Below are 259,971 nucleotides of genomic sequence, written 5' to 3'. Positions count from 1 at the left end.
CCCTTCATTTTGTTTTACCTACTCGACCTTCGTTAAGTATCAGAGGTTAGGTTCGCACGGAGTTCTCCCTTTCGTGCCACTTGGCTTTGTATATTTCTTTATTGAGGACTTTCTCTGCGGGCATCTGGATTCGCGCTTTTCTATTTCATCCAAGTACGGGGTATAATACATTATTTGTTTTATAAATTTGAATTATACTGTACTGTAAGAAAAGGACCAATATATAGCTACTTCCGCACATGCAGTCGTGCAATAAAGTGCACTGCCCGCCAGCCCGCTGATAAATGCGGCAAACAATGCGAATTACACAACTACCACCGCTAAATCACTCAACACGTGTTTCTCCTCTCCACGGGGCATTTTCAGGAGTAATGTTACACCGATTAGTGCCAAACACACAGAGAGAAATAACGCCTGATTCCATTAAATGTATAATGTACTGTCTCGATCAAATATATAGAATCAAGTACTGCGATGTTTCTTTGTGAGTGGTCAATATATTTTTTTTATATTTGACAATACCAGAAGAACCAAGCTACATCCGGTATTATAATACACACGACATAATGTCTGAATTATTCTCTGAATTATTTAATCAATTTAAGAAGTTAATTATATGAAACCTAATTACAAATTTTAGATTAATGAATTTGTGTGGACGAACCTTTACTGTACTATTTAATTAGGAATATTGTAAAAGTAACCATAAATAAATCTGATTTCGTTGTAGGCTTTTTTTAGATCAAGGCGTGATTAGATTTATCCTAGTTATTAAAATGAAGAATGCCGTTATAGAGGAGCTCAATCTTATTCTAGTTTGTATCATGAGCTTTTCCTTATCATGTACAGAGTGATCACGGAAAATGATCCTATGTGGATAATAATGGAAATAAATGAACGCAATCGTTTTTTTTTCTCATGAATAAGAGTTGTGTTTGCCTACCGGCATTATCAGCTTCACAGAGGTAAAGATGGCAGAGAGCTCTAGATTGATATTTTTATAGTAACTAAGTACTAGAGTTACGTTTATTGTTTCATCTGATAATGTAATATGTCGATAATCATCTCCTGTACACTGAATAGGTGTTAGTAAGTACGCTTTGGGTACAGATTTACTCCAGAGAGAGGTCACATGAAAAAAGACCCGCGTACGCCAGGCGTATTCTCACCTTGACAGAGAGAAACTATTCCATCACAGAACGTGAAATGATATCGTGCTCGAAATAGTCAGTGCTTTGAGGTCCTTTATCCTGTTGCTCCCAAGCGCCATCGTAGAAAACTGAGAAAAAGGACAGGTGTTGTCGTATCTATTAACTACCTTCAAGTGAGAGTACACCAATCTTTGGCAAAAGGGGAATTTGTATGACGTTTAACGTGTAACAAATGTGGTGTAATGTAATTACTCTATTGCTTAAAAAACAGATGTCAGTGTCGCTAGGGTGTTTTGAAAGGCAGCCCATCAGGCTGCACTCTATTGCTTGTTGGATCTGGTGCCGCGTATCGCGAACGTTACCCTATTTACAGCCACGCATCTCATCTTTTTGTTATTTGTTAAAAAGAAATATTTGCTTTTTACGTTTATTTATATTGTCATCTTGTCGTTTTTTTATATTTATTTAAATTCAACCGCGAGTGAGACTATAGTAAGTATGTATTTACATGTATGTATGTATGTATATATATATATATATATATATATATATATATATATATATAAGTGGAGGTTAAATACACCTTTCATTATAATTCTATTTGTAATTCTTACCTCATAAGAAATATCAAAAGTAGTTTTACGAATTATTCGGTGAAATGTATGTAGACGGAGATATGAGATTTTTATCTGATTTCTGACCCTGCACTCGTGATAATTTCATTGGACGATCAGGCCAGGTTATCTGTCTCTCTCCACCACCAATAATTGTTTGTAGTCTGTTTCTTTATGTATATTCTGTCGCTACGAATTCATTATCTGCTCATTTAATCAATTTGTAAAGAGTGTACAGATATTTAAAAAATGTATCAGACTCGATTTATAATCTCGATTGAAGTTAAATTAGCTATTATTCAAAGTATTACTTAGTAAGGTCATAAAAACTGTTAAAATATATGGTAAAACATTTTGCGATATTAACATGGAGTGGGTTGAAAAGAGAACCGAACCGCTGTGATAGCATTACATAAAGTAGGTATAGTGTCAAAAACAATTTTTAATAAATATGCTTGATAGTCAAAAGTTTGTGTACTGGGCTATTAAAAGGTACAACGAAACTTCCTTTTTGGCAGAAAAAGAACTGGCCGTCATTGCAGTGTTCGTACGAAAAGGCGATTAAAGCAGTAAGGAAAAATAATTCAAAGAATTTCTATCTTAATTTAAAAATCACTTAGGACTTGTCTTGCATATAGAGGCGCACTCGCCTTTTCTTGACTGCTATTTTTTTTTAAAAATAGGGTGGTAAAATCAAAACAATTACTTAAACGGTACGCAAAGAGAGGTCACAGAAAAATCTGAGAACGTAGTGAGGCCACTTTATAACACCATGTTAAATAACCAAGAATGGCCATTTCGGTATGACTCGGCACCAAGTCGAAAACATCGTTTCGGACTTCAACAGAGCTGAACACTGGCCACTAGTCCTTTTCTTAATCCACGGGATAATGATTTAAGGACAGTTTTAGAGAGTAAGGCTTACTCTTTACGCTATGGCAATTTGGCGTTTACAATGTATACGACTGGCAGTGAAGAATTTTCGCTTAGAAAGCGCGCGTGTTGCTGTTGTAACTCGCCTCAACGTTTAAAAGACTGTATTGCCGTCAATGGAGACCACATTGAGCAAGCTTTATATGTTTTTAATAGTAATATTTAATGCTACGTACAATAAAAAATTGTTTTTCTTTGTAACATTATTTATAGCAAGACTAAGTATATGAAAGAAATCTTTGGATAAATTTGAAAATGATGTTTACGAACTTGTGTATATGGAAGTTGAAAATGTTACCGCACAAAAATATACGTTCGTGATATGATATTATTAGATGCGAGCGCGCGTGAAATGGCTTCGTTGATCCTTTTTCAAATAAACCTTATATGTAATTATGCGTATATAAATTTTATTGCAATAACAGCAGACAAAATGTATTAATTCGGTATTCCTCGGTTATTTTATTTTATTTGTAACCAATAAAAGTATTCATTATAAGTTGTCTAAAAATATTTATAGAAATCCATCAGCAGCCAGTACGGCTTTATGTTCTTTTTCATTAATTATAAACTTTAGCTAGATTTAGAATACATTCAAATTATACATCAATAACATTAATTCTAATCTATGAAAAAAAATTACTATACTTTTAGGATTTTTAAGCTTAATTTTTCCATATGTTTGAGGAATAGTCACAGTAGTATGAGTGACCTCAGCATCTGACAACACACACATTTCAGCTATTAAAACACACATCTAATATAACACCGTTTCTGAAAATCTTCTTATATTCGACTACGTTTCAACGTTTTGTCAGATCAATAACACAACTTTTTTTTCTTGTGTTGTTATTGCGTCTTCATTTATACATATTAATAAGCAACTTATATTGCTTCAATATTATTTTATATCAATAAAATATTCGCAAAATATGAATTTGTACTAAAATAATTGTTTTTAACAATTGCGTACCTTAAAATTCAATGGGTCCTGTAAATTGCACTTTATTATTTAAGGTAAGTATTGACAGTATTACATTAACCATGTGGGGTATTTAAATTCGAAACATTTTTTCCTCTTATTTATACTGTGATTAAGTTACCTAATCAGATTTAAATTATTATAATAAAAAAGAAAAAACACAGCGATTATTTCCTTATTATGAATGAAGTTAAGATATATGAAAAGTCTGTCTTGAAAACCTTTTTAAATCGCCGAGCACGTAATCGAATACCATTCATTTTTTAGTTTGAAGTAACGTGAAAATCATATCGGTCGCAATTTACCCAGCGGCCTGGACGTTTCCAATCCTGTAACTAGATTAAATTTTTCCTTTATCAAATATAGCGCCTGGTTTAATCTGCGCGAAAAATGTGTTTTAAAATTTTCCATTTTTCATTTTAATTTTAGCTAAATGGCTTTTGTTATGCTAAAGTATTTTTTAAATTAAACTTTAATTCAAAGAGGTAACTTCGAGGAGTGGGGACAGTGAAATTGTATTGTTACATAGTGCTGGTAAGTATCAATTTATTAATTATTAATTTATTTTATTATTATAATCTAAGATAACTAATAATTTTTTTTTATTGTGTAAGCATGTGCTTTACTAGATCAGTTTCTGTCTGTAATTTGATATGAGAAATACTACTGTAACAGTGACAGTTTTATTGTGAATTTAAATATAATATTATAATTTATTTTGGCGATACAAAACAAAGTTACAACAATAGGTTAGATAACATAGAATTACATTACTGAAAATTTTTCTTATAATGTAAAGAGATAAAAAATTATAATATTTTTTATGCAGCACACAGAAAAAAGTATTCAAAATTAGAATATCCTTATAATTTTTTTGTGACATTAATACCACGAAGTAAGTTCTATTGAAATTTGTTTTTAATACGCTTTACTGACCAAACGCTTTTTTATTTTGATATTGCTTTATTAGAACGTGCTGACTAACAGACTACAGACAAAACAATGCCATCTTAAAGACAAAGCTTTGACAATAAGTGTAGTGTGCTCGTTTCTTCATAGGACCTCTTTTAGAGGCTGCACTAAATATCCAGATGAGACGTGACAGAGACATACACTGCTGTTATCGGGTCATTCGCAACATGTTAGACATTTTAGAACAAAGAATTCTTTTCCGCACATAATAATATGTTTTTCGGATTAGAAGTACCTACGTTTTGTGCTTGAGAGGTATTATGGAACACGATGGCTGTTAGGCAGGCAAAAATTTCAAAATCATGTTTTAATTGGCCTCGCTGTTGGCTAAGAGTGGCATAAAATCTCGATTTTTACTTATTGTAATAAATTTAAACCAGGAAACTGTGAATTGTCCGCTGGAAAATAATTGATTTTATTGATTGCTCCGTGGATTTTTTTAAATATTTCACTTTTATGATTTGATATGTTATTTAATGATATTGTTTGTTAGTGGCACCTCAAGGCTATGAAATTAATTTCAGAGATCAAGCACAATGTGGTGCACCCACCAATAAGATGGACAGATGACGTTGTTAATGCTGAAAACGCTGGACGCTGGCCGTTTCGTCTAACAATGAATGTTCTACGTTTGAAATAATAGGGTAGTAACTTTTATGAAAATTTTAAATCGTGAAAACTTGTAGCGTGTTTTTAATGATAATCACTTGGTAAATTGTCAGATACAATCTCTATTACGTACAACAATTTCTCTATAAAGAATTTAAAATGTTGTTTACAAGCGATCCATGAATCTTAAAATGATCGCGTAAGTACTAATTATAATAATACTGTACAACAAGAAATTGAAAACGCTTATTCTTTGACCAGTCTCCTCGTATGTTTACCTGGTAAGATACCAAGCTAAGAGACCAGCGAAAACATGATCGTTTGAGATACTTTGCTGTTTATTGATCCTTAACGTGTATATTGCCGTTACCTATATGTACGAGTATAAATAGCCTTTTATTCATAATTGTAAGATGACTCCAAATAATTACTTTTTTTGTAGTGATAAATGTTTTTCATTTGCGCGTGATGTATGCTAATTATCGCTGTGTATTTAATATTGGGTTATATTTCTGTTCTTTGAAACTGGTATTTTTCCTTTATCACAGTTTATGTTTTTCATATCTCTTATATAAAATTGATTATTGTTTACCACACAGTATATTCGACATAAAGCGTACATTTGAGTAAACTTTTTAAATTTAACTTAAAGTGAATTAATGCTAATCCGTAAAACAAAATTTTAAAAAGGCATGATGACTCCATAACAAAATCGCTAACGTATTAGAGTGGTTTGTTTACCACATCTAACCTCTGTTAGTGACATATAGGACATGAAATCGACATAAAGTCAATCAACACTTATTGCGGGAGCAAGTTTACATATGGAGAATACGGTGCGTGTTTTAAGGAACATAATAATATTATCATTGAATTTTTGACTTAATTTATAGTTTGGACATTATTTATTAGATAATTATAGATTTGTGACAGATCTCTGCAAGAGTCTAGACACTCAAATTAATTTAGACTTAGATTAAAGAGACTAAACGAGTCACATTAGTCTCACGGTAGTAATTACATCACGTATATGTCTATATATATACAAACAAAATTATTATACAATTATATTTCGTAACTGAATCGAATATGCGAGAAAGAATTGTAATTTCAAATATATCGGATATCATGTTCGAATTGTCTTTAAATTACTTGGAAATATTTCGAATTACTTTAATTTTCGATGGTAATATTTTTTTAAAAGAGAGCCTTTGTGAAATTTATATCCCATTATTGATAGTGACCAGGATAGCAAACTGGTTTCATATGTTTTAAAAGTATAAAGCGAGAGTACGATGTGAATAGAAAATTTTGCTTAATTAACGTAAAGAAGGAAATGCCAATTTATGTACTGGAATTCAGCAGGGAGCGATTTTGCTCTTGAGAGCGTGAACTTTTAGCGCAGTCCGCCGCAGGAGAGATGTTGGAGGACGTGCACCGGCGTTAATTGTGAGTGCCCGTCCTCTACGACACTTTTGTTTCCTTTGAACTTAAAAACTAGCATGCTACGCGTATTTGTAAGTTTTTTCACAAAGACAAAGAAACAAAATTACAAGTATTTTGGTTGTAAATGTGTCGTCTTATTAAAGTTATATTATAAAAGAAATATTCATGATATAGAAGTCTTAGTAATTTTGGACACCTGTATATGAAATTCGTATTTTACACTGAAACTATATATTTAAAATAAACTTAAAATATGAACATCACATGCAAACAGAACCAAGTGATAATGAAATGAGACGAAAATCAAATAAATAATTTGTCAGCTAAATTGTTTTAACTTTAATTTTAAATGTTTGAATTTGAATTTCCGAATAAAATGGATTATTTAAATTCGTCATTTCATTCAGCGTTATTGAAAAATGTAATGTGATATTTTTTATTTAAGGATTGTTTTGTACACGTTTTATACTACTGATAATAAGATACTGTCATTAATGTTTACTATTAATCTATGGAGATATTTTTAGATTGACACAGAATGAAATCAGTCTATCTCTATTACTTTTCGTTTTTCTGTCCTCTTTTGGAAAACGAATACGAACCAAGGATTTACTGGGGCTTTAGTCACGAATATTGGAAGATCAAATGCTCATTCCCGCACCGAGTCGTCATACGTAGCATTTTCAATAAAGTTGCGTAGGAAAGCAAAATTCGGACTGCAACATAGATATGCTTTAATAGTAATGACGGACTAGCAAAGACAACGTGACACAATTTTTTTTGAAAAAAGCCATTAAATAAAAAAACTTTTTAAATGTAACATGTTTTTAATTTTAAATTAGAATTAATGCTTTGCGATATTCACAGGACAGCCTAGAAAAATGCTCTTTTACCGCACTTTTTAATTAAGCGAATGAAACAGATGATTGTTGTATGTGTGAATAATTGTAGGAAATTTGACGATACTATAATACGTGGCTATTTTTTTAAAAATCGAAACAATTTTTTTACAAATTTTTCCTTTCGTATTTCTTATTTAAAAAAGTTTTTATTTATCAATTTTTACAATCTTGGACCATTTATTTATTATAACGATATTAGTCTATGAAAACGCCGTCATATAGTAAATAGGAACAATTATCAGAGTAAGAGTGAACGCTTTTACATGATAGACGTCTAATGTCATTTTGCTACATGTAAACGCGTTTTTAGTTTAAGAGGAAGTCTTATGCTAAGCAGTGGACATCTTGTAGCTGAAATGATGATGATGAAACCCGTTGTTCTAAGGCAAATGAGATGATAGAGAATGATGTCAAGCTGACAGCTGGGCACCTATGAAGCAAAGTAGTTCGGATAGGTCTATCAATACAATCGAAAAAGCTATAGAAGACTTATGCTTGGCATCGTTAAGTCAAAAAGCACATCGAGATTAGGGATATATTATAAATAAATCAGTTTTTGTTAATTTTTTTTCTTTCTCTGAATAAACGGCTCTATTATGCTCCGCAAATACGGTAAACAATAAAAAAAATATGTTTTTTTTTTAATTCAAATTCTCTACCTTTTTTAATGACATTGTATTTATTCTAGTTTCAAAGACTTCATTGTATAATAAAAAGTAATGTTTTACTCGAATGTCAATTTACAGGTGTAACTGCAATCTACCTAGCTAAGTGGACGCCAGTAATCCTGTAACTTAATTGACATTCCCTTAATCAACGAGTAGAATGGAGGTCGAATGAATAACGACGTTAAAAGTCGACGTGAAAAGTATTTTTAGCTACTGTTAAATAACCTTTTTCTAGTCACAAAGAACAAATCATTGATTTAAACAAGCTATCTTTATAGTTCAGGTTAACTCCGTGTCCGTATTTAATAATAAGAATTTTATAATCATAAGAAGAATATTATAAAGTGTTATTTACTATAAACGATGTTTATAATAATAAAGCAAACTGTATTGTTTAAGTAAGGTTATAAGCTTAGTTATGTTCCCCGTACTTCCTATCGTCGTCTCACAGCAGCCGGCTTTAACGGGATTTCAGATAAGTATATAAATTTTCACGTGTATTGTTTTGTGAATTAAGCGTAAGTTACATGTTTAATGTTAGTAAGCAGTTAGTATTTTTTCACAGTAATAAATATAAAATAAAATAAATAAATATATATTAATTTCGTTTATATTCCTACTACGTAATTAATATATTATGTCTGCTAAGGGTATATATAAAATACGTCGTAGAAGGTGGCATACATTGAGAAGGATGTGTTCTCCTCCAGGATATTTCAATGTTAATAAAATAAGTAATTTTAAACTCTTTTAAAAAAATATGTAACCCCGCTGAATTTTTGTCACCTGCACTTCACAGTTTTGACGCGTTTATCATCTAACCAGGTGGTAGACGACAATAAGAGATTAAATCCTCCCTATATTGAATAAACCATGTTAAAATTTGGATTTAAATACTTATGATCATGTTTTAAAATACGTAAACGTAAATAATTTTTAATGCATAATTCGGCTAATATTTTCCGCTTTATATTGTCAATTGAATTTACACAGCAGATGAAGCAAAAATATGTGAAAATAAGATTCTCAAATTTAATTTTCATAAGCAGAGAGTTTGAGGCTTAATTGCATTGTAAGTATTTATCCTTTTTCTATTAAAAAGTTCTAACAGAGGGATATGCAGCGCATCTTGTTTTAACGAAATATAAACACTAGCTAAACTGCACAAATGAGAGTTGAAACTAGTTGTCGGACGGTAGTTAGCAGACAATACCGTCCCGTGACTTCTTCTTTGTCTCAACAGTACAATTTTAATGATGAATGATTACAGTTTCCTCATTGAGTCGGTATTGATGGTTGTTCATTGAATGATTAATCATGGTTGAGTAAATGTTATCGATATCTACTAATCTTGTTGCTATATCTAGTGATACAGTGACGACATGACCAGTATATCGAAGGTTGTATATTTCATCTATGATCAATACCGCAACTTTATACAGTGTATGTTTGGATTATTATCAAACAAACTACAAACAAAGAACGACAGACACTGTCTTGTTTTAAAAACAGTAAGTAATTTTACTGTATAAATTAAAAATAACTTATTTTAGTATATATGTATATGTCAAACTACCTATTTATTAATTACATATACAATGTACTGGTTGGTAAAATATGTAATCTGTGTTAGGTGGAAATAGGCGGAATCGAAAATGACAGATTCCAAATTCAAAAATTACATTTTGTTTATTTTTAATTATAGTATTTATGGCCAGACTAAGTATACATAATAAATATTATATAAATCATCTAATTATTAATAAAAACATGTTAAAAAGAAATTAACAAAAAGTTAAGTGGGAAGGCGAAATGTTAGAGAATAGTAAGGAATAGAAACTAGTTAGGCATGTAAATTTGTCTGAACGCGAATAAGCAACCATTTGAGGCCAGATCGATGACCAGTCAAGTGATCGCATTTCCGAAGATTAAAACGAATCTTTCATAGTTGTTTTCTTACAGTCGATTTTTGGCAATAATAACTACAATCTTTAAAAGGTATTGTATTAGCTAGTATTGTGAGAAGTAAATTAGACATTCTTATTTTTAATTCTAAAATTTGCACGCAATAACATTTTGTTGCTATTTAAAAGACTACTGCGTGTGTAGTATAATATTCCAGACAGATTGTTTTATAGCCTGTGCATGTCCTACTTTGTAATGGAGGCACAATAAACGTGGAGTAGATTTATCGGCATCGTTTATCCGGCTGATTCCGAGGCACTGTAAATTATCACCAAGGTAACACTGTGGTTTGCCTTTCAGAGCAGCTTATCTGGAAGGGAGGGAAAGATCGGCTTATCTCGGAATCAACGTTATTATTTTTTATTGAATGGTGGTGAGCTTTTAGGTACTCAGAAGCGATATACACACGTGTCGATAACAATATAATTCTCTGGTATAGAATATTTTTATTTAATTATATATTACCTAATATAAAACGGATAGTCAAGTTGAGTACCAGATAGAAATTATCTTTTTTCAAGCAAACAGACACACACTTTTGAATGGTCAATTATTTTTAACATTATCTAAATGTCAGTATTCAGTCAGTGAGTTGCTGAGAAATATCGGCCAGAAACACAATTGTTGCTCTTTTTACCATTTCAATCAACTAAAAATTCTTGAATGAATTGGATTTATTCAATAACATACTTATAATTTTAGACCAAAAACTAAGAAAATGAACGTATTAGAAGTGTTGTGAATCATGTAATATATGCATAATATTACATCCATAAAGGTCGATTAACTTTTTGATGAAATGAAAAAAATGAAATTGAGGCGTTAAAAGTTGATTTTTATTTTTTGTATTGGTTGTATATGTTTAATACAGTGATAAAGACACGTAGGTATTAAAATTTTGGTACGTGCATATATGTTATTAAATTTGTATTGAGGAGTAACCGACAGATTGCAATTTTTCCAAAAACATCTTTTCAGGTAATTTCTAATTAAACACATAGCTACAACGCCAATAAGGTAAATGATAAATTAAGAGTGAAATCAAAATACAATTTACAACGTAATTTAACCTGAGATGTATCATAAAATACATAGACATCGATCGCTGTCGAATATGAGAATATCAGATATCGAGTAATGTTGTTAAAAGTACATGTTTAAGCTTAAAATTTATATTATTAAGAATCTACCTCTTAACGAAGACTTAAAATTATTTCACAGTGGATTATTGACGTATCTATTCCAAATTTATAAATTAAAACATTTGGGATGATTTTACTATTTGGTTAATGTAATATAAAAAAATATGTTTATTCGTGTTGATCAGCCTATATAGATATGTATATAACGTTTACTCAAATTGCACAAGTTTGAACATCGGTTTATTACGTCCTCGCTGGTAGCAAACATGAATTCTTTTTCGCATGTACGAAAGTAAAATTCTCGTATCATTGCGATCTTCCGCTTTCGCTGTCGATATCGCAACTAATCGGAGAAAACTTCGCTGGCAATCCGAATGACGCGATGAATAAAACTCTTGGATACGCTATGTAATTGTTAGTACACTAGTTTATCTAATATTTACTAAGTCACTTGCACGTTTATGTTATCTGGAACTTGTCTGTAAAGCCAAATATGGTTTCGAAATACGGATTTCCTTTTAGGCGACTCGGCTATTGAACCTTTAGAAAGTTGTATAAATTGTCTTATCTATGGGAATATATATATTTTCCTGGTTAGTGTATGCTGTATCTTCATCGAGTTATCATTATAAAAGCTACTAACCGCGTAAAGCGATAATAAGAACAATGCTACTTTCCTTTTTTCCTCATCTTAAGATACGCGATTACGTGAAGTGATTACTTTATTAATCTATATCATGTGTGAACTATTACAGAACTATGGTTTTAACACTAACCGGAGTCTATGTACCCTTAGATATTTAGCAGTACGCGACCCACGGTATAGCGGTTCTGGACGGACTATCTTAACCCAAGATAGACATATTTTTAAAGGATTTGTTTTATAGGTTTGGACCATATGTGGTAGCATAAAATTGTAGACGATGCATATCATACAATTTGTACCATGACACCTGCCATTTGAACTGTCGTAAGCTCGTTTGAAAACAGAAGATTAAAAAAATTCGTTACATGTAATGTAACTTGTGGTTGGATAAAATAATAGAATTTGTTGAATAGTTGGAGATAATAATAGAAATTCGAATTCGACGATTTTATTCCTTATCACTCATTGACGTTAAGATGAGTCAATTACCTGTTCGGATGATAAATGACTCAGATCTGAGGAAACCCAGCGGGACAATGTAGGGCGATCGTATGAAGATGCTTAATAAAAGCTTTAACTGAGTAAATGTATAGCTCATTTGTAAGCAACAACATTTAAAACTTTAACTCCTATTTCCAATCACCCTGAATGAAGTGATTACTCCGAAATATGTATGTTTTTTATTACAATGAAACATGTCAAAACCTTCTCCCTGTATAAAGTCCGAAGTGACAGATACTAAACAATAAGTTTAATCATTTTAATTTGCAATAAACCGAATTTAAGAACCGCTTTTTAATTTTTCGTTATTTATTATTTCTAATTTACTATTGATATTTTAATAGAATGTACTATACATAATTGACGGCAAATGAGATAAAGTTTCACCCCTTTGAAGCTTTTATATCTACGAGTAATCTTCCTGTATATTTTGATAAAAGAATACAAAATTACATGTATAATTAACATTGAAATAGCCTGGAGGCGAACTCGTCTTTCCTAAAAAAATGCAAATATTTGCATGTTCTGTTTTATCGTATATGAAACGTACTAGGGTTGATATAAACTCACTGAAGTAAATAAAGGTGCCAGTGAATTTAAATGATACAAATGTAAATGGATGCGTATAGGGTAACACAAAATTTATTTAACATTAATTATCTGATAGTCGTATGAGGGAATGCATTGTCGTTCGGCGCGAATTCAATTTCTGTTTGTCCCAGTTCACACAGCAGTTGAAATGCCTGATGATATCGGCTGTAGCTCGCCCCGTCGTGCCAAGTGCGGAAACTTTGTCAAATCACCACTCTAATCCTTGCGCTGCAGCTCTGTTTACATTCAAACTCCGAACGGAATTATTAAGATAGAGCGATTGTGCTAAACTTATCGGAACAATGAAACGAGTTCTTATTCAAATGCAGATTTAGGTCAAAAGTCAATTGATTAAAACAATATAATTAAGAGAGTTTTGGAGTTGGATCGTTCTCTTTTTAGGTACGTGAAAGGAAATTATGGTAATTTATTCTTATAAAAATCCTTATTACCTTTGTTGAATAAGGAAAGAATAATACGCGAGTGTTTTAAATCTATGTGTATATTGTCATTGTGAATTTTCTAATTACGGTGCGTAGATGTCAGTAGCAAAAAATATTTTATTAGACTCGCTGTTCTTTACCTTACTCTTAAATAGTTATTTCAATATGCGTGAAAATTTTTACCGACTGCGGAGAAGTATATAACATATAAAAATTGTAGATAGTTCTATACTTAATTTAAATCGTTATTAATATGAATGATTGAGAGATTGAACAATTTGAAAAAAAAATACAATCAATGTAGGTATTATTTACTTATAAGTATACAGAAAATTCCGCTAATGTATTTACCCATCGCGATAACGCTGGAACTATAAGGCTTAAAAACTTAAAATTTGTAACAGATATTTCTTTTACTAAGTAGAAGTCTTCTAAAAAATTCTGTCAGCAAGAAAGGTTAAGAGACGTTTATTACAAGGTATGCATATTTTCTTAATATAGCTCTTATAAGTATACAAGTTAGGCAGAAAAATAAAAGACATCATAAAAATGAAGAATGGATTTTATGAATAAACACACTCGCAAAAGACAGTACTGGCCACACAAAACGGGCGGGAGAATACTAGTTAATAATAAAACAATTGGAAATCAATGGAAATAATCGTATTTCATCGTAGCCAAGTAAGCTGGCGTTCACATTTGAGTGACATTAATTATTTAAAAGGCATGTCGTCGATTTCTCCCCCAATAGCTGTCGACGCCGCTATCGGATTTTATCGTCGGCCGACGGTTGATTGCATAGAAGTCAGACAGTTTATTGTCGCTCTGTTTGCTGAACGAGATAGGCGTCTATAATCTATCCATCGTAACATTACTGCGGTGACAGCTGACAAACTTTTCCTTTGAAGGGTTGGACACGACATCGACCTGCTGGAGAATAATTAGGAGACTTTGGCAGCTCAGTGTGCCGGGGAAGATGTTTATACCAAGTTGTCTAACTTACGTATTTCCAAGTTATTTATTTGCTTCAATTTTGTTGCTATATTTTACTATGTTTACGAGCAGTGGTAATTCAGCGGTTGAAGACTGATATTTGCGATCTAAGTTCCCGGGCACTATATAATATATAATTCACAATTTGTGCATTAATTATTTAGGATTTGTCGTCCACTGCACACCATAATACCGGACTGCGATCGGCAACCCGTCTGCTAAGAATGGCGAATATAGTATATCCCCAAACGGATATCTTTGAGGGAGGCCCGTGCTTTGCAGTGGACGTCTATGGTCTGAAACAACGTCTCTTTGTATACCAAGAGCGCGTGATAAATACATACTTCAATTGTAGATCAATACATATTCAAATTCTATGTAATATACAATAAAAGTGAAGTTACATCGATTCTTCCTCCAATAGTACTCGATCATTATTTTAAAACATATAATAATAGTAAGTTGATTTGTTTCTAATTGAAAGGGAGATTATTCGAGAATGATTTGAACGGGAAAAGAGGAATAAGCAATCTCAGCTTTGTGAGACGGACACGGACTTTACAAAAAGCATCGATACTGCATGTACTACAATGTATAAAATGTTTTTATCTTTTGACGTATTACATAAAAGCATTTCTGCGATATTTAATAACCAAAATTGTGCCATGACGTAAATAACGGATGAAGTAATAATGTTGACAACGTATAAAATGAATACAATAATAAAATATTACATAGCAGTTTGCTTAAGAATTACTTGCTATTGGACATTATACCAAATCTTTGTAAAAAAAAACATATCGATAAAATTAAATGTCGTCTTTTAGAACAAACACGTATAATTTTTTTTAAGAAGTACTTGATTAAATATACAATATAAATAAAACAGACATAACGATAACCAATTACATTAACAAATCATACCTAGAATAAAATATGGATCCACCACTGACAGTATCTTACAAGAATAAGATAATTAGTAATTCTTCTAAAATATAACTAAGAGATGGAAATGTTTATTTATATGTAACAAACCCTAATCGTAAAGACTTATTGCTATTTTCAAAGTTCAATAGTTTAAATGTAAACACTAAATAGTAAACATTTGTCTGGTGTACATATTGTGTTAAGAAATGATTTATCGTGTGTAAGTACGAATTTTTTTTTATTTAATCAGTTTATTATGTGCCAGACTAACCTCGTCAGACCACAAGATGTCATCCATCATTAGTCATACCACCTCTGGCCGTTGCTGTCCGATTGAATAATTGATAGCTCCAGCTACAAGAAGTCTCTAGAGACAGATTTATGGCTTGCTGTGATTGTAACAACCCCTTTTATTTTAGACACTTTTAAAAATAAAACTTTAGTTTCCTTTTTTCATTAACGAAGTGTATTCGATGTAAGGATAGTAATGGATTATTTTGGATACTTAAAAAGTAGTTTTAAAGATTAAGTTTATGTCAATATGGAACGTTAAAACTGTTTAATATTAATAATAGTTAAAATTTTAACTTATAATTTTAATTTACATACAAAAAATTCGCTGGTCACGTGCTTATTTTAAATACAGCGGTTAATCAAGTGCTTGTCTTCCTGAAGTCGATATAAGTAGAGAGAATGACTCTACGTTTTTAATAATTAGTTAAGTTAGGTAAAATTTTATTTCCGATAACATGGTAAACAACAAGAAAAAAACACAAGGGGAGATCGCATCCCCATATGTTTACCATAGCGCCTAATAGAAGAGTAGGTTTATCGCTTCGAATCAAGTGCAAATACAGTTGTCAGCCCATGGATGGTGGAGTGTTATGTAATACAAGATTTGCGAAGGCAATGCAGTCGGCCCCGAGGGGTCGTCGACCCCATCACACGGCTCCCCCGTTCCACATTTTTCTTGTCGGCCACACTACGCTGACGGGGCGCACGCCTCACAAAATATGCTACGTCGTCGCCATGCTGAATATACAGCTATTGTTTCCATTTTGCAATCTCATGTGTAATCTCGTCTTCTTGTTTAAGGATGTTGAAAAGGAGATATGCACAAATTAATTTTTTATTTTATAAAAATAATGATTCAATAACATTAGGGAATTTTGGTGTTTATACCAATTAATCTAACGTTATTTCATTAAAAATCTAGGTAAAGTATTTATTAACTTGGATCGAAAATTGTCCTATCATATATATTACACGATTGTGAAAATAGTACATGAAGTATTAAGTAAAGATAATAATATCTTAACAATGTTAGAACGAAGTTGTTGTTTTTTTCGTAGCTGCATAAAGACTTGTATTTTTGGTAACACAAAATTTTTTCCTGTTGCTCGTTATAATGTGTAGTTCACTAAGCGATATTAAGGAATTTAAACAAAATGGTGACCACTAATCTGCTAATGTTTAGGTTTTATTAGCCCCACATTGCCAGTTAATGTTTTCAATTCAAATATTCCGTAATTATTAATGATTGAAGGGCAAATGTGTTATAAAAGATGATTTAGATATGTTTACAATAACTTATCCCCATTGATAATTCCTAACACGTGAACGCCTAGTGCCGTCAATTTCTGATATAAAAATTTATATTTTTTTATTTAAATTTATATTTACACTGGTAATAGTTAATATCAATTCAATATTTATAATTCGTGATTAAAATAACCCAGGTTACAACGAAAATAATTCTGCAAATAAGGAACCGCTGGGAAGCCATCACATTAGAAAGCTTAATTAATTGTATTTATATGCCTTGCCAATGGAAATGTTAATGTTGCAGAAGATTGTATCTCAAATGTGTGTAACCGTCATACGTACTAAGATGCCGCCTTGAGCAGCCTTGAAGATTCCGATTGATGGATAGAGACGGTGTTTTCATTTTAAATTTACGAAACTTATTAATTAATTACATGTTTGCAATTAAATATACTACTAAGCTCTTGAATAATTTAACGATTGTGAGTTTATGTATGTAAAATACAGGGAATTATGTCAATTACGAATTAAAAGGATTAAGATCTATGCTTTAGGCTGATTATAGATTCCGTGTGGCTCAATGGCTGGAAAGCCGTATGGACTGCAGTGAAAGATAGATAAATATTTGTTTCACACTACTGTGATATAAACAGCAGTGGATTTATGGCCTAGAAGTAAATTTATATTCTAGGAGTGGACGCGTGGTCTTGAGTAGACGTATGACCTAGCAGTGGACGCGGCGTGGTCTTGCAGCGGACGCGGTTTGGTCTTGCAGCGGACGTATGGATCAGCGCCGGCGAACTGAGCCCAGAACACATGTACTGATGTAAACAAAAACCCAGGTGGTTGGCAGGTTAAATAGTCTTCGGAACTCGAGAGATGCGGGACGAACTCCAACCATGACAGCGGTGACAGTGGCACTGCCCGAAGGCACAACTTGTTCTTACGCAGACACTGTAAGCGCAGTGAAGGCCAAGACGAATACCAAATACCTCAATTAAGCACTGGAGAAGCCAATTAGGCCTCCGTTGTCTGGCAGAAGGACCAGGCCGGGAGCTCGAGTTGCCAGAGCCGCTCCATGGGCCGCAGCCGCCGCAGTCGCAGAGGTTTCGGCGCTCCGGGAGAAGTCTGCGCATCCTCCTGTATCGTAGCTGCCTTCGGTGGCAGTACCGCCCATTTCGCTGTCGTATTCTCTAATCTTCTATTAATCAGAAACTACCTCATATTTTTGTTTGTAACTAAATTTCAGAAGACAAAATTACTTTAAAGAATCTTCAAATCTCAACAGTATTAATGTAACGCCGAATATAGATTTTCACGATTGATGTTTTAAAACTACCACATATGTTTGTTTCTAAATAAATTTCAGAAGACAAAATTACGTTAAAGAATCTTCAAATCTCAACAGTATAAATATAACGCCGAATATAGATTTTCACGATTGATGTTTTAAAACTACCACATATGTTTGTTTCTAAATAAATTTTGGAAGACAAAATTACTTTAAGGAATCTTCAAATCTATACAGTGTAAATGTAACGCCGAATATAGATTTTCACGCTAAACAGAACCGGAAGAAAGCGACTCTAGCGTCTACCAACGACTTTACCAAGGTCGTCTCGTTTGTCTTCCTTATGGGCAGACATTCTATTCTGCACTTTCCGGTCTGTTGTCTCCGATCCAAATCCTTTAGGGCTCCTTAAGGGCACGGCGGCCATTTGTTCTCCCCGCTATAATTTGCCCAATGCCACTTGCCATTCCGCTGGGCTGTGTCAATTACTTAACTTTTGGTCGTCTTCAGATCTCCTTTTTAATTCGACCTGTAAGAGTTTCGGTTCATTCCTTTATAATTCAGTTTCCATAATTGATTCGAAGAACCACATTTAATTAACATGAAAGCACTAGAGCATGATTCTTAAACATGTTCACTTTGCATATAATAAAATAGCATATTAAAATATGTAAACTGAAGAACTGCATACCTCTTGAATACATTTACATATATTGAACTAGTAACCCCGCGTTTACCCGGAAAGTTCTGCGCAAGGTATATTTACATACGAGCGTGTTTTCACTCGATATCGAAGTTCTAAAGATGACGTAGTTTCTTAGGTCGCGTTTTATGTAATAGTTATTTTTAACAACAAGATGTTAATTTTTATAACGTAAGGTTATTTTGTGTGCTGTCTCGGAGAGTACACACTCTCTTTATTTTGCACCGTAATTTCTGGATAAAGTAAGACTTTCTTCGTAAATATTAAGGTGATGTTAGGTAATGTACACGTGATTAGTAATGGGTTTAAATATTTTAAATGAGAGAATGTACAGATCATTTCTTGTCAATTTAACTCAATGGTAAACCCTGTCCAAAAATCAATGGTTTCAGAAATAATAAAAATGAAATTATGATTTAGTACGAGGAAGCGTTTTCAAAATTCTGATTTTTCTAATTTAAGTTAATTATTGTTTAGTATCTGCCCCTGCAGACATTGTACTATCAGTAATTATAAGCCTGTCGCATTCCATTAGAAAATTAAATTTTCGGAGTTATCACTTTGTACTATGTATTTGGAAATCGTTGTCAGAAATAATAAATAATGATAATAATATATTAAGAGAAAGCGTTTTGAAAATTGGGATTACTACATACAAAAATAATTACCGTTTAAAATTTGTGTCTGCCTTCTTTGTACTGTCAATAGTTATTGGCCTCTCCCATTCTCATAAGAAAAATTAATGTAACATATTTGAAAGTGATCACTTTATACAGGGTGATAGAAAATATATATAAAAGCATTAAAGGTTTTTGCTGAAAATTGCACTACGCATTAACCAATTTAAAGCTTTTACACCTGTTGCCAATCACCTGTATATAGAACAAAAGTAGTTATTAGAACAACAACTAAACAATGATTATTATTTGATATTGTTTTTTTAACATATTCAAGTGAAAAGAAATATTATTTTAGATATTTTTGCTCTTTCATAGTTACATCAAAATTACCTCATAACTTCTCGTTTACGGCTCCCAAAAGAGTTGCAATAATTTTATAAAGAAGCGACGATGAAGCAGTCTCAATTACGTGGCATTCACGCAGTAACGAGCGAGGGTGTGATTCCAACATTCATTCCATAGTATCCTCTTCCACTTGGCGTCACTTGCCTTTGTGTACACGCTCTTTACTTATTTGCCCCAAGTGCTTACAATGCTTGTTTATCTTTAACAACATTCGAACTCTATTTTCTATACGTTCTTTTCATAAACAACCCTTTTCCGATCAGTTTATCTCGCAAGAAGTAGGATTATTAGTTGCAACTTCTGTGCCGAGCTACCGAGTCTTCTATGTACAAAAATATTTTACAGCCCTTTGCCTATTTGGCAAAAGTTTTGACTACCAATCGATATACTGTTATTATTGTGTCTAACCTGGACTCAATTTAGAATACTGTAATAAATCTAACCGCAATATCGATTTGTCTTTATCTTATTATGTAATATCAAAGGTGTATTACATAGACTTTTAATTATGAAATATATATCTTTTCTCTTAAATTTTAAGCTTTAAGCCTATTTATTACATGTAATTTTAAGCTACTTCTATTATATAAGAGTTAGAGGAGATATACAATTGAAATTTAGAGGGAATATTTTTTTGTAAAGTAAGGATGAGCTAACATCTAATTTTTGGAAATTCTACCCATATAGGCGGTTGAGGATAGTAAGAAGAGGTATATTAAAAAATAAATATATAAAACTCTGCCAAAATAATTTTTTGGGCATGCTAAAAGTTACTACTCAAAATTACATTGCTACTACATTACTAAAATGTATTATATTTTATGAAATAATTCCTGCAAATGGCAACGCGGGCTACGCGAAGCGGACGAGGGATAGCTAGTGTAAAAGAATAAAGATACAATTGATCTATGAAACAGTTAAGTATAAATAACTAAAACCAATCATATAATCACAAAAATATAATCACTCAGGTTTACTATATAAGTGTAAGAGTCATCTTCACAATATTTTGAATTAGTTACATGTACTGTAAATTCTATGATCGCGACAACAGTTTAAAAGAGTTCGTCAAACCATAAAATGACAGACTTTGAGTTCAGAACATCATTGCTTTTAATTTTACCACAACTCTAAATATATCGGCGTGACCGCATTGTAAAATCGCTAAATTGTTGAGAATTGATTATTGTTCAAATGAAAAAGTCATTACTAAAATTAGATGTATATTTGAAAGTCTTATTGTGGTGGTGTAATAACGCCGCACCAACGGCAATACAGGAGTCGCTTGAAGCGCTGGAGTGTTCGGATTTCTCAAGGTGTAACGCTGTTAATAAATTGTACGAAGATTCTCCAAAACTGTTGTATAGGAAGGTTGTGAATGTTAGTAATATTAGAGTATGTGATAATTATTTCTAGTCACCATGTATAATTTCTAAAGTCTACATGAACAATTAGTAAACAATAATTATTTATTACATTTAGTAATCCGAATTAAAAAGGTTTTTACTTACTATATCGTCGTAGTTAAGTTTCGTACCCATATTTCCAATCAATCTGTATATGCCGTTTACACTATAAAACTATGTAATATCGTAGATAACGACGGAAAAAGCATTTTTCTACTTCAAGTTGACTGTAGAAAAGTTTAATAATACAAAGGCTATTAAAATGGTTTGAATGTTCGAAAATTGAAAATTTCAGTTAAAATTATAAACAATGGTTGATGAATAACCGTTAGTTAGTTTTCCTTATTCCTTTTTTGGACCATTGTAATAATGTAAAAATTATAACATATTTTCCTCCTAAAATGAGGTGTGTAGTCATTTTAGCCATAGGACATCCACAGTTAGACACTCGCGGCGAAGGTCCTATACTACACTTGCTATACACTCACCCATATAAAAAACAGAACTTTATAAAGTTCTTACACCTAAAACTATCATCCTGTATATTGATTTTGTAGTTACTCGGGTAAACATTTAATGGGAGACAAATTAATTTTGCCTGCTATCTGCAACATGTATCTAAATCCTTCCAAAAGTAATTTCCGAGCGGAGATCGTTTATAGGAAGCGACTGCGCCCGAAATAAATGCGAAAAGTCCGACAACGTAAGACTGCGTCTCGACCGCTTTGGACCGTGTCTTGGTAATTAAATACTTCAGCCAGCCCCTCAACTGCGCCCTGCATTTTGCTCTGCGCCTCTTTACATCGAACATGGCAACTGCGGAATTATTTCCTACTTTAATTTTAGCGTTCAGTTAATAAAATCCTTTTTTTATCTAAACGTTACTTACTTCAACCTAGACGAAAAGATTATGTCGTATAATGTACGGGTTAGTGGATATAATGTAAAAGCTCTCAAGGGGTGAATGTTTAGTCCATTCATTGTCAATTAATGTATGGTATATCCTTTCTAAAAATTAGTGTTAAATAATAAGTAACGTAATAATGATATCGTTAGAAAAAGTGTCTTGAAATTCAGATTACAATGTATTAAAATGAATTATTGTTTAATTATTACGCTGTCAGAAGATATTGGCCTGTCGAATTCCAATAGGCCTTCAGAATGTTAATTTTATACAGAATAATTAAAAATAGGCATAAAAGTTTGAAAGGTTTTTGTGGACAAATAAGTTATTCAATCACCCATTCAAAGCTCTTCCAACTATAACCAATCATCCTGCAAAGTCCTGCCAGAACTGTTTTATCTCTCCTTAAGAAAATCCGGCGAGGTGGCAAGGCCTGGGAAATAGAGCATAAGCAACGCCGCTTCCAGCGGTTACGGGGGACTGACGGGTGGCCAACGTTTCCCTTCGCTTTGCCGCGCGCATACTTAAGGCGCGGCACAGCAGTTTTGGTAATACTACAGTACAGTAATTCGCATGCAAAATTTAATACAGAATTGTAATTTAGTATTTTTTACGTAATAAATTTTTAAGAAACACTGTCAAGTGTGAAGAAATGTTAAGATTTATTTATGTTGAGGTTAGTAGTGTAACTTACATTTTTTGAATCAACGGTTTTGCAAACTTTTAATATGTATGAGTTATATTAACAGTTTGTGATGTTTTTGTTTACATGTTTATGTACATAATAGGATTTAATTATTAAAAGGTATTTTAAATTTATATCTGGCGTCTGTTGTACGAGTATGTCGAAACTAACTTCTTATTTTTATTATATTGATGTATGTTTAGTCGGTACATTCGGTGCGCGCTGCTTAGGTAGGACCGGTTTTATTGGAAATCTGTGGATCCTCCGTGGATAACCTCTTTCCAGTAGTGGACGTGCCAGGGTTGAAATGATAGCGATGACAGTATCATTAAATAATTGTCTTAACTTTAATGTTTATTGAACACCCGAAATGATTAAACAGTTATTAGAGAATTTTATTTCAATGTAATTAATTTCGTTCTATTACGTAATTTGATTTACGTTAAAAAAAAGAGTTAAAATATTTTTAAACATTGGAACAATTTATATCTTTTTGAAACATCCGTTAATATCAACAACAGCGTGTTGTATAATATGTTCACTATATTAGTTAAAAAAAATATTTAACAATTGATTTGTTTACAACTGAAATGATGAATTCATATCCGTAGCACACGATTAATTGTAAAAACGCTGTTTCATCCCAGACGAATTTGTTTTTTGTTACCCATTACAACAAAATTTAATTAAGGCATATGTAGAATATCATAATTAACTAATTACGAAACTGGTGTCCAGGTTTCAGCTTGAAACAAATATTTAAATATAAGGGAGAAAATTTTAAAAATAAAAACCGGCACAGTACAAGTGAGGGTCGAGTGTTTAATTCGTATAATTGGCGTTTCGGATCGTCATTAGTGAAATCTCCGGACACGAATTAAGTCCCTCCAGGAATGGACACCATTTTTTTTTAAATTTAGAACAAAGTTCCTTTACGCAATTTTTCCACAAGCCCTTTTTCAATTAAATTTAGTCTGTTATTTATAGAAAAACGTTTTTGGTTTGAATTTGCTGCATGTATTTAATGTATTGTTTTTTTTTTATTTTCTGGAAATACAAATAGACTGATTTTATATTGTATACTGTAGATGCTTTCTTATGTAGCGAATTACTTTAATTTGTAATATTCACGTCAATATTATTTTTACTTAAACACTATTTTGTTAGTGAATAAATAAATTTTCTTAAAAAGGTAAAAATATTGATAAGTAACTTATAAATAAACACAATAGTTTCAGTGTAAAGAAGATGCCATCTTAACTAATAAAATTATGAAGCGTATATAAGCTGTCGTCGTTGTTGTCCTTCTAGCCCACATTCGCCTACTGCAAGGCATAGGTCTTCCCCAATGATATTTATGGAAGGATATGCCACAATCGCCACGCTTGGCACGCATGATATTATTGTACACAGAAGATGCTGCTGTCCATCCTTTGGAAACTGTTTATGAGCAGTGGCAATCATATATAAATAAAGCACTAAGTGTGAAGTGTGAAACTTGTACGGGAACCAAACTCGCGACTTACGATCGCAAGTTATGTAATGTTAACGCATCAAGTAACATTTTTAAAATCTACCAAAGCATTGTGAAAAATTTTATCCACATTAGTCACCAAATAAAGATAAACTTTAATTCAAAAAAGGATTTTTCTATAGTCTTTTATTACTTCAACTTACACACATACACACGCACGCCCACTCGCACACGCGCACACACCCACGCACACACGCACGCACACACCCACACACGCACACAAGCACACACGCACACACGCTCACACGCGCACACGCGCTTATGTATATATATGTAACTATATATAAAGATATATTAATAAATATATATATAACGAAGTTTTTAAAAAATTTAAGAAAGTTAAATCTGTTAAATTAATGAAATATTTTTTATAATGGCCCACTTTATTTAACTAACAACTACTAAATAAATTGAGCTATTACAGCCCTTTTAAAACTGAAACACTTGAAGACTGGAGCAATTTCGTTTGGCGACTATAAGTTGTAGTTGGGTTCATAAATCTATTGCGTTCTTGTTTCTTTCGTAGACGACATGCAAACAGAAGTATTTTGGAATAATGCGGATGAGGCTTGAAGTAATGTTCGGTATAATAGAATAAAATTTACTTATTAATATTAAGTAAATTTTATATAATAAATTATTTTTTTGTAATAAATTTACATAATTATCAATAATAAATAAAATAATTTTGTTTATTTTTGGGTTAAAGTGTATTAACAATAGGTAGTTTATTCGCAGAGAACGCAACTTGTTCTCAAATGAAGGGTTTTACGCGTCAATATCAAACATTTGTCCCTGTCTTACGGCTCTCGCGCAAAGTTTTTATACTATAACTAGGTAAACTAATATAAAAAATGGCAAGGCATGTAGCTTTTGACGACATTTTAGGAATAAGCTAGTGTTAGGAATAAGTTAGTGAATCAATTTACAATTTATTTCTTTATGTATATCCAGAGTGATTGGTTATAGGTGAAAAAAGCTCTAAGGCGTTAAAAAGCATGCTCTATTTCTGTCATTTAATGTATAATACACTTTTTCCAAAAGTCGCAAAAAACATTTTCAAAATTCAGATTCCCACATGTAAAAATTTATAATTGTTTACTATCTACAGTGATACTACTATCTAAAGAAAAAAAATAAAACGTATTTTATGAACGCTCACTATATTTATTGATTTAATATATAATAGTTAATTCGGTCAAGGCTTTCAGAAATTGTACGCTTAGCAACACATTTAGCGATTCATTTCGTCAATCCCAAGACGTTGTTACACTGATAGTCAAATAAAAGTAGATTCTCTGAGCTCGTATTGAAAGTGTGTTATGAACACTAAAATTGTTTGTGGTATAGGCTAATTTGTCATGACTATCTACTAAATAAACCATTAAAGTTTTAACTCACTCTATTTATTTATTGTATTATAATTGCTATATGACTATTTATAACATATGATTTAATTTGAAGAGTTTGTGGAACGTCATAAGATTAAGTTGTATTAAGATAACTATTTCATAACCAGAAAAATGAACATATTTGATTTGTTAACTTGGTGAATTTTTTGGCACCCAGAAGACGCGTTTGACTTTTAAAGTTTACATCGCATCAACGCATTTTTCGTCACTAGCCGTCACAGCGATAAAAGCATTTGAACATCAGTTTGTATCTCTTGGCAACATTCCATACTACTGCGCGCTACGTTTTCCTATAAATTTCGATGCATGTATTTTTTTAATGACACTAAATATTAGATTTTAATCACTTGTAACTAAAATTGTTTTTTTATTCCATTAATTAAATGAATTTAGCTCAAGAATAGAAATTATACAAATCTAAAATTAATTTTAAGTTCTTCGTTGATTGTGTGATGCGTATATTATCAAATATTTTATGTATATTAATATTTTAAAGTAAATAATATCTTGTCCATTACTTCAGATACGTAGCTATTCAAATTCCTGCCAAAATTTAAGTAAATGACAGTTGAATTTAATAGTTTTATGATTAAGAAATTATCATGAAAATTTATATTGGAAAATTTTATTTAAAATCTTTTAAAATATCAGTGGTGATAACGTGGACTCATTATATTTGACCTAAAACTTTTTACTTATATTTCACCTTATTGTGGGTGCCATTACTTACTAAACAGTCCCTCTTAGTACATTCAAATGTCGCGCTTTCGAAAGCTTTCTTTCGCGCTAAGATCGAAACATACGCGATTCTCCAGAAGACGCAACGGCATCAAGACAAGCTATGTACAGTTTGATTCACAATTATTTTTAAAAATCATTAGTTCACGAGAGGCGGCGATTGTCTCGACTAGATATGCTCGAAAACAACAAAGGACGCCAAACCGCGATCATATTATATAGAAGCATTGCCGATATTATTTTCGCTACTTCGTTTTCCCAGCAAACGTTTACTGAAGTGGAAAAAATGTTACCCGGACTGAACGAGCCGACCAAATCATAGTTTGGTCCTCTTGATTGCCCTTAAGTCGGAAAGCACAGACTGCATCTGTAGATTCCTCATAGGCCTTAGTGTTAGTCATGTACCAAAAAATAGAAGCCAGATTTTGTTTCTTTAACCATATACCTTTACATGTTATTCATTACACCGTACTTTTTTAAGTTAACCGTATACTTTAAATTCTCTTTGGAATTTTACCGATCGAATACAAATAAAAGAGGGGAGACGAAGTCTGTAATATAAGACAGCTTGGACGCGGAAATGAATCTGTCGATGAAGATAACTTTAGAGGAAGGTACAAACATTATTAAACGTTTTCTCAATTTGAATCTTTTTACATGACTAAGAAGTACGTTCGATCTACTCCGTTCCTCTGCTTTTAAACACGCTTATTTGTTTATTTATAGAACAATGATCTATTGCTCCTTAAAGTAATCTCCGCTGACGTTAAACGGTGAGGCAGTTTTCCTTGGTAAACACTATCATCATCAACATTATCATCTTGGCTAAATAGCGCCTTCTGCTGATTACAGGTATCCTAAATTTCTATTAGAACTGATTAGAAACGGCCTACATCTATCTTCTTCCGATGGCCTTAATTAGGTCCTCTATTCATTTACAGGGTCACAGGAACTCTAATGAAACTAATGACCTAGGCCCCAGCGGTCATCTGTTCTACGCGCTACGTAGCTTGTTCACTGCCACTTCAATTTATTAATCCACCGGGCCCTGTAAGTTAATTTCGTTCATATCTATATGACCTCATTCCTGATTCAACCTCGTAAGGAAACCCGGAGCATAGTTCTCTCCATGGATCATTGACCGGTTATGAGCTTGCAAATGATGCAGAAAGCGACAGACCACGTTACAGTATCGTAAGTCATCACTCGTAACACATTGGTGACAGAAGCCTTGTTTTTTATAACATTTACACCGAGAAGACTTATTTAATAAGAAAGAAAACAAAAAAAATAATTTCAGTTAATCATCGTAGATAGCGGTATCAATAAGTACATTGGCGCGTACATTCATAGAACAATAGAAGCCCTATTAATAAATAAAACTTCCTTTCGCGTGTTAAGCGTACTTTAGCTAATTAACGGTATTCTCTAAAGAGATTCCATATTTTTTCTTCAAAGGATTATGATTTTATAGCGACTCAGCGGATTTGCCTCAGTCAAAGCGGTGTTCTCTTATTATGCGGCAGGATAACACTGGATAAATACTGGGTGTGCGACGGGAGCCCCAATGCAAATGAGCGTTTTTATGTCTCCCGTAACGGTGCGGTGCGGCGCCACTATCGTCTCGGCTGGAATTAAAGCTAGCGTCTGAAAAGGTTTAAGATGAATGAGAGTCATGCGCTCTCACAATGAAACCAACAACAGTTTAGAAACAACTTATTTCTGTACGAATGCAAACAGTCTGCGTTTCACCTGTGCTTATATTTACGTTAGCGCATTTTACACGTAACCTTTTAACGGGATATTTTCATTTTAAAACGACCTGAAAAATTTTTAAAAGGACGAATTTATGTTCTTAAAGGTAAACGCTGTGATATTAATGACTAGTTTCAATAGCATTTGATTTATCTTTAATACTAAATATTTAAGTATAAATGGACTGAAGTCGCATCGAACATAATACGTAACATTGTGGCAATCTTTGGGGGAGGCCTATACCTTGCAGGAGGCGTCTACGGCTGATAGAATGATGATGATGATGTTGATGCTGACTGATGTTTAGACATCCGGAACTCTTGTATTATCTTACTAAAAAGGATTGCAGTCCTTTAAGCGTTAATGTTTTAGAAGCTTTTGAAATAACCTGTATGTATAATGAGAGGTCCTATCTCACGTTTTACCCTAACAAGAAGAAAATACGTGCTGCACAGGATTTTGTACTTCAAAAAGTTCATCACTTTCTATTAAATGAACGCTTTGTTCTTTTGGTTTACCTCATGGCACTTATAAAGGTAGTCAATAAGATCATGCAATTTATCTGATTTAAAATCATTAACAACAATCAAACATTACGGATGCATTCGAACTTTCTGGAAATCTACGGGAAGAGTCTATTTCTAGTAGTACTCGTGTATGTCTTACATTTGAAATGTTGATGATGATAATAATATTAAAGTACAACATACAAGGTGAATTAAATTTTAAGGTGTATTTTATATTTAACTAACGATGAATATAATCAATAATAATGTTTATCGGAATTACAATTTTCCAATCGCAATTAAATATTTATATTTTAACTGCACTATGACTTAACCGCATATATTAATAAGCCTACAATTTTATTTTGTACAAACAACGTATTTTAATACGATTAGCGTCGAAAACGAAAACAAGCTATGCGTTGGTTGATACATTTATAGTAATTGAATAAAAGCTGGACGTCTGGGCCTCGTCTGTACAGGAAATAGGCCGCAGATGAAATGCGACTGGCAACTCGGTTCTAATATTAATGTTACTGAATCAAGGTTGATTTGTCTAGTAATTAATATGGACGATGGGTAAAATTCGCTTACGTGACTCCGAATTTATTATGACCATTAGTAATACGCGCACTTTACTTATAGTAGGATGCTTTGCGTTAAAATACATAGTAAGGTTTGCTATATTTGATTTATTATAACACAAATTGTTTCAGAAAATGTCGCAGTTTTTGAGATTTTGTTGTTTAAGTATATTGCCTACTGCTCAAGATCATTTATTGATACAGGCCTTGTACAAGCGTTTGTCTACTGTTGAATTAAATATTAGAATTAAATATTTTTTCAGTAATAAGGATAAGACATCACGTAATAGATATCATATTTACAAACAAATTTATATAACTTGAATTCATGCGTCTCACATTACTACACTTGAGTAACGTACGTTGTTATTAGTAGTTTTAGTGGTCAGAAATAAATATTATATTCTTTTAGCTAAAACGATTATACAAATACAATTCATAATTTTCGAATTGTTTGTATTTTTAAATAAACTTACCACCTTAAAATAAGATTGGTCCTGAAATAAAAGATGTCACGGAATATTTTGTGATAAATGTAACCCGCTTCCGACAAGTGACACTTGAATAATGAAGTTGTTGTAATAGCTTTAGGGAAACAAAATAATAACGCGTAAGAATTCTCATCTCACATTAGAATAATTGAGTGCAGATAAAGCTTTGGTAGTGAGTCGTGCTATATATGTTCAGAAGTATAAAATAGTTCATAATCAATTAATTTAAACCCGTTATTAAAATTACTGCAAGTTTTAAAAATGAATCTTTACTTGTTTATTGATGTTTTCTGTGACTTATTAGTCATACAAATTTAAGGGTGTTCTTTAAAAGTCAACTATGACTCAAATACTATCTGTAACATGGTTGCACAGACTTATTAAGACTAGAGGCCACTCGGGCAAATCATGAACTAATGGCGGGCCGGCCGCCAGAAGTATAGGTAATTAAAGACAATAAAGAATTGACAATTATTTATTAAAATTGAAAAAGAATTTTATTAATTTGAAGCGTGACACTGCATAGCGCTTCCAATCTTTTTTATATTTGGCTCAAATTTACTTGTAGACGTAAAACTAATTCAAAACTTTCATTTGCAAGGCGGTTTAGATTTTATGTTTTATTATTATTTAGTATTAAAAAAGTTTGTTTACATAATTATATAGGTAGAACCAAATAAGCTGGCACATTTCAGAGCGTTTATGCGCATCTCTTCGTACATATTTTTATCAATGCAGCGGCAAAAGTTCAGCAAGTCTCCTTCGTTGAATTTGTTGTGTAAATCTTGGTCGTTTTAAAAGTCGATAATTTCTAACTGCATTGACTCTGGCGCATTTTCAACTGAAATCGTGAAAGGATTGCTGAATATGTCCAACAGAGGTTTCACTTTTTTAAACTCCGAAAATCTGCCTTGAAAAGATTGAATCAAAATATCTAACTTTTCTACATAACTGAAATTAATTGCAGTTTTGTTGAATTTTTCAGCCATTTTCTTATAATTCGGAAAATTATTGTAATTTCCAAAATTCAGTTGTGATCTGAAAATCAGATGAGAATCAGCTTGCATTAAAAGGATGATACATGAGCGTAAAGCTGGGATATCAGTTGATTTTTGCCTTGAAGCCGTGTGTTGATTTGTAATGTCAACTTAAAAAGCCAAATCACACAACCAATCAGGATTTTTAAGTTCCGAGACATCCCTTTGCTTTTCCACCAGAAATATTCCAATTTCTTTACAACAAAAATACATATGGTATACACTTGTTCACGTTTTATGTTTTCATAACGAAGTAAAATTGTACATTACCAATAGGTAAAGAGTTTATACACATACGTCTACATATATTGATTTTTTCATCAAATCAAAATTGTGATTTATGAATATGAATCACAAAATAGTTTTTCCGTTTTTTAGTGAATTTTTGTTGTAAGTTTTTACTATATTTTTTTTCTGGGGCACTTCGAGTTAGAGAAAAATGTTTGCGATTGGTTGTTTGGGAATGTCTATACATAATTTCGAAAGACGTTGTGTCAACTCTACAGTATTGTTAATTGGATCAAAGGGCTGTGAATTGTATGTAATTAAAATTGTTTCTACTAATTTTTTTACTGATTACCTGCTCGGTAATAGCGGGCATGCACGTGTATGCTCGCGAACAGAACGTTCTGGAATAGTACCTTGTATATTCTATCATAGGTAAAAGCACTAATGCTCTTCGAGTCCTTATTAAACAAAAAACTTAGGTTTAGTTTTATTCTTTTCTATTGTTTTCGTGGTATTTGTGTACTGCGTGTTCTGTTTGTTAATGATAACAATATTGTTGATCTTAAAAATATGTGAATAATATCAGCATTTAATAAAATTAACTGCTATTTAGCCAGTAGTCGCCCACTGCAAAGTCTAGCTCTCCGTCAGTGTTCGACTTGGTGACCGATCTTGTGCTGCCCGCATTTAGCGACTACCCGCGACCTTAATTATGTTGTCGTTTCATCTAATGGGTGGATCTGCCTAGCTCGTGGTCGCCACTTGAGAACCTATTGGCTCTACGAGTGATGTGCCCCGCCTACTGCCAATTTGGACGAGCAATTCTTCTAGCTAAGTCCGTAAATTTTAGATCTTCTGCGGATCTCTTCATTTCTGATTATCAATATATTTATTGCAAAATATCAAAATTAAAATTTTAAATAGTTTTAAATATATTTGAAATATTTTCTGCGATATTTATTCAAGAAGGCATCTAGTCTTTATGTACATTTTTTATTTAATTTACAACGCATTTAAGATTTGTTTTTTTTTGTTTGATGGGCATGGTATCAGGGAGGCAAGTGACCGTCGTCAGTAAATTATGAAGACCGAGATTGTAAATTGTTTGTTTTGGCGATGGTTTACAGCGTTTCATTTATATAAAAGTTTTTGACGAATGGCGTTAAAAAATTGTGGGGCTTTTTATTACAACTTTCTACAGAGTACTAATGATAGTTGGCACTTCACATTTTGTTTTATAAATTATAGATATGCTACAGATGACATGTGAAAGAGATTTTTTTAATTAACGGTAACGAGACATCAACAATGCCTTTGCTATTTTTGTCGAGTTTCGAAAATATTCTATGATAGACTACAAATAAACTATCTATTCGTCTGTAGCAATCATTTTATTAATTTTTTTTTCTTCGGGTAAAATTATCTTATTACCAGTATACTAAAACCATGGATGTTATATTTATGGTGTTTACGTAAACGAACAGCGAAGAATATTTCCACTGTTAATTTCATATGATGTGGATTATATTTAAACATAATAAATCAAGTATTCCGCTATCTATTATGAATCATCGCAAGCACTTTTAATCAACGGAGTGCGTTAATAAAATTAAATACCATCAATGAATTTCTCTTCTTTTTTTATATTCCCAATACTTTTAACACAAATCTAAAATTAGGAGGATTACTAATAATAATTATCCACACGATTTTTTTTGTTTTAACACGAATCTCAAATTTTTTAAATTCTTGTTTTGGGATATGCTTACATTGTTAGTTGTTAGTTGCTTAGTAAATTGGAGACTACAAAATTCTTCAAATCCAGCAGTTATGCTATATTTGCATTTTCATATATGATGTATCTACTGGTATGTAATATTTTTAGTCCAGTCCGTGATAAGCTTGCACGCTCGTTATTAAGTAGCTATGAAAAGTTACAAAATTGTATTTTTTAACTAATTTAAAATTCTTATGTGTATGTTCTGTACTTATAGATTGAATTTTGACTGTACACTAATTTTAAATTTTGATGTACTGAAATAGGAACTTATTGCGTTTTATAAACGGTTATGTTATTTGAATATCAACATAATTTCTTTTATACGGTTTTTGGGAAAAAATTTGCGTACATGAGGCTTTACATTTTAAACTATTTTGGAAAGTTTTTTTTTTTAGTGGAACATTATATCAAATTTACGATAAGTCGTATCTATTTTTTACACATTTTTGTAAGGAACGTACCTACACTGTAAAAAACGATAGGTGTATCTTATTAATACCTAATCTTTCATGAAATATGCACGCATAATAAAGTTCCTAGACTTCTTAGACTTACTTTTCATTTTTTAAATGTAAAATTACAGGTGAATTTTTCAATAAAACTTTTCATAGCATCCAGTAGTTTTTCGGTCATCGAAATTTGTTGATTTTGGTTTGTTGACTCATTAATATAGTTAATATGTATACATCAAACATTGTTAAATAATGTTTAAAAAGAGTTGAGTTTCGGGCCGCCTCTTGGTAGCCTAATATTTGCAGTCTTAAAATAATTGATGATTTAAAAGTGCGTGTAAATTGCTCCTTAAACAAAGCTATTTTGAATACGGTTGATACAATATCCAGGAGGTTTACTGTTATGTTCTTATCTAAGTCTGGTTAAAAGAACTATTGAATTAGACTGATAAGGTATCTCGATGTTTTTTGTTTGATGTCATGTGCGTGGAGTGGCGCGCGCATGGGGCGGCAGGCTCGGCGGTACCCGCGGCGGAGAGCGGGGTCGCACTTAACCAGTCGCCATACGGTCGGCGGCGTCCTCGCGGCTCAGTCTGTGCCTCACCACGGCGGGGAACGGCATTACTTCTTGTTAGAACTGCGACGATCACTCAGTTATTATTATTCACGAATCGCGTCATAGTATGCTATAGACGCCGCCTGTACGCGCAAACTGTAAACACATTCACCTTCATTCAGCAATTCAACATACTTTACGGGACCGGCTTCAAACTTTACAAGAGATTGTTTGTCCGAACTGTCAGTGCGCGTGTTGTGCTTTATCGATAACATAACCTGTACGACTTCAAGGGCATAGGAGACCGACAGCGTTGTGCTTTGGATGCGGTGTTGTAGCGCAATATGAGTGAGTCTAGTCGTTGATCTTGTAAAATAATAAGTGGGCGTATTCAAAAGTTTGAGAATCGATCGGGTGAGGTGCGTGCGTGGGATTGCGTTTACGTAATCTTTGTTTACCTTGGGAATATGCATTGTGTTAACTATCCGCTGTGATACTTGTTACAATATTTTATCACTTTCGTCAACTTTCCTGTTAAAACGTATCTTTCCAGTATCGGTGAGTGGAATGCTTCGAAGTTACTTAATTTTATTTGTTGATCTTATTTTTGTTATAGTAATTTTTGTTTTATTTTAATTCATAAAATTCGCTGTAAAGTTCTTTTTTTTATTGTACACATGCAATAGTAGCCGCTAATTATTAAATTAAAAAAGGATGTGTTTATTCGGTATGTTGGAATTTTCTTATTTAAAATTTTAACTCTCGGTCTAAAAGAGGGAGCAACAGTGTGCGAACAAGATTGTGTGTTATTCAATTGATACACAATGCTTTTATTTATTAGCTATGATAATTACCTATTTTTTTATTTTAATTGGGGGGTTTCCTTTATTTATTTCTTTTGATCAACCCACGTATATTATTACTATTAGTGGCTTAGTGATTTTTAATTAATTATTTTACATTAATTTTCAGTAAATTACCATTTTTGGACCAGGTCGATCAAAAGTTAAGAAACATTGTCCGTTTTTAACCGTGTTATTTAGTAAGCGTGTTGCTATGGAATACATTTTCTATTATTTCTATTAACATGTTTATTCTGGAGGTAATCTTTATGAAATGAACGTTTTTTTACTGTATTTTTTTTATTTTTACTGGCATATTGTTTATATTACTGTTAAGACACTGATAATAGTTAAAAGCCGTCATCTTTTTCTAATGGTGCAAAGTTGTTGTTTCACACAAACTTCCGTTGTTTACATAGCAAAAATCCGTTAGATTTAATTAAAGCTCATGTGTAACTTTCATAACGATTGTTTGTTTAAAACTTTCAAAAACGGCAGAACTGGTAATGGCAGGTAACTGTGACAAGAATTTATCCTTTTCATTGTGCGTAGGTAGTTTTTATGACGTCGCGTGAAACTAAATAAAAAAAATCGCAAAAGACAACTAGAACGTAGTTCATAAATTTTTGTGTTTTGAAGAATCCGTTTAAGAGAGGCTGTTGAAAACAGCTTTGTGTTGTGAAGTAAAATGTTTTTATTGATTTAAAAGAGTTTATAAACGCAGTTTCTAAAATTTCTTATTACATGCAGCAGAGGACGTCTTGCGGCTGATATGATGATAATAAATGTAAGGGGCTAAGTTTGAAATGAACCAAAAATTACATAATAAAGTAAATAGTTATTAGTAAAACATGTACCTTATTTAAATTCGTCAATAACTGAGTACTTATTTTTTAAAAGTAAAAAAAATTGAAAAGTTATTAAAACTCCATATTTTTAATACGTATGTTATTTTTATCGTTAAAAATCATCGTGTATACCAAGTAAACTTTAACTTTATTAGATGAGCTTGAATTTGAAAGTCACAAACCGTGTTACTTGATAAATAATTAAGAGTTTTTATGGGGATACCATACAATAAAGACCGGTTCGGTTGATACGTGTGGGAAACAAAACTTGGATATCAACTGTGATTTTTTTTATTATAAGAAATTGTTAGGATAAATGTATGGGAGCATTTTTGTTATTAGGGTCTTTAGACAAACACACTAGGGGCTGGACGGTCTTTCAGGCAATCCGTTCATATTTCATGAGCACCGGTTGCAGGCACAATGGCGTCGCGTTGAGGTCGTCGGACGGAGCCCGACTTGCTTTTAACGCTATAACTATATGCGTGTTAGTAAATGAAACAACAATGTTATCGTAATATTAACGTAAAAATTACACACTTGGTATAACATCTACTAACAATAGTACCAAAAGTACTCGAATCGAAACAAGAAAACATGTTTCCTAAAGAGGCTGTTTAATAATATTTTCTCCAGCTCAAGAATTTAAAAAGCAACTGTCCCAAGACACTTCGCAACCGTGTCAAGGACTGAAATAGCTCTTAAGAATATCATTAGTCTCATGGGAAATTAGGATAAATTTCGTTAATACATTTATAAAAAAAGAATACGTATTGTATCTTAATCTATTTATATATGTTGTACTTTGAGTGAAATGATCTCATTAAACGATAAAAAGGCAAATTGACGACTTTTAAATTTGTTCTAGTTGTTTCGAGACAGACATTAAAAGCGGCTGTTTGTAAACATAAGCAGACGAAGCGTAAGTTCTACTGGTGAACACATCGAGCCATGAGTCAGAATGATGCCATCAATTTAAAGTCACGAATACTCGGATTGCATAAATGTGTGTTATTGTGAATAGTTTACACCTACGGGATCCTAAACATATATTTAATATCTTCAAAGATTAAAACACTACGTAATATTTGTTTAAATGTACATTAAATGCTATATTGGAAATGCAGTTTCAGTTACATACTTTTTATTTAATATATTTTCGTAATTTTTTTTTCAGTAGATCATCCTTTAAAATTTAACACAAAGAGCATTTTTGCCCGCGAATATGTATCTTTTAAGTTTAATTCTTTTTTAGTCTATTTGGGATTGGTAAAATTGATGGTTTAGAATGAGTCACGAAAGATTCAACATCGAAATGCACTCTAAAATAAGTTTTGTGGTGTTAATAATAATAGGCGCAGACACGTTGAATAAACTATGTTTTGTAGTTTTTTTTCATAGACAAATATAACCATAAAGGTTTATAACACTTACCTACCTCTTAATATTATTTCACTAGATTACTATATCGTATTGGTTTTAGACCTTGACCTGCCGAGTTCTGAAAATATTAGTCTAACAAATATTATGCAAATATAACAAAGTGTGCAAATTGTATATGCACATAACAATGAGAAATGTAAGGCTGAGATGACTGCAATCATTGATTTTTATTTACATCGCATAGCGTCACGTACACGTACATACAAGTCTAAACATAAGTGCTTCGTATGTAATTTGTCCTCTGCAGACCGATTAGATCATCATTAAAAATAGTGTTCATGTACATTCAAGTTTTAAGTATTTCGATTCACACGGTTAGTTTTACACTTAGGAAAAAAACTGTTATTTTTTTATTGTGAATACTAAAACGTGCCATTGTGGTTAACCTAAAACTTATTACAAAATCGTGGCAATTACAACATTTATTTTCGCGATTTTCGTCTACTTCCTATATTTTTTTTAATCATTAGAAGAATTAAAATATTTTAATAATAGAAATCGCTAGCAATAATTATTATTTTATTCTCAACTGGTCTTTTTTCTCGTGACTGAGTCATAATAATGGTTTTTAAATAATTTGCAATCAAGTCGGGGCCATACGTCAAGCATCTAATGACAGCATGAATGTTTTACTAGAAGTCATATCAAAGAGGTGATATTGAGTGGCCATCATAAATACTAGACTCGCTTTGTGATTTTTTATAGAGACATCTCAATAGACTTATAAAACATCTGAACACACACTTTCTTATTTAACGCAATACATTCTAGAAGAAATGGCAGTGGTTCTAATAGCTTAAGCTTGTAGGCGTAAAAACACGCCCAAAACAAAACAAAATACATTTCTTCCATTATTTAATAAAAAATATATGTTGTGAAAATACATGTATTTTATACATTTTATTTTCAAAAGTAAATTTAATAATGGCCTACGCATATTACGTACCGTAGTAGCAGAATAATTAAGCTAAATTTTAAGAGCCTTGTTAATATTGTGGGCATGGTTGATCAAAAACTCAATGTCGTGCATTTGTCAGCGAAAAATATTTTATTACAAACTACATTTAAACTACAAAAACTCTCGTTCCAACTTTTTATTTGTCTTAAATATAATATTAAGTCGGTTGCGCCATGTCTGTCTTGAAACATAAACGAGCGTCTATTTTTGTTTCAGATTAAGTTTTCAACATCGTTGGTACTTCTTAACGTTTATTATAATAAAATAGCAAAAGCAACGATCTTTTTGCAGTTTTTTTTTTTATTATTTTGTCAAATTAGTTTTATATAAACATTTCAATTCTTGCATGTTTTAATTAATTATACTAAGTAATGGTAATGAAAAATCATCAATCTAATCAAGTAGCTATAAATAGCTAATAATGTTTCTCGTTTGTTATCATTCTCATCTATTTGGTCAGTAGCACAGTGATTAACAAAATCATTATACGAAATGTTTTACCCGGCCTTTGTGGTTCGTTGGTAGATATTTATTGTCACGTGTCATCGTGATAAGAGATTCGGGGTGGATAATTAATAAACCAAAGCCTATCTTATGTACATAAATACCAGGCAATTTCTAAATATTTTTCCTCATATCTATGGAAAGTTATTATAAAAACTCAATAAATGCATCATCATTATATTATCACCACCCACATCAATACCAAAATAACACGTCGTTTCAAATCGGGCATAGAGAAAGTCCAGAATTCGAGAGTAAAAGTGAAAGATAGAAAGATCCAAATAAGTTATCGCACGCACTTAAGTGATTTTGTGACCCACGAATGTTTTATGGAAGAGTAAGTTGAGATTAATAGGCCTTCTTTTTTTTAAATAGCTTTTCCGTTAAAACACTGGCTGGTTATAAAAATTTAGTGTATTGATAACAATATGACTATAACATTATTTATATAGTGTGTACATACACAGCAGGATACAGCTAAAATACTTAAACCCCAAAGTTAATTTTTTACAATAAATGAGAAAGAAATCTACCAAGGAGCTTCTCTAGGATAATCCCTAACATAGTATGTTTTTAAGAAAAACACAACATAATAATTTATACAGTCAACACGAGGTTGATACAAGATTGTAAAAAGTGTATAATTTTTACACATCTAAAGAAAATGATAGGTGTGCACACAGAAGAGCCGATGTTATTTTTAAGAAATAATAGAGTTGATGAGATAACACCAACGCTTCCAATAGAAATTAGAGTAAGATTTTGTTTCCAATCTAGATGTATACTGTTGCCACAAGATTTCAAGGGAGGATGAAATACGCGAAAGCCGCTCAAAATTAACCATATTTATGTAACTTAGCATGAAGGCCTTTGACCTGGGGACTTTTATTTAGGTCGAGACATCAGGTGTAATATTCTCGAATTTGGAGGCGGCAGAGTTCTTAGATCGCCTAGTGACTCCACTCAAGACACGTTCACCATTCCGACTTGAGGGCGCTGGAGAGGGCCGTACTTCGATATGGTCATTCGATATTGTCTAGCTTATATTATTAATGGGAGAAGTAACGGAAGAAACTTCGGCAATGAAGAAGCGATAGATCGATTCGCTATCATTCTAGAGAAATCTAGGGTGATAGAGCGAATCACGTTGTAAATATATACATGCGTTTAATACCACTTATTACTATAGATAACTATAATCACAAATATATTAAGTAAATGTTGTAAAAGTTACATTCATTTTTTATTTTTAATATTGTTATTGCTGGATATTATATTAAATTTCTGTAAATGTGTGTGTACCATGGTTTCGAAAAATAAACCCGTATGGAATGTAGCACGCTCTAACTGTTATGAAATACGATAAAACGGGACATAAACTGAGAGAGTATAAAGTGTCACTTATGTCACCCGCTATACATGTCTCGGGTTTAATCAAAGTTTAGTTTTCTCAAACCATTTCAGGTATTCAACTACTTGCCCTCGTTATTTTATTAAGACCCCAGTACATCTCAATATTAAAACCCGCTATAAAAGAAGACCTTCGTCGACGAAATCTCATTATTTATGGTTCAAGGGGTCCCGCTTTCTTTTTATCCTTAACAAACGTTCTCCCCTTTTACCTTTCAACGCATTCATCTGCCGTCAAACACTAAAGACTTTCTTGTCCACCGTAAAATAATTATTTTTACGGCCTCCATCTCCGCGCCTGTTATGACTTTGATAATAATAGGTCGAAGTTTAATTAGTTTATTTGCAACTCCATTCACGTACTCGCCGTGTTTCAAAGCGCCAGCTTGACAGAGGTCGAATGTATTATTTTCGTTAATCCGTCTTGGTAGGGGCGAGGGCATCGGATGTTCAATAATGTACAAATGTATATCTATATCATTACCCCATTGTTGAACATTGTGCAATCGTAGTGTACATTATATTATAATACGAGGGTGGATTGAAAAGTACTCGGCCTAACCAAGAATATAAACACATACTAAATCAGTTATATTTTTATTTTTCTACATATTCACCATCAAGTTCAATACACTTTTGCCACCTCCCCTTCCAAGCATTTAGACCGTTGAAAAAAACTGATTCTTCCTTAGAGTCAAAATATGCGTCTACAGCTGCTTTGACCTCGTCGTTTGTCGAAAATCTTTGACCTCCCAAGTGCTTTTTTAGGTTAGGGAACAGAAAGAAGTCTGATGGTGCCAGATCAGGTGAATACGGCGGATGCGGTAACAGTTCAAAGCCACAGTTGTGAATTTCAGCCATTGACTGTACTGACGTGTGAACACGGGCGTATCTTGATAAAACAGGACTTTTCTTCTGAGCATTCCTCGACGTTTATCTTTTATTTCCTCTCGTAAACGACGTAGTAAGGTGCAGTAGTAATCAGAGTTTATAGTCTGACCCCTTTCAAGATAATCAATCATAATCACACCTTTCGAGTCCCAGAATACTGAAGCCATCACCTTATTTGCCGACAAAATCGACTTAGCCTTTTTAGGGGGTGGTGAACCAGGTCTTCTCCACTGTTTTGATTATTGTTTTGTTTCCGGTGTACAGTAATGAACCCACGTTTCGTCCATAGTAACAAAACGATTCAAAAAATCATCTGCATCGGCTTCAAATAACTCCAAACAGTCGCGTGAAATAGTCAATCGCGTCCTTTTTTGTTCAACTGAAAGCAGTCGCGGAACCCACCTCGCAGACACCTTGTGGAAACCCAACTCGTTGACAATGATGTTTTGAGTTCGTTCATAAGAGATGCCTTTAATCTCGGCTATCTCTCTAATTTTTAATCTGCGGTCTGCCATTATTAAATTAAGTACTTTTTTAATATTTTCGTCAGTAGTTGACGTCGAAGGCCTTCTAGAGCGGGGTTTATCTTTCACACTCTCTCTACCACGCTTAAATTCTGCTATCCGTTTTTTGACGGATGAATATGACAGAGCACAATCGCCTAATGTACTGACCATGTCATCATGGATGGCTTTTGATGATAGCCCCTTCTTATGGAGGTACTTAATGACGGCACGCTGCTCGATTTGCTCCATTCGCGGAAATTGTGTCCGATTACTTTGTTAATAAATTTATAAAATCATAACTAATTATCGCACACGTTTCGAACTTCACACAATGAACTAGTCTGAACTGAACTAAATAATGTGGAAAGATTTGATTATTAGAATTGAATGGATCTGTGTTAGGCCGAGTACTTTTCAATCCACCCTCGTATCTATTTCATAGTCGCGTTGCAACTCGTATTTACGATCAGCGGCATAAAAATTGGTAACGACGTCGCCGCATTTGTTCGAAATCCAGAATTAAATTTTTCCTTATCATTATTAAAGTAAATTAATAAACGTAATATATTGATATTATATAATTAGTGAGTTCACATACGGAGTCACTGAGACCGAAACCGGCGATCGCGGTCGGATTCGCAGCGTTCAAGGTCGCACACACTGCATTTTAAATAGTAATTACGACACCGTCTTTGCAGTCCGTTTTTATAACATTTAATATAAGAACTTATGAATCAAATCTTTGGTTTATTCTAAATTGGTACGACTTTTTTTAGCCTCTATTAAATTTCTTTTGCCGGTTTCTGTTTATTTTAATTATAACTTTAATGTTATTTCAGAAATTTTCTTAATACTTTTAAAATTTTATTACAGTAATAAAGAAAAACTGTTTGATATGATCACTTCGGGCTTAATTGGCAAACTTACCGTCGCTCAGCAAGCCATGAAATTATCCTTCTTGTTTAATCCCTCTCTCCAGGTTTTTAAGAGAAGGTCCGTAAACGAACTTAAAGCAACTGACATAGTCCAGCGGATGGGTAACATGAAATGGTAGTGAGCAGGCCACATAGCGCGTAAAACAGATGGCCGCTAGGTCCTTCGGATTCTGGAGTAGAGATTACGGACGGGTAAGCGCAGCGTAGTACGTTAACTCACACGGTAAAAAGATTACCAGATGATGTTAGTGTTGCCGTGCAAGGCTGGATGCAGGCTCGCTTACAAACGTTTTTGTTGGAAACCTTTTTCCGGTTAAAAATGTCCTATGGCTGAAAAAAAATGATAGTAAAAGGCACGGTGAATAATTTTTATTAGCAAATGTAAATATAGATGTCATCATTTTAACATTTAAATTTACTTATCTTTCTTTTTATATTTATATTGTTTGTTATCGTTTGTTTAAGAGCGGCATCTCGAGGAACTACAAAAATAATAAAAGATTTACCATTACGTTTTGTTGTGCCCAAAAGGAAAAGTAAAACTATTATTTTACCACGCCGCAAGCATGACGAAATCAGATCCAAGAAAATCCGGTGTGAAACATACAGTAGAATTAGATAAGCAAGATGCAGGAGTGATACTTCGATAGTTATATAAGCTGTGTGTTAAACACTAAAACAAAAATCAGTCTTTGTTTATTCTTTGACAATGGCCATCTGCAAAAAAGGTTTTTCTTTTGAAAAGATAAACCTGAGTTTCTTAGACAGTTACAGTATAAATATAACCCATACATCTTTAACCAACACTAATATCAGGAAAAATAAATATCAATTATTAATTGTACAATAAAAGCGGTCAAAATTTATTGAACGATTTGAATAAAAAAAAGTAATAAAACGAAATAAAAGTTGCAAAATAAAATTAGAAGCTATAAACTCAGTACTTAAATTGTAAGCTGTTTTGACAAAACATTTAAAATTAAATAGTGTTCTAACCACTATTTTATTTAGTATTGTCCATTTGTCTAAGAATGTGTCTTTGATCATTTATAATTTAAGATCATTTCTGTAAACTTCAGCTCATTGAAGATAAATATAGCGTATAAAATGAGGTAAACGAGGCATAGGTAATAATACCAAACATCATTAAAATGTGGTAAAAGAGTATATTTTTTCATTTATTTATAATACTTTTTTTACGATTTGACTTTAGATGTTAAGGATTTTTATCACTCGATTACTTCTGCTGTACTCGGTGATTGGTTACAGATATGTGCTTTAAGAGAGGTGAATGTATAATTAACTTGTTGATAATTAATGGTACAACTGATCCAAAAATCAATGATTCCAAAAATAATAACGTAATGAGAATACAGTAAGAAGAATGTTGTCTAAATATGGAATATGTAATTTATACTAAAATTAATCATTGTTAACTAACTGCGCCAGACTTTATACTTTCAATAGTTACTGGCCTGTTGCAGATCGATAAAAAATAATAAGGAAATAAAATAATATATATTTCAGAGTAATCATCATTCTATGATTGGAAATAGGTGTAAAAGTTTTAAAGCTATTTATTTGCCTACACCTATAAGCAATCGCCCTGTATAATAATACTAGTTGCTGCGCACGTACTGTATACGCTAAAACAACTTGTGCAGATAAAAATAATATAGATCGGATTTGATAGAACAGACCGTAAATCTGATGCGATGAAGTACGTTCGGAAAAACATAGAGCACGAGAGCGTCAATTTGTGCGTTCTACGTCGTTACCCCGTTGTAATTGAAAAAAAAAAAAACTATATCAATAAATTTTTTTCACAGACATTGAATGCGGGTGCTCCGATACATCAGTTTTTTATCCTCATTGATTCACGTTTTCAAGCATAAAGATGATTTTTTTCAACCTGGCCCAACAAAAATAAATAATAATTTTATTTGATCATTATTATCGTGTCAGCCGATATACACCCAATGTAAGCATAGCATAGCAAAGATCGTAACGATGCCTGATCCTGCACTGCCCGCAACTAGCGACTTCCTGTGACCTTAACTGTGTCTTTAGTCTACCTTTAGGTGTGTCTACCAAAGTTGCGTTTACCAGCTAGTCGGTATTCTGGAAACTTTTACCCCAACAGTCGTGGGTTGCACGAGAGATGTGCCCTGCCCACTGCAACTTAAGACGAACAATTCGTAGAGCTAAGTATTACTGGAACTTATATACTCTTTATTGTAGATTAATCAAATTAAAAAGATCTAAGACGTAATTTTTTTAATTAATTATAATTTGTATCGCTAGTGTTTTTTTTTACAATATTGTTTTTCGCTTTTACTAAACGCAGACAGTTGGGCGAGGGTTGCCTAACCTAACATGTAATGGTTCGAAAAAGTTAAATACATTGGGCGGACTTCTGTTAAATCGCGGTTTTTTTCAGAAAACTATTGGATGGATTTGGTTAATAAGAACAAAAATATATATAGCGGGTGGTCAAACAAGCAATAGAAGGTGCTGACGTAAATGCATACATATTACTTATAGTACAAAATACTCAAATAATATATTAATGAAAAAGAATATAACTGCACACTATTATAATTATAACCTCCATAGTTAAGATACAATGTATGAATATATAAAATGTGATAAGCAAAAACATTTCAACATGTTACTGTAGTATACAAAATATTACAATAACTAGTAGCTTTATTGGCGTTTTGAATACTGTAATATATTATTTACAATATGAAAGCTCTTTGGTGGACATCTTAATATCATAATTATAATTAAAGCTATAAGAAAGTTTAACATTTTTAACAAATGATGTAATTGGAACTGTTCGCCTTTTACTAAGATACTTAGTGAGGATGAGTCGGTAATTCTTAAACTATTTTTAATTTAAGAACTTTAATAAATCGCTCGATAGTATTGACGTGAAAACCTTATGGCGGTATAAACCCGATTGGAGTTGATTGTTGTCGAGATAGAATCAAAGGCAAAGCGTGACGAGGCAACAGCGTACTAGCGGTTTCTTCTAATATCTATTTATTATCGAAAGTGGCTTTGAGTCATGGACGATTAATTCGGGAATTATTGAATCGCATCTTGTTAAAACGGTGGTAGAACAGTTAAACAACCATTTCCGTAAATAAAAATTTATGATCATGGAAAATGTGTTGTATTGCGCAATAAGATTTAACTTATTAAATAAGTTTTGTTACCTTATTTTTAAATTCAATGTTTAAATATTTAAATGTATGTAAAAGTATGCGTTATGTAAATTATATAATGTATTGTTGCAAAGCGTAATGATTTTAAAATTTGGTTTGAAAAATAAATTGGCGATGTTGTTGTGCGACGATCGCGTGACTGGTGTAAATTATTGAGAGATTTCACTGTAAGTCTTATGAAAAAAAAAATCTCTAATTACGGATATTATGCGTTGATTGTCGAAATATTTTCTTTTGTGTGTTATTTTTTCGTGAAAACACTTTTTGGACATGCGATTTGGCCGTACTACGAGTCATTTGACTTCCTCGATTCCGTTAACTTCTCTAATAAAGCTTGTTTCGGTAGTGGATGAGGGTATGGTTAGTATTTCGAAAGTGAAAGTGTCGCGTACATTCTGCTTTATTACAGTGACGGTATCGTCAGTGTCCTAGATCACGACACGGTCGGCCGTAGGTTTACTAACGATGATAAAGTAACTAACGTGAATCCATCACGGTTTATTTATCGCCTTTTTAAATGCACATTTTTAGCGATAGTTAATTAATCATGATATCTATGTAAAAATTGTTTTATATATTTACTTATGCGCAACGTTTCATTTATGTTACGTTTATGTTAATAAAAAGTATGTTTAGTACATATTAGTTTTTTTAGTAAACAAACTAAAACTACAAATCAAACAACATATTGTTTAATATCATACAACAATACATTTGCTGTTGTATATCAAAAATACTATAAAGGTCGTACACATCTTAAATAAGCAGACGTATCAGAATTTCTATATTATTGTTATAACGCTTATTTGTACATAAATATATGATATTATATAAAGTAAGATAGTTGAATCATTTAATGATTGCTTAAACGTAGATATCGTTAATAGTGACATGTAAATTCGTTTTAGCAAGTTTTGATTATTGATTTTTATAAGAGAAAGAAACTTACGTTTATCATTGGAAAAAATGCGTGGATAAACGTTCGAATCCGGTCAGGGCAGCATTCAGAGCGCGATGTGCGTATCGAGTATCGATCTGGTGAACGGCAAATCAGCTCTGTCCCACATTTCACGCTCTTGCCGATCGTGAAGTCTGTGGGTAGTTTTGTTCTCAAGGTACAAGCCAGCATGTATGTATTATACCATTATAAAATTAATTTTCAATTAAAAAAATTCCTCATATACATATGTTTTTGTTTTGCATGACTAATTTATAGTACATTTTAATTTCATGTTTGTGTTTACTGCAGTAGGCTATCAATCAATTTTCTACACGATGTACGATCTGTTTTGAAAGCCTCAGTAGGTCAAAGAGCTACTATTTCTTCTTCGCATCCTGTTTATGCATTTCCATAACACATAGACTTCCCCGTATTTATATTCTAACAAGACATTCCGCGTTTTGATCTTTTTCACAGCGCCGCTTGCTTTATCATGCATGGTTTTTCATCTATCGATATGTGAATAAAGCCTCTCCATATCAGTTCAGAATTCTTTATTTGCTATCTGTGATATGGTATTCGCGATATTACGTGCAATATTTTATCACTATTCGTATTGTATAATCAATATGTGTTAGATATGGGAGTATTAATCTAGTAACTTTAATACTAGTTGATACATAAGCTATTTATTTTTATGTTGAGTTACGGCACTGGTACATGGTCTCTCTTCGGCCGTCTGTATCAAACTCATTGTCGCTGTTTGGGATTTCTTTACAAGATCGAAAGCAATGTGTCTATAACACGATGTTTGCAGATCAAATGGCCGTTGGGGTTTAAAGATCCCGGACTAGAGATCACGGATTGGCAAGCGCAATGTAGGAGGTCCACTCATAAGTTTAACAGACGACCTTATTAAGGTTCTCGGAAGACGCTAGATGTTCGCTTTGAAACCGCTTTTAACCTATTCTAGAAGTAGATATCTCATGGCTGAAATGATGACTATGATTTATTTTGTTGTTTTTTTACTTCGGGTAGATTCCAAGTCTTTACTTTCTGTCACAAAATTTTAAGGAGACATAACAAAATCTTTATCACTAAAAAAAATACGAGAAAAGTGTATTAATGAAGTATATAACGCGTGGTAAAGTAAAACAACGCCAGATGTTCCGTGAGTCACGGCAGTAGGTGTTACAGCTTTTGTCGTGATTAAATGCTGAACAATACTCGCTCTCTCTATTGTTAATAAGCATATGTTCATCGCATTGCCTAAGCTGTCATGTAATAGCGCTAAATTATTCGTCGTAATCGTCACATGCACGTGTTATATGATTTATGGATACCGGTTTATATTATATTTCCGTTTATACCTCGAACTGCGAGGCGTTGACGTCTGTACCACGTTATTATCTGTGATAATCTTGTACTACAAATATTTAAAATCATTAATAATGTGATTAATAAATTTTCCCTTCATAATATCAAGTTTAAGCCTATAAATATGTGTTTGCATAAATCGACTGCAAGGAGTATTCCATAGAATCTGAAAAATATCACTTTACAGAATGATATTACAGATTTATAGATAGCAAAAAAACATAAATAAATTTATTGTGCTTGTAAAATATACTTTTTTTAATTCGCACTTTATGCAGTAATTATATAGGATTGCCTATCGCTCACAAACAAGTTTCCAGAGGATGGGTAGCAGCGTCCTCTGCGTATAATATACCACACTGCGATCGCCAACCCTCCTACTAAGGGTGACGATAATGATATCTTTGGAAGAAGCCTATGCTTTACAGTGGACGTCTATAGGCTGAAACGACGACGATATTTATATTATATTTGTAATAATATTTGCTCACCTTTTATTGTATGTGGAAAGTGTTATTTGATACATAAGTCTATAACTGAAAAAAATTGGTAGTGTACTTTGGGACAGTCGAAACATTTTGTTATCTCTCTGGGAAGATATATTCTTCAAAAAGGAGGAATTACAAAAAATATAACTAATCAATACAAACGATTCTTCAGTTATTGTATTGATTAAGATGTTAATTTATTTTGCAACAATTGACAGCAATTTTTTAGTGTATCCTTTAAAATGAATTCGAACTGTTCAATGTTTTAAATTTCAAGAACTGAAACTGACACGCTTTAGTTATTGTTTTTCCGTGTCATTCCAGGTATAAATGATATAAATATAAACTTTTTTTATTTAAATTTATAATACATATAAATATAAATATATGCATATAAATTTGAAAGTATAACAGATCAAACCCTAGATTGGATTTCCGCTAGTTATTTTTAAAATTGAAATGCAATTAAATTATAACAAAAATAACAGACGGCCTTTTTGTACTCGTATATATTATAGAAAGTTAAAATATAATACAGAAGCTATTTTCAAAACTTTGTTAACAGGAAAATGTTAATGAATTCTATAACACAACTTTAAGATGTGTTAAATCCTTTTTGCGATCATTCGTTACTAACAAGGACATGAAAAAATAAGTAGGGATAGAAAATTTTTGCAATTTAATTTTTCCACAACCAAATATAAATTGATTGATAGTTTTCACGAGAGTAAAATTAACTAAGTAAGTTTCTGTTATTATCATCATGAACAAAAACTTACATTGTGTAGGCAAGTTTTTGGCCTTTTTACCACGATATATACACATGTCTTAGATAAATAAATTTACGATATTACAAAAAACCCTTGATGTCAGTGGATATTAAGTTGTAAAAGTAAAGCCTTTTGTAACTTAATTTCTATTGACAGCAATGTAATTCCTCGTTAAGCATCTAATGAACTTCGTTAAATCCGATAATTATTATTTTTTTGTTCTTAACTAAGTTAAAAATGGCGAATGAAATAAAATCATTTTTTTTTAATTTGATGGAACACTTCCATATCCATCTAAATAATTTATAGCACATCTTAGGCAGTATTCTGTTTGGTGTATTGGACAACGACGTTATACATAACATTAATATTATTATATGTCTCAGTGGTGGATATACACAAATATTTACTTAAAAAACTAATCTAAAATATTAACTGAAACTAATGCTTATACTTATAATATTATATACAAAACACAAGCGAACATAAAGTTTAAAATACTACGTAAAGTCGTGTCTTGAAGTTGCCGGCAAATATTTTCTTTTTATAACAATGGAACTTATCGTGAAACACATCTAAATAATGTGCGAGGGAAAAAGTGTGTATTCATTTATAACATGTAGCGCTGTGATTGCAGGACAAAATTATTTTTAATTTAAGGAGTGTAAAATATTTTTTTAAATCGCTTCGACGATAGTTTTAGCGAATATTCATTGTGCAAAATATAAGGGCGTCGATTTGAACGGTTAAATATTGTGCGAAAGCAAAGATCAAGCATACGTCTACGACCTGGGGGAGTAAAAAGCTTCGTTTTACGACTTATTTCGCAGCAGTTTCTGTGCGAAAATCCAACAGTTGTAAAGGCCAAGTACCTTCTGAATGCCTATGATTCGTTGTTAGGGTGTTGCATAAAAAGGATTCCAAACTATGCTTGCACATTCGAGCAGGCAGCGTGATAATGTTTTGTAGAGCAATCATTTAGTTTTTTCTTGTTCAAAATGTTTGGGAACGCGTTTGAGAAAGCCGAGCATTTTTTAAATGAGAGAAAAACTCTGTGCTGCGTTATATGACTCCTAGATCTTGGATCTCTTCCTTCGAGTTTTGTCAGTGGTATACCACAATAACATATTTATATATGTTTTGCATCTTCGTTTTTTTTTAATATATATAAATAGCTGATGTTTTCGAAATTACGTAAAGGAAAGTTATATTTTAGACTATATTATAGAAAAAAAGTTTACCCATAACAAGTTTACAAAAGAATTCCGGATGCTAAATAAACAGAAAGTTGGAAAAGGAAACCGAACTCGGAAACCTAACAAGATCCAGTTACCAGGAAATATATACTGTTTAACAACATTACCTTTACGCACTAGATGCAATTAACGGATTTCCTTCACCAGTTGTATCCTAACTTTCAAATCATGATTAAAAATATTTGTCTCGTATATATTACACAAAAGTTATATTACACTCTTAAAATAATTTATTGACATCAGCTCGGGTAATTAATTCGAACCACAAACGTAAAAAGTAAATTAAACTTTTAATTTATCTATAAAAACTGTTCGCAAAGATTATAGTCAGCCAGCATTCATATAATGCATTAAGAAAACACCATTAAAAAGAAAAGTAGATACATATTTCCACGTATAATCGTGGGTTTGTCGATCGGATTAGAAACCTTCAAGTATGAGAAACAAGATATTAGCTTACATTTTTATCTGTTCAGTTTTAGACAAAAGTCGTACATGTTTTCTAAACAAAGTTTTCAATATGAAGATGTATATGTTATTTTCAATTAGGCGGGGTTGTGGAATGTGACGGTCTGATTTCGCAAACAATTTCGGTAAATCCTCGTCGCGGCTTTTTCGAAGCGAATAATAACATGTCTGCTCTAATATGTTTGCCACAATTATATAGGTATTTTTAAAGAACCATTTTTAAATAAATATTGTAATGAATTTGGTATATAAAATATGTTGTGCCGTAACATCTTTACTTCTAAGAAAACTTAATGAGCTGCCTTTAGCAGAATTTTTAAATTGTTAAAACATTGATCAAAATTTTTCAGTAACATTGTCAATAGGATTCTCAATGATTTTGTTATAATAATTAATTAATGGACAACTATTCACAAAACAGATATATAATGAAAATATTTAACTTTTACTGTCTATATAAACCTACATGTTGTAGTTATAGATACTATTTCTATTCATTCACATTGTGCAATGTTCGGTGCTATTAACCTTTATAGCTTTTAGAGCTTCGTTGATCTCAGGGCTCTCATATAAAATCCGACATTATATTTTTACACAAATTCACTTTTATATTTCACCACATTTCTTGACATTGTTGACACACAATTTGTATAGACGTTGCTAGTTGTTTCAACGTAATAAAATATTTTGACGCCATTTATTTATTGGACTACGTGGACTTTAACCTCCACATTTTCAAATTTCATTATTAAAAAAGTGACATGGGTTTCGTTCTCCGATCCTGGTGTAAGTTCCCAATTTTTAGGCATATTTTGGACATAGAAATTATGAGAATTAACATTGTTTAGCGGTCGCTATTAAAGTCATAACGCATAACAAATTGAAAGTAAATAGGTAAATTTGTTAAAATTTATTAAATGTGCATTTAAATTAATATCAAGTATGTACATCGTCAATGAGTAAATGTAGTCCAGTAGTAGAGGACTGAGCCTTGCGATCTTATGTCGCGTGTTCGATTTCCGAAATATAACCTTTTATTATTAACACATTGTTAGTTAATTATATAGGATTACCACTTAGAAATAACTAATATGACCATGACACCTACGCTATCGTTTGCGTAAAAGTCCAGTTTTGGTACGTTGTACATTTATTGAAAGTGTTTTTAGCTGAGTGTACTTTGGGAAGGTGTGACAAGGCCATAATGGCGAATGATCTCATACGTTTGTGGTCTGTGGAGCGTAATTCAATCAGCCGTACCCACTAAATATGGTTACCGCTGACGGAGACGATTTAAACGTGGTTTCCTCAATTAAAAAAATACATTTTCATATGACGGTTTGTGTTATTCTAAATTAAGAACTAGCCTTTATAGTTACGTCGCTTTTAGGAATCTGTGCGTATTCTCTTAAATATATTCTAATTTTAAAGAGCCGACGTAGTAAATAACAAATGATTTATAATTATGTAATTATGTGTATATAAAGTTAAAAATATATTGTCCTTGATTTAATATATTTTATTACTTTTACAAAAAGTAATATTCACATTGACTTTCAAATCTTAATTTATATTTGTAAGTTTTTTTAAATTTATTGTATTTGCATAATTTTTTATGAAATAGCGTTAACAACTTTAATATTATTACATAGCAGGTCTTATAAAAGTATAATGATGAAGCTATGATATGAATAAAATTTAAATAATAACTTCAAAGCAGTTCGTGAACACCGTTTCAGGAAACTGGAGCATCAATCTATCGCGTAGATGCTGCTATAAAAGCCATCAACGCCGCGGCATTAAAATAAAACAAAAATATAGGGAGAATTTCTGTAATAATAACATTATTTAATTCTGATAATGGTTTTCAAGAGATTCCGAACATGGAAGCAAGAATTTAAATAGATACTTCAATATTAACTTCCTTCTACTTTTGCTACATTTGAGTATTCGCTTTTTTGTCGGGTTGTTTTGAACCAAATTAATATTATAATTTTTGTCGTAAAGAGCCGTTTAATTCTTATTTTAGAGCTTTTATACCATAAAGTCATAAGCAGAACGTTTACTTGCGCGTGGGTGATTATAGGATTTTTTATAATTTACAATCTCGTTAAGCAAAATTTTAACTAAGAGCTCTTTTATCCAGCAAAAGAAATTAAAAACGATATTATTTTTCTGACTTCATTAAATTTGTACTCTTTACGGACTAAGAAATTAGATTAAATATTTTTTTCACTATTGAGACAGATAAAATAGAGATGAAGTTTTTGGTCAATGGTGGTAATGGTGGTGGTAGTGGTAGTGGTCAATTTACGATACATTTATTCATAGTATTATCCAGTAAAAATAATTAAAAGTAATCCCTCATGTATGCCAGAAGAGCCTAATTTATTATAATTTGATTGAGCTCCCCTCTGACGGCATCCTCTAGTTACGAGGGTTTTAAACGCGCCGTGATCTGAGAATAGCCTACGTCAAACTCAGAAGGTAATAATATTTCTTATAAAATTACCGTGAAATCCAACGGAAACACAGATAAAGATTTACAAAATATATCACAATGTGTTTGTATCGCTAGTCGATGAAACGCGTATATTTATAATACCTTCTAAAGCGAATAGCGTGGTGATTGACAAATTACCTCTTTCACCAGTGTGATGGTGCACGTCATGGAAACTAAATCGGTTATCCAGAATGACACTACCCTATTTCACCTTTCGCCCTAATACTTTTTGAAACACACAGTTATGTTAGACTGTGTATATTGTGTGAAATAAGCTGCAAAGTTTTAATATATTGGCTTGGAAATGGATCCTTGCGTTTTTGATACTTTTTAAATAAGAAAAACTTTTTATTGTTTTTGCTTATTAGTAAAAAATGCATTGCCTGTTAAACTGTTTAGTATCTTAATGTAAACTTTATGTTCTCAAATATCTAAGACCTTGTTGCGCTACAACAAAATGTTTTTTTTTTATGGCCCCCGCTGTTGGGGGCCTCTCGTACCTCTATTTCTGGTGGGACAGGGACTTTATTGGCAATTAAATTTTTCACATAATTTTTTATTTTCTCTCTCTTCTTTCATACTTTACTTTCTCTTTCGGTCTATTATCTATCTTTCATGCTACATTTCTGCTTTCTTACCCTTTTGCTCTGTTCATCTATCATTCTTTCCCTTTTTCTTTTTACATTTTCAATTTACATTTTTATTACTTATATCGTATAATTATTTTCTATCACAATTTTATGTATCACTTTGGTTCTATTTTATCATTTTTTATCTATTTATCTATTTATTTACTGTGTTTGCTTTTTGTTCATTTCAATGGCACTTTTTGCAATTTTTTTGCAGAGGGATACGAATGACTGTTTATCTTCTCCGCCTATCAGGGAGGCTATTGTCTCCTCCCTGATTTAAACGCCAGACCGGCACTCGAATTCGAGCCGGAGTCCCCCGAATGCGGGACACTGGGCCACAAGGTGGATCACGTTCTGGTCCACGCCCGGTTCACAGAAGCACGAGGGGTCCTCCTTGAGCTTGAACCTGTGGAGGTACTCAGAGAACCCCCCGTGCCCCGTGAAGAGCTGGGCCGAGACCGCGTCCACCTCGATACTGCGGAGCACGCGGTAGGCTGAAATAGCGTCCGGGAAAAATGTCCTCGTTACTGAAGCAGTCGTTCCTTCCATATACCTCCTGTTCCATTCGTCGTTTGACGAATGAAATGGGGCATCTTTCATATTCAGGTCACAACAAAATGTTAAGACACAGTTAACACTACCAAACACGTTATTTTCCTTTTATAATTTAATTGGTGAACTCCCTTGTTATGTATTCTTTCAGATTATAAATGAAATTATAATACTGTTCGACTAAATGGGTAATATTTAAACAAATTGAAAACATTTTCTTTAATAAATTTAATAATACTTGAGGTATCTACTATTGCTGATTGAATTTTCTATTAATAGTTTGAATAGCTATCGTCAGTTACAATCTTACTCTAAAATTTAATAAAGAGTGTTGATATTATTTCGTAAATATTACGGTTTTGTCAAGGACCTTTATTCCGTTGCTTGAACATAATGTACGTGCTCGAACATCGAACGGAAGACCACAAACCTCAAAGTTATCTAAACATTACTGAGATGAGATATCCTTTTTATGGTCAATATGTATTTATACATTGAGGGAAATATTTGGTGAAAATAAGAACTTAACTAGCGAATTATTGTACTTACATATTTTACCTGATTTAGAACTCTGATTGATAGAACCTGGAATGTGTAGGAAACTATTGGCATACGAAGTATTAATGTTACCTTTTACTGTGATTATTATATTAATCAACACATTTATTGGTTAGTAACCAATAGAAAGTTTTTTCTTTAAAGTTTTAATTGAGAACGATTTAGTTTAAGAACTTGGGGTCAAGTCTACCAATTCTGCAGTATCTGCCATTCAACTAATGTCTTAAGTTTTGAAGTTGTTAGGAGGAATGTCAGTGTTGCTGCTTTTATATATGATTTATAAATATATTATATATGGCAGATAGTATTATTATTATTTATAAATTAAGAAAATCTACGTTGTCTTTTTTATTTAAATTTCCTGTATGCTCGAATAAAGTATCCATAAAAAATAATATACGTTTATAAGGATAAGTTAAACACTAAAATTAAAAAATAATCACTCATACGAGCTGCCAGTTTCTTTTTATAGTTATAAAAATTAACAAAAGCGTTTATGTTTCAGCCGATGTCTGTTTATTTGTATAGATGCTTCTCATTGTTTCGGTTCATCGGGATTGCTATTATTCTGTTATTATTTCACGCTATTATTAGTTTCATGGGCGCTGTAACAGCCGCTTACCGGAAACGTTGTATGCAGTACAAATCGCCGCCTCTGACACTCGTGTTCACTGACGAAGCGTTGTTCGTTAATAACACGTCGCTAGACGCATCATGCTGGTAGCGCTATTGTTGTGCTTTTAAACGCTATTTCTGCGACTAATATGTTGGCATTTTACTTCTTTTCACATCGATAAATTGTTTATACTTTTCACATGAAACAGCTGTTTGATCGTCGTGAATCGTAAAAATCGACGGAAAATTAGTATATGGTAAATAATAACAGAGTAAAAAATTAAAACAGTTTTTTATATGAAAAACCTACAGTTTTATTAATGTTGAATTATAACCAACGCTAAAAGATTAAATTAAGTTTAAATAAATGGAGGACTAGGCTACTTAGCGCCCACGAAAGGCTGCTGAAGCCTTTGAATTCTTGTGTGGTTACCACAGGCCGGTAAGCGAAACACGAGGAGTCCACCTATAAATTAGACAGACGCCCTTGCTTAGGTCGTCATATTCAAAATCTATAGGAAAGGACAACGTGTATCATTAGACGTGTTACAGACGAAATGATAAAGATGGCAACATATTAATTTATTATGGAAAAAAAACATTTTCATGCAATTTTGGTACTAAAATAAAGTCGTTCTTTTTTGGAATTTTGTCTATCGTTATGGTTATCGTAAAACTTCAATGATCACTTTCGATCATATAGCAAAAGTACAATCGTTTTATTTGTATAAGAAGGGCATGGACAAACAAATGAACATTATATTTTAAGATAGCATAATTTGATGCGAGGTATGAAATTGCATACGTGTAAGGGCAGGCGTCCGTGGACTGAATAACAAAGGGTCCCGTTGTGCAGTGAACGGAGGTCACGTCCGCGCCACCCGCGTGCCGGTTCGATGCCCGACTTTGAATGCATTCGCGGACGAATTAAAACAAACAATAACAATCTTTAAATAAAAACAAAACAAAAGAAGTATATTTTTTAATACTATTCGTCGGTAAATGCTTGGTATTCTAATTATTGTATACGAATTATTGAAAATGTGTTTGCTAATTTAATGATTAAAAGTCTAATATTTTAATGGAGAAGAACTTAATCGATGAGCCTTAGAGATTACAGGAGATTTTTATCATCAGAAATGGACTAACTAATGTAAGCGAGGGTTTTTTATACTAACTTATATTTAGTGAAAGTAAATTCCATTTTTTACAGCTGCCGTGCTTTGAAAGACTCTGAACTGATGGAGACTAATAAATTAGTTTGTTTTATTTTATTTTTATACCGAAATAATCTTATGTACTTCTAATACATTATACAATTTTTAACAATTACATAAACAATATTTTACAATTTTTAACAAGTTTACATTATTAGTGCTTAGAGATTTATTATGGAAAAAGTACAATTTCTCGTATAGTTTACCTTTGCAGTAACGATAAATAAATAGCACAGTCTTTGAATATTTATGACATCAATTTTCAAAATCTTTGTATTGCACATGGCCATTGTGTGTTATCTATTTCCGTATTGGAAAAACGTAATTTTTATTAAGGTACACTCATTATTTTTATTAATTATTCAAGCTAAAACAGGATAATTCGTACCAATTATTTTTAATTTTAGGGTAGGTTAAAAAAATTACACGTTACAGAAACTATGATCCATTGTGTACCGTCTGTTTCCGTGTTAGAAAATCAAATAATTTATATCTGCAACAGAAAGTATAATTAGCAATATTGTATATCAAAAAGCAAAAAAATAAGGCTTTAGAAACATGTTATTCTCACTTTGTTAAGGTTCGTGTTGATTACACATAACTAAGACAGTATAACATAGTAACATTCAATTATATATATTATTTAATTAATATCTTAGGCTGGGATAATAAATCACTCGTAAGAAAACGACGTAACATTAGTAACATTTATTCTAGTTGTCATAAAGGACACCAACTTTATGTTTAACTGCCCACCATTTCTCGATCCGGTATAACCGGTAACGCCGGCGTGAACTAAGCTTCGTTTTGATTATGTATTCTATTACTACAATATCACGATAGATATAGGCTGAGAAATAAACATGGTTTCGTAGTGAATAAATTTCGAAATTGATTTTCGAATCCAATAAGAGACGTTATATTCAAGATAGAAAGCGGTCTTTTCACCCGATAGAGATTTACTCCTTCAAATGGATCGCACAGTTCCCGGCGGTGTCTGGTGTCACTCGGGGCTTTCTAGTGAAATCCTTTGACCGTCGCCGCATCCATTCGTGATTTCGCATTCTCATCCATCCAAATAAGACATCAGTAGTCTGCACCATGTTCGGTGTTATTCAAGGTGGTTCATTTTAAGCCTAGTTTTTCTTCTATATCTTTTATTGCTGAAAGCTGCTGTAATAAAATTCAATTTTTGGGTGTTTTAAATAATTAAAAAAGTAAATTAGTTATTGAAATATGATACTCATATTTTGTTCATATAGCTATATTAAGTAAAGAAACAGTCCATTTTATTATTATTTTTATCGTTCAATACTACCGAACGTTGAAGTATAAACAATCTCAATTGATTAGAGTAATTCCTTATCCGTGTAAATCGAAATAGACGAGAAAGTGGAACAACTGTCACCGGGCCACTTAATGTCAGTAGGGTGTTGATAATCAGTACTTGCAGTCGACTTTGTTTCCAAGCACGATTATGTACTCTCAGCTATTTGTTGCTTGCTTTCTCACTCACGACTGTCGTGAAGTAAACGTTTGCGTGATAGAGGCAGTGAATTTGTATTTTACTATAAAATAGAAAGTAAGCGATAAAAATAATTTTATGAATTATGTTATAAACAGGAAACTTCATAAAATTCTGTAATTTAAATTTTTTGAAATACTTTTGTTCAAGTAGGTTAATAATATTAAATAAATATAATATTAAAATCATTAACTTGGATTGTTAATGATTTTAATATTATGAGTAGTAAGCTACCACCGACTCGAAATGCTGATCTACTGAGCAGGCCAGAAATTCAACAGCTGTTCTTGTTAGATGGAATTTAACTATGTTGGTTATGTACATTATAATATCTTCCATGTAAAGAACACAGTCAACAGTACAAGTACCACATATTTTGATCAACTAAGAACTCTTAAATGTTATAATAAGATTTATTTAATAGTATATTTTAGGATTAAAACTAAGAAAAGGAAGGCTATGGTATCTTGTAGTACTTAATTCTACATATTTTAAAAACTTTTGTCAAAACAGTTTAAATACATTTGTGAAAGAAGAATTAGTTCCAGTAACATTTTTATTTATTATGTAAGTCGAGGTCAATAAACTCGTGTAAAATTCAATGTTATCGTCTCGTCGTTGAAATTTATAAGTGCCGAGAGTGACAGCTGAAGACGGTGCCGTTGTGATATGTATGTAGTGCACTTGAATGCATGGTGTTTGCAGACGCTGCGCCGTCATACGGCTCGGCAGAGCGAGCCAGGTCGGTTACCTTGTCATCAACGCAATAATATGCCGCATAATACTTTTCCTAGCAAATTGCTGTTCCTCATTACTTCACTATTATCTAATACGTGCGTTTTTTGCTCATAGTTCGCATGAGAACACTTACGCTTTCCCTTATGCGATTAATTACTGATGTTGTTCAACATGTGGTGCATTATTTCACGCTCAACATGGCCGACGGTTTCCGGTGCATACAGCCGATAGTGTTGTACCTAAGGCAAACTGTCGGCACGATTTTGACATTTTTGCTTGCTACATTTTGCGTCACTTCGCTTTTGAAATGCCGCGTTCGTGAAGTTGAGTCGTGTGTCGCAACTCTTTATTTCTATGGTGGTTCTTTATTTACATATAACGTACTACAGTCCCAATATCTATACTTTCTCTGAAAATGTTGAATTGTATTACTATGCACCATATATCATATTACTATCCCGTAGATATATTAGAGTGATATGTCCAACAGTGGCTGAAATGATGACGGTACATTTTATAATAAAATTAATAAAGTTTAGCCACTTTCTTCGTTTAGTTTTAAAATTTAAGTGCATAGTAACAATATATAATATCAAGAATTTTTTTTTGTAATAGTAAATTTCTTCGGCGAAATATGTAAGAAAGACTATTGCAGTTACCGACATCAGAATATCTAACATATTATGAGAGAGAGTCTGTTATAATAAAAAAGTTAACTATGGTTCCGTGTGCATCAGTGCGTGGTACTTATTACAATTGTAAATTTTGCATTTTACGCAATTATTTAACGTGAGAATATATTCTTATTGTTAAGTTTATATCTTGCATAAAGTAAAACTTGATAATACTGATAGCTGATCACTGACAGGTATAACCTTAGAATTATTTTATCATTTTTATTTCCGTCTTTAAATTCGGGTTTGTAGATTGTGATACGTGAACTGTTATCGCTGACTAGGTACGAGGACATAAAAAGTCGTAAAACAGACCTCTTGTCGAAAACGCACAAACTGTCAGAACGGTGATAAAGGAAAATGCATTACGTCGCCCCCTAGGGATGGAGATTCTTAGGTTGGCCCTTCAAAATGGCCACGCAGGACGTTAATGCCCCTCTCGAGGGACGTACAAGTTTAAAAGTCCACTTTCAACTTGGGAAATTCTTGTAAGTACGAAGGTAAACATTGAGAGGGCGAGCTTATGACTTTTGTTAAAAGTGCTTAATGATTTTTAAGTATCATTAAAATATTAAATGTGTTTAAGTAACAATACCGAAAGTATTTCTGTTAATTGATTTTTTTTACTTTAGATATGAAATGATGAATTCATTAATTATTATTATATATCATGACAGTGATGGACTGGACATGATTTCGTTCATGAACATAAAGGATAATAATCAAAGGTGAAAACTGCGTTAAAGAAACAGAAAAAACTATTACATCTGTACTAAGTAGTTAAGTATGTTCGTATGTATCAAAATTTAAAGTTTAGTTACATAAGCTAGTTTTAAATAATATAAATAAACAATAAATACATCATAAATATTACGAATAATATTTTACCGTATTATATTGTGATTTTGTAAGACAAGTTGCTTATTCAATTATTCTTTTTACTATCCATATGGTATAATGAGCAGAGTCCACAACAAACTCAGGTTTTTTTTGTAGTCGCTACTGGATCCTAAACATAGAAAAAGTCTCTTCTAAGCTTTGTTATCACTAAAATCAAGGATTTTTACTTTAGTAGCCTGAATATTAGTTTTCAAATGTTTTCTTCTGTGTTAAAAGAGTTATTGTGACTTGATGGGCGTTGTGAACTATCTTGTATTTCAAGCGACGGTGTTTTGTGTTATTTCATAGTTACATACTAAGTCTGCAGTTTTATCGTGGATGTGCTATGCAAGCCTCCAGGCAAAAGCTAAACTAATCTTCTCTCAAAAAATATTATGTCTGTTTCAGTAACGAACAGGACAATGCGTGCAGTAGGCGAATTACTAAGTACGAATGTCTAGACCTACCTCGAATAAAGAAAATAGAGAAATATTAAAAAAAAATGTTAAATGTAAATATGAATGTGCTATTGCGCATTCTCACCGTGCGTGCAGATTATAGTCAATTGAAAAAAACCCAGCCGACCCGGGTTGGTATCGCGAGTATTCTTTACAGCGGTTGGCGCGTCGCAGTCGCACGTTATTTAAATATCGTCGGCGGGTTCACTCGCGTGCCGAGTGCCGCTGTTTGTCCCTAGTTCCCAGTTACGTTTTTTTCCTGAAATTATACGCGTATTTTACGTGAGGCTAAATTGCTTTCGACGTTGTCGTTATGCCGTGGAACTTTCGTGCCGCAATCAAAGCAAATCGAAAGCCATTTTAAAAAAACAACATCATTAATTATAATTAATTATCGATTTTTATTTATTATTTAATGATTGGCAAGCTAAAGTGCCAGTGCGTAGGCTGCATAGTGCGTCGAATAGATTGCCGCTAAAACCTTAAGGTTCTGCAGTGAAGAACCGGCAAGAGCAGTGTACGACAATCGCCCCCAATGTGGACAGATGACGTTATTAAGACCGTTGATACACTGGGTGCGGGCCGCTTTCTACCGATCCTATTGAAAATCAATGAAAAGGGGCCTGAATCAAGCTGTGGACGTCCTATGGCTGAAATTATGATTTATTAATTACCACGACTGTGAGGTTATTACTTTTTTGAATTCAAATAAGTTAATTCAATTATTTAAACTTACATTTATTATTTCTAAATTCATAATTCAATCGATTGTCAAAAATAATTCATTATTATAGTTTTTTAAAAGCACAAAACGTTAAAATTCATTACACTTTTAGAATATGGAGAGTGGGCGATGCCTGTCCACCCGTGAAGGTCTTTAGTTGAAATTTTGATTATGTTTAAGAATTATGATAAAGATCAACATTTTAAATAATATAGTGTCCTCGTGTTAATTAAAACATGTAAAAATAAGTCCGTTAAATTTGGCATGAATAGTTGTTTTATTTATTTATTGACTGAAGTATAAATTCATTAAAGGGTCCTTTTTACCCTGGAAGATATTAAAAAAATACAAGTGCTTTAGTCTAAATCGGGGACGTGGACAACGAAATGTATATTAAGTACGTATATTATAATTGTACATATGATGATACATTAAAAATACATATGATTAAATATTAATATGATTAATAAGTAACATGATAAAATAATGTTAAAATTATGCAGTAATATAACGTAACGGTATGAACGACCGTATTCAATTCGCGCAAACTAAAACGTAATATACCCTGACCTTCTTTAAGCTTGTATAACTTGTATTAACTCGTCTGACAGCACCGATATCTATAGAATCGACATTATTAAAGGTCGTACACCCGTAAGTGTAATACATAAAGTAGCTCCTCACGTCCCCCTGGCAACCATTAGCCTCTTTTTCCACCTTTCGCAAACAAACTTGATCGGCAGGTCTATGTTATGAATGAATACATGACGTTATTTGGCTTCATACTTGCCTTCCATTATTCCTACTTCAAAGACGCTCTTCTTAGCGTAAACGTCAAAATCGACGACTGATACTGCTCATTAGTTACTTTAGCTAAGACAATTAAAGCTCTTCGCCTACAGCGACTTTTTTTAGCGACACTGCTATATCGCTGCTAAAGCATGTTAGTCGCATTTGCAATGCGCTACAGTAGCGATGCCAATGCGTTATTGAATCGCGATGAGGAGAGAACGGAGGTTACTGAATCGCGTTTACATCGCGACAGAAGCACGCCAGTGCGACAGTATTGCGTTTGTATCGCGATTGAATTGTGGGCGAGTGCACACGGCTAGCGACCGCTTCGCGAATGTATCGTGCAAATGCGAATACGAAACGTCACTACTGCATCGCTACAAAAAGTCGCCGTGGGTGAAAGGCCCTTACAATAAGATAATCATTTTTATTACCTGTATAGAATAATTGATTTTGAGTATAAAAGTTTCGAAGGCGTTAATGATTGTATAGCTCAATTATCAGCAAATAGCTTTAAATTTTTTTCACCTATTTCCGATCGCTCTGTATAAAGTGACAGCGTGAAATAAGTTACATTATTTTATTTTTCTATTGGAATGGCGATAGCTTCTAGCACTACTAAAGCTACAGAGAAAGGCAGCAAACAAAAATTTATTTTAACACATATTAATTCGAATTGTAAAACGATTTTTTTTTTCGTTCTTTATTATAACTGAATCCATTGATTTTTGAATAGGGTGTTGCTGTACATTATTTAACATCGAATGAGCTGTATATTCGCAATTTAATGGTTTTACTTCTATAATCAATACTTATTTAAAGTATTTATAACTTTGCTATAAGACGTTTTCTTATGCAACAATCTTTGTATAATATCCGTTTACATGTTCTATATTTTTATGCACTAAAACATGTCCCAATTTTTGTTTTGCCATAAGCTATTTTTGTAGCTACACACATCGTAAAAAGGTTTTACAGCTTTTGTAGATGTGTGTATACATGTAAACATGACAGGACGGGCATAACCTTTTTCAATCGGTTTATATCACGTGAGGTATATTTGAAAGTTTCGTAAAATAAGTTCAACTATTTGTTCGAAAGGATTCGGTAAATAATTAGATAAAACATTTATTTTTTAAAACATAGATAACTTTATTTCGATTCAAAATTTATATTTGTAAATTTTTAAATAAAAATTTAAGGTCATTAATCATAATGGATACTTATACATATGTAACTTGTGAATGTTCAGAAGTCCTTGCAGCCGTAGTACATTTTATACCAAGAATTTCTTTACAGAAGCGCAAGCACAGAGAGAATGATCCCGACGTGATATGTACTCACAATAAACTCAGAACGTATATTTTATAATGTCAAAAGTGTACATTTCGTATGTATGTTCATTATTATGGAATATAAATGTTTATGTACATTTTTACGTAATAAATATAATATCATGCAAAACTTTCAACGTCTTTTTAAAACACAAAAAGGAGCATGAATTTTAAGTCGACGACCGTTGGCACGCTACCACAATACTTTCGCGTCGAAGATGTCAATCAACTTCAGATTCGCTCTTCTACCTTGTAGACCACTGCCATAAAATGTTTGACACGTGCCAAGTCTGCATCCGGTTGATGTAGATTGTTTTATAGGTTCAGGATGGGTGTTAAAATGTATGAAGGCAAATCGGGGGCGATGCAGTCGTATAAAGGCACGTGAGGCGTAGTATAACCGGCGCGAAAGTGATTAACGGTACTGTGAAATTACAGGTCAACGATCGACCCTTGCTAGACACGTGGTTACACAATTTGTGTTAGTTAATAATAAGTAATGACTTTGTTTTTTAATGTAATTAAGGAGTAAGGGCAGAGAGCCACGTGTCGTATCATGTGTATTTACTTACGATAACGGTAATAAAAATTATAACTGTTGAGCAAATTATCTTCTATAATTTAAAAGAGATATAAATAAATGTTTGAAATATTCCTTTATTGTCAGTATTGAATTGCCTTTAGAGTTTTAATAATTTATAATGTCCATTCAAATAAATGTCTTTAAAAAGATATACACAGTAAATAAAGGAAGAATGTCAAAATGGTTATAAATTATAACCTATCTAAGAAACAGAAATAATCCTTAAGGAAACGTCCGTAACTTAAATCAGTTTTATTTAAGTTATGTTTTGTTGTTTTTCTTGACTAACAAAATCCATCATCTAAATTGGAAGCGAGCTCCCCTATCCGTTATGTATATAAAACGTAAAAAGTTTTAATGACTCGGTCATTTATATCAAACATTGTCACGGTTTCTGTTTTTTTTTCGTTCCTTTTACCTCTTTGTAAGAAAAAGAACTTTTTGTAGGCTTGTAAGAGTTTTCGCGGTACAATACTTTTGAGACAACAACATGATTACTTTTTATTAATTAATATCTGTAAATTGAACTCGATAGTTAACGAATTAAAAAATATTATATATTATTATTGAATTATTTACAAATGAAGTACCATAATAAATACATAAATAAATTTAATCAAGCATAATGTTATTATATATATTTTACTTTATTGCATACATTAAATTTAAAAAAAAAACTAAGCGCTTTATTAAGGCTTGTATAAGGATTTCATATCGTAAGCTTTGGAGTTATAGCCAGTGTCTCAATTACAATCATCATCTTCATAGCAGTCTAAAGACGTCCACTGAAAGGTATAGACCTACCCCAAAGATCGCCATGATGATCTTGCGTTGCCGATATCCAGGGACCATCCGCGACCTTGACTTCCTCGGCTGTACGCTTGGTGAAGGACATACCCACGCCGCATCTACCGTCTAGTGGTGTCGCCACCCGAGAACTAAACGGCTCCAACGGCCGTCGCTTGTACGAGCGATGTATCTCGCCTACTGCCACGAGATTACAATATCACAATTAAATTAAAATTATTTGCAATTAACATAATTATCCAGCAATGTGTACACTAGATAAGGCAGCAACGAACTCTGGCCTATTGCCAACATATTTTCCAATCAGTCTAAATAGAAATCATTTCACTACAATTCATTCGAAGCTTGCTTAATAACACAACAGTTGATAATTGGGGCAATTTCGCCATGCTTGAGGCGTTTAAGAAAGTTATTAGTCTCTGTCATCAGCGGTGAAGGTTTCTCTTCTGTTTTACAAAAGCCTCGAATTTGAAGTTAAATATATCCCAGTGACCAATATTTGAATTATTTTTAATAAAACGTTGTATTTAATAATAAATATGATAAATCGCTTTTAGCTCACCTCACCATAATTATTTCTGCCTTAGTTCGTCTACTGCAAGACACTGACTTTCCTCATAGATTTACAATGTGATTTAGAGAAAATTGTCATTAAGATTATTATTTTAATTTGTCTGTTAATATATAACTGTCAATGGTTAATTTTTGAATTAAACGTGGATTCTGTTAGATATTGTTAGACATATTAGTTTGACAAAAAATAAATTAATTGAGAAAAGTATTAGGTTATGTAAAAAATAATTTATTAATGAATTCAATGGGTAGAAAAAGAAATTATCTATGGGTTTGGTATGTGTTTGGGTACATGAAATAGCAAACTAGTTAATATTCATAACACACTAGGACAATATCACTTACTACTCTCGATTGTTTTCTTCTAGTGCTTAGTGATATAAGTGACGTTGTAATTTCTGATGTTATTATAGCAAAGAAAAACCAGTGGAACAGAGAGTACATGAAATATTAAATACAAAAAAATTAAGTTAACATAACATTCGTATTCACTCTACTCTTTTTTAAACAAAACACGATAAAATTCTTCTCAATATCAATTAAAGTCGTTGTGAAGTTGTTACTTATAACCACATAGCGATAAAGCTGTGATTAATTACTCAACGTTATTTTTATTGCGTTCAATGTTATCTCGACATAATTTCGCCATTTAGATAAAGTCGTTTCATATCGTTGGTAACATTTTAAGTTTTCGTCCTTTCAGCAAAGTCCCCTTCCATTAGTGGCTTCAAAGGCCCGTTCAACATTCAGTGGGCCGTCAGTTTAAAAGCTGTTCTATAAAAGTTTCAGGATGTCGCTTCACTGCCCTAGTAATTGTAAGTAGCGTGAAATTGAAGAAAGGCGTCAGGTTAGTTTAAATGTATAATCCAATTGCAGTCAATTTACTGTAAAAGTTACTGTGGTTAAGTTTATTTACCTGCATGCAGAAATGTGCAAATGTTTTGATTCAAAGCGCTGTGTCAAAAAAATTCTGTATTTAATTTTGTGTGTAAAACCAAAGTTAGTTCCTGGAAGCTAATGTTTAGTGATATATTGAGCAACTACGAGTACTGTGGACTAAAACATCGTTTATGTGGGTTAAAGAATGTTTACAGAGGGCCGAGAAGATTTGAACGGACAGAGAGGACGCCGGACGCACAAGTACGTCAACAACGGACGAAAACTTAGATGAAGCAATGAAAACAGTATCGGCGGATCGTTGAATGACCATTGGATAAGTTGCTGAGGACATAGACATATCGATTGATTGGTGTCGTTCGGCGTTTACCGATGATTTGGCATTTGATACTATTTCAATCTAAAAAGAGCATTGAGCTGTTCGACTCTGACCGCCTTCACCCATTTTTGCCTCATTTTTGCCTCAGAAGGTCATCAATGATGACCAATTATGAATTTATAATTATGACAAGGAGACTAAAGCTCATTTCTTCTGATGGAAGTTTCCGCACGAACCATGACCGAAAAAGCGCTCCAAATTCATTCGAATGGGAAGGTATTGCTTACAGTTTTCTCCGATTGCAAGATCGTTGTGTAAGATGAGTCCATGCCACCAGAAAAAACTCAGTGAGGAATATTACTTGCAAGTTATGCGCAATATGCGCAAAGCCATTAGGCCTTTCAACATTTCTGCAATAAATACAAAGATCAAGTCTGTCGGACAAAAATATATTTTTACTTAACTTTTATGTTTGTAAACTTATTTTATTGTCAACAAAAATCTACTAAAATAAATATCAAAAATAAAACGCTTTTACTCCCTAAAAGTAAAGTACTGAACAGCGCGAATGCAGGATATTATTTTTAAGAAGTTGCCATGTTTTGCTCTGTTATTATTCCCAGTGGCAAAACCTTGCTGCCTCGCGCGATGTTGAAAGTTATGGAGTGCTCACAGCCCCCAACGTATTTACATTTTACACTAAGTGCCTTTGATGGTAGATTATTCACAAATTAGTGCTGTTATATCTTAGTGTCCAAACTTGCGCCTGCCGCCCTGACCAATTAACTAAATAGCAAATTATACATATTAATACGAAACCAGGCTGAAGAATATCATAAAGAGACGTAAATAAATAAACGACAAATTAATGTCAAACCAATATCAGGTGCTTATCAACTGGGATTGAGCCTAACAGATATAGTTAAAAATATAGAGCAGATTGTGTACATGCGCCCTATCTCCCGATTCTGATGTGGCGTTGTTTTATGAGACACTGCATACGTGACTACACGTCGCTTCTTACTTTATCGCATAGACATATTTGATGTTAAGTTTTTATTAACTTATTAATTGTTATAATAAATACTTTCACTACTATTACATGCTCGATTTAAAAGTGTTCACGCTCGTTAAACAATAAATTATTAGTGGCTAAACATTAGCATCAAATTGGTTCACTTTCATCAAAAATAATATTTTTTATCACGCTATGAAAAATTTCGAGTTTTGGTAATTTAAAAAGTCTTATTTAACTTTATTATTATAATGAGTTGGTGTACATGTAATATGTGAAATTTTTACGATGTATCGTTATTACGATGTTAGTCGAATATAAGAATGTTCTCAAGTATTGCATCACCGAAATTATACAGAAGATTTTTGCAAAGCTGACATCGCACATTATTTACAATAGAAGAACCTCTAAGGCTATTAATCCTACATATATAAATAACGTAACTCTTGATCGACATAACAAAAAGTTGTCCTGCCCGACAATCACCAAGACGAAGTTTCTTCTGCAATACCGATGTTGTCCCGTTATCTTTTCTAAGAGCAATGTGCTGGCAAAAACAATCATAATTAATTATTGTATTTTTGAATAAATTGCAACTAGTTAACAAATGATTGCCTCCATAAACCATTTTATAAGTTTTTTTATAGATTAAAAAAAACTATTATTTTGTTTAGAATGAAGTAAATTATATTCATCATCATACGAGCCGATAGCCGCCCATTCCTTCGTTAAAAATATAGTACATTGAAAAATAAAAATAAAATAAACTGTTTCATTATTATAAATTGGTACTGAATTTACGCTTCTTAGTTCGCAATTCTTACTTTTATCATTTGAAAATTTTTTATTCTGTTTTCTTTTGCGATGACCGGCAAGTAAACGTTGGTGGAATTATCAAAAGATACGTAAATTAAATTTTAAATTTATGGTACCATCAGCATAACTATTTTTTGTATTTTTTTACAACTGTGGAAACTTTTAAATTATCTTCATATATTAATGTTCTCTTACTATTATATTTAATAACCTATATGATGCTATATGAAGCTATTATATTTAGATAGCTATGTAACCAGACTGTAAATTATCCAAAATATAACATAAATAAAAAAATATGTGTAAAGTTGGTTGAGTTTTAATATATTAGTCTTTTATACAATTCTATAGCTTGTGTGCGACAGTGCATATAATGCTTTAATTATTTTATCTAGAGTCTTTGCCGGGATCTTAATTAGTAAAAATAGCCGATAAAGAATTTCATCGATATTTTAATAAAAAATAAGGGCAAACTCCTTCAAAGATTATCGTTATAAAAACTATATTATGTGGGAATATATAAAGTATCATTAGTAAATTAGGTCACCTTGTAACGCGAGATTGGTACTGAAACCTCCACGTCACGCGCTGATAGCCGGCTCAATCATAATTTTATTTGGCTGCTCGGCCGTCGTGGCAGTAATTGATGGGATCTATTGGAGACATCTAAATATTACATATACTATGACGGTTTAGACAATGCATAATTTTTTCTTTTGAATGCGATTGGCCAATAACCGCTACAAAGTCTGCAGGGACAGATAGTGAACAATATTATTAGTAATTTGAATTTTAAAAATACTTTTTTATATTATTATTAAGTTTTTGAATGTTTTTGAAACCGTTGTTTTTGAAAAGCGTTTATGATATATTAATTGACAGGAATAAACTATTCATTCGCTCTTTAAATCTTTTACACCTGCAACCATTCACCTTGCATAAAGGATGGATATATTACTAATAATATATCCATCCTTTATGCAAGGTGAATGGTTGCAGGTGAATTTTCTACCTGTGAACTTAGGTTCAAATATTTTAAATCCTTTTATTAAATATATAAATTAAATCCTTTGCTTAACTTATGTGCCTAGGATTTATTTATTTATATACTATAAATTTATTACAACAATAATTATACATTACCATTAGGTGTGTAAATTTATAAAAAACATAATAAAAAGTTTAAACAAAGATGTTAGAGCCAGCTTTCGCATGGCTTCTTAGATATACCATTTACGGACAATTTTGTTATTCAAATTAATTCGTTTTACTAAGAATACGGGAGGCCATTTAGAAGATATAAAGATAATTATAAATTTAGAAGGAGCTTTGCTCCGCCCGTAATGAGGGCTTTTGGAATTAACAGAAATTATAATAGATATGTCTTGTATGAAATAATTCAACAACCGGCTATGTGAAGTTTCATATGAAATTAATATTTAATTAAATAAGTAATTCACAATAGTGATATAAATACCAAATATTAGAATTATACACATTTGGAACTATTTATTTTCTTCAACAATATATTCACCATCTCAAATAAGAAAAGTTGTTAATCAATATATGTTTTGTTCATGTATCATGTTCCTAAGTTTTTTTAATGAATTTTTGCCTTTAGTTAAAAGAAAACTTTTTACATTAGCATTTATTTACGAAAATTGTGTAAGAATCAACAAAGATCTTAATCATTTTCGGAATCGGAATATCGATTGTCTGTAGTAAAAACTAAAAAGTACAAAGTATCTCCGGCAGCTCATTTCAAATTATAAATATTTTTTTTCTGAAATTCATAAGGCGAAATACCTATGTACATTTGTGTAAAAAATTGTCGATATTTCGACGTCCAATGTAATTTAAAACTACTAAAAATGAAAACTTAAGTAAACATAAAACATTATACTATAATGTTCATACATATATAATATTAAAATGCAGCACCTTTAGGACGAACACTTTTATATTCCCATCGTCACCACGCACTCAATACACCATATTACAAGAACGTGAGTAAAATCACGAAGGGGAATCTCTAATAAGACATCCGTCCCTGTACATATAGTGTACCTAGTTGAATTTCTTTACATCCTTCTTTATTGATTTTTGTTAGATAATCTAATTATATGTTGTACATTTTGTTTCAGATAGTCTGCCATTTGGAACTGCCGATTAACTGAGGTATGTAATGTATTGCACAATTAGTGAGATCATTACAGGTGGGTGAGCAAGGTCCGGATGTCGCGTGGTTTATGCGGGCCTGTTTACGACGTTCGATATGAAATAAATACCGACTTGGTGTTAATTTAGCCTCGTTTCGCTTTTCTCGCTCACCGCGCCGAAGTGGGTTAGTCAGAGCGATAATGGGTGTCCGTCCCGCCTGTTTTGCTCTATTGTTATTCGTATTCACCGCGCTCGCAACGGTAGAAAAACTTTTCCAAGTTAATAGGCTAGCAATGTTTGAACTTTATTCATCATTATTGGCATTATCCGAAGCAGTTTTAGCGGAGCGGATGAAATTAAATCTATGACGAATTAAGCATTCTTAACGGGTATAAAATTTTGGATAATCTTTGTATTTAATATCGACAGTTTCTTGGAATTTCTCTATGAGATAGAATCATGAAACGGAAAGATTCGAAGGCGAACGAAAGTAACCAATATAGCACAAAGTATGATCAAGTTGACGTGGCAATTGGCAGGAACAAGAGCAGCACAGCGCAGAATGTCTACCCACAAGGTAGACACAACCTCATTAAGGTCGTCTGAAGACATTGGTTACAAGCCGCTTTCTGTATTAGTGGAAGTGAATAGGGAGACACTTGACTAGCAGTCCACGTCCAACTGCTGAAATGAAATAAGTCATAAATGTTCTTTAATTAGTGTATTTAATATGTAACAAATTCCTTAAATCTTATAAGAATAAACTAGTCTTTTTGTATCACATTAATGAAAAAGTGCAATAATAACTAGTAATATATTAATCAGTATTCTGCCGTTCGAAGCATCGACGGAAAATGGTAAAAAGTTCAGAATTACGTGTCCAGGCAATGTGTAATGATATGTTATGATATGTTATAATGACGAAGTAAATAGATTATAACAGTAACGAGTTTATTATAGGGTCCAAATCCGATATGCTATGAAATTTCCGGCGGCCGCCCTTGGAGGCAATCACACAATATTCGGCGGTAAGTAGACCGACGATATTGCTCGCTTGGCGGTCAGGGCTCTACCTGTGCGGTCAGAGGGGCGCACTATCGCCGCCACGTAATGTATTATGTATTAAAACGCTATCTCAAGCAATATATTACACCGTTTCTCATCCCGACTGGAAATAAAACATGTGATTCAGTATCCTTACATTTAGGAAATTGCTTTATTAAATTTAGTCATTCTTAGTTTTATTATTTTTGTTCAATAGCAACCTCATTAAAAAGTAGCCATTTGTAAAAGCATCTTTAGATTTATTTACATTTCTTGTCGTCTACTATAATTATCTGCCGCTTCTATAAGTCCAAATGAAAGAGCGCTTTATTAAGAGTGTCCGTTGAATACACTATAACATCAAATGTAGTACGAATCAAATTAAGTCAGAGATTTTATAATGTCAAGACATAGTATATATAAAATGAGAGATATTTCTAAGTAAATAAAAATTTTAGAAATACTGTAGACTAATAATATTATGTTATTAGATAAAACTGACTTCATCTCTTTTCTTTCCAATCGTTGTCGCCCATGACATGGATGTGTTTGCCCTGCGGCTTTTACCGCTTCTTGCCTGAGGGATTAGGGACATGTGTAATATTTCGTTATTCTAAGAACTTTTCCACTTGACGAGGATAAAAGGTTACATAAAAGTAGCGACAACTACTGCAACCTTCTTTCTTTGCAAATAATAAGTTAAACGCAATTTTTTGGTAAAGTTAAGCTTGTGTTTATTCACATTAACATAAGGTTGTAAATTAGAATAGACGGGTTGTGTTGTTAGCTGTAGAATATCATTACAAAGTCGCAAATACAGGTGCCTTTAGATTTAAATGAAAGTTTACTCGGTGCTTGGGCGTGTTTATCCTGCGGTCCTGGACGATGGCTTCTGATTTAAAGGGAAGCTTACCTTGTTTTGCATTTTACGACAGGGTATGTCACCCTCGCCGATTTGAATCTTTAAAATGTGTACCAAATTTTTTACTTAACTTCCCCTTTTTTGTATCTGCTACGGATACATGCCGTTGCAAGAAGGTAAAGCGATATCTTCTGTCATTACACTCAATGCAATTTACTTATATATATATATAGATAGATAGATAGATAGATTTACATTTGATATACAACAATATATCAACGGGACATAAACTCAAATAGGCGGTTTTATCGTAAAGGACTTTTTACATACCATTTCACGGGTTTGGTTAATAATGAAAAATAAAGCGGTCTTTCTTCGAGTGATAGAGGGTGTAAGAAATTGACGTAAATATGGACATATTCATTAAAGATTATAAATACATATATCATAAAAAGACTACAAACTCACTTAATAATTCTGCACCGAATTGAGAATAGCCAATTGTAAAACGGAAACTTCTAACATCACATCTACTGTGTGATGTTTATGGTTGTCTCAGTAAAAAATCTATCCAGTCGCTATGTTCATTGCCCGAGGCATCAGCATCAAAAGTCGGACTTTGTATGCAGTGAGTTAAATAACCAAATCACCGTTCAAAATGTAACAATGGAAATACCACGTTCTGGATTGAGTTTGCACTTTATCTCCGCTTCGGATTTTAATTAACGTTGTTTCCTTTTTTATGTTGTGAAGTTTCGGCCTAGAATTTTAGTCTGTTCGTATATTGCTTCACGTCGTTTGCATTCCTCTTTTGAAATAGAAAAATTTTCATCGTTTCTTTTGCATTTTGATTTTTATTGTTTTCAATATAGTTCTATATACTTCTTTATTTAACCGCTTTGTCTTGTATGAAATGAGATTTATTGCAGTAAAAAAATTCTTGTACATGTACAGTACGATTTGACTACTTTATTTAACAACTATCTCCAGTTTACTGTTCTAATTTTAATTTATGTTTCCGTAAAACAAAATTTGAGACGATTTAAAACTTTTCTTTACGTTTATATCGTAAAAACCGGTTTAATACAATGCTCCAAGTGTTGAAATTACAACGTTACGGTACCAATGCTTGTTGTTATAATCCTAATACTACGTATTATTCCCGTATCCCTTAAAATGTTTACAATTTAATTTCTCTCCATCATCATAGACTTTACGTGAAAAATTCAAACGTTATAGTAATTTTTCCCTGGGTATAACATTTTTTATTAGTTCTTTTTTATCTAGTCAATAGACTCCCTTTGCAAGGCATAGGACTGCCCCAAAGATTACCATCATGTCTACTGTGATCTTAATTATGTTGTCGTTCTACCTTATTGGCTACTCACGCCGCGTCGTGGTGACCCCATTGCACTACCGATGTGCCCCCTCCACTGCCACTTCATATGAACAATTCTTCAAACATTTTATGTATAAGTAAAGAAAATGATTTATCTTTCGCAGGAAACATTAATGTCTATAGTATATAATTAATGTTTAATAGATATAATTATGTAATATTCATATAAACATATTAATGATCTTTTTGAATGAATATAAGTCGGAAATATGTATTTATAAAGAAATGTACTTTCAATTTAGTCATTTTTTTAAATGACTAATGTGTAAGTTTTATCACTGTTGTTATTTCACTTTTTAAGTAAAACTGTAAAACTTTAAAAATTAATAATCATTCTTTCGTATTAGCGAACAATACGATTCAATACATAGGGGACAACCTGCCTTTCGCGAGCCACATGCGGCTCTTTGTCGTGTGTTTATTTTGTGTTCTCGACATTATTTTTAAATTTGAAATAATTTTCATATGAATAAATATTTTATTACACCATAAATTCGTGAAATCCGAACAGTAGTAACTAATTGACGCGTGAAAGAATTACTAAAAAGTGCTGTCAAAAATTTATCACCAAATTTTTATGAATCATTAAGAGAAGTAAAACAAACCTGTTTATTAGGTTTGATTGTTTTGGTTATATTTAGGCTATGTCTCATAAAGTGTGTGTATATACATCTGTATTTTAAAAAAAAAATTAAGGATGTGTTGTTGTGAAGTTTCTTCATGCTTTTTATCCAAACCATGTACATGTAAAGCAGTGTCAAAAATAAAATAGATTAAAAAATTAAAACAATAAGTTGACGGCCAATAAAAGTTCTGTTAAAAGTGCCAATGTTGAATAAATTAATTTTATCTTTATCTTTTATATTTAATTTGCAATATTTAAATTCTCAAACCATGTTTTGTTTTTAAATTTTTTTAGTAAATATTATATTTGTTAATAATTTTTAATTATATTTTTTGCATGTCTTTATACATTATATATGTATGTGTATATATATACACATACATATATACGTATATTTTGTATACACACACACATATAACTTGCAGAAAAATTTAAATTGTGACAAATGTCTCTGGTATATTTTAATGTTCAAGCTTGATATATATACAAATAATACTACTTGAACGTAAATCCTATTCTTAGAAATTGTTTAGTAATAAATTTGCAGTGACATTGTTTTTATGTAGGTAATAGACTTACAAGCCGATACTACTGACCCATTTTCAATATCCTGACATTGTTAACGTAGTCAGGTCAAGATATTTCAAAGGCCTCTCTTCTTGAGTAGCTGTAAAGGCCTGTGCATAATTGTACTTTTAAATATGATCAAAATTTTTAATAAAGTGTTGTCATAAAATTATGAGAAATAATAGAAATAATCTAAAATATCTTTTTCTGTTAAAAACAGCAACGTGAACTCAAACATCGCTTCGTCTATATGCAGGCTTTATTTTTATCGTGAAATAAAGTAGATTGGTTCAGGCTTTTTCTGTTGTTTTATGCAGACGCTTTTCTTTTGCAATGCCTCCGACTTTCCCTACCCAATGTCACTGTTTTATTGCTGTAATAATTTACAAAATAACCTGAATGTTTTTGCTTTATGGAATACTGTAATTAAGTGTGATTGTGCCGGTTCTACATTCACTTACGGTATTATGACATACATGAGATTCGATACTTCATTAAAAATTACTGAGCTTATGACTTTTTTTTGTTTTTATTATTTTCAGTTAAATGTATTTCACCTTTAATAATCATTTACCATTATCATCATTGGTACTGTGGGACGTTCTCTGCTAGATAAAGGCTTACCTCCAAAGGTTTCCTAAAATACCTGTAGGAAGCAGCTCGTATTTAACGTCTTCCGGCGCCTTTAACAACCACTTGTATGTGGACGTTCTAATCTGCGCTTCTGTCGATTCCTATTCTCCATGGCTCTAACCACCATACAGCACAGCAGCACTTGTTCTGCCACCACTATTTAAACTTGCTAAACCGCTGGGCAATGTCAGTTACTTCTGTCCGTGTCCGAACTATCTCACTGATTGGATCTCGTAGAGAAATTCCGAGCTTGCTAATGAGACCCGAATTGAAAAACCTCGATTTAGTTATGTAAATAATCTCTGGTAACACACATTTATAAAACCTACCATTGCGTCAGATGAATAATATACTGGTAAGTTTTTGACAAACTTGCCTATAGTCGTCATCAAATAAATCTATATGCACCTATCCGATTACGTATATACCGGTAGTGATGTATGTAAAGATATGAAATTTAGTATCTTTATATATACGACATTGCGGATATATCCTCTAATGACGTGTGAGGTTGTTACTTAGTCCTAGCTCAAAATCGTGGAGACGTTGATGAATCTTTATCGAATTATGCGCGAGGTGGCTGTCTATTCCCCCTGCCTCTGGTAACGGCCAATAATCAGTTTAGAGCGACCGCACGTGCCGCGGGCAGCCTCCGCTCTGATCGAACCGTAATTGGGTGTACTCACCTGCCGTACCACAGATTATGAAATAAACGTTTGTAACAAGACGTGCCTACATCGTTATCGGTTAATTTTCCTATAATGAAGTCGTTCTAGGTATGCTTTTGATAATAGTTAGGTGCATCTCTTTCTGGTTAGTTTTTCTGAACCGGATTCTATACAAGCCCCCAGATATTTTCAATAACACCAGATGGAAGCGGCCTACATCCAGTATCTAATGTCCATCTTAACAAGGTCATCTGTCCACCTTTGAACGTTGACGACCTTAGCTGCTCTTTCTGGTCTGTGGTCTCCACTCAACCTTCCTTCCCTGTTGTGCGGTCTAAGTGGCGTATTGCCACTTCCACTTACAATTGACTGAGCTACGTCGATTATTTTCGTTCACCTACGGATTTCCTTTCGATTTTATACAAAATTTCACTTTATGGCCCTTCTTTGTGCATCATGGAGTGCCTATGAGCTAGTCAATGAGTCCCGATGTAGTTACACGTATCGGTCGCAGATCATCGTCTGCGGGAACCCTTACGAAAAAAAAGTTTACAATTAATCTGTGACATTCTAATGTCAGCGTTGTAAAAGTAATTTTTTTCCTCAATGGATCTGAACTAAACTAAAATAAAAAATCTGGTTTCAGAAATGTTCAGTGAGCGAATAACACGTATTGCCCAGTTGTTTTCATTTTTTTGTTCATGTTAGCAAAGCTTTGAAATGTTTTGGCAAATTTAAAGTAAATCTGAAATTTTTTGTTATTGTCATGGTAATAAATATCCGTTTCAGGCTGATGTTCAATAACTCTCCCTTTTGTACGACAACTATAACTTATTAGATACAACACAAAATTAAGTTTTTATTAAGAAAGAAGAATAGATAGACTTTGAATTGCGTTACCCTAGTATTATCTGTTCTCTTTATTATTAAAACCTCGTTCTAATAATTTTTTTCTTTGTACTTCTTGTGTTTGTTTTTGGAGTATTTTTATATAACCTGTTTTATAAGTATGATGTGAAGGTATACAATCAGATGAAAAAATTAAAGTTATTACCACCGTGGTGGTTTTGATTACGATCTGTGGTATCCATGTATTCAAATCTACCACTCGCATGTTCTCGTAAATCGTCTTAAAACACGGTAGTCACTTAGCTACACTTATAAAAATTACTGTAAATTTGGCTACAGCCCATAATATTATTTTAAAAAATAGACGTTAAAATTTCTACCCAAAAAAGTAAGTAAAATTATGCTTTAATGGTAAAAGAAGCTGTAATTTGTTTTTAAAGCTGTTTTAAAAAGCAAATGGCTGAAAAATAAGCAAACATTTAGATTAAATTTGGCCGTCCAAGTGTACTTTTTAAAAAATTTATGCAAAAATTTTAACTGTTTATTCAAAACACGCGCTCTTTTCTTCAAACAATTCTTTATAAGATATTAATCTTACTAAAGAAACGTCTAAAAATTTGGTTTCAACCAAAGATAACCTTGCAGTCCAGCTTGTTAAAATTCAATAAAATTTTACACTATAATCTAATATATTAATAAGTATTCCTTTTTCATTTTGGGACGTGGCAGCGATTTTCAATCGTTAGACAGAGATCAGCGTCATGGCAATCTTATAGGAGTAAATATGCTAATAATGTGTAAAAGAATATCAATACACATCAATATACAACTTCTATTACTTAATTTGTTTAAGCTGCAAAACAAATAATGTGGTGTTATCAGATGTAGCAGCGTCACATATTCCTAATATCATTATTCCGGACATGTTTGATTGACTGCGCTATTTTTGCGGTTTTACTAACGTATTCCTTTACTTTTTTTTCTAGTATAATTTTAAATATTCGCTTATTACATTAAGTCTAGAAGAGAATAGCGCATCGAATCAGGATCTTAGGTAACTTTGAACGTCGCATTTTTTTTAGTTTGTGTAAAATTATCATAAGTAACGTAAAACTTAGTTATTATTAATGAAATAATAATTAATTCTTAAATAATTGGAAGTATCTTCCTCAGTATGAAAACATTAAAATAAGTTTTCAAACTTTGTTTTCGGAAAGTTTAGGAAATACGGTTCTAGTTCTAGTATAATTCTTTATACTAGAAGATAGAAGAAAATAATAGTTCTGGAAATAAAGACGACTTCCTCAAGAAATACATAAAAGTAGGAACACAAACATAAGTATAAAGTAATCTAAACCTGACAAAGTTACATATATTTATAAAAATACATATCATAAATGGTTTCCAGGAGAAGTAATATATATTGGCATCCACACAGTTTTTATTTAACCCCTTTTCTGTAGGATAAAGGCAATTCTAAACTTTGTGTTTATAAACTGGCTCTCCTAGCACGTTTGTAAGGAAGTGTTCGTCACGAAATCATGACGTTCTGTAGAGTTGCCTTGAGAAATTTCACAATTTGATTAAAAGAGTCCGCAGTAGTATAACTAAAAAGAAAAAGTTTCCAAATTATGAAAGTTGATAATTTCTAGAACACAATATTTAGAAAGACCGTTTTCTCGGATACCCTAAATTTACCAAATATACACTTTAATTTGGTACACGATAATTGATCAATAAGACGATGATTTTAATTTAAAGTTAAGGAAATATTTTTTTATTAATGGCCAAGTTATTTCAACAAAAGTGAACATTACCTATGTGTTAGTTCTACTCCATTAAATCTACCGGTGTGTCTGACAGTTAATAAACACCCAGGCGAATGCCCGCTATGTATGAATAATTTGATAGATTGACGTTTCAATTTGACTTTGTTGCGCTCGGCTTACATTGGTTGTAGCCAGTTTTGACCGATAGAGTAACGTTAGAAGCTGCCTTTGTAGAAACACGCTAATTAAGTTTTATCAACGCGGCAGTACCTTAATAAAAGTTCTTCGGTGTTAAAAGGCGTTGCAAATATAAACAATAAATCAAAAGCAACAAAAAGTTAACGTTGTAAAGGTACATTGGCAAGCGTAAAATCTCGGTTTTATAAGGATCTTATCGGGATTTCTCTAGGGTTAAAAGTATAGTAGAATTTAACTGCATCGAAATAAATTCTGTGATCGTATTCCACATTTTCGAACAGTTAAAGGCGTCGCTTAAAATTACTGTGTCAATAAAGATTATCTTTTCAAAGTGATAAAAGCAAATGGAGGTTGCGCTGAAGATTATATTACAAAAGTGTTCAACGCCGTACTTTTATGGTTGGAAGTATCAATATAAGTATATACTTATACTGATAATTGAATACGTAATTTTCACGAAATACTTCGATTTGCTTTATTATAGTTACGATGATTGAGTCATAGTTCTATAATTTCCTTAATTAACTCTATAATATTTCCGAACCCCTTTGCTTAAAATACTGAACAAGTTATTAATTTATTATTTTCGTGCAGTTCATTCACTAATAAAATATGTTAACTCACATTGTAACATGGTTTTTAACAACAACTACTATTTCAACTAATTTTGACTTTGACAGCGAAGGTGAAAGACAATTCTAGTAAACGTAAATAAATATAGACGTAAAAGCTATGTAAGACTATTGAAAAGGTTGTGTCTAGTAAATGTGAAATGTGTCATTCGATTCCGGGACATCTGTCTATATCGCCGTTTGTTTGTTCTGGCCTTGTACGACATTAGAACGTTCTAGAGCTTTTGTAACAGAGCGGCGCGTGTAACCTTTTACCTTTAACGTTGAACAGTGATACAATATTAACGTGGCCATTTGTTGTAGAGGCAGTAGTCGGTAGATAGGTCAAGTGAAACATTCAATATACCTTCCAATAGAATATAATAATAGAAATTTGAAATGGCTATTTGATCGAAGCTAATCTTAGAACACGTATTGCTTTATGAAAATGATTTATTATTAATCGTCAGGCTAGTAATACGGATGTTTAAAATAAATAGATGGTCAGTCATCTGTAACCATCAAACGAACCGTACGTTTTTCCTTGTTTGTCCGTTCTACATAAATAGATGATTATCATCGTTCATTACTTCCAGAGATTTTATTTTGTGTATTACAAATACAATTTAACCTTTAAATTTAATTTTCAATATCTCTTATTGCAAGATACTATAATGGCGTTAGTTGATACCAAGGTTGACCTTGCAATAGCTAGCACAGATTCTTTTGTCGCGCTTGAATATTCTTTAACACCTGGCTGGAGGTTTTTAGTATTTTAGAAAAACCAAACGTGCATGGTTTTATTTATTTACAAAAAGTTTTAATTTATTAAGGAAATATTTCGTCGTTATAAATCTTTAAAAATACTGTTTCCGATCGCTGAACATAACGTAACGTAAAATTCGTTAATTATTTTATTGACTTGCAGTATTATTATTTTTGTTATAATAATTAAGGAAATTGCGAGCTTTTTCTATAATATTAACTCGACAATGATAATTGTTTGTTACAAAGTCAAAACTCAAATTAATTTTACGAAAAGAAAAAAATAATGTGTAACAATGTACACATTATATTTATGTTATAGTTTATACCCGTTTGTAATTTGTGTTATTATTTTAGTCATGATGGTTATCAACAACAATTATATTGCGAATAACAATATATACAGAAGGGTATAATATCCGCAATTATTAATTTTGGTAAGAATATAAAGGAAGTATTCTCAAACGAATGTAAGCACTTTCAACAACAAGAGGACACAATACTATATAATGATTATATTAGTAACTAATAATCTCCTGATAATAGAGGTTTACTACCTCCACCAAACTTCTCAACCTTGAATACCGCTGGGGAGTAGCCAGAATTTTTTAGAGGATTCATTATGGCGAATCCGCAGCGGAGCTTCTCGATCTTTTCCCACCATCCCCATTTCTCTATAGTATGAGTAGGAAGTCGGTCCACTACCGCTACCTTAAACTGCGGAGTTTCCTTGGAGGCATACCAAATGTTTCGACTGAAAGTTTCTATTCCGCAGAGTCCAAGTATAGGACGACCTGCCGGCTTCCTTATTTCCCGATAGTTATAACCCAGGTCTCTTCAGTATTAGAGTGAATAGGTTCCTACTGAGTCTGCGTGCTTCGTATTCAACCATATCGTTGCTTTTCACCGAGCGAGTTGGTGGTCAAACGCGGACAAGAAAGTGTTATAAATAACTAAGCCTACTTCCTCTGTTTACTTTTTAAATGTTAATCATATTGATTTAAATTATTCAACAATATTTAAAAATTTACGACCTAACAAAAATATTTTCTATAATTATTTTAAAGATAATACTTCTGCTAATATAAAATACTGCTGTGACCCTTTGTGTATTGTGATAATTACTTAATATTATAATCATTTCTCTGAGGTGGCCCTCACAAAATTCAATTTTATATTTAGTCCCATAGAGCACGTTCACTCGGATTAATTAAAAATAGAAGCGACGGATTCTATTTTTGAATATAGAGTTGATCGAATATCCGTTACACTTAAAAGCTTATTTTTTCTTACTTACCGGATGGTTGAAGTAAACTTGTTTATTTCCTTTCGGTTCGGTAAGGTTTTGTCTGATCCTCTTCTGATTGATTTAAAATGCTTGGCGGGTAAACATTTCATTGGCTGCTTCCCGTAGGAATTTTGTGAAATATACTTCGTAAGAGAAAAATTGTTTGGGCCTTTTTTCTTAATAATTGAATTGGTACAGTCCAACTGGAACCGCAGTACCGCGCTAGATAAGCTGTATCGAATGCGTATCACAGATATTCTGATCAAATGTAGACATTTTATAACAGCAGCCGTTGTTAAAGAATAAGGCTTACTATCCTTGTACTCGGGTTGGATCATAATCAACGAAACCACTGTTGACGTCATCAAACCGTAGTGAGAATATCAAAATCGACTTAATACGATGTTTCGAAGATGTTTGACATTCAACAATCCTGCCTGCGTAAATTGTTACAAAGCCCTATGACCCAAGATTGATAATTTTGAATACTCTCCATAACTTATTAAAATGTAAAAACCCGAACGTGTTGCGGAGTATGAATAAAACTCGTAAACGACTAGACCAACTCGGCTATTTTTTTTACTGTATTCGCCTATCCTCGTGCACGAGACTCAGGTCCTAAACACAGGAAAAATAAAAAAAAATCCTCGATTTACAATAAAAACAAAATTTTTCTTTTCCCGTACGAAACACTGAATAAATCAAACATTTGACGTCAATGATTACCAAAAACAGCTTTTGAGAATTAAAATATAATCACATTATTATTATGTTACAGTACATAAAAAAAATCTGTTATTGTATTAATTTCTTTAACTAACCATTGTTTTTATTATGAAAACTTTAATTTAATAAATAAAGGGATGACGGTGTAATACGTTTTATTAATTTTTTCTTGGATTGAATTCCGACAGGCCAATTAGTTTTAACAATATCAAGTCGGGGTAGCTGGTTTAAATTAATATTAAGAAAGGATACACAAATATGCGCATGTTCAAATAAAACATCGGGATTTTGCTACAAACGATATCAATTCTTAAACGAGTGAAAAATACTTATATACAACACACATTAATTATTGACTAATCTTGTTGACTAACTATGTTGTAGCAACTGACGTTCTGTTCTTTATGTTCAAAGGCTATAAATAACACAAGCTCTTAAAAACTGTCACATTAAAATAAGAAGACTACCCTGGTTTAAAGTCTAAAGTATAATTTTAGTTATTTTTATAAATATAACTTTATACTTTAACTCGATAAAATGATAATGATTTTAGTTACAACTTAATGCTACTAGAAAATTTCTGTAATAAGTTAATAACTAACCAATAGTTAGGGAGTGAAGACCTTGGCTCGCTATGAGGCCACAACGGCTTTGATATCGAGTCAGGAATGACTAGGTCCGAAGAAGTACTAAAGTATAGGTGGACACAGGCCAGCGGATTGGTGAGTTGAAGCGGTAAAAGGTAGGTCACATAACGTGCAGTAGCCTGCTAGGATCTTAAGATTCGGTAATGGAGATCACGGACTAGAAAGTGCAACGCAGGACGTTCACCCTCGTGATGGACAGACAATGCGATCTATCCAGCATTCTCCGGTGACCTTAGAGTCATCGTAAAATGCTAGACGCAGACCACATCCATTTGGACATATTGTAAATCCCTTGGGGAGGTATGTATATAGCAGTGGAACAGCTGAAATAATCATCTTTGATGATGACGATGCTACCGTATTAAAATATTTGTCAAGTTACCGACTATCAAGATACTTGATTCCATAACATAAATATTAAATAACAGAAGGTGATTTAACAAGCAGATTTATCACTTTATGTTAAGTGATAAAGCTTGGCCAAATATCTATAAAGTTACAAAAGATTTTAAAATACAAAATCGTGTGTAGGACGTCAGCCAAAACTTTAATTTTAACTAATCAGTCCCTAATAACCTTAACCTGTATTGAATTGTAATAAATATTGTATTCTTAGCTCTATTGAAAAAAATATTTTATAAAAACTTTAGTTATTGGCCCGGTAACCACCCAGGCCAATTTTGTTTTGTCGATAGCACGTCCATGGTAAATATTCATTGGTAAACTTTTTAAACGAACCAACCGCGATTCTAATCGAGCGGGTTTTATTTGTTCGGTCAGGAATGGCGAGAAATATCAATATATTTCGAAAAATAGATAAATGTAGAAAATGTTCTTATTTAAATCAGCTTACTAATTATTCCATATCTTTTTCTATTGCCACATTTGCTGAAAATTAATGTTAATTTCAATTAATTTTACAGTTTTGATTAATTTCATAACATTTTTTTTACTTCACCTTAGTTTCAGGTCTATAGTATAATATAATAACATTATGTTTACTTTAACTGAGTTATCAAGTTACTTACTATTTTAAACGAATATATTTTAATTCAAGCTTAATTTCTTGTTAGATATAGATTATGAATATCTAATAAAATAAGATTATTATAAGGTAAAAGATATATAAAATCAAACAGTAAAACTTTTAACACAATCTTACCCAATGGAAATATCATAAATCCATGACCTAAATGTTAAATCAACATTTTTTCACATACATTAAGTAATAAAGCAAACATTCAAACTTTATTATTTCAATGTGATTATTATGGAAAACAATCCTTCAACGAGATTTACGACTAGACGCTCAAATTTTGTTAAAATGTTATCATTAAAAGCTCTTATGATTTTTAACCCATATTGAAACTAGCTCGCTATACTGCACTAGCTTTAAAGCATAGGTCAAGTACTCCTGCAAAGAGCCATGCGTGTTAAATGTGAGTTCAAATAGTAATTCCGCTTTTGAGCGCTGCTGGTAAAACTCTTTTTTTAGTTCCGCTTTTATTAACGTAGTAAATCATCAGTGGAAGGGATTAAATGGTTTCTATGCGCGTTGATTTTTCAATGCGATATATTAGTGATTACTGCTTTGTGCGTCGGCTTTGATATCTACGCATCGACTCCGCAACTCTTATCTCATGTACATCGACCGCAGTAACGGGTGTATGGCAGGTAGTAGTTATTTGTACGTTATTCATTTAAGTTCTTATATTGTTCAGGTCTTGTTTTTATGGTGACTTTAGTGTTGTTAATATTTTCTCAAAGGGATTAAAAGATGACTATTTGAGTTTCTTATCAAAACATTATTGCCAAGCATAAGTTATTTTCTTTTTAATAAAAGGAATGGTAAGTACTCCTAGTGGGACCGATAATATAGGTAAAGTCGCAATAAGATCGTAAACTACATATCGTCTCTGGAACTACAAGGTGTCGAGTAAGATTTAGTGGAAATATTTCTTTCACGGAGGAGAGTCAGTTAAGAACGAATATAACGAAATTCTACCCGCAAGGCTAAGGGTACTTATAAAAAATACATATTTTTAAACTATAGCTCTTATAAGTATAAATAATTGGACATATTATTTTTTCTCGCGTATTAAATATTAACTAGCGATAACGTTTATGTGTTTTAAATGAAATTGATATTTTTTAGAATTATATTGATTTTTATATAAAGACTTTTTGCGTCTACCTTCAACTATTTAACCCTTGTAGGTATGTTGACAGATAATAAATATAATAGTAATAACGTCAATATTTATTAATTTTTATAAATTAAAAAGGTTGATAAGAACATCGAACATATCGATTATAATAAAACAAACTAATAATTGGATGTATTATTAAATATATAGACTACATCTAACAATAGCATACACTGTACGAATTAAAGTCTAGATCCATTTATATACATAGTCTTTAAGATGCCGTGAATATTGTTTAGATCTGTTAGTATTAAGTCATAGAAGGCGATTTAATCACGCAGGGATTACAACGGATTACAGGCGGTAACGACGTACACGTAATGGTACGTTAATATGAAACAGCGACGTCATCAGGTAGGATTGTTGGATCAACAATGTACAATAACAACCAGTACTGCATATAGTGCATCATTAATAATCTGAAGATGTTTGAGTACGACCGTTTGAATGTTTGTTTTTCATTGTTCATTGAATTTTCTGATGAACGGTATTATTTACCTCATCGTTTAAGTTTTTGCGGTTTCCTAGATTTTTTAAGATTCTTCGGCACAGTATACATTAATGCAAGGAGTTGTAGTATAACAACTAGTGATATTTTGATGCATCTACAAAATCATAGCTTACTAAAAAGAACACTCTTAATTTATGTAAGTGATGCACATATAAATAAATTTAATTTAGTATTATAATTACTTTTAAAATGAAAAAGAGAAAGAATAGTTAAAATTAAGATAGACATCGTTATGAAAATAGCTTTAAAAAGCAAAAAAATTAACAGCACAAATTAATCTTCGAAGGAAACATATTGAACAACAAAAAGCTAAAAACCAATATGCTTGAGCAATTTTTGTGCGAAAGCTATCTGTCATGGAAATTATCGTTTGAAAAAAGTTAAACTTTGACAATCACAAATATTTTTCAATTTGAAATTTAAAATAATGTAGTAGTATAAAGTTATTTTCGATTGATTCGCTATTTACTGCAGTAAATATTATTGCATTTCTATCCTCGCTTAAGTTAATAGTCGAATGACTTACGCGACGAGATAAATAGTTGAAAATTTACAAAATCAATAGCGATAACATTTTTTTAATCATGATAATCGAAAGTTCTGGATTCATAATGTCAATATATCTGTTCGATTTTCGATGACGTACGATTTGTGTTTATATGATGTCTATCATCATCAGAATTATTACCACATTACATCTACTGCTGCATATGCCCAGATCTAAGGGTCTGCTCTATAAACTTTCAATAGTACCGTTTTGTAATGATCTGTATTCAGCCGCTTCCGACTATCACAACAAGTCATACATTTGTGTGTGGGTGAACATTCTACGTTGCGTATATGCAGATCCATAGTCCCCATTTCAGAACCTTAAGGCCTCGTGGGAAATTCTTAGTCTCCTCTGCCCATTCTTATATAATTCTCTGACATTTTTATATAAGTTAGTATTTAATTTTTATAAAATACTAATGTAAAATGTAGTGTAGTAGATGTTTATGACAAAAAGGTCTTAGTTGCATAATCGCAAATAATTCTTTAAATGAAATCCAGTTCGTACTGTCGATAAAGTCAGCTCATAAATGCTTAGCTATAAAAATAAAAAGCTCTATCCGTGCACTATGCATGTATAAAAACAGAAACTTTTCATAAGCACAGCGCGGCGACGGATTGCGGCATGTTTCATCCGCGCTGCCGCAAAATTATTAAGTTCGTCGGGGGTGAGCGCCATGCCTGATTATCCTCGGAACTCCCTTCCACGGTAAATAAACGGTTAATCCCATGCTTATAAATTTTCTGTTTAAGTGCTAATGAAAGATAAACCCATTATTTTATTATACATAAAGTTTTACGCTCTATATTATCGTCGTAACGTAATGAATAACATAAAATTTAAATTTTAACCTCAAAATAAAAAAAAGTAACTGGAGTTACGCAGTCACCATTATTTAAAATATATAGCTTGTAAAATAAAACATTTTGTATATTTTATTATATTGAAAAAACTCATATAATTGAATGTTTATTTAGCTCATTTGCGCACAAAAAATATGCTTATTTTTCAAAACAGTTTCAAATGTCGTCGGTAGAACGCCAATATTATGTATTATATCTATCACTAATTGTTATATTTAATTATTGAAATGAACCATCTTTTACTGTTTGATATTTAATAACCTTAAATTATTAAATTAAAGACAAAGGAATACATACAATCTAAAGTAAACTTGTGTATTATTGCAACAACCACCTAAACTTTTCAAAATAAAGTTTGAACTTTACATTTTCTCGTGAAATACGTATACAATATTGACTTTTATGTTGCATTTACAGTCTCGTAGAATAAATCAATTTAAGTCATAAAAGTTCGTGTACAGATAAATATTTATTATTTAACATATTTACTCCAAATAATCTTGTAAGAGACTGTAAAGAAAACTACCTTCTAAGAGAGCTATAAACGAAGAAATGTTTCGTCATCTGATTTGGTGGTCCTAAAACTTTTATTGAAATAGTAGAAGTACCTTTATTGTTTTTAAACCAGTTACAAAGTCGTAAGAAAAAACCATTACTCCAGTTTTACTTCGAGGGATAGGGCGTCTAATCCAAAATATAAAACATCCTTAAGGGTTCCTCATGTCTCAAGATAAGCTGTTTCAGGTGAACAGACGGATTTTATTAACTCACACTTAAACAATAAAGTAAACTTGTTATGACTTTTAATTGTGATTCTCTTTTATTAATTCTTTGCGTAAGATTTTATTTCACAAAGTATATGAAACAACAATAAATTTAGTTGTAATTTAGTTTGCTATGGATCAAATTGTTAACTTATAAAATTTTTAACGGAATTAGATTCCACTCATTCCCGCACTTAACCAGCTCGGTCTGTTCTTTTAAACTTTCCCAAGTTTATTGAAATGAGAAGTTCCAACCTCGCTATTATTATTTTTGAACGCACCTCTGGGACTACTCGGATTTACCACCATAAAGTTTTTGCGATGGCTTTTTATAACCAATCGACGTTTTTTCCTCAACTTTTCTGCAATTTTCAGTCCTGCAAACATAAGCTTTTAAATTTTTTAACTGAAATTCAATTTTTCTTTATCTAATTAAACATTTGTTGTACAAATTGATAAACAAAATTATAAAAATTGACAATCATGTTAGTTATTTTTATCAGATTATTGAGGGAAGAAATCTTGTCCATATTTATAAGTGTAAACAGCTCTTCTGATTATAAAATCTTTGACGCTATGACAATTCGTTGTCACATTTTTTTCTTCTTCTTTTCAGCTGATAAACACCCACTGCGAGGTATTGGCCTCCCCCAGAGATCTCTACGATAACGGGTACTGCGCTCCCAACATCCAGCGACTACCCGCTACCTTAACTATGTCGCCTGTACACCTAGTAAGAAACTAACCCACACCGTATCTACCTTCTTAATAACTATTCACAGCAAAATAAAGACTATTTATTCTATTTGCTGTTTTAGTAATAGGTTGTCGTTTACATTACCTCTGCGTATCTTGGATGAAAGTACGTAAGCATCTTCAGGTGCTTTAGAAATTACTGTAAATCAAACAAATAAATTTATAATCTAACCAAATTACCTTTTATAATACAACTGCAGTGTGCTCACCGTTTAATGTATATGCTGGGCGCCAATTTGATTGTTTTGCTGCAAATGGGTGTTTAATTAAAAATAAATAATTTGAAAATATTGTTAAAGAGTAAAGTTATTAATATGGCTATGAATATATAAACGTATCGGACCTTTCGTACTTTAAATAATTAATTCTATTATTTCTTTAACTATCGCGTTTTTAGTCCCTTGAATATTCATTAAAAATTAAAAGTATTTTAGTAAAAAAGAATACTGTGTTGTAGTTTATATAGTTTCTTTGGTAATATTTAAATTTATTCTATTTTATTTCTTTTCTTTTAGAACACAAAAAAGGTACGAGCTGTTGACTGCAGGAAATAAAACAAAAAATCATAAATAGTTCAATATTGAACCTACAGAATACTTCAAACTATTTCCTAACTAAGTCTTCGGGGCCCTCAACTAAACAGATAAAACCCTTCTCATCTGCTAGAATATACTAAAATAATGTATTATATTTAACCTGTGTTAAGTTGTTATAAGTTTTTTTACACACTTGACGTTTTTTTAGCTGATATTAAGTTTCGTACGATAATATTTATGTTCTGTTTAGTCTTCAGGGACTTATATTCAAAATACGTGTGTTTTCTTGTTGTCTGTTTATATATTTTATAAGTAAATGAACAAGATACCTTTGTCTAATAATTTGACAGGAAGAGGAACTATCTCGATCGCTGTTACGGTGTCGGCTGTTGTAAAATAACCATTTTAATAATATATACAACGATATTATTGTATTATAATTGGTTTACGTCCTGTAGCTATCGAAAACTTTTTTATCTTCTTTGAATTAAATACGTTGATCACTGGTAAACGTAGATAAATATAAGAACGATAGAAGAGCATCATTTCATAGAAATTAATATAAGTAACAACATCCTTTATTTTAGTATTTAAAGAAATTGATTCACTATCTGTACTTAAAAATACTTTATGTATTTTACAGGACTTTTTGCTATTATAAATTTTTGCTGAACATTTTAAATTAAGCATTACTTTAGTGTAACAGTGTTCACACTTTTATATAATCTTTTTCCCAGACAGGGTATGCAAATCTATTTTGCTATTTTTCTTATTTTTGTCACCACTTTTGTGTTTCACAGAATACATTTTTCATGATTTTTACGACACGCAACTTTTCTCTTACATAGTAGATTTTGAAATAAATGAGTTTTTGTCTTACACGAATTAAAGATTAACTCGTGCAATAATTAGGATATTGGAAGGATACAAAACTGCGTCGGCCCAGATTGTATGGGAGAGCGACGAAGTACCTATTGTTTGGATCCTCGCATTGTCTGTCTAAGCATTGTATTCACTCTGTCCTGATAATGGAATGGTATTTGCTTTGTCACCGCCATTCGCTACTTTGTTTTACGCTCGTAATAGTGAGCCGATCTGTGATTTTCAAAGAGCGCAACAGTTGCCTTTCCTTGCAACTTACAAAAGGATACAGAGCAATTTGTTTTGGGTTATTGTTACTACATAACAGGCTTACCAATATTGCGAATATTTTTATTCAATGTACAAGTTCGTTTTTTCATTGAAATATAGGTATCTCAATTAAGAAACTGACCATAGTTTTAATAAAATAAAAAAAACGTATATACGAACGTAATATGAATCAATTGTTGAACAGGCTTTATGAGAATCGTAATACAGTGCAACGATGCAGTGTATCTTAACGTTATATAATCTGTTATAGTATATCTCTTTTACTACCAGAAACGCTATTAGTAAAGGAATTTTACGGTAATTGTTATTTAATTCTACCTTCCTTATTGCATTTTTATCTTTAAATACTTAAAATAAAATTATGTACGTTTAGGTCATCTTAATAAGATTTTAAAGGCTTTATGATTATATGATGTCGGACGTCGTACAGAATCTGTAAAATAAGCAATAAAGTTTTAAATAACGTTTGAACTTTTGTCTTGTTAACAATAGGCCCGAGGGATTTATATAATTTATCGTGATATTAAACAAACGTATAGTATTTAAAATTACACTTTAAATATATTTAAAATGTGTATATTGTCTTATCTAAAGCATTCATAGAGTAGTCTTTAATCCGCAACATCAAATATAAATAGTAATACAAACTTACACATTGCTTTCGCTCACGGAAATAGCACAAAGCAGTGTTACAACAGATTTACAATATTTTTTTTACAAATGTCATAAACTACTATTTAGGAATAAATTTAAATATATAAATAATTATGAACTAAACTCATCCCTTATAAAACTAGAATATATTGATTTTAGTGTATTCTATGTAACAATTTCCATCATCATCGTGGCAAACGATAGACCTCCACTGCAAGATCTATACCTAACTTAAAATTAGCCACAGTGACCGGTATTGTGTTGCGCAGGTCTAGCGACTATCTACGATCTTTATTACGTAACCATATTATTTCCTAATTTTTATCCGAACTTAGCTATATTTGCATATTAATGATTAAACTCTGTTTATAAAACTGATTTCGAAGTTCAGAATATTACAAATACTTGCCACTTTTAGACGAGACACCTTCTAATATCAAACACGAAATCGCGCATACCTATGTTGACAGGAAAGCAAATTACAAAAGATGCTTAAGTAAAATTAGACAAGTGGTTACAATTATTCGCAGAGCGACTCACAAATTCGAATATTACGAAGGAGCGTGAAGCAATAAAACCTCCCCTCATTTCAAAACACGTCTACTTTCGGTTAGTAACGAAGTTAAATGCTGCTTCGGAAAAGCAATTACTATCGAAATTAAAATGCAATGAGCATGTAATCTATTAACTGGCGAGTATGTAAACCTACGGTGAAACGCCTTTGTAATTAAGAACTATCTTATGGTCAATAGGGTTGTGTCCGCACCCCTTAAACAATTTCATATTTTAATGTAAATTGTTTGTAACAAGGTATTTTTTTAATAATTCGATCGCTGAAGATTACATTAATGTTCAATATTATGAGGCGATGTGTATGTGTATTTTTATGGTTCCTAAAAAATGATCGCTAGAACATCAATTTTGCGTTTAACTTTAAATCGCTACACGAATTTCATGTATATTAACCTAATTACTACAAAAGTCATCACACATTTTAAATAATTTTTACTTTTTAGCTTGTTTAATAATTCTATTACAATCGAAAGAATATGTGATGGCATAATTACATATTATTTACTTTCTCCAGAGGGTAATCTTAACGCAGAATTTGAGGAGTATTATTTTGGTGATAATTCAAGGGATGCAAACATTCTCGGAAAGCCTCGTAAGCTTAAATATTTATGAAGAGCCCAAAGTTTTGTTAAACGCAAGTTGGTGTCATCGTTTATAAATGAATCAACTTCTTGTTAAAATCAACGCCGCTGGCGGTTAAGCATTGCGGAGTTACGAAACCGAATAAGATTAAAAATACTTAGTTATAATTAAGAGGGGAAATGATCTATGGGGTTTTATACGAAGATGTTTATATTTATTATTATGGAAATTTTATTATATTCTATAATTATGGAATTATAATGAACTATAAAACTATATGGTAACTGACATTATATTTTTTTGATTTTTTTAGGGCCGGACTTTCATTGCTACTAAAGTAACACTAATAGATTTCACAGTTTCGAGGTAGCAGAGCGCGGGAGGCGCTTATTCTAAAGCCTCTATTAAGATAGCGAAGGTCGAGTGCTTCTGGAGGAGCTTCAGCGCGGGCAGCTATTATTTCACTGAATTGGTATTCTGACGGCTGGTACCAACGTTATCAAACGAATATATTTATTCTTGAAAATGTTTCTTGGTCTTGGTAAACATTAAAAATATATAAATAAAAACGTAGCGAAGCACGTAAGCGCTTCATCATCAAATTGAAAAAGATTAAATGAAAACGGTGTACGTGCGTGACGAGATGAATCAGGGCCAGGCGCGGGTGCTACGGCTCTGTTGGTGAAAGGTTGGCGCGCGATGACCCGTGTCGAAGCACACATTACACCAGCAAACGAACAAGCGAATGAATGATAGCGAACGCCTCTATTGTCCGCACATTATTTCACCACTTAACAACTCTCACCGTAGAGAAAAGACGCCTCAGAATATTGCTCACTTGTTTTGTAAAGAGCACATTGTCCGTACGATCTAGATTTCTTTAGTAGATTGTTTCGCGGGGCTATCTATAGCGACCTCTATTGTTCGCATTTAAGGAAGTTATAGTTGTTTTGCTCCATCGTTTGAGAATTAATACATGTCTTTTCTTAATGCAAATTATCAGTATGGTTATTTATAGTTATGGATGTATTGTTTCGACATTGCATCGTTATTGGATATACCTCAATACTAAATACATGTATTAAAACCAGTTTACAAGCAGCGACAATTTTGTCCTAATAGCAGTGGATAGCTAATGTTATTTCATTTGTATATCAGTTAGTTGGTAGTTATTCTGATTGTGTAATTGTGGAAATTTTATTGTACCACGTATGTATTTTTTTACATTGTTATATTCATAACATGCTAATTTGAGTACTAAATAATTTATTAATATATGATTGATTATAATAATTTTTCGATTCTTGAATATGTTTAAATCACTTCTGTTCCTAGGTTGCCAATATTAATTATTTATCATTATTGTAGGCATTTTATATTTATTATTTACTATAAAGTTGTGTATATATACAGTACAGTGTGTATAATTTATATCCATAAATAATTTTTTAAAGTAATCTTTTCAACACTATGGCGATGAGCCCATGAAAGCAAAGACAATACAGAATATTGGCCGTAAATAGTTTAACATACGATAGGATTATTCGTGTCTTTTTAGAGAGCGGTTTTATATTCTTTTCTCTTTTATTAATGTTTAAATAAATAAGCATAATTATAGAAAGAGCTGTACGCCTACAATAGGCAGACATTTAATTTTGTTCTTTGTTATATGAAACTAATCCAAACTTATTTTATGTTGTCTTGCCTATTTAAAATAAATAAACAAACCAATATGACCAGTGGCTCGCTTTCACACTTATGGCATTCGGGATGATTCACTAGCTATTCATTTTTTATTTCATTTGTTTTTTTTTTGCTACTTTGTATTATGGGGACCGGAAAGTACCATTTCTGTCGACATATTTTACAGAAAAACCGATTGAATTTTACCGCTCCGGCATTAAAAATTTGTGTACTAGAAGCCAAAAGGTTGTTGTTGTTTGATAACGAAGGTCTTATTGTTGATTAGAAATGAAAACTTGATAAAAATGTAGTCGTGTGAATTTAGCTTAAGAAAGCGATATTATTTTCGTTCCCCTAATATATATATTAAGTTGAATTTTTTTACACATCTGCCGCGACTTAGCTAGCGCAGTTTGAAAATATGAGAAAGAATCCAAAAGGGCAATATTTATTCCAAACAAGTACCATACATAATAGCAACCGTTGTGAAATCCGCAATTCGATGTAATATTTACGAGATGGATAATAAAGACTACATTACTTTTTATTATGCAACTTGTACAATGTTATATAAATTGAACAGAACCTGTACATGTGATAAATAAATTATCATTTTTCACGACCGAATTAATAAAAGACGATTATTCACTTAAACGAGAGTGACATTTCATATTCTACAGATTAAATCTGCTGCACAGTTGCTTCGCGTCTCATGGCTGGGTCTAACTCCGGTGCAGACAGTTGAATATTTTATATCGTAAATTTACTTTGACTGTACACCGCTCGGTACGAACTTGTCCGTGAAAGATTACATTCTTACTTTTAAGCGGTATGCAAGACATGATATAGCAATGCGGAAAACATTATCGCGGTGCTTATTACTGAATCGCGTATTAAAAAAACGCTTTGTCTATCCTTCAAAAGGATCCAAAAATGTTAATCATAACTTCATCACAAATTTAAAATGATTAAGTGTAAAATAAACAAATTGCTAAACATATTTTAGATCTAAATTAAGAATCCCCAACTGGTGTCCCTATCATAGATTGTTAAGGTAGGGAGTAAAGGTTCAGTAGCCACAGTAGGCAAGCGGAACACAGATGGTCAGCGCAAGGGCGATTAATGTCAAGTGAATGTCCGCGGTGGACGCTCAACGAGCCAAAAAGAAGGCTATGCTCGGGATTTCTCTACGAAATCGGATCAGGAATGAAGCGATCTGTGAACGAACTAAAGTAACCGACAAAACTAGTGGATTGGCGAATCGAAATTGCTTCAGGCAAGCCACATATCGCACAGAACTGAAAGCTATCACCCGCAGTAGACGTCTTACGGCAGAAATGAGGACAAGTATGATAATCAAACGTCGGATGAGCTTTTGTGGACAATGAGTGGTTCTTCTGACGCCGTTTTCTCAGCCCTCGCAGCGGTGAAAGTACCACGATAGAAATGTGAATGTCGCGATATATTGTACTATTCTTTAGGACTTATCCATCGCGGATGTGACAGCAACAGGACAAAACAATTAATAAAGATACAACTAACATAAGCGCACCAGACGTCCACCCATAACATGGTTCGACGATCTTGTTAAAAGCAAGTGAACGTCATACGGCTAAAATATTGCTAAAATGTTAAAAACTCGAAAGACATGAAATATCACAGTTCGTATTGCGCCAGCGCGCTCGAGTACGCCCCGTAGCCATAGCTGCAATGATTTCTGTTCACTGATACATACATAAATAAATAGTTCGTAGTTCGCTGACAAATTTCGATTTGTTTATGTTTACGCTTCGATATGCAACCGTTAGTTTTCACATATTTACTTTATATTCTCACGGTGTCATTTCACAAAGCAAAAATTCATTTATCTTCGTTGACTTTACATTTTTTTTATTTTCTGGGCTGAAATACGTTCCAGTAAACCACTTTACCTATCACAAAGAGTATTGCAGTAACTGCACCGGAGCTTTATTGACCAGAACACTTTTTATTTTTGCGAAAGAGGACAACAGTAATCTACGTGCTGCCATCTACACCCTTTTGAAGTTTGGCGTATTTAAAATGGACAGTATTAATCCTTTTTTGGGTTTCTTAAATTCTGTACAGTTTAGAATTTCGTAGGATCTTTTTTTCAAATCTGTAAAAGCTAATAATTGTCAGATGGTAAAATCATCTCATTATTTATTTAATATATCTATCAATTTTTTTCGCAAATACTAAATACAGAATAGCAAATGATATAATTATATAACATCTTCTCTATTTAATAAGTTTGTAGCCAGCAAGTGCGCGAATCATTTTTCATGAAAAGATCAACAACATGTGACCATGTTTAGTGCTTTTGATGTTTACTTCTTTTACAGAAATCAAAACATTTCATTCTAATTTATATTTCACAGAGGATGCACATATTTCTATACCAATCGCTAATGCTTTATACCAAGTTCACCAAAATTTCACTAATACAACAATTACAAATCAAATTGTTTACTAGATTACATACCGTTTACGTAAACAAACGAATAACCGTGAGTAATAGGGTAGAATCCTGGTTCAAAATGATAATGTAGCTACGAACATTTATTAAGGACGTCTTATTTGACAAGGCCGGAGAAGCGAACCCAAAATCGAATTTTCTTGTACATCTTAGAAGGGTACCTCCATCGCTCACGTCACATAATTTTACCAAGCTCGATAGGGATCCGCCGTGCCGTCTAGACGCGACGCGCGCCCTAGACAAGTTTCCCAACTATCCCACTACTTCCTAAATACACTGCACCTCTCCCGGATCGATCCAGCGACAGATCCGATCAAAAAAGGCGGAATGCGGATGTTACCGCTACTAAGGTACGTTTCTCGAAGTCTCCGGGCTTACGTCGACAGTACAATCGTGAGTGCACCTGAGATTTTCGCGTCAAGAATATTGACAGATCGAGCCTTTATCCAGCTACGTACACGGCATCTATTGCTAACGCATCTAATGTGTTATAAAGTTTTTTAAAATAAATTAAGTGTTATTTTGTGTCATTGACAGTGATAACGGACTCGAACTGATACAGTTATAATACTTTAATAGAGTTCTGATAACACTTAAGATTTTTAATGTTTTTATTTTCTAAATTGTAACGATTCAATAACAAAACACTTTCCTTAATTATATTTAGAATGAGAGTTGATCTAATGAGATGACGCGAGTGCATCGGTCCGGTAATACATAACGTGTGGAAACAAAATAAAAAACATCTCGGGCTACCTTTCACGTCAAATTCTCTCGAGTAATTCGAGCGGATAACATTCGACCACTTACCGTTAAACAATGGACCATTACGGCGTACTTGGTAGCACGACTTTACAATACAAATGATTTCACCCTCTCAATGAAAAAAACTTGGCACAGTGTCGCAAAACAAACGCCTTTTTATACTTAAGCATGATTGTTTTAGAAAGAAATAATGGTTAAAAGTTTTTGAGTTAGTTTGTACACAATGATTGTCCACTCTTGTTTGCAGCGTATCTGTATACTTTCACTTGCTTTACTTGATTGGTGCGTGAGTTTCGGATGTGAAAATAACACATGAATGCCATGTGTTATTTTCAAATCTACATAACGAATAAATTGGCTACATGTTACAAATTAAATTGTTTTGATTTTACGCCATAATCAATTTATTAAAAAAAATTGTAAAGAAAATGAAGATACGTTGGTTACGATAGAGTTTTTAAAAAATAACTGGTCGATTTAAAAATAATATTAAAAATATTTGGAATAAGAACTTTGATTAATCTTTTACGTGCATTACATTAATTTGTTATTCGTAGTTATACGGCACTCGATAGTCTGACAAGAGAGCTGGTATAATTTAAATTATTTTAAATCATCATTTAGGCGTTAGGAAATTTTGTACTAGATAGATAGATCATATTATGAAGGAATCTCATAAACACTGTGGCATTGGTTGGTGTCGTGAAATGATATTGAAATTACGTTAGTGCTTCAAATTTTGTATTTTTCATTGTCACAGGTGATGAAACGTGTATCTATTGTTATGATTTAATAAATACCAAGAGAAATTCTTCACAGTGTTACCTTTAGAAGAATTGCCCACAAAAATCAAGACAGAAAGAAGCATTGGACGAAAGGTAATCGCTGCATACATTAGTCACATAGAGTATTATGTAACAATTATTTGCGAAAACAAGAAAAGACTTAGAGCAGAGTGATACACCAGTATTTGTTTGGTAGTTGTTTTGGAAAACGTTTGAGTGTAACGTCCAAGCCGCTAAGTCCGCGTCCGTGCGGATAACGCGTCAGCATATTCGGACAAATGCACAGCCGAGGGTTTCACTATGGCGGGTGTGGAATTGTCAGATTATCTTCTTTACTTTACGGACTTTGCATTCGACTATCATTTGATTCCAAAAATAAAAGAAAAACTTTACGGAGTACGGTACCGAGATTCTAAAGAAACATAATTGCGTTCTAAAATGCCGTGAAAAAACCTCCAAAGAGATACCGACCTCTGTTTGTCACAATAGCACAGAATGTGTGTGTGTTTATCATCATATACCAGACCTTGTTTAATTTTCAGTATTTTAAAAACTTACAATGTCACCTCTATATATTTATATCTCACCTATAAAGTAAAAGGCCACTTACTATATACATTCGCTTTGAGTGCCAATGTTTTACTTGCAAGACCTAAAAGGTGTTTTACAACGAGTACGTATTCGTATTTTATTATGTGATAGCATGTGAATAAACTTAATGTATTGTAATACTTTACAGTACAGCTGAAATGTGTTCACTTAGCGTAAAATGTTCATATTTCTGCTTTACACCTCTTCTGTATCATTCATAATATCAAATGTCAATCGGAATGAACTCTAAGTTTCTTAATACTCGGCTCAACGATGTAAGTGTTGATAATAAAGACAGTACGTTGTGATACAGTTATTCAACTACTTAAGCGCATCCGAAGATAGCCGCAAGTGCTCTCATCTTTAAACGCATTGCCAACGTCGTGGCCCGCTTTTAACAAAGCGAATTGAAATCCACAAGCATCTTGTTGGTAATGGAGCGACCCGTAGTAGCTTACTGTCTTCTTTCGTTGCGCGGAACAAAGAAACGAAGAGAACACCGCCAGCTATTTTCAAAATCATATAAGCATGTTATCTACGCCGCACGTTGTCTTCAGTGTTTGTCTGCATTACAAAGCTAATAGTATTGTATTACATCATAACCAAAGTCGGTTACTTTTATCATATTCAAGCGGACTGACAAGTTAAAGTGACAGAGGACTGACCACATAAAGCGCAAAACAAACAGCTTTTGGAGCCTCATGGTTTCGGAATGAAGACCAGAAACCGGAAAGCACAGACGTCGAAATTATTGGTTCTATTGTTAATCTATGGCAGAAACCTATGCGTAACAGTGAACGTCCTATCGCTTAATTATATTGACACTATTAGTGTCCTGTATAGACTATATTTATTATTAGTATACTATTTAATATTTTTCTATTATTTCGTTTTTAAACATTAAATTGTATTTTTTCGATATTACAAGGAATAATATTTCTTTTTCCTACTACAGACGGGCTGCAATTGTTAGTATATTTTACAATGTAAGCGTATAACGTTGTAACTTTAAAAAATTACTTTAAAATCAATGATTTTTTTAATTCACTGAACTAAACCTAGTTGTCAATTAAGATTCAATTTCCGAAATGGATATAAAAACAATTGTGAACGTTGATTTGTGTCGGTTTAATCGAGTTCTTGCTTCTGTTTTTGTAACTAATTTTTAGAATAAATTTTTAAAAACAGAAAAGCTAATAGATGTCTTGTTTTTACATTTTAAAAATAGAAACAATTATTAAACGATATATTAAACTTTTTACTACAGAGTAAAAAATTTACACAACATTTTATAAACAGAAACTATTTGAATTTATTCATAAATCCACTTGTACACTAGTTCAGTAGATTTTTATCAAAAAGTGACTTTTTTCCTCAATATTTTAAGTGATCAAACCCCATACTTCATAAGCTTAGTGAAGTGTGGATTGACTATGAGTTGGTTTATATGCTGCTAACATATGATCTAACTGAAGTGTATGTGTAGTTTATCTAATACATCATGTTTCTTATAAAAATAATAGTTTATTTAAACCGCGTTTGCTTAACAATATTTATTAAAAAATGAAGAACTGATGCAATTTCAGGTAATTATGAAAAAAGCGTGTTTGTTACACGTATGCTTACTGGAAAATTTAATGAAATATTCAAACTAAAATCAAACATTATCCCAGACTTCACAGTTACCGAGATCACGGGACGTGCCGAAATGAATATTGGGTAGAGACCCGTTGAATATATACGCCGCGATCGTAATTTGCACATATGGCCCAAAGCGATCTGCCAATTTACTCACTTTTGCTTTATTGAAATCTGTCTTGCTGTTAATACGAACTTACCACTAAGAATTGATTGGAATTCTGTATAGTCACGTATATTAAGCCATGATATTCATTATTCACCTGTTTGTTTAAATAAATAAACAGACTTAATCCCCACGCTTATTTTTAAATGGTATTATTTTAAAATTAATAATTTATTAGATTATAACAATTTAATATTTTTGTAGCATCGAACGCTTACGTACGTAGATATCAATTAACACTCGTAACCAAACATAAATAGCAAATAAAAAATTGTAGGTAAAAAAAGGGGTCTTTCCATTTCGTGAATATTACGTGTTCATAAAGATTCTTTGTAATAAATAATTCAGTGAAAAACATTTCCGTGGTATAAATATTTTACGACTAACCAATTCGGAGTGAATTAATATTTAATGGTGATATATCAACACGGTACCTATCTTACAATCTGATCCTAATAAACTACAGTTTTATTTCTTTACTTCAGAATTTATTTAAAGTTAAATAAATTCTCCTTGCTTAACCCGGATTAAGCAAGAATGTATAAAATGCCTATGAGTTTGTTCCGAATCAAGATTTAGTGAAAAAATGAAATCCTATTGTACTTTATTGTATAAACACTTATTTTTTTTGGCGACACGTCAGTATCGATTGCCATTATCAAAACAATATTTAAACAAATACCTGACAGAAACACCCGATATCGCACGGCGGATTTCCTCTGTTCACAGACCTGTATTCAGATAACACTATTTCAAGCGCGATGTTTCAAACTCAATAAATAAAATATAAAATTATGCTAGCCTATTTTTACTTTTATTTGCTTATTATTATATATACTTCATGATTTAATAAGGAATAAAAGTATGTATTTAAATGATAAGAAAAATTTAAAATCGTTATACACAGATTTGAGTATTTCCTTAAAATGTTTTGCTAAAATTTTCAATGACGATTTGTTCGGAACTTCTCATTAATCGTTTTCATTTACATTGTTCTCATCTTACATTGTTGTTTGTTTTATTGATAGATATTGTTGCGTAATTAATAGGTCACTGGTGAGATTTGCAAGAAGTTATCTAGGTCTACACAAAATATTAATACCGATAAAATTAAAAGCAATGTTTCCATTTATATAGTTCAACCAGAACAACTGTACAGCTAACTACCTAATGCACTGTACGGCGATTATAATACTCATAAATATTATTATAATGATTAGGATTTTGCATCGTTAAGGATAAAGGTTACTAATTATTGTTAAGTAAATGTCAATGTGGGTAGGCCCTCTAATTATCTATTAACGACGACTCGCTGAATGAGAGCATCGCAAGACCGGAGACTTCTTGGTGATCTTTGAGAGAGGCCTATGCCTTGCAGTCAACGTCTATCAGCTGACACGATGATGATGATGATGATAGTTAATGTCATTAATCTCAATTTCTGTCATTAAATATAATAATTTATAAGTTTTGTCGTGATTTGTGTATAAGTTATTTTTGTGAATATCCTTCACAAGTAGTATTCACTGGATCGCTGGACGAATTATATTATATTCATTAAATATCAACATTCAACATATCAGGTGTTCAATATGATCGAAAGTGTTTATACGTCTTAAGCACGTTGTATTAGTGCGTCCATTGTTAATACAAAAGAGCTGGGCAAAGTGTGTCAAGTTCATAATAATCGACGTTCAATGTCATAGCGGGCGGGCGGCGGTGGGAGCGGGCGAGGGCGGCGATTTCCCAGGCGAGTCGCCTGCCGGCTGCCAGCTGCGTCCGGGACCGCTTACGTCACGAATTGCAGTAAACATCGACACACGCAGGACATCCTATATCGCTACTCACTCAATAGAAAACGTTCCGCTATTGCATGTCTACAAAAAAGTTGCCACGTAGTCGTCATCAGAGCAATATCCATCATGTTCGAGAAATTAAATAAAAAGGTTCTGTTATTTTTAAATACAAACATCTAATAATTTTAGCAAGCAGTTTTTTCACACGAAAAATGTATCACAAAAGTATTGGTTTAACAATTTTATTTTTTTACTGTACAAAGAATTAAAAACAAAACTACTAACCACCTTCGTAACCTTCGTTTTTCTACGTCTTTGGCTTCGTTTTTTAAAAATATAAATGATCATTGCCTAAAGAGGTCCAATTGCCCAGAAGTATAACAAAATATCTTTGTTAACGAAAATCTTTTCTAAAACAAATTAGCTTCATATTAAACCAAACTCAGTCACAGGTGTGCACAATAATTTCGTAAATAAGCAACTATTCATAGTAGTTTGACCATAAATCACGCCTTTTTTCCTTATTGATAGGATTGGTTGTAACCGAGTGGCCATAGATTGCACCGACCATTTGGCAGGAGCGTTCGAGTACTTTACTCGGGTATTTCTGCCAAAATTGCTGACGGTAAAAATTGACGATCCTACGGTCTCAACGCAAGCGCATCGAAACTTTTATTGCAAATTATTATCATCCTTTATTTAAAACTAAAAGTAAATGTCTATTAGTTATTTAAGCATTTTTAAATTTTTAATGTCATTAAAATGTTATACTCGTGATGCCGGTGGCTTGACATCATAAACGAGTCAATTGTGCGTTTTTAAGTGTTAATGCTATAATTTTTTTATTCTTATTTTAACTGACGTAGACATTCGCACAGTTTTTTCTTTGACTGCAACCAATAACCACTTTCATTCGCATATAGGATCTATATGATTACTGCAGAATCATCCACGCATTACTTTCACGAGTTACTATTTCATAACTCTTTCGCATACATAACGCGATTCGTTCCCGGAAAACGATAATACGATTCTCAGCAGCCAAGTAAGTTTGAAAGTGGTTTACATATGCGTGCGCTCTTCAGATTTGATGCGCTCATGCTGTACCTAAGACAAAAATATACTTTCTTTTGGGATTTGTTACAACCATAATTGCATTCATTACGTTTGGTGATTTGTCAGGTACTTAAACCAAAGACATTGTTAATTTCACTATGTAAATATGAAAAACCAAATATTTTATTAAACACAAAATAAACTTATTGAAGTATTGATTGTTAAGTCTAAGAGACTATCAACCCTGTCTGAAGCCTTGGCGAGAGATACGTACTTGGCTGTCAGAATTTTCTATTGTCTCATTCAACTTGAAATATCGAAAAACTTTGGATATATTATATTTACGGCCACAATAATTTTGATGATAGATCATTCTTGCGCGTCGGAATACAAATACGAACGACAATTTGAATTCGAACGCCATCAGCGATGTGGTCGCTATATATATACATATAATGTTTCGTACTTTTGGTTACGCATTGAACCCACAAGTTTGAGACGGCACAGATAGCGTATTGCCTAAACCACTTTTTTTGGTAGCAAAGCGCAAAAGTTTTTTAGAAATCCTCGGCTCATACCGCTACATACTATTATATTACCAGATTGGATCACAGACGGATGTCGCATGCACTACCTTATAAAACCATAGTATAAATACAATATTTATACGTAAAGTTATAGACTGTGCGTGGTAGGCGAATAATCAAATTTATTTAATATAATCGCGACGAAAATAAATTCTATTTTTAAAACATTGTGAATTGAAATATTGGACTTCGGGACACCTGACCTTTTTCTGACTGTTATTTCTCACAAAAAGCAATATGACAATTTGCTTTTCAGTAATAGAAACAACGAGTGCGCTCGAAGCTTCAAGAGCGCCTCCTGGTAAAGCCGCTCGAGTGCTCTTTAGTAATATAAACCTGGAATATCGATAGACCTAAATCCTTTACATGTTTCTTGTCTAAAAATAAGGCTATATAAATATATTATAATTGAAGAAAATGATACAATTGATAATATTTATTAAACTCGATTAATAATTAAACCTATTTATTAAAAAACACTAACCACCCCTAACATCAGTACACGATCTTATTGTCCAGGGTGATTGTTTATAGGTATTAAAGCTTTAGCAGGGTGAACGTATATCACATTTGTCAGCATAATAAGGTTTAAAGCTTTCACACTCTATTTTCAATCATCCTGTTTAGAATGATCACTCAGTAATATGTATTTTGCGACTGGAATGCGCTAGGCCAAAAGCTTCTAGTAGTACCAAGTCTATATGGACAAATAGTAAACAAAAATTAGTTTTAACATATACTAACCTGTTACATACTAATATAGTAATTACTTTATATATTACATCTCAAATAATTTTTTTGAACTTTGTTTTTCAAAGGGGTGAATGTACGGCTCATTGAAAACAACTGTTTTTCTATAAACCAGTCATCCCATATATATGTATCGTACATCGTATCTAATGTATATTTGTGCGTATAGTGTAACAGATGGGGGCGTTTGACTCGGAAAAGGAAGTCAAAGTAAAATCCAAAAGCTAAATGTTGAAAAGAAATATATGTAAATTAATATTATTTCTTCACTCTAATCGCTCTTATTATTGGCAATTATAGGAGCTATTTTTACGTCTTTTTATATAAAAAAAAATATTAACAAAATTTTCATGCAGCAAATTTTGGGAATATTTTTTTTTAAATTAAAAAGACCAAAAATAGTATTAAATCGTTATTACTATTTTTTTATAAAGATATGATATGATAGATAATTTCGATAAGGTTACTGCAGCAGACACAGTAAATTTTTAGTGAATCCCATACCAGACTACTTGCTGAAGGGGGCTGGCTAAATGCCAGCCGGAAGACAATCCTGGCGCAGAGTCAGGACATTTTGATAGTGCCGGCATTATCCCTGAAATATTGGCCTTTCTATCTGAATTAAATCAATGTAGCGATGCAACTTTTCAAGGATTCTAAAACGTATAGCATCTAGTTTAAATATTATGATAAGTTTTATTAGTTACGTAACGATTTTAAAATTAGTTAATGTCTTATTCACCATTAATATCAGTTTTCAACTAGGATTGGCCTTCGTGGCAGAACTAGCCAACTGATGTTCAGTTGGCTAGTTCTGCCTAAATAAAAAAACCATCAGAAGAGACGTATGCTATAACGTGTTATGGGTAAAATTATAAATATAGCAGCGTAATTATAATCCTCTTTATTTTGGCTGGGAAATTTGTATGATTGGTATATTCACTTTAGATTAAAATATTTACATATTGATAGTTCTTAGCACAAAATTTTCTTCCTAGAGAAAAGTGAGATTCTGTGTTCAATAGGTTACCTTTAGTTTTCTTTGCCCAACAAGCAATAGTGAGGGTATACTTCGAGATTTCTCTATGAGATAAAATCGGGAAGAAAGAGAATCGTAGGCGACATAAAATTACCGAGTAAGCTCATCGGAAGAGCAAATTCAAATGGCAATTGAGTGGCCATATAAGGGGCTACTGGAGCCTAAAGGCTGCTCTGCTTTGTGTAGTCCATCCACTTACAAGTTTGATAGTCAACCTCGTCAGTCCTATTGGATATATATTGGGAGATCTATGTTCAGTAGGACACTTGCTGCGATTGCAATTATGATAATAAACGTTCGTCACCTCGTCTCTGTTGATATAAAAATCCTTCAAAACATCACTCCAATATTTTATCCTATGACAATACTTCTTTCTCGCTTTACAGTCGTATAAACAACGTGCAAACTTATTAATCATGAACCTATAATGTCTGCAGAATGCTAAAGTTTGAGTACATTACCCTTTTGTTAAGGCCACCCTTGAGAATCTGCTCCGAGATCCACAACATACGTTTCCTCCTGTGCTTTCGCAACTTGCTTATTATTTATTAATTATCTCATGAAGCCACAGTTAGCTACAATAGAGTTAGTTTCGGTTATTCTCTACCAAAGGAGCTGTAATGTAATCTGTCTCTCAGGAGAGTAATAAATGATATGGCCATTGTATTATGACCTGTATAATAACATATATCATTTACGATTTATGTAGATATTATATTCGTGTGATCCAAATCAAATCAAATATGACTCGGGTATAGATTAAATCAGAATGCGTGTCTGCACGTTTTTGTATTTATTAGTTTATTTATGAGTTATAGTTATTTAGCAAAATCAAGACAATATACATCGTTGATTGTTGCCGAATTAAACAATTGTAATGATGTTAAGATAATTAATTTTATTTAAATTTTATTAATCAAACATTCTGTTGATTTTGTATAATTTAATAAATATAAAAATAAATTAATTGCCTTATTACAATTCTAAAAAAAAAACAAATTATTCTATTAAACAGGGTATGTATACAATTTTGTATTGAGACCAGCGCTAGTTTTGAGCCTCTCTTGCTGCCCAAAGAGTTATTCGGCTCTGCTGTAAAAGCTTTAATAAGATGTACAGCACATTTGCCAGAAATTTTTTTTTAAATAAAAATTTCCACCTACTCTCTATAACCGTGTATAATTAATTAGTGATCACTCTAAAATATGTTTCGTGAAAGGGAATTTGACTGACCTATCACTTCTAGCAAAACAAAATCTACAGGGACAAAGAGTAAACATTAATTAATTTCATTATATGCTTTTACACCTATTTCCAATAACTCTTTATAAAGTGATTACTCCGAAAATCTATTAGAATGCGATAGGCTTAAGAAAAAAGAAAGTCTGCAGAGACAAATAGTAAACAATAATTAACTTTAATGTGTAGCAACTCGAATTTTTATAATGTTTTTTCTTACTATATGACAATTGCCTTATTATTATTTCTGAAATCATTGATTCTTTAAAAAGGATATATCATACAATACTTGATTGTTAATGAGCTATACATATACCGCTTTAAAATTTATACACTTATACCCTTTCGCCATGCATGCTATAATAAATAATAAAAAGTAATACCGGATTTATTCTAACTGGCTTTTTTTGTTTCTTTATTATAATACATAGTTTTAAAAATTTTGATTAATTTTCCTAAAGATTAATTACACAGACTTAAACTTTACAAAGTTTATAAAATGTATTGCCGATAAAACCTTAAAGGGATGCCTACGCTCCGTTTTATCTCGTAAACATCTTGACAAGTGATTGGCAGCCCGTCTTAATCAGTAGCAAGTGAAGTGCACCTTCTAATTGCTAAATTTAGAGAGCGACTTACCTGGCTCTACGCCTCGGTTACGTCAAGGCAGGCAGCTACAGGCGCTTAATGACAATGTTCCTCGTTCATTAAATCGTCGGTGCGAAGGCATTTTGTCACACGTCTCTGAAATGCTAATCGGTACCCGGGCACTCAATATAGGCTGCTGTAACACCCGGTATCCTTTTTCAATTTACGCCTGGATTCCAAAATTAATTCTGGCGCGTTTGTTTATGTTAATTCTACGGATGCAATGTTTTATAGTTTTACTTTGCCACTATTTATTACTCTGTTGTGTACAATTTATATTTTTTGTCTGGAAATATTTAGAATGGATTTTAATAAACTATGATCGAAAACCCTTATAAACAAATTATAATCATAAGAGATTGTTTATAGGTGAAGTTTGTTAGCAAACTTTAAAAAATAATGTACAATCTAGAAACTCAATTATTTCAAAAGTAATATACGACGGAATAATAATACAGTAAAAAAAGCGTTTTCAAAATTCGGGTTTCTACATATCAAAATTAATCAATGTTTATTATCTGTCCCTGCAGATTGTGTACTGTCAGAAGTTATATGACTGTCGTATTGCAAAAGAAAAATATAAATAAACGTACTTATTTCAAAGTTATCAGTTCATAAATCTATAAAAGTTTTTGCTTAAAGTAGCGAAGATGTATGCTCTTTAACTATAATATATATTCGCCACTTTAATGCTTTCATAATCATAACCTACCACCCTGTATAGTACTCTATTGTAAAATTATTTTAAAGTTGAATTATTAAGTAAGTGTAACACGAAATCGATCAAGTTTACTATGTTATCTCTTGATCATTGAAATTTGACTTTACTGGAAACTGCAGTTCAATATTACTTTGTATTAAGTAGTAGAGTAGTTCATGTTTTTATATAATATAAACTCCTGAAGCCACGTTGCATCTTCATGACCACATATACACATTTAAACCAACTCATTCATGCATTGGACATCTGTCCACTAGATACACTGACAACCTCGTTAAAATCGTTAGAAGACGTTGCATGTCTATCTCTATCTATGTCTATCTATGAACGTCAATTGTTAGAAATGTTACTGAGTAATCATATTTTAATGCGCTTGTTGCGCACTGTTATATATATATATATATATATATATATATATATATATATATATATATATATATGTGTGTGTGTGTGTTAAATTACATGTCTTTCTTATTTGAGCTCTTAAATTTCTTACCAGACATAAACGAGTATTTTTTTCTGATTCACAGTCCGAATATGCCTGTACCAATTCTTTTGTTACATAAAAAAATGTCAATGAAAACCGTCGCAAAAATTTTTTTATTAATTTGTAGAAAGTCATCTAGTTGCCAAGAAATTAAGGGTAAACAAATAATTGCATTATAGTTTATTTTTAAATTAATGTAAACAAAAAGAGTGCATGGGTTGGAACACAAAAGCCTTTGTATTAGGTCACTCACGTCGTATCTAGGTCATTCTGGTCCCCGTGCAGCTGGACTACCGTTGTCAAATCAATATGTTAACAGGCCGTTCGATTGTGCCGGATGACATTAATGTACTCTCATACAAACTCTGCAACGTGGGGGTTACTAAATATATATATTCCTGTCAATAACTATTGTATTCATTGCATTGTTATATTTATAATACCGCCCGTTACTAATGAACATTTCCTTAACTCTTTTGTGGGTGGAATTTTGTAGAATCCATTCTTAATTCTTAGCTGACCAGTGCTTGGCTTAATCAATATTTCTACCAAAATTATAAACCTCTAATCCTTATGATGCGAGGGATATGGTGATGAATCAGAATAAACGCGGCAATCTCTTATATATATTAATTAATGTTATACTATGCTCGTAAATTCGTCATCAATGTCACAACAAAAACCACAAACTTTCAATCTAATTGTTCCTTCATAGCAAAATGATAATTAATAAATTCCATTCAAATATCCTTATAAAACTCTTCTTGAAGCTTCTCGCTTGCCTTTAACAAAAATATTCTTTATTCTGCTGTCATTCATTCTGTAAATTGGCATATTTAATACAGAGAAACTATAAGCGCCCCAATTCTAATAAACATACCAGAAATTTTACACTAAGCGGCTACATCTTTACATATAAAAGAAAACTCAAACTCAATAAAAAAGTGTGTACCAAGATTTATACGTGTTTATATTTGAATTATTATTTATTTATTTATTTATTAAAAAATTATTACTAAACCTTACCAAGACTTCTAAACATTACCAACGTTAAAATTATATTCAGAAGCTTATACTGTGTTGTTACTTACTCATGTTTTAGCTAGTAACAAAGTGCAGATGCATTTTGTTTTGAGCGTTTTTATTTCGGAATGATATTTCTATTTATACTAACAGCTAATTTCATTAATGGAAAGAGAGCGTACACATAAAACAGTAATGGAAAAAATAGTGCGCCTAAGCAACAAAGAGTAAAATATTTCCATTTTAATTGATTAAGTTTAATTGAAGCGGGATTTTTCATTTCGTACTAACCTGACGCGGCAAGTATTTAAAAGACAAAAGAAAACAGATTTTGATATGATTCTTTTTAATGTTTAAATTCTTTTTATTGTAATAATACATTATTGTAACAATTTTATATGTACCTAAATAACATAATGTACGAACGTTATACCAAAAATGGCTTACTCGAAATGAGAAATTATTTTGGATTGTCCAGAGAGGATGAGATGAAAATGAATGAATGAATGATGAAACACTTAATATAACTTTCTTTGTGCACCAATATTCACACATTTTATTTTAATTTCAACTTGCTTAACTGAGTAAGTTAGTTGTTTATCATTATGGGCGGGAGGAAATATTTTGATTAGTAAAAGAAAGGAAATATTTTTAATTATATACATATGTATGTTTTAGGCTTTGTTTTTTATTCATATATTCGATAAAGCAAGAGGTTCTTAAAGAGGAAACATTGCGAGGGAAAAAATAAAAAACGTTACTTATCCTACACAAATACAGAGTAATTTAAAACACCTGTCCCCGGATGTAACACATTTGAGGACAATGAATACCAAAAAAAGGCATATTAAGATATAATGAAACAAACATATCGTATACCATAAAGCGTTACATTGATAATTTGAACACATTTTTAATAAAGCAGTGTACGAAATATATATAAACCGCGACTGACCAATAAGTTTTGACAGTGCTAAGCTAATTAAAATAATTTATATGAATATTTTATATAATATTTATTTCAAAATAATTAATCACTAAAATGCAAATAGTTTTCGCAGTACATTCCGCTGTATATAAGTGACTTTATACAATTTACAAGTGAACAATACCTGCATTGTTTCCCAGACACAGTTTATTTACCGACTTATCTCACAAAGGAGCGTTACTTTCATTTGAGTTTTGCAGTTCGATCTTTATCTCGAAGCTTTGTTGAGAAACATTTCTTATGGGCCGATTTAAATAAACGGTGGCTCACTTACTGGTATTGTTTCTCGTTAACTTCTAAGGTAACCTTTGACCTGAATTTATTTTCATCGCTAGCTCGAGCCCCAAGTTAATATTATTAAAATTGTAATAATCTCACTACCAGGGAACCAGAGTCCTCAAAAATTGCAAAATTGTATCGTAATACAGGAAACACTCCTGAAATTTTCATCGTCGTATGTAAGCATCTGACAAAAAAAAATATCCATACTGCTGTGTAAACAAAGCGAGGTTATTTTACTTAACTATACAGCTTTTTTGAAAAATTAGCTATTACAAAAAAACACCAATCCTTTCTGATAGATCCATATCTAATATTTAATGTACAAAACAATTTCACTCTCATCTAATCGAATTCGTCTCATTAATAACTTAGAAAGGGAACGAATTTGGCACCATTTGATATTGAACCATTATTGGATATTCATAGTGAATTTGCGAGAGAATCGTTAATTGATACACTTAACTCTCACTTGTCACTCCTACTTTCTTAGGCTACGATGCCTTCGTGTAAATTGTCCATTTATTATTTACCCTGAATTAACTCGCTGCCTGAATTTTTTCCTCTCAGCGGACTTCTCTTAGCGTTTTATTTATTAACGTTCTCGAATGCGCAACTTATCAGTAATTCTATTTTTATTGCTTTCTCGTAATGAAATTCCTTTGTAATTAATACGTAGTTCTATTATATATTATCATCAGCAAATTTGTTGTTTCAAATTTTAGGTCCGAGAATTCTCAATACAAAAAGGATACAATACCGTAATCCACTCGGGTCTTATGGCAAATGTCACATATGTTTAGCATCTTTTGTCGAGAGACATGTCCGTTTTCTCTTAAGTTTTTTTAACCGTTTATAAGCAGTGACGAATTACAAACTGTTAAGATATCTTCTAGTCTAAACCAAATTCTTTTACAAATAATCCTTTTCAATCTTATTCCTCTACATATATCCGTCCTTTGTTAATTTGTGAATTTTGATGATGGCATTATAGTCCGAAAAATTTTACGTACTGAAATATCATCACAATGCAGATGTATTGTATGCAATTATTTTGTACGTTATAATATTACTTTAGCTATAATAATAGTTACATAACTAAATATTTTATTGATTATGCAACTAAAATTTGTTGGAACTGCTCAAAGTTAATCGTGACTTCCTTATAATCAGAAATCAACTTGTTTAACCTTAGTTTTTTGAACTATCTCAAATTGAAGTCCGTCATTCATCATCAAAAAAATAAGTAATCTTACTTAATTAATGATATTACTTTAGTAAAATAAACGACTTCATCTATTATCTTATTAAATATAATTTAGTTACGATTAAATTTAGATGTCAAGAAGTTTTAGAAGGCCGTTTTATAACATACCTTTGTTTATTTTGTTTTTCGATGTACCTATTTTTGTAGGAATATCAAACGAGTATAAAAGTTTTCATAGTTAAAGCATCATTTCGGATTTATATAAATCCTTTACTATTGCTTTTTTAGAGAGAGTAATCAATAAACTCAAAGAAATTTATCGACATAAAAGTATTCTTTATTACCTTAAAATTACTGTTTTTTTATTTCATTTAGTTGTTTTGTAGTCGTAAAAACTTTATGGCTGTCTTTATTGGAGATAAATAAAAAAATGTGATTTTCTTATAAGATTTTCTATGAAATATATTTGTTACGTATAATATATTACATACAATATAAATGTTTTTTAACTTATGAACGTGTTGACTACATGGCGTTCACAGCCAATGCATTATACTTTTGCTAATATGGTGTAGCGTTTTTTTTAAATATTTAGTTAAACTACTACTTTTGTAATTAAAAACAAAATGAGATCACCGGCGTCTGATAGACCGCTTATAAGTTAGAAAATTTTCTAAATGTTTTGTAAAATTTTTTATTTTTATTTTGTGTCATTATGGTTTAGTTCTGATGTACAATATCATAGTTTTACAATGTAGGAAAAATAGTAATACAATTAAGCTTTTTTGTATTAAAATTAGGAAATAAATTTAAATATCAATTAAGCATATGGTGTAGTACAAGTAGCGGGGAACACCAAATACACGTCTGCACGAACAAAATCAATAACGCCGTGTATTTTCGTCGCACATGGAGGACAAAATTTGAATTAGACATCAAACCCTCCTAACATTGGAGAGACCACCCCAACGCATTTCCTTGCATGAAGCAAAACTCCTCTTTGATACAGGCAACCTTTTGATGTTTTCTCAGAACTTCACATAATACTACCTCCATCTCCGCCTCAATAATAATATTCATTTACTTCCAAAATGTTTTTACAGCTTTTTTGCTTTTTGTAATTAGCGTATTAGAGATACTTTTTCAAATCAAATACATATACTTATTCAAGTCAAATCTCGCATTCACGACAATTTTTCGAACCAAATTAGTCCTTTATCAAAAGTCGTTACGAGAATTAATTTAAAATTGCAATTGATATAGGCATGTATTCTGGACATTTATCATATTATATTTGTTAAAAATTAAAAATTCTATTTGTTTTGGCAATAACATACAATCTTGATAAGTACATATCTTTAGAGTTCATATGTATTACAAAGAAATAATAATGTTTTCTTCATAATCGGTTTGATTTTTCGTGTCAATTTTTTTTTCAGGTAACTGTAAGTTACATTAAAACACTCTTTAGAGTTTAAAGTGATTATTTATTTTATTTATTTTTCTTTGTTATCAAATGATATAAAAATAAATCAAATGAAATAGGGAGAAGACAAAGTATTTACGGTTTTACAACAATCAGCTTTTAATTATACATAATTTTTATTAGATATGCCCATTACGCTAGAATTTTTTACATTTAAAAATTCTGATATTTTTAGTAATAATCGATTTAAATGATGTTCATGACAAATAGTTACCCTAAAAAAATTATTATTGCAAGTAAAGCTACGAACTCCACTTTTAATAAAAACGAATATTACCTTTGAAAGTGTATCACTTTAAAAGATCTCAGACGTATGAAGTATCTGTTCTTAGTGGTGTAAAATGCGACACAGGCTGATGTCGGTAAACGCTGACTGCGTGCCGTGTGTGGCTTGCAGATACCTAACGCTATCTCATTACTAGTCAACTGCGCCGTGACTGAGGACGCACGTGCTGACGTCACGATGAAAATAATTCACCAAATGTAGCGATTTTTTATTACATTTAGAAAATATAAATTGTACACATCATTGAAAATGCAATGCTACTGTATTCATATTTTTAATAAAAATATTTATATATAGCATATAATATTATAATACCCAATATTATTGTGTAAGTTCGGTATGTAGAATATAACTTTAAGTCCATGTATATTAGTGATAAGAAAATTGGCATAGTAGTTTTTTATGTTTTTTATAATTTTTCTGTTACATTTACTCACTTGCCTACTTCTTATCTCTGCACCATTCTATGTGGAGAATACCTACAAGGTATTAGGTTTGTCATTGCACCAATTGTAAAGTACATAGATAAATAAATTTATTTTAGACATCAACTTACCTTTATAAAGTCTTGTCACATAAAACATGAGTTATAGAAAACGAGTCACAAAGAATATAGAGGAAAGAATTGAAAAGACTTAAATTGCATACCGTCATAATGCTACTGCATTTTTCTTTATCGAGAATTGCAAGTATTTTTGTAATCGTATTAACCGTAGACATCCTCGGGAACTAGAGGTGGCTTATCGGCAACTGTCTGCTTTTTCGTTATCTCTTCCGTTTCAAAAACTCGGAATTTATTCTCTTGGAAAATAAATTCATTGCTGTAAAAATAATAAAATTTATTCCTTTATAGTTTAAATGCTTCAATAAATTAATGGTACTAGAATTCCGGTTATTATTTCATTCCGTTTTAAAAGTAGAAATAATTGGAGACATTAATAATCGAAACTAACACAGCTTTGCAACCATAATATTATTTGTGTTTGTGTACCTTATCTGCTTATTAAAATTTATGTTTTTGTACATACGTACAAAATTGTGTTTTTCGCCTAAACTCAACTCATTTTCTAATTACCCGTACATACTTTAAAAACATTATATGGGCCATATTTGCATATCAAATGCGACCGAATAATGGCTTTCTCGTGTTAAATAAAAACCTTATTTTTGTACAGAGCTCGCCGAAATAAATCAATTATTTTAAAAGGATTTTTTGACGGGAATTTTCTTGCTTTATAGCTATATTTGCATTTACGGGTTGTATGAATTAGGTATGACTTATCAAATAAGCAATATTAAAACAATAAAAATTAATTACGAAAATAAAAGAAAGAGAGATAGAATAAAAACTAATGTATAGGAAATCCTCGAACACATACATTTTTGTCTATGTTAGCCTCTAATTATTTCTTGTATTGACGGTAATAGTAAATTTTAAATACTCGTTTGGAACCCTACGTAACATACACGCTAGTGAATAATAACACACACGTTTGTTGCAACCCGTCATTCTACGCCAAAACAATGGACTAGTTTATCCCAACACTATTATTAGAGCGAAGTCGATGTTCAACCCTTGAATAACTGAATAGTTGGGCATATTAGATAGGCAACTAAAGTTCAATTTAGTTGCCTTTTCTGGTTTCAAATAAAAATATGTATATTTTTAAAGGTATTTGAGCCTACGTTCCTCTAAGGATTATATTTAAAACAAGTGAATTTTATTCCTTTCGCTATTGGTTGCATTGAAATGTGTCTATATTGGCCTGTCGCATTCCAATTAGTTTTGAGAGTGTCCTCTTTATGCAGATTGATTGGAAATAGGTGCAAAAGTTGAAAACCTTTTTACAGACAAATGAGCAATCACTCTTTACAACTTTTAAATCTGTAAGCAATCAACCCGTATATAAATGATGCATAAAAACAGATACATTGGGAAGTTATTATTCTAGTCTCATCTTTATTGGCAACATTATGAATGCGCGAGAAATCAAAGGAGGTATTATAATGGTAATCTGTTCATAGTTTGTTCATTAGTAATTAAATAAGATAAATTTTAAATAAGTGTATTTTTTGTTTCAGATCAATTTGGCAAAACTTAATGAATGATCGTTTGAGGCAACACACCTAATGGTAAGACTGATTTTAATTATTTTATACAACCTCTTCCTTTTTCTGAATTACTTTTAAATTTATGATAACTACTTGTAAGTCTTTTTTAACTTTAATTACGGTTGCAAGCAACGACGTGACGCACGGCCAAAAAAATTAAATATCAAATAACTGGGTCTCCCACTGAAGATCCTCTCTGCAGTACGGGTTAAGGTCTACTGCAGCACTTAGCTGAGTAAAGTTTCTCATTGTTAGTTCTCTTTCTTATATAATATCCTATTTGTAATAAATAAGCGAAGCTTTAAATAAATCTTCTTACTTATTCTTTTTTCCATAAACAAACGTCAAGCAAATATCCAGTAAAAGACCAAGTAGAGGCTCGATAATCGAGCTCGAGCTCCAAAAGATAATTAAAATAATCAGTGTCTCATTTTATTAATTTATAGCCATTTAAAAAAGTAAGTTAGTTTTATACACTTTGTAACGTTTTTTAATAACTGTGTCTATCATTTTTTTTCACTTACATGTAAATGATCTGCTTTATTACTCGATTTCCGATATGTTACATGTAGCGGTAGCCTAGCAGCAGAGAACTGAGACTTGTGATCGTAGGTCGCGCGTTCGATTCTCGGAACATGGAATTTACACTTTGTGCATTAATTATATAGGATTGCCACTGCTGCTCACAAGCAAGTTTCCAGAGGATCGGCAGTAGCGTTCTCTGCGTACCATAATACCACACTGCAAACGTCAACTCGCTTGCTAAGCATGGCGATTATGGTTTAATCCCCCTAAAGATATCTATCTTTGGGAGCAACCTTGCAGCGGACGTCTGTGGGTCGAAACGACCACGACGCGACCACAAATTTGATTTCCGCTTCGCACTGATTTATGGGACTGCCTGTGTATGTAATGTTTGTATAAAGTTACGTCAACACAATAAACGCTAACACGATACTGCGCAGCATTTTTAATATAGTCATTGTATAAGCGCGGTCAATCAATCAATATCTAAAGTAGCGGATGATTCGTTTCATTCCTCGCCTGTTCTATTTGCAAAAATTTTCACATATATTTAAGTAAGATATACAAATATTGCTCTATCGACATTATTATCTCAAAGCTTCGATTTTGCTAATGAACACACTTTAAATACTAGGCAATTTGAATTTGAATATAACAAACACAGTGAATATGCTTATTTTTTAATGTTTTATGCTTAATAAGTGATGTTTTTTTTTGCTATTATTATTTTACTTATATGTTATAATGATAAAAGACATGTTACATTATCGTATAGTATTAATAAAATTATATGAAGACCGTGATTGAAATAATCGTGCAATTAAACAATTATTTGCATGTTTATTTTAATTAAACATACCAGCAGAAAAACATACATTTTCGTTAGTTCATGTAAACAATACACAAATATAAATAAGTTTGTCTATTATAGGCTTACACAGCCTTGAGCATAATCATGTTGGTTAACCAAACGATAATAAATTATTAATAAAAAGGCTCTCTTAAGCACTTACAATTTTTATTCACGTTTTTGTTTTTAAAAACCTTTACATTTTGATTTTCTATATTTATTGCTCATTCGAAGTAGTTTTTAAATGAGCAAAAGTTATGTAACAGGGTTACTGAAATGAAATTATTTGTTTCCACAAAGGGCAAACTTTGAAGTATTTATTTATGGTCTGTTGAGGCTCACCGAGTCAGCAAATCTGATTGCGGGCGACTCCGCGCTGCAGGCGACGGCCGATAAGGAGCTCAGGCCGCCGCCTCCTAAACACGCTTCATTATTAAAATTCACTAACATTTCACTTCGTGCATTTCCAACTCGGAAAGCTTTTACTAGCTTTTAGAATCTCTCACTACTATATTAAGTTCACTATATAATTCATTCTCACCTTATCAATATGTTATTATAATATACGACAAATTGTCTGACATCTACTTTTGAACAGATTTTTTTTTAATACCTACAATTATATCAGTACATGGGTATTTGATGTCGTGTTCAGGTTGATTTTTTGAATTGATCCGTATAACGTATTAAATGAAACTTTCTAATTCAGTGTAAATTTTAGGTCTTCAAATGGAAATTGTTATCTGTAAATCAGTTGTTTAATAACTTTTTACTTCATCTATTAACAGAACTAATGTAGCTAACTTGACTAAAAATTAAAACAGAAAAACTTTTTAATTACCAATCAGTACGAGTTTAACATGAAAAACAACTACAACGAATTACTTACGAAATGCCGGTTCAAGAGCTTGCGCCGATGTTTAAAGTGGAATAAAAATATGAGAGGCTACGAAACTTATCAGATGGAAAGTGTCGGCTTCAAATTAAATTACTTTAAAACAGATTAGTCTGCGTTTTATTAAAATTTCTTATACCAGACACTTAGATCCTCTCTCGAGCCTGAGATAACAGTTGTCCGGGCGGATTTCGAGAATAGCTATGAAAAGTCTCAAGCGATTTCACATCGAGGGCTAGTTGATTTACGGTTTGAATACAATAAAAATGATAAAGTCTCCTTTAATACTTGATACGATAAAAAGTATTATAACTATTATTGTTATTAATCATTATCACTACTACTCTACAATACTATTATTTTTTTTCCTATCGTCTATGTAGCTCTTTTTAAGGAGATGCGCAATGTGCCTTTTCTTTATACCAAATATGGTGAAAACACGTGATTCTTTATTTTTGTATTAAAAATGCGCGAATGCTCAATCGCGTCACACAAACGATTTACTCCTCTTTTGAACTTCGAATGCGAAGGCACGTAATTACACTACCGTTTCTTGATACAATTCCTCAATTCATTGAGAATTTTTATATTCACTTTGACTCCAGATTTTGTAAATCAATTAAATGTTTGCAATAATGTAATGGTTGTCAAAACCGCAATTTACTTCTGGAATTATTCTTATTGCCTGAAAATTGTAGCGATAATTTAAAAGTTTTTCAGAAATAACCGGCAGGGCTTGCGACAGTGTGAAATACACTGTAAATATGGTAATGTAATTAAACTTTATCATTTAATTTGTGCCACAAGACAGCTTTCATAAATATTTTTTTTTTCATGTTTTAATTACTTTTTTAATGTTGTCATTAGATAACATTAGCAACAATGGGTATAATAACGTGTATCAATGTCATTAAATCCATTTTTAAAAGTCAAAAAAACTTCGTATAAACACTTTATTTTATTATAACACTTTGTTCAGCACTAAAACGGTTCATTAAACATAAGCTAACTGCCTCCGCTGTTTACGACTATTACAACGATAAATATACCCTTATTGTCAGCTTCGATAACGGCTTTTTTATATTTATTATATCTGTTGACAGTTGAACAAAAGTATAGCGACGTAATATTAGCACGAATGCGGGAACGCTTATAGGTCGTCGATTTTCTTATATAAATCAGACAATAATATAGGAAGATACAAAAAAAGATTATTACACAGTCGTATATAATAATTATTTCTTAATTAACAACTAAAATTAACAAAAAATTTATATAAGTACTGATGTATCAAAATTTAGAAGGTTTACATACTTTTTGTTGCGGAATTATTATTTATTTTAATAATAATTAACAAACAATTGTTTACACTTATTAAATAGTCTATAGCATAATTATACGTTATATTCATATATTAATATAAGCTTATTAACCCTTTTCAGGCTCATACCATATTCACAAAATTAAAAGATACACGAGTGTAAATAACATAATAATAAATAACAATAAATATTAATAAAATACACATTTGAGAGTGATTACTTTATACAGAGTGATTGAAAGTTGGTGAAAAATGCGACGCAAATTAAGCGCAGTGACAGCAGAGACAAAAACCTGTATACCGACTTAGTATTATCTCTATTTCAATCAGTAAATTCGTTAAGAAACTGCATGCTTGTAATTTAATTTCTTTGAACTGTCTTGTAAAACACAAGTGTAAAGCGCAGCAAAATTGTTTTAAATCGTAGAACACTAGAGCTAAGTGTGATTAGTTAACTCTAAAGCAAAAACACTGCACATTAACCCCATTGTGATTAAATGTGCGGCGGTAAACGAGCTCGTGCTAAAGACGCCTCGCCATTCAAACGCGTTCACTTACATCGGCCTGCACTACTTTGTTCTCTTATTTAAACATTTTCTTTATAGTTTTATAAATAAATGTTTAGTCTAAATTATTATCACTAATACATTTGTACAAAGTTGGTGTTATAAGTTTTGATTTAGAATCAGTACGTTCAACAATTGGCAGTTGATATACTTATTAGATAAGAATAAATTTACTTATACAAGAGGTTTGGGCATATGTGTAAAAGCTGAGGTGCTTGTACAGCTTATGCCGATAATTAATGAAAGACCCTATCCAAAATCAATGGTTTCAGAGATAGTACATGTCATAATGATAATAAAGTACGAAAAAGCGTTTTTTAAATATTGCCTACTAATAGATAGTCAAAATTAATTGTTGACTATCTGTTCTTGCAGACTTTATTATACCACTAATAGTGATTAGCCTGTTGCATTCAAATATAAAAAATAAATAGATGTAACGTATTTCAAAGTGATCATACAGAGTGATTGGAAATAGGTGAAAAAACTTCAAATCTTTTTACTGACAAGTGAACTATTTTTCCTTCATCCCTTTAAAGTTTTCATATCTCTAATTCACTCGTATCACATTTTACTTTTCAAAAGATACACAGATAATTTCTATCATTTATAATTAAAAGCCGTTTAAAAATAAATGTAAAAATGGTGTAAACAAGTAGTTTCTTTGTGGCGTTTTTTATTCATATTCTATACCGTAGCAGATTCTAGTTAAGTTTCATATTTTATTTACATGTATTCTTTGCTTCACATTTTTTTTCGATACATTTTTAGTTATCATACTGGTTATTGATATAAAGATTTCTCTTCTATTGTATCTCTCGCAAAAACTATATATTATTATGTTTCGGGCTTATTATTTAGCATAAAGTTATCAGCCAACATGTTCCTACAGTTTATAGTACAAAAAATATAAAAAACAACACGGACATATGTATATATCTCGATATTTAAGTTATAATTATGACGTCGGCGTTAGGTCGGTATGTGAGTTAGCATAAACTAGAAAATTTCATTTTTTGTTTTATATTTAACACGCAGTAGTTTAGTTTCTACGCCAGTATCAATACAATATTTTTAATTAAAACCGTGCGTCTACTTCTGTTTACGCATTGCACGTCCTGGCTATCATTTTCATAACATTTCCGAATGTTTTTATCGTGTGATTAATAAATAATTGCATTATGACGATAAATTTTGTTAATTGTTATTCCATATTTCATTAAAATTTCATATTTTAATTATTCATTAGTCATTTCATTTGAACATGATATTGCTAGATCTCTACGTTTTGGTTTATAACTTAAAAACAATAGTCAATGTATGTATGAATGAATTTTATAAGACTGCAATAAAATTGAAATATTTTGTTAATCATAAAAACATAAAACAGTTTGTAACGAATTATTATTATGTATATAAACTTTAATAAGTTTCTCTTTTATTTACTATTAATTTATCTATTTAAAATGTCGTTATATTTATTTCTAACATGTCGTCGGCAGTTGTGCAAAGCATTCTTAAATTAGTATATATTAGTATACATAATATTTGTCAAAAATAGCAAAATAAGTTAAGCATTCAAATTAAGAACAAAACAATTTAATATTCACTTATACGATATGTCGCTGTGTAATGAATTTCAATTAGTTTGCTCAGTATCGTTACATTTTTTTTGATGATTGTACCATATTTTGTAAATAGTATTTTACACGGGGTTTTGACTCGCAGTATCATATACTACCTTTAAAATTGTCTTAACATAACAACTAAACTAAAACATCACCAAGAATTATGAAATTTGATTTTCATAGTAAGTTATTAATAAACATCTATAACCTGAATTTATCATAGTTCTTTTCTCAAACAACCAGTATCAATAACTAAAACAATATGTCTTATTGTACATAGATTTGTAAGCTGGGTGATCGCGTGCAGTCGGTCGAGGCACACGCCCTGTTTCCTGCAGCCAGCCACATATCGCTGCAACTTTTTTCACTATACATCGGTTAACTAATAGCAACTAAACTTGTTAACACATGGCCGACTCTAATGGCCCTCTCCATTGTCGGGTAACTGGGACACGAAGCGGCAGGATGTGGGACGCTGCGAGAGGATTAACGCTGTTCGCTAACTATGTCACATTTGCTCTGCAATTCCCTCTTCCTTATTTAGGGTGAAAATGTAATGAACGTCAAATGTTGATATATGAGCCTCACTTCCACTATTGCAATTGTACACAGTGATATTATGACCATCATTAGGATAACTGTTGCTAAAAGACATACCTTAATGTTGATGGAAGATTTGTTATTCATTAATGGATTCATAATAGTGTATGAGTACTACATTAACAGCTCGTTAAATTTACGGTATTATTCATTGAAAAACCCTGTTGTATTAGACAGAGCCTATAGTGAACCATACCGTTGGACGTCCTTGCACAAAGTGGACAAGCGACATTGTTAAGTTCGCTGCAAGATGCTTCCATCATGTCCTTTATAAAATCAATGAGGGAAGACCTGGACGTGCTACGACTGAAATAATGAAATAAATAAAGTAAGCAGGAAAAAACAACTTCAAATTATTAGATTGGACCTTCTAATTGCATGTATTAAGCCGGCTGTAGTAAAATTATAGAATCACAACTGTCTATTAAGAAATTGTAGGATATAAACGATAACTCATATCAACTAATACAAACCGAAGTTATGTAAAAAACTCTTCGTTATTATTGCCTCATTCTATTATTTTAACGAATCTCTAACGAATTCTCATATTATGATTCAATACATTATTTTAATTACTAGATTTCAAACTTTCATCGCGATTATGTAATAATTTCTGTATGAACCACGCTAATTATTAAAGCAAACCTTTAAAGAAATTTTAAAATAATATTGCCGTCTCATGCCATCATTTTTTTGTTTATCTAAAGATTAACTTGCTTTAGCGCTCTTTCAAAATAAAGATGGTTCATTATAAACTGTTGTATTTTTGTTTTCAAATAATTTTAAATAGGTTAATAGTTTGCTTTTTTATTTAACGGCTCATATTACGTTATGAAAAACTCAACTGTTCTGCACAATGTATTTTTTGGAGCAGCGGTTTCATTTTATTTTTAGGTTAACACCAGGTGGCCTTTTGATGTTGTGTGTTCTTTAATTTGAAAGTCGACAACTGGCAGAGTGCAAACGGATGGGCATTTTGTATCGTACAAGTGTGGCAACAAAAATGAGCTGAAAATAGATTAATGAAAATCTCACTTATTCTGCCATGCTTTAAAAATTTTTCTTTATGGTTCACCGTTTACTATCGTACTGAACTGACTTATTTAATTTCATACATTTTGTTATAATTACCAAGATATATTCGAAATTTAATCAAAGTACAAACGATATGTAAGCACGAATGCTTTTTCAATTTTTTTTGCTTTTTTTTTTGTGGTTTGCTAACAATCCACTTGATTTCAATTTTTAAATTGAGGTTCAGTCATCAACTGCTTGTTTAATTTCTAGTCTTAATTGGAATCCTTACAGCAATATTAATGATGCAATTCTATTAAATTAATAATTACAACATTTTTACAGGCTAATCCTAAAAAATCTAAAATTTTTGTTACATCCGAGTGTTATTTTTTTAAATTATAGTTCGCCAAAAAAGCGGTGATGAACCATAAAAATTAAATCCGGCAGTTTATTTTTACTAGTCCTGCGATTTTCGTTAATCTCGAAGCTTTAAAAGAGGTAAAAGTTATTAGCAATAAATATCACCGTATATGAATGAAAAGATATTTTGTTTTAGTAGAGACTGTCGTGGCCCACTAAATTACAAAAGTACCATGTGATAGTACGATGCTACTGAATGGTGTTTTGTTTCACGGGCATAAACTATTCAAGTCTTGAGAGACGCTTCATTAGTACAGAAGGCCACGGTGATCTTGTAGCCCAGAGAGCAAGTTGTATCACCTACCATCTGGTAAACCACCGTAGTTGTTTCATCTTAAGGTTTAAAATATGCCAGTAATCTAGGCCATAATTCCATGAAACTAAGGTATGTACATGATACAACAAGGTTTCACTATTTCATACCAGTTTATTATTAGTACACTAATATCTTCGCTATTTAGGTTCCTATAGTCGTTACGTACAACGTAATTTAGTTATGTGAACATACATAACGAAATTGTCCGTCCGTTCACCCGTAACTTAATGTCGCGTAATTTTATTACACTCTATAAAATTTGCTCATTTTATATTAATGTTTCAACTAAAATATACACTAGAAAGGTTTCATTAAACATTACATTTTATAATGATTATAATCTAACGTCATTGTAGATGTTATAGTTAGAAAATTACACTTCAATTGGAACTAACACTAATTTGAACATTAATATATATTAGTCAACTGTTAAAGTACTGTATTTTTTATTAAATTGTTAATAAATTATTTTATTAAATCAAGGTCTTAGACCAATGTGTGTTACCAGTGATGACTTACATACAACACCGAAACGTAATCACTCCCTTCTCACTCTGGCCTCATTGACGAGCTCATAGCCGCTCAACGAGCCGTCGCGATGGCTATGTTCCGATTTTCACTACGATATCGAATCAAAAATGATAGATCCGTAGACGAACGTGAGAAACGGACATAGCCCAGGGGATAGTAAATTTAATGGAGCAGCGGCAGGTCACATAGCGCGCTGAACAGTTGGACGCTATGGCCTAAAAACTTTAAAGCGGAGATTATGAACCAGAAAAAGCAGCCTAAGATGTCTACCTTAAAGGAGGGCCTTGTTTCTTTATCCAAAAACACTGATTGCAGGCCATTCTCAACCGTTATATTTAGAAATCTTTATTGGAATTATTATTTTAAGCACTTTATATATTGATATATCGACAGCAATACTCAATAAATATGTAATTAATATACCAAAATATTTACAAATTAGAGTTAGACCAATTTCGATGGCCGCCGTCTTGTTTAAACATGCCGTGACCTTCTCTGCCTAAACAGTTGAACATAAACATTACTGTGTTTCAATTTGAGGATTGTCATGGTTATTACATTTTCTAAGCAAAAAACGTACCATCTTTGGTCACACCTATCACAAATGTATAGAACAGCACAACAATATGATATCATGAAACTCTATATAGCACAACACTATTATAAATCAAGTGTACAACAAACTAATGGTTGTACGTCATTATAATTGTCCGCATTTATGAAAAAGAAATTAGAATCACGATTTAACGACGGTGGATTCTTGTTGTCTTAACGTAACAAAGACAATTCTTTTTTAGATTATTGTATTGTTAAAAATGGAAATCAATTCAATACTAAGGTTTCCAACCGAAATGAATTAAGCTGCCAGTTCGTAGGAAGCATGGTGAAGATGCCTTTGTTCGTGTCTCGCTGTAAATCATTACGCAATTTCCAGAGATTAAATTGTCATTTTCTTTTGTGCTTTCTGCCAGTGTTATTAATTGGAGTCTACTATTTTACTAATTTTTCTTATTCAATCATATTTTGTGTGATCTATTGCAAAATAAATAAAGAAACTTTTAAAATAATTATGATTAATTAAGGTGGCAAGACACATAATTTGTAAAAAATCACATTTCCAAGTCACATTTCTCGTTGCTAAAAATATACTTTTTTATTATAATAATGTTCATATTTGAAGCGACATAAATAAAACTTCACAGATAAGAAAACGTAAGCGAAGAATAAATTTAGTAATATCGCGAGAAGGATTTATCGCCTTGAACATCCGAATGGCGTAACATTTGTCATGGCATAATTCGTAAGTTATAAAGCTTTTACTACAGCCACAGGTGTTGTATAGGTGGGCGAAACGATCGTAAAAGGGGTTTGATATACCGTGTTTTGAATCGCGGTGACTCAAAATGCCAATGACCTGACTTTGTTGATTGGTGTACTGACCCGATTAGGTCCGGCTTCTAAAGATTGCCCCGTGAAGCGATATTATACGGGTCACACTATCGAGATTCGTGTTAGCAAGCCATAAGCAACTGTGGCCGACGAGACACTTGTATCGTAACTCTCTAAGATTTTCATGTGTTATTACTACTTAGGATAAATGTAAATTACAATAAAAATAATTGACGTAAATCGTTATTTGATGACTTTAAATATGAAAGAATTAGCATTTAAAGTAGGCAATATAACTTGTCATAACTCGAAAGTAATAAAGAACGTACCGTAACAATATGAATTATTAAACAACGTACATATTTTCAGTTAATATACAGAAAATCAGTCTGCCTATAAAAATGGGTACTTCAATAATGTTAAAAACAATTCTTTTTATTAAAGAATAAACAAATTGATGTTATTAAATGCAGAGTGGGACCAATTTTACCACAAAACTGTAAAATGTAGGCAATAATGATTGTACTTAATATTTTCACATTGTTTTAATTTCTCGGAGCTCAATAAAACGGGTTATTTAATCGGATGAGAAATTACAGCAATATTAAAACGTCCCTCACGTTTTTCGTCCACTTGTAAAGATAAATAGTTGTTTCAATAATTGCATTCGCTTTCATAAAAATATTGGATTGACGTGATTTCATAGATTGGTATTCATGAAAATTGCCAATAAAAAGTATTTAGTTTGCTCCAATTGACCTGTGAACTTGTTACAGATATCTGGAATGACCCAAATTAAAAACCAACAGTACCGACCACCGGACAGCACGTCCAGGTAAGTCAAACAACTATATAATCAATAAAATTTTGCATAGATTGTGCTAAAAATGTAAACTATTTCTATGTGGGTTAGAAAGACGATATTTATTTATTTAATCACATTATTATCTGTATAGGACATTTAAAGTGACTATCTATGTACGTCCGTCATAAGAAAAATGTTAGAAGAACCAGATCGAGTTCCCCTATAATGGCATCATTTAATATAAAGAAACAATAGTTCCGAACGAGCCTTGATCTGAGAAGAACTTACAACGAACTAAGATGGGTTTTTTTTTAGTCACTGTTCATTCATCAATATAAAATGATATTTGAATTGGTAATAATAATATGTATGATACGTTTAGTTTTTAGTGTAACTAATATAGTACTTTAAATTACTGTACTGTGTTGCATTATAATACAAAAAATACGTTATTTATCAAGGAAAAGAAAATTGGATCTTTTTTATGAGGTTACTATGACAACGAGGTTATATTTTCCCACATACATGGAATTATGCAATAAAATTTTGAAGAGATACGTGCTCTGTGTTTTACGAGTTTTTATCATAAATACTGGTACCTCAAGTCATCGCGGGAATAAATGTAAAATGACAAATACAGTGTACTGCGAGTTCAATGAAATTTATAAAATATTCAGTCTTTTAAATATATTACTTTTAATGTTTTTTTAGTTACCCAAAAAATATTTAATTATTTTAATAACTTAGATTACTGATAATACACATACTTTCATGATCATCAAAATCAAAAACCCCTTCTAGGTTTGTTGTAGCCTTTTAGGTCAGAGGGTATTCGGAGCTTTAGTGGGTAATAATATGAATCAATTAATAATCATACCAAAGCTTAGTGCAGAATTTGTTCGTCGACATAGTTTCAATATATTTATAATTTTTCCATCAGACGTAAGCCTTCCTCAATACCTTTTAACCTATGCGGTTTTTTGCTTTCGATCCTCCTTCAAAAGCTCAATAATAAGATAGGCAATTCAATCTCACATTCAGAATACAAAACGATGAAAATCAAATTTAATTATAATATGGATCCTTAATAAAACTCAGTACAAAAGAATCACCAGCGCAAATGCTTTTATTATACCTTATAAAATTATCAAGCAGGAAACAATACACTAAAATTACATTTTACGGTCTATAAAAATCGTAAATCAATTAAAGTGCGGCGGGACACATGTCGCTAAGTGTTGCCAGGATAACGGCAACATCGCGTGTCTCGCAAAATAACTCCAAGAGCTTTCGCTACATTACACGCCGAGCTAAATTTTCGCGATTAATAATGCTTGTAATCCACTTAAAGCTACCTCGTTATGTTAATTATAGGCATGCACACCACAATTTCATTGTTATAGGGTTTATTTATGCTAATGCGACACCTCGCAGTGACAATACGATTATTAAGTAACCCTGTAGATTGTTATTGACATAAGCATTAGCACGTGGCTACGCTAGATTTCACAGGAATTCAGTTAAAGTTCATGATTCACGTTTCGGATATCACTGATTGATAGTGCTATAGGTGATGGCACGATCAAAACATTCATACCTTTCTACTCATACTGTTCAATCTAATGCGATGCTTCAAAGCACATATTCACTCGTCATCAAACATCATAACTCATGTTTCCAAAATTCAGTTTAAATTAGCTACGTTCGGAAATCTACGTCTTCTCGTGCAATATCCCTCAGTACCTCAAAACGTAGATCTACCACCTATCTATGTCAACAGTGATGACTTACGACATTGTAAAACTCACTTTGAGCTTCATTGGTAAGCTCAAGGCTTCTCAACAAGCCATGGAAAGTCGGCAAGTTGAAGTGGCAGTGCGCAGGCGTGCAGAAGAGGTGACGACTGGGGCTTTGAGGTTCTGGAATGGAGACCCCGGTCCGGTAAACATAGCGTAGGCCTCCTCCCACTAGACGGACAGACGACCTTACAATGGTCATTAGAAGATGCCGGATGCACGCTGCATCCATCCGAAACTATTGGAATTGTAAATGTTAAACAGTGGACGTCCTATGACTGAAATTGAGGCCGCTGTGGTGGCACATCTGCAAGCTTTTAGTTAAAGGGATGTATCGTCCATGAAGTGTAGTATTTGGTTAAAAAAAATCATGAACCGGTTCTTGTCGACGCTGCCAAGGGAGCTCCCAAACTTAGTTACTGTAAAACAGGCTAGGCTAAATGCCGTCAACACTTTGATATGTTAAAGACAGGCAATTAGAAGAAACAACCCCCGATAAATAAAACAGGTAGGGTAAGTAATGAAATAATAGAAGGTAATCAAAACAAAAAAATAATAAATAATATTGAGTTACAAACAAAATACGAATAAATAAATAAAACAGAAGTAATCATAATAGTAATGTGAATAAATTGAAAATCGTTTCTGTGATAACATGTGTTAAATAAGTATAAGAAATAAGGATAAAAAATAGTATAGCGTAAAAATAGAGCTAAAACCGGAAAAATGTAATTATTACATAAACCTGTGATATTTGCGGAATGAGATGAAGGAAGAGAAGCGATGCACGAAAGGAAATTAGTATTTAGAGGAATGCTAGAGAATTACACATACAATGAAAGAAGAGGAAAGTTAGAGCATATGACGAACAAGAATAAATAGATAACAAAAAAAAGTGAAAATAATTATTAAAAGAAAAATGTAAATGCTCTGTCCCAAAACCAGGTAGAGGAGTAAAAATATGAGGAATCAAAAATAACCCAATAACACTCCACGGCCGATGTCTGGTAATGTCACAATTTGATTTGTTACCTAGCTAAATTATATGAAAATTCTAGGGGATGATAATTTGTACAGGGATTAATTACGAAAGCAACACAAATTTGTTATTATTTATGTTTTAACAAATATACATTGTAGAATGCTAGCCCGACTTTAGCTGTTTTCATAACTTGTTACACAACTTCTATAATTGTTTGCACAAAACAGCGAAGTTACTTGTAGTGATGTACATTCATTGTTTTTCTTTGGCAACGGATCCACCAAAACGGATTGCTTGAAAATCGTCTCTCATAAATTAGTGACGCGTCGTTTAATACGAAGCTATCGAGAAACCTCGTTATTTCAGTAGCAGTTGCAAGGCGCTACCACACCGAAGTATTTTCTACCGGCAATTTATCAAGCTCTCTCTCCCGCCTAATTGATTGCTGATTAAACTGTTAAATAAATACCTTTTCATCTCCCTGCTACTTAATAAATGACTGCGTTAATTGAAGTATGGCCTTGAAGGATTCTTTATTTTATTATCCGACAACAGTCTACCCCAAACAGAGAAATAAAGTATGTTAGAGGCTATGCCAATAATTTTGCTTCTAAGTATTTTTAAATTAATTTCTTACAGAAATGAGGGTAATAAATTTTGCTTCGTAATACAGGTGTTCCTAAGTTTTTGGCAAGGAATTATTATCTATTTTTAAGCACGTAGTTGATTGACAAGTTCTATATATTTTCGTTATAGTATAAAAGCTGAATTTTACATATGTATGTTACTTATATAAATATTGGAACTTATGTATACATTGGTCAGATAGTTTTGGCAGTTCCAAAGGGGTTGGACGGATTGGACTTTTGGCACCTGTTACCTGCCATTGTGAGTCATGTGCATAAGTACATGTGTTAAGAAACATTCAGCTTTTATAAAACAGCGAAGGGCAGATTCTCATAGACTCTTGAATTATATCAGTATGGTAAACGAATTCAAATTTAGGGAAGGCCCAACAGAATAATTAGAAGGAAAAATGAATTATATACATCGAAAAAATTACGTTGAAATTGAGGTCGGTTTAATTTGCTGTATCGTCTGTCTAATACACGATAAAGAAGGTTCATAAGGCGTATTTAGTGAGCGTAAAGATGCGGAAAAACTCGTGAACATCTCGACGTTAATGGATCGACTGACTTTTTTTTTTCAGGGTGTGGGCGTGAGATGGCACGCGCGGGCATGTTGCACAGGGGAGGAAAAAATGGAGCCGAGTAAGTATAACACAAAATTACGTTATGTACTACGGCTTCGAATTATGTCAATATTTTTTATATTAAAAATTCCTAAAAATATTGATCCATTTTTATTTCAAAGAAAACTGTATTAGAAACAAAATATGCATTCACGAAAATGATCGCATATTAAGATTTATAATGCTAGGCTAATTAGCTCTTTTGAAAAGAAAAGAAAAGAAATGGTATCCAAAAAAAAATTTTAGTAAACAAGTTAAATATAGATAACTAGGTAACCTCCCAGTGAAAATGTTTTTTTTTATAGAATAATAATTATTATAATCACTCATTTAATGATAACTACTGGTTTTAAATGTTTATTCAATAAAATAAAAAATAAGTATCATAGATCTTAGGTTAACACATAAACGTAAAGTAGAAGCAACAAAATAACAACACGGAAGTATAATTGGCGGCCTGTCTTATCTCATTGCCAGGCGATTTCTTACAAAAAATCTGTGGATGTTAATATTTATTGAATAATTTGTCATCATTATAATTGCTGTTACATACCGTGTAAAAACATTTTATTTGGGATATATTTATAGAATTTTCAATATAACGTAAGGATATTTAAAGGTAACATTATTCTAAGAACATTAAATACAGTATATTCAACTTGATTCAAAAGGTCTGTCATTGAAATTAAAGACCTTTCTTTGTGAAAATGTCAAAGGTAAGAAATACCTTAAAAACTTTTCCAGTTAAACATGACTTAGCACTTAGAATAATTGATATATGTTTTTACCGATTCTTCTTATGCTGACAATTATAAATAAGTTTTAGACAAGGAAAAAAGAGAAGAAATTGTGTAAAACCATTCCTAATCCCAGTATGTCTGGAGCACGTATAAAGGTACAAGTACGATAGGAGTAGAATGGAATCCATCGCCCTTATCACTTAGTAACGGAGAGAGTAAGGGAAAAACGGAAGGGAAGCTCGGTGAGAGGCAGGTGCAGACCAAATTACGTAGTTAACTCAATATTTTAAAACACACCGTAACAAAAAATTGATTTTGCTCATCTCCTGCAAAATTTCGTAAAAAATAAATGAAAAGTAACTTTATTTCTCCATTATCTGTAGACATTTAATCTGTGAAGTTGGTTTCGCGTCGTTTTTTCTAGAATTAAAAAAAATGGATCGATCTCTTATACTACATTTTGTTGTCATCAGTCGCGTTGAGCAAAAAATTATACGTTTTGTTGCTTACCTTTTCAATAAAAAATTCTACATCTGAACTGTTCGTCGTCACTATTAAACACAAAATGAATCTCACAAGTACAGTTATTTTATTGGCTGCAGCGTTCCATAAATTGAAAAATATTAATATTGTTTCTTTTTCGATAGAAATTTTGTTTTCATAATGAAGTATTTTATGTGTGTGATACTAAATACAAGTATTATTAAAGTAACTGCCCTAATAGATTTCCTACTGTCAAAACTGGTCCGTCGAACTAATTAAAAATAAATGAATAACGTATTACAGAGCGATTACTCTTACAGTTGATTTACTACGATTACTTACAAAAATGTGTTTTGTATTACGCGCGCTGGACGATTAATTTGTAATGCCCTGTGGTAGACTATATTATTTTATTTATTAGTGTCCAACAAGCCTTTTTTGACGTCGTTGTCAAATATTTGACAGCTAAGGACTGTTAATTTGCATTTTGGTTTGTAAGTAAAAAGAAAAGATTTGTTTTCAAATTTTTGTTTATTTTATTATTTTGTATTCTTTAGAACTGTTCCCACGCCTTAACGAAACTGTACCACAATGTCTGAAAACAAAAGGATCTTTAACTAACGATGTGATCCGAGATGTGGTCGTTTATGATAGGCCTCATAAAAAGGCTCAAATCTGAATTCTAAACCCAGAGATTCGCTGTCAGATCGAATCAGAAATGAGAAGATCCGCAGAAGAACCAATATCTCCGTCTTAACTAGAAGAATTGCTCGTCTGAATTGTAAGTGTCGAAAGGTTCTGCTGTGACGACGACAAACTGGTTAGACGTTGTGTAATCAGGTCCCTCAATAGATGGACCGACAACATAGTTAATACCTGATCATCACGGCAATCTTTGAGGAGGCCTTGCAGGCTTATTTCGACTTAAAAGAAGAAGAACAGACGAACAACACATGTGAAAAAAAAAGTCCGCGTTTGTGTTTCCAAAAAATATTATGTTCTCGAGTTTTGGGCTTAATAGCACACCGGTGTGATTTTTTTTACATTTTAAATTTACATAATATTATTTTCCGAAACCATGCAGCTAGATTAAGTAATAATATTGATACAGTAAATATAAAAAGAAGGCAATTTTAAAGTTCTCACAGATATATCACTCATTCAATATCTCGTTAAATCGTAAAAGCGTTATATGTAAACGTCGGTAATCTTGACACCGGTTTGCGTCGTTAGTAACTAATGTATGATCCAGGCGTTGTATGACTAGACTTTTAAAATATTCTTCCTTTTTATATCGACATTAAGAACTCGGTGCTCATGTCATATGACACATGAGATAAATGCTATAAATGTTAAACAACATAGATACAATTGCGTTAATAATCTGTCACAGGTTCCAGAGTAGAATTTAAAAAAAATCCAATGAATCTCGTGTTCGCCATGATATAAATGTAATTCTTATTTCACCTTATATTATATACATAATACTATTATGTGAACATGGAACGAATTAACTAAACAATTTTAATGGTTTTATAGCAGTTTATTCTTATTTATATATTCCCGACGTTTTGAGTTTTTGTCAGGTTTCTCCCTTACTTTCACTGTTTTTGCATAACCAAATAAATTGATTTACTGAAAATATGCTATAGATTAACGATTTTCTGTAAAGTAATAATTTTATGTGAACGAAGTGGAACAACATTATAAACAATAAAATTTTAAGCTGAAATTTCAATAGATATAAATGTCCAAAATTAACCGTATGAATATTATTTCCTGTACCGCGAGAAAAAGGAAACTTTAAAACGGAAAGCTCTAATAGTAAACAAGTTTGTTAGTGATGTTATGCGTAGTTGGAGCCACATCAGTCTTCTCCCTACATTGCAAACTTTGTAGACGAGTCTCGGGAGACTGCTCTACGATACGGTTCAATGCAATGAATGTCTTAACGAACTTATATTATCCCTGTGTTTTGGGAAGAAACTTAAATGGTATATTTTACCCATAAATGGAGCACATCATTATTCAAATTAAATATATATCGCTTACTAAGCCAATAAGAATATTATTTTCGTTACATTTTGACCATATCACAACATAAACAAGTAAGTCATACAACAATATTAATCAATTAATTTCAAACAGAAAGATGTAATCGATTGACATCCTTAATATGCAATAGGGTAATTGATTACCAGTATTCAGGTTTATTTTAATACAAAAAGCCACTATTAATTAACTTTGTTTTCCCATAAACTATGTTAGGTGAAAACAACGCTCAAGTTTCATTACATCTGGAGCATGACAATGCTCTATGGCCGGCGCATCATTAAAACTATTTCAAAGTTGGACCATCCTCGGTTAAGTCATTTACGGTTGGCATGTCCAGTACTACGGTCTCTGTACCCAAGCCAACCAGTCAGACTTCTCCAATAGTGTATTTTCTCACCTCGCTAAGGTCTCAACGCCGCCAACTTTAAATTGTCAGTCACAACTTCCTTCCCATTAGAATGAACTTTCCCTCCTGCAACATTTGCTGTTAGTTTAATTTCTTAAGAGGTCCATTTACAACAATACATCAAGAGTATAATTTATTTAAACGAAGAAAGAAAATTTATTCATCAGGGGCATTAGGTACGTGTATGTTAATACACAATGAAGGTGCAAAGCTTTATTATTTTTGTAAGAGAAGCTTTGTACGTGTCCGGAGGGAACAGAATGTTTGATTTCATCTCTGGTGATTCATACACGGATCTTTCGCATCCTCGAGATATGTACTATAAATAAAATATATTGCCGCAGATACACTTTTACTTATATACACAGTACTTTTACAAATTTATGAACAAATGTGGTCATTAAACATCGGTACGACAGCATTTTTGTTACAATATTTTCACAGTCCGTTGTCAGTTATACTGCTATCTTGGAATTGTATTATTTACGATGGGGCATGGCAGCCATAAATCAGTATCTCGCTTTTATGCGGTAAGGAAATATAGCTCGTAACTTTGATTGGACTCTCGGGCTTGTGGTACATCCACTTGTCTCAACTTTGCGGGTCATTGCGGTGCTTTTGTTCTACCGCAAACAAATATGCAAACATGTAATATGATAACCTTAAGTATACAAAAACAAACGTGGTATAGGTTTATTAGAAAGAGACGTAAATATTCTTGATAATTTCGGTGCATGAAATTTTTATATCTCGTTATTAATGGTATGATCGTAGTAATAAGTTTTTACATTAAGAAGCAACATAGCATTTAATATTATAAATGTACTACATAATTCACGAGAAAATTAAAACATTTTCATTGAAAATACCAATAGTATTAACATATTGTAATGGACACTAAATTTTGTATACCCGATTTCTAAATACCTTTGCCTTTCAAATTGAGATAGCGAGTCGATGTAGCAAGGGAATACCAATTCTCGTCGTAAGGGATTATGTTAATACTTCCAATAAATGATCGTACGAAATTTTAGTTCAGGGAATTCTTATATTTCAATTCTTTCGCACAAAAAAAAAACTTATTATGTAATTAGATTTAACATTTATTTATCTAAATCTGAGTAAAATTGCGATCTGCTATTACCTCGGCTGGTTTATCAGCGAGTATAATTTTTGCCGTTGAAATATTCCAATAGGTGTTATGTTATACACTTTTCAAATTTTGTAGCTTTACAAATTTTTGTCACCAAGAATTTTTATGTTTAAGAGCAAAACAACTTAAACGACCATCTTCATTCGTTTACGAAAATTTTAATTCTTAAAGAATCACCGCATCACGAGATACTTTCATTTCGTTCAGAAGTCAGTCAACGTCCCGTGAAAGTTTCCGCGAATATGGTCCGCTGTCCCTATTACCGCAACGGATCAAAGTCGACGAGGACCCAACAAGTACCCTAGTAAAATCACGTATTGGTCGTACTGCGTTATTGTCATAGTCCCCGGGCAGGCCTGAGTAACAAGCGTTAACATTATCCACCGTGATTTAAAAATACTGGATAGAGTAGAAGGCGTTATGAAAGGCATAGATCCAACAGTGGACGAGTGTAATCAATGATAATGTAGATATGAAATAACATGTCACTAGGAAATGGTGTGCTCCGTAAACAAAATGTTTTATTCAATTACAACAATTTTGGTGTCATTTATTAACGTCTGTTGATAAAAGAAACCATGGTCTTAGAGGCTGATCGTAAAGCTTGGTTTTTAACTCGATTATTGTGCTTAATACGCATAAAACGCAAATTTGGTTACAATAACAGTGCTATTGAAATCAAAGTTGTAATGTACAAGCCAAATTTTTAAATATACGTAATATGTCACTATATATTAATTTTCAATCTGGTAATCAGTTACGATACACACTTTCTTAGAGAATGGCCTTGCTATAATCCAATACACAAGGCAATATGGTTGAGAGGATGCCACATCTTCGTTAGACTTACTTCGAGCTCTTGCAAGTCTCCTGACGATATTTACCTTTACTGTCATTCAAGCCTGCCGTTAACAGAAAATGAGCTGAACAATGTGTTTCAGTTTTTACCATTAAGATAATAAAAATTTCGATTTCAATTAATTTAAACTAGTTCAAAAGTTAATAATAGGATAAAATAATAATTAGTCTCGTTTCAATTATTTCTACAAATGTCTGTACGATTTCAATAACAAACATATAAAATTACATATATTTATTATCTAGCGACTAGACTTCATATTTCATTGAGTAGCGACCCTAAAAATCATCAATACAAAAATAATATATAATAATAAAGAGTTAGAAAAACAGGGTGAAGTAAGAATGATTGTGATAACTAATCAAAAAAAAAGAAATCAATGAATATTTATCTTGTATTATATATAAAATTACAATTTATAAATAAAATACAAACAGGGTTTAGAAATATAAATCTATGTTTGCGATTGCCATGCCAAAGAGATCATATGCAGGCAAACAAGTGGCTAACAGAAAGGCCCAAAGAATCTTGTTCTCTTGCAAATTCATAATGACGTTTTTAAGAATACCTTTTGCAAAAGTTTTAAAATCCAAATAACTTATTTGACTTTTTGCCTTGTACTCTGTAATGGTGAAAGATGTACAATTTCATACCTGCCCAGCCAATTTTTAATAAAATAGCAACATTTTTTTCAAGAAAGTAAATATTTTTCCGAAAAGTTAGCTACGCAATTGTATTTTCGCATTTTACAAATAAAAGTTAATTATTAAAAAACTAAAAGTTATTAGATAATTAAGAGTGAGTTTAGCTAGTAGCATTTCTTACGTCGTTTTAGTACATATGGCTGTTTAAATAATCTTATATTAACGCAATTTCGAGTAACACCTAAACAATGTCCTCACGGGACCATTTCTGCGCTTTGCTTAGGATCTGAAATAATGTTTTGACCGCAGTGTAAATAGGTAACAAGAACAATAAGGAAAAATAACCTGTGCAATCATATTTACTCTTTAATCCATATCTTTACGTTTTTGGAATAAGCATTTATAGCGTTATCTCCATGTCAGATAACTAACAAAGGTATTTTGGTATATGTAGAATAGTTTCTTTTAATAGCGCTCAAGCTTTGTTAAAATGTCTTTAAAAACAGAACGATCTCATAAAAATCCGATAACCAAGGCAATTTCTTTAACCGCACCATTTTTCTTTTCTTTGGATTTCTCATGATTAGAATTATAAAATAGGCTACTTATTTTACGGTCGTTTGCTATCGGTCGCGCAAGTCTATAAAGAACGAGAGATTAACCTTTTTCTAGAACTGCTTTTATTTGTTGTAGATTTTTTACAACAAATATCCCAACTCTTTTACTATGACGTTAACTGGAAAAAATGGTTCTTATAACAAACCTTATACACTAAAATCTACTGATTACATTTTGAAATCATCAACGACTTTATGTTATTTCAACACATATTTTATAGTATAATGTGTGAACACTATTGATATGGTGCTATTTATTTAATTGTATACATTATTTGTGTTTTTATTTCAAATAAATCATATTCAATGATATTACTAAGCTTATGAGCAAAACTATCGTGTCTCGAAACGTGCGACCACATTACAAAATTTTAGAAAGCAAAGGCAGTTTTTAATTCTATGATATGCTGTTCTTGTTACATTTATTATAGTAAATGTTTTCATATGTATCTCTAAAAATTAAATCCATATATGCAAAGTCCCTTAAACAAATATTATTTGGAATTTATATTACTACATTTCTAAATATCTAATAAAAAGGCCAATTTTCCCCGTCGCCTAACACACATGTGACATAAATTGTGTTACAAATACTTATTTACGAAGTGTAATATGTTCAAACGACGAAAATCACGGTTACGTCTCGTTTCCGATTTTGCCGATTGCATACCTACAGGTGATTTCCGACGTCTGATAGCAATTTTCAATATCATTTACCCAAGTATTGAATGTTCCTATTGCCTACGGTACTATAGGCATGTCGCTTCTTCGGTTTCCTTCACATTACAATCATTGTATATTTACTTTTTTAACGGGTTGATTTATAGGTAATGATAATTAGTTTCAATTTTGAATTACATAAACTAAAAAATTCACCAAAAAATGGCGATAAGTTATTTAAATTTTAACTAATTTACAAATATTTAAATTATATAATTATTTGTAAATTAGTTTACATAAAAGAACTAAAATAACTACATGTGTTTAATATTTGACGTCGGTTGGACACATAAATTTTGTTCATATGATTTTCAAATTTGAAAAACCGCAAATATGCCTATATGTTACTCGAATAGACGCATATTAGACTTGAGATACCAGCTTTCTTAAGTTCACTGTTATCAATCTTCTGTTGCCAATTAGCATAGACCTTTTGTATTGATTATATTTATTATCATATTTACTTTTAACATTTTTCCTTATCGCTAATTCTTATTTTTTTTTGTCTGTATGATACATATTTGTTACTTCCTTATTATTTTCCTAAATAGCTGATTGTTAAAAGTTATTGTGTTTATATTATTTTCTACTTACTTTATTTATTATAAACATCTTATTTTACTCATATTCTGTTTGTCTTAAACTATCTACTAATTCTATTATTTATAGGTGACATTATAGCCCATTATTTCTGTTTAATTCTGGTTACTTATTTGTTTTTTTAAAACTTAAACTCTCTAATATTTATTCGAAATTAACTCGATATATTTTTATTTTACTTAGTGTGCGTGCTATCTATTATTCAAATAGACAGCATTTGAAATACTAGCTTCGTTATCAATAGGTAATCATTAATTCAATATGCAAATACAACAACTATTTTTTCTCTTTGCTTCTAGTAGAATCGGCCGCAGTTAACAGAATCTAAATGTTTAAATGCTCGACCAGTTTCCATTCAAAACACAATCGCGCTGAAATAAAAATGATGAAGTTATCAAACTTTGTTAATGTCATTAAAATCCTGTTGTATAGTAAATCGTATCATTCGCATTAAGCATGGTGTATACTGATCACTTTTATAATTTATATTTTTGACACAACTAGGTAAAATACTTCTAATACTCTAATTTATAAAACATGAAATTAACCAGTTGGTTAAAATGGAACAGTTTGGATAAAAACTAATGGTAATCACATTAACTCTTTTTTGTTACTTTCAATTTTAATTGTATTTAAAAACCGGAACTTTAGCTTTTTAATTAGGACTTGTTTGAAAAAAAAAAGGTAGACTCAAATAAATATTTGCCAATACGGGTGATGTTTTATCATTGATAGTACAAATCTTATTAGAACTGCTGTACCACGCGCTACGTATGCGCGTTTTCTTAATCGGAAAAGCTGTTCCAGTCGGACTATAAATTTTTTAACACTTAATTATTTTGGACTGTTCAAGATGTACACTTGGTATTGATTGACGTATTCCATTTAATACAGCACGTTGTAGCACTAAATACATTACATAGATAACTACTACATTCAGTATTTAAGCTACAACTAAAAATCAGTATTTTTAAATCTTGCTTCGACAGTGTATTAAACAGATCTGTTCATCAAACCTTTACAATACCAACATAAATTTTCTTCGGGTCCCATCTTATCGCGCTGTCCTAAAACACGCAGCAGTAAGTTTAATAGCTTTATAATACTATTATGTATACCACCATGTCCAAAATACTGTAACGTCTAAAGACGAAGGTTTTTGACTAATATGTGTACGAACGCATCCGAGACCTGTTTGCCTCCGATAGGCTCCGTAAGAAGACTCAAGATTATTCAGAGACAAATTGGGAGAACTATGCTCGAAGTTTTACTGTGAAATCGAATCAAAAATGAGGAGATTCTCAGATAATCCATTGGGTCTGAAAGGTTCTCAAGTGGCGTCCACGGGCTTTCGAGGCGTGGGTAGGCCCCCACAAAGTGAACCGACGACATAATCAAGGTTTAGGGAAGTCGCTAGATGCGGGCAGCCCACCAGTCATTGTTTCATTCTTTGGGGGAAGTCTAAGACTTGCAGTGGGCGTCGAAAGGCTGACATGAATGAATGAATAAAATAATACCATGACGAACCTAATATGATGAATGTATATACTTAATAAATATAATAGGTAACCTAATAAACGAATAATTACCTAAAATATAATTTTAAGTCTAGTTCTTTTAGTCTGCTTTTTGTGTCACAGCATTCACTTCATTTAAAAAAAAACACATTAAATTACATAATCAGAACATCGAATTTATCTATATCAATATCTCTTGATTTTTCAAAAGAAAAGCGCTTTCGACTATAAACCAATATTTTTAAAAAGACAATACGAATGTAATAATAATGTACTAGAATCACTCAAACAGGACGAGCCATTAAAGAAAGCCATATTACAATATTAGATCTGGAATAAAACACAAAAAATAAACAAGTACATCATTACAATTTATTCTCTAGCGAAGTAGGTTCACCGCCGTCGGAGCGTATTTAGACCCTTAATTTCCTTTATCTATTTCATAACAATCAAAAGTCAACCTCGATCGAGCTTTTGTTTTTTTGGGTCAGACATTTTCCATTCCATTATACTTTTTACTGAAATTTAAATTAGGAGTTGAAATGGGAACCACCGTCGTCAATTTTACTTCTAAAGCAATTTTCACGTTTTATCATTTGAATGTTTTGAAAATGAAGTTGGCTAAAATAAACAATAATAACCTTAACAATTTAATGCCATTTTTAGATGTATTTACATTGTACTAACGTTTCAGAAAATACCTGAATAAAAAATAAGAAAGTCTATACTTGACTTATTACTTGGTATTGCGTTTTTGTTTACTTCTACTTCGAAAACAGTCCATTACTAATACCTTACATACCTTTTTATAATATCGTCTAATTTCTCACACACCCATCTATAATGAAAATTAATTCACGACATTAAAATATTGAGTTCTAAATTCAAAACGTAAATGCATATGTAACTACATATTTGTTTTATATTATTGGTGGTAGATTTTCTTTGCAAAAAGCTGTCTAAACGGCTTTACCGGTGCTTCAAATTTAATAAGAAAACGTTACTAGTATATATTTAAAATACATTCTGTATAGTATATAATTATAGTGAATGGATTTTAAAGGAAGTCAAAACATTTGAAAATTCACTAACAAAGATCCAGAAGCAGGGTTATGGGTAGGATTTATTATTTTCCATAAGGTGAATTTTCTGATGATTTTTTTTTGTGTCATTTTAAAATTCTGATTGCTCGGCGGTTTCCATCCTAGCTTATGAACCTATAGTAAGCTGAAAGGCCTCGCCTCTCTCGAGCGCTTACCTTGTCGTTATATTAGTATTTTCTTACTGGATGTCTTACGGACCGACAAGCGCAGCTTAGATCATCCACCCACAAAGTGAACAGATGATCTTTTAAAGTCGTAAGACCGTAGGTCCTATTAGATAACCCTGAAAGGGTCTTAGACCGGCTGTGCACGTTCTACGGCTCAAAAGATGATGATGATGTGTTAGTCTATAAAAAATATCTGTAACCATGAAAAATAATTTATTTTAAAATGGAGACGATAATAAATTATATTAACCAAATAATTTATAATACCTCGAAAGATCGTATGAAATCATCATTGACTTGAAGACTAATTATGATTTTTACAATATCTTTAAATATAAAACCAAATAACTTTCAGTCTTTATCGTATAGCAATGCAAGATTGTGATTGAAACAGTGGTGACGTCGTTCATAAGCATACTGTATTAAAGATTCACTCGAGCATGTCTTAAGATGCAAGTCAGCAAATCGTTTCTGTAATGATTCTACAAACATGCTGACTAAGCTATAACTTTAAGTCGTTGCCCTGTCTATATCGCAAGCCAGTAACCTACGGTTCGATCATATTAATAGCTTTCTGCGCATACGGTATTTTATTCTCAAATAATATAAATGCTATTCTTATTTCAGATTACAATCCAGATCCACAAATGTTATATAAGTAAAGCTATAAGTACTGACGTTTAAACTATCATCATTACATCCGTAAGGTGACCAAAGCTGGACACTGGTCTCCTCCAGAAACTTGAAATATTACTATATAATATTTTAAGATTTCTATACGAATATCTATGATGGCTTTTACCATATATTCAATTACAGCCAAGGCATAATTTAATTAAATATTTATTTAATTAAGAACCAAACTGTTATTTCCGCTTTAGGACATGTAGATATAAGATGAAAATAATACATTACTCACAACGTTGTCTACGGATTGTGTTATGCGTAATAAGTTACAATGAATAAAAAAAACAATCGCTATTAAAGTACGCAAATTACATCGACTCTCTTTAAGAATATTTTTATTAACGAATAATGTCAATAAGTTTTGAATAATGATTAACTCTTTAACTTATTATTTTATATTTCAACATTAATGTTGTCATGAATCACAAAATGTATGCACTGAAGTACACAATTTGTGAAACGATTAACTAAAGATCTACTCTAAGAACCTCAACAGCCTGATGACTTGTATATACAATATAAATACAGATGACAGGTTCAGGATCTCCGTGAAATGGCAGACGTGAATATTCCGTAGCTAGAAATACATTTCATTGGATCGATCGGTTACTAAATGATATTTGCAAATTTCCACATTTTTACTGCATGTAGAATAATTTAGTAAATTTATTGTCTTTAACTGCTCTTGGATTGATTCTTGGCTTTTAAGTTAATATTTACATATTTAGTGTCGTGAAAAAGACTAGAATTTTCCTAAAAGATTACATTCATAAAGTATTGAATATTTTTTGTATAAAGGTGCGAAAGGTGCGAAAATAAATACTGGATATTTGCAACCTACGCTGGGTTGATCAATTTGCTTAGGACCAATTGTTACGTTGTAATCTTCACGAACTTGTATCTTATTTTGTCAGTTTAGCTCAAATGTATTTTGTATTCATGCTCGAGTACATTTAGTTAAAATTTGTAAGAAATTTACATTTTTACTGGTTTCGTTCACCCATTCGCTAACAATTCAGGTCTATGAACAACAATTACTATGGAAATAATTTGTGATATATAAAGTCGTCATCTCCGCTCTTAGAGCTAATATTTATCACAAATCATGCAAAATGTGCCCGTATAATTTTACTCAGAACAGTCCATTACGGTCAATTTCAGCCACGGCCATAGATCCATTATACCTTTGTTACATATCATTCCGAGTATAAGGTTTTACATAAAAATAGGGATTACATAAAAATTACTGTCAAATAATTATGTGAAAATATACTATTAATACAATATTAATATAAAAATTAAAGCGAGTTTAATGGAAAACATGAAAAAATTGTAACGAAATCGTCACACAAACTTATTGTCAACTAGTTTTTGTCAAAAATTATGAGACTAGAATTAGAAAAAGTAAAAGAAACAAAAAAAGGACTAATGATACGTATTAAATGTCGAAGGTAAATCATAACAGTCATTAATATTAGATAGTAATTCTGTATATATATATTTGTTGCGCTATCAACAAGAGGGCGCAACCCAAACCCCACACCTGTCAATTTCCATAATGGAACGATAACGGTTTTTCACTGACCAGCTAATATAATACGCCACATCTATAAGCACAAAGGCGGTGTATATAGCTACAACAAAGAGTTGGGTTCATAAGCTAACGACCGACTCACAGATAAATCAATAGTCGAATAAATAAATTGAAGCCCAGTCATCCATTTTATTACAATTCTTTGCATATTTTTACAAATAGTAAAGATTGTTTTTAAGTCCGAATATTACTATTATTGCTCTAAAGTGTATGCAAACATTCCATTTAAATTTATGACAAACAAATGAGACTTCTAATAATATAATTTAAACATGTTATAAATAATAGAAGTATTTTTTCATAGTTGACGTATAAATATTGCTTTTACTTAAGCGTAATGATGTACAACATACAATATGTATCAATATTTAAAGAGTGTGTGTTAATAATAAACAAAGTGAAATTTCTAAGAAATCGTTTGTTATTCTTAGACGAAGCTGACACTTATTGAGTGATGTGAAAGTAACATAAAAAATTAAAAGTAAACATTTACGTTTTGTGTGCTTTAGTGCGAATTACTTAAAAAGTCTTTAGACGTTGTAAGAAAGAAAGGAAAGAAAGTAGAATACAGGCGATATATTATAGGAGTAGCAACAATAGGTACCCTTACTCAGCTATGTACTGTAATACAGCTTAACACATACTACATCGTTCGCAGCTATCGACGCAACTTAAAATATGATTTTGTCCAAAATTTGTCATCGCATCGCACAATAATTGACTATAATGAATTTTCACATCAAGGGAAACCGCATAAACTCGTTACGAGAGTTGATGACCCAAACGATAATTGTCACGCATTTGCAAATATTGGTTTTGCCCAATCCTCACTAATAATTCTATATACTAGACCCTCCAAACTAATTAAGAATATTGAAGTTTCAGTGTGGTTTTCTGCTATTGTCAGAAATATAATTTGTTTGACCTTCGACGTTGTCACACGAGTACATGCTGTGCATCAAAAAATACTCCATCAGAAATAAAAAATACATAAAAAAGTCCAATGATTATTATGTTAAATACACATATATATATATATATATGTATATATTTATATATATATATATGTATATATATATATATATATATATATATATATATATATATATTTATAATTATGTGTATATATATGGACTTTTTCATTTTAATAAATATTAATATAAAAGCTCTGTGATTATGTAAGTAAATGTCTTTGCTTCTTGATGACTAGTACAAAAATCTACTAGTTTGTGTTCGCACTCACTAATCAACTTTATCTACAAAAAATAACTTTGTTTTGTTCCAGAATAATCTATAAAAAATATCCCAGTTTTAAAACACAACTCCGAGCTGAATTTTATACACCGTTGTTTTTTTAAATTTTCGTAAATATTTCCTTAGTAAGCTACACGTTATATAAAAATAAGCATTTTAAACTTCCGCTTCATTTAAAAACTAACCGCAACCGTGTAACGAGACCGCCTCTGTTACAAATCCACATCACAACAATTGAGTCGATCGATAAAACTTTATTGGACGAAAGACGTTGCGGAAACTCATCCTGAATGAAAGTGAAGGTCCCCTCTCGAAGCGGACCCACGCGATCGAAACCGCAGACGTCGGGGAAAGTAGACGTGAGACTGCTATAGGATATCAATGTTATTATATGATTATTATAACCGTAATTTCAATGTAACAGTAGCTGTATTGCTATTTAATCTGTTTATTTCATTCTGTATTTGAATTGGTTCAAAGCAATGTTGGTTTTTAATTGTGTATTTTTCATAATTATTCCAAGCTAAATTAGTTCTGAATTTCTTAAAAATTATAATGGACCGTATAGAAGTAGTGTTATTTAATTGACAAAACAATAGTGATTTATGATTTAATAAATAGTTGACTTAATATTTAATAAAACTTTTAGAATATTAACAAAAAACTGCTTAGTTAATTCAGAAAGGTTTAAAATATAGCCACACCATATCCATAACAATATAACAGCAGTAAAAAAATATTCGTGCTTTTTGGACATAAAATTTTACCTAAGGGGCCGCGTAGTATTGTTAATCAAAATGGAATTTTTAATTATCTTAACAACACAGACGTGGAAGAGACGATCAGTAAACAAATGTTTTCTAGTCCTTTTTGTATCTCCGCCCTCGTGTCTCGTGGCGATGTTTGCACTCCATTGCAGTCTCCTGCTAGTGTCACAAACATGTGTCCCTTGCATTTACATGTGCGCCACTCTTGTTGGCGTTTATATCGCGAGAATAACATGCAACAATAAAGTATTTATTATAACATTATATATTACACAAATTTGATTAATTCAATTCCGACCTTAGGTTGTATTGTTTGAAAGACTTAGGTCTATTAAACACGTATATACAACATGTTTATCATGACAACATTCCTATAATTTTATGGTACGGGGTCCGTGGTAAATACTAATGCAAACTGTGTCGAGATTAAAAGATTTTAAAATACGTGAACGCCCTGAAGAGCTTTTCCGTTCACAAAAATCATTTCAGATATAATTTTACTACATTAATTTTTTTTCATACTCATACGTCTGCCGTGTTTATAAGTAACTTACGCATGTAAGGGTTTCCATGGGGATGTGGCATAATTTAAGCTCTCTCACTAACGAGCAGGCACTCAAGTGAAGCCTCCTCCTCACATATTGCAGTTCCCGCAGACTAGATATTGTGAGATTTGTAAGCGCATTGTTTATCTTACGTACTCCCTGCGAGCTACAAGAACGCCAGCTAAACATTAGTTGCGTGTCATTTCCGAAGATACCATCACCAGCATTAGAAAAAAAAAACGATTAAATTGAAACTCTATCATTTTATATAAACGGTGTATAATCTGCTGTTCACTTTTGCAGATAATGTCCGAGATAATGTACCGTGTTCACAATTTCCTGTAATTTTATTATCTTACAAAATTTATTAATTATTTTGTTTGTTTGTTATAAATTATATAAATTAAATAATAATATTTTATTACGAACAACATTTTTAATATTTATTGCTTCTATATAAATCAAAGTTTCTATTCGCTAAACTTGTAGCATCGAAACTAGTGCGCCATTGGTGCCATAAAGAAAAACTTGTGCGACAAACTGCATTCAACTGACCAGTTTCGCCTAAGTTTAAACTTCTTTATGTTCAAGTATTTTCTGTATCCGACTAAAGATACACGAATAATATCTATATACCTTTGTTCTCACTTATTTTGATTTAAATCAGAAATCACTATTGTATATATGAATCGAGCAGTGGTAGCCTTGCGGAAGAGGACTGAGGCCTGCGATCATATGTCGCGGGTTCGATTCCCGGGATACAATCTTATATAATTCACACTTTGTTTATTAATTATATAAGATTGCCACTGTTCACAAACAAATTTTCATAATAAGTACCACAATACCACACTGCCATCGTTAACCCGCTGGCCAAGTGTGGCGATTATAGTATGTCCCCCATAGATATCTTAGGGGGAGGTCACCTTGCAGTGGGTGTACATGGGCGGAAACGACGAGGACATCATCTTTGATAAAAGTGCATTAAAATTAAATAGTTTATGAAAATAACGGTATGTAATATTTAATAATTATTTTCCTCGTGAATAATGTTTTAAATTTCGTCTAATTGGTATTGTAATACTACTCAAAATAATTCCGGTGTGTATAAAAAAGAATTAAAATGTATCCTCCTAGTATATATTTTTGTGCGATATTTTTTTTTAGTAAACGCATTATTCTGTTTTGAAAATGTTAGGAGGGTGAACTTGAAGATGTCAAAGGTTGGCGGGCCGTTCCTACGCCAAGGGTGCGTTGACTGACGTGAGGGGTTGGTGGTTGATTATTAATAGTAATTGCGAAGTGTCCTCACACCTGCTAACTAAATAGACGATAAAAATTTGCAAAACAGCCATACGTAAAATTTTGCACCAATTTTTCAATAATATAAATAATGTAAAATCGTTTTCATTAGCTATTTTGAAATAGCTACTTATTGGTTAATAATAAAAACTAGCTGATAAAAATCACATGTTTATATTCTAACATTTTTAAGTCGTAAAGGACTACAACGGTAGATTTGTTATTTCCTAGCACGGTCACGCTATGCTAGTTATTAAATAAAGCTTTTCGATAAACACCTAACACATTCGTTCCGAAAGAACTACAAAATTTTGAAGACAGCCCTGTTTTCATTTTTGCAACGCTAAATTTGTACTACTATGTGTATAATTTAAAAAATTATTTTCGTCGTCGTCGTTTCAGCCCATAGACGCCCACTGCATGACATAGACGTCCCCAAAGATATCTATGACGGGATATATTATTCTCATCATTATCACCACGCTTGGCAGGCGGTTTAGCGATCGCAATATGGTATTATAGTAGACAGAGGACACCGCTGCGCATCCTCTGGAAACTTGTTTGTGAGCAGTGACAATGTAATTGCACAAAGTGTGAATTATTAAAGATAGTATCCCGGGAATCGAATTCACGATAAGCGATCGCGAGTCTCAGTACTAACGCTAGGCGTCTACTGCTCACTACTTGTAAATACATACAGAAATTAGTTTAGAGGTGGGTATTTACAAGTAATATATTTATAAATAAAGAATATAAATCATTTTAACCATGTTTTTTATTTGTTTATGTATTTGAAAGTATCATTTAATTATTTCGTTATTAAGGAAGAGACGTTATTGGCAACAGTTTATAACAAGTACAGCCGCAAACGACATACTAGAAATAAATATAATATAGTTAAAAAAAAATTAAAAAAAACATTCCCTTTTCGTAAATATTGAATAAAGTAGCCAAGTAAGTATTTAATCAAAATAGTATTTTTTGAAAATTTTGTAATGGTATTGAGTTAATTTTTCTAAATATTGCCATACCTAATAGACTTATAAAGTGACAGAAAAAAGCAAAAAATATAAATAACAAGCGAATTGAAGCGAATAGGAAACATTTGAATGTAGCAGCGATTAACAGAGTGCTATGTTAAAGCAAATTCACCCCTGTAAAAGTAAATTAGCTTATTTATATGCAAAAGCCTGTGTGAAACTGGCCTATTGATATAAACACAAAGCAGTCTGAATGTACAGCTCCGGTAGAGTACGTCGTTAGTTACTCTTCGCGTTTACATCAAAAAGTTTACGAGTGCGATGTGACATAGTCGTATTGAATTTAACGACAGGCGCACGACGACACTTAACGCTTTAAAGGTTCCAGCGAAAGCTTCCATTAGCACCTGGCCAGGCAAGCGCTTGATTAATCTAATATATCCGTTTGAAGGCGGAATTACGCTTTCGGAGTATGCAGGTGGAAAAGAGGCCATTCTTTGAGGCTTATCTTTCTGCAACCCTCACCGGAGCCACGTCTGCATCACTTACACTAATGGCTTACAGCACATTTAACGTTCCCTACTTCTTACGGAATGGCGCTTTCATACTGCTTTTGTTCGACAGTACGATCTTATTTCTTTCAACTCTCCCCTCTCTTGTAGTGTCCTAAATGTAACATACGTTTTGTTTTAATCCTTCTACATAACACAGCTTTTGTTTGAAATTAAATTGCTTAAAAATTATTTCGTTCAATGAAATACATAATTTTACATATTAAAACAATGTAGTATACTTTATAATTTCATTCGCTACAATATCGTGAACGCAACATAGTGATATTAAAAGCATTGTAACAGAAGTCTAACAAAATTAACGGCAGAATTAGGCGGCTTTCAAAAATGTCCTACTAGAGAAAAAATATTTTTCCGTTAAATATATAATGTACATTTATATTCATTTAAATATAAACGTTATAGATATATAGATATAGTAAATTAAATTTAAACACCTATGTATGTGTTTATGGAGTTATATTTATTCGCCGCTTTTATTTCTTTCATACGAACATCAACTAATTTCATTATATGCATATATAAAAGTTATTGTGCTTTCTCAATACTTTACAATATAATTCCGTGTTATTTTAATCTCCTTATAATTTGAAAATATTCTAGTTTTTTAATGGAAAAAAAGCAATTTTAAATAATTCAACAAGAACAAAAATTATGCGAAGGAAAAGTAATGTTTTTTATTTTAAAACTTATTTCGATATGAGTTAGCTATCCCTTGATAATTTTAATTAAAACTAATTACGAAGACCACCGTCGCAATGGCGAATTCGGGTACGTCTGACATCCAATGGGGGAGACGGCGGCACTCTGAACGTCTTCCCCCTTCGTTTCCCTTGCAGATAATTAACTGCAGATACCGGTAGGGGTGCAATCAAGTTTTATACCGCTTTTTAAAGAGGCGAGAGGATCGGGGCGGACCCGAGTGTGCCACAACAGTGATAGGGTTTGAACAATTTGTTGGGGTAGTGAGGTAAGCTGCTGTGATTTTATTGATTTTTATAAACGACATCTCTGTTTAGCAACCCTCCGTTGCCCTCCGGCTAACAGTTGCATCAAATTATTTAGCCAAGTAGCTTTTTCAAATGTCACGATATATCCATCTACCACGGGGTTAGAATGACATTTTCTCATATGAAATTGGAATAGTATTTTGCTTTTTAATTACATCTTCGTTCAATTCATCGACAAATATTTCATCATCTTCCACCTTTGCTGTGCTTTTTGGTCCATGGAACACGGACACTCCAGAAACTTAAGGCACCAGTGGCCCCCTGGGCGCTATGTGGACTACCCATCACTACTACAACTTGCCAATTCGCTGAACTATGTCGGTTACTTTAGTTCGTCTATAGATAACATTCCTGATTCGATTTAGAAATATTTTTGATATTAAGTATGTAGGTAAACATTATTTTAAGTATGGACGCCTCTTTAAATTCAAATAATAATCATCCGTAAGTGATTTAAAAAACATATGATTTTTTATTATCTTGATACGTCGTTGCGGCATTCATTCGGTCACATTGGTCTATTCATCGTTTGTAGGACTGAGCCAATGCATGTACACACGCCAGACGAATAAATCAAGGGGCTAATGCTGCAGCATCCGGCGACTCTCCGCTTATTGTCGAGGAGCGGCGACATTTGCTTAATGTTCGGTACTCGTTCACCCTACGCGCTGGCACCCTCTTGCATCTCGCCATGGTAACGACGCAGGAAGAAGGGCGCCGACGTAATTTATTAATTCCACTGAATTGTTTTTCAAACTCCCCGAGTGTTGCTTTGATTTTAACAATTTACGTCAATAATGTTCGATGTGTTCAATACCTTGATGAGGAACGCTGTGATTATCTGTTTTAATAATGATAATTAATCCCTTTCTACAATACAAAATACAAATAAGCTTACGCAATATAAAGAACACATAGCAGTGTAGATCAGGTGAAATAAATGATCCCGCGTGCACGTAGTAAGAATTAACACGTAACTTGGACACCTGAGGTGTGCATATAATACCATCGGCAAAGATACAGTTTACGTGATGTGATAAAAACAGTGTGAACACACGTGAATTGTGTTTCTTCTGTGTCCTTGAAAGAGTAAAAGTGTACGAGTGATATATATAGATATACAGTTCTAGGTCACTTTGTTAAGTAATTCTTTTGTCACAATTTTTTTACATGTACGAATGGATTCACAGCGTGTATTTGATAAATTGAAAATACTAAATAACAAAACCGAGAGAGTATTTCCATTTTTAGAAATTAATTCCCTTGTACTGAACACTCAAATATTTCCTCAGGCATTTGGAAAATATGTAAACACCTGATTATTCAAAAATTCTTCATGATGGAGGAATATAAATGAATTGTTTGGTAGTAATAAAAACGCACCGACAACACAAGAGGAGAGTTTTTTCGTTGATCAATGAAGATATTACGCCATTAGTCTAGTCGAATCTTTGTTTTATAACAGATGTGTTGTAATCACCCTAATTGTTTTAACGTTGTCAGTAGACGACGCAGACTTTTATAAAAACACTACTGAGGCTTTCTTCAGACATACACTCACACATTGGGTCTAACAAAGAAATAAATTTATTTTCAATTTCATTACTTTAATATTCACTTGTAAATAAAAACTGCAAATTTGGAATCCGCTAAGAATATAATTATTTGTTGTTTTTGCAAATCAAAAATATTCGTACTAAAAAAATGTGAAAAGTGGAGTTATGTACACATATATGAAACAGGTAATACAGTTAGCGGTTTACGAATAAAGTTAGTGCGAAAGTTATGGAAATAATGCATAGTTTTTCATTGGCGCGTCGGTCGTCTGGCCGTGGTCTGGGATCGATAGCGACGCCGCTGCAGTCCCGAGACCTGGACAAATACCGTTCAACTGCCGATTATTTATTCGAGTAATTAACCAATTAAATGCCATATTTAAACCGCATTACTCGCTTAGGTAGCAACTTTATATATTATTTATATTAATTTAAATAAAAGGAAATGATGTAACTTTTGTTGTTTGGTATTTATATTGAATTTTAAAAGTTTAATTTTCTATTTAAGCACTATTTTCAAAATATTTTAAGACCTTAGTATTGGGATGCTATTCATTTTGTAGCAATTGATAATGCGTATTAAAAAGCGTATATTTACTACAATGCCTCCAGTCCAAACGGTATTAGCTTAATTTTTCAGCTTGTAGGCCTTTTTATATAACATATATTAATAAAATTCTAAAGAATTTTAGGCAGCTAAATTAACCATCTCATAAGAACCAATAATTTGTACATATTTATTCATCAAAAAAATTTTAAAATGCATCAAGTATATATGATAACGTAATAATTTTTTTTAATTGAAGTTTCTTCATAATTTCATACCCTACTATTTTCAGTATTTATTTTAATTTTCTTTGCCTATCTTTATTTTTATCTTATCTTCTTTTAGCATTAATTGCAGTGTGACATTTAATTTTACGTACATTATCATACCATAATGTATATGTAATTAAAACTAAGTCTTCTGATTCCGACAAAATTACAGTCATAGTAATATCAGTGAATAAAAGTGATGTCACGTTTGTTAGTTCACCTCTCTCAACAAAATCTCTTATACAGAAAAAATGGTTATAGGTTTAAAAGCTCCAAAGGGGTATATCTCATTTGTCAGCAAAAAGCTTTAAAATGTTACATTTATTTCTTATCGCACTGTATAAAATGATCACTCTGAAATGTCTTACATTAATTCACTTTTTCCATTGACTGAGACACGTATGTACTCAAATACATTTTGCAATAATCGTCTCTTAGTAAATTTACTCCTTTAAACCGTTTACACCTATAAAAAATTACATGTATAATTCTCTGAGGAGCAATTATTTTAAAAAAGGTTAATAAATCGTGAAAAAAACAAGCGTCGCGGTTTGGTCTTGTTCTTGATTTTAACAATAGCACGCGAAAAAGTTATTAACGCCTCTAGTTGACACCGCTATTAAACACACAGTGCTGTGCTGTTGTAACCAATGATTGTAAACTTGGTTTAACCTCGAGACGAAAGCAATCAAAACTTTGTTTATGTCACTACTTGACGCAGTAAAGCAATGAGTTTCAACGAGGAATAAAATATTCCATTCGGACGATTTTACTATTTTGAATTAAGAATTAATTTCTTAGTCGTCTTTTCTAATACTGAAGGTCATGTCCGTTTTGATTCACGTTGACAGAACTGTCAAACAGTTGCCACCTTGTCTTCTATTATCGAAAATAAAAATAATAGTAATAAGAAGTGACGTTCTAGACTTAACCTGATTAAAAATGCGGGTATATAATCATCCACGTAGTCTTTGTCAATGTTAATTAGTTGTACGCGGCGATGTGGGTAAAATGTGTGCGCATCTCAATATCAAAACCCGACTATCTATCTGAGCCGATTTGGGTACTGAAATTTTTAGGCCACGTAGCCGTGAAGGACGGCAAAGATATTGATCGACTGATGGCGACTACAAAATCGAAAGCAAACGTCACGTCAAGGAGGTCGTAGTCCTATCGGCTGCGTTCCAAGATGTCAAATTTTTAAACAGCTGGAGGAGCACAGTGACAATGAAAGTTATTCCGTATCTAAGGGAGTAAGGCCCTCAGCAATGAGGGGACGGTGTAAGGTAAGGAGTATGATTTAAAAGAATCTAAGATTTAAAAAAAGTCTAGATTTTTGTAAACATTTTTAATTTGGCAATATAGTGTTATTATTACCACTTAAATTTAAAAAGAATCCTTCAAAAACATTACGAAGATAACGAAAGATCCCCAACAGTAAATATAATTTTAAAAAATTACAACAAGATATAAAAAATTAAGCCAAGAAGCGTAAGCTGATTGCAATTATGTACACGCCTTGACAAAATAAGGGCAAAATTAATTTCGCCGCGATATTGCTCAACAATTTGAAATGGAAATGTCACCGTGATACAACATAAATTTAACGTCACTTATGAGCCCTTCGCAATGTTACGCATACAAAATTTTGATGCCCTTCTGTAAATTGTTTACGTTAAAACATAACTTTGAACGCATATAGCTTGTAAGGGATACGAAAATTGTGGGGTTCTCAATAACGCCGGAATCGAATAATGTTGATGCTTCATTATATTACATCTTTAAAGTTTAACTCTGCTTTGTAAAAAATAAAAACACGATGTCATCATCCTTTTAGTAAACCATATTTTTAAAAGTTTATTTAATAAAAAAATGTTTATTATAAAATTTAAGTAATTTATTTCTTTCTGTAGGTTTATATAAAGCTTGATTAGTTATAGGTGTAAAATCTTTAAAATGGCGAATGTATCTCTCTCTGTTAGTCAGCAAAAAAACTTTAAAAATTTTATGCCTATTTCAAATTAGTCTTTAGTAATGCGTAAAACCAATACTAGCAGCACAAAATACGTAATAATCCAAATTTTGAAAACTCTTTTTATTACTATATTATCATTTCATTATTTATTATTTAGAAACTATTAATTTCTCGATAATATATACGATACATTAATTGACTGAGCATAGGCATTCACTCCTTTGAAGCTTTTAAACCTATAACCAATCTCCCTGCTTATAGATAAGATATGAACTAGATTAGTCAAAAGCTTTTTTATATCCTTCAAGGATTTTAGAATTGAACAATTTAGTGGACAATTATATCTAACTTTCGTAAACAGTATTACTCAAAAATTCAAAAAATGCTAGTTTGTGCTAAGTTTTAAAACCGCTATTTACCTTCCGCTTTGATTTATCTCTTACCTTAAAAATTCTGACATTTCAGAAAGTTACGTATGACGAGTAGAAAAACAGATAATATGTGACTTACTACCTTCTTGTTAATAACAATTGTATCATATCATCTATATTAACTTCAATATTATAATAACGATCATTAAAAGCGTAGATTAAAGTTTTAACTATGTGTTTTTAAAATTATAAAATATATATTATGAAAATGCCATGTATATAAAGGCTAATTTAAACTATTAACTATAACACCCACACGCATAAATATAAGGGTGCCGGTGGAAGATTAAGATATTTGTTAAAAGCCCCTAGGAGATGCCTCGCGCGCTTTAATTTCTTAACGAGCGTCCCGACGTGGTCGCCAGCAAAGTGAGGCGCAAGACCTAAGCTAATTGCTTAATTAACACCTCAAATCCAAGATTGCTTTGATTAAGTTCTATATTTAGATTTCAGATGCCTTTGCAGGTCATAATTATAACTACTATCAAAGTAACGTTTATTTTTAAAGTGATAACCATATAAGTAATTACCACCATTACGAGACCATGATATGCCCAAAAATAGATTTATTATTCAGGGCCAGCAAATGTTACACTTAATGACTTTAACAATATTGATAAATATTTCAAGGGAAAATTTCTAGATTTTTAATTAAAAAAGGAGGGGACACGTGTGCATGGATATGTAGTTTAAGGTAGAATATTTGCCTTGTCTTTAATATTTTAATGAAACTGAATATCAAACAGGTGATTTATCGTTATTATTCAATATATAAAATAGTGATAGACATAAAAATCTGCCGACGAGACTTGTAACCGTTTTTGTTTAGATGTGGGGAACTGCTTTGGTATCCTGTTCGAAAAGTTTGCATACATATATATCATTTTGAATATTATATATTGTATTTTTCTTGTACTTCAAGAAAATAAAATTAATTTAAGTTAGTAGTAGACTTTTTAATCTATACCTTATATTTATTGAATAAATTGTCTAGTCGTACAGATTATGAACTACCTTATGCATAAACGTGTAGTAACAAAATTAAATAAAGTCCTACAATACCATAAAATTCATGATAGTAATAAAAAATGAAAATTTTTTTAATTTATGGGGGACCGTAAAACTTTGAAATTGTACAAGTAATCCCGTAGTCGATTTATTTGAAAGGAACACATCGCTCCCTCGAGTTGAAAAGTTCAATATTGACTCTCAAAATTGCTTTAAACCGTTGCAGTCGATAATAGCCGAAGGCTATTCCGAATGTCAACCTTATAGCTTGTGCTGAAAGAGGGAAATTGCTTCCGTAGCTTGTTTAAGCGAGGTGTTGTTACAGCTCGCCACGCTTATTGGCATGTCCTCAGAGCTTCCTTCTGCCGCGACACCGGAGCCCAAAAGATTTTTCACTAAAAGCCATAATAGCGTCTACTCAACTTAAGCTAGCGGAGATATTTTATTATTTTACATTACGACATTGTGTTTCAAATGTGCAATAAATTTAAGATAATTAAAAATATACTCGCCATTGCATTTACTTTTAAAAATATAATTTTTAGATAGGAGAAATGGATTATTGATTCGCCTCTGAAAAGTAAGTAGAAGTTATGTCGGACTAGCACTGATCTTCACAAAGTTTTTGTTTCATGGTTAAATGGCGGAACAAAATCCCGACGCCCACGCATTCTCGCCTTGGAGGACATTAATCTTAGCAAACCTAATTATTAATCTCTCAACCATGCTAAAGAATAAGAAAGCGGGCATTCACGTCTAAACCCCCCCAGGGGTGTGCAACAAACCCAGCGCTTTCTGTGTTCAGGCTGCAACAATATTTCTGCCGCAAAGGTCACTCACAACTTTAACCTGTTCCGCGTTTCAACCTCCCAAAAAGAGCTGCGGACATTGAGCCAACAGCCCGTAACCCACTTCCAAAAGGTTTATTAAGCGCAAGAGACGGTCCCTGTAGGCTTAAAATAACGCCGTCATGGTCAGTCTAACGCGTCAAGCCCATACAGACGACGTTGTACTATATTTTATGATAAAAAAACTATGTACCAAAAACACTTTATTCTTTCCTATATGCGTGATATATAACTAACTATCTTTAGTTTTATTGTACGGCTGAACTTCTTTATCAAAAAGTTCCATTTTGATCTTTATTACTAAAATATTTTAAACACAGTATAGATACTAGATTTATATTTATATTTAATAATGCAAGAATTCTCTGATGCTTTAAATCAGAGTTCCCCAAACTTTTTTGTGTCGTAGACCCCTTGCAATGTTTTTCCGTGTTGGGTAGACCCCTACTTACCTGATATTGATTTCCTGTAAATTTCTATCTGTAGTGAAGTTTAGTGTTAAAAACTTAAAGTAAACACATGTTAATTTATACATTTATTAATTGAATTGAAATTATCAAAAATCAAAATAAAATTTTGTATCTGTTATGTAAAATATACGTAACATTAAATAAACTAACATAAGCAATAACTTTTTTACTTCAGAGGTACTTTTATAAATAACGTAAATGTTTTGATATTATGAGATAGTATGATGTAAGTAAATAGGTACTATCAGTGTACGTGTATGTGTTAAGATCGACTATCGTGGACCCCCATTTTCATTTCATGGACCCCCAAATTTTTTTTCGCTGACATAGACCCCTTGCAGGTTATCATAGGCCCCTAAGGGTCGATATAGACCACTTTGGGAATTACTGCTTTAAATGATCTATATTAAAGCTTATGCGCTATAACATATTTTTATCATTTATTATTGTACCCTGGCTATTATAAATCAATAATTATAAACCGATATTCATCATTTGATTTATAGTTACTAATGAACTGTTGCTGAAAATTATCAAAAAATAAATAAAATACAACAACAACTTAAAATTGTTTCTTAAAGTTCTCACTGTAGCCATGGCAAATGCAATGCGGCATAAAATTTTGAATTATAAAACTATGTGGACAGAGGACGTTAACCTGAAACAACAATAACAGGTTAATGGGCTGTTTGTAAAATAAAAAAAATAAGAATTATATGTATGAAATTTAATTTCCGAACTATGTGCTATGTACGTTATTGTACATTATCGACTTGATTTCTCTGTTTTTTTTTTATAAAATTATCCAGGCCAAAGTTCAAAACAGCTATTAAAAAAACAATGAAAAAGGGAAGATATTTCGATATATTCTACTGATTTTACATCTCTGTTTATGTCGAATAAAAAGGTCTCAAAAAAAACTTATCTAGTTAACTCATTTTTTTTTCTGAGATCCCGCGTGTCTTCTTTACGTGCATCTCTGAGTATGTCTCGACGATATCCTTTGACAAAGCGCGGTCTTATTATTCATACACACGTACTAAGAAACCTACGGCTATGAATACAAACATTGTCTATGCGACTATGAAATTAAAGCCAGCTGTCGATCGCAAATCACTGTATTGTATTGTTTTTGAAAATGTCAATGCTGTTAGCCATAAGGTTTTTACAGCTTCATCGGTACTGAGTTCACGGAGCAGAAAGGCCCGTGAACTAGAATGTTATATTGTTAAAAACCTTATATGCTACAAGACGGAACATTTCATTACCGCCTTTTAATCGACTACCAACGCCATCTAGTGTACCAGGCATGAATTAAATTTACTTAAACCCAGTGACTTAAATTTCCGATCATACACATATATATAAAATAAGATTAGGCAAATTTTAACCTTTCCAATTTTTATTTTTATAATAAAATTTTGTTAATCTTTTGCAAACGCGCGTTGTTTATAAATGTAGATACATCAAATATGCCATAACCCAGTCTACTTATGCTCGCTAAAAACTTCCACTTATGTACTCAACACTAGAGCTATAATCATCCAAGCGAGGTTTTTGCGTCTGTGCGGTGGCTTATGCCTTCTTGCATACTGTAATACTTTTACTGTTTCCGTCAAATGTTTTTACAAACAAATCACATCTATAAATCAATATGAAACACTTAAACTTAGCGAGACCTATATGAAACGCTTACAAACATAAAGTTTGTGTATCAACTACTTAATTGACCAAGTTTCGTGCGCTCAAAAAGTAGTCTGAATCCCGATCGAGATCAGAACAGAGAATTCATCGGCGTTTGTGAATAGAACTGACATCCGTCATTAACACACTTTTAATAAAAGGAAAGAGATGACAACCCATGGACGATGTCAAAGAAACTCGCAAATGTAAGCGTGTGAGTGTTGGGTATTTGAAATCGTATCGATTTCGCTGCCACTTTAAAATGAAGCGTTTTTAAGAAGTTGTAGCTATTCATTCGTTAGCTGTATGCGAGTGTGTGCGCGAAGGTAGCGTAGGCTCGACGTTACGCGGAGGTCGACGCCCGGGGGTGCACCGGGGTGCTTTGCACTTCCGCCTCGCTACACTCATTTCCGCATAAACAGTGCCTCCTAGTATCAAGATGTAGGCCTACGGATGATGTTATCAAAGTGCGTTCGCTTTCCTTTACTTATTAATTACATTGAAATAAAATTTGTTTGTGCTCCAAAATTTAAACACAAAACATAGTAACAGACACATGATAAATACAAGAAATAGAAATAAACTCGTAAAGCCTAAATTTTGTCTTGAAAACGTTGACAAATCGTTCTTGGGTCCGAGTGTAGGAATATATAATAAAATACCACATCTTCCTTTTCTTACTTTTAAATTTATAATTCAAACTATAGATTTAAATAAATCTTATATATTAAATATATAAGCGTTTTCAATTGACCCAATGGGTGGAACTGGTTCGTTGATTAATTTAAATAGCTGTTATTCCGACATATGCAACAGACAGTTAAATTTCATTTAAAAAGAGCAACTAAGTATTGAGTTTCTGGCAGCTCTTCTCAGCAGAATGGCATCACACACAGGTCGGTTAAATATTAGCTTAAGCTTAAATATTAGATTAGGCTTAAAATAATTGACGATTAAAAGGGGCGTGCAAATGTCTATTAGTATAAAGATATTTTGAATTTGCGTGGTTTTAAGTAACGTCTATTGTTCAATTTATCGATTTTAAATTGACTTGATGTTAGACAAAAATCGTACCAAGTTTATTTAATCAAGTTGCACCAAACTCTGGTGGGAAGAAGGAACGCAATTTGAAGTTCCCCTTAAAAGTTTCGAAAGCGAAGGAGTGTGGGTGAAATAAAACAAAGGCAGGATCGCGCCCACCGCGGCACTCATGCTGAGTGCTCCGCATTGTGGCAGGCTGTTGTACAATGCATCGCACGATATAGGCACACGTCCGTCTCACTGCAGCCTAGCGGAGTCACTTTCAAAAGCTTATTACAGCACGTTAGTGGACACGAGAAGTTCATTAGCTTACAATTGTACGGTCTCTACACCTTTTGACATGCGTAATATGCATTACTTTTTTGTTTTTTATAACATGTGTTATACCTTTGGCATATGGAAATTTATTTTAAATGCGATGCAAAATTATTTATTTTACATTTATCATAGAAATTAGACAGAATGATTGGATAAAAGGGCTTTAAATGAGGTGAATGTGTACATATTAGGTCAAATGGTTATTTCAATTAATATGTGGTACATCTTATTCACAAATCAATGGTTTCAGAAACATGCCTTTAAAGATTTTAGAGCACTAACTAATCGCTATTTATACACTGTTGATGACAAAAATGTTGTTGATATATTTACATATGATAATATAAAAAATGAAAGAGTAATAAAAACAAACATTCTTAAACAAAAACAGTGACAGCATCGGAGATCATTAGTAGTGCGACGAACACTCACAAACTATGCGACCTGCAGCGGCAAGTGCAAGTCCACCGAGATATCGGAGACCTCTTGAGGCTCTGCTCTTGATTCGAGACTGCTCCGATAACTTCAGTCACATAATCAGCACAAAAAATCCTAGCCACTATCTGTACATATCTGGGAGACTTAATTTTTCTAGGGGTGATTCTGCCCTAAAGTTTGATCAATAACCTTTACTTTATCGTTATCTATGTCGTAGCGTTTTATCCTTTCCAATTAAGGAATAGATAATAATAAACTTAAAAATAAAAACAGAGCAGGAAACATGCCTGGCTAAAGGGCCTTAACGCTTTGAAAGCGGGTCAACAACATTCATCTCTACCTGCAGTGATAGTAATGGACACAAAAATATTTACTATGTTATAAAAGTCATTCACATTCCTTTTACATGTTGTATTGGGATAATATAATAATTTAGATATTAACAATTTATTTCATTATTTAAATCAATGTAATAAAACAATTTAAATAAAATGATATTTTCTTTTTCACTAAAAAATTCAACATGCTTACTCTGTTTACGTTTAAAAAACAAATAATTCGGATTTGTAAATTTAACTTATTAAATTTAACTTATTTAACTTATTAAACATAGTTGCCATTACAAAAGTAAACGGACACGGCATAAACCGTAAAGCATAACTAAAATATTTCTTTTTAATCGGTTCTCATAGAATCTTGTCCGGCTATAATATTACGTCATTGTAAACCTAATATAAACGAAGAGATATAGTGAAAAAGATATACCTATTTATCACAAACAAGTGTTAGCAAAAACTTCAATACTGGTTCCTTTAAAAAAACAATAATGATGACGCTAAGCAAATTCTTTGCAACTCTTTACACACTTAAACACACCCAAACTTCATACATATAAAGACGTTAACCTGAAAATAAACATTAAAAAATATAAAATTAGATTAAAATATATAAGTAAACAGATTTATTGCGGATTTATTTTTATTTTCAAATATTCTTTTTCTCCTAACGCTATTTATGGTTGCCTGTAATCGAAATTGGAATTCGGCTTCAAATCACTTTAATTGTAACATTTTTAAATTCATTAGCAAATCATTAATAATGAAATGAAATAAAAGAAAATAATACTTGCATAATAGAGTAGCATAATTTTAACTTGAATTTAATTTTTTTATATTTTTGTACTATATTTCCATGTACTATTTAATTATTTCGCTATTTAGGGGTACTGTCGGCTGTAATACTGTTTATAACTAGAAGAACTGCTTTACTAGAATTAAATGTCCTATAATTTTAAAATGTTGAACGACATCCAGAACTATAGAAACAAAATCTATGATTTAAATTTTCAAAAGGGGCCCCATAGATTATTGAACAAAAATAAAGAGCTGCAACCCTGAGCAGCGAGAGCTTATCGAGAGACGGCGTGAAAGCGTACGCCTCTTCTTTCGTAAGGGTTGCTTTGTACTTGCCACTAGAACCACTTTCCATGGGCGAGGACTAACTTCCTTTTAAATATAATGAACACGCTTTCGAAATACGCCATGCTGTCACGGCAGGACATGTGTACTTATCGACAATCGAAATTTTAGGAGGGTTGATAAAAGGTATATAGCGTACTTAAAAATACATTGTTTTGTATGTAATATAATAAAATAAAATGTGTATATAAACAGTTGTAATATTTACAACTTTTCTCACTTCTCTCACTTCGGGATTCATTGACAAGCTCAAATCAAATCGCTCAAAGAGCTGTGGATAAAACTAGGCTCGTTAGGACGTTAGGTGCACACCGTTACTAACCGTTCCATTTGTGAAAATTTGAATATATGATAATATGTTTCTTGAGAAATTAACACAAAGAGCTGCATTATTAATTTTGACAGAATGCCTAGCCGTTATTTATTTATAACTCAATGGATTTGTGCTATTAAAATATATAATAATTCTTAAAATTTATTAGTGATCTTATTAAAAACGTTTGGCTAATTGTCCTTTCTGAATACATAGAAGGCAATCGAAAATATGTATCGATTAGAGAGACAAATTGAGAATGCGATAGACGTCAAAATAGCAGGATTACATCACCGACGAGTGAAATAAGTATGTCATTATTTCCTAATCCGGTTCTAATGTTATAGTTAAAGAGGCGTACGCGGGACAAGCGTAGTAATGCTCGTGAAGGAAATGAGTTCAATTTAGCATTATCTCGGAGAATTGACTGCCCCGGTCTCGTCCGCTTGTTACACTGAATTATATACGACGACAACGGTATTGAGAAAGCGATTTGAAAATTGCGTAATAAATATAGCTTCGAACGGTAAATAACGATTTTATAAGAGTTGACGCATTTTTTTATGTTCTTATTTTAGAGGCAGTCGTCTTTTTACACAGGCTAATTGGGTATAAGTTAGTATAATTAAGTCACTCTAAAATATGTTAAATTAATTATCTATTGCAATGCGACAGGCCAATAGCTTCTAGCTGTAAAATCTGCAGTGACGGGCAGTAAAGAATAATTCATTTGAACATGCAGGAATAGGAATTTAGAAAATGCTTTTTATGCTTTACGTGAATTGTTTTTATCTGAAACTGTTTATTATTGGATAGGGTGCACCATAATTTAATTGACAGCAAACAAGCTATGCATTTATCGATTAAATAATTTTACACCTGTTTCCAATCACCTCTTATGTCTAAATTTTGTATATAGTAATCAAAATTATGAAAATGGTTTTTCTTACTGTATTATCATTACGTCATTTATTATTTCTTAAACCATTTTATTTTTTGTAGAGTGTGGCATACATTAATTAATAGCAAATTAGCTGTTGTACATTCACTCTTGTAAAACTTAAATTTATCATAGTATAGTATTTACCTGGCGTGCTGAATGTTGGCCTGATCGTATGTGCAACCTGTTCATGGCAGTGCTTATTATTCAGATTGTAGAATAATAAAATGAATACAAAAACAGAACCGTGCGCCGAACTGCTTAACAAGAAATTCATTTTTAAAAATATAACTTGGCTCATTAATAAACTCGAAGTATATTTATCACTTATGGCAAAGTGTTTAATAAATTTATTAATCACAGTTCTTTGATTTCTTAAGTTCAGTGATTATAACATTATGATTCTATATAGTTAATATACATATTTAATAACCTGATCTATATGCATTAGAATAATAATAAATAAGAATATAAGTGAAATATAAAGGGTTAGCGCTAGAAACTAAGATAATCTTAAACTTTTCTCTAATTTTCTTAAAATTAGTAAAACTTTTAGGGCAAATTCATATTACAGTATATCTTATCTTATTTATCTTATCTAAATTATCACGTACTGAATTTTATAAGTTCATCAAAGAAAATGTTATAAAACATGTAATACTGACCACAAAGAAAAAACCCGTATGAGTTTGTTTTTGACTATTCTGATATCAGGGCGCGTTTGGAGTCCTAAGGCTTTAAGATATAGGTGACCGTTATAGTGGAGCTCAATCTGATTCTTCACTACTTTCTATCAAGTGGTCACTGTAAATTATCCTTTATAAATAATAATATGAACACATGATTTTTTTTTGGGGGAGTAATCTTGTGGGTGAACACAAGATACTTTGTCCTCTGTGAAAAGAACATCTTTATGATGGATTCCTATCCATTAAAGAGTACTTCTTCTATTGTATAGCGGGTCCGCGGTGTATTCCAACAAATTTAGTTTAAAAGAAACCATTAAAATTAGTAAATTGAATTCCAGCGGGTGCGACGACGTGCAACGCTCTCTGGAGCTACTGGACCAAGTGCTGAGCGAGTACGACGAAGGCGAGCCGCGCTCATTGGAGGCTCGCGCCGTTGCTACGCCAGCCACACCTGCCACGCCTGCTACGCCGGCAACGCCTGCCACTGACGACGACTCGCCACTTGCCGGACACACCTCGGAGGATGATGGATATATGAGCATGAACGGCAGACGGTTAGAAACCTTATTCTAGTAAATAATAATTCTTACTATACACAACTTAACATCTAAAAAAATCTACTCATGCAAACTTTAAAAGGAGTGAAAGTATATCTCAATATATGGTACATCCTATCCAAAAATTGATAGTTTATAAAAATTAAGAAAGAGCGTTTTAAAATTTCGAATTACTTACAACATAATAAAATTATTTACTGTTTATTGTTTTTGCAAATTTTGTACTGCAAGTTATTGAACTGTCGCATTCCTAACAAGTTTCAGAGTAAACACTTTATGATGTGATGTGATGAATCACCCATTACATCACCCCTTTAAAGGTTTCAAACCTATAACCAATAATCCTTTCAAAGCCTGTATATAAAAAAACGATAAATAACATAAAAGAACGTACATAAGTTACATCATTGTAAAACTTCACGCTTGCCAATATCAGGCGTCGCTCGTCGTAAATCTATCACGTTGCGAGATATAAACTCGACTGAACGGCGAAATACGAAACGTAAGCAATAGAACAAAGCTCCTTTTACAGTATTTTATTGTTTTTATTTCACAATACCGTACTGTACTGATGTTAACTGACGTAACCATTTTGTACTCATATTAAAATTAAAAAGATTGCTTATCATATAATTTACATTTCGCGAAAAAAAATCTATTTAAGGTTTTAATAATCTAGCAGGACAATAATCAGAAATTTAAAAATAATACTTAATGCTTAAAATATATTCTATCTATTGTTAACAATCTAGTAGAAAAGTATTGTTAAGAATCTAGGTCACAACAATCATGTTGGTATTTTCATTTGCCGATACCCTATAAGCAATATCAAATTAAGAAAGCAGGTAGTAATGATAATTTGACAGATAATGTGCCAGAAAGCCTACGTTACGATTAAGTTATTCACCGGCTTCCCAGTGAGTTATAATATAATATTTTGTTTAGTGATTCATATGCGCAGAACATTTTACAGGAAAGTTAAGGGTATTTATAACATAGTAATATGCACATCTTTAATGGCACGAAAATGAAAAATAAAATAAACATGTTTATTTTTAATAAACTACTGATTTTCGTTGTTGTGAATCGAGTTCAACTATTAATCCTTATAGGAATTAAACTTTAAAGTGTTGGAATTTAAAAAACCCAAGAACATCCAGCGCGTTTTTGCGCTATTTTTTTTTTCTAGAATTCGCTTTCAACGAATAGAACAATTATTGATCTCTGGATTTAAACTAATAAATGTAGATGCGCTGATGCTATACTTGGATTGGTTTTAGAGAAAATAGGTCATCAATATTAATCTAACTCAATAAAAATAATGATAAGCCATGTTAAAAAATTGCTTTCTAATTAGAAAAAAATGGAAAAATCGTAATGGGCACCTTGATCGTTTCTTGTCTGTAAATGCAACTTGCTTGGATAATAGTTTTATAATATCTTAAATCAAAGAATTTTTATTAAAAACTATTCTTTACTAATAATCCCGTTTCTTTCTACACTTTCAGAATTTAATCTAGCTAGATTTCTAAAATGTTACTGTGCTCTGTGTTTACTACTGAATAAATAACTTTACCGTCAATCAATAAAACTAAGCAGGAATTTGTTGGTGAAGGTGATTAATTAATTAAATTCAATGAAGTTACGTTGCGAAAACCATTCCGTATGTGTCACCCCATGGTGTATATATAAGGCGCGGTACAGCAGTTTCGGTAACACTACAATACGATCTGTCCAATCAACAGTGGGATCCTACAAAGAATTGTGTAATATAAAATCGTAATTAAAACTTGTAAATAGCCTTTATAGAAAGATAGAATGTTATCATAAATATTATTTTAAAACGGTGTTAAGTCGATTGGTGTACTGCCTCCACTATCTAACCATTTTGGCTACTTCAGAGTTTTGTCAAGTTGCAAGGTTTATATGAAACTATATTGCTACTGCAACAGCTGTACCGTGCTATAGAAAAACACAGCGAGTTAGGCGCCGAGGAAAAAGAAGTATGAGCGCCACCGCTACAAGTGTTGACGACACGTGAGAACTAGGTGGCCCCCCCCATCGGGTGCAACAGTACTATGTAGCGGCCCGAGCTGAAACTCTCCCGAGTGCTCTCGAGTTTCGCTACTTAACCCTTAAATGGATGATTTTTTTTACACGTTTAAAAAAATATATATTTGTTAATAGACATGTATTATAGCCTAGGAAAAATGATAAAAAAAATCTAGACATGAATTTACTATACTTTTTTTGCAATAATGTGAATGTTGTTTATAAACTACATTGCACATTCATTGAGATTTTGCAAGTATGGGTAAAATAAGAGTAAATATTGTTTTTAAAAAGTATTTATTTATGCTTCATTATGATATTTATAAAAACAATTGCTTCTGTTCGTATCACAAAGATACACGACATTTTTGGCACATTTTGAATGTAAAGCCTGAACATTTTGGGAATTTGCACCTGCTTCTGCTTATCCAGTCAAACTGCCCAATGACATGTCTGATCCAATCTGACGTCTTTCAAAGGAATTGCTTGAGCTGGTTCTCGGAACTTCTTCATTACAAGTTCTCTTTGTATAGTGCTCCCACTAGGTCGACCACGTTTAGCGCCATTTGCAGTAGTAGACTTGTTTCTGGGCTGCGTATAAGTTACTTTGTTCTACAATTTTCTTTTTTAGATATGATGTAAAATAAAATGTGAAAAAAAAAACAAATGACGTGTTACAAGACCTCAATGCTTCTGTTATCTGAGTTTTTCCCCTAAAAATAAGGCTGTCTTCAGCAGTAACAAGGTTTCGTTTTCGCGAAACCAGAGGTCGTCTAGGAATCCCTTGTGATTTACTCTGGGGTGCTGCTTCTTCGGCTTCCAAAATAGGAGGGTCTGGCATATTTTCATCGTTGTCGATTACGAGAAGAGGATCAGCATCCACTTCATCAGGCTGGGCATTCTCACCATCATCACTATTTTCAAGGTTCCGAAGAACATCTCGAGCGATTTGATAATAGTGACCTTCATCCTCTACTTCGGAGTCTCACTCTTCTAAGCCATCTTCTGAATCAACAAGAGTTTCTAAATACTTTGTAATTTCGCTTTATAGTAACCGCGGCATGGTAAAATCCAAAAGAAAAATCCTTCACCAAACATGCATTTATTTAGCAGGCAATGCGCATTGTAGTTTTCCTACAACATACCAGATTTCGCCCTATTCGACTGTAGCATCAAGTGATTTTCAATGTTTTACAACGTGAACATGTAATTGAAGATATAATCAAGCAAATAAAAATATATTATATACTTACATGATATTTTATCAAAGTCCAAACACAGCTACAAAACTTAGTTTCGCGGCACTAGAAAAGTTTTCTTCAAAATGACATTTGACATTAACTTATTTTCAATACTTATAAACATTGGATAGTGCTGACATTAAAAAATGTACAAAATTAGTACAGAAATAAGAACTAGTTGTCAGGTTTAACAAAAAATTAAAAGAAGGTCAATTTTATCTGTGGTTTTTAGTATGTTGTTTAAAAACAACAATATGCATTTAAGGGTTAAAAGAGGTAGCAGGCTAGACGCCCTCTGCGACCTGCTATACCTCGAAACCGCGGAATTTGCAGATGCTACTTAGGCAGCAGTGAAAGTCCGTTGTCCCCCCCCCCTCTCCGTCGAGGTATACCTACGGCGCAGCATAACGGTTACGGTAGCACTATAGCTATATATTTCATACGATAAATGACTGTTTTATTAAGACAACAAATTAATGAAAATGTTTACATTTTTCGTATTAAAGTTTGAATTAAAATTATTTTCAGAGCGAAATTCGCGTTAGGTTTCCGACCTACGGAGGAACGTGAGGAGCCTTCGCCCCCGGACCCGCCTTCGATACACTCGCCGCCGCCGCCCGAAGAGGCACAGCGAATCATATCAACTTTATTACCAAAGTAATTATTTTTAATTATTTCTTGTACACTACAATATAAATAGTTTATATTAAGAGCAGTCATATCTCTGCAACATGGCACTGTACTCGATTTGCCTTTACGTAGAATAGCACTTTGATATTCAATTGCTTTCATTAAAGACAAATGGGTGCACTAATTTAAAACCTGTTTGTGACAACGAAATTATTTTGATCTCGCTCATGTGCGAAATCCTTAGGATGTACACTACCGGAACTCCCTCAAACATTTTCAACAAACTAAACTTATTAAGGTCCACCTGTCGGAAAACGAACGGAACTCAACTCATTGTTTTAGCTGTTATAATTCATTCATTAATTAACTATTTATTAATCATGTGCCATCTTTGAAAAGACTTGTTCATTTATTCATATTATAGCACGTAGAATCAGTTGCAGTAATCACTTGCGTAAAACGGCAGAAGAATGCTAGAAAAACCTAGAATTAGGTTGAGCTTCCCAAATAATACCATTAACTTATAGCTCCCTGATCTGAGATCACACAATAAACTGAAACAAAACTAAACAATCATACAACGTTTTGAGTACGCCGTATAGCTATCAGGGGAAATTTAGATCATTGTTTTGGGAAATAAAAAATCGACTATCCTCGCTCATAAATGTATAAATTAGTTAATTATAATTTCTCGTCTTCGTGTACTATTTACACAAACACTTGTCTACTTTTTTCTGGTAGACTACGATTCTTTCTCCGTTACAAGAAAATTTATAATTTTACAATTGACCATAGTAATACATTAAGGTGATAAATATTTATTTCACATCCAAGATTTTCGTATAATTCTCTTCCTCAAGAGCTAGTATAACATTCTTTTTGCTCTGCGGCAATTTGTGTCGTCAACCATTTATGACATTATTAGCATAGAATGTACTACATACTGAATTCAGTAAAAAAAAACACGAGGTCAATACTCACTCCAAGCTACGTATTTTCCTCCACTTTTGAATGTAGGTCTATATAACTAATACGAAGGATCGTTATCGACAGATTTTTTAAGAAATAGTTTTGTTGCAAAGATGTATAAATTCATGTTATTTAGTTTTAATAATTAAGGCTTTCTATTGTCTAGAAAATTAATGCTCGTTACAAAGGCATCAATAATGTTTTCCAGAGTATCACCAGCCAATTCTGGGAAGCGGACCGTTTCAGTTGAGCAAACGGAAGCAGGAGAAAAGCTGGATTCTATAATCAGTGTTAACGGAATTACCACAGCAACTCAAACTACTTTTGTAAGTAAACATTAAGCAAAAAATAAGCAAATTATCTAAACTTTGGTTAACATTAATCGAGACTAACCACTAGTAAAAATAATCTATCTACATGTATTATTATAATTTTAAACAAAAAAAATTATTCTAAATTTCACTCGACTAATCAAAAGCGTAAAAAGTGAAGGAAATGATTATGATTTACTTACAAAATATCAATTACATTTACTTTCCTTATAAAAAAAATATTAAATGTAGAAAAGAACCATAGTTTAATTAAGTAATTACCAAAAACAGTTTTGGTTTCTTCCAAAAATCTTTACCCGTATTTTTTTATTAGACAGCACAAAAAGTTAACCTTTAAATATTTTATCAAATTTTTAATTATTTGAACATGTTACCATTTTATTCACAATTCAGTAACTAAAAGTTTTCTGAAGTGACCCGAATTGACACATGCAGTGTAAAAGGTTACAATGACAATAAAATCTCATTGATAATTGATCTTCATAAAGTCCAATAAAATTAAGTGGTTGTCAAACATTATCTTATATTTACAAGAATATTCTTTTAGGTAGAAATATTCAAAATAATTTGGCTGAATACGTGATTTATAAAGTAAATTATTCATTTAAAAGTATTAATGAAAATAATAATGATTTCAACGACTTGATTCAAAAAAAACAATTTAAGCACTCTATGGGCACACGAAAATCTTTAACGAAATTATTGAAAAAAAAAACACAATAATCTAATTTAACATTTGCAACTATTTTAATTATTATAAGACACAATTTACAAGATGAACTCTTTAATTACAGCCAAAAACAAGACATCAGCGGCCGTATGGCTGGGACAAGGATATTGATACAAACGGCTTCCAGTTACAACCGGCTCCGGTGCCTCCGTACAAATTCGCCTCGCTGCAACACGGTGTGCGCCCTCCGCACTCCGACACTACTTCAACATGGCTACCACCGCGTCAGTCAGCGCCCCCAGTCGCACAAATGAAATCACCCAGCTTCGAGAATCCGCCAGTGTTTCCATTCATGGGTTTCTCAAGTGAATTCAACGACAAACCTTATAACGAACACCCAGTTACTATATACCCAGGGCCGAACATTCAATTTAATAGACAGTCACATTCGCCAACTTACAACATTCAAAAAATCTCACCTTCTAACAGTAAAAATTTAGAGAGAAAAATCAACATGAAACGTGACAGCAGATCCGAAGTAGAAATGTTGTCGCCGAGAGGTAAAATACCTCCGCGGACTCTCGCCGGTTCTATGGAGAGGCATAGAGAAGTGTGTAGAGGTTCTTCGGAGGATATAATGGAAGGGCGGAAAACGAGAGGTTCAAGCAGGAGCAACGATGATGAACATTTCTCTGATGATTCCTTAGAAGAATCGTTCCCACCGCCACCGCCTACAGCTACCACGCCATCGAAACGTAATTCCATAGCATGGGAAGTGTCGCTCGATGGTGATGATCCACTCCTAACTCCTGGAAGCACGAAGGTAACGTTGCTATTCGTTATATATTTGAGACAATTTAAGTATATTAACCTATGTTGTTACATACATATCAATTACTTTAAAAAAATATTTTTTTTTAATACATTGTCTTAAACAGGCATCCATATATTAAAAAACAGACAGATTAAAAACCTTAAAATTATAATGTCATAAATAAGAATACAAATAATACAACTATCTAAAAACAATCCTTATTGTGCAACAATTACCGATTCGTTCTAAGTGACAAGACCAAATTTGCATTAGCACCTTTAAAGAGATATTTTTATTTTATATTTTATTTAACAACTGACAATAAAAGGAACACATCAAACTTTGATCCGTTTTTCATTAGTAGTTGAGAAAAAAAAATTTAAATGCTACGTTCAGTTTTATGTAAATAACATGTTTAAGTCATTATATTTATAGGTCATTGGTCGAAGAAGACGAAAATCAGGTGACCAGTCGCATTCAAGTACAAGCTCCATACCTCAGCGATTAGACGATGACTGGGGTGAAGAATACTGGCCTCCGCCTCCTCCAGTCACACAAAGTGACCCCTTAGCATCTCCTAATTCAGAAGGAGAACATGACAATCGACGCGACCTTGCATGTGGTACCTATGTTATTCGCAAAGGAAAAAACAGAAAACAGCTACCGACATTCAACAAAAACAGCACAAAAACTGTAAATGCAAATAATTTTAGCCAGACACACAGCTTAAACAGAAGCACAGACAAATCGATAGATGGCTCGAGTATATCGATCAGTGGTTCAGGATCGGTCAGTTCATATAATTCCAGGCCTAGTTCGGATTTAAGTTTACCACAATCAAGATATAGTGTAGATTTGAACTCTCGTCTTAGCCGGGAACTTAACACTCCTAATTCAAGATATAGTATAGATTTGTGCACACCCACTTCCAGAATGAGCAAGGAAATGATATCACCAAAATCCAGACTTAGCTTAGACCTCAATAACGGTCAAGACCGATACATAAACCCAGAATATTTCGCCCATAGCCCAAAAAGCAGAAAAATAAACGCAGAAAAAAGTATTACGCCCAAAAATAATGTCGTACAAAGCAAACTATCTCCTCAGAGCAGATTTACTGATTTCAAAAAATATTCATCTACATTTGACAATTTACAATCGTTAATCAAGGAGGGTAAAGTAGAAGAAGCTCCTCAAATAGAATGTAATGAAACTGTGAACGAATTGACAACTGTTCCTCCTAACATGGTACGTGTGATATCACTGCCAAGTCTGGGCGAGAGCGAGGGCAATAGCGCCAGTCGTCAGGCGCTCATTACCACAGTTGAGGAAGAAGAAGACCAGGAGAGCGGTGAACCTGGCTCCAGCGGTGACACATCGCCGCTACGAAAAATTGAAAACAATATAAGCGCTATTCTGAGCCAGGGTCGGGACCAAAAACATTATACACCTTACATACCTAAAGACTGGAATATACATAAGGATGAATACTGTGATGATGTATCTAAGGAGATATTAGAAACCAATTACCGTTATAGCTCTAGAGACAAGCAAAGAAGGCATGACATTCAGAAATCCTCTAGCCATAATGAGATACAAAATCAGAGATCAATCGATCGTCGCGATCGTTCTTCAGGAAGACGATCAAACAGCATGCATAAATCGACAAGCTCCAAGGATATGCCGGTTAGTTTGGTCCGACAGCCATCGTCTTCGGATTCAGCTGTGTCGAGCGGAGGTGACTTTCCACTTAACGTCCAAATAGTGGAACACCCGTACCGGCCTCCTTTACCTCCTTCGCCGAACTTGGGACATGAAAAGGGTCCTCTTCCTCAAACACCGGATTCGCCTAAATTTCCTCCGCTCCCTCCTTCGCCTGTGCAGGAGGTTGAAGATGAATATACAGAAATCATGCAGCCAACTGAACGCCGACATGTTAAAAAGGCAGACACTTTGCCGACCCCTACAATGGAATCACGAAGAAGGTAATAATTTTTTATCAATCATTCGTTACCTTTACATCTATTTACATTTAAATACGTATTTCAGTCTCTCTATAATTATATCATATTTTAAAATAAACATTTAATTTTATGTAAATAAACAGGATAACTTATACCTATATTAATAAGGCATCCCTGTTTATTTTGATCGGACAATGTAATGTTAAAATAAAACAGGCTGGTTTGTATACTGTCAATATAGTAATATAGTACAAAGAAGTAAATATTATACAAGCTAAGCTAACTTAAGCATTCTGTCTATAACCTTGTTCATACATCTATAATTGAAATTGTATAATTTAATTAATGTGTATTTATAGGTGAAGATTATTGCGCAAAAAATATTCAATTGTATGATTCTCTTTAATGTGCTAAAATTATACTACAAAATATATTAAAAATAAATGATTAAACTTCCAGGCCTTCAGAGCCCCCTGCGGTGCCGCCACATCGAGACACTACTAATAGCCTTAAAACGCGATCTATGGAAGCAGGCTATAATAAAAACCGAAGGAATAGTAACTTTAAAACTGGTTCTACAGACAGAAGAACGTTACCAACAGGTAGAAATAAAAATACATTGTATATATTAATGCAGTAACAAATTTTACCTACCGTATTTTATGAATTGCGTTATGATTACTAAACCATAGAAAGCGTTTACTCATTATTAAAAATAAAAAGCTCATCCAAGGAAAAAAATGCATTATTGATATGTTCCAAGAAAAATATTTAATGAGTAATAACTTAATAGTACTGATAACGCCTAATAAGCTAATATTATTAAGAAAAATTATTTTCGTAATTCCATATATGTACACTAAAAGGCTAGACCTTCTTTGTTTTATAAAAGACTAAGTTTTTCACCGCATGCTTCCAAGGTTATAAATCACTTCTTGCTTTGGTTGTATGAAGCATGAAGTATGAATCACTATGGCAAGTAACAGATAACAAAATTGCGGCTAAGTATTTGAATTGTCGAAACTATCTGACGTCTGAAAAATAACATATCTGATATGATGGAGACACTGAAAGTTTATTGAATTGACCAATTTAAATTTTTATCAAAATATTGTAAAATTGTAACATGGAGCTTACTACTTTACTAATCTCTTCAACTTTATAAATTACGTTTAAGCGTTATTTTAAATTTTAATACGCGAAAATTTACGCTCGCAATTTTTTTTTAAATTTCCGTTACGGCCTGTCTACAACAAAGTCATGATAGATCTCTATTTGTTTTTTAATGACGAAGCTTCATTTCACTTTACTGCTTAAAACTGATTTGAGGTGATTTATTTGAAAAGTGGTCGTACAAACCTCTGTGGTTATCCGCGTCAGACGACCTTCCACAGCTAATTGTGAAAGGAACTTCAAAGTTGTGCGGCACATGATAGAGTCTGACTGAAATACAGAAGATAAAAGAAAGGACAACGGTAACAAGTTCATTCAGATTCTTGCAAGCTTAGGTGTTGCTATAAATTACAATCAAAATATTTGACACGACCGTCGTTGCCTTAACCCTTTCAGGACCATAAGGTTACGGTACCTTATTTAATTAATTTAGCTAGATGTAATGAATTAATAGGCATCCTAAAAACATAATTTATACTAAAAATTCAAAAAAGTTTTACATTTTTTTTGGAAATTTATGGGACAAATATGTCCCTATGGTCGCTAAGGGTTACTTTCTACTTAAACTCTAAATTTTGGTTTACTTGTTGGTAAGTCTGTTTTGTTGTAAATAATGTACATTTGTTACTTAGTGTACTTTTTTTTACTTGTTTATGAATAATATAAATATAATAGGGCAAGTTATTTGTGTTACTCGGCGAAACAATTCCTGTTGTTAGATGATTGGTTAGTGATTAGATGGATTGTTTTTTTGAGACGTTGAAGGTTGAGGTGATTCTTGCCGTTGAAGAGTCGTCGTCTCTTCAACCTCGACATCAAATACGCCTTGGTCATCATCCTGTACTAGAAGTCTTTGGTCTTCGTCATCAAGCACTAAGTCATCTTCCTCATCGCTATTGTCGCCCACAAAAATTTGAAGAATTTTATTTTTTCGAAGTTCAAAAACTCCACGTCCCTTACGAAACATATTCTGAGAAAAATATGAGTAAGAAAATGATAGCATTTTGGTATATCACCAGGCCAAAAGTTAAGAAATTCCGTATAAAAAGTATCCCTTTACGCCGACAGGGACATCCGTGTCCCATAATCTTTATAACGATTTATCACAGAATACAACATAATTTATACGTTACTACTAAATATTTAGAATAACAATTTACTTACCAGTTAATGATAATTTGACACTGTAAAAACTTAAAAAGCACTTTTACAATATCAATTATTTATTCCAAACAGCAGATCATTCGCGCTAAAAGAACTCTAACGTTCCGATGACGATAAACAACAAACGGTGTTAGTTATCCTATATTGCTAGTAAAAAATAATAAAAAGGTACTTTCCGAAATATTACAACAAAAAAATAATTTACAATGGTTACGATAATATTTAATTAATCCATGATTTTTGCTTGGGACACCGGCGTCCCCGTGGTCGTGAAAGGGTTAAGATGCTCTTTGTGTTAGATGAATATTTCAGGCTCATATTATAACCGAAGTTCAAACACCACCCGTTGCATTGATTGGTGCTGTGACATTATATATTACGTCATAGGTAAAGAATCTTGGATCTATTGTTATGATCCTGAAAACATGAGATAATCTTCGGTGTATTTTCATTTACAAGGATTGCCAACAAAAATTAAGAGAGGAAAAACTATAGGAAAAAATACGATCCTCATTCTTTGGTCAGACAGACTATATTACAGCAATTGTTTTCCAAAAAAAACAATAAAAACAGAGTGTTGAACAAGTATTTGGTTGCTCTTTGTTTTAGAATTATTTTAGTATAACATCCGGGCACCAGACTCGTTTATCAAGACAACACGTCGTCTCACTCGGCAAAACGGACAACCGAGTATTTATCTATAGCAAATATGGAATTGTTGGGCCATCCTCTTTACACTTCCGAACTTGCACTGTGCTCTCATTTATTCCAAAAAAAATCATGGAATAATGTGTTACGATGCCAAAGGGTAATCGGAGGTTCTCCCCGATGAGCAGCTTAAGTCGCCACTCCTCGCCATCATTGATAATATGTAGAGGCTCTGGCCGGGCAGGCAGCTCTACACACTCGGACACTAATATTAACACAATTCGCGCCTGTTGCGACAGATCCGTTCGGCAGCTCTTATTCAAAAATATTTAATCTAAGTAAACAAGGAAAATTTAAGAGAATAATAGTTATAAACAATATTAGCTGTAACAGTGTGCTTCAATGCAATCTATTTAAATAATAGACGGCACGCTCACAAATAAAAGAAAAAAATATATATTACAATGTAATAATTTTAGTTATAGGCAATAGTAAGTCCTAAAATATAAAATAGAAATTAAGATAGCTAGAAAATAAGAGTAATTAGCGTGCAGCAAACGATCTTTTTAATAATAGATAGTCGAACTAACTAGTAAATTGTATGACATTGTAATAAAAGAAGTGCGGAAAGTGTGAATAATAAAATTAACATAACTCCAAAAAGAAAAACGCAATTAAAAATTTACATATAAACCAGTAGAAATAGATGATAAATTAGGAATCGGTCTCTATGACAATAAATTAAAAATAGAGAAGTAATATTTGTATTAAGAAAACTATTTGTATTAAGAGAAAATATAACTTTTTTTGGTAATGTAAAAGGTCTCGGGCAATTGGCAGCAGAGGATTTCAGAATCATCGTCATATCAGCCAATAGCTGCACACAGCAAGCCTCTCCTATGAATCGACACGATAACCGGTCCTGCGCCTACCGCATCGTTCCATTTTAAAATCCACTTTCGTGTACTCAACTCTCAAGAATTTAAAAACTAAATTGAACTGAAATTGTAATAAAACCCTATTACACAGAGGAAAGGATTTAAATGATAGATAAAATTGAATGAATTGCTCTACTAATGTATTGAGGATATTACAAAAGTGACCACATAAAAAATTTTACTTTGTTGTCGGAGTTTGGAACATTCGTAGCTTTAAGTTGTAGTATACCATTATTAGAAAGGTCAATTTGATTCGATTTAACTATTTTATATTTATTCTATTTTTGTATATAATTAAGCTCTTCTGGGATTCTCTTATATCCTACACAAGTGGTTACTGAAAGGAATCGGAAGTTCATCACAATATAAATATAGGAATAAACGAAAACTAAATGTTAAATGTAAATGTTCTTCTATGTATTTTATTAAGTACTTTATTTCTTGCAGATGTAGGTGCTAGCGGTGCTCGTCGGCGCACACTTCAGCGTCAAAATCGCGATGCATCTGCAGGCGGAAGGGGTCCACTGCAGACCTCAGCTAGCTTACCTGAAACTCCAGTTTTCGCTCGTGGTTGCGATGTACCTCGTACTCCACCGAGAAACTCTACCGGACCGCCGCGTAACAATACTATGAATTCTATACAAACAATAGGCAAGCATAACAATATTTGTAACTTAAAAACTTTGTACAACAGCAACATGATATTTGAAATAGATTAGAGGAAAATTACGGAAATTGCAATCAAGCAAGCTAATAAAACCAGATTGTAAATAGCCAAGCATTCAAACATTTCTTGAAATTATTTACTGGTAGCTACGTTTTCTTATTTTCAAATTCACGTAAGTTTTTGATGTCGTCATAATCATGATACGGCGGTAATCAGACAAAAATATACCAATAGAAAATGAAATATTCGATATTAATTACTACTATTACTTCGGTATTTTTTCCATTCTGTATCTGAAAATGTTCGTCGTACTTTTAAAAAATAAACCATGGTACGTCATACTAACCTTATCATAGATAATATATTGAAAAGATCAGAACGTATTTTATTTTTAAAAATACTGAGTATTACTTACTATACATATATATAATAAATACGATCGAAACTTTTTTGTCGAAAAATATAAATTTTCTTTGCACGTCGAATAAATTAAATACTTTGATTATTGTAACAACATTTTAGAGTCAGTTAATATTTAAATTTTTAGAATAGGTCTATAACAATATTAATAGAATTATCATAATTTTTGTATATATGTATATATATATATATATATATATATATATATATATATATATATATATACGCAAACAATTTGATTTTGAGTATTTAAATATCATTAAAAATTATGTTGAAATGTATACTAACAGTAAAAATCAGGGTTAAAAGAAACATAATTATTGTAGTTTATTATTTACTAGCTACTATGCCGGGAATTTTTTGAAAACATAATTAAAATTATTTAATTATGTTTTCAAAATTTAGTAAAACAATTAATTAATATTTAATGCAATACAACAGGAAGCAGTGCCACATTAGGAGGCTATGGTCGGGGATCGATAATGGGTGCGGCTTCTGGCGTCTGTACGGGAGCCGATTTGCTGCGAATGGGTGGCCCGCCGCGCGGTTGGTACCCCCGTCAACGACACCGGTAAAATGACATATACATTTATGTGTTTTAGTTTAGCCGTTTATTTAAAAAATAAAACTGGTTTTGCGAATCACAATATCTACTACTTTTGCTACTATTAATCGTATGAAATAAAAATACTATCTTTTTCTTTTAAATTTGTAATATTAATTTTTTAATTTAAATTTGGTTATAGTTAAAAAGGATGATAAATACCAATTGACACATATTTTAGAAACAATTTCAAAAATCGTAACAGTTTTCGCTGGGACCATTTCATAACAATAATATATTCATTAATATATACTATTTTTACACAATTCTTAGGATCAATATTTTAATACCATAGTCTTTATTGTTAACAGGCCAGCTTCTACAGAGCATCTTGACAGACTCGCCACAACATCGAAGACGGCGGCAGATCATCCAGTGCCTTGGGACGGCACTGGTGCACGTAAACCTTTAACTCTACCGCCGAATTTAACGCCGAAATTCTTTCAAAAATCTCCGAGAGAAGCACTCCGCAGAGTTACGAGCTTATTAATAAGAAAAGGTACTTTTTTATTTCATTATTAAATCCATGTAAGCCCGATTATGGTCTTTGTGTAACTATAATTGAATCACAGTCACAAATGTGTCTAAAGCAATATAGGACATTTATAAAAAAAATCTTAACCATTTTATATCTACATAATTGTATCACTAATACGCATTATATACATTCTTACTGTCAAGTAATCCGTTTTCTTGAATGCTAAATTTACTTTACCTAAATTTTTTTCTGTATTAGTTTAGAAATTATCCGTCGTATTAGCCCATAGACACTCAGTGAATAGACATCCCTCGAAGATGGGGCATATACCATAATATCTTCGCTTGAAAGGCGGGTAGACGATCGCAGTGCGGTATTATGGTACGCAGAAGACGCTGCTGCCCATTCCTGGAAAACTTAATTCAGAACAGTGGCCATTCAGACTGTCTCAGGAATTGCACCCGCGACCTACGATTGATCTCTCAGTCCCCTATAGCAGGACAACTACTAATCAGGAATTATAACCCGCTTATAATTAAACTAGTTCAAATATTTTCAAACAAATAAACAGCTTGTTCCCTAACGATTCATTAAGCTCAGAAGTTATCATTTTAGTTAAAAAAAAAACTGACTAACAAAGTAATTTTCTAAAATCTAAAAAATAGACTCAATGCTGCATTTACCTTCGAGTTATGTTGTATAATTTTGATATTACTAGTTTTAATTAAAAATTATTTAAGAATTATTATGAAATTACCCTTCCACGCATATTTTTTTTTAAATAAATCAGGCTGGTGTAAATGATGTTCTAGATTATGGGGAAAATAATCTAAAAACTCCTAGTGTAAATAAATAATATGAGAACAGTAAAAAAAATATGATGGAAATTATGCATCATTTTGCAATGCCACATGTTTAGCTCAGTATGAAGTAAATGAAAAATAGAATATGTTTGTGCATTCTTTATTCGTGATTATAATTTAAAAAGCTATTATTATTTTTATTAAGACACAAGTTAACTTTGCATTTCTTAGTATATTTGCACCTGAGTGACCCACCCACTGTTGGCCAATGCTCAAGATCATCTTTTCTTATATCTTTTGGGGGTGGAGGAGCAGGAGAACCTTTTCTTTTTTATGTCAGCAATTTTTTTTCAAGGATGCTGCATCTGGGACTCTTTGAACATCTTTAGGGGTTCCCTTGTTGCATAAGACAAAGGCCAATTCATTTCTAAATTAGAAGAAGGCTCTTTTTATATTCACCCCTTTCCTGAGCATTTTTTTATAGATAATCCAAGAGTTTATTAAGGTAAGATCAAATAAATGAAAAAAAAAAAAAACACTCACGTACATTTTTAGATCACATAGTAATATCATATAATCAAAAGCTATCCATGAGGTCAACTCCCTCGGGGGGGGGCATGTGTTTATTATATTCTTGGATAATAAACAGGCGAGTAATAACAAATGTTCGTTTTAATTTGTCATATCTGTTGACTTTAGTCCCAGCCAATGCGTTATATATAAGTAATAGTATAAGTGGATAACAAGGTTGCTACCTTCGTATCTTTCCAAGTTACATAAGTCATGTCTTTACTAAAAAGCATAGAAACTTTCTCTTCATAACCTCTGGGCACTGATTCCTTCATGAAACATTGATATGGGTTTTCCAGGTTTGATAATTAATCTGGAGTAGCAGAACTGTCCAAAAAAAGTATATTTATTTGTATCATACAACAGATTCCTTTTCTTCCAAATTAAGCATCTTTTGTCAAATGAAAAACTGGATAAAAATAAAAATGATGTGTGGAACATGGAACCCTCTCCCATTTCTTCTGGGTCTAGAAGAGGAGGATCAATATCAGCAGTTTCATCCACACTATCATCTGCATCATTATCATCAATTTCGTCCTGCAATACTCTTTCAATTTTACCAGCATCGTAGTATTCAGTGTCGGAATCTTGGTCTTCAAGGCCGTTTTCCGAGAGCCAACCATCTTCTAACGGTCTCATATAAAGTTTGAAGCCTACATCTTGCAAGATTTCGTAGAACAGCAACATAAAATAAACTTATAGTTTAAATTATTTCACCACACATTACAAGTGAGGCAACTGTATAGTGATGTAAATTTCTGCCACATAGTTTTGAGGAATGTATTCAGAGTATTTCAATATAAATTACATAAAATAACAGAAACACAGAAACAAACATTATTTCCACTCATTATCAGTTTTTATAGCAGACAAATCTCACATTAGTTTGCTAAATAAATTAATAAAGTCGGCCGCTTTTTCCAGTTATTACGAACAGCGGAATTTTAAATTAACGGTGACGATAGTTTTTTTTTTTATAACTGCGTTTCGTTTTACGCTACGTCGGTCTAAAAAGTTAATAGCAGCAACAAATGTAAAGTACACTGGTTTTATGTACCCTTTTACCCGCATATTTATTATATATATATATATATAATGATGGAAGAATCCATCATGCAAAGAAGGTTTAATCTTAATATTGCATATTTCTTTCATTTTCCTTTCATTATATGCGTATACAAACACCATTAATTCACAAACAAATAAACTAATTCGTTTTCACAATCATACTGTATTTATATATATATTTAAGTCCCTTAGCATGAGAGGTTCTGTATACATAAACAATTAACAGTGATAGCTCAGCGGAAGTGGACTGAAACTAGCGATCGTAGGTCACGAGTACGATTCGGGGCTTTAATCTTACATAGTATACACTTTGTGCATTAATTATGTAGGATTGCTACAGTACACAAACAAATTTTCTAAGGATGAGCAACAGCGTCGTGTAAGTACCAGATTACTACACTGCGACTATGTTATATCGAAACGAATAATCTTATTGTACATTATAAATAAATACTTTTTATTGCCAATTACTACGGTTGATTTAGAAATCGAATGTTTTGAAAAGGATTCCCTCAGGCGTTACAATTGACTATTAAGCAGATATTTCATATACCTTAAAAATTCAATTACTGGGCTTAACAAATTAAATGACTTTTCAGTCAAAGATAAAAAGTGCAACCGGTGTTAAACGAAATTTTATTTTATAAGGTTTTGCATAGTATTAAAAGAGTTTTCACCTTAAATTTTTTCAAATCAAACAAAAACGAGAAATTATATAAAAATCATTAATTAATTATGTAAGAACACGAAAGCTTTGTTGTTTACGAAAAATAAAATAACACAGATGTTCCCTACGTCCACACGCACACAGATGAGATTTTAATCATTATTTTGAAAATAAAATACTTACTTCCTTAACCAAGACTCCGTAATGTCTTCAAATTGTAGGATTAGAAAATTTAGTTTGCAATGAAATGTAAAATCATACATTCATTATAAATAAATATTATTGTTAACTAATAATTTCTGTAATTAAAACCTATTTAAAATATATAAAGTTAAACAGAAAAGAAGGTACTATTAATATTCTTTCAATAGCATTATGACTCAACATACCAGTACAACAGTTAGCTAAACCTATTCAAATTAAAAACTACATCCAAATTTTTTACTGGAAAATAGGGAAATAGATTTAAAAGTAAAAATACCTTAAAGATCTCCCCATCCACCATTTTAAATAAATATATCGGTTACAATAGTGATCTTCCTGAATAGAAAACAAGTCTTACGTCATTGACGGTAATCATTATATAAAAGAAATAAACTGGCTTCTAAAATAATCAAACATGTCGTTTACCTGACTCACGAAATTTTTCCGTTTAATTCACACTAAAATAAAGTTGTTATCAATATGTAGTACTTTTAATAATATGTACTACTTAATATGTACCTTATCTCATTTAAGTAATAGTCAAATTACGCAATGAAAATAAGTATAATTATATAGTTAAACCAAAATTTAACGCTTTACAATGTCAAGTTACAAACATGTGATGACAGATGGCGCCTCCTGTCTAGTTTTCACTAGTGAATGTCCGTTATCTTTATATATATTTAATAGATAATTTATGATGAATTTCTAAATAAATCATCTTTAATAAACAATTTAATAATACATAGATACTGGTCTCTTAAATGCTTCTTTTATTTATAGAGACTGCAATTTTTAATCAGCGATATTATCCTACCTCTGGGCTATTTACCCGTGCCAAGCAGAATCCAAGATTACTTTTTTTAAATTAGGAAACGTATAACAATGGATGGCAATATCATAGATATTATAATTAGTTAAAAGTAAATGAATAAACACGGAATTTAATTAAAAAAAAACACTAAATGAATATATTACAGTTAAATATTTATCACGACATACAAGCACAGGCCTTTTTATTCCCCTTTACAGTCCCAAAAATGGGGTACCAAATTTAAATCCCTCTGCAGGCTTTGCGATTTCAAATAGGCGCTGTTATTGTTCCTATCTAAATAATGAACCCACGCATTCGAACGGTGTAACAATACGGCATTAACAATCGTTTACGGGGACCTCAAAAGTTCGACTGCACAATAGAGCACCGCATACAATAGCGATTCTGTTACCTGCGACATCAATATGTGCATAATGGTACGCTATGATTCACAGACGTCCCTCGCGTCCCCTGCGTCACTGCAGTCTGCCGTGACTCAGCACGCAACACACGACAAACCGCGGGGCATGCCAATACACCCATACTTCATGTGAGACGTAAAATGAGATAGTTGTGATATCTGACTCAACTATTATTTACTGCCAGTGATAAATAGGTTTCTTAGAACCCTGCTATCGATGAAGCCGGTGGTGTTACTTTATATTGATTTAATAAGGATTTTTGAACTTAAACGGTTGAACTACTCGGTTGTACTAGTATTAGCGTAAAGTTAACTGTTCTTGCAGAGTACATATTCTGACAAAACCGGTCGCGGTTCCAAAGATGGCAACCGGTCAGGCCTCGAGACCGAGGAGGCCGTACTGGCGCCCTACATACGACCAACCAATGCTTGAGAGCTATTCTTAAACATTACGATTCCAATAAATTCTTTTTACCTTTTATTTCTTAAGGAGTATAAAGACAGGTCACCTAAAAGTATCTTAAAATATTTTCGTATTTTCTTATGTTGAAATGCTGCCAAATTCTTGGGCCATTTACTAAATAAATATCTCAATTTCACAAAGCGTATATCCATTTTTGATGATATATTAAACTTAAACAAAAGAAAAATTATCATGTTTTTTTGGAAAAATACATCACGTATTTATAAAATGATAAGGAGAAAACTCTCCAAGATAAATATTTAAGTATTATAAATTGGTTACACAAAGAGTCATATTTTTAAAAATGTTGAGGTAAACGCAAGTTTAGATAACAAAAAAACCGTACTCTGATCCCGCTTGCATAAGACATACGTACAACTAAATAGTGACAAATGCGTCTTTTGTCCGCTGAACTAACAAATTACAACAAATGCTGCAAATCAAATTTATATTTCAATAAACATGTGATCACTAATTTCATAGATTGTTTTTCCAGTTTTGTTCCGTAGTGACTAACAAATATTTTGTTTGAAAAGTATATATAAATTTACCTTTAATTAACATTTATTTGAACTACTTACGCATATTATATTACTCCTTATATCTGTACCTACAGGCTATAAATATCAACTAATATTTTATTTTATGTGTGTCATATTAGTTTATTTGTATTTTTATGATACTATAAAATTTCTTTACCGTAACCGTAGAATATTTAAAGCTTGTGAGAGGCGGTTGTTTTTTTTCCATTTCCAAAACGGTCCTCAAGAATCAAATGTTTACTTAAATTATAACGCATTTTTTACATCTTAGACTAGAGGCATAAAAATTAATAGACAATACTTTTTGACTTCTTTTTTAATATTCAAATTAGACTTGTTGATGAATCACGAAATTCTTATGGTACCCGTGGTATCTTAACGTAACATTATACATGCAGTACACGTTGAAAAATAAACAACAGAAATACAATTAAATTTATCCTTATGGACCTTTTAATAGTTACTAATATGTAAGCAAAACTAATTGCAAAGAACAAATGTTTATTTTGAATGTTGTCATCGTTATATTCTTTTACCAAATAAACTCAAATGTTACCAAGAATTCGTAGCAGATACTAATAATTAATTAGTCATTATACAGATTACGAAAAATCAATAACATATAAAAGTAATCACCAATATATTACTTACGTAAGAAACACAATTCCAGTCCGCCTTTGTTCATATCCATAGCTGATAAACGTACCGATACTAACGTTATCACAGTGTAGATAAGTCTTTCTAATCATTGTGTTCCAATCATCTTTATCATTGGTTCATTTCCAATAGCAAATTCGGTGAACTATCAAAGGAAGTTTGTTTCGTTGTGGTACAGGGAAGGAAAAACACTCAAACCCGCCGATAAGCTCTGCCCATAGCACATAATTCAATTATGTACATACACAATGATCATGCTATAATAACGTATAAAACGCCTACGAAAGGTTTTAAAAATCGTAAACTTCCTTTCGTTTACAAAATACGTTTACTTCGTCACAAAAACATGACCTTACCTAATATTCATCAACAATCCTCATATCTTACCACCTTTATCGATGTAATCTAGTTGTACAATAAATAATATTTTTAGGTTTCCTTGCTGTTTATTACCATCTTGTCCGCAATAGGCTTAACATCCCACAGTATTAGATATATCTTTAGATTTAATGTATTTTACAGTAATATTTCATTATTAATAATTGTATCTGAAACTGGAAAATAAGGAAAACAAATAAAACGTTAGCTATTATTATTTATAATTAATCAAAGTTCAGTCTCCTTTGAATACGATTTTTTAAAGTACTTCAATATACATTTATAAATATTGTATATTATGTAATATGTTATACAATGACTTCTTTTACTTTGCAACTATTTTGATTATTATACAATATCGAACGACACACAACACCAAATAAAAGTATTTTCTTTTTTTTTTGGACTCTTACTGGTTTGAGGTGGTAGGGCGCAGAGGGCACCTAGACTAGGACCTCTTTTATGTTAGTGAAGCTCGAGGGCTCCAGAGCCTCGGTTAGGGCACCAATATTCTACTATTTCACCTAATTGTGAGGCCGCCGTGGTTTTCGATCATTTCGGCACATGCTCCATGGACCAGGATCAAGAGCCCCCACTAGGAGACCTCTGCTAGAGCTATCACTAGTCGATAATACTCGCGGTTTTCATTCTCATAGCACTCTCTTTTCTGACTTTCTACTTTTAATAAACATTACTAATTTCTGATACATAGCTCTATATCTAAGAAGATTACCGGACTAATGAAATGTTAATTACATGTTTAAATGCGACGTGTGCAAAAATGGCGCTGTGCAGCGTTCAGAACATCACATTTTTAAGTAGGTCGGCTATATGTGTAAAGCGTACTCCTCATTACAAGGTGGACGTCTTATATCCCTAGTTAGATTTCAATGTCAGCAAAATATTCATCTACTTAAATTTTTAGAAAAATATTTTATTTACAAAAACGAGCCAATGACAACCATATATTTGATGTCAAAATGAAATTATTTCAAATGTTTGAATAATGAATAAAATGTGACGCGTCCAAGGTTTTTGTACACCATAATTTCTTCATAGTAAAAAAAAAAAAACATTGTTACTTCAAGACAACAACAGCGATAATATAATCATAATATATGGTAATTTTAACAAAAGAAAATTTCTTAGTCAATAGTCCAAAACTCTAAATGCAGCCTCCGTTTGTACTTTTTTTAAAAAATTATATAACAAATCAATAACAATATGCTACTACTATTGATTTGTTCCGCCATTGATTTGATCTACAAATAAAGAAAAGATAAAATAAAGTAATGAATTATATCGAGAATTTTTTAACTAAATATTTTATATTATTTTTATTCTTTTTCTATGTGTAACAGCCTAGAAGTGACGTTGTCTGTATTCTAATTAGCATCGGTACGTGACACTATCTTAGTCTTGTTATTCCAATTAATTAATTCAATTGTATATCTTTTAACGTACTTTAAAAGCCTTAATTGAACAAAAATTTTAACGCTTTAATTTACTTTTGTCTATAAATACTAAACTACTAATCCTCAATTATTATTTGCATATTTCAATTATATCAATACAAATTTAGTTGAACCTTCAAGTTATTTCATTACACACACACTAGGTTGACATTGACTAACTACGGCATTAGTAGAAAAAATATTTAGTGTACATCGCATTTGTTATTCCGGTATGAGTCCCTTCTGCGCATTGTCGCCGGCTCCGCGACTTGAATGCAAATGGCGGAACATCCGTCGCCGACCAAATCTACGACTACATCCGGTCGATGACATACCAAGTCCAAGCCGAACGTTTCTCATATCAAAATCTCACATCATTATAGGCACACATGGCAAATGGTCAACAACCTCGGCTTAAAAACAACGTATGAGCATTTACAATATTTTTTGCTCATGAAATTTACGTTCATAGTCAAGTATTATTACCAGAAACGATGTATTTAGAAATAAAGTATGTTTATTGATAAGGAAAATGTGATGTAATGCGGTTTGTTCGTTATGTACCTGTAATTACCACATAACTTGAAATAATTATACGTACACCAAACATAATGTTAAATTTTAATATAGGTATATAATATTCAGGTATTTGCAATATTTAAATATATTTTATGAAGTATTGATTAATTTTATGAGAAAAAATATAATTACACATCACAGAAATATTGTCAAAAAACCATAAGCTCAAAAACATACGACGGGCGTACACAAGTACGTTTATAGGCAAGCAACCTAAAAGCTTTTACGGACACGACGTCGTCGGGGCATGAATGCCATATGGCACTGTACAGTCGCATAAAAAATTTAACCGACATAATGAAATTAGTGCCCAACCATATTCTCTAATAATTTTAAATCAAAAAAAAATGTTTTTATTATACTACATAGGTTGATTACGGTATAGTTATACATATTTTATGTATAATATAAATTAATTTTTAATGGCAATAAAAAATAGAACAAAATTTTTGATATATATTTCGACTTAATTCAACTTGCTATTCGCTGGACTACCTTGTTCGTCTGTGGACATCGTCATTCCTGATTCGTTATCACGAAGAATTCCACTATCACTGGTCCCCCACGTTATGCAAACCTTTGTCTTTAGTCACTGAGGGACAAAATGTTATGTAGTTTTTATGTAGCTTTCATTAAACGTAAATATTGTACTGTAAAAAACTACTTGTTAGAAAAAAATACCTATTTTAAAAAATAACAATGATTGTTTGTAAAATTTGGAAACCGTGTTCCATAACTTGACTTTTATACTTCACTTCATATATATAAAATCTTCATAACTTTCATTTTACGTAATTTATGGATTATAAGAAATATAAAATAATTTATTAATTACAAATGCATTATAGCTAGTTATCGTGCATGACATTACTAAGCTTAACCTTAGTGGTATCCTTTCGTATCACACGCTCGAGTACGGCCTCGTAGTAATCCAATAAGGCAAGCGCCGCGCTTTACTTGTACTTCAAAATTACTAATCGTAGTGGTAATAGTAGTATAATTCTTTACCGAGCAATTATAATAAAGACTTCTTCATTCAACTTTTGCATTCTTGGTGTAATATCATACAATCCTATTTCTTTCATATTTCCATCAAATGGAAATTTATTTTTCCTTACATAATTAATATTATTTCATGTTCTCTTTGGTATATTATATTGTAAAGTGAAAAGAAAGTAATCTTTGACATTATCATCATATCAGCCACTTCAGGCGAGAAATTCAGCGAGCTGATCATGCAGCAAAGCTTTAGGCATAACCATCCATTGCTCTCTGTTTTTCTTTCTTATAAAGCCCATCGTAAGCGACCACGTCTCGGATTATGTCAAGAAAATCATAGTAGGAAATAATAATCATTTTTTTGTTAAATTTGGAGAACGTATTTCATTATTTTTTTACTTATGAGCTGCGTTAAATTTATGCACATGTATAAACAGGTTAATAGGCATGTTTCCCATGTTTATGTAGAATTTTCACCAACAGGCAATACAGAAGAGACACATGAGCATTTATTAAAACATATTGAAGATACTTTGGTGTTTTAAGTTTTTACAAAAATAAATAAAAGTCATATGCGTGTCATGCCGCACATGTTCGTTGCGTCAATTCTAATTATAGATCATGTTACATTCATTTTTCTTACTACTAAACGACGTATATACTATACGCAAAACGTTCCTTTTCTTACTTTGAACTACGATAGCGTAAAGGTTACTAAAATTGTTAGGAGCATCAGGTTCCGACTATACGCTATAATCATTCAAGAGTTGGCACTAGAAGTCGCATCTGAACACGGTCATTGCAGTTTTAGTACTGGAATAGAATCAAATGGACTTGAACACGGTGATTCGACTATTTGCCAAATTTATTAATAGCGTTTGCGTTTAAACGGTTTCAATGTGTGACACATGGGGCAAGATCAGATTGTACAGATCACCATGTGCGAAGTGCCACAATACGACGGCTTGCCGCGGCTTGTGGCCGCGTAAGTCAACGCCACTGTCAAGGTCAGCTCGCCTTTGCCAAACTGTCACTACTTTGATACGATCTGATCGACCTACCGGCTATACATCGTACTTGTATTCTTAGAAGTCGCACACATGATATTATCTAAATGGGAAACCTCAAAAATTTACAGTGCTATGAAAATGTTTTTATAGGACCAGGTATTATGAGTTCAACACAATCGATTCATTATCATCGATTACTCGTGAACGCGTGGTTAGGATTGCATTGGATACTAAAGTAATTAACGTGCAAATTAGAAGACTACCGCTATCTACTGGAACTTAATTGATATTCAATAAATAGTATGTGATTGTAATCATTATTGTATCATTATTTGGTAATGTAAACACTTTTCAGTAAGATCCTAGAAAATATTTAGAAAGATAGATTTTAAAAAAATCGTAGAACTGTGTGTGTTAAGAGTTGTACATTGGAAATTATTTCATAGCAGCAATACACCTTTGGAATGATGCGTTCGCTTCCCAGCTATTTAGTTTTTTAAATTAATTTAAAAAAATATATAGTTGGCTGAATTTCTTTTGCTTCTTCTTTTCGAATCTGTGGTATTTTATTTAAAAAGACGGATAACTTATCTTGACTTTATTAAGGGTTATAATCCATGGAAATGGCCTTCCGGTGGAGGATACAACACTTAGGACAAAATAAATCACTAAATTCACGTATATATAGCTTTAAGTGTAGCGCATGGGGTAGATAGCTGATTATTGTAAATTTGCGAGTGGCGCGACGCGAGTTGAACGATCGGCGCAGACCGGTCGTGCAGGCAGCGAAGCAAAAAGGATGGTCCCGGGAATGCGCCGATGCCCAGCCACTCGGGCTCTCCTATCTGCGGCCAGATATTTCCGGCTTAGATCGAAACCTAACTGGTTTTAAAACTACGACCGACTTATAAATCTTGCACAGTACTTTGTTTAATTCGCGCTCTTATTTTACAATTTCTATATTCAACACATTTGTCAAGTAATCGTTGACGTTTTAAACCGTTTAACATATCTTTTTTATAATTGTTTAAATAACATATAAAAACTTTTGTTATAGTAATATCAATAATTCATGACTTTTACACTTATTTTTAACGCAGTAAAGACATGTTTATAATAAAAATTTCTATTGTCGTATATTCGACTCACACCTATTACCATTAAACGTACAATAAAAATGATTCACAGACACATCATAATACATTTTTAACAAATTAAAGGTTTAGTGTTTCTGTTTTTTATTTATTTATCAACAAAAAACAGCTGAGTTATATCTACTTATTTATATTTTTTTAAGGAAAGTATAATAAAAAATATGTAATCTAATGTGAAAATTTTAATATTGTTTTAATTCTTGGGTATTTCTCTAATATAAAGTAGTAATTTTAAAAAATACTTAATTTTCTTCTCTCCATAAATATATAAAATTTCAAACAGTTTTATATCCCGTTTTCCGTAATTGATCAGAAAGTATACAAATTGTTATCTCTAATTGTAAATCAATGATTCGCAGGTAATAATGGTAAGGAGAAAGAAACTATCCGAAGCAAGGAGGCAACGTCGCCGGCAACACGCTCCGCTAATGGTGAGCACCAATTATATTTGATACATTTCTATGATTTTGAACCTCCAAAGCACGATGAAACCGAACGCCGGAACAGTTGGTTGCTATAGCAATTAGAGGGAGTTAGAGCTTGAATGAGTGCTTAATAATCGAGCTCGGTATGGGTGAAGGGAGAACGAAGGGTGCGAGGGTTGAAGGGAGGGATGGATATCGTCCCCGGGGGTTGCGTCGCCCTTCACGGCGCAGTCGCAGCCGCCACCCTCGCGTAAAACTACCCGCCCCCTGCCCCGCGCATACCCCGCTTTGCAGGGGCGCGAACAACCCGCCAAGACACCCGGCATTTTTGCGGAAATTAGAATTCACCCTACATACCCGCTCGATGAAAATTCAGTCGGCAGGACTCGTTTAAGAATCATATATTATGTTACAAATAACGCGGACGTTGTCGCGACGATACTAGCCGCCAATATATTTATAATATTAGCACTGCTACGTCAGGATGCGCAGCCATCAATCATGGCGATAATAATAATTACTGGCTCGCGTACGACGGAAAGCAAAACAACGAACGGGCGAGAAGCGTCGTAATGTAAACATGTCCTACGCTTGGGCCTTACCGTCCACCGAGTAGCAAACGGTGGTCTCAAATATTGTTGCTACATACACATACGCGCACATACGCGCACATACACACACACACACACACACACACACACACACACGCGCGCGCGCGCACGCCGAAACCTCCCTCGGTTACATCACATCCCGATACTCGCAGGATCTATACAAATCAATAAACTAAATTAATACGTATGTGTCATTATATCTCCATATTGTAATAAACTTTTAGTATTATATACATGCCCATAACGTAATAATAATATTTGTTCTTATGGACACATTGCCCATAATAAGTGATAAAATAATGACTAATTGAAACTATTATTCAAACCAAAATTTTAATTTGAACAATATCACTGAGGTATATTCTATTTGATAAAAATAAATATTTCCATATCTAGATGTTCTCTGTACTTAGATATCAAAGATCCAACGTCTTTTTACATTTACTACAATAGTAAACCTAAACTGAAATCATACTAAAATAATGAGATCAGTCGTTTTTTTCTTATTGGCTAGCCGATAGTCTTCTATGATATGGAAGAAACTAAATCTAACCTAGACTTATCGATCTAATGATGCGTCGGTTTTATAATAATTTATGCAATAATATATATTATTAAACTGAAATATATAAATAAATTATATATAATTAAACAAAAGAACGAAAGTCTACGTGTTAATATTTAGAACAATATCATAACAAAAGATCCAATTTGAACACCAACGTATATGCTGATGCGATAAAACGTTGGAATACAATCTCATGTCATTAGACGTGACATATCAATGGGACGAACATGCAGATAATGCGACATCCGTCTAGTCATCTTTGTAGGTAGGCAGTGTTTTCAAAGTAACAAAGCGACCGGGCTCCATGTTAATGACATTTGTTGGTTACCAAGAAAAAAAAATGAAATAAATTTTCATATTAGAAATATTTACGTTCATATTTTAAAGCTTAATATGTTACATTGTTTAGGTAGTAAGGAATCATTAAATATGTACTCAAATCGCAATTAATAATTATTAATTTCTGTTAAAACTTATTAGGTGACTATAGTTAAAAACATTAAAATAAACATATGATATACGAAGCCGAATTTCGTCCTTGTAAACTTTATCTATGCTAACAGTTATTTGTACATTACACATACATTCACATTTTACTACATACATTCTTATCTTTTATTTTCTCTTATTTTAATGTAGCCGAAATTGTGTAGAGAAATTTTTTTCGATCTATTCTATTTCTATAGAAATTATTATACGCATGGCGTAAGTAAAAACTTTAAACATTTTGTACCAATTTATTGTCAACTGTGGAATTTAAAAGTAATACTAATGACGTCATTGCGCCACCTTCTGGTCGGAACAGTTGCTTAATTGGTTAGAGTCTAAACACCCATTACGCGTATCTGGTGAGGCAAGTGTCGTGGTATTCGTTAATTGGTGTTCTGTCCCGGTCGCATTATCTGCTGGAGACGCGACATATTGGATTGTTTACCGCTGTAGTTACTGAAACATTTATATATCTGTTTTACTTCATACAAACCTGAGGCAAACAATAACTTCCAATAATAATGATTATAAAAGAAATTCATCACTCAAAAATGTAACCACACAATGTTACACTTTATACCCAATATTCGTCTGAATGAGGAAATGCTTATGTCGACATCTGTAATTAACTGAGAAAATTAAAACAAATTCAAATAATAGAACATGTTTTTTGGTAAAGTGAACTCATGGTGGTTTCACGTCTATACGCGAAAAAAATATTAACGAAATATTTCTTTGATTTGTCCTCATAAAATCATAAGCGTTCATTTGTTTAAACAAACTCTTCTCTGGATCATTTCAGGATAAGTTCTTATTTTTACGATATTAGTTATAAAAATTTACGAAGTTTTATTAAATATTGTAAGACGCTGCAGAAGAAGGTGCATTTTAAATATATTTATTTCATTCATACGCAATTTTAAATTAAATTTCTGATGACACAAATATATCCTTATCTATTAAAAAGAATGTGCGAATTCCTTATTAGGATTAATTGTTAGTTTTCTCAGGCTTTTATGAAGAGTTTATTTAATAACAGTTATAAATCGTTATTTCTAAATACAATAATTATATTTCTGACCCATCCCATGTGATATATATTGTTAAATAAATACACAAAAAAATAAATTAATTTAATTTCATTATAATTAAATTTACCGACAGACTATCAGTGACTATTGCACAACTGTGTGATCTAGACACTTAAATTGATTGGGGTCTACGACCGATTGACTACCTTGAAACAAGTTATCAAGCTAAACATAACTCAAATCCATTATAATACGTATTTTGTTTTATAACACCTTTTGTTATTTCAATTCTTGAGGTTACGTCAATGTATTTAACATTGTAAACCTACATTATTAACTTTGTTTAAATATTTTTTAAAAATTTTAAAAATATATATTAATTAACAAATACACCGTTCTCATCTGTCGCGTAGTGTTCTATATTTCAGTTAACAAGTACGTAAATATATTTTACTCCGAGTACATTTTTCTCAGTCCCATGACCCACCTACTCAATTTCATAGTTATTTCTAGTATGCAGCTGGTGGTAAATATTTGCACCATTTGGATCTGTTCCAGTAAATACCTGAACAAGAAATTTATACATAGTAAACATGTCGGCATAGTTTAGCTCCTAACCTCGATTTTTCATTCAACATTTTGTTAGCTATAATGCCGCGATATTAAAAATAAAAATATGTAGTAATGAAGTTATGCTCCATTAGAGAGATAATATAACAAACATTTTTACTTTTATGACATACGCATTATTTTCTGGCAAGTTCTCATTCAGAATATAATCTTTTACACATTTTTTTTAATAAATCTTAAAATAGCTGCGTCGGCATTAAATACGAACGCTTTGCCCCGAGTGTCCTCGGGTGTAATTGGTTCTTCGGTGCTACCACTCTGAACTTAGCTAGGACATTATACTATTTTGAAACAATTTTTTTGTTATTTTCTCCAAACACCCAATATAAAGTCTATACTTAGCACTGAAATACTCAAATATCAGAACACTAATTACAATTTTTATAAAAGAAAACACATTGGTGACTGTTTCAATGAAAAACTCATTACTAATACTGGATAATTAATTATATGAGAAGTTATATTTCACTATTATTTTTTTAACTAATTATTAATGCCTTAATTTTTTTTATAAAATCGTCTATATTGACTATAGGATACCTACAAATACCACTTTACATATATAAAAATCTTTTACTAGTTAAAAGCATTTTAGCAGCATTTGATTAAGCAATTCATTACATTAATTAATTAATAAAGTACAATAAGTCACGCCCTCGGATAGTTGGTGGAAAATAAAAGCAAAAAAGAAACCTTTAAGCGATTACTTTGGTACCGCTCATTATTTGCGCAAAATTCTATTATTCTTTTAAATTATTAACACTAAATATAAAATTATGTCATAGTAACTGTATGCTTAATAAATATGTTTTATAAAACAATCATAAAAAAATGTTCTGAATTTAAAGTTCCAATTTTTTCGAGGATATTTAAATATAATGGCGTTATATATTACATTCTTATTATAGAATGTGTTTTTTTATTATATCAATCGATGGAATTTCCGTTACACTGTTAGACATTGAATATATTGCATTATTAAATGATATTCAATAAAAAAATTCAAGTGTACTAAGAGGATTCTTAGAGCGATGACCACGTTTACCTGCTAACAAGCGAGTTCAATGAACTCCGTTTTAAATCCTAGTATTAAAAATTCTTATTGCAGTACATTTTCAGCACGCGGCGTGGTGTAACCACGACGACGTAATTATTTTAATTAAACAATAATTTATTAATACGGACAATTTCAGTACGTTCTATCATTAAAGTAATTAATATAAGAGGATAATGAAATGTAATAAGTACATCGTATAAAGTCGTTTGTAAGTGTATTTATTTATGTAAAATGTCTATAGATCAATTACTAAGCGACTAGATTCGAATAGTTCTTGTAAAACTTGATTTTATTTCAGTTACAGAAATTAGCGCTCATGGCTGTATTTGCTACAATTTACATTTGTCTTTTTTATTATTGCCAAAATAAGTTTGTAACTTAAATTTAAAACTTTTTTTCGTATTTTTTTTTAATCAGTGACCTTAATTTTTTTTACGCATTCGAGATTATTGAATAATTTTTATACAACATTTTACAACGCCTTCAGCGAATGTAAATCGTGTATTCATGTTTAAAATGTAGCAACGCACTACATACTATTCAAGTACGTTAAAGTCGGCGTAAAAATGTGACGCAAACTAGCGCGTGGCTGTCGCCTCCGTCCTGTAGCCCACTGACATCTAAAACGGAACCATTGGGCTCATGGGCACGAGAGCGGGCAACGGTATCCACAATGCCACTTCTCAAGGAGGCCTCGCATAGTTATGTAGGAGAAGGTCGGTTCCGCTTCGACACCCTGTTTAGTGCATAAGTCTCATTCAGTGCATGTTGTTCGCATACATCCGTGCGAATATATAACACTTAAATTTACCATCTTAATATTGTTGATCTTTGCAGTTTATTAAAATTCAAAAGATAACAATTACAAGATTTTGACTAATATCACAATAGAGATTATGTAAACCTATCCAATTCTTTAAACCTTTTATGTGTTAAAATAAATTAATTTCGACTATGGGAAATTGCATACATTTTTATATACATTGTTAAGGCAGCTACCTGGAGCTAGATTCAGGTCGCTTCAAAATTTTGAAAATCTGTGGAAAAGGCAGTTTGGCTATGGAAGTCCTGCGGCTAAAATTATGATGATGGTGATAATTGTGAATGATGACCAGAAAGAATTTTGCTCAATATCCAAAATGCCGGCTCAATTTAGATCAGTTAATATATCTTGCGGATTATTGGTTTTAGGACAAGCTGATTTCATCACAATAGAGTGTACCCCGCGAACCAACGTCCCTCGAACTTTAGCCATGTTTTTTAACCAAGTGTCTTCCACGGCTCTTTGGGAATTGTTTTGATTACATTAATATTAAATATTACAATAATATTAATAATATGATACACACTTATTATAGCATCCGTGCGTTCATTACCTCCTTTTTATCACGTATTGTGCCATAGACAAAGTAACATCACGTTTTGTCAGATAATGACAGAAAAGTGTTTCTTTTTGTTCATTTATACTTAACAGTGTTAAGGGGATGCAAAGTTAATATTGTTTCAGAGTATAATCTTAAGGTTCTCACTAATCAGCAGACACGACTGTCTATAACAATCTAATATATTCCACAGTTAATAACACAATATTAAGAGCATTAATTGGGACTGCTTTTTCCGACCGTAATCTATTTTGTGTAAACAATTCTTATAAAACAGAAAATAAAGACAACTCAAATAAATGGGTTGTTATAAAAAAAGTTTAAGGTTTATATAAATAAAGTTGTGAATAATATGGTAGTTAGAGCATACCATAGAGACGCGGAGTTAATGTTAAAATATGGGATACTCATCTAGGGTAATTCAACTGAAAAAAGTTATGTATTTGTCTCTGAAATGAAATGTACCTTATGTAACTTACTTTCAAGGGAATTCTTAGGACCCTAATTTAAATCATTCAAACTTCTTAATGTTAAGGTTGTATCTATTATAGAGCCGGAGTCCCCTCTCAGGGGACTTTGCACCTAATAACATGGCGACCTTCCAATGGGATGTAATTCCTGATATAATGGCCCGGGCCGAGAATTCTGATGTAGCTCGAGAGCTCCAAAGCTTACACACTTTTTAAGATATCTAGACTAATCACCTTCAGCGTTTTAGCATCTAACAAAGGGTAAATCTGTAAAAGCCTAAGGGCAAATAAGCATCTGTTAAATCTGTGAAAAATGACCGATATCTGTTGAACGTTGCAATCTAACAAAGGGTTGTATACCAATTCCATACAAACGACCATCTCATCATCATCATATCAGCTGACAGACGGCTACCGCAAGGGATTCCATATGTTCATTAAGAATCGCCTTCCCGCGACCTTTATTATGTCATCCACCTAGTGGCAACGAGCATCTGTAAGCAACAATTTCATATCCTTGCCCAGCCAAAAAAAGCTATTTAAATTTAAACTTCATTTAAAGTTACCAGGCCTGGCGTAGGCTGGACATGTAGGAGTAATAATTCGCAATCGTTATATTTGACCACAACTGAATCGTTAATTAAACTAATGCTCGCAATGACTAAAGCAAATACATAACGAACATCAGACTGACGATAAGGGGTCATGTAGCGGTCAGCGTTCAATGCCTAACAGTTCGAAATAACAAGAAAAAGAGATTTTTTTTATAAATAAATTTTTCAGTTGTAATGCAGGCAGAATTCAATTCGTGTGTGATTTATACATTTGAAATTGAATTAACAAATCACGAAAACTGTGAAATTCGTGTGATTTTGATATGAAATCATTCGTTTTTTTTTGTATTATCTGTTTTAGAAATGAATATATTTTAGATTCATTATGATTTTCTGCACTCTCACTGCACTCACTCGTTCGGTATAGCGACATGCTATTACATCAATTTCTTAATTTGCCTAAGTAATTTGTTTTAACCATGCATCGCTTTCGTCAAATTTGAAGTGTTTTGGTTTTACATAGCAGTAGAATTTTTATGTACTATTATATTATATCTATATAGGGTAATTTTGTCCATTCATAGTCAAATTGATACCGACCTTCGATAACATGGCATCTTGTTTTAATAATAAAAAAATACCATTATAACATCAATGTTATATGAATATGTCATTCCTGAACCAAAAATATTGCTTGTAGCATATAGTCTTATTCATATATTATCTAATATATAAGACTATCAATTTACTTCTTACTAGCATTTAATTTATATCGATGTACCGTGAACACTAGTCTAGATTTACAAATGACTATCAAAAACATAACCTAGTGAAAATAATAATAAAATTGTTATATTAAATTTCCCAAATTTCGACCTGGATATTATTATTTCTCTTGTATTACTTATTAAAGCTTTGATTAATAATTATTATTAAACTATGTTTAGTAACTTAAATGTTACATGAAACAGTTGAATTAACGAACAGTTTTACATAAAATTTTCCTTATATCGCGCAAGTGTAAAGTAAAAATGCCGCAATGATGGATCTGGTACAACGAGCAGTTATCGTGTATGTCTGTGTCGCGTTATTCGGACAGCGTCGGGTGCGGGAGAACGGAGGCTGCGATCAATAGGGCGCCCGACGCCGCGCGCCGACGAAAGCGAACGCTCCGAGTCCGACCTCGCTGCCCTTCACCGAGGTGTCGACGAACCCTGCCACCCCCGCCGCCCGCGACACTCGCGTCTCTCGGCACTGCTTTTAGCCCTTCATACTTCCCCAAGTCGATCTTCGTGACCCGATTAGATATTTAAAACGTCATTGTCACCTACGTTCGACTTCCAGTGCTCTCCCAAGTCGCCACCAAAATGAATCATTCGCTCTAATCCATATTTTAAGATTGGCTCGATGCACCTTGTAATGATGAGCAACAATGAACAAAAAATACTTGCGCTTTTCTATCTTAGAAAGCTACATCTACATATACTTCTCATTTCACTATTATAATGTACTTTATATCTACATTTTTATAAAATAGGAAATGAAACAGCTATATTACTTCGCGAAGCTGCAAAGGTCGCCCAAATATCAAAATTTAATCACCAGATAATTCTGAGTCATACAAATGTTGTCAAATTAGATAAACATGTTTAGTTTCATTAACCTTTATTCAAGTATTCTTATCACTAATGTCATTTACTTAGATATGGAGACTAAAGACGAGCACAAGGCGTATCCTCGATCTTTGCGGGGAATCTAGCCAATGAACTTGAATCGGGCAGGCCTCCTCTGCGCATGTTATAAATAGACTGCTTTGCGATAAGTAGATATTGAGCCGTGAAGCAATTGACTTATTATATTTGACGTGATTTACTGCACTGTTGTTAGTACGATTGCCTATTAATTTAGTTTTTATCAAGTTTCTAGAAGTAGGGAATCTTGTTTTCTTTTTTAATTCATTTTACCGTCAATAGTAACCAAGGGTTATACACAGCGATGAAAAATGTCAAAATTTCGTAACATTTTATCCGGCGTCATCGAAACGACCTCACAGAATCTATTTTCGGCAGCACGGCTTTTGGGATTTGGAACGGTCGTTGGAAAATTATATTTAACATACTGGACTATTCTTGGACGCCTTACAGATAGTTCGTTTTCTTAATAATTGTCATATTCAATTTCTAATGCCTTTTGTTCACGATTATAGGAATTCGGGTACACCAAAAGTAATTAAAAAAATTGGAATGAATATCAAACGGCAAAAATATTGAATTTTACAAGAAATGATTCACGGTCTCATGAGTTTTAAATTAATTCATGACTATATACACTGCGATAAAAAAATGCAGCTAATTAGGTTCATTCGCGCAGCGCTTCGGATGCAAGGCGAGATAACGAGCTTGCGTCTAAATTAACGTTTTCGTCTAATAGAGTCAACGTAACGGTACCGGAGAATCGCTAACGTAACTATGCGATCAACATTCCTCTAAAGTTCGATTTCACTTACCATTACACTTTACGTTATGCCGCTTAATATTATAGTTACTTGTCGGTGCACCAATTAATTTACACTACATTGCATAGACAGGCATTATTAAACAAAATAAAATACATACATCTGTAAAGGTAAAAAAAAAACTATTTTTTTCAATCTCAGCGACTCCCTCCATAAAATAAAAAATCTAAAATCTCCCTGTCGCTTCAATGGGCGCATTCGCCGCAACGATATCGACCCTCCCTTGTTCTCGACAGACAGAAGCGTATACTTGACATTCTCGTTATCATTTCTTTGAAGGGTTCAGGTTTTACAAAACCTTAAAGCATAAACTTTCTTTATTTCTTCCATCAATTGTAACTAAAACGTAAAGAGGTACAAAAACTTTATATCTTTTTTTGTAGTGTCAATAAGTAAACTGCTTTTAAACAACAACAGGAAAACGATAAAATGAACGGCAGTCCGTTTAGGCAAACGGAAGCTCACTATCTGTCATTTAAAGCTAACACTGTTTACTATATAATATATTGACCAAATCTAATTTTAGTTTTTGTTTGTTAACAGGCGATGACCATCCGGGACAGAAACAACGAAAAGGGTTTTTCCGAAGCTTTTGGAAAAAGTCTCGTCATTACTCTTTAGAGCATCCGTGACCAGATACCACTATTAGTTTGACCATGAAGTCTCTGCCGTAGAGATTTCAAAGAGTATGAAGATACTACGTGGCAAGAGCACATAACTATTTATTAAGTATGTATACCAAGCCGCGCATAAAATAAGTAATTTCTGTTGTTTTTGCGATTTAAATAATGTAATAATATTAATTCGTTGAATTTGTGGACGGAAAAAAAATAAAATTGGAATTAGATCTATAAATGTTTGCCATACAGGATGAGATGGTCCCAGCGAGTAGCTTGTTCGCAAATTAGCGTGACGTTTCCTTGTGCAACTCCACCACATGCTTCGGTTGAATCCATTGTATAACGATATTGGAATAAGGTTTATCAATAATGCATAATTTTACTTTTAAGATACAAAAATTATTTTGTGCAATTGCAACCTTTACTTTCTTATAAATAGCAATGTAGAAATGTAGATAGAAAGCCAAGTAGCAGTTTATATACATACACCCAAGGTTTCCATTTTTTTAGGTATATAGGATTTTGCAATATAGCCCTTTATTTATCTACGCTGAATTATGAAATTAAGCTTTGTCGACCACACTTAAGGTTTATATTTAATTGAATTGTTAAAAAGAAATTTCTTTGTAATTGTAGGATTAGATCGTGTAAGATGATCCTCGTGTGTTGTAATCTTGAAGAACCAAATCACTTTATAGGCATTAGCTACGAGTTTTAACATTTTATACCAATCCTTATATTCGAGTGTACTTAATTCTTATTGCTGTAGATTTTGTCAAAGGAAAATAAATTATGTTCATTAGCAATAGTACTGTTTTTTATTTACCTGTACGAAAAGGGTCAGTCAAGGAAACTACAAAGTATAATACAAATCATTTTATTATAAGATAGACACAGTTCCCATCGCTTATCAGAAACAATGTACAAAGCTATAGTAGTAATATCAAATATAAACAATATGCACCCTTCGTTTACTGCAAGCCTTGTTTGAGGATACAGAGTAATTGAGCGCTTCTAGTTTCTGCAGTTAAGAGATAGAATAGAACAGAATGCAAATGTTTATTATTCACTACACAAGATTATAAATGCGGCGTAATTAAAAAGGAAGCATAGCGAAATGGCGGCCCCGCGGCCCGCGCCGACTGTCGCCGCCTCACACACTTGAATCGAATATTTTTTCACACGATGGTTCCAGTGGGACTAGAGATTTTCAATTAAAATCGTAATATTTTCCATGGGTTACAGTGTCTTTCAAATTGTAACAAGCCCTTACACGAATGCTTAGTTGTAATTACATATATATGTTGTATATTGTTACAGTAATTTCATTACGTGGTTACAATTTCCCGTCAAGCATCTGCACGCGCGCTAAACATGTCCGACTTGCAAACGTCCACGATTTATACCTACATTTATAATATTAAACGCGAGATGACAAGTTCAATTATCAGATAGCTTGAAAAGAAATCTAAAAAAATCTCTATACATCATTGTTTGAGACCTGTATGCAAAGCGATATGCTTCACTTTACGGTCAAAAAAGCAAATTTAAAAATACAAATTTGAACAGCGACACAGCAGCAATTACTCCGAGGAAGCGGTGAGCGTATAAAAGAGTATCCAGAATCCACAAAGTAATTGCATTTGTGCGCAGCCACGAAACGCATCGGACACCGATGCCGCCATCATTTAAATCATCAAATATCAAAAATCAAATGAACGGTCCTTATCACTTTTATAGAATATACAAAATGCAGTTACTTATTTCCCTGTGGAAAAAATATTATCTTATAGTATTCTTAGATCACGTCGCGTTTCGATCTGCAAAGAAATAAAAGTGTCATTATACACAAAACAATAACAAAAAAATATTTTTAATTCAGAGATAAAAATAAGGTATTTGCTCACGTAATTTATACGGATCTTACCTCTAATAACCACAGCCAAGTAAATAGTCTCCTAATTTCTCAACTACGGATGCAGCTTGCTGGGGTTGGATGGGATCTTCATAGAGTGAAATTACAACGGCTGAAAAAAAAATAAGTTTATACTGCGTACGTAATAAAACCTAAAACTTATGCAAGTAATCTAATGCAAAACACACAATTATTTTTTTATTATTCCTGTGGAAATTCCACAAATATTTAAAAAGTTCCCATCTCTGAAAAAGTTTATCTGAATAAGCAGTTACGCAAAAAGTACATTCGTCTAGAACAGACCTTAATATAGATATGTCTAGATTGTGACGAGATGACTAACTCCATATTTATTACCCACAATAACTTAAAATGTTCAAACATTCCAAATGGCAAATGCACAAAAAAATCTTTAAAAATATTTTTTCTGCGGTGATTTTGCGTAAAGAAAACTTAACAACACAAATTACTATATAAATTATTTATTAATTCTATTGAGCAAATCATATTTTTAATCGACCGCAGAATAAGTAATATTCTAATAAATAACTAATTTTAAAAAAGTAGTAGAGCGTGAAACTCTTGTGCCTTATTAAGTTTCATATAATTTTTGATGCCATGTCCGCCATCCTTTCCAGTTCGGCAGTTCTCTAGGTAATGGATCGGGATCCCGATTACGATGTGGTGATCTCCATTTGAGAACAGGTTTTGTCAGACGGACAACGGTACCTTGGTCTTGATTTACAAGGTTACTCAAAAAAGAGCGAAAGGCAGCACACGACAAAATATTTAATTATTTTAGAACGTATTATACTTAATAATCTTTGTTTAGACGCGTATATTTATAGTATTCACAAAATCGTGGGAGAAAACAGTATCTTCAGTATTAATTAACAATAATTTTATTATCAATGTCTTAATAAAGAAAATTACTTTTATACAAAATGGACCTAAATTTATCAATTAAACAAAACATCGGTACAACACAACACGAGTGCGAGCGATTTAATTCGGATACTCTGATGACATTGCTGTGAAATAATTTGCGTTTAAATCGTAATCATGCAGATTAGGATTACATTTTAGGATATAGTGATTTTATAGGTAATGGACCTGGAACAACCTCCGCAAAGCATCCGTTTAAACGTATTACTACTATATCGATAAAAGGATGTAATGAAGAGACAACACACATCGGTATTTTTTTGTTATAAGATATAGTAAAATCTATTCTTTTGAATAGGCTTTGCTGAACACGAAAGTCAAGACATTGACTTAACATACCGTATGTAAATATTACTCTTTTGAATGAATTTTACAACTTTCCCGTTATTAATCGTCTACTTTTCAGGTGTTTTTGTTGGTTCTGTTGTTTTTTAATGCACTAAAATATATTGCACCAATAATAACAACAAAATATAAAATACTCGCAGATTTCATACAACATTGGCAGGACTTGGACGTTATTTCCTTGTTAGTACAGTAAATATAGCGTAGGTTAGCTATATAAGGGCGTGCGCTCACCTTGCTGAGTCTTCATGCAATGCACGCCGACCTTGCCTAGCTTTGCGCGTATGATACGGTCTGTGCCACTGAGGTAGATGTACCGCGTGCCCGCTATCGTCACCCCGCCGCCCGTCAGCAATGATTCATTCTCGAAACCAGCCACTATCTTTGCAACTTCGTCTTTCGATATCTAACAACAACGAAACGCTGTTACTATTTCAAATTCAATACATTTTAAATACAGCATTACTTAATAAAATTAAAAAAAAATATCGCGATGACTCCAATCAATACTTATTGTACAAAAAAAAAACAAAAATTATGAACAATTTGTCTAATAATTTGTCACCTGAAAATAGACAATAATATTCTTCATGTTAGCACATAAAAATTTATTACCTTTTTTTTCACTAAATTTCATTAAATGTTGCGATATTCATGTAACTACAAAACTTACATTTTAAACAGAGATATAACTGTATAAAAAATTCCACTGCAAATTTTCAATGCTATATAAATTTTTTAAAGTAAATTAAAAAAGAATCAAAATTGAATAAAATTAATAGTCTCGTTTTCATGTAAATAACAAAATTCAAAATAGAGGAATTATTTACATAACAAAGTTGTTTAGATGGTATGCAAAAGAAATATCAAAAATCTGAAAAGCAACATAAAACACAAATTATTAGTGTGAAAAATAGAGAATGAAATAATTTATATCTAATGACTAAATTAGGTGTCAGATATTGAAATAAAAATTATGAAGGATCTGTTTACTTAAGAATCTTAGTTTCAATATTATTTTTTAAAAAAAAAGATTAAATGGAAATGTTTAACAAAGTCTAAAATAAAATTGGAATTAATGTTATATTGTAGCTTAGCATTGTACAACTAGCATCTTTACACAATAATGTACCACAGAAAATACATATAGCCTACAGTGTAAGGACCAACACTATTTCCTACTGTTCTAATTAAGTGCATGTATTACAGGTATATAAGAATACATAACAAAATTTTGATTATAATAGTGAATAATCTACACATTTTTCCAATTAAGTTCATTTATATTACGGATAGCTTTAAACCACATGCACCATAATATCACAGAAACAAATCTTTTCAAATATTTGTGATGATTTAAGGATACTGCATGTAATGTAATGTCTTTTCTGAGGCTCTACACTAGAGAAGTACAAATTTAAATGAAAAAATAGACCCATCCACCAGGCTTTACTATTTTATTTATCAGTACATAACAATGAATTTATTAAAAACTATTCTGACTTCTATCAAACAGTTCAATATATATATATGTATATATATATAAATGATACATTGAAATGTTAACAGAAACATGGTTCTCTAAATGATGTAAAGTAAAATCGACCACAAGGCGATTTTTTATCCTGAAAGAACATTAACAAGGTTAGCATTTTGAAATAGAAAAACAGAACTAAGTTTAGATAGTGTTATAATGAAAAAATAAACCAATTTTTTTGTTATTATGATAAATATAACAATAAGCTACGACGTGTAACTATAGACAAGACCGGCCGGCGTTAAATTAATGTATTAATATGGGGAATGGCGATCATTAGGCAATGAAATTTTTTTCAGCGTACCTTGAGACATCAAAATCTACGAAAAACTAGTTAGACTAAAGTACGGACATGGGTATATCCAATTTTTTTAGTATTGACTGCAACCACATGTCGCCATCTTGTCAAACTTGCCGGATTCGTCATCCACCCTTACAAATATTCTTTAGCATTAGAATATATTTTTTCAGCAGTTCATAATGTCTAATCGTGTATGAATAAATGAACAAATCTGAAACAAGTTAAACTGAACAAAGTGGATAAACTTACATCGAATCCTTCCGACTTGGCCCAGACATTTCCATCGTGACCGGCAATCGCAGCCTTTGTAACACATCTAGATGCCAATAACTGTTTATCGACATAATCTTGCCAGCTCATTTTGAATAAGTTCGTATAAAATAAAACTAAACTTGACTAAAACACGATCTGGTCGTCGCAACGAGCAAGCGCTCCACACGAGCAAAAAGCACTGCCGTTTCAAAATGGCAGCGTACTCATAGACACGACAGGAAGTACAAAACTACCAATATAATAAAATTTATAAGCTGCGTTCATAGTAAAAGCAAAGACAAAAATTAAAAAACGAATGAGATATTCATTTGATTTTTATTGCTTATTTCCTCCTTAGTTGTTATAATATTTTCAGTTAACAAAACTTATTGCCGGATTTTCTTTTTATTGAGTACGCCAAAGGCCAAATTAGCCTAGAATGTCAGCATTCAATAAATTCACCGTTCCATTTCATAATTGTTTCTTTGTATATTTATTCACCTTATTGTATGCTCTTCAGGTTTATTTGTTTCCCAAGAATAGAAAATAAAACTATTCTCAAATAAAGCTTACTGTTAAGTTCTTTTGTTAGTATACATTTCGATATTTATGACAAAGGAATAAGTCCGGTCTTGAAGACGTTACCGCCATGTCCTCCAGAATTCTTTAATAGTTATCATATGTGTCCATTATAAATAAATAATCAAGAGCTGCTTCCAGAATAAAAAAATGGTTATTGTATTTTTAATTTCTTGTCTTCATTCATAAAATCAATAGGACTTTTGTTAGTTGTTTCCTATTTTCGTTTTGTACTATTAATACTGCTAGGTCAACCTTTACGTATAAGTTACCGAAAAATTTCGTAACAACGTGATCTGTCCAGGAGTTTTTTATAGCCAACCAGTTTGTATTATTCTACATAAATCAAGTTGTCACCAAGTACATGCTTTAATGTTAATGAAATTAACACACTAAGAAAACCGTTGCTAACAAAAAGTATACTATATCAAAATTTATTAGTACATCCAATTTATATTAGTTTTATGTTTCACGCTGATATTGTCATAGATATCTTTAAATCTTTAACCGGTAAAATTACTACGATTGATTATGACACGAGTAAAATATTCTTGTAATAAATTGTTTGTACAATAATGTTTTTTCATAAAATGAACACAACTTAAATGATTTCATTGATTACTGCTTACACCAGTAATGTATTTTTTTGTTTGAGGGCACGAGTAATAAAGAATATAAAAAAATGATTTTTATGTTGTTAAAATTCCGTAAAATAGCAACTTTTATTATAATTCATTTTAATAGTAAAAAGTTTAAAATTTTTAGAACTTACAGCATCATATATAGAAAATCGTAATATCATATTTTTAATATTAATAACTAATAATTTAGTTTAATTAATAGATTCGATTGATTATCGGGTATGTACTTTATATAATTATAATTTTACTAGAAATTCTAAGATGAAAATGCAAGGTTAATTTATATATTTTTTAATATTAGTTAGATATTAGTCTTTTGTTAATTTACATTTGCATTGAAAATCTTGTGAACTTATAGGGCAACATTTTAAGCTATCTCTATTACTCCTGTAAAATTTATATGTTCTTGTCTTTTTCATAATTTCTACCTATATGGTTTGAATAGTCGTTGCGTACTTCCGTCATTTTATATCCTATTTAATTAGACTCGTTCACCTTCTTACGATACAGACAGTTTACAAAATTTTTTGCATTTTAATAATAATTTAAAAATATTTGGTAATCATATTTAAACATTTCTACGTAGAAATAAGTCTTCAGCAATATTGCCATAAAAAAGCCTGTGTTAAACTTAACTTGACCTTGCTAGTTCTTTTCCGTTCAGCTACCGCGATTGGAACATGTCCTATTCACCTGAAAGAAGGTAAGTTTGATTTTTGTATTATACTATCATCTATTTCATCTAAATGATGATTAAAAGTAATGCATAAATTAGCTTCCCGTTACATTTGTCTTGAAATATTACATCTTAACTGTAATTGACGCATAAATTTATTCCCCACGGCCGCCGATTTGCCAACATGGCGCTGGCAGAACATATTACTAATTCGGCTTAACACACGTGTATTGCTGATGTAATTATGTATTTATAACTACTCGTACTAAAAACGTATTTCAAGATGTACTTAAAATACATAAATATTAATCTATTAATGCCAGAAAGATTGTAATGCTATTTTGACAGACGTGCAATTCTTTTAAATATTTGCATTTTTATTTTATTACGCCATACTTATATCAGAGAAACACAATATCCTGTTTTAAAAATTATTAAAATTACGAATTATGGTATTTTCAACAGATCAGAAGAGTGGCCGGAGGATTCGAAAAATGGGCCGTCAAAAGATAATTATGAAGGTTCTCCTGGCGCTGAACACGAAGCGCTGGATACAAACTGGCATCAAGTCGTGGAAAGCTTTGATGACATGAATTTGAAGGAAGAATTGTTACGTGGAATTTACGCTTATGGTTTTGAAAAGCCATCTGCCATTCAACAGCGAGCTATTATGCCATGTATCGAAGGGCGCGATGTCATAGCCCAAGCCCAGTCTGGTACTGGAAAAACGGCTACGTTCTCAATTTCGATTTTGCAGCAGATCGATACTAGTATTCGTGAATGCCAAGCCCTAATCCTAGCACCTACAAGAGAATTGGCGCAGCAGATTCAAAAGGTACGCCTACCAAATAAATATAGTGAAATCTGTGGATTTGAAACAAGTGTTGTTTTTGTGGTTTCTTAGACATGGTATTGAGTGTAAGTTTGTTTTAGGTGGTAATTGCGCTTGGTGATCACTTAAATGCTAAATGCCATGCTTGCATTGGTGGAACTAATGTGCGTGAAGACATGCGTCAACTTGAGAGTGGAGTGCATGTTGTCGTTGGCACACCTGGAAGGGTCTATGATATGATTTCTCGTCGAGCATTACGTGCAAACACAATCAAACTTTTTGTTCTTGATGAAGCTGATGAGATGTTATCTAGAGGGTGAGTCATTACTATCTATAATGCATTCTTTAACTTTATTTATTTATTATTCATATTTGTTTTGTAATATTGTTTCAGATTCAAAGATCAGATTCATGATGTATTCAAAATGTTATCTGCTGATGTTCAGGTTATTTTGCTCTCTGCCACCATGCCTGATGATGTGCTGGAAGTTTCTCGTTGCTTTATGAGAGAACCAGTACGCATTCTTGTGCAGAAGGAAGAGGTATGCTGAAATAGTTACTTTTCTATTTCAATTGTATGATCTTCATCTAGACTGCAATAATAGATATTGTTGCTCTGTGACTATATAAGTAATTATATCACTTATCTTGAAAAATAGACTTGCACTTTTGTTAGCAGTAAATTAAATTATTGCAGCATATCAATTACTTTAGTAAGGTTTCCTTAATTACATAATTTGTGGTATATTCTGAAACTAGATGCATCATTACTTACATTTGTTTGTATTTCTTTAAAAGAAATTAGGTATTTGAGGAAATTTTCAATTGACAAGAAATTATTTAAGAGTAAACACTACTCAAATTAATGAAAAATTAAATGATTTTTTTATATTTCTAGCTCACCCTGGAAGGTATTAAACAATTTTTCATCTCTATTGAATTGGAAGAATGGAAATTAGAAACTCTTTGTGACTTGTATGACACCCTTTCAATTGCTCAAGCAGTAATATTCTGCAACACTCGCCGCAAGGTAACATTTTTTTTAGTGATGGTGGTGTGTATATATATATGTATAATATGTATATATATATGTATAATATGTGTATATATCTATATCTTTACTACTACATTAAATAATAGTAAATAAATATGCAATGTAACAAAAATAGTTTATGGATATTCATTGCTATTAATATATTAGACATGTTTTGATTTTAGAACAGTATACTACCTACTTTTTTAACACATCTTTTAAGTTTAAATTGCTTCTTAAAATGAAATAATTGTGTATGAAAATATTTGTGAAAATGGCCATATAATGCTTGTGTTGATTTGTGATTAGTATCTTAATATTTTAATTATTAAAACTGATGGTTTGAAATTGAAAAATAATTTCTCAGACTCTGCTATTTCACATTAAAATTAGAAGCTATTGATTTAATTTAAAATATGATATTATTGTAAATTCTAGAATAATATAGGTTGTAAGTAATGTTAGCCCATCATAAGGCTACCAATATTATTAAATACAGTTGTCTTAACCAAGTCTTGATGGATTTACCATGCCTTTAAATGTATTCAAGAACTTTAAACTTGTCCTGAAGGAACCAGTTTCAAGAATTAGTTAAACAATATTTCCTGTTCCTCATGCTGTTTATGCAAATACCTTCATATTCGCCATATTTTTTCTTCCCATCTGTTTTAATCTTTTTGAAAACTCAATTAAAATATTTATGCAACTTCAACTTCTGTTTGTGTTTTACATTTAAATTAGGAAAATATAACCATATCTCTAAATTTCCAGCTTCACTTCATGGGCTTCTTATGCATATTCACTAGAATAGAATACTCTCAGATGTTATCTATTTTATACAGTGTGTGCTATTGTTTCCCTCTGAAAGGTGAAGCCTTTTTATCTTCTCTATTTTCAAAAGGATTAGTAAAGCTTCACTACTCTTACAATAATAATATTTGTGCTATAGCTTTAGATATTATATTATAATTTTATGTATACCAGATTTCTAATCACTTCAATTACTTAATGACTCCGTGCTTATTTTACCTTAGTTACTTATTTACCAATAGTTACCTGAAAAATATTTCTGATTGTACTTTTTCTTTTACACAATTTGTTTTATATTCCTATACAATAATGAGATAAATACCCTTCTTCTGAGATAGATTAATAAATTCAAATGTGCATAGCTAGTAATATTTTTATATTATTCTATTAATTAGTATTAACAAGTAATAATTGTATGAATTGCTAATACATTTGCCATTATCATTACATGTATAGAAGATAATCTGATTTTTAACAAAGAAACACTTCTTTCTTTTAGATCCTTTGATATTAATAGATGCCAATACTAGTAATATAAAATAATCTTATGATATATTTTGTCTAAGTTAATATTACTTTTATATTTTCCTTTTTCATGTAAAAAGTTAAAATTATGTAAAACATGTTTAATATTCTTTTAAGTAATTCCATCTGTAGAAATAAATTAATAATCAACCTTTACTGGTATCATCTGAGGTAATATATATAACGGGCAAACTATTTTTAGGTCGACTGGCTGACAGAATCTATGCATCAGCGTGACTTCACCGTGTCCGCTATGCACGGAGACATGGACCAGCGTGAGCGCGAGGTGATCATGAGGCAGTTCCGTACAGGCTCATCTCGTGTCCTTATTACTACTGATTTACTTGCGCGCGGTATAGATGTGCAACAAGTATCGTGTGTCATCAACTACGACTTGCCTACTAACCGCGAAAACTACATTCATCGGTAATAGAATATTGAAAATGTTAAAGTAATACATATGTTTCTAAATTATCCTTTAAAATATTAATTGTTACATCCACTTGCTTTCAGAATTGGAAGAGGCGGTCGTTTCGGCCGCAAAGGCATCGCTATCAATTTCGTGACTGAAAGCGACAAGCGAGCTTTAAAAGATATTGAGGACTTTTACCACACTACAATAACGGAAATGCCCAATGATGTGGCCAACCTCATCTGAGGTGCCCCGTGCATTCCAATCTATACTTTGTGTCCTGCATTCTATTGCGATATTTATACGGTGTGAGTATTAGGAGGAACCTCCTAACTACCGCTGTGCTGATTTTTTTTTATTGGAACTCATTTAATTTGGACCGATTATCTGTTTTAGTTTAATTAATGAATACATTATACTATAGTCGTATTAATATAAGTTTAATATACCTAGAAATAAGACCGGCTCGGCCGGATGGCCCCCGTTCCGCGTAGGCCCCTCTGCCACTTGCAGAGAGGTCTCATCGGGTACTGGAGAGGCTATTTCAATCACAAAAGTACCAGAAGGAAACAATGTATTGTATCTCTTTTTTTCCAGTTGTACATAACTATGGTAACTGTTTTTGTAATACGGTAAATAAATAAAGTTAAATATACTTACCTGTATTGTTATTGACATGATTCTGTAGCACTCCACTCCCGATCGGAACCTTAATATATCGTGACATATTTTACTCAAATGTAAAAATTTTGTTTACAGAAGACCTCCCCACTCAGCCCGTTGAAACGCACTTTGGACACAACTATGTGGAAATAATAAATCAAAATTTCCTCAATAAGTTACTTTTTTTGACAGGTCCTTTTTATAATCCTGTATCCTCACACATACTGCTTTTTGCATTTTATTGTTTTCTACATGGTTTTATGTTCATTTCGAATTTTTTATTTTTGGAATAAATTTTGTTCAAAGTATAATGAAGTTGATAATTAAGGTTCCTAATTTACAGATTATATAAGGTTTAAAATGGAACTGTCATAAGAAAACAGTAAAATTATTGAAACAATAGATATCAACCTTGTTTTAATAACAACGTTGTATCATTATATAGTCGTTAACTATAAGAGAAATACCAGAATACAAAACTAGTATTGTTTACCATTTAACGGAAATCATTCTATTAGTGTAAATGTTATGCTAACATAATTTATCTGAAATTAATAAACTGCTACTTTAGTCACTATAAGATTTATAATTTCCTTTGGAAATATACCACTTCCTATTTTCTACCACAGAACATATAAATGAATTAAAAAATCATGGGTTTGAAATGTAATAAAAGACAAAATTTGATAAATAATTGAAATATAATTAGAATAACAATGCAATAAATAGATTCTTAAATTCTCTACCTTAATACACATCTATTTTAATAAATTAATATCACATTTCTGGTAATATTCACTTTTACTAGTAAAGAATATGACCAAATTTTCAAAAAATATCATAAAAATGCAAAAAGAAGTATTAACAATAAAACTGACACTGGGAAAAAAATATAGACAGACGTTCGAGGATGGCACACTGACGTCAATATAAAAGAATTATCGTTTTTAAAACCATCTGTTGTGGGAACTTCTACAATTACTAATTCATCACTAAAGATACTTATTTCAAATTCACATTCAGTACTGTTAAGACAGACCTTGGAATCAGACATGTTTGCATATTGGAATGTAGGTTTATAAATATCAAATATGGCATGGATATCATTCTTTACCATGTCATTATCACTATAAAATATGTAATAATAATAGCCATCGGACTGGATTTTGTGTTCAACTTTTAATGTTGTTGTGTTTTCCAAATAATTACTACTATTACATTCTTTAGAATTAGGAAAGAAATTGTTTAAGAGAATGTTATCATGATAACATTCATGTAAATTATTTTCAAAGCTTGAAACAGAAGTGTCAGTCAAATTTGGAATGTTATTTGCGTTACCGCCATGATAAACGCCAGTGTCTAAAACCGTATTTGGATCATGCAATTGCAGACTCCCAACAGTTCTTTTTCGTCTTTTGTTAGTGGACTTTTTAGTAATATTAAAGTCTTGGTTATCCATTATTAGTTCATTTGATTGATCTTTTCCTATGATACTTATATTGTTGTCTTCTATAGTCTTTGTTATGAGATCATGATTTCCTTTTGGATTTTGTAGTGTTACAGACACCTGATCTGGTTTATCAATTAAGGATGGGTCTTTTCTGTACTTACTTCCATCTAAAATTCCACAAGTATCAAGGAACTTTTCACCTTTTACTACTAATATTTTTGAACCTTCATATCTAGAACATGCTTTTAACTCAACGGTTGCCCCAGCAAAGAGAAAGAATCCCCAATACTCCAAAGTGTCATCTGGTAATGTCATTGATTTCTTTAATTTGATATGTCTTCTTTTGTTAGATAGTATTGGTCTGCCTTTCATTTGGAATGCATTAAATGTGTTGTTCATTTTCAAGGAATGTTTTTCACAAAAAATAGAAGACTGTCCTTTGTGAATTTGAATAACGTCTGAATCTGATATTTTGTACATCACATCTGCATATCTTATATTCCTTAAGTATAATGATGACACTATTAATGTAGTAGGCAGGACTGTAGTTAGAAGACAGAACATTATTACTCGCTGAGATCCATGCATTTTTCCTCCATCTGCAAAATTAATCTTTAAATTCCAGTGTTTACAAAATTAAAAAGGTAAACAGTAATTGAAAATATTACTGGTGCAAGAATAATAAGTAAATTATGAGTTCAAAAATTTAATTATTTTTCATGATCTTTTAAATGACACTTTAAAATATATATTTAAGTTGTTAACTGGATTTGTTTATATTCTTATTATTCTACTGTAAGAGAAATGATCAAAATTATTTATGTCCTAAAATCATTAAGAGATTATTCAATTATTTATTAAACTTAATTTCCACAGTATAATTTAAGGTACTTTAAACAATGCAATCATTTTTATATAAATAGAAATATAATTTTAAAACCAAATTGAAAGTAATATTTTAGCATTCTAATCTAATCATCAAGCTTCCCGTTTCAGGAAGTAATGATAGCTCTTACATAATCATTTGTTAGTGTGGGTTAAATTAGAATTATGATGACATTTTAGATGTTTGGATTGTTCATTTATCGAAACAAGGGCTTCCCTTTTTGCATCAATAAGTTTATCATAATAATCCATTTAAATATGCTATTTTTATGATACTAGAGAATTATACCCTATACAATAATGTAGCTTGTTACCATAACTAAAAACTTCAAATACCCTCAATATGAATATGAAGTACACAGCAATTTTGAGATGACCAACATAAACATTATATGAAATTTTTAATAATTGCAATGCATACAATCTTAATGACAGTTGAATTTAACATATATTTTTAAATTATACACGATACTTCACATCAACGTTAAGTGTATTCGACTCGGTAAAACTCAGATTTCTGAATAGAAGTAATATGAGTAAAAGAAGAACAGAAGAATTAAGTTTCACTCTCATATATACAAATCAACAGCAAATTGGCGCAGTCTAATAAATAGCGGTTGAAAGCATACTTATTTATTTTAAAATGCGTGATGTATTAAATGTTGAATTTATGAATAACAATTAAAAAATGATAAATTACTGAAAAGCGAAAACGGGAGTAGTACTATATATAAGCAAATAAGAATTTTATTATACCTATATATATCCTTAAGGTGAAATATTGTGATTATTTTTCATTCTTTAAATAATTCCTTTTTACGTAGGATTAAAGTCGTTTCTCGGATATTTTTCTCATTTTTCAATAATTTTCTTAAGTTAATTCATGAAGTTCATCTGACATTGTCATTTGGCTGAAGATATTTATGGTTTAGTTACTTTTTACTTTAGTTCTAATTCAAGATAATCAAAAAGAATCAACAATAATTGAACGCTACCTTAAAAGTGTGCATCTTGAAAATATTAAATATTTGCCATATTTAATACAGTAAATAATGCTTTTCACTCTTTTAACTCTTGAATATGAAGCTAAAGCTTCAATCCAGCAATCGAAACTTTTACAACAACTATACGTATTTCATACTTTTTATTCTTAATTTAGACAGATATAAGTAAAATACGAATTGACGGTAATCAAAAGATTAACAAATATTTAGAGAGAAATAATACAATTTTGTCCGTCACAGTTGCAAACATTCCTAAGAATTAATTCACGCATAATTCTTATTACCTGATAGCAATAAATTAAAAATAAAAATTTATCTGAGAGTTTCAGTTCAAGATAGCTTATCTCTTTATAGGTGTCATTCAAATTACAATGTATTTGCTATTACCAAGTAGTGTATTATTGATTTTATTTGATTTATGTCATAAATTTATGAATAGTACTTTTTAAAAAAATATATTCATAGAACTATAGAAGAAAACGTAATAATTTTATGAATATTAAGTATTTATAATAAAAATAAATCATATATATGCCACACGAGGATCATAACTAAGATTAGTACGAAAATGTTAGATCTAGTTAAACCAGTTATAAACGCAAAAAGAGATAAAAATCCATCACCAAACCCAAAATCATACAATGAACATATGCACGCGTTAAATCCGTAATGATACCGAAACGTATTTTAAGTTGCCGGCAACTTGTATACAGAAACGACAATGATACTGAGTACGTGAAAAAATTAATATATAAATAATAGATTATGTATAATAAAGGATTATATGTAATAAAAAATAATTTAAAATATTTTAAACCGCCTAATTAAACTCTGTCATTGTCACCAACATACTCACTGCCTTTAAATTACTAGAAACCGGAAATATTTTTTTCCATGAACAGTTCAGTCTATGTTTGATGGGAATAAACCATGTTATGAAGCCCCACTGGCTATATTCGAATGTTGATGCGCTGTTAGCCGTTTTGGCTTTTACAGCTTCATCGGACTCAGGGCTTGCGGATCCGAAATCCGCGAGCTAATAAAGCCCCAATGTAAGCACTATCACTTTTATAGTCTGGATAATGTAATACAACACTCAGAATGTTACGGTATGCATAGTCTTGGTAGCAATCTCTTGAGCTTCCACCATTTTGACGTTATTATGATTTCAAAGCAATGGAGCACTGAAATTGTCAATGTGTTCTGTTTATTTTAAAATAATTTTTTCTATTGTGCTGATAAAGTAATTATTTAAAATTGCATTATAAGTATATATAAGTAATATTTAGCTAAAAGCGCGTTGAACAAGATGGTAAGCAATACAGCCGAGTTGAATGCCAAGTCACACATAATATTTTGTATATCGAAACACAGGTAAACATAAGTCTCAATAATAAATCACAGCAATAGCGCGTAAGTCTTAGCAATAGGGCTTACGCTTATGTGATTCAAATTATAATATTGACTAAATTTACATTCATGCAATGTCTACGAATTTATTAGATGTTGGAAACAGACTTAAAAGTTAAATCATTTATATCAGTTACAAATTAGTCAAAAAACCTCAATCAATCAATCACGTTTATTTTAGAAGTAACAATTACATGATTTTATATTAATTCAAATTAATTTATATTTTATCAATATTTATTAATATTAATTCATAAAACGCTTTTTTTAAAAAAAAAGACCGATATTAAGCTTCTATATATAATATATGATCACATATAGTAGGCGTCATATAAAATATATTATCATGGAGCAGACTTATAGCAATCGCGTCAGCTAAGCGTATTTTTTTCTGATAACATAGAGAATAAATTTAGACAGGTTTTATCAAATAAGAAAACTCCGAAAATGTACAAAGATGGAGTTGAGCATTTTATGTTGTTAGTAATATGGTTTAGTCGAGTAAACAAATTTCAAAAGAAACAATATTAGAAAATATATGAAGAAAAAATTGTTCCTAGGTCCACGTTAGTGACTTAATACAGTCGGATACTAGTACCGTGGCCGGGACAATTTTGTTAGAATTGCATAGCAGTCGCACGATGTTCGGCGTTTTCTGAACTGGAATGCATGCTGCTGTTTGGCGACAAATATACAATACGATGACATGAGTTGGTAACCTTCTTTTTTGGTTTCTGATCGCTTCTACTTAAACTGACGATTTTTATTATTTGTTGTTTCACCTAAGTAGACTTTTTTTAATTGTGATAGGAAAATGATAAATTTACTTACCATTTTGATCTTTATTTTGAACTGAACTGTATTGATAATTAGCATTATGATAACTTAATACAGATCTTTGATACTTTTGACTCATTACTTTAAACCAATTAATTATAGGCAAGTAAAGGTGTAGTGAACAAAAATCTAAATAGTCTCGTTCCGCACCGTACTAAATGGACAAAAGATTTTGATACGCTTATCGCATCGTTCACTACGTGTAGTGATTGGATGTGATGTGACATTGAATAAATATAACTATCTTCAACGCTAACTTGAAATTGTTTATATTTGTCAATAACATGAAACAGAAAATTACAGCACTGAAGCATTTTACCTTTCATTAATTACATAAGAAACAAGCAAATATAATTTAGGTAACCATGTTTAACTATGGAGAACTATTAGTTATGTTGTACAAAATGACGAATGTCATCTTATATTACTGATACATAAAGGTTATTTTAACTACATCGTTTAATGTAGTTCTATATCTCAAAATAATTTTTATGTTATAAGAAATTTAAATACTTGTTACGTTAAATTCAGTTTTATGAAAAAGTTAACAAGAAAATATTATTTTTAATTAATTAGTTTTCACGTTAAATTCTATTAGTAATATTTTTTTATGTCCCTGGCAGCAAAAATAAGATTGGTTTTAAAGACTTATAAAAAAATATGTGGCGTACATTTTAACATTATGTAGTGTTATGTATTAAAGCTATTGCATATTATATATATTTAGCACAAGTAGTTGTCCACGAAACGCGCACACAATTGATATTATCGTCTGTTTTCTTAAAAATAAAGAGTCCTGATAAAAAATAGTGCCGATTTTACAATGTCAGCCTATCAAAGAAAAGCATGCAAGAAAAAAACTATAATTTATACCACTACGTTGCGTGCTATAGTTACTATACACGACGTCTGAAAGAAATTAAATGTTCGCAATAAATTATTATCAAATGAAAACATGATATTTTACGACTCGAAATTTATTAGTTAACTACAACACTCAAATTTCTTATTTATTTCTAGGTCGATGATAAATGTAATTACAAGGACGCGGAATCGCAATAAAAGTAATTGCTGACTATTATTACTTCCAAAATATATATATGTGCAACGCAATATGTGGTATTTACAATTTTAAATAATAAAGGAAAACTTAAAAAAAAATAAGTTTTTAAAAACTATGTGTATGTTAAAAAGCACTTCAAAAGATTTTTAAGATCATGTACACACTGTTGCATTAAAATCTGCTGATATTCATATATATATATCGGTTATTAATGCTATACAACAAACTGTACACGTAAGGTGTAATTGGTAATGTTGTTTAAAACCATTCGAGTATGTTAACTTTCTACTTTAAGTACGTATATACAAAGTACTTTGAAAAAAAGTAAAGTTAACAATAAAATTACCAGTTTCTAAATATCGAATTATTTTTTTCCCAAATTTATATTAACAATCAATGTTATCTCATAGATTGTCACAAACTCATTCGGTCCTTTAATTCAGCAGTGTACTGGGACCGCATAATAAGTTATGGCCGGTACCTTCTTTGAAAAAGCTTGTGTTCAACAGTAGAAACATAACAAGGCTCATACATATAATATGTAATTGTATAAAATATTAATTACAACACTATATTATTCTACGAATTAACACACAAAGTTATTGGCTTTAATAAAATGTCTAAAAATTTGTGACCATTTATTAATTAAACGCGAACTTAAAAAAAAATGGAAAAACGCAGCATTCCAGTAAAGATATTTAGTTAACGCCATTTCTATAAACTTAAATCATTAATAGACTGTAAAAAATTATACATTTTACGAAGATGTAAGATAACAGAAGAAATATTTATTTGTGAAGCAAAGAACATTATAATATAAACAATACTTCATCTCGCTACAACTTATGTAAGTGATAGTAGTACGTGTTTTATAGATTGAAAGAAAATGACAAAAACGTTGACAACACTGTTGATTGCCAATAATATTGACATCTACATACGTAATACATGTTAATTCATGGCTGGGATAATAAGATTTAATTATTTCATTTTAATAAATTAAGTTCTGCTACTAAGATGAGTGACATTCTGAGACCTGAATTATTGTGGATTGAGGGAAGATGTTATAGATTAAATGACTCTAACACAGAAGTATCAGCTCTTCAAGAACACGATTTATATGAAAATGGTTATATTATTTACAAATTTTTATATTATTCATTCTCTTAAGATTACTGTATTTTCAATAAAAATGTTTAGTAGGGAAGACGATTACCATGAATAAGAGTGGATCACTTAATAATGGCAAACGCAATGTTAGTTTTTGGACATTCGTTTAATCATGACAATGAGTTTATCTGAGAAAATTATTTTACGTAAATTTAAACTTGAATTTTATGAAAACATTTTTGACTATATCTATAAAGAAGCCAGTTAAATAATTTCTGTGATTTCCTAAAGAAAAGTTTTTCAACCTGCACATTAATTGAAAGAAATTGATAGGAAACCAACACTGAATGTAGTCCTTGAGTATGTAATAGTTAGTAGAACAAATCGACAAAAAAATAATACGGATGTTTGGGTTATTTCATACTTTTTACATTATTTACAGAAACTGTTTTCAAAGATTTGGGAGATGATGATTCGGATGACAATTTTGAAGTAACTGAAATAGCTAGTGATAGGTATTGTACTAGTCTACATGTTTCAAAGTGAGTTGGTTTAATATTAAATAACGTTTCAATTTTTATTTGAAAATAAGCTACTTTGTTGTATATTTTTTTAGTTATATTTTTTGATGATGGATTAATATTTGAATGAATATTTTTATGCAAACAAATTATAAAAACTACAAGAAAATGCACATTGCATTTTCTTGTAGTTTTTAAGACGATTTAGTGAAGTAAAATGATTATTGCTTATTGTTTCAAAGTAGTGCTGTACAGAAATTTGAAGAATTTTAATAGTATCAGCTAGGGGTATATAAGTAAATATACCAAACAATGTGATTTTTAGACACTATATTGGTTCAATTATTGGCAAAAAAGGAATAATGAAAAGCAGAATAGAAAGGGATACAAGAACAAATATAAAAATTCCTAAACAAGCGGAATCTGGTGATATTACTATACTCGGTCCTAGCATAACGGTGAGTGAAGCTTTGTTAGTAAATAATTTGTTATGGTCATATAGAGAATTTCATATAAGAAAGTAATTGTAAAGTAATTTATTAAATTGTATAATTTATATTATTAAAATAGAATAATCTTATTGACATGTAAATGAAAGTTGAAGGTAAAAAAAATAATTCTTGGCACATATAGTACTTATCTATCTTGTGACTGATGTATTTTTATGTATTTCAGAATATAAAAGCAGCTCGCAGAAGGATAAACATTATTGTAATGTCATTAAGAATGAAGCAAAAGTCCACTCATTTCATTTCTATACCTTTAAATGAATCAGTAATAATGAATAATTTTGAATGTTTCAAGGTAAATTATATCATAGAATATTATTTTTTATTTTATAAATGTGAATAGAATTTTCCACATTTATTATTTACATTACATTGCACAGACTGATGTTTGCTTGCTCTTTTAAACATTTATACCTAATCAACATCTTGGTGAGCAATAGTATGCTACTGATAATACACAGTAGTTATTAACTTTTGCTTAATTGTAAATAGTTGATCACTCACTGTTAATTTTTGTTTTTTTTTTATTTTCTATACCTATAGCAAAAAGTTTTGCATCAATTTAGTTCTAAAGGTGTAGAAGAATCTTTGTTTATAAGGGCAAATAAATTACACATTACAATAGGGGTAATGTGTCTAATGGACAATGAGGAGAGGATTCAAGCTTCTAAATTATTAGCAGAGGCAAATGAAAAGATTTTAAAGTAAGTATCTAGTTAAATTAATAATACTGTTATAAATTTGCTTACTGTTTAAGTAGGATGAATGGTATTGATTATTTTGTTATTGTTACTTTACATTCACTTTCAAGTTTATTTAAGCTTTGAAAAAATTATAAAACATGTAGTGCTTCTGTGTTTAGTTCAGTGCCTAAGTTTAATTAGTTCATTCACTACTCTGTGATTTTTTAAATACAAACCTTTTTACTTCTTCTCTCAGACTGCTCAGATTTTTATTTAGATTTTAAAATCAGTTTCCTTATTTTTATTTTGCATCATGGATCACGATGAATGGTCAACTTTATAAAGACCTAAGCATAAATACAGTAAAAGGAAAGGAAGAAATTGTTCAATAGTTTAAAGTACTTAAAGATGCAGAACTATCCAAATATCGGCGCAACAAATCAAACACCAATTGAAAGGCAAAATTTCTCAAGATATGCTCCAAAGATAATAAGCACACATTGTATTAAAATCAGAATATGTCATAATCAAGACAAGATAAAATATGCATATATCACTCAAAAACAAATAAAAAAAAATATTTATTTTTCAGGCCCTTATTTAGTAACCATTTTCCTCTGCGGGTAAGGGTTAAAGGATTATCATATATGAATGATGATCCAAAAAACATTGATGTTTTATATGGCTGTGTTGAAGATGAAGATTCCTCTACTGGTATTATTCAGAAAGTAGCTGATGTTTTAGTTGATTATTTTAACAAAGCAGGTAATGTATTTTATCTCAACAGTATAAAGTACTATCACTCAAATTGAGGACTGAAAAAAGAAAATTATTTTTTTATTATTTCTTTAAGGGTTTATGGATAATAAAGAATATTACAGAGACAATGTCAAATTACATGTTACTCTTATGAATTCAAAGTACAGAGATAAATCTTACACCGATAATGAAGTTGCATCAAATAAAAGAAATGTGAGGCAAACATTTGACGGCACAGATATTCTTAACCAATTTGCGGAATATGATTTTGGAGTGACGGAAATAAAAACAATACATTTGTCTCAAAGAAAATCTACGGGCGCCGATGGATATTATCAACCAACATTTGTAGTCCCTCTTAAAATAAATTAATAAAATCATGTAATAATAGTATCTTTTGCTTTCCTAAACATTTCCTTTTTTAAAACGTGAAATAGGGCATCCACCTCGTTCGGCATACATTTCATAAAACAAGGTAATATTTTTAGCAGATAAGCATTCCAAGCCTACATTAGCTACTCTATTATAATGTTAAAATAATCGGCGATTCAAAAGTGCGTATATATGCCTACTTGAATAAAGACATTATGAATGGCAACACTGATGACAATTATAAATAAACCTGGAGTGGTTTCTTGTTGTATCTGTACTATCAAAAAATTAAATAATTCTTCTGTTATTCGTCTAATGTTAAATAAATTAAAAATATCACAATAATGCTTTAAAAATACTCTTCGGCGACTGATATGTGACGGCTACGGCCGGTGGTTATATTCAAAGGTTGCTTTCTTTGTTACGATTTTATTGATTTGGTTGACATAATAAAAATATAATAAAGTAATAATATAAGTATTTACATCTGTATCAATTAATACTATGATAACGATAAGATTTTGTCTTGTTGTCTCTTACACGATTTAAGAAACCTTGAAAACTTTATAAAGATTACATTTTGGTGTCTTTAAATTATTATTACATTGTGTGATATTTTAAACTTAGTCCCAAACTTATTATTCTGGTAATACATCTAATGACAGCGGGCTTCTTCCCGGGATGTAAAAATGCTTGAGGGGCAACAGAAATTAGCGCTGCGCGTCTAGTTGGCCTTCTGTAAAGAAAACGTATTAATAGTGTGCCTTTTGACCTTGACCCAAAAATGGTGGAAAAAACCTTTCATTCCAATTAACATTTATTTCGTTGCTTGTGGGTAACTCATTTGAATTTGTATACATTTTAAACATGAACCTAATGAATCCTATTTCATCAAACAATGCCTAACTCTTGTTTTAAATTAAAGTACGAAAATCTCAAGTCCTGTGAAAATTAGTATACACGTATGAACTAATTTTTGATGGTGTAGTCAGGAATGAAATGCTAAATGAATTACTTAAAAAATACCTATTAATATAGCCATATTAATCCTTTTTTGATGACATTAAATCGTTTGAACTTTGATTTGTAGAGGCTGAAGACATGACATCAGCAATGCGTTAACATTTATGTAAAATGAAGTTACAGGGTTCTATTGTATAAGATTGAATAGTTTAGAGCAGCATAAAAAAGATTCTGTATGACTTTATTTTTTTAATTAGGGTGCATTAATCTTAATAATTTATCGAAAAATGTTCTTTCCATTGTTCAAAATAAAATATTATTTCATATTTCGTATAACTAAGAACCAATTATTAATTGTTCAGTTTTGAAGGTAAAAGAAATATTAAAATAACTAGAAGTTAGAAAAGATTTGCACATAAAATAATTTTTAAATTGTTTGTCATATGTATCGCGTGTTTGAAAAAAAGCATTTATTATTATATCAACATTAATTATAACACATAAAAAAAGATAGTATAAATATAAAAGGTTAGTATTCTCTTTGCGATTTTGTTTGATTCACATTGACGTGTAACAAAATCAGATTTCGTTAATAATATTAAGGTACAGATGTGCATAAATTTAGTTTGAACATAAAACCGCCTAACGCTGCCAACGCGTAAATGGAGACTTAGAAATTGAGCTTATTTTAGTTTCCGTCTGAATGATTTCTTCGACGGGCTTCGTAGCGATGTATAGAAGGAACAACCGCAGAGCTACGAAAACTTGTTACGTTTAATTGAAATCATTTTAAAATACTATTTTTCTTTTAACCTATATGTATATGTTATTCACATATTGTTTATATTCAAAATAAGTTATATTCAAACGCGTTGAGCTATGTATTCACATGCGCTAACTGGCAAAAAACATGTGTAAATACGTACATTTTACTTAAAAAGAAGAGCATTAGTGATAAGAACATAAAATATTTTACATAATACTCGACAAAATACTCCTTTACAATATTTTCGTAGATGTAAGTTACGGTGCGAGCAACCGTAGTCGGGAGGGGTGGTGTGAGTCAGTCAAGACGCATTGGCTACGCTATGCGCCCGCCTTCTTCGTCACCGTACATCTCTATCAACGTTACAAATAATATTATTCCGTTTTTAATAATAGCTGTGAGAAAACCGGTGAAAACGTAAAGTGAGTACATAATGATTTTACTTTATGTGTGAAAAATGATGTATATAAAATACGACCGAACGAGTATAGGAAAAATAATTATACAGTTTGAAGTATATATACAGTTTTTTTGTTTTGTTACCTAGAAATACTATAAAGTACTGTTTCCAAAACATTCAAAATAAGTAGTATCAAGGAGTCATTTTTAGTAATATTTAAGGACATTTACAATTTATTAAGAACGTTGCACAGCGAAGCTTGGTCGCTCCAACACAATAATTGAGAGGGTTCTGTCCTCCCTTCAGCCTGTACAATCTGATTATGAAGATATCGCTTCTCCCGCTAACAGTATAGACGTTTGCCATCATATTGTGTAATTACGACTGCTCCAAAACAGGTGAAGACGCATTGTAATATATAATTATGAATTAAAAATATAAGATTTTCCTCAAAAAATAAATGACGTAAATTAATTTATCAAGTTGATACATTCTTTTTTTTCGTGTTAATCTTTGGTTGAATCAGTAAAAATAGTTATTAATCACAATGAAACTGTCTGAATATGCTAAACCTAAAGGAAATCGAATATAAAAGGTTTTAAAAGTAAAGTTCATGTATTTATGGTAATTTTCTTCTTTTTTAAGAAGGTTTAAAACACGATTGTAGTTAAGTCAGCAGTATTCGCAGTTGTGAAATTTATTGCAAACATCGCGTTTTATGACAAAGACTGACTATATGAGTAAATTTTAATAATTGCGGAATATAATACTTGTGTAACAGCAGATTTATGTTCCAAACAACTATTTTAATTATAATTATTGGTACTCAGTAGAGATAATTATTATTATCATTTGAATGAATTGTGGTTTAAAAAATATCTATTTCTTTAATCGTGTTATTATAACCACACCGGCAAGTTTTTACCATGATTAGTTTCTCGTGTAGGCAAGTTGAAAATTACATATGATGTTAGCTTTTCGCTGTAAGTAAATTATAAATTGTAGTAAATGCAAAAGTGTCACTAGAGAGCGTCCATAAAAGAATAAAAGCAAATACAATAAGGAAGTGTCTATAAGGATTTTCTATTTTTCTTGGTTAGAAAAATCCTTGGGGAAATTAACAAAGTCGGTAACTCCGAAAACTAAGCGCGTGCGATCACGGAATGGTGTAAAACGATGTGTGTAAAAGCTTAAGAAATATTTATTAACCGTGACTAAATTACTGTTGTAAGATCTATATTACTTAAAATGTCACTAGTTTAAAATTTTATTTACTCATTTTTGACACGATGTACTATTTTTGACTCCCCGTTAAAATAATATCAGTTTTTATTTTCTTCTTAAATGATACATAACATCGATTAGTATAATAAATTCCTTATTTTAAAATGTTTCATTTTTTTTTTAATTCAAGTAATGCAATTTTATTTTTACGCAACGAGGCGACCTTAATAAGACACATTCGATACACTCTGACACATACTACATTTGATCTATGTTTAGTTAAATATTAAAACGTGTGCTGTTTTCTATTAGATGCAGACATTTTTAATATAAGTTCAAGAAAATTGTAATGTAAAGAACATTACGAATTAAAACTCTTCTTATATTTTTTGACAATGTTAATTTTTATAGTCTCCTATTTCATGATAACAGAAAATCTAGCATTAGTAAAAATTCAGTTTTATTAATACTTTATGAATTTTCATCTGTATTTTAAAAAGACGTTTCAAAAGATCAACATTATTATTTTTTACATTAAAATTCATAATCTGTAAATGAAAAAAAAAGTATTTAAATTAATATATCATCTATATCATATATATAATATATTTATATTAATATATCATATCATATTTTCTTTCTCAATCTATTTGGATTACTCATGTATAAAAATGTGAACCAGACGTAAGAAAAAGAGGCGATCTGAGTAAAATACTGTAAAGATTTCTTATACAAAAAATAGCAGATTCCGTACCTGTCTCAGACTTTTAATGATGCGCGACTTTGGGAAGCCATTGTCTTTTGTTTACGTTACTAAGATGAGTGTCGCACTCTGCTATTTCTTAAATAGTTGCTGTCGCAAATAATCGTATCTGTTAATTAAGCTTCTGTTAATATAGTCTATTATCCAGTAGTCAGGCCATTTTTCTATGTGATTTTAAAAATATAAATAAAAATAGGTTTTCAGAAAAGTGCGGTTTATCTGACCTAAAACCGCACTTTTCTTATTTTATGAGTTGCTTTAACGTTTATTATTTGTAAATAACTAGGAATTCCAAAATATTTAAAATCTATAAAATTAAATGTATAGGGTGATTGGTCATAAGTGTAAAAGCTTTAAAAGGGTGATTGAGCTACAAATGCGCATTTGCTGTGAATTAATGTATTTCGGAGTAAACTGTCAAATGAAGTTAAATTCTCCATAACGCTGTGAGGAATGTCTTCAACACACAAACTCACTAATTGTAGGTGCCGCCATGTACAAAACCATCACATCTGGCACATTCGGACACCGCGCCATCCTGAGAACGAGACATACGTTTGAGTCTCCGGACGACGCTCCGACGTGAAAACCGGCCTCGTCACCCCATCATTCTAAAAAGAATCGTTGTGGCGTTACTTCCCCCACTTCTCTCAGTTTTCCGAAGTGGTAGTAATGTTAGCCAGGAATTAGCAACTCTCCAATTTCAGAGTAATGTCTGTATACAGGGCGATTGGAGAGATATATAAAAGGATTTAGTTGACAAATGAGCTATTCGCTCCATTAAAGCTCTTACACTAATAACCAATTACACTGCACATGCACATTAGTTTTTCAAACTGTAAATATAGCCTAATGTCCGGTTAAATTCTAACGTCAAAGTTATTAATTTGTTTTAAAAATGTGTGATAAGAAAATGTGTTCTTTGATTGATTTTGTTTTTTGATGATTTTTTATGTTATGTATTCTTTAGGTTTACTTTTACAACAAAAAGACAATAAATATTCGTGTCTATAAAATATAAATGAATGGACGTTTTCAAAGGTTTTATAAATTCTTGACGATAGTTTGTCAAGCTTTTATAACGCGCGAAACTAGTTCAACTCTTGACCCTTCAATGCATTGTCAACAGTGCCATCTAATGTATACATTGGGCTTTTGTACGCTGTTTTTTTAATATGTTAGAAAGTTTACAAAGTAAAAAAAATTTAGACGAAAATACCAATTATTCATTTTAACAGACATGACACTCACAAGTCATTCCTTGCGACCTAATTACACGGGCTTTGTGAACATTTTCAACGCCAGAATTTATAAAGAAGCGCTGAATACTCACTCGTCATCCTCGCGTCAACAAAACACAATAGAGCAAAGTATCGCATCATTAAAATTGGAGAATAAAGTAGGTTTTCGACCAATAATTATTTTTTCGAAATGTTTATAAGATGTTTATAAGAACTTTCTTAGCGAAAATAGTTACCTTAAATGAAGGACATGAATTAAAAATATATTTTTAATAAAGTAAATAAAAGTTTTTTTTTATTATTGCATTGTTAGTATTTTGTATATATTTTAATAATTTATACTAATTTATTAATTACAATAAAAACATTAATTTAGTTCCTGTAATTGATGGTCAAAGTGATTAGTTATAGATATAAAAGTTTTAAAGGGATGAATGTATCGCTCATTTGCCAGGAAAAATATTTAAGGCTTTTACGCCCATTTCCAATCATCCTGTTTAAAGTGACTACCCTGAAACTCTATAGCAATGCGCCAGGCTAATAGCTTCTAGTTCTATAAAGTCTGTAGGGACAGATAGTAAACAATAATTAATTTTAATATGCAGTAGTCCAAATATTGAGAAACCTGGAATTCCGAAGAAAATTGAATTCCATTAATAATATAGATAATAAAGTAAATAGATTTACTAAAGACAACTAGCCATGTGGAAATAGCATAAAAAGATTTTATAATCCCATAATATAGCTTTATCAGTCAGCTTTTTTAAAGTAGTTTTAAAACGTACTCTGTGTATCAATGTCCTTAATAAATGAAGTATATATATATAAGGGTAAGGCATTTTTCAGATGAGCGAACAAAATATGCTTACTGTTCAGTGCCTTAATGTTGTTATACGAAAACGCGAAATGAAACCGAACGTATAAAAATTTTTCTTTTTACTCTGTGCACGAATTCTTAAATTCTATTAGGACATGTCTGTCGTGGATTTTAATTAAAATTTATTACCCATTATGTAATAAAATTGTAGTATAAATGTAATTATTTTTTATAAATAATCTATCATAGTTATAAATAGACTTCTGGATCTGTTCTAAAATTTATCAGTGGGAAGAATTTAAATTAATGTTTTGAATAAAATTTTAAAAACGACAGTGCAAGACATGCATTATAAATTAATACGTATACGTATTAAACGTATACAGACATTTGTAATTTTATCTATGAAAAAGTATAATATTTTGATTCATGGTAATTTTGGCAAAAGTATACGATTAAAATATATTTCAACATGACTTCTCTGGTACTTTTCCTCCTGACCTGCCTGACCTTGGAAAATATGGAAAGACAGATCAATACTTTTGTGGGTAGTACACAAATTCGAATGAGAAGTTATATAAGGTATGTCTTAATATCATATTTATGGACACATTTCATTAATACAAACAGGCATTTACATATCAAGTAAATAAGGAATTCATTTATATAAGTATATTTATTACTACAAAATTTAAGACACGTAAAAAAATATTATGCTTGCTAATTGTAATGTGACTATTATATGTAATATTTATAACAAAGAAAACTGTTGTTTAACAAATATAATAGATACAATTAAGTACATTAATTATTTGGCACTATATTAATCCAAACTTCATTATGAAGACTATTATCTCGTAGTGCCGTTTAATTCTAGCTTTGGTATTATTTAACGAGATTGTTACAAATTGACACAAATAAAGTTAAGAAAATAATTATTTTCAACTCATTTATTCCTTTCGCGATTTCTCGAATTATCGGTAACTTCTAATTGTGTGAACTTAAATGAACATAAAATGTAAGACATTTTAATATTGTCAGATATTGCTAATAGGATCTGATAAGTAAAATTATTACTGATAAGAGAAAGCGGCCAAACCGACAATTAAATAGTATCCTGTCTTTAAAATATATGGTGTTTGTTATAGCTGTGAATGCTTTAAAATGATTAACGCAGCACGTCTGTGGTCTAAAATACACAAAACTAAGTACACTCAATCTAAGATAAACAGTTTCAGAAATAAAAAATAACATAATGATAATGTGATAACAAAAATCGTCAGTCAATTGGTATTAATACTTATTAACATTAATAACTATTTGCCATCTGTTCCTGCAAAGTGTATACTTCCAGAAGCTATTAGCCTGTCGCATTCCAAAAAATTTCAAAGTGATTTTACACTGCGTGAATAGAAGGGGTGTAACTTAATCGATTGATTGAACTTAAATGATTTTGCTAACAAATGACCTATACATTCACCAAACCCTTTAAAGTGTTGAAATCTGTAACCAATTATATATATTACATTATGCATTTTTACAAGTTGTAGCTGGGTTGTATCCGATTTTTATTACTAAACGTAAAATATAACAAGCATAAATAATCAAAATTAGTGAATACGATATATAAGAATAGATCTTTTTCTTCGTCTTGTGTTTGTTCGTGTATAGAGGTCAATTTCTATTTATATGGTTAATAAGGAATCAGAGTCTTTATTTCATTCACCATGTTGTTTCTAATGACAAGAACTAAGCGTTTGTTATTGATCTGTGTTTCCTGACTTGAAGCTGAGCCAACAACTATAAACAGTGGAAAGTTTTAATGCGATAAGAAATTCTATGAAAGTAACACAACTGGTTTGTTCGATTTCAGGGACGCAATTTTTTAACGTAACGTATTAAACATAAGCCTCCCCCAAAAATTTCTAATAGGACCGGTTGGAAGTGAACAATATTGAGCGTCTCCCGACAACTTTAACCTTAAGGTCCTCTGACCATTTTGTGGGTAAACGTTCATTGTCTCTATTTCAGAACCTCAAGGTCTCATCAGTCTATTTCTGCTCGCTGTATGTTTTGTCCACTGCCACATAGTCCTATTGAAAAAAAATCATTTATTCAACATTAGAACCTTCAACAGGACTCTTATTGATCAACTTTTTTTAAATGTCTTTATTATCTTTGACTGTTTGACTTATCTTTAACTTAAGTTGTTATAGTTGTAGAGAAGAAGCGAGAAGAAAATCCGTAACGAGACATCTTTTTAAAAAGTTTTACAATATACTTTATTATGCTTTATACAATGGGATTGTTGCACATATAGTTTCTGTCAAACATAGCTTAAATGAAAAAAAAACAAGCTACATAGTTGCCTGTTCTTGTCATATAAATATTCGTTTATTGAATAATATACCGTTTCTGTTTACTTACATTTATATTATACTTACATATATATTAATTTGCGTTTTGAACTCCATAAAGAGAAGTCTAATAGTTTATTTTTTATTAAAAAATCTGAAATCTGATACTAGCAATCGCAAGGTTAAAGAAATTAGCGACCGATTTCTAAAATTTTTATCGAATTTTAAATAAGTTTATGAGCAGAATTTTTAATTATTTTTTGGTGAAATTAAACGCGCATTTTTTTTATAAAGGAATTTTTAACTATATAATATTTACTAATTGTAATGATTTGGAAGATGAATTATTTTATAAGATAAAAGTCTTTTGCATAATAATATCAGATAGAAAATACAGATAAAATTTTACGCTCAGAGATTTTCACTCATTATAAATTAATCATCGGAGTGTGATTTCACAGTTTAGTAGTTTTAGTTTTATGTATTTCGGGCGTAGTTGTAAAATCTGTAAAATAGGCCAAAAATCATCCGAAGTTAATTTAGTTACTTTTAACTAGGGTAAGAATGTGTTAAAAATGTTTTATGTTCGTCATTTTACTAAGAATATAGATATTATGAATATATATATTTTATTAAGAATAAAGATAAAAAGATTTTACTGTTCTTAATTGTTACCATATTACAAAAGACAGCTTTGAAGTGCTCTCGCTGAACGCATACTTATCTCGCTTCGTGTAAACATCGTACAATAGCACTCAGCTGAGTGCAACTTCATTAAGAGCCGATTTATAATATGTTTTCTTATCATTAGAACTTGGTTTTTTAGGCTTTATTTGAAACTTTTACTTAACAAAATTAAACTGAAAAAACTTGATCAGTCAATCGCAGAATGTTTACCTACCTGTGTACATTTTACGTAGTAATAAGGGAGTGCATCATAACGAGCATATTAGCGTTACGTGTTACATGTTGTTAAACGTTGTCTCTAAATCAAAAGCTGTTTTGGCATTAATATTCATATTTGATTTTAAAATCAAATTTTTATTTCTGATCACTTAATCCAACTTTTAATAAATGTAAATAGATATTTATAAAAGAAAAATACATACACATTATCGTGTGGAAAAAATTACAAAATTCTATGCTTTAAAAATCGACAAGTTGAATAAAATGTACCGTTAAGAGTAAATTATGATTAATATAACTAACATCATATTTGCCAAGATACTTTTTGTCTTTAAAAAAGAAAAACATCATAGAATGATGCGTAACAATAATCAATCTTAACCTTGACTGTTTTTGAACACCTGAAGTATAATTTACATGAAAAAGAAAAGACTATTCATAGACCTTACGCATATATTTGGTTACACAAGTCAATTGCCACTGATAATTATGTGTTATTTTATTGCACTTAGTATTTAAAGTGTTCTCTTGTGTATTTCAAGGGAATAATGCCAGAAGAATTCAATTTGATAGAAATTAGACTATACGTTCATAAATGTTTGCATCATTTTACCAGAAAAATAAAAAAAAAACTTGTTTTTGCAAATAAGAAACTTGCTGTGGCAATTATTTCTTTTAATTATATTTGTGTACTTATATAACGTATTACTGTCTTAGAATAAAATCATGTTTAAAATATGTTACATTTTAAATGTAGACGTTTTAAAAAATAAAAAAAAGCTTTTATATTTCAACACGTAGAGACAGTATCTCATTAAGCGTTTGAGATTTTCACGCTTCCGAGTCGCTTACGGAAAACTGTGAAAAACTAAGGAGAATAATTATTCCGAGAAAAGCTCCGCCTGTGTAAACACTATAATTATTTTTTAGTTTTTACATTAATGTCTCACAATATATTAAGATAATGGTCACCTTTTTTCGTTTATTACTGGTAATTTATTGTGAAAATAAGGGGAAATGAAGACAACATTTATTTCTCCTCTTGGTTATAAAACGCAGTGAACACAGACACGTAACATTTTCTTTAATTGTTGGGAATAAAAAATATGAAATAGACATAACGTTAATGACAAAAACAATTGGATAGAAATTATTTAGTCGGGAGCATTATTTAATGTTAAAATTTGATTATTATTATATTTTTAAAACAAATCGTTTCTATCGTTGCTTCATAAACATATTAGGCCTGTACCTACTGTTAAAAACTACATTGATTTTGTTTGTAATATGTAAATAGCTACAAAGTTCTTTTACTATTTGAAGAAGGCGTTATGTGATTATCATTTCAACCGTATAATTTATGTAACTATGACGGAACTGGTGCCATCTAGCGGAGGGTTGTATTTTAGTCTTAATAGTAAGAGCAAAACATAAATTATTTGAAGAGATAACTTTATAGGGACATCTTAAAATATCAGTATCAAAAATTTTTCACTAGAGGGCAGTAGTGTAATATGAATGATAAAATTGTCATAACCACATATATTAGGCTAACACCAACGTATATACAAGTTACTACTCAGTAGACGTGTTTTCACAACGATATAAGATAGAAAAGAATAGAGGTTACGTTAGCATGAATGAAATTTGTAGAAACTAGATTGCAATTTAAAAAAAAGTATTTCAATATTACTTTTTATTAAAATTGGCGAAAATAGATAATTAAATTTAAAATTTACATTAGTTGAAAAAAACCCATCGGGGCCACTATGATCAAATGACAGTAAAACATGAGATCATGCTGTAAGGAAAAATCCATAGTATAACACAAGTCTTAGTTATACGTCGTTACTTACCATAAAAAGCCGCCCAAGCCCGCTACCGACGGCAGCGGGAGGGCGGGCGTCCGGCATTACGTAGGAGTAGAACCACGCGATCATTTTGCAGCGAACTTCGCTCGGGTTGCACGCTCGCACTAGCCGTCCTGCACCACCCACATAACCCATTCCTTATAGTAACCTTGTTTAGTGACGTAAATCATTGTTATATATAACTGAATACGGCAAACGATATCGCGGACGTGTCTGCGGTGCGCTACATTCCTAGAACTTAAGACATAACCTTGTCTGTTGCATTCATTATTCAGTGACTGCGCTGGGCAATCGCTAGAATGGCGCCCTTTACAGGTATGACTATTGAATAAGTGTTTTAATTTGCCCGTATTATTTTGTGTGCTTTTTTATTTTAATAATATCCACTATAAAATGTTTAAAATTAATCATATGAAATCCGTTGATCTACCTGATCAATGTTATTTCATATTAACATGCAAAAAAAGGGAAATATTTTATTTTGCGCGTTAATTAATTAGTCGACTTTAAAGCTACAAATAGATTTTTTTAATTGATTACAAGTACTGCATAGGTGTTTCAAGTAATAATTTTATGGTTTAAAAATATACTATTTCTCGATTCATCTAGTTTGTGAATTTAGGTGATTATACATTATATATACTCAATGTATAGCATGTCTAAATGTTAATGATTGTCTTTCGATTGGTAATTAAATGGGTAATCAGTAATTAAATTTAATTCAACAGCTTTGTCTCTAAAAATATTCATATATTTTACTAAGCAGATTTATATTTTCACGTGCAGAATAATATTTGAAATGCCAATATTATTTGTATTATCTTTTAAACGATTACGCTTTATGTTTTTTTATACATAAATATATATTAACACGTAGTTTAACTATAAGAACATTGATTGAACAGTAGTCGGTGGCTCGAAAGGCGCCACCATTAAGCGCCTGTGAGTGCTTTTTACGACTCGAATTGTTAACTCGCCGCAGGTCATTTGTGCTAAACATAAACTTTACTTCGACGATATATATTCGAGGGATTATAATTATCATAAAGAATAAAGTGGTCCTATAGATAATAGATGTATATTTCCTTGCATTTTTATTATAATTATTTTTTTTTGTTATTAGTTGCTGTTATTATAATCTATGGATGATTAAATAATTGTATCCCCTTCAGCTGATCGATTCTGCGCAGGACGATCATTATCAATAATTTGAAGGATAATAAGATAGATAAGTAATGGTTTTCTTGAAAACCTTTTATTAGTTTTTTAAATTATTTTATTAAAATTTCTATTTAATTGTTATAAGAATATATCAACATAAACATGTAAATAAAGAATTTACATGTGAATTGATATGAATATACATAGTGTAAACATCGAAATATTTGTTACTGTTTCATTATCATTGCCACGTGTGCGGTGACGTTTGAAAATTGAAAGAAAAATCTTAAATTACTAAGCTGTAGAGATACTATCTTATAATAATTAAATCATAATAAAAATAAAATAATCTATAAAACCTTTATCGTTATAGATACAGATAGCGAAAGTTATTATAGTATGTAGTAATTTACTTTATAGGCTATTGATATACATTTCATGAATACACATAACGAACCTTAAGTCGTAAAATTGAATTACAAATTAAATTTATCATGCAAGGAGAGCGTTTACGCACTTTGTTTTTTAATATTACATGGGATATTGAAACAAACCCTTATTTTAAAACATTCAAGGAATTCAGTTGTTAAGGTTTTGTTAATTTACATAATACATACTTACAAATACATTTATAAGTAGTTGACCCGACCGACTTCAGACAGATGAAAGTTTTTCGCAAAAACGTTTTATTCCTTACGTATATGACTTAATTATGTCTTCATAATAACGATTATTTGCAAACATAATTTCCAATTTTCCACATTGCAACGTTTTAGTTATAATGAGATTATGTTTTTATTGTCGCTGCAATTATGGTACTACATAGTACCGATATTTTTTGTTTAATTAGATCTTAACATGCCTTTTCTTGATTATTGTTTGACTTAAAATGTTTGACGGCTACGGACATGTATTTTAATTTGCTCGGTGATTTATTTGGAGAAAGCAAAGTATTTTTACTGTTTTACCAGCAATTTTTTTCATGTTTTTCCACTCATAAAAACCTTTCTCACGTTTAAACGAAAACGTGTAGAACAAAGAGCTGAATCTGTCATGTCGTTAGAAGAGTATTACGCCTAAATATTCTATTATACAAATAATGCACAAGCACAAGCTTGTGCTCATTGTTTAGCGTTTACTTGTGGTATGTCTCTTTTGTAAGAGATTGTCTTGTTGGATGCAATGTCAAACAGTAGAGCTGCTGCCAAACAGTAGTATTACTCTGTTGCCGCTTGGGAACGCTGTGAAAAGCAAAATACTGGGCTAATGAAACGTCAAGTCTCAAGTTGACAAGTGCACACGTTGCTGCGCAGCGTTTTATATTTCAACACTTTTTGTGGGACTTCATTGTGATATTTAGGTTAACGATATTCATTTACCCGTCTTGTCTTTATTTAGTATTAAATTTAATATTTAAATTTACGTGTTGTTATACTAAACTTTTTTTTACTGTAGGACTAATAAAACACGAAGGCCTAATACAAAATATTAAGTATATTTAGATGTATTACTATGATTAACCTTTTAAAACTTTTTCAGATGTATTACAATTACAACTCAAATATATTTTAATTACATTACTGATTGGACCAGTTACCTTAAAAGTTATTTTTTAAAAGGGTAGTGTTTGGTGTATATAATTAAAATGTACTTTCGTTTGCGTACTTGCTCAAATTTATTCAGTCTGAAGTATTAAGAAATTTTGGTTCTATTTTTGACAATAATCATTCAGTAAATGAGGCTACAGCTTTAGAGTTAATTTAATATAGTGTTAAATATATAGACCATTTTAATTTATTAAAAATTATAGTCACTAGGCCTTCTAAATACACTTGATCCAGAAGCTAAGAAGATTTGGGATACACGGATCAATACCCTGACTGAATCCACTTATGTGGTTTCACATTAAAATTACTCCATAGAAGTCAATATCAAATATAACCCACGAACTATGTTATGGAGCATCGTAGATGCGCGGAGTTATAGTGCCTGTTTAAGATTTACGTGTAGTTAAATAATTAACTTACATATTGAGAAAACCATTTTGAGTGTACCAAGATAGATCCGTTTCATATAGATATTTTTCAAGCACTCTTACAACACTGAGTGTTTATTTTCGAAATGACATTTTTCGTATGGAATGAGTGCAAAAATCATTTGTCGAATTTTTGGTTTTCATAGACCCTTACTGTCTATAACGACCGGAATATCATTCACGTTTAAAGCATTCTAATATTAACTCTCTGGAAGACCGGTGAAAGCCGATTTGCTATTTTTGCATTAATTGGTTTACGGCGCCATTCATGCAACAGATTTACTTGCTCAATTTTGGTGTTGCGATTAATCCGTAACGTCTCTTAGATTGCTAAATTAGAAAAACTTCTTTCAGGAGAAAATTGTCATGTAGTAGCTAAGCTGTAGGGGACAGAGGCTAGTGTTCGGGTTCGATTTCCGGAATTAATAATTTATAACTCGAACTATGTTCATTAATTATGAAGGTTTGTCACTGCTCACGAACTAGTTTCCAGAGGATGGACAACAGCGTCCTCTGCGTACCATAATACCACTGCAACCACTAACTCGCCTGCCAAGCACGGCAATTATGGTATACCTCCCATAGTTATTTTTGAGTGCCTTTTGCTTGCACATCTATGTGCTAAAACGACGAAAGTTCGTAATGTTAATGTTGATTGATTCATTCATTCTACAATGGTTAATTTATTGTATAATAAAGTATGTCAGATGTTGTACTGATATTATTATGACATCGATTTGAAATTTAATTTTTTGTTTAATTATTATAATTTGTAGCGTCTCTGGTGGATATAAATAGAAAATGAAATTAACAAATAATGCGATATGTCGTATCATAGTGTTTTAATACACTTTAAATAAAAGTTTTGTAAAACATTTCGTGTCCGTTTTAGCGATTAGTTTGTTTTGACGTTTTATTATTAGTTGAGTTAAAGTTAAATTTATATCAATATTAAAACATTATGTAAAATAATAAGGAACTGATTAGGAACTTTCTTTAGTGTCATTTGAGTTTAAAAATGCTTACCGTGTAATGAGATTTAGGACTTATTTTAGCGTAATGTCTTATACGAAATACTTAACGCAGTTATCCATCATTTTAGAGGCCATTATCGCGGCGTATTGGGGTGGAGGGCACAGTGGGTCACGCCACCGTCATTCACGGGCGACGTTGTTTTTGTTTTATGTATTCAACCGTCGTAGCTCGTTGACGAAATGTTTATAAGTAGGCTTATTCGAAAATTATTAAAAAGAATATGTCTTTATTTACGTTAGAATATGTTTACTTAATAACACAACGACTGTTTATATTATTTTAGTCGTTGCATCTTTTAAAACCACCGAGAAAAGCATTGTAACTCCTTTTTAAGGATCTTTTTCACCGTGTTTTTTAACGCAGCCACTGCTTCTTTGGCAATTTGAAACCATATACCACGAATTTTTTCTTTTATTTATAGGAATAAATGAAAAATACGCATTGTGGAAGATCGGGGCTGTCAAGAGGATGACCCAACATTTCCTCACCCGCTAAAGTCAAAAACTTTGTTGTTCATTCGGTCGAGCGCGCTGAGGCGTTGTTCTGATGAAAAAGGACTTTGATGCTTGGACGTTGTCCCGAAACAAACGGGCAAACAAATGCTAGTATATCACTCACCTATTATTATTTTCGTGATTTCGAAAACTATTGTTGTATAATTTCCATATTCCCACCTTCTCTAAATTTTTAAAGAAAATTCTTTTTAATAATATAGCACTATGAAGATTGATGCTTGGATTCATGATTATGACAATGGATTCAAATTTGTTCACCTGTGTTATCACATTAATATTGTAATAAAATTGAGCATTTAAAGTAACGCCATTGATTTTAAAATCATTTCACGGCTCCAATCAAAAAGAAGTATCCGTTTAAAAGAAAGGTGCCTCATATTATAAATTTGACTCATACCAATGTCCAAACATGCTCGAATTTGTTGGTAGGTAACTCTCTACTAAGATTACCATTTGACGCACAACTTTGATGCTAGTTTTAGTCGTCGCTTTTGAAGGATGTTTTTCACTCAAAGCATCACTGAGATTAAATCGTCCACGTTTATACACGTTAAGCCTGTTATATTAAGTGAAACATGATGGAGTTTCATCGCTAAAATATTACCGAAATCTTTCGCGAACTTCGTTGCTGACAAAGATTAAAACAAAAATAGAAAAAATCGTACAACGAAAATTTTCACATGTTAGATCAATAATGACTCTGGAACGTGATTTTTCCTCCCGCCAATTTGTTGAAATAAATTACAGTATTATATATGTACTACGTGAAAAGAACTAGTTTAGTGCTTGTCCTTTTTTGGAAATTTGGTACCTCCAAAATGTATCATTTCTATTGAGAGTTTTTAAGAAAAGCAAGTGCCCAGAAACAGCTTTTGCGTTTAACTATACAACTTACAAGAAATATAAAAAAAGTTAAAATTAACTACAGTCATTGATTGATTTACGAATAAATACTGTTTAAGCCTTCATTTAATAAAGTGATATAAAAGATTTGAAGTTAGGTGTAAATACATATATAAATGTATATTATATTAATGTTTTATATTTTCAAAGGTACTTAGCTTAACCTATTTTGAAATATATTTTTAGCAGAGATAGTACAATCATATTCAGAATAACCACATAGATGTATTCCTCCGTTTTCTTTCACCCTGTATTTTTTTCTCAATTATTTTGTAGTTTAATGGTGAGATCATTCACCTTTGCATAGATAACCTAATCATGTCAATGTGGTACAACTTCGACTTTGAAAACCAAACAGCTCAGCAATGTCAGTCTTTATCACATTTGAGACTCGTGACTCGTCAAGCTGAAGAAATCTCGTTAGTTTAGTAATTGCACATGTTGTGACGACCTTAATACTGAAATTAGTTCTAGCTTCGTGTTAATAAGCGAAATAAGTTAGGGCTGCAATGATCGCATGTATATTACTCTTTATTGACATAGTGTAACAATTTTATAGAAATCAAAGTGAAAAAGGAAAAGCCCTAAGTTTTTATAGTTCATTATGGTTTTTAATAAGAATGATGTAAAAACTGTTATACTAGCCTTACTTTTCCATATAAAAGATTAAAATACGGCGCAAAGATTTTTATGTTCATTTGATGACTGTAAAAAGCGGAAAAATGTCCTAATGATTCTTTGCAATATTTTTATATTTTGCGCAGTAGAGAAAAAAGGATACTTAAAGTTTACAAAAAGCGACACGACCTTCAAGTGGAAATTAAGAAGATGTTTATTTTTTTTGAGTAACAATAACAAAAAAAGAAAATCAATATTTATGTAGAATTATATGTCGAACACAATACTGTCAAATTAAAGTCAAATTATCTTTAAAAAAGTTTTTCATTAATTTATTATGGTCAATGAACTAAAAGTAAAATTTGTGTTTTAATTACACATTAATGCATTGAAAAAAATCTTTTACATACATTAATTTTATATTAGGTGTAATTTGCTAAACATAAATCAAATTAGTTATTATTTAGTTTTTCGTTTTAAATTTTCTATTGAAAATATTAACGCTCTTGTGTTTTGTTTTGTTTCATTATCTCTTGTTGTTATGAAAAATATGAGAAATACGAGAGTACCTTTACATAACACTCTATGTTAACATAACGCTTTTATTCTCACCCACTTTTCATTGTTATTCCGTTTTTCAATTTAAATATATTAACTGTAAACTTTTATTACGGAATAGTTTAGTCTTGTTCCAGTTTTTTATGCACAATATTTTTTTTATCTTATATGTTATATGGAGTTAAATTTGTTACTAAGATTTTATATGTAGTAACTATTCGGGGTGATCGGTTAAACGTGTAAAAGCTTTAAAGGGCTGAATGTGTACCTCATTTTCTTTCAATTAATATATATTAATATATACACTCTATCTAAACATCAATAATAAATAATAAACAACGTAATGATAAAAAAGAGAGATAAAGTTTTTTATTTTTTTTTACTTCATATTAAAATTAATTATTGTTAACTATATATACCTTTGTATCCAAGACTTTGTATTGCCAGCAATTATTGACCTGTCACATTGTAATAGAGATTTAGTGTGATTACTTTATACAGGATGATTGGAATAAGATAAGTTTTGACAAGCTTTTTGCTGATTAATGAGCGATACTTAGAATTTTCACTTTTTACACGAGTGTAAATCTTTTAAGAACATAATCAAGTAGTTTCGGATATCATTCCATTTCACTCCAATTTTATGAGGCTTTGTGAAAAAAATTGAGTTTACGTCTAAATATAAAATTCTGAAAACAAAATAGATTAATGAATAATTATTTAACCTTATTTTACAGTTAATTTTAATTGGCACTAATTTAATACTGTTATATAACTACAAGAATTCATAAACGAGTGGAGGTTTTGTTTAGTCAGCCGGTACTCTCCCTAAGGCTCTCTCACTTTCTAATTGTTACGCTACGACACAATTAAAATTAACTCAAATTACTTTACTCCAAATTAATGAAATTTTATAATAATTACTATTATTACTAGTGAAGTCATCGTGGAAAACAAATAGATGCGTTGAGATGAAAATAATTTTAATACATGTTTAATGGGAATTTCACACTTTCGAATAAAATACAGGTGTTTAAGAAGCTCTTAACAATTTTTTTGGAAATTTTATCTTAGGAATAATATAAATTTTTAGTAATAAGAATTTTTCGCTCTTGTCAATTTTAATTCAAAGGTTAAAACGTAATTTTAGTACAAATGTCTAAAAAAATCAAGTATTTCGATTCCCAATATTCTCTCCGCCTGTCCATAACAATTTTGCTTTGCACAGTCGACTGCTATCGACTATGTCAAAAACTAAATTGTTAGCGCTTAAATTGTTGTTTGTTTTGCTTTTATTAATAAATTTGTGGTTTTAAGTTTTAAAGTTAGCGCAAAATCAAAAACGAAATAAACCGTATACCGTATACGTATATTCGAATTTCCATAATACATATTAATAAACATTTATATTTATGATTATATGAGTTTAGAATTAAAAGAAGAGAATAAAAGTTTTTGTAAATATCACGATTAACAAAAACTCTTTTGTTACTTGTCAAATAATTCCGTATATTCGATTAGTTGTTTTTCAGTTGAAAGGTTTTATAAGCGACTATACGGATTATTGGATTAAGGTCGATGGGTTCAGGTTCCTCTAACGGAGGAATGTAGAACATTTTCCGTTATTATACCGCACTTAGCAGAAACCATGATTCAAGGTCTTTACATAATTTTGAATTTTCTATCAACATAGTTTAATGTACATATATTTAATTTCGGTACCAATAAGTAATTACATCGCCTACGTGTATTAAATATAAGTTATATTATATTTGATTCAACAAAATTTACTTCAAATTTATTATGTGTTTATCGATCAGAATTTGTGTACTTGACAGTAAAACAATTTATTTTAATTAAATAGTTAGTTTATTTTGGTGTGGGAGTGATTCCCTATAACAGTATAAAGAGATGAGAAGAACTTATTACACATAAATATGTTGATAATGGTCCGTACTTGTCTTGCTTTGTATCCTTACAGTCCGTACTGTTTTATATGATAGAAGCAAAAAATAATTATTTTAAACTTAAACAAGAAACCTACTCCATTTATTTTATATTAAATTTATTTGTCATTTGCGTGCTGCCGTCCTACGATCATACACAATTTTTTCGATACTATATGATTTGTGTTATTGTATCTTGATTGCAGTTCTGCAATGTTTAATTGTTGTATTAATTTAAAATTCTGTATGTTTTCATAGTTATTTACTTTTTTTTATTTCAAATGTTAATTCAACTTTAGGCATCAAAAATGTAAAACTAAAAAACGCATACAGTGGGCAAAATACGAAGAAGAAGCTGCGTTTTTTTTGTAATCAGCAATTTCTTCTTGACAACCTTTGTAGGGACTAACTACAAAAAAATTAACGAGTTAAAATAGTAACTCAAGGGGTTTGAAATCCGATGTACATAAATATTATAATGGAAAGTATTTATAATACATAAAACATGAAATAACATCGTTCTTTTGAACTTAAAATACATAAATAAAATAAAAAGACATATATGTATATATTTACAGTGACAAATAGTGTAGCTTTAGTAACCTTTTGAAAATAGGTTTAATTTAAATTTTATTTCATATCAAAAATTGAAAATATCTTCGCTGTATATCGGGTGTATCGTATGTATTTATATTATAAAACGGATTAGCTATTTCATAACATATCTGCTTGTATTAAAGTATCTTCTGACTGGATCAGATCAGTTTAGTTTTTTTTATAATGCTATTTATATTGAATGTCACATGCAAATAAATTTAACTTTTCGTGATAAAAGATCAGTTTTTTTGTATAAGTTGTTTTTGATTTCTCACTAGTATTACAATATTATAGCAAACATATATTTTAATTGATTTGAGTCTATATATGCCACCTCGTAAAATATGCATTCTTTAACGAGGCCTTTTTAAGAAAAGGTCAGCTTTTTATTTTTATGTCAAACGATTTATTTTTTAGATGAGCAATACGTGTGTAAATATATTTATGTAATTTTATATGAAATTGCATTGCCACTAAATAGCCTTTATTTTTTATCTAAATATTGTTGTAGTAAGATGTAAGATAAAATTTTATCTTCAATATTTATCTCCTGTCATTGTTGATAGCGTGTTATTTTAAACTCAAAGATCAACAAATTCATAAGGGAAAAACACTTTCTTAGAATCATGAACAATTTTTTTTTAAATTTAGCTATTAAATATGTGACTTCAAAACGCTATCTTTTCTAAACATTGTTTTGTAAATTATAGCAGTTCGCAGCTATTAGAACTAAAATCGAAATTTAAAAAAATTATTTAAAAAAAATGATTTACACCATTCTTAAAATTACGTCAAATTATTAAAATCATGTACGCTGGTGTATAAACTACTATTACTATGATTTTTTACACTTTTACCCAGTAAACGGACCTAATTTGGTCATTGGTAGTTTCTAAATAAAGCAGAGAAAATCTAATAGTTCTACGTTATTGTGAGATAACAATAAAGATAATATGTATAAAAGCATTCTTTATTACAATAAATAAGCCAATGAAATGCATTTCATACTCGTCATATTTAAATTGCTCTGGTTTTACATTTAAATAAAAATCTTTTTTTTTTTCAGAAAATCATGAGGATTTTTCAGAACCATGACAACGGTAACATAGCCGCTGGATACAAAAACATAGTCGCTTCGCATACGAACACAGACAATAGGAGTTGGCTTCTGTTGAATAATACGCAGACCCAAAATATTCATGTTACTGACGATGTTCAAAATAAGAATTGTAGCAACGTTTTAAACGCAATAAGCTCTGAAAACGTCGACGATATTTGTACATTAATCAATACTGAGCGTTATACGTCTGACGTCATTGTCGAGACGGGAGTATGTAACAGACAGTATAAAATCAATAATCAAAACATAACCATCTCATGTATGAAATCTGGAACAAAAAAACTAGAGAGCGAACAGGATAATAATGTGACTCATCGTGAGAGCTCTTCAGGTAAGTTGCTTAGCGTTTGATAAATGTCGTAACGAATCACTTATTATTCACGTATATTCAAAAGAAAATGTACCGCTTACTCAGATAAACAAAGAATTTAAAAAACTGCATGTCATATATTTTTCTAATAAAAACACAATCTCCCTACAATGGGCACACGCCCTCTACAATGGACATTAAATGTTGTATTTCATGTAATTTTCTCATTATCATTTTTAGTATAAACAAAAACATGAACACATAAAGTTGTTACATGTAATAAAAACCTCCAGTTTTTTCTAATTGACTAGCAGCATGGCTTCATTGATATAAAATTGTTACTGGTTGCACTATATCGATATTACATGATATAGTACATGAAAAATTTTTATTACGTTGTTTTATTAACTAGTTTAATGAAAAGATAAGGACAGGTCAATAAACTTTTACCAATTAATTAAATAATTATTAGGCATCGTTAGTTTGTAATTTAACTAACATTACAGCAAAATCTTTTTTATAATATTAGGGCTATTGATTTATAATGTACGTGTAACGTGTTTATTCGTTTCCCAAACACATTCGTTCCAAAACTGCTATAGGTAAACCGATGCGCATTAAAGTGCTCTTCTAAAAATGCATCTGCGATAAAATTATGTTAACGAGGGCGCACCGTAGAGCACGCCCTCGTAGAATGAAATGTAAATATTGAACCAGTGCTGTACAAACGTACTTTTAAGCAACGTGATGATATTTCTTTTATTAAAATTAGTAGCTTTCAACATCTCTCTCATATTTTTATAAATTAAAATTATGAGAAGTTCGTTTCAAAATTTACGCAAAGATCCGCGGCCATTTTTACGATAAATATTAAAACAAATACAACATGAAAAAAAAACAATATACAGTTTGATAGTTAACGATTAGTAAATGTAAAAAAGAATGAAAATTTAACAAAAGAAATTAAAATATGTAGTTTAAAATTACGCACAAAATATGATCTGAGTATTGATTTTACTACAAAGAAAGTAAATTGGGGAAACTAGATCAATCGATAATGCTAACAAGTAAGGCTGAGTTTCCGATTCATATTATGAAGCAATGCTGTACATTTTACTAAAGTGCTAATCGTTTGTTACGTCAACAGTTTAGTCTACGTCATCTGTTGCATTCTTGCATTTACCGAATAATTATGCATTGCAAACCAAATACATCATTATTTGGTTTTCGTTCATTTAACTGACGTTATTGTTTTCACCAAATCGTACTTTTTGGAGACTATACAATTGCTTTTATAGGTATGTAGTATATACAAAGTTCGCTGGCTAAACATTAGCCAGCGAACACTAAATATTACCCTAGTACAAGTTTGTTTTAATGATTTACACCACAGGATATATATTTTTATTATTATTTGTGTCCATTTGAAAAGGCCCACTACTGTACATACGAGTACATTGGAGTAAGAAATTCAACTAAATTTGAGACATACAAAGTTCAAGGGAAATTTCATCAATAAAAGAATAATAAATACCAATAAAAAAATTCTGTTTTATATTTTATTCCAATAATGCATATATTTTGAAAATCCGTTTTTAACAATATTTTTATCATGGTTCATATATTACAAGACAATACGATATTTGCTCAATTGTCGTTTTATGGCAATAGCTTTTATATTTATATTTATAATCTCACAGATCATTTCTTGCTTAAATTAACTTAACATAACTTCTTTAGCTATTCGTTAGATGTCTTGCTATATGTCCATTGTCGTAATTAAGAACGAACCGTTTAAAATAATAAAATTAATTTTAATCAACTGAGCTCACTATATATTTCCGAATGCTATTATACTTTGGTAGCTTTCAAGTCATTATGGACATCGAGCGTGGAATGTATGGAACTTATTAAAACACTTCCTAGTTTTTAGGTCAGTTTTGTATGCTCAACTTTGTTATTTTATTTGACATTCAATTCAATCTTTTATGGTTACCCTTTTACTGTTCAAATAAATAATAAAGATTTTTTTTAAAGATATATGCCAGTTTGGTGTTGATTTATTTTATTATATTACTTGCGTAATTGCTTTTTGTTTGTGTAGTGCATTAATTTTTAACTTTGCCTTGTTCCTAATTTTACATTTACTTTATATTAACGTTATACCATTATTTTACCATCATACGGACACATCATGTACCAAAATAGGTTTAGACAGTAATAACGACCTCATAGACGCTTCTTTCAAGCTTTATGCGGTAGTCAATTCAATGTGTGTACTTTAAGCTTATATTTAGAATGTATTTTTACATTCAGTTGCAAGAAATATGCAAGCGATTGTAATACATTATTAGGAATTGTTGTTTTATACACAGAAATAACACCACTCGACGAAGAAAAAACGTTTGAACAATCCGATACAGATGAGATGTCTGAAAACGTTGCACATCCTGTACCACGAGGTATAGTGAATCCGAACTATCCTGGCTTCCAACATTTAGCGCATACTTTGCAGGTAAAACTACACTTTCTCTAAGAAACCTGTAAAGTGTAACAGGTAATCACTTCATAAGAGAAACCGTAGAAAATTATTCCTGAATACTAAAGACATCTTCGTTTCTGTTTCGTAAGCAATGCAAATACCGTTTTCATTACTTTTTTGGCTATAAATAACAAGACGAATAGTAATACCACACGATGATAAGTGAAATGCGTTATCTATAACAATACATATTCTAGGACAATACATATTCAATTACCAATACATATTTAATCTTAGGTTACTTCTGAATTTTTTAATAGATTTGGTTTTAGTTTGCGTTTGTTACCTTTAAATTTGTATAAGACCTTTGCTTGTTAGTTAATTTACTATTTCTCTTTTTACAACACGCTTATAAAGTAAACACATGTTTGTGTATTTCTGTTTAGTAAAAAGTATTAAAGTATTGTTTTTACATTGATCTAAATGATTATTGCCTTTCTTATATTATCGATAATAATATCTTTATAGTTCGGTGGTTATGCAGATACACATAAAACAATATTTTGTGAAAATGGGTTACCGATCAATGCCACGAAATAAGTTTGTTGATTAATGTTTAAGTATAAAATTAAAGTTCTGATGTGATTACAGGATTATTCATCAAATATAGAATCTTTTTATCACTCAGAAAATGAAATGACGGATGATGATTTAGATGCAGAAGCGACCTATCAGCAAGATACAAATAAGACCGAAATTTCCTTTGATAACAATAATATTGATAACTACAATACAGAAGAAGTTATTGCACATAGAAGTAGTAATGACGAGTTGCAAAATGATATCCCAGATCTTTTAAAAACTGTATCAAATAACAATAACATTGAATCTTCAAATTTCGATTGTTCGGCTACCGACATAGAAAACAATTTCGATACCAAAGACATTATTGGAGATTTCAACAAGGAAATCGAAGATGAAATAAAGCAACTATTAAATTATAATATAAATATCCAAGACGATCTAGAAGAGCTTCGAAAAGACATTAAAGACACCTTTGCGAAACCAATAGAAAATACTATAAATAATATTAGTGACGTGGTGAACCATGTTATTAAAAAATTGGTAGAAACACAAAACGAATCTGATGACAATATTGAAAGCAATTTAACGTCATTTAACAAACAAGAAACAGAAGAACTGAATAACATTAAACAAGATAATGAGAAAAATACAAGAACAGAAATGAATCTTAGCAGACCCACATTTTTGTTAATAGATAATCATCCTAATAATAAAATAAAAGATGCCATATTATCGGACGGTAAAGATGAAATCAATATTTATGAAAACGATTATGATACAGATGTATTGAGCCATAATGTAGAAAACACGATAAAACAGTTAAGTACAGAGTTAAGAAAAATAATTCCCAAATTAAACGAAATGCGTGAACGCGACAAATTGTGGACAGAAAACATAAAAGATAGACCGGCAGTAATGATTGATAGAAACTCTAATGAAATAAACAGCTTAAACTGCATTACCTCAGCTACAACATCGAACGCTTTAAGTTCAACAAATAATATGAGGCCAAAGAAACATGAGCTTATAGATTCCAAACAATTCAAGACAAATTCGACTACATTGCAAAGGTAAATTAATTTTAGACATTTATATAATTAGCTGTTACATATAATACTTATAATTTTTACGTTTTACAAATTTTTGTACTAAATGTTATTCTAAAAGTATTGTTATTCGTTTTCCTGGGAAGTTTTGTTAATCAATCTTGTGTATTACGTTACTCACGTTTTATTCTATTAGATGGATCGAAGTCATATACAGGTTGACTGTTTAAATCAAAGAAGACATATTAGACTAGTCATTTAGACAACGTATTTATGTGGTATTTAACTATTTAAGACTGCTATACATCGATAAAAATAATCACCCAGTCAGTCAGCGTCATCAAGTTTTTGTTCTACAATGTTAATCTTTTTTTTTCTAAAGTACTAATAAGGGTTATCCGTAATTCAATCCATGTCAGTTTCACTATTCACTGCGGTATTTCTATACGCCAGGAAGGTGTCAATGAATTTAATATTTATTGCATTACTTATCACACTGTATATTTTTCAAATAAATTTTATTAATTATATTAAAAAATCTTAGAAGGTGAAAAGTCTTAAGAGACTTTTTTCTGCTTTTAAAATTGAGTCTACACATGTCAAATACGTATATTTAATTTCTTCGTGGACATGCTTCCAGATACACATAAAACTAATACTTTTTTTTAAAAAAGCTGTTACCGACTTGCTTTCAGTGGACAAAGGTCAATTAATGATCGATATCCAGTTCCTGCTTCAACAATGAACTCACGAAATATTCAAAATGTAGCTTCCGTCCTTAAAAATGACTGCTCTAAAGAATATGATTTTGGTAAGTAGTCATGTGTCATAATGAAAATGCTTGAAATAAATTATGAATACTACTAATAATTAAATATCATACATTTTGACTGCAATTAGTATGAGTAACTCAACTATTCATAGTTATTTTCAAAAGAATATCTCTTTAGTTTTTATATTATGTAAGCGTGTATGAATACAAATAGAAATTACACATGAAACCGCGCGCTAAGACACAATTATTGTGAATTATTTGATAATACGAAATAAACGACAGTGCTTTGCTCTTGTGACGTTGTTTCAGAACCCCATATCTTACTACTGCATCAGTCTCATTGTCTTATTATGTTACAGTACTTTCAAAGTCCAGGGGACAACTTGTAAATAATAGTAGCAGAAGATGTTTTCGATTTAAATTTGCATTTACTCTCGCCTCACATCAATCATGTATTTATTTCCAGAAACTTTTGATGTTTACAATATAGAAACCGCATTGCCAGAAATAGACCTGGATGCTATAGAAAATCATTTAAAAGCTGCAAAAGAAGCGGAAAGACGGGTAAGTTATATTTTACCAATTGAAGTTACCAATATGAATCTTGTATTATACATAAAATGCAACGAAGTTTCTGAAGTACAGAAAATCAAGTTGGTTTTGTATTTTTAAATCACCGCGCTTAATAAGGTTACAGTAACTGCACACGTTCACGTTTCCGCACCTGTTGTAACCGCGCATAACAGTTAATTGCCATAAAATAGCAAAGACAGCTTTCTACAGTGATCAACTTTGCCGTGGGCACAGCGGTTGTCTTTATGGACTATTTCATTTCTCGTAGTGGTGTACTCACTGACGTGACGTATCTTTATTGTTCTCCTGACCAACGTTAGTGTTTTGTAATTACTCTTCGAAGTGATGGCGTCAATGCCGTATTTTAATTCTGAACAAAGACATTACAAAAAAGACACTCGATTTCTTTTAGATTTATATACTATTACTTATGATAATCATGAGTCCGTGGATAATATTTGTTGCCTCGTAAGTTCTTTGACATCTAATTAAATATACACTTATTACAGTTAAACCATAATGCACACAATAAAAAAGAAAAACGAAATTGTCACAGATTTGTCCTTGCCCTAAATGTCAAACTATGACAGGATTGTTGCTTTTTATATTGTTCCTTGAAAACTTAGCATAATTCGTGTCATACTAAATTTCAACTTTGCCAAAAATTACAAGACTGACTAATATTAAGATGTTTGAAGAGTTAATCAGTAATATTAAAAGAAGATTTAGCAATACAACTGATGATGTTGTAAATAGGGAAACTGAATATACAGGGTTTAAACGTCGTCTACATTTGTTTAAAAAGAGGTTAAATAAATCGGATGATGTTAATAACTACGCAAATTATAATAATGACGGACCGGCTTTAAGCCCTAGAGCTTTTGGATCAGCTGAATGTGTAGTAACTGAAATTGCTTGGCCAATCATCATAGACAGTAATCCCAATATTTTAGACAAATTTACAAAAATAATCACCATTTCTGACAATTCTTTCAACGATTATAAAGTATGAAATATTGTATTATACAAAAAAATGATGGATATAAACTCAGAAACTTTAAAAACATATTTTTTTTTTCAGAAAAGGAATGATAGAGAAGAAATTAGAAAAAGATTAGCAATGGATGCTGACAATGATGAGTATTATAGTTTAGGTCATACAGATAGACCTGGCAAGAAACCAAGTCTCCATTCACGGCTTCAGAACGGTACTTTCTTCTGAGTTATATGAATTGTTTTTGTAGGCTTGGTGTGGGCAACTTAAGTTCATGGTAGTTTTGGGTTCATCATATTCTGGTAATATTTTTGTCTAGCACTTAAAATTATAAATATGTATGGGCTATCTTTTCTAAATACATTTGTGTCTGTAAATTAACAATAATATTAAGTTCATTATTCATTTTCATATCAATTTGTACATTTATTTGGTGTTTTGTGATATCACTATCCAGGAAAGAACCTACAAATCTGTTTTATGAATGAGACTGCATCTGATAATGAATCTCAAGCTTCTGATATTGAGAAAAACTTACACAACTCTAGTAAAAGTTTACCTCATACAAGCTTTTTTGGAAAGAGTAGTTACAACCATCCATATCAAACCAGACCATTGTCAGTAAACATAAACAAAAATGACAAAGCTGCTCAATGTGGTAAGTTTTATAGTAGTTGTTACTGTTGAATTCACATTTATAGTAGATTGCAATTCTGAGATACTTCTACATTGACTATGTTTAATCATTAATTAACTGTAGAATCATTGCCATTTTACTAAGCTATTTTTAAATTTATTCCATAATTTCTAACGTCCGGGCAGCATTTGTGAATGATGAAAAAATAAATGTTTTGTTGCAAGGTGTGAACATATAGCTTATTTTTCAGCCAAAAACTTTATAGTTTTTATATCTATTTCCAATTATGCTATGTAATGTGATCCAGAGTGATATCATATATATTAATATGTTATAATCATATACATTAATATGTTACATTAATTTTTTTTCTACTAGAATGCAACAAATAAAAACAATTGAATGATTAATTTTAATTAGTAGTAATCTGGATTTTACAAACACATTTTCTTACTATATTCTCATAATGTTATTTATTATTCCTAAAACCTTTGACTTTTGGATAAGTTACATATATTGAACAAATATATCATACATTTGACAGCAAATGAGCTATACATTCACTCAACACAGGTTGATTTCTTAAAGCTTTTACAGCTATAAGAAATCAACCTGTGTTGCTTATATGTATCACTTATACTTTGTGAATTGATCTTGGTAAAATTTGCAGTTCTCTCTCTCTAAACTATTTAATCCATGTGTAAATTTATGGTAATTTTCAGGTACCAAATTGCGTCCATCAACTTTTATGGTAAAGACATCAAAATTGTGTTCTACACAATCATTGAATCAATTTGATATTAAAGAGACTGATTTCTATACTTTGCAATCAAGATTACAAACTGAAGCTAGAATAGCATTAGCTCAAGCAAAAGAAATGGCACATATTCAAATGGAAGTAAGTAATTTTAAATAATAATGAACAATACATATAGTATAAAGATAAGAAAAGTCAATACAAGGTTTGATGTAAAAAGTTTTTTTGCTAGAAAATATTGGTTTAGAATTCAGTAAAATTTATATATAAACATGTTAGTTATTTAAAACAGATTGATGTTTAGTTTCAACATAGTTCACATAATTTTTTAAATCTTAATTAGTGTTACAAACCATTTTTAAGTAAACCTTAGCATGTCAATGTCTGCAAAATTACCATTATAATTTTATTAATGATGTTGTTATGGTTTGTTTACAATGGGTTATATGCTTTTTTTTGGTATTTTCAGAGAGAAAGGCATAGCCGCGCGGTGTCGCCTGTGACAGAAATGTTGCGCCACAGTATGGAGAAAGCAAATGCTCCATTAGCCCCTGATCGACGACGTGTTTCACGTCAACTTCTCACTGACATGAATATTGCACAGTTACAGGTTATTTTTTTTGTAAATGGCCAGTTATAATTATTTTTAAAATAATTACGTGTACAATTAAAAAACTGCCGTGGATTTATTTTTCTAAGTACGTAGAGAAAAAGAATACATTTTCGCTTTGACCACATTACATCGCAAAAGACTATGATTTATGATTTCTTTATTTATTGTCATTTTATGAAGTCTTATTGGTTTATTTTTGAATAACAATGTTTACAACTATTGTTACTACAAAGTATTGTTGATAAAAGTAACAATGTGTTACTGGTGTAAAAGTTGTTTTGTAATTTATTATAGGCTTTTGATACAATATGACATTTCTGTATTTTAGTGTTTTTTTTTTAGTTTATTTAAGACATTTTTTGGTATGGACAGATTTGAAACTCCCTATGATAGACATAGGGTGTTTCAGTGGTCTTCAGTGGTCTGATAGCATTGTGATAACACAATTACCCTAGGATATCTTAAATAGTGTAGAGTTGTAAGGAATGCCACATGAGGATGATTTCTGAATAAGTTTCTCATCCTTCAGTGTTGAGAAAAATCAATGACGGGCTATAGACTTAACCAACAAGGAATTCCCAGTAAAAAAGGACCATTTATGCTGATTAGACTTTAAAGTCTTTTTTTAATAAAACAGACTATTGTATATTTTACGTACTTTAATTAGTTTGTGTAACCTCCAACAGTGTTCATTCAAGTATTGATTACTCTCATGCGTCAGTTACAATAGCCATTGTTCTGTTTGCATAATATCATGAACAAAAAAAAACCTCTATAAATTAATGAATATTTCACAAGGTTATATTGTTTAAGTGTTAAAAAGTAACTAACTTTCGGTTAGTTAATTTTTATCAAATATCATGATTTTCATATCAATCATTGATAGACTTGTCTGCATATTTACTTTACGTTTAATTTTTATTAGGCGAATAATTCAATGAGAAAACATCTCCAAGATTTTTACTTTATTTGTTACTAATGAATGACTGTATCTATTATCGCAGTATATCTACGCACATTCAGATTTAGTCTGTCTGTCTGTCATATAAATAATATAAATCGCTGTATCGCTACTCGGGTAGGTGAGAGGTGTTATTGGGGAGTATAGGCTGATTTGTTCCGTTAATTTCTCGTCTACTTTCGTAGCGGTGGCCGTCATAATCTTTTGCGTTTTGCTATGGCGCAGTACAGCGGTTTTGGTAGCGCTACAGCTATTCGTTATATTTACACATTCAGTACAAAATTGCTTTCTTTAATGAGCCGCTATTTATAATGTGAATAAATATGCATCAATTTACGATCCGTGTTTATATAATATTGCTTGTGAAATTGTTATGTAAAATTATTTATTGTGTTAAATTAAGGTATCATTTAAATTTTAGTACTTTTAAATTAGGTAATTGACAGTGAATCAACTACGTAATTTTCAGGTAATTGTAAACGAGCTGCATTCGCAAATTGAGACTCTGAACGATACCCTCGTGAAGTTGCTAATGGCTCGCGACGAGCTGCACATGGGCCAGGACTCTATGCTCGTCGATATTGAAGACCTAACACGATATTTGTAAGTCTATAAATTACTTTCATTACGTTTATACTATACTCTAGCAATATGGACAGGTTTGCATAATCATGGAATTATCACATCTTACAGAACCAAGTTTTGCTTCTCAGCCTTTCGTCATCATCATGACATCAGCCGATAAATGTCCACTGTAAGGGATAAGGCACTGCCCGCACCCAACGAATTCCTGTGACCTTGACTATCTCCTAGATCCACCTTTATACCAACCTCCAATTGCTAAACACATTGACAGAAACTCCATCTTAGTCTCAAAAGGTTCTGCACTCTAACTTTATGAAGCTTGCATTTAATAGATTTAAGATATCAGAGGCTTATCGATAAATAAATTAACAGCGCTAACTCTCGTAAACCAGACCTGAAAAATAAGCAAGAAGACTTGCAGCTCCATGGTCCCCATCAAATCATTTGTTTTGTGTGCTATAGTGCCTGTCCACTCCCACTTCAACACGTCAGTAGCATAATTTAATTTAATTTTTTTTTTAAATAAATGATTAAATGTTTATAGTTAGGTTAATAAAACATTGTTTTTTCAGTGGTGTCAAAGAACAGACGAAAAAAACGAAGGGCTCTACTAAATCTGGTGTAAGACGACTTACATCGTTAGTTCATAAATAAGTACACTAATATAATACCAACTGTATTGTTTATATACACAAGCCCTTTATATCCTTTTGGGTTAATGAAGAACCACATAAAGTTAAACCCTATGTAGTAAGATAGTTTTATGTTGCCGGTAGTACAATTTGATGTATACATTGTTGGAATAAACATAATGCTTTGTGAATTCAAACTTTGAAAATTGAACACACTTTGTCCATAATGTTAGTTAATATAGCCTAATCAATACTTATATAACATGATATTTACTAATTACCTGTATAAAACTGTTGTATCTCTATTATATATTGGAAATGCTCGTTGTTAATGTGATTATGTACTTCAATTTATATGTTTAATTTGTAATTGTATATAGGAGTTTTACATAATATCTCCGTCGTATTTTCCTGTTCATATACATGGTTATATGTAAAGTTTTCACTAATCCGCTTCGAAATCTAAATCTTTAGCTCATGTAGGTACTTAATTCGCAAATAGGAAACAAAACATATTTTTTCATTCCACGAACATTGCACTGCACAATTCAGGATCAAGCGTTGTGGCTGCTTAATATTATCTTAACTAAACTCGACTCACATTTTGGACATTCAAGTCATTTTTATTACCAAACATATGCGAAAATGCTATTTGGTAACAAGATACTAAATCCAATGTCATATGTGTAGTATACCTATATATATATGTTATATTACCTAAATAATCACTTTAAGTATATACTCCTAGAAAAGATATTATGTATTGATGAACCACGTAGCTTATTTAGTATATTTTCGTACATATTTTCTAGTGTAAAGAAAAATCTCTCTTGCCAGTTTTAATTTGAAAATGTTTTACTTTATTTTTTCTCAAACATTTATTCATATGTTCATATTAGCGTTACAAGTATCATTTTCAAAAATGTTCCTAAAAATTCATATCACTAACTGAGTGAGTGTGAACCGTGATGTACACAATTTATTTTTGTAATCAATTGTCATGATTATCTATTATTTTCATTCACAATATACGCTTGTATATACGATATTTTATATACAGTGATATAGTATGACAATATACATTCTAAAAACGATAACACCAACATAGTACGCAATGATAATTATGATGTAATAATACTATCGTAATATTACGCATTTATTAGACGTTGGACAATTTGGTCAAAAATATTAGAAATCTTGAAGATTTTCAATAATTTACAAAATTCCTTGTTATACTATTTTTATTAAATGTCGAAAATAGCAATGAAAATTAAATAATAGAGTTAATTAATAATAAAACATTCATCTGTTTCGATTTTCATCTCTAATGACATTTGTTCTTTTTCTTCAAGTGTGAAATTTTTTTGACAGTTATTTAAAAAAAACCAATGACATTATAAAACGCGTCAAAAAGGATAGTTTTGAATGTTACGATTTTTTTTAAAATTTAAAAACTAAAAACAAAATTATCACACGTTAAGTTTTACTTTTATGGGTACATAATATTAGTACAGGGTGTCGGAATCATTCCTCATGTTTAGTTTAGCATTATTTTCTAAGTGATTATCTTGGTATTTTAATACTGTTGTGTTTATAGGAATAATTTCTTGGTTACCATTTTTGTAATTACAAACGAATCTTGGGCCAAACAAGAAACGAATACACAGTGATACCTGTGAATATAATACTTTTGCTTATAGGGCATCACTGTTCTTTTTCAAATTGCCTAATTTATTTTTACCTACAGTTAGGTTAGGTTAGGTTTTCCCAAATTTTTAACTTTATGCTTGTGCTATTTGTTTTCGTTGCATAATCTTATTGTATAAATACTTGTTTGGATAAATTTCACGCTCTTCTGTTATTTTATAATCAACAAAGAGTAATAGCTCATTTATTAAAAATTATTTTATGATAACGTGGTTGTTATTTAGCAATTTTTTAAACGTATTGTCAAATACCGTACCATGTATAAGCCAATTGTAATTGTTATTTATATTAATACATGAATAAAAAATTGTTTATTTGTTGCTCCTGCAAGAAAAG

The 259,971-nt window shown here is 31.6% G+C and overlaps 6 protein-coding genes across 14 annotated transcripts; 4 read left to right on the top strand and 2 right to left on the bottom strand.

Annotated features, from left to right (window-relative positions):
- Positions 1-34,143: 34,143 nt before the first annotated feature.
- On the top strand, positions 34,144-203,888 carry LOC137922218 (uncharacterized). 5 transcript variants are annotated; one of them, XR_011107510.1, is made up of 17 exons: positions 34,144-34,675; positions 71,342-71,375; positions 116,956-117,006; positions 127,820-127,878; positions 131,837-131,897; positions 165,996-166,211; positions 170,036-170,164; positions 171,315-171,432; positions 172,233-172,931; positions 173,358-174,907; positions 175,346-175,488; positions 179,257-179,460; positions 180,338-180,467; positions 180,812-180,999; positions 193,121-193,192; positions 203,037-203,222; positions 203,363-203,888. XR_011107510.1 is itself a non-coding variant. In XM_068765156.1 (16 exons), exons 5-16 carry the CDS (start codon positions 131,851-131,853, stop codon positions 203,123-203,125), a joined length of 3,585 nt encoding a protein of 1,194 aa, XP_068621257.1. In that variant the 5' UTR covers positions 34,144-34,465; positions 71,342-71,375; positions 116,956-117,006; positions 127,820-127,878; positions 131,837-131,850; the 3' UTR covers positions 203,126-203,888. The 5 variants fall into 5 exon arrangements, 4 of the variants coding, with proteins under 4 accessions (XP_068621257.1, XP_068621256.1, XP_068621258.1 ...); XM_068765156.1 differs by having other exon boundaries at positions 34,144-34,465; positions 203,037-203,888; XM_068765155.1 differs by having other exon boundaries at positions 203,037-203,888.
- An 86-nt stretch (positions 203,889-203,974) lies between these two features.
- chic (profilin chic) lies at positions 203,975-208,630 on the bottom strand. The gene is made up of 4 exons (XM_068764733.1): positions 208,406-208,630; positions 206,553-206,724; positions 205,041-205,140; positions 203,975-204,933 (listed from the first exon to the last, which is right to left on the bottom strand). Exons 1-3 carry the CDS (start codon positions 208,514-208,516, stop codon positions 205,043-205,045), a joined length of 381 nt encoding a protein of 126 aa, XP_068620834.1. The 5' UTR covers positions 208,517-208,630; the 3' UTR covers positions 203,975-204,933; positions 205,041-205,042.
- Positions 208,631-210,114: 1,484 nt separating this feature from the next.
- Positions 210,115-214,754, top strand: eIF4A (eukaryotic translation initiation factor 4A). Of its 2 annotated transcripts, XR_011107504.1 has the most exons (8): positions 210,115-210,331; positions 210,770-211,139; positions 211,238-211,452; positions 211,531-211,678; positions 212,035-212,166; positions 213,707-213,930; positions 214,018-214,224; positions 214,676-214,754. XR_011107504.1 is itself a non-coding variant. In XM_068764829.1 (7 exons), exons 1-7 carry the CDS (start codon positions 210,309-210,311, stop codon positions 214,160-214,162), a joined length of 1,257 nt encoding a protein of 418 aa, XP_068620930.1. In that variant the 5' UTR covers positions 210,115-210,308; the 3' UTR covers positions 214,163-214,575. The 2 variants fall into 2 exon arrangements, 1 of the variants encoding a protein (XP_068620930.1); XM_068764829.1 differs by lacking the exon at positions 214,676-214,754 and having other exon boundaries at positions 214,018-214,575.
- A 570-nt stretch (positions 214,755-215,324) lies between these two features.
- Positions 215,325-220,566, bottom strand: LOC137922237 (uncharacterized). 3 transcript variants are annotated; one of them, XM_068765183.1, is made up of 2 exons: positions 220,485-220,566; positions 215,325-216,628 (listed from the first exon to the last, which is right to left on the bottom strand). In XM_068765183.1, the coding sequence occupies exons 1-2, from the start codon at positions 220,489-220,491 to the stop codon at positions 215,418-215,420; spliced, it is 1,218 nt and encodes a 405-aa protein (XP_068621284.1). In that variant the 5' UTR covers positions 220,492-220,566; the 3' UTR covers positions 215,325-215,417. The 3 variants fall into 3 exon arrangements, with proteins under 3 accessions (XP_068621284.1, XP_068621283.1, XP_068621285.1); XM_068765182.1 differs by lacking the exon at positions 220,485-220,566 and adding an exon at positions 220,160-220,436; XM_068765184.1 differs by lacking the exon at positions 220,485-220,566 and adding an exon at positions 217,671-217,811.
- Positions 220,567-222,137: 1,571 nt separating this feature from the next.
- Positions 222,138-225,182, top strand: LOC137922332 (activating signal cointegrator 1 complex subunit 1). Its single transcript, XM_068765314.1, has 7 exons — positions 222,138-222,357; positions 222,781-222,880; positions 223,185-223,317; positions 223,535-223,663; positions 223,912-224,072; positions 224,644-224,816; positions 224,905-225,182. Exons 1-7 carry the CDS (start codon positions 222,246-222,248, stop codon positions 225,180-225,182), a joined length of 1,086 nt encoding a protein of 361 aa, XP_068621415.1. The 5' UTR covers positions 222,138-222,245.
- An 11,594-nt stretch (positions 225,183-236,776) lies between these two features.
- Schip1 (Schwannomin interacting protein 1) lies at positions 236,777-259,229 on the top strand. Of its 2 annotated transcripts, XM_068765162.1 has the most exons (12): positions 236,777-236,805; positions 246,925-247,309; positions 249,664-249,803; positions 250,422-251,425; positions 252,097-252,212; positions 252,643-252,740; positions 253,831-253,957; positions 254,201-254,401; positions 255,103-255,278; positions 255,607-255,747; positions 257,181-257,314; positions 257,869-259,229. In XM_068765162.1, the coding sequence occupies exons 2-12, from the start codon at positions 246,931-246,933 to the stop codon at positions 257,948-257,950; spliced, it is 2,598 nt and encodes an 865-aa protein (XP_068621263.1). In that variant the 5' UTR covers positions 236,777-236,805; positions 246,925-246,930; the 3' UTR covers positions 257,951-259,229. The 2 variants fall into 2 exon arrangements, with proteins under 2 accessions (XP_068621263.1, XP_068621264.1); XM_068765163.1 differs by lacking the exons at positions 236,777-236,805; positions 254,201-254,401 and having other exon boundaries at positions 247,204-247,309.
- The last annotated feature ends 742 nt before the right edge of the window (positions 259,230-259,971 follow it).

This window comes from Battus philenor, unplaced genomic scaffold, assembly GCF_028537555.1.
Source record: "Battus philenor isolate CCGP_79_NKW_IND1 unplaced genomic scaffold, ilBatPhil1.0.hap1 SCAF_2, whole genome shotgun sequence".
Classification (NCBI taxonomy): domain Eukaryota; kingdom Metazoa; phylum Arthropoda; class Insecta; order Lepidoptera; family Papilionidae; genus Battus; species Battus philenor.
This window is presented reverse-complemented; position numbering and strand designations above follow the sequence as displayed.

Coding starts and splice junctions, on each gene's coding strand:
- LOC137922218 (XM_068765156.1), top strand. CDS start 131,851: ATGGCACGCGCGGGCATGTTGCACAGGGGAGGAAAAAATGGAGCCGA. Junction 175,489..179,256: donor CAGAAGAACGTTACCAACAG/GTAGAAATAAAA, acceptor TATTTCTTGCAG/ATGTAGGTGCTAGCGGTGCT. Junction 180,468..180,811: donor TACCCCCGTCAACGACACCG/GTAAAATGACAT, acceptor TATTGTTAACAG/GCCAGCTTCTACAGAGCATC.
- chic (XM_068764733.1), bottom strand. CDS start 208,516: ATGAGCTGGCAAGATTATGTCGATAAACAGTTATTGGCATCTAGATGT. Junction 206,725..208,405: donor CCAAGTCGGAAGGATTCGAT/GTAAGTTTATCC, acceptor CGTTGTTGTTAG/ATATCGAAAGACGAAGTTGC. Junction 205,141..206,552: donor TTGCATGAAGACTCAGCAAG/GTGAGCGCACGC, acceptor TTTTTTTTTCAG/CCGTTGTAATTTCACTCTAT.
- eIF4A (XM_068764829.1), top strand. CDS start 210,309: ATGTCCTATTCACCTGAAAGAAG. Junction 210,332..210,769: donor TCCTATTCACCTGAAAGAAG/GTAAGTTTGATT, acceptor TATTTTCAACAG/ATCAGAAGAGTGGCCGGAGG. Junction 211,140..211,237: donor TGGCGCAGCAGATTCAAAAG/GTACGCCTACCA, acceptor AGTTTGTTTTAG/GTGGTAATTGCGCTTGGTGA.
- LOC137922237 (XM_068765182.1), bottom strand. CDS start 220,244: ATGAGTCAAAAGTATCAAAGATCTGTATTAAGTTATCATAATGCTAAT. Junction 216,629..220,159: donor TCAAAATAAAGATCAAAATG/GTAAGTAAATTT, acceptor TTAATTTTGCAG/ATGGAGGAAAAATGCATGGA.
- LOC137922332 (XM_068765314.1), top strand. CDS start 222,246: ATGAGTGACATTCTGAGACCTGAATTATTGTGGATTGAGGGAAGATGT. Junction 222,881..223,184: donor ACTAGTCTACATGTTTCAAA/GTGAGTTGGTTT, acceptor TGTGATTTTTAG/ACACTATATTGGTTCAATTA. Junction 224,073..224,643: donor GCAAATGAAAAGATTTTAAA/GTAAGTATCTAG, acceptor TTTATTTTTCAG/GCCCTTATTTAGTAACCATT.
- Schip1 (XM_068765162.1), top strand. CDS start 246,931: ATGAGGATTTTTCAGAACCATGACAACGGTAACATAGCCGCTGGATAC. Junction 247,310..249,663: donor TCATCGTGAGAGCTCTTCAG/GTAAGTTGCTTA, acceptor TTTTATACACAG/AAATAACACCACTCGACGAA. Junction 255,748..257,180: donor TGAATATTGCACAGTTACAG/GTTATTTTTTTT, acceptor CGTAATTTTCAG/GTAATTGTAAACGAGCTGCA.